Raw genomic sequence first — 262,672 nt, 5'->3', positions numbered from 1 at the left:
TGAGGTGAAACATTTTCAAAGAAATGTGGCTTTGAACGTGAGTAGTCGATGGAGTTATCCTAACCGTCTTTTGAAACATACCTTTTAGCTCCGGCGTTGGTTTCCCATTATTTATCACTTCACGATCTGATTGATTTGATAGTATTCTGTATTTTAGTATTTAGTATCTTGTAAATGGACATCAGAAAGTTATTCGCTCGGAGCAGGGATAAAGCAGCAAGGAGAAATGAGAGAGGTAAGCTAGGTAACAAGGCAACCCAAACCACTTTTAGGTAACAACCCACAAGTTGAGTTCACCACTGGTCACTAGCCTAACAGTTACATATCTGTCCAGACAAAGAGGAGCAGCAGAGTGTCGGAGGAGGTGAAGGAGAGAGGGATGTTGATGAGCACGAGCAGAGGTGATATGGCTATTAATTTAATATTAATTAGGAATAACTGCAAACAGGTTATACACAAGTAACCTTACATCTGCATATGTAAAAATGTAGATAATGAAAATGCAGACATTAGACTGTAATATGTTCATGTTGTTTCAAGACTCAGTGCAGCAGAGTGCAGAGGAGGAGAGGAGGAGATTGAAGGGACACAGGAAGGGATGACACTGAGAGATGACACTGACAGGTGAGAGTGAGACTCAGCTGACAATGTAGTTAGCTACTGTAAATGTCCCTACTTATAGATGTGATGAATGTTATTTGAACTTTTAATGGTTATCTGAGGTAACTATTGAGCATATGATTTTTTTGTACGTTGCACCAGACAGGAGAGTCAGAGGGCAGAAGAGATTGAGCTGGTTGAGGCAGGGGAAAGGCAGAGAGAGAAGGAAGGACAACAAGAGACAGACAGGCCGGAGAGATCACACCCCAGAGATGAGACTGAGAAAACAGTTGCCACAGTGGCAGAGAACATTAGACTGGGGGCAAGAGAAAAAAGCAGTGTCCACAATCTTGAGGGACATACAAGTGATCTTGGGGGAAAGGAGTCTGGCCCAAACCAAGTTAAGTTGTCAAAATATCCCCAGCACAACTTTGGTGCAAAGAATCGATCATTTAACGCCAACTGGTTTGAAAGCTTTACATGGCTGGAATATTCCAAGGCTAAAGATGCAGCGTTTTGTTTTCCCTGTAGAATATTTGGGAAACATTTGAAGAATGACACCTTTGTAAACACTGGCTTTCAAAATTGGAAAAAAGCTCTGGATGTCTATAGAGAGCATGAGAAATCACCAGCACATAAGGCAAGCATGCAGTCTTGGTGTAGTTATAAAGCCAGTGAGGCTCATGGCAGTGTTGTCGACCATTTGGATTCTGCCAGTGAGCATGAAATAAAAGAGAGACGGGAGTACCTCAGCCGGGTTGTGGCTGTTACCAAGTTTTTGGGAAAACAAAATATCCCATTCCGTGGCCATGATGAGGGCATGTCCAGCGACAACCAGGGGAACTTTCTGGAATGCATGAACCTCTTGAAAGAGTTCGACCCTTTCCTTCAGACATATTCAGCACCATCACACACTACATACTTGTCACCTTCATCACAAAATGAAGTAATTCAGTGCTGTGCCCAGGAGATAACAAAAGCTATCAGTAAAGACATTAAGGAGGCTGGAATGTTTTCAGTGATGGCTGACGAAGCAAGAGATGGCAGCACTGAGCAGCTAGCTGTGTGTGTCCGATATGTTGCTGGGGGGAGTGTGCAAGAACATTTACTAGCTATGGTAGATTTGAAGGGTTTTGACGCGGAGTCCATTACAACTGCCATTGAACAACAGCTAAGGTTGAATGGCATAGACCATGTGAAGGTGGTTGCACAGGCTTATGATGGCGCCTCAGTCATGAGTGGGGCTGTTGGAGGGGTCCAAGCAAAGGTCCGAGAGAACCATCCCATGGCCATTTATGTGCACTGCTATGCACATCAATTGAATTTAGTGCTCTGTTCCACATGTCTGGCCATACCAGAGGCCAGGAAGTTATTTGACCTCCTGCAGAATGTCTATACATTCTTTTCTGGCTCCCTTGTGAACCATGACAAGTTTAAGGAGACTCAGAAACAGCTTGGCTTACAAGCTTCTGAGCTTGTACAGCTGTCCAAGACCCGATGGTCTTGCCAGCTGAGGTCTATCAACGCTATGATAGAGAATTTCTCAGCAGTTCTCACGTGCCTGTCCAATATCAGCAACCCTACGGCTGTGGGTCTGCATGCCAACCTTGCAAGGTTCTCCACAGTTTATCTATTGATGATTTTCAAGACTTTTTTGTCTGTGACAGAAAGTCTACACAAATACCTACAAAGTGAAACTGTGGACCTGGCAAAAGCTGAGGAGTTCAAATGCGCTGTGTGCGCCACTCTACAAGAAATGCGCACTGATGACAAAGCAGCTGAGGTTTATGACCGCGCAAAGGCCTTGTGCGAAACACACCAAATCCCTGAGTCATGTGCTGTACCAAGACAAAGGCAGAAGCAGAGACGCATGGAGGAGTATGTAGTCGAGTCTAGTTGTGGGGCAGCGAGTGACCTAGGGAATGCCGAGAAGTTGAGAACCGCAGTGTATCTACCTTGCCTTGACAGGATGGTTGCTGAGATGGAGCAGCGTTTTTCATCTCTCAACAGCACAGTTCTAAAAGGTGTTCAGGCCTGTAATCCAGGATCTAGCAACTTTCTCTGTGAGGAGGACCTCAGAGGTCTGGCAGATCATTATAATGTGGATCTAAAGCAAGAGGAAGTGCTGGTGGCTAAAAACTATCTGGCCAGAAAGCAGGAAAGCCTTCCAATCACTGACATGCAATGTCTTTTCAGTTTGCTGGATCATGTCATGTTCCCAACATTGACACAGGTCATTCAGATATCTCTGACCATTCCAGTGTCCAGCTGCACTTGTGAACGTACATTCAGCGTGCTGAGACGCCTCCACACGTGGTTAAGAAGCACAATGGGGCAAGACAGACTCCACCATCTTGCCATCATGTCTGTTGAGAGAGGAGCACTCTCCAAGTTAAGCCACTGTCAATTGATTGATAGCTTTGCAAAACTGAAACCGAGACGTTACAGTTTACTTTTTAAAAAATGAACATCCCATCTCTCTGACCATGTACACACCTCATAGGATAGTCACCATCACACCATCATAGGATGGGGGGTTCTCTTTCAGTTTTCAGTTTTCAAGTCCATGTTTGCTGACAGATATTTCATGAAGATTCATTGTGCCTCTTTTGCCTTCATCAGTTAGTGATTTAGAGATACTGTATACAGTTAAGTTCACAAGTAGGCCAATTCAATTCAGTTTGGTTCAGGTAGGCTAGATATTTAATGATGCAGAAAATAACAATCTGATTGTACTATTTATTTATGACACTTTATTATAATAAATAAATGCAAAAAAATGTTTGCTCGCGTGCTTGCATTAATTATCTGTGCCCATGCTTTTTTCAAAGAAATAACTGCAAAAAAAAAAAGATTTCTGTGCCCCTGTTGTGCCCCTGTATAGTATTGGGTCAGCTGACGCCCCTGAGCTGTGTATTTACACAACTAATGGCCCATCAACCACAGCTCTCTCCCCCCCTCCCCCCCTGATCTTTCTTCTCCAGCAGCTAAATTAACAGTAGGTTACTCTGAGTGACCATAGACTGTATGTGACAAGTTTACAGTTAGTGACGTAACAAGACCATAAAAGCTGGTGGGTTGAAAGCAATACGGGAGGTACAAATAACTACAATAATTGTGACTTATTTATTGTGGCTTTTATGTTTTTAGGTATAAAATTTTATGTAATTCAGGCTTATAGTTCACCCTTCTCTAAAAGCCTTCAACAATGACAATATTCATTGTAATTGAATAAATCCTTCCAACACACATTGTAAAAAATAGCCTACTGTAAGTTAAGAAATCATTTCAATATGTACATCTTCTGATGTAACAACAATAACATTATAAATAGTAACATAGCTGAACATGGTATTGCACATTTAGCTTTGAGTGTTACTGACCTGAGATGTTTTTATTACATGAATTAAGGTGACTGAGGCTTTTTAACATACAGGGATGCAAACTCATCAGGTATGAAAAAGGTGACAAGGATCCGAGCCCCCGGCTCCCCCACCCCACGGAATGACAGAGGATTTTAGCAGTCAGAACAACTAAAGCAGCAGTGTTAATAATAACAGAAACGCCAAAGAGTCACATTATAGAAATATATAAAAGCATTTATTTCAAATTGTGGAGCAGTCAGTTTATAATTTTGGCAGCACTGTTGAGCATTTTGAAAATGTATTTTCAGGCCTCTGTGCAAGGCTTAAGTATTTTTATCTTTATAGCCACATGGTGTAAAGTAACTAAGTTCATAAACTCAACAAGTACTATACTTGGGCACAAGTGTTAAATCAGACTTTAGTTCCACCTGGAGTAAATCCACAAGCTACCCTGCAGTATACAAAGTCATTCAAACTAGCTGCACCTTTAGCAGCTTTGAGAACACTTTCATGATCAATCATTATAAAACATATCATATCTATTATTCTGAAATGGACCAATCTGTACAATGGCTACTTTTACTGTCGCTACTTTCACTATATTTTGATGATAATACTTTTCTACTTTTACTTGAGGAACATTTTGAATGCAGGACTTTTACTGTAACAGAGTATTCCTACACTCTGGGACTATTACTTTTAGTCAAGTACAAGATCCGAGTACTTCTACTTTTACTCAAGTACAAGACCTGAGTACTTCTACTTTTACTCTAGTACAAGATCTGTGTGCTTCTACTTTTACTCAAGTACAAGACCTGAGTGCTTCTACTTTTACTCAAGTACAAGATTTGAGTACTTCTACTTTTACTCAAGTACAAGACCTGAGTGCTTCTACTTTTACTCAAGTACAAGATTTGAGTACTTCTACTTTTACTCTAGTACAAGATCTGTGTGCTTCTACTTTTACTCAAGTACAAGACCTGAGTACTTCTACTTTTACTCAAGTACAAGATCTGAGTACTTCTACTTTTACTCAAGTACAATATATATACTTATACCACCTCTGTTTATAGCCTATGAAAAAAACTATTAGAAATAGAAGGCTAAAGCTAACGTTAGCAGATAGTGACAATGTATGCTAGCTAGCTAGCTCAACGATTCCTTAAATAATATTGCCACAAAAAAACTTTTCAGTTCACATCACGCTCTGCCGCTCCGACAGGGAGCTCTGCTCTGAACACCTGAACAGCCCGTTCTAACAGCTGTTCATCAGCGGTCCAGTCTGTGCCACAGTGACTCCGGACGCACAGTTAATATTAACGAACGCACCCGTAGGTAATGTTGCTGCTGAAGCTAGACCATCATCTCGGAGCAGCAGAGCCTTATTATACATCCATGAGCAGAGCCGACAGGCAGGAAGACTCGAGCACACAGGTCGTACTTCATTATAATATATAAAAAAAGAACACCATGCGTGTCATGATGGCACATAACAGCTCACGGCCGCAGATTACTCCGGGTCCCAGCCCCCCCCATACCCCAAAAATATTTGTATTGCAGATCTATATGAATCACACAAACGACTTATTTTGGATTCAAAACGGCGAATTTCGCCGAAAGGTGACAATTTTGCATCACTGAAGACAGAGCACAACTGAAACATAACATCTTAAACGATGTAACAACATAATACACTTGTGGGGATGCTTGGGATGTGAGGAGTGAGGGACACGGCTTAGAACGGGCGTGTCGCCTGGCAGGACAGGAGAGTGTGTGCACCAGTCTGCCTTGATCTATGAATTCATGTCCGTGACACTCACTGCTGCCCACAGCTGTTTTATAGAAGGAAATCCCTTCACTTCATGAAAGTGTTTTAACCACACACACCTCTACACACACATGACGGGTGTTATTTTCCCCATAAGGAACAAGTCGCTGCAAATTATCCCGCTTATTACACGGCCAAATTCTCAACAAAGTAACGACATGACTCCCAATATTAATTGAAATGCTTTTATGGATTTAGAAAATGTATTTTATTGATTTAAAAAATAGTTGTATGTATTGATTTAAAAAATAGTTGTATGTATTGATTTAAATTGACATGCATCCGCTAAGAAAAATAGTCCGTTGTTACAGTTTTTTAAACAGTCTGAATGAAACGGCAGCTCTCAGCTGTGTATTTACACAACTAATGGCCCATCAACCACAGCTCTCTCCCCCCCTCCCCCCTTGATCTTTCTTCTCCAGCAGCTAAATTACGGTAAGTTACTCTGAGTGACAAGCTTACAGTTAGACATAACACTGTCATTGCAAGTGACCCTCAGTTAGTTGACTTTTATGTTCAACTGCTAAATTCGTTACTGATAAAAAAGGGCTTCTACTGTACCTAATTACCTTAACACTAGAACCGCCAGAGGTTTTTGTAGAGGCCTACCTAAACCTGTAAAATCCCGCTATTAGAATGCAATTTTTAACAACATAGGGTGCTACATAACACACTTTCAGGAAAAGTCAGGGACTGGGAGACTTTAATATTTTATTGAAAAAAAGTTACATTGCACACACACAACACACATCACACAAATTGACCCGATTGGCGGTTCTAGTATTAAATAAACTCACTAATTAATGAAACCAGTTCAATACGCATTATTCTTATTCTTATCATTCTTTATGAGCGCAGAAATAGTCTTAAAATCAGATCTGTTTTTTAAATGAAATCTGACGGCAGGCAGTTCCTAATCGCTGGCCATTCACCACAGACACTGTTCGAAATGGGGGGGAGCTAGGAGGAGCTTGGCTCCCCCGAAGAGGGAGGGAGCTCCCCTGAAGGCTGACTTTGAGATAAATAGGGGGAGCCCAAAACAATCGTGCATATTTGTGTCACACAGATTAGAAATGTTGAGTTTCTGTAAATAACAGTTCTTGAAATAAATAATAGTTATTGTTCATTACAGTTTCTGAATATTTGTTTTATATTTGTGAATATGTCTGGGTGTTGCCATCTGTATGTGGCGGCGCTGCATTCTTACTTACGTTGCTATGATAATGGCGGTGATGCCGGCGCGGTATTTGAAATGTTCATATTGATATTTTTTTAACTCTGGCTGTGTAATAAAAAGATATGGCAAAACGAAAACAGCCAAGCGTCACAGCTTTTGGATTCACAAACAAAGAAGCGAAGGAGTCTAAAAATGACAACGTGAACGGAAAACAACTTTTAGTTGGCCGGCTGTAAGCGGCGTTAGGGTCGAGTTTGACAGCTCCACACCGAGGGAGAGGCCTGCCGATGCGGAGCCTGAAGAGGCTTCAACAACGGCCACATACGCCGACATAGTGAAACCGTCTGTATTAGTAGAAGAGTGTTTTTATAGCAATTGATCGCATCTGCGCTGCTGCGCCAGTCAACAGAGCGTGCGTGTGACATATTTAGTAGCAGGATGTGCTCTGAAAAATAGGGCTTCCCGAAAGCAAATGGGAAATTCGAAAACTGACAGAGCTCCCTCTATACAAATCAAAATGTAGAAGGTGTGAAAGCACCTATTGTTTTAAATAATGGTCGGAATGTGACCTGTGAGCCTTCTGAATTACCGTGGGACAGCACATTCTAAACTAAAATGTTCAATCAATAAAGTAATATCTTATCTTATCTTAATAATATCTTCATATTAATAATCATAATAAATCATACAGTATGTGTCCGAAAGGGAGCAGGAGGAAGCAAACACAAAAATATACTGCATATTAAAGCAAACGATTGTAAAGGTTAAAGTATGAGCATAACAAATAAAGAAGTGTAATGTAAACATTTACATTATAATTATGATTATTTAATATATAAAGACTATATATTATTGAATTACAAGATTAGATATACTTTAGTTGATCTAAAATATTGATGTGTTCAAATGCTCTTCAAAACACAACTGAAAGTCCATGAAACTTGTCTTTCTGTATTTGTGAATGAAGCGCCTTCTCCTGGTTAAAACCTGAAATTGAAAATCTGGCAACGCCCTCTTGGAAAATAGTGGGAGGGCTTAACATTCCTCTATACTGGTCTTTGGCAGGCCGTAGGCAGGAAGCTGTAAGCTGGAGTCCGAAATTCAGTGCTCCATCTGTACCATACGTTCTGCATGTTAGTATATCTGGCCAATTGGTTTAGACCCTACTGCCCTAGACGCATGCTCTCAATAGGGAAGTCACGCTTTGGGAAGAGGTGTTTCATTTCACAGATCCACCTTGATTCTTGTTGTGCTGGCTGAAGGAAGAGGGACGGGGGAGGAAAATCCAGAGGATGAAGAAGCAGAAAAATAACTTGTTTTGTAAAACGGGCAGCACGTCAGTGTCAAGGAAAAGATGACACCGTGTTTATGCATGACATGCAAATTATCTTGAAGCCCTACAACCACAAAAAAAAAAAAAGGTACAAGTATATTGTGTTAAAAATATGGCAAAAAGTCGTAATATTGTATAATGTATTGTTCCATCGAAACAGTGTTAAAATCACAAAACTTGCCTTTTAGAGTCGCAGTCTTTTACAAAAATTCTGTTTTGTTAAGAGCTACCAAAACATAGTAAACATCGCAATTATTCCCAAAACAAACTGGGAATGGGGACATCGATAACATATTTTAATGTTTAATTTTCTTCAGGGCTACCGTAGTGCACATTGATGAACACTTTAAAACAAAAATAATGCTTACAAGTGTAAATGAGCCGGATTTTAGCTTTGAGCTAATTTCCATCTGTAGCCCCGTCACATACAGCATATAAGAACATGACATTTATATATATATATATACAGCAAAAATAAAATACATGATATGCAGAAAGAGCATGAGCAGCATACAAGCATTTACCACATGGCAGTACAATGTAGCAGCTATGATATATAAAGTGCAAGATAAGATAAAAGCGCTACATAAAGTGCAAGAGGAGATACCCCTGTGTTAAAGTGCATTTATTTAGCGGTGATTACACGTCTGTTTGTTGCTCAACCATTCTTTAAGTTGACCTTTAAAACTATTGAGAGTGGGACAATCCCGTATCTCAGTTGGGGGGCTATTCCACAATGAGCTGCCTTTAATGGAGAGGACATTTTGTCCAAAGGTGGTCAGTCTGTGGTGGACTTCACAGTCTCCTCTGGTTTCTGACCTAGTGCTGCATCCAGTGTGTTTTCTGTGGATGAATTCCCCCAAGGGGAGGGGGGCCAGCCCATGTAAATATATATTTTTTTTAAAACACATACTTTTAAAAGACATAAAAATGTCAAACACCTGGATAGCTCTCTTGAACAGCTGTTCTATGGGTTTCAGGTGTGTGGCACAAGCAAACAACCAGTTTGTAAAACAGTATTCAATGTGGGATAGAATCATACAGTGGAGGTATGACTTTGCAGCATTGACAGTTAAGAAAAAGGTCTAATTTTTTTAAAGTGTTGCAAGTTGAATTTAATGGTATTGGATACTTTCTGGATATTTTTCTTAAAAAGTCAAGTGCGAGTTCCAATATGACACTCCCTGTTCAAGATACTTGCACTGGGAGACTAGTTCTATTTCTGCTCCATTTAAAAATACATTGGATCCTTCGATTTTGATTGATCGTTTACTGAACATCGTCGTTGAGAGTTTTTTCACCAGTATAATGTCCCTCGCTGTTTGAGTCTTTTTTTTTTAAAGTTATTTTTTCATCTATCATTTTCAACCAAGCGGCAAGAGGTCAAATTTAAGAATAAGTAATAGTTTGTCACGATTTTACGGGGGATAGTCAGAGCGCAATGTCACATCTTAAAGACAGCTTGAACTGGATAAATGGTTAGTCTTCAAACATACCATACGTTCTGCATGTTAGTATATCTGGCCAATTGGTTTAGACCCTACTGCCCTAGACGCATGCTCTCAATAGGGAAGTCACGCTTTGGGAAGAGGTGTTTCATTTCACAGATCCACCTTGATTCTTGTTGTGCTGGCTGAAGGAAGAGGGACGGGGGAGGAAAATTCAGAGGATGAAGAAGCAGAAAAATAACTTGTTTTGTAAAACGGGCAGCACGTCAGTTTCAAGGAAAAGATGACACCGTGTTTATGCATGACATGCAAAATATCTTAAAGCCCTACAACCAAAAAAAAAGATTGTGTTAAAAATATGGCAAAAAGTCGTAATATTGTATAATGTATTGTTTCATCGAAACAGTGTTAAAATCACAAACTTGCCTTTTAGAGTCGCAGTCTTTTACAAAAATTCTGTTTTGTTAAGAGCTACCAAAAACATAGTAAACATCGCAATTATTCCCAAAACAAACTGGGAATGGGGACATCGATAACATATTTTAATGTTTAATTTTCTTCAGGGCTACCGTAGTGCACATTGATGAACACTTTAAAACAAATATAATGCTTACAAGTGTAAATGAGCCGGATTTTAGCTCTGAACTCATTTCCATCTATAGTCCCGTCACATACAGCATATAAGAACATGACATTTATATATATACATACAGCAAAAATAAATACATGATATGCAGAAAGAGCATGAGCAGCATATTCAAGGATGGTACAGTGGTGGTATGACTGTGGCTTTCTGTCAAACACCTGGATAGCTCTCTTGAACAGCTGTTCTATGGGTTTCAGGTGTGTGGCACAAGCAAACGACCAGTTTGTAAAACAGTATTCAATGTGGGATAGAATCATACAGTGGAGGTATGACTTTGCAGCATTGACAGTTAAGAAAAAGGTCTAATTTGTTTAAAATATTGCAAGTTGAATTTAATGATATTGGATACTTTCTGGATATGTTTCTTAAAAAGTCAAGTGCGAGTCCAATATGACACTCTCTGTTCAAGATACTTGCACTGGGAGACTAGTTCTATTTCTGCTCCATTTAAAAAATACATTGGATCCTTCGATCCTTAAAACTAGAACACTGATGGCTGGCTTACGCTACAAACTTCATCACCTTTTAACAAGAGAGTAAGTATATAAAACTTTATTTTGTATATTTTACACATCAGCAGAAACAGAGAGAGATGGCAGGACACTGTGTTTTAGAGAGAACCCCTCCCCCCTGCGTCAGCAAACGGCTTGCGCGGTAATACCATCGCCCAGATGGTCCGCTTTTAGTTTCCCAGACGGTGCTTGTCAGGACTCTTTTCACTTCTGGCGGCGGGGGGATATTTCCTTCTTCTTCCTCCACATTGAGGGGTAACGGTGAAAACTCTTCTTTGATCTCGCTTTTTGTTTGCGTTTCTTTGCTTTTTGTTGCACATATCTTGTACACCGCTGGTTCCAAAGTGTTTTCTTGATGCAGTACTTCTTCCGATACAATGGTTGCGTGGAGATCTCTGGAAGACACCAGAGTTAACACAGCCCAATCTGTTGAGGTCAACGTTGCTTTAACACTGTGGGGTCCATACGTTTCTCCATTCTTCAGATTGTAGAAATGCAGTTCATTAGCCATATAGTTGAATACGTATCCCCAAACATGTTCATTTTCCAGAAGCCATTTCTCTTCAAGATCTTCGACCGTGTGTGTGTCGAGGTGTTTGAACCCGGCACAGATACTGCATCCGTTTCTTGATTGGCGCTCCGGACGGATGGCGGTAAGTTGTCACAGGCGTCTCGCTGATTAAACCCATATCGAGGCGTCTCTTGGCCATTTTTTCTTTTTGGAAAGATGACTTGATGATTGGAAATGACTGGCTTTTTATCTGCACGGGGTTCTTTTTTTTTCATCTCACTCCACCCCTTCGGTCTTCTGACATCACATAATTGGGGCGGGCCCTTCTGTCACTTTTATGCATACTAATGTGATGGAAGCGGCATTTTGTTTTAATAGACTTGGGGGCGGGCCCACCTGTCACCTTTTATGCATACTAATGTGATTGAAATTTTTTTTATTATACACCATAAGGCGCAACAGTGGGGGCTTTTCACACCTGTGAATACACATCACCCCCCTCCTATCGACGGATCTCACACCTACTTGGGATATCACACCTACTTGAGATCTCACACCTCGAACAAAGGGGAGGCGGGACTTAGCTCATTAGCATAAGTAGGGAGAGGTGTGACCTGTCACAGCACCTGTCACTTTCTATGCATACTAATGTGATGGAAGCGGGATGAATAATACTACTTATGGCTGTCAATGTAGATCATTCTTCAACGCATCACCTGGCCTCGTGATGATGATGATGATGAGGACGATGACTGTTCAGTTGACACAAAATGCCGTGTATCAGGATATCTTCGCCGCTTCATTGAAAATGGTATGTTTACAGTTAGAAATAATGCCAACATGCTATTGAAGTAAAGTATGATGATATTAAGTATAAGTCCTAATATGTTACATTCCTGATCTTACAAACCTGTGTGCGCTCCACTTTTGGATATGCTTTCTACTCCACTCCGACACAACTGTCCTACACATGCAGGTGTGCAAAGACACTCAAGTAAAACGAAAAAGCTACTTTACAACTATTTCTTACATTACAGATAAAAAATGTGATGCTTTAATTGACTACTAAAAATTATTTGAATTTCCTAATTTACTTTTCTTTATTGTAGCAACCATTCATTTAAACAACTTTTGGTTAATCCACTGCGTCACCTGATGTAATGGCCAATCTGGTGAAATTCTGGACCGGGTGGGAGATTCTGCAACGGAATAATCTGTCCATTGAGGTGGTCAACGGCAGCTTCCCCACTGCCTCAACCTGTTATGAGACCCTGCGCATCACAGGGCATTACAAGGACTATGCATCCTTTGAAAATGTAATGCTGGCTTGTATTGGCACTTTCCAAACAGGATTTTGTCTTGTGTAATGTGTTGGTAGAAGGCAGAGGTGTTCATTGACTCCAGTGTTAAGTATTTTTCTGCTGTGGAAATACTAAATAAAGTCCTCCCTTTCTTCTGTTCAGAATCAGCCTGTTGTATATTGGACAGCTCAGTATATGTATTAGGGATGCACAGTATGGATGTTTTTTCAGCAGATTACAGATCACTACCTGCTTCTCATGGCAAATACTGATAACTTCATAACCTGTAGTTTACACATACCTGAGGGTCTACAGATCAGCTAAAGGACAACAACCAATCAGAGCTGAGGGTAGTCAGAAGCACCTGTCAATCGTGCTCATTAACTCCAAGAAACTAATCAAATAGGCAGCAGTGATCAAATATCAAACGTGACCTTTTTTAGATTGTCTTTCCCATTTTATGAATTGACCAACTGTATCTTTAATATTTGATGTGTCTGATCAAATCTGACATCACTATTGTTCGCATAACAACAAACAAAAGAACATTTGTCATTCTTCAAATGTTAATTTATTATTATTTTTCCTATACAATTTGAAGATTAAAAAAGCAGAACAGTTGTCTGCCATAAAAACAGAATACATCTGTAAAATAACAAGGAAACAAAGGTGAAGTGGATGTTTGTGCCACATTTGGATACATTGGAGAAAAACACCTAAGCTCTCTTTCTCAGTCATCAGATAGAACATGCTCACAAAATTGAACAGCAGCAATGTAGATATCAGAGCCAAAGGACTGGGATGCAGCTCGTGGGTCAACAGCTTCTCTTAAAGCAGCCATTTGTCCATCAGTCAGTGGGCTCTCTGTGTCTGGGACAATGACAGACAGGAGCAAATCCACTGTTCTCCCACTCAATCTGAGGAATATCCACACCCTAAAAATAACAGAAATAGAAAGCCTAATTTATTTACGGTATTAATTATCTTGATAGACAGCAGCAGTAAGGTAGGCACTTGTGGCTTTTGAAATCTGTATGCTCCTACTCATTTATCTTTCTGTTTTCACATACAGTAACTCCTTTTCTAGGAACATAAGCCTTCAACCACTGCCCATTTTTTTTAGTAAATGTTCATGGCTCTTATTCTGACCTACACTTTTGTAAGTAACTCAGCTAAATATGAATTGTTCCCACATGTAATGGTAAGATAAATTACATTTTCTCAGCAGGAAACCTTTCTTATGCATTTGACCCATCCAAACGTGTGCCATATACAGTATACAGATGTAGCACTTAATTTCAGACAGTTTGAAACGCGAGGGCCGTGATTGGTACGTGATCTGCCCTCGCTCAAGGGAAAACCTCCAGCTTGACTTGAGACCGCCCCCGTGATAAACAAGCCCGCCTTAACATGCCATCAGGCCCTGGGGCTGATAGTTTTTGTAGGCCCCCTATTTAAACAACAAATCAAAGTCATTTGTAGCCTCGGCAGGCTCTGTGATCGCACTTCTCCACTCTGCTCTACACGCGCCTGGTCCTCTCCTCCATATGAGTGACGTATCGGGCCTCCCTCATGTATTTGTCCGGTTGCCGTTGGCTCCCCTCCACGTAGCAAGTCCTCGTCGTCCTCTCCATCTCCTCCAACAGATAATGTCCCTCCTGTCTGTTTTCCTTTCCCGCTACTCCATCGCTATCAGAACCAGACGGCCTACTTGTCTCCGAGGCCCCGCGGCCGGCACCGCTACCGCTCGGTACAGAACTCATCTGTCCTTCCTCCTCATCCTGGCCTACAGGTTTAAAATAACCTGTAAGCGTCGGCATTTTTTGTAATAGCTGCTTGTCTCGAAACTCCTTTTCCCTCAACAATTTCCTTTTCCGAGCGCCACTCAAACTTTTTCTTCACTTAATCACTCACAATTTGAATAAGTCACATGTGAAACATATTCTCATTCTGACGTGTGTGTGTGTTTGTGTATATTTGCGTTTGTGTGTATTGTGTTTGTTTCCCGGGGAAAACCCTCACGAGAAACATCGGCTGTTGTTATGCCTGCTGTGACGTCAAGTTACTCCGTTCTCCGCTTGTAATTATGCCGTTACAAGCTTCAAAGTTGTATTTATCATCTGAATTTGCCGAAACAAGTTTAATATTCTGAAGGCCAAGACTTTGTTTTTTTAAAATCAGATGAAAACAAACTGTAACGGACCTTGCTGTGTTATCTATCATTACTCTACGTCTTACAATAATAATTTCAGTGGAGGGAGGGGGGCGGCGCTGTGGAACAGCAGAGTGGCGAGGGAGACCTGTCGTCTTCCCTTTACAAGATTCAAAAATGTATTTATCGTGTGATTTTGGAAATGAAAGTTTCCTATTCTGAAAGCCAAGAATTTGTTTATTTAAAAAAAACAAAAAACACCCGAAATAAAAAAAAAAGATTTTTTTTTTTTTTTTAATTGGCTCATGATAGGCCCCCGATCTCCGTAGGCCCCTGGGCTTCAGCCCAGGTCAGCCCGTGCATTAAGGCGGCCCTGGTGATAAATACATGTAATTATAATGAAGCCAGCTGCAATGGAACATTGATCCACCAGGGGGTGCAGTGGGGTTCCACACTGGAGCTCATGTGAAATAAAGTCAGATACTGTACAGTACACTGGATGTACAGCGGAACTTAATGTTGTTTAGTCTAAAAAAAACGAACGGGAGGAAATGCAGCCCGGCTCTCGATTTTTAATCCTAATTTAATCATCATCTTCACCACGATCATTTATGTTTATGTTTGCCGAATTGACATGAAATCACTGACAAATATGAATATACTGTATTCAACTTCATTAAAACGTTATTAACGTGCCTAAACTCAGTAATTATACGATCATGTTCTGATAATGATGACGCAATAGCCCCGCCTCTCCCCACCTCTGCTGCTCACCCCCGCGTCAAAGTAAACTGCACACTGAATTCAGATTATTTATCTTTCTCTCGATATGGACATAAACGCGAGTGAAGTCTAATCTGACAGGACGGAGACACGCAGCCCTGCTCACCTGCAGCTCCCCCGCTGTGATGCAGCGGGGAACGAAGTAAAACACACACTTCAGTCAGATCATCGCCCTTAGTTATTTTAATTACCTCTCGAACTACCTAAACTAGTTATACATATGTTTATTTTTACTGTCGGCCAGGTCACTCATTACTGGATCAGCTGCTGCATGAAACAGACACTGACGCTGTCCGGAGAGAGGGAGGAAAAAGAGAGGCTCCGTGTATTTTATTATTATATAGAGTCGTTATTCATTTGTTTTAAAGCTCAATAAATAACAAAGAAGATCTTTGACCGGCACTTTTTATTATTTTGTCCGGAAGATTTAAACTTTAATACACGTTGACCTCTGCCCCATGGATGTATAATAAGAACTGGATACAGCGTGGGAGGCGGGGCCTCATTCATTCATTGCTTGGCGCATGATGATAAAATGGCCCAACTTTTGAGAGAGCGAAACGTCACAGATTACCCGGCATGCCTGAGAAGTACCCGTATGTGCTCATAGCGCATGCGCAACTTTAACCGAAACGCAAAGAATTATTGCACTGTATATATGTATATATATATATATATATATATATATATATATATATATATATATATACACAGTGCAATAAGCTTCTTAGTGCAATAAGTAGCTACAGGGACGTTAATCTAACGTCGGTAATATTAACTTTATTTAATACAACATTTACGGTACAAGATTTAATCATACAGCCCATGTAGTATAATATTTTACAAATGAGGAATTACAGCAAACATGTGCAATATATCCATATTACAGCTCCGTGGAATGGCAGTGAGACAATATGGGTCCGTTGTTATTGTGCATCTATGGGTAAAGATAAACGCATGGAGTGCTGAACCTGCTGAACACGTAACATGAACGTGCCGGGCGGCGCGGTCCCGTGGGTTCGATGCGCGTTCATAATGCAGAGGGATATAACTCTCAGAATAACGTTATTAGCACATTTTTACAACTTGAGGAACGAATGTTTTTTATTAGGGCTATACAAGTGTTCATACTGGGTGGTTTATTTAGTTTAAAAAAAATTATGCAACGATTTACAGACCATTCTTTCTCCATGTAAGTCAATGGGAAAAAGTGTTTCCGGGCCCAGCAACCTAAAGGAAGTGTAGTACCGCCGTTTGGCCGGGACGAATACTCTATTCAGAGTCCTGCGCACTTCCTGGGGGCTTGCTCGGCCCCCACCGCTGAGAATAGACAGAAGGGTAACCATGACAAGCATGTTTCTTCGCTAATTTTATGCCACTGGTCCGTGGTCAGGCCTGGGAACCGACGGGAGACACTGGACTCAAGTGTCTGCCTCACATTGAGGGGAAGGGGCATTTCCCCTTTGCTCCCGCTCCAGTTTGTGATTCTGACCATGTTCTCATAGGTTTCAAATGGTAACATGGCCATGAACATATCCCGCTATTAGAATGCAATTTTTAAAAACATAGGGTGCTACATAACACACTTTCAGGAAAAGTCACGGACTGGGAGACTTTAATATTTTATTGAAAAAAGTTACATTGCACAAACACCACATCACACAAATTGACCCGATTGGCGGTTCTAGTGTTAAATAAACTCACTAATTAATGAAACCAGTTCAATACGCATTATTCTTATCATTCTTTATGAGCGCAGAAAGTCTTAAAATCAGATGGCAGGCAGTTACAGAGGTGTGTGTGTGTGTATGTGTGTGTGTGTGTGTATGTGTATGTGTATGTGTGTGTGTGTGTGTGTGTGTGTGTGTGTGTGTGTGTGTGTGTGTGTGTGTGTGTGTGTGTGTGTGTGTGTGTGTGTGTGTGTGTGTGTGTGTGTGTGTGTGTGTGTGTGTGTGTGTGTGTGTGTGTGTGTGCCTTATGTGCCCATCCCCCCATGAGAATCACACGTAGCTCTGATCACCTATGATAAATGGGCCACACCTAATCGCTGGCTATTCAGCCACAGAGCTCCCTCTATGCAAATCAAACTGTAGACGGTGTGAAAGCAGTGAGGCCTGTGAAGACACCATTGCAGTAGTCGAGTCTACTGAAGATACAAGTTTAAAATCAGACCTGTTTTTTAAATGAAATCTGACGGCAGGCAGTTAGCTGTGATCACCTATAAGGCTTGAAGTTACTTCAGATGCCGAAATATTTTTATTTTTCAAGTATAAACATACAGTATACAACAGATATACATGCATACAAATTATAACATCACATTTATGTTATTAATTTTACAAATAGGACAGAGGGTGCAGCACAAACAGTACGAAACAAATAGAGAGCTTTCTGAACATCAGCAGGAGAGGACTCTTTCAAGACACTAGTAAATACTGAAATTAACATTAAATGTCCTATTAAAATGCAAGTTTATGCGTGAAACTTCTAACATAAATGGAATTCTCAATAACCTAAAACATTTTATTTTTTAAAAAACATGTCACTGTAGAGACACAAAATACTTGAACATACAAATGAACAACATCAAATTGAGCTCACTTTCTACACTCTTTGATGATCTACCTCCTACCTAGTTTGTTTTTTAGTCCATGTATTTTGGCAGAGGCTTGGTCTGGCTGTATCTTCATAACAACCCTCTGGATAAACTCAAATGAATATTTCATTTCCAGAGTATACTGAAGATTGAAGCAATATATTAGTCCAAGAAGCATCGCAAAGCCAAATCTTTCAGGTTGTGGAGCACAATTGTCTCCTCGACCACAACTGCCACATTGAAGATCTGCTGAGGAAAGGGATCCCATTCAACTTCGTAGCCTATGAGTAGACCAATTTGCATCACCTTCATGGCTTCCTCGAGTGTGTCTCCATGAGCCTTAAAAAAGGATAAATAAAAGGGAGCTCAGTGTACTACACGTACTTTTTCTCTACAAAGCTAATTAAGAGGCTTCTGCTATAAACATAGAAGCTAAAATCTACAGTTCAGTGTAAAAGTGCAATGTGATGGAACATAATTTCAACTGCCTCTCTTTTCAGTTTGAGCTTTATATTTATTTATATTATTTAATAGTTACGTTTTCTTGCTGTTTTTGTTTATATTAAATGTATCATTCTTTATTGCAATTATTTTAGTTAAATTAAGGTAATTGTAAACATTACTTTTGAAGGAAACTTTGGGCACAGGGTGATTTATGTTCAAATGTACAATTACATAAAGTAATTCAAGACAGTTATGATCTTACATCACACATCCTGATGACATTTTCTTGATTTTCGCCAGACATGTAGTGTGATAGTCCTAAGAGAGCAGCAGTCCTCCTACTCTCATTTGTGTACTGCAGGACAACAAATGCAGTGGGATATAAACATTTGTAGCAAACAAATGGTGGCTAAATTATGGTCATCAGCATCTCCACTTACATCTTTCTCAAGGCAGTCCAAAAGGCCTTTTAGTGCCGGCTTCTTTCCAGTCCTGGATGCACCATTGTAGACCTCCAGCAATGCAAGGCCATCAAGTCCATCCAGAAACGATGAAAGCAGGTCCGTAGTGACAATTCTCTGGAACTCTGCCTGAATCTGAGGAGACAAAGACATATAGAAAATATTCTACCAACAGTCTGCAACTGTGCATGTTGCCTTCTCATTGTAACTGGAAAATCTGCACAACTTACAAGTCCACTTCATCCAGTTGCAGCAAAACGGAAATCTTTGAAAATCTGTCTGTAATAGAGAACACACATTTAGGTACATTATGAAGCAGGCCTTAATAAATTAATAAGAACTGAGAACATGACAAAGAATAAGATGCACACAATTACAACAGTCACGTTGCCCATAAACTACAAGCCTTGGCTTTCACAATTACAATATTATCCCTGAATTCATATGATAAAGACTTAAACAGTACTTCATTTAAATAAATAAACAACTTGAAATGTTCATCTTTGATTGATGAGGCATATTCAATCTAATAAATTCATGGGATGCATGTAATAATAACAGGGAAAGGTTAGTGTGCATCCACATAGAGCATTTTTGTGTCTACGTGCAGGCCAAATATATCAATGAAAAAACTATTATTTGTTTTAACCAAATTTAAAAGAAATTGTACAATGGTTGTAATTGTTGATTATTTGCTTGCAGTTATTTTCCATAGACTATTCAGTGGATTATTATTGTTTTTTTAGTAATAACTTGACTACCTCTGAAAGCAGAAGTTTAGGAAAAATGATTGTTCATGTATAAATATTATTTATTTTATTATAATATAAATATCTAACAATTACAACCATTGCACATCTTATTTATTATTGTGGGTGAACAGTAACCTTTCCCTGTGTTATAATTACATACATCCCATTAATTTATTAGATTAAATAACAATAATTTCATCAATCAAAGATCAACATTTTTAAGTGCCTTGAGCACCGACTGTTCCCGCTGCTAGAAACGGCTGATATTAAGACACTTCAGTGCGCAAGTCATAGAACGAAATGCATTGTGGGACATGTAGTTTATGGGCACCATAGTTCAATAAAATAAACTAAATATATTCCTTTCTTTCCAATAAAATATTTTCTGAAAAGCAGAAATACAAATTTGTCTCCATTTCAAGAGTAGAACATAGCATTTGTACACAATATAAATGCTATTTCTGAACACAGTTAGCATTTTACTCGTTCAATGGCGCGATGCACCCCCTCTGTATCTGGTCAGGTTTAGCGTGAGCTGAACCAGAAAAACGTTGCAAGGATAGAATCACTTTAACACTTGCTCGGCCTTAACAAAAAACAATCTTCAAGTCCCCTATACTTATCCACAAATGACATCCATTTCAAAGCCATGGCGGGGGCTAACAAGCTACAATTCTTAGCCGAACAGAGAGCCAGGACACGGCTAATTACTGGTAGGAACACACACAACCTCACCAAAACACGTTAATTTAGCTTAAATATTTAGCCGAACAGAGCCGGGACACGGCTAATTACTGGAACGAACAAACAAAACCTCTCTAAATTAAGCTACAAATATAGGCAGTTACCATTTAAACCTTTTAAAAATGCATAAGCGTCATACATAAGAGTAAGAATACTTGAAACTTATTCATTTAATAAAAGTTTAGATAATCATAATCCTGTAAAGTTAGCTTGGTTAACCGAGATTTTCATAACACTGCCCTGAAATAAAATCTCTTTTATAAACATTCAAACACCAGTTAGGTGTGGATTTAACTCCATTTAGCTACTTTTCGTTTTGCCTGAAACCATTAAATATGCAACCACTCATCTGACTTTGCCTGTCCGTCAGTGGTTCATCAGCCGAAATCACTGTCATATCGCTTCACAAAAACGTATTCATCCGCCGCTTAGCTTTTCGTAGTCATCAATCTGTCCGGTGGAAGTTCTTCTTTTGATAATGGCGAATCAAACTCTGTGGTTCACTTGCTGTATATCGTAAAAAAATAAAAAACTCATGTCCCTGTTAAATGCATTCAATTAACGAAAACAACTATGAGACCGGGACTATTTTCACTATGGAAAGTTTCAGAACATTATTACACATCACAACTCACTGTTCAGTCAAATTGACTTCATAGAATGTGGAGGTCATTGAACTGGCTTACAGAGCTGAGTTGAAATAATAACAACTTATGAAATTAAGTAGAAATTGCATAAATTGATATGTTAAGTGAAAGTAACTTAAAGACAAAAGTTTCAGTAACTTAATGATCAAATCCTTTTTTAAAGCGGCTCCATAATATAACTGGCAAAAATGTAAGAATTTCATGAATCGGCCTACAGTGGGAAAATTGTTTAATCTGTTGGAATAGAGTATAAATATCAAATATCACTACTTTTCTTCTAAATGAAATGCTGACATTACAAAATGCATGGTTTAATGTAATGTAAACATTTACATTATTATTATGATTATTTAATATATAAAGACTATATTTTCAAAGGCTCTTCAAAGCAGTTTCTATCAACTACGAAAGGCAACATAATTTCTGTATTTGTGAATGAAGCGCCATCTCCTGGTTAAAACCTGAAATTGAAAATCTGGCAACGCCCTCTTGGAAAATAGTGGGAGGGCTTAACATTCCTCTATACTGGTCTTTGGCAGTTCGTAGGCAGGAAGCTGTAAACTGGAGTCTGAAATTCAGTGCTACATCTGTAACTATGCTATAGTTCAAATATTTGAACTGTCTCGCGGGCCACTTGTGGCCCGCGAGACAGTTTCTCATGGCCCCTTTGTTGATATCATGTAATAGTGTTAATCTGGCCCGCGCGTTTACGTTTGCGCTTTATATTTCAATGTTATTTTTCCCGCTGCTGCTGCTGCTGCTGGCAGGGAACTGCTGCGCGGAGTTCCCTCGCCCCTCCCCCCTCCGAGGGAACTCCGCCACACGTCAATCAAATGCGTGATCCAAAAGTGACACAGAGTGGAAGCAAAATATATCGCCGTGTCTTCATCAAAACTTTCAGGGAAAAGAAAAATCGATGATGACCACAGAACATTTTAGGAGAAGTGGGAGACTGAATATTTTTTTGTTGAGTACAGGGGAAACGCAACGTGCCTTATATGCACAGAGGAAATCGCTGTATACAAGGAGTATAACGTCAAACGTCACTACTCAACTAAACATGCAGAGTATGCAAAATACCTGGAAGATGAGAGAGAGAAAAAAGTCACAGAGCTAAAAAAAATCTATGGAAGCAACAAAATCTCTTCAAGAAAGGAAGCAATGAGGCTGATTTAGCAGTCGAAGCTAGCTATGTGGTGAGTGAGATGATTGCTAGAGCGGGAAAGCCGTTTACGGAAGGCGAGTTTGTAAAAAAATGCATGTTGCAGGCTGCAAGTATAGTCTGTCCGGAAAAGAAGGGTCAGTTCAACAACATCTGCCTGTCAGCTAACACAGTGGCAGAGCGCATTTCTGACTTATCAAGTGACATATATGAACAGCTGTGCGACAAAGCCAAACTTTTCCGTGCATACTCTGTGGCTCTTGATGAGAGCACAGACATCACTGACACCGCTCAGCTCGCAATGTATGTCTGTGGTGTTGATGACAATTTTGAAGTGACAGAGGAGTTGCTTACAGTGAAACCAATGCATGGCCAGATCACCGCTCAGGAGATATTTCAGCAACTGTGTGATGCCATTGCGGATATCGGTCTGCCATGGAAGAGGTTTGTTGGAATTACGACGGACGGAGCGCCATCAATGACAGGGAGAAAAAACGGGCTGGTGGCACTTGTTCAAAGAAAACTGGAGGAGGAGGGTGTGGAGGAGGCTATTGCTCTGCACTGCATTATCCATCAGCAGGCCCTTTGCAGCAAATGCTTGAAGTTTGACAATGTGATGTCTGTCGTTGTGAAATGCATCAACCATATCAGATCCAGGGGCTTAAAGCACCGCCAGTTCCGTGCTTTTTTGGAGGAAATTGAGTCAGAATATGAGGATGTGCTCTACTTCACAGAGGTACGTTGGCTCAGCAGGGGAAACGTCCTGAAGAGGTTTTTTGAGTTGAGAACAGAACTGAAAGTATTCATGCTGGAGAAGGGTGGGATGGCTGTTCCCGAGCTGAGTGATCCCAAATGGCTCATGGACTTAGCTTTTCTTGTTGACATCAAGCAGGAGCTGAATGCTCTGAATAAGAAGTTGCAGGGCCAGGGCCAGCTTGTTAGTGCAGCATATGACAATGTCAGAGCATTCTCTACAAAACTGATGTTATGGAAAGCCCAGCTCCCTCAGAAAAACCTCTGCCATTTCCCAGCATGCAAGGCTCTCATGGACAGGGGCACAGCATTCAGTGGTGAGAAGTATATTGATGCCATTGTGAAGCTACAGGAGGAATTCGATCAGCGGTTTGCAGACTTCAAGACACACAGAGCCACTTTCCAAATGTTTGCAGACCCCTTCTCCTTTGATGTGGAAAATGCCCCTGGTGTGCTTCAAATGGAGCTCATCGACCTGCAGTGCAATTCTGAGCTCAAAGCCAAGTTCAGGGAAGTGAATGGGAAAGCAGACAAGCTTGGACAGTTCATGAGAGAATTGCCCCCCTCCTTCCCTGAGATTTCCAGGATGTTCAAGTGGACCATGTGCCTTTTTGGGAGCACATATATGTGTGAACAGCTCTTCTCCACTATGAACTTCAATAAGTCAAGGTACAGGTCCATTTTGCGGAACATTTGAAGCGGCCCAGACTTGCCCAGACTCTATGTCCAGCGGCCCCCAGGTAAATTGAGTCTGAGACCCCTGCTCTAGAGCATCATAGTAGATGACTGTAACAGCTGTCCACATGTCTCTCCATAGCCTCTCTATCCTGGACAATTGCAAGTTTACCAGAACATTTTAAAGTTAAACGACAGGGAATTGCAATATCTGGATTTGTGGCAGATTTGACATGGAATTATTAAGTATTTATAATAAACAACTAATAATGTAAGATCTCAGCAGTTTCTTTTGTTGAGAAAAGGTTTCCATCAACAACAAATGCACACAGATGGATTTTCTTTTAATGCAATCCAATGATCTGCTGTTCAATGTGTGTATTTATTTATCTACCATTTCTTGAGTCATTGTCAGTCCAAAACAAGATATGTTTTTGTAACATGTTCCTAAAACATTATCTCGTGTTATTTACATACTAAGACAATAGGTGTGACATACAAATGTAATTCGACACACACTGCCCAGCAAAAACTCTAAACATTTTTATTTTTGCAGCAAGGAAGAGATTGTTTAATTTGCATGATGAAGAGATCACAGTTCAGTACCCTTTGACTGACATCAACTCAGAGGAATTTTACCTCACACTATTGCAAATAACAGTACTGCTTCTAGTAGGTATATGTGTAGCAAACAGTACAGTTCTGGCATGGCAGCAGTGAGATGGTGTCTTTCAACTAACAATCTCTGATCTTTTGGACTTACAGTTGGTTGTGAACACTCTTGCACTCTATAAAGCTGCCCCTTCCAGTGCCACGGACTGTAAACATGAGAAGTGCAACGTCCACATTTTCCACCTCCTGATCAGCTCGTACCCTAAAATACACCAACAATTACAACAAAGACCACATTAAGTGTTGGTTTCAGTGGCAGCTTCCCCACTGCCTCAGGAACTATTTACCTAAGAGGGAAACCAAACTTCTCTACAGATTCTTGGAAGAAGGCCAGGTTGGTTGACGCGAGGTTGTTGGATGCTGCACCAAGATACGTTATCTGCAGATAAATGCGGTTATACCAATTGAATGAGACAAAAAGCTATATGCAGTAAGCACGATAAACATGTATATGTATATTTATCCCTGAAAACTGCTTACCTTCCGCGAAAAGCCATCTATGCCACCAAAGATGACAATGTTGTAGATGTAAGTTACAAATACAAGAAGTTACATTTTCAAAAGCATCTTGATATCATCTTCAATTGAGGACATGTGTGTTCACATGGGCAGTAACATGAAAGAAGCACTATTAAATCAAAATGTTATGATGAATAGGCCTATAGTAAAATATATTTATATTATTAGTAAATTATAATACTTTTATGAATGAATCTGTCCTTAAGAGTAAAATAACTTACCGGATTAGTTTATGATTTGTGTCAATGTGCATCAAAGACTGGGGGCTTGGAACTGAGTAGGTTCTTCGAACAATGCATCCTAAGTTGTCATACGGGATATGACTCCGATGGTATCAACACGGTGCAAGGAAGCTCTAACCCGGTCATACTGCACCCGCAGTCCTTGAGCTTGGAGAATTGCTTTCATCATTCGATATCCAGAGTGAGGCTGCCTGGATTTAATGTCTCTCACACACTGGTCCAATTCCTCATCTGTAAGGGTGCTGTACAGTTCCCTGACTGAGAAATCAGACTCAGCCATGCGTAGGTGCATTGTGCGTCTTGAAACCCCCAAAAGTGCAGCAATGCATGGGATGGACAGATTGAGCTCCAAAAGGCTGTGAATGTACTCCGGAGAAATTACCATTCTCGGTCGTCCAACTGGTCCTTGCTCAAATTGCACAGTTTTAATGTATTGCTTACTTTTTTATTTTTCCACGTTTATAAGCCTATGGAGCTCTCTCATGGCATCTAACACAGGCAGAAAAACAGCTACCTGCCTGGACATAGCATTTAAGAAGACCAATTCTTGTGTGCAAATAAATTCTAAGTAGTCCAAATTCAGAGGCATTTGTCCAACAATATGCTCTAAACGAGGGTAGAGACGTCCCAAAATATGATCAAGCAGTAGTTCCTGTGAGAGGAAAATTAGAAGGAAGGAAATCAGCTGCATTAGTGAACAAAATCCATCCATCCATCCATCCATCTTCTCCCGCTTATCCGTGGTCGGGTTGCGGGGGTAGCAGTTCCAGCAGAGAGCCCCAAACTTTCTTTTCCCTGGCCATATCAACCAGCTCTGACTGGGGGATCCCAAGGTGCTCCCAGGCCAGCGAAAAGATATAATCCCTGCACCTGGTCCTAGGTCTACCCCTTGGTCTCTTCCCAGCTGGACGTGCCTGGAACACCTCCCTAGGGAGGCGCCCAGGTTGCATCCTAACTAGGTGCCCGAACAACCTCAACTGGCTCCTTTCGACGCGAAGGAGGAGCGGTTCAACTCCGAGTCCCTCCCGGATGACTGAACTTCTCACCTTATCCCTAAGTCGGAGAAATCCCATCTCGGCCGCTTGTATCCGCGATCTCGTTCTTTCGGTGATGACCCATCCTTCATGACCATAGGTGAGGGTAGTAACGAAAATTGCCCGGTAGACAGAGAGCTTTGCCTTCTGGCTCAGCTCCCTTTTCGTCACAACGGTGCGGTAAAGCGACTGCAGTACCGCTCCCACTGCTCCGATTCTCCGGCCCATCTCACGCTCCATTGTTCCCTCACTCGAGAACAAGACCCCGAGATACTTGAACTCCTTCACTTGGGGGTAAGGACTCATTCCCTACTTGGAGTGGACAGTCCATCGGTTTCCTGCTGAGAACCATGGCCTCAGATTTGGAGGTGCTGATCCTCATCCCAGCCGCTTCACACTCGGTTGTGAACCGATCCATTGAGTGCTGAAGGTCACAGACCGATGAAGCCATTAGAACCACATCATCTGCAAAAAGCAGTGGTGCAATCCTTAGTCCACCGAACTGCAGACCCCCTCCCCCGCGACTACGCCTCGAAATCCGATCCATGTATATTACAAACAGGATTGGTGACAAAGCGCAGCCCTGGCGGAGGCCAACCCTCACCAGAAATGGGTCCGACTTACTGCCGAGGACCCGGACACAGCTCTCGCTTTGGGAGTACAGAGATTGGATGGCCCCGAGTAGAGATCCCCTCACCCCATACTCCCGCAGCACCTCCCACAGTAACTCCCTGGGAACCCGGTCATATACCTTCTCCAAGTCTACAAAACACATGTAGACCGGATAAGCGTACTCCCAGGCCCCCTCCAGAATCCTTGCGACAGTAAAAAGCTGATCCATCGTTTCACGACCAGGACGGAATCCGCATTATTCCTCCTCAATCTGAGGTTCGACAATCAGCCTGACCCTCCTTTCGAGTACCTTAGAGTAAACTTTCCCGGGGAGGCTGAGTAGTGTGATGCCTCTGTAATTGGCACACACCCTCTGATCCCCCTTTTTGAAAAGGGGAGCCACCACCCCGGTCTGCCACTCCTTCGGTACTGTTTCCGACTTCCACGCAACGTTGATGAGACGTGTCAACCATGACAGTCCCTCAACACCCAGAGCCTTCAGCATTTCTGGGCGGATCTCATCCACCCCCGGGGTTTTGCCACTGTGGAGTTGTTTGACGACCTCAGTGACCTCCCCCCGGGAGATTGGTGTTGATCCCCCGTCATACTCCAGCTCTGCCTCTAACATAGAGGGCGGAGTTGTCGGGTTCAGGAGTTCCTCAAAGTGTTCCTTCCAACGCCCTAACACTCTTTAGTTGAGTTCAACAACGTCCCATCCTTACTGTACACAGCTTGGATGGTTCCCTGCTTCTCCCTCCTGAGGTGTCGGACAGTTTTCCAGAACAACTTTGGTGCCGCCCGAAAGTCCTTTTCCATGTCTTCTCCGAACTTCTCCCACACCCGCTGCTTTGCCTCGGCCACGGCTGAGGCTGCTGCCCTTCGGGCCTGTCGGTACCTTGCAACTGCCTCCGGAGGCCCCCGGGATAACAAATCCCTGAAGGCCTCCTTCAGTCGGACGGCTTCCCTGACCACCGTGAACAAAATAGAACAAAATAGAACATTTAAAAGCTTAATTTTGCCAAGATTTTAAATGCAGTTTCAGGGCTCTACATTCGTCCTTTCTACATCGCCTCCACTGCAATATCTTGAATATAGTAGTTTTTACATCACTAAATGTATCTGACAGCTTTAACATTGTAAAGGTGTCACTTTGGGCTCTGGGTAATTATGACAGCATTTCCTACTATTTTGAGAGTTGTAACCATAGGTTTTAACTAACAAGAGCTTAATCTATTATTGGAGAAAATAATCAGCATATTAAACCATTATGAAAGTTATCATTATTTAGGTCATTGTTCGAAATGAGCTCCAACTACAACAGTTAGTTGTCAACCCTTTTACATTAATGCATGGTAATAATAATAATAATAATAATAATAATAATAATAATAATAAAAATAATAATAATAAAAAACCAATAATATCATATAATAGTATATTTTTCTTCAATTTGAAATGTTTTAACAACATCTTCCGGATTATTCTTCCATTCTTTTACTGAGCTAACTTTTACTGAATTAACACGTTTAAATACGGGGCTTTTGTAAGAGAGATTTTGTACAATGTAGCACTAGTAATTTTACTGAAGTAAATTATCTGAAAACTTAATTCACCACGATTACTTCTAACAATGTATGGATGTTCTTACACCCCCTTTAACTAGTCAATTTGACTTATCTAACCAAAGTGAGACGTGATGTATCGTAACTTTACTCTGAAAAGTAAAAAAACTTCTAGGCCAGAAATCGGTTTGATTGCATTAGGGCTCGATTGCTTATCCTGTCTGAGTAGCCCGGATGATGCTGCATCGCAATTTTTGACTTCGAATTTTACACACCGAATCTTTTGACATCGAATTTTAAACACCAAAATATTTGACGTAGAATTTTTTTCGCTTGAATTTTTGGGATCTGAATTTGAACATTCAAACTTTTTTAACTTGAATTTTTACATTTTTATTTCACATAGATAAATTCGGAGCAAAAAAAATTCAGATACATTTTCAAAGTAATTATTTTCCATGCTATAAATTCGGTGTCTAATAAAATTTGAATACTTCTGTCTCTTGTTTGCTTCCATAGCGCTGGCGAAATACCTTGCTGCATTGAAAAAGAAATCCTCTGCATTTTTCCACCTCTCCATGGAAAGGCTCAGGGTCGGCAATGGGGAAATCCCGGCATGGAGTGGAATCCAGAGGTGGATTGGAGGGGGCAGGAAATGCAGTAGAAGACGTAAGGGTTGATATTTGAGCAGCAAGGTTCGAGATGTGTAGTGCCATGGACTGATTGCTGTCAATAAGGCTCGAATCATCTGCTCATGTTGGCCCAGAATATTTCCCTGATGAGAAAGGGCGTGCTGGACAGCGGCGGGATCCGATCCAGTGTCAGCGGAGCTGATTTTGACCAGTTCGTACTGTTACGCTCTCCGGGAGTTTACAGGATTCAACTCACAATGCTGAACACCAGGACGAGGAGACAGAGTTTATGTGGTAAAAAAGGTTTATTAACCAAAAAAAACCATCAGGAGAGCACAAGGTAAGGATTACAAGAACACAGAGTATAGTTTAGCTACAGCTAATTTACCAAGTCGTATTACCAGTGTGGTGAAACGACGAACTGGTGAATACTGGATGGAGGAACCGGGTATATATGCAGGTGAAGGTGAGTAGTTGTAATCCGGATGATGAGCAACAGCTGAGGAGATGAGTTGACGGGAAACAGAAGTGGGTCAGCCACGCCCAGCGAGGAAGACAGACAATAACAAACAGAAAACAAAAGGGAGAAGAAGGAGGGAGAACTGAGGTTACCTACTGCAACCCCAGCTTCTATGAGTATAGGCGTAGCCCTCTAAGGCTATCGCTATTGGGTAATCCCCCTGAGCACCTGCGCAGCACTGAAACACTTGTAGTCCACGCCCACCCGCAAGGTGGGCCCCACCCTCGGGCTCCCTTCCGGTATAAATAGGAAGGAGGCCCGACAATCTGCTCCCATACAAAATAACTTTTCTTCAGCTATTCGTGGAGCCAGTGGGGCCCAGCACAGAGGGCTACGCCAATACTCATAGAAGCTGGGGTTACAGTAGTAACCTCAGTTCTATTTCGTATATGGCTTCGCCCTCTAAGGCTATCGCTATTGGGTTAAGGGCGAAGCAAGATGTAGTCTGCGCCCCACTGGGTCCGCCCGGTACTAGAAGCACAGACACACCTGCTCAGATAATAGCCCATGCCTATTATGCCATGCGTAATTGCGCATCACAGTCCCTGGAAAATAGCATAACATGAATATTCTCCAAGGGGGACGAAGGCTGGGAACAATACATACCCGCCGCTGTGAGAAGTAGAGACGAAGGTCACACTTTGTCTAGCGACAAAAAGAGGGGGAACAGCAGCTCCCTGCGTGCTGACAGGCAGGAGAGCGCACAGCTGGATCCCTGACTTCACTCACTCTGATAACGCATTCCGTACAAAATGTGTCAGAGAAAAAAGAAAATCCCTCTCATAAGAGGGAAAAAGGGCCACTCTCCGCGTGCCGAAGCAGGCGAGAGGCGCACAGCTGGGTCCCTGACGTCACTCACTCTGACAGGACACTCAGTACAGGGTGTGTCAGAGAGGAATGGGAGACATCCCTCAAATACAATTGAATAAATGAACAGGGGGAAGACCAAGATGCAGCAGTGCAAATGTCTTCCACTGACATTCCTCCGTGCAAAGCCGCGGAGGAGGAAATTCCTCTGGTGGAGTGCGCTTTGATGTTCTCCGGGGGATCCACCCCAGAGGAGACATATGCCTGTGACACAGCCTCACACAGCCAGTGTGACAGGCGTTGTGCAGACAGAGGTTGCCCGATTGAGCTCTCTCTATAATGCACAAACAGGTGCTGAGAACGGCGCAACGCAGCGGTGCGCGCCACATAGCAGGACAGCGCGCGCACAGGACAGAGGACATGAGACGTGGCTTCTTCCTCCGACCTGTGAGAAGGGGGGAATAAGCCAGCCAGGGTGATCACTCTTGACCAAAAAGAGTTGTGATGACCTTAGGCATGAAGCCGGGTTAGGGCGTAAAACAGCTGAACTGCCATCTCCTTGGATCCGGAGACATGACGGAGCCACAGAGAGAGCAGACAATCACTCACCCTTCTCGCTGCTATTAGAGACAAAAGTAATAGCCTACTTTGGCTGATAACAGTTTAAGGGGAACCTGATCCAAAGGTTCAAATGTATGGAGCTATTTCAGGGTCATAAGTTTTGATCATTCAAAACAATAAAATGTATTTGAAAGTTCAAGTTTTTATGATGTATTCAAAATAAAAATAAGTATTTGAAATCATTTTTCAGGCTGAATATTATTTTGATTCAGTTCAGCAATTTTTTTGAATAAAATATTTACTTTCAGATTTCACTTTTATAGCCTACATATTTTGACATTTGAATCCTTATTTATTTCAGTTGCAGATTTTTCGTTTTCAGATTCAAAACAATTATTTTTTCAATTTCAAATCTTGTTTTTTCAGGTTTCACATTGCTTTTCACCTTCAGATCGTTTTTCACTTTCAGATCTTTTTTTTTCGCATTCAGATCTTTTTTTTTCGCTTTCAAACTTCTGGCCCTAATGTTGCTTGGGGGGGGCGGGCTTACCAAAGAGTAGTTTGGCATCCTGAGTGACAGGCCTCCCTCTGTCATGTTGCCTTCATGGATGTTACAAAACTGAGACCAGCGTCAAAGTTCCGTTAAGCGAGCTGTTGAACATCGTAGTTTGCAACAATCAAGTACCAATAAACTGTGCTAGAATGTGAAATTACGTATCCGCAACGAGCCAGCAGGTTGTTCTGGTGGACCTGACGCACATCCCCCGCTGTCTCACGGAGAGATACCGCAGGTCCTTCCTTCCTGCAGCGGTCAGACTATACAACCAGCACAGCCCCTAGTAGACCCAGCACAAAACAACACAGACTATAACACCTCTTGTTGATAAATACCAACTATGTGCAATATTTTCAGTATGTGCAATATACAGTATATATGCCGTTTAAAAACTGTGCAATATATAGGCTGCCTGGCTGCTAAATCCGCAGAACTGTCACAGGGTGTGTATTATGTAAAATGTTTAACTTTAAAAATATATATAATGTCTTTTTTTTATCTTTAATACTTTTATGCATACTTTAGGTAACATTAAGCTGTCTTTGGCTCTTGTCTGCTGTAACAATGTAAATGTATCCCCTGTTGGACTAATAAAGGTATACTGATTCTGATCGCAAAAACCAAGCCAATAGAGCTCCTGCGGATGATGTCACATATGCTGGTCACGTGACGAGAAACAAAGGGGGCAGCCATTTTGGCAGTAATCGCGTCAGTAAATTCATTGGCAGGCACTGGCAGACTGTCGAGGATGGTGGATAACTGCTGTGCACCAGGTTGCACAAATAGGCGTGGGAAGAAGAAAGGTGTATCTTATTATCGCATTCCAAAAGACGCGGAGAGGAGGGAAAAGTGGATCGCAGCGATTAAAAGAGCCAGGAGCCGTCTGAACAAGACTGAAAGATGGGACCCCCCGGCCGTTTGCTTTCGCTTATGCAGTGATCACTTCATATCAGGTGGGTGAAGGAATACAGTACAATGCTACAAAAAGTTTCTGGTCAGTTTAATTTTTACCGAAGTAGAATCTAGCACCCAGTTATTATAGCTAACGGACTCTGTGATGTCCCTTTTTAACTCAACAAGTGTGGCTCTGGTGCAGCCTAGCCAGTTAGCTTGTAGCAAGCTAGTGGTAAACAAACCCGTGTTGAAAATATTCCTCGGGACTCGGGGAGAGCAGCTCTCCCCGAGTCCCGCTGTGCAGTTGCAGTGGGCTCCCAGCACAACCACGTCGTTCCTGACCACCACCCATGGCTTTAGTTGACTTTCATTAAGCCTTTGGGAGTGATTAACCTATATATGAAATTCAAAAATAGATAAATAAAGGTTAAAAACGCCAGCCACTTTGGTTGAGTACGTTCAAAAATAAAAACTAGTTTCAGACGCACTGCAGTAGCTATCCAAGCTAATAAACAAACATGCTAACGTGACACTGCCGTAGCTAGACAAGCTAATAAACAAACAATGCTAACGTGACACTGCCTATCAAACTGGAATAATTTAATACTTACCCTTACAGTGATGATGCCGAAGTTTTTGGATGTAAGACTCCACAGTTGAATGTTGTTTACGAAGCCGGACTGACACCATTTGTAAGCCTCCAAGCTTTTGTAAGCTCTGAGGGAGTCTCCTGAGTACACTGATGGAAAGCTTACAAGATAGCTGTGGATGTCCGCGTAGCGCAAGTCGGGTACATCGTCTTCAGAGCAGGAGGTTATGCTCTTGAAAAGCACACCGGGTGCATTATATGGGTCGCTTATATTTAATCTTTCTAATTTTGTACTATAAAGCCGAATTTCACTTGAATTAAAATGAGATGTATACTCGCACGGTAGGAAAACGCTGGCGCCGGTCGTCATGTTTACTGCCAAAATGGTGGCTGATAACCAAAAGTCACGTGACCGCAGGAGCTCTATACTATGCTGTGTTCATGGAGCTACGTGGAAGTGGGGAAGGACAAAGCTTGATTGCGGATACGTGATTTCAGATTCTAGCACAGTTTATTGCTCTTATACCTTGTTGCCAGGTACTACGATGCTCAACAGCTCGCTTAACGGAACTTTGACGCTGGTATCAGTTTAGTTTACCACCAATCACGGGAGTATTGTGTATAGAAAGTGTGCAGTTGTATTTCTTGCGCTACCTAACATCCATGAAGGCATCATGACAGAGGGAGGGCTGTCACTCAGGGTGTCAAACTACTCTTTGGTAAGCCCCGCCCCACGAAGCAATATCAGGGTCAAAAGTCTGAAAGCGAAAAAAAAGATCTGAAAATGAAAAACGATCTGAAGGCGAAAAAAGATTGAAACCTGAAAAAAAAAAAGATTTTAAACTGAAAAAATAATTGTTTTGAATCTGAAAACGTAAAATCTGAACTGAAAAAAACAAGTATTCAAATATCAAAATATTTATAAAAGTGAAATATGAAAATAAATATTGTATTCAAAAAAAATTGCTGAACTGAATCAAAATAATATTCAACCTGAAAAATTATTTAAAATACTTTTTTTTGTTTTGAATACAACATTGTATTTTTCAAAGTTCAGGATGAAAACTTGGACTTTCAAATAAATTGTATTTTTTTGAATGATCAAAACTTATGACCCTGAAATAGCTCCATACAAATGGGGCTTTGCTTTAGTGCGCATAACACCAAAGCCAAATCCCACTGACCCGCCAGTGTGCGTGTCACAGGTCTGAGTCTCCATACTGCTCGCATAAAACGGCTGCTGCGTTCTGCGAGCCCCTCTGTTCAATTCGCCGGGAATATACATTGCTCTGATGGAGAGCAACGTGTGTGCGCGCCCAGAACAGCAGCCCCCTGGCTGCGCAGATCGTACTCCTCCCTGGCGATTGAGGTAGGTTGCCGTGGCCTGTTGTCTGAGCAAATCAACACATTGTACAGCAACAGGGCGAAGTGCTGGAATACTTCCCAAACCGGAGAACAGCTGCAGCACATTTACCTCTGACGCACGGGGTCGATGCGCGGGCGAATGAACCACGAGACTCCTCCTGTGGGGGAGTCCCAGGGGGATCCCCACGTGACCAGCTGACGTCATCCTGAGCAGCTGTATCACAGAGAGGGCCGGAGAGGGAGCTGTCAGTTCCTCCACTCGCTGCCGCGAGAGCCGCGCTCTGCTGGCTGAGTTTAATTCCACTCCCAGATAAATGGATATCAGAGAGGGAAGAGGACAGCTCTTCTTGCATCCATCTGCTCCACGCAACGCACTGTCGCACACCTGACGCGTCATCAGAACGCAACTCCTACTGCTCCTCTTACACTCTCCCCTGCTCACTTACACTCCCAGCTGCACGGAATACCTGGAGCGGATCCCACTCCCCTCCGCCTCCCAACACATATAACAAGCTATTTCTTCCCACCATCAAGCCCCCCTCCTCTGCTCCACTGCCTCCCCTCTCATGCCCACCCCTGCGCTGCTAACCTAGACAACCTCATACCTCTCCAGCCTGCCACCACCCCTCCAACCCCCCACTTGACCAATTTTGCCCTCCTAAATATACGGTCACTCAACAATAAAGCCCACATCCTTCACGAACTCATCCTGGACAAATCCATCAACTTCCTTCTGCTCACTGAAACCTGGCAACAACCCAATGACTTCTTCTCGCTCAATCAAACATCCCCCCCTGGTTTTAATTACATCACTAAACCCCATCCCTCACGCCGTGGTGGTGGGCTGGCTGTCATCTACAACCAGAACATCCAGACTACAGAACTCACCCTCCCCTCAGTACCATCCTTCGAATTTCTCGCCTTCAAAACCCCTCCCTCACTGACAGTTATCCTCATTTACCGCCCCCCTAAACCACACCCCTCCTTCCTCTCTGATCTCACTGAACTCCTAACCATTGCTTCATCCCTCTCCCCACGTCTGTTACTCCTCGGCGACCTTAACATCCACATGGACTCCACCACCTGCAAACACGCTTCTGAATTTTCCTCCCTTCTGGACAATTTCTCATTTACACAACATGTCACCTTCCCCACACACGATAAAGGACGCATCCTTGACCTTGTCTGCTCCACCAACCTCACAGTACTCGGCCTCCACCCCTGCCCCTTTCCCCTCTCTGACCACAAACTCATACAGTTCACCACCGCCTCCTCCGTCCGCCGCCCCCCCCCCCATCCAGGAACATCACTTTCCGTAATTTACGCTCTCTCGATCCCCAGCACCTCTCCAACCTGCTATCCTCTACTCTCCCCCTGGACTCGAAACTCAGCTCACCCGATGATCAACTCAACCACCTTAATTCAACCCTACTCGCCTCCCTCAATAGCTTGGCCCCCCTCAAATGGAAAAATGTCGTCCTCACCACAGCACAGAAACGGCACTCATCAAAGTCCTCAATTCCCTCCTCACCTCTGCTGACACCGGTTCCCTCAACATCCTCATCCTCCTTGACCTGAGTGCAGCTTTCGATACCGTGAGCCACACCATCCTGCTTACCCGACTCCGGGATATCGGTATCGAAGGTACTGCACTCAGGTGGCTCCAGTCCTACCTCTCCGACAGATCCCACTTCATCTCCCTCAACAATCACTCCTCTACCACAGCTTCAGTCACCCAAGGTGTTCCCCAAGGTTCAGTACTCGGCCCCCTCCTCTTCATCATCTACATCCTCCCCCTTGGTCAGATTCTCCGCCATCACAACCTGGACTTTCACTGCTATGCTGACGACACACAGATCTACCTCAGCACCAAATCCCCCCACAACCCCCCTCTCACACACATCGAATCCTGTCTGACTGCAATAAAATCCTGGATGCAACACAACTTCCTCAAACTCAACAGCAATAAAACTGAACTCCTCCTCATCGGCTCCAAATCCACCCTCAGCAAAACCCCCAACCTGACACTCACCATCCTTGGTGTAATCTTTGACCCCACGCTCTCCCTCGACTCCCACATCCGCCAAGTTGTAAAAACCTCATTTTTCCACCTCCGCAATATCGCCAAACTCCGTCCCTCTCTCACCCGCCCCGCAGCTGAGCGACTCATTCACGCCTTCATCTCCTCCCGCCTTGACTATTGCAACTCACTCCTCTTCGGCATCAGCACAACATCCCTCAACAGACTCCAGCGTGTCCAGAACGCAGCCGCCAGACTCCTCACCCACACCAAATCATGGCATCACATCACCCCGGTCCTCAAAGAACTCCACTGGCTCCCCGTTTCACACCACATTCACTACAAACTCCTGGTCCTCACCTATAAAGCCCTCCACCATCAGACCCCCCCCTACCTCACTGACCTCCTCATCCTCTACCAACCACCCCGGTCCCTCAGATCCACCTCAGCCGGTTTGCTCTCAATCCCCAAGGCCAAACTCCGGAGCTTCGGGGACAGAGCCTTCTCTCTGGCAGCCCCGAAGCTCTGAAACTCCCTCCCCCAAGACCTCCGTGAGTCTGATTCCCTCACCCTGTTCCAGTCCCGTCTCAAAACCCACCTCTTCAACTCTGCTTATCCTTAAACCCGCCCCTCCCCCCTCTGAACCAACATCCTCCTGACTGCTTTTCTGTTTTTGTTTTGTTTTGTTTTTGTTTTTGTTTTTGTTTGTGTTTTTGTTCTTGTTTTGTTTGTCGACCTTACTCGTAATGTAAAGCATCTTTGGGTCTAGAAAAGCGCTATATAAATCCCATTTATTATTATTATTATTTCTTCAAATTCATTATGAAAAATCCCAGGCTTTGACAGATGCGATACGAGATGTAACGTCTGTAAAGCGACTTCCTCCCTGGAGCGAGCCAGCAATAGCCGGTCGTCCAGATAAAACCACATCCTGGTGAACACATTCCAGCATCTGTTTGAATGTCAGCATGTGGAACACTGACAGGTCAAGGACGGGTCTCACTCCCCCGTTTTTTTCCCGGGATTTAGAAAATAACGAGAGTAAAAAACCCTGATTTTCCTCCCTTTTGGAAAAAATGCCTTTTTCAACAGGAGTTCCTGCAGCGCTGAATGGAGCGCAAGACACTGTTCCTGGGATTACAGGAGTGTTTCTTGTATCCCATGGAACTGCGGGGGGGAGAGGCTTCTCTGAGATATGCTGTAATGGTCGTCATGGTGACGAGCCACGCCCTCGCTGCTCGCGCTTCTTGAGGCGAAAGGGCTGCGAGAGAATCTCCACACGCTGCATTTCACTCTGGCTCTCATCACGAGGCGCGTACACGCCCAGGAGATGAGAAGTGGTGTGTGCTGTCCACACGAGGCGTTATAACGGCGCTCGTGGATTTATTATGACGTGTGTAGGAGGCATATCTGGGACAGAGGAATGCCGCGAGCTCTGCAGTTTATAAACCGATAGGTTAAAACCACGAGGACAGTTTTTCTTCCAATTCATTATGAAACCCAGGCTTTGACAGATGCGATACAAAATGTAACGTCTGTAAAGTGACTTCCTCCCTGGAGCGAGCCAGCAAATAGCAGGTCGTCCAGAGGAAACCACACTCTCATCCCTCCTCTGTGTAGTGGCTCCAGCCTTCTATACACAAAAATGCTAGGAGCCAGGAACTATATCCGAACGCTATTTCCTGTGTTTCGGGATGATGGGTACGTGGAAGTATGCATCCTTCAGGTGGAAGTGAACCAGTCGTCCTGGTGAACACATTCCAGCACCTGATTTTCTTCCCTTTGAGGAACCCTGGAAATAGCCTCTTTCAACAGGAGTTCCTGCAGCTTGGATTGGAGCACAAGACATAGCTTCTGGGAGGACAGGAGTGTTTCCTGTATCCCATTGAACTGTGGGGGGGGGGGGAGAGGCGAACTGCAGGGCTTATCCTCTGCTGATCAGCCTGCTCATCCATCTGTCCATCAGACACATGCGCTGCCACTCTGAGAAAAACTCTGAGAGCGGGCGCACATGCTCGAGATGTGGTTTTGGTCGTCATGGTGACGAGCCACGCCAGAGCCCCTGCCGCCGCTGCCCGTGAGGCAACCCAAGGTGTGCTTGGACCAAAAGGGGGTCTCCACCCGCTGCTTCTCACTCCAACTCTCATCATGAGGTGCGTACATGCTCAGGGGATGGATGGAGGTGTGTGCAGTGCTGCCCACATGAGGCGTTATAACGGCGCTCATGGGTTTATTATGACCGTGTGTACGAGGCATATCTCGGACAGAAGAATGCCGCGAGCTCTGTAGTTTATTAACCAACAGGTTAAAACCAGGCTTCAGCAGCGAGCCCTGCTGTCTACTTAATTAACAGATTAGTGGCAGCCGGCGTAGTTAGCGAGCTCTGCAGTTTATTAACCGACAGGTTAAAACCAGCAGGCTTCTGTAGCGAGCCCTGACGCCGTGGCGCTGCGGGCGCTGCCGCTGGGGGCGCTCAGCCTGGAATACTGACAGATCAAGGATGGGTCTCATTCCCCCGTTCGGGCTTCTCTGTGATATGTTGTAATGGTCGTCGTGGTGACGAGCCATGCCATTGCCCTCGCCGCCCGTGAGGCGAAAGGGCTGCGAGGGAGCCTCCACACGCTGCGTTTCACTCCGGCTCTCATCATGAGGCGCGTACAAGCTCAGGGGATGAGTGGAGGTGTGCGCAGTGCTGTTCACATGAGGCGTTATAACGGCGCTCATGGGCTTATTATGACCATGTGTAGGAGGCGTATCTCTGACAGAGGAATACCACGAGCTCTGCCGTTTATTAACCGATAGGTTAAAACCGGCAGGCTCCTGCAGCGAACCCTGCTGGCTAGTAACCATTAAGGCATAGGCAGCTGGCTTACACATGGGGGATATGTGAGAAACACTTGTTACTGATGACTCAGTACAAAAAAGTTGGAAAATGAACACACTTTATTTTACTCACAACCCCCAGAACGTCAGAACCGGCTCTGCTTCCTCAGAGGCTTTCGTGGAGCAGACCAGGAGCGGGGGAGCCTCACTCCCCTTTGACTCGCTGCCGGGAGACGCTGTCTCTGGGGTGGCGGGGGAGCCATGTTACACCCCTTGTATGCCCTGAACGCAAAAACAACCAGACAAGAATATATATTTGTAATTATCAAAATGATAACAAAGGCTGAAAAAACGGGAGAAGCCTGTCTTCCCTTGGTCTCCAGGAGAAAACGCCACTGTATATCACCAAGTTTTCATAGTTTTGTGTGTAAAATAGATCGCTGCAGTCAACACGACTTTATGTATTTGTTTATGGTTTATTTGATATGGAGGGATGCAAGAAGTTCAGAGAAGAAGCGACCCCTATATATTGTTTATTTTATTTCGTTTCATTTTGGCACCATGGTAGAGGCAAATATAGAGTTAATGTGCGGAGATTGTAATGTCCCGTTTACTAAAATATGTATTGTTTTATGATGTTTAGTTGACAAAATTGTTACTGAGCTACATTTTGCTGCACTCAAGCATACATCTGAAGACAAGAGTTGTGTCCCCCTTGGGCCACAAGGGGGAGTATATATATATATTGTATAATATATATATTTTGTATAGATGTTGCAACTATACAGAGCTTTGGCAATACTATATGTAACTGAGGTCATGCTAATTGAATTTAATTGGGTATACCTTTAAGTGGGCTGTCAGGAGGAAACAAAGGTTCGCCAACACATTGCACTCTACTGCTGAGAAAGGATGTAGAAAGACGTGAAACCATGTGCTGCAATGTCTGTGTATTTTTGAAGAATGCCAAGTAAAGGAAGAAAGTAATAACTCACACTGAGTCTTAATACATCACTTTATTTCATTATTTTCCCCCTTCATTTGAGAAACACTATCCAATGATTTATTATGTTTGTGTTACACACACACACCATTACTGAATTAATTCTAAAAACAACAATAACCTACAACAATAGGGAGCCCTGGCTCAAGGACGGACAAAACAAGGACACCACACATGATTATTTTCCAATTATAGTATTTATTTAAAGAGAGTAACTAAATTGTGATATCAGTTTAATCAGTAATGTGTGTGTAGTGTATGGGCGTGTGATGTGTCAGCAGGGCCGAACTGGGACCATAGGTCAGGCCGGGAATTATACACCCAGCCAGGCCATACCAGTTTGTTTTGGGGGCGTTTTGCTGGATGTATCGTCAATATCTACAACGTTGCTGCCCTACTCAGTTGCAATTTTCAACCTCCTCAGCATCTGCTGGTACTGAATAAGAACCAGCATTGAGATGGATTAAACTCTGATCAATAACTATAATAACTTATTGAGAGAACACGAACATAGCTTGCTTATACTGTTGTCATTACATTTCCTTTGGTTTTGTTCAGTGTCAGTCACAGCTGAAACAGTTTCCTCTGTACCTGCCAGTTCTGTCCACTGAGCTCTGCATCTCTCCCTCAGGGTCATCACCATCAGCATCGTCTGATAGTGGAACTGAATAAGGAGAACATGTAATCTTTACATTAACAACTATGTATGAAATAACATTTTTCAAGAATATATATTATACAACACTTATTTTATCACTTAGACCCTGTATTTGCATGGCCTGATACTATAATGATTGTCTCCCCTTTAGACAACATAACCATCTCAAGTTATTCACTCGTATGAGAGGTTTGTATACAGTTAGCTGCAGTCTAACGGTTATATTACATATATTTGCCTTGAGTAACATTAAGGACATGTTTAGGTTTTGTGTAGCCTTATAGTCTCCAGTCACACAGAGCCTGCCACTAACTTAGCATTGGACTGAGAAACTGTTTTGTTGACAGTCGATGTGCTATCAGGCTACAATATAGAAAGAAAAGTGGCTCATACTGACACTAGAAAAGTGGATCACATCACTCCGGTTCTGAGATCATTACATTGGCTTCCAGTCTGCCAAATAATTGATTTTAAAATACTACTGCTAGTTTTTAAATCACTAAATGGCTTAGGACCGAGGTATATAGACGACCTACTCCATCACTATGAAGCATCCAGGAGTCTCAGGTCTTCTGGGTCGGGTCTGCTCTCTGTTTCGAGAATAACCACTAAACATGGAAAAGCAGCTTTTAGTTATTATGCCCCAACAATTTGGAACAAACTGCCTATATCATGCACGTCCGCTGAAACACTTCCTATTTTTAAATCCCCACTAAAAACGCACCTATTTGCCGCTGTATTCTGTACCTGCTGTGTTTATTTATTTATTTTATTTCATTACCTTTGCTTATTATGCCTGTTTTTAAATTCCTTTTTAATAATGTATTTGTTCTTAAATGTCTTTTGCTTTTAATCTGTAAAGCACTTTGACTCGCTACGTGCTGAAAAGTGCTATATAAATAAAATTGCCTTGCCATAATGTTCACTCACTTTCTTACTGAATAAATCAGTGATTTTAGCACATTTCGCTGCCTTTTTGTTGCAGGATGGGGGTCCATCCTTCCACAATAATTAACCTTGCCGTCAGTTTCGGTCGGTCCAGTCCACAGTAATGTAAACAGCAGCGCGCTGGTCTCGTGAGAAACGGAGAGTGGAACAACCAATCACATCTTCAATATTGTCCTGAAATTGAAATGTGCCCATTCGCTAGTCTGACAGGTGCGTGGTTCTCACTGCGCTTCATAACGGTGCAACTTTGAACAACTTCACAAATGTATGCCTCATTAATGGATTTGGCCTGCAGTCACCGCATCTGGGCTGAATTAAACACGTATTATTTTAGTCCTGTGTGTTTTTTAGATGCCATGTCAGCAGGCCACATCATATTATGCCAGCGTTGCGTTCACAAGACATACAAGCCACAAACTGGCAATCGAAACATGCTACAACCTGAGGGACAGTGAATGAGACACACAGACACAGACACACACACCTTGAGGGAGGGAGGACAGCTGATCGCCGTGCAGCAATCAGCTGTTCCCGAGCAGAGAGAGAGAGAGCTGCTAGACACAGCTCTTATTAATCCCTGTACCAGATAGCCTACTATACAATGCTAACGGAGGCGAGACGTACGTTATTCACACGCTTATCCACACGTACGTTATTCACACGCTTATGATAAGCGTGTGTTATCCAAGATAGCGCTTTCTAAGCTACCCATATGGAAAGCCTAAAGTGCCACCATTCGCCCGTTTAAAACGCGCGTTTTTTACGCGAATATACGCGCGTAAAACGCGCGTTTTTTAATATGATAATGAGCCCCTCCTTCTGATTTCCATAGCCACTACGTTTAAAGTGTCTGTAGCCAATCAGTGAAGAGTAAAGCCAGACCAAAGCAATCTGTAGATGAAAAGTTCCTGAAATGTTTAGGCTTTGCTGTAAATTGTATATTATTCCAGATTCAGGGGACCAAGTATTAATTTTACTTTGAATATAATCAATAAATCAAACAATATAAGATATATATATATATAAAAAATACAATTGCCTTATGCTTTTCCTTAACCCTCTGGAGTATAAGGATATTTTCTCAATATGTAGACGTCTCCTTAAATCACCTTTTAAATGTACTTCTTATAACATGGCACCCCATATGTTACTTATCGAAATATTCAGGACACTCTCTGGTCTTAGTAGAGATGCAAGTCACTCACCTTAGAGCACTGTCTTATGAGATACTTAGCTGAAGATGAGAAATCCGATTTTTGGAAAACCTAAAAACTCTTGTGAAAACACATTTACTCATCTCGTCTATTTTTTGGGGCGTTTTAGATTTGGTTTTACAAAAGTAGTGAAATAATTATATGAATTACACGATAGGCCTATATAGATGAAATTAAATGTTATTCATGTGTAAAATAGTTCCATCCCTCTGTTTTCACCACAGAAAAGTTACATCAGGACTGATTCATGACTTCATATTCCATACCAAGGTTCATGTGATGTGTACAAATACAAATTGAGCATTAGAACTTTTTTTTTCAAACAACAATTTATGCTAACATAAGAAACTGTAAAATCTCAATATTTACAATATCAGAACTTTTTCAACCAACTATTCATTATAAATGTAAAGACAGGGGGAGCAGTGTCATGGTCTTTGTCTGTCTTCCAGGACAGGGGGTCTGTGTAGGTGATGGTGCATGGGCTGCTGGTGGCTGTGTCGGAGGGAGGTAGGTGTGATTGTCCCAGGTTGATGCTGGTGCCCGTGTGGGAGGTACATCTGCTAGGCGAAACTTCTTTGCTGGATGGGTTGATCGTGATGGCTGTGATGGAGGACTTTGTACCAAGGTGTATCTTAATCTTGTGGCAGATGGAGATGGAGGCCACTGTAGTGATGATGGTCCTCTGGTCCTTGGTGGTGATGGCTCTGGTGAAGGCCCTTGAGCCACGGTAGATCTTGACCTGGGGGCAGGGACAAATGGAGGTTCTTGTTGCTGCTAGGCCCAGGCAGCTGTGAAATCTGAAAAAAAATATAGGACAATAATTACTACTAAGTTTGTTAAAATAAAGTTCAAGTGGAATGTTTCTCAAGCACAAATAACAATGCACAACTCAAAATAAAATTCTCTCTCTCTCTGGAGGAGGAGGAGGAGGAGGAGGAGGAGGAGCGTGTGAGAGATAGAAAGAGAGACGTTGTTAGTATTTGGTGCTAGCTCGGAGCTAACGGAGATTAGAAGCTGTTTCAACAATAAGGAGAGGGAGAGCTCTCTCCTGTGGGACTGAAAGAGATAAGGTCATCTCAGGGAGGTAAAGGACTATTAGATTGGAATCTTTAGTCTACGTTATCTCAGTGGGTCTCAAACGGTTTGGTCATCTTGGTAAACAACTATTTCCATATATGTAATATTAGTTGTATATAAAATGAGTTAATAAATCATCCCACTGTGTGCAATAGGTCAGTACAAAATAAAAAACACAGTTTGAAAGGGGAGTGATTAGTAAAATAAGCATAAATAAAAAGAAAGAAGGCAGATAAAGATAGGAGAGAGGAGTTGATCAAATATGTGTTATTGCTTGTGAGCATATTCTAATGGATTTTTGATGATTGAAATATATACTAGTAGCCCCCCTAGAGGATGTGAGGTCATCACAAATAAAACAGGTATACATGGATAGGATACTAGATAAGTGTGCACACTCATTATATACACACTACACATTTTTCTTGGATTTGTTAACACTATAATCCCTAATATATTTGTAGAAAGGCAGGAAATGGAATTAAATTGAGAAAATGTTTCATTGCGGAGGACCCCCTGTTTTGTGTCCCCCCCACTTCTCAAACCAAAGTTACACCCTTACACCCACACAATGCAAGTACACTATTACAGTAATATTTACATTTACCTATCTTCAAATGGATCCTTGTTGCTGTATTCTTCTTCTTCAGAAGAGTAGAAGCCTCCAGGTTCTGATGCTGCTCCATCTCCACTGCTGCTAGTGTTACAAGTCCGCTGCGCAGAGCTGGTAATCAGATAATAAGCCTGTTGATCAGGAGAAAAGAATGAAGCAGAGGGAAAGTTACTGCCGTTTGTGTGGTCGTTCTAGCCAGAATTTATTAAACAAATTAATAAATTCACTTACAAATGATATCTGTTTTCTCTATTTATCAAATAATTATTTGTGTAACCGGTCTGGATTGACGCCAGATGTATCTCTGCGTTGTGTTGAATGAAAACGACTTCCTTCTTGCCAACCAGGTTTATTATCTGTGCAAACAGAATATAGTGACGGCAGGAAATGGCTTCACCAGCTTTCTACCTCAATACTTCGCCTCAGTAAGGCCTGAAGCTAACTGAGAATGTAATCATACATTTAGCAAATCAAAATAACCGTATGACTTATTTGTCTCTAAACAAAAATGGACATAAATCCACATGCCATATGACTTTCATGAAGGATTAAAGCCTTTTTCATTTACAGTATATAATACAGTGATAACAGATAACACACACAACCCGGTTGACTGTACTCACTTTGACATGGCTATGTTGTACAGGCACAATATTTAATAATACGGTAGGAAATTGTGGAGTAAAATTAATATCTATCTTGTACACACACTTTTCCTCTACTGATGAGAGGAAGACAGAGGGGACTAAAGTATTTCTTATTTTTCTACATTGACCTGAATGTATTCTTTATTCTGTTTATTTGTGGACTGAAATATAAGTTTTTATAAAGTTTGTGATACATATATTTGCAGTCACTTTATTATACGTTAAATACATTTAATTCAAGCTAAGACACATTAGCTAGTTAGTGCTCTTACCTGTGTGCCTCCTTCAAACAGCATTATAACCAGACTGTATCTTCAAACGATAAGTACCAGTTATAGCTACTTGATTTTAGATAAACAATTGAAAAGACAAAATCAACCAGCTAATGCAGGGCTATTCAACTACACATTCAGTTGGGCCAGATTTTATAACTACAAAATTCAGCTGGGCCAGACATTCAGCGGCCTGTAAAAAGCGGGTAGTGACACATTTTAAACAAACACATATTACTGCGATGAAAAACATGCCATTTTTATTCATTGTTCATCTAACAAAGGTAGGTCAAAAAGTGCATAAAAACACAACAAATTAGCATTAATTAATTAACAGAATCTGAAAAAAAAGTGCACAGTTGTAGCATTACATTTGTTTGCTTTAGAAGTCAAATATTCAGGTTATTTTGTTTTAACCAGGCACATCACAAAGTGCATTTACTGAATACAATAATAGCAGTCTTAATACATTTCCTGACATCCAAAAAAAACAGCTAAAGAGCTCCAATGCAACACAAAGAGGTAGTACTGTAGCCATACTATTTTTTCACTTTTCAAGTAATAACAAAAAAATCATACGTTTTGGTCACATTTGACCCAGACACATTACAAAGTGCATTTAAATTAATACAGAAAGAACTCTCAAGTTACCCTTCAGTGCACAAACCCATAACAAGGGATACGGGTATGAATACTACACTACACGTCTACTATAGTAAACTAGGTGCTTACTATCACCTCATTTGTGATTTGTCATAGCTGACTTTCTCAATGGGAGAAGGGACATGTTTGGTTTTGAACAAGAACAGTGATTTTTGGCTCATAGGATATCAATGCAATCCTAAAACATTGGTGAAAAGTGCTGTCAGTCAGGGAGCAGCGAGTGCTACTTTTGATTGAGTTCATGTGTGAAAAGCTTGATTCACATGTGTCTGTTGATCCAAACATACTGAGCACACAGATCGCTACTTTCTGAACGTTAGGGAACTGCCGTTTTTTGACATCACTCCAAAACTTCGCTGGCCCGTTAGTGCGCTGCATGTCAATAAGTTCCAGTGTATATTTCCCCTTGTCGATGCAGGGGACCACTTCCTTTGCTCTGGTTCATACGTCCCCCTCTATTGCAACAGTGAAGGGGTCTCTGGCAAAGCCCATCACCTCTGTGGGCAGAGCAAGTCCATCCAATCGACCGGCAAAGTTCTCTTTCAACCTCGCAATGAAATCTGTAATCACATCCGTGATTTGTGCCGGAGATGTGATGTGTTTGGGAAGCGTCGGAAAATGCAGCATCTGACCCGTGCTCAATTCGGTCGCGAAAAGGTCCAGCTTGACTTTGATCTGCTCCACAAGATCAATGACCGTTTTGTCTCTGTTTACGCTTCAGAGTTGAGAGAGACATGTTTTAGAGTTGCTATCATAGGACCACCGTTACTAGCACCACTAGATGCACTTTCCAAAAACTTGCTGCGTTGTGGTTTGGTGGTTTCTATGCAACCGTATGCAACGCGGAGTGTTGCGTTCATGGTCTGTACTAGTGTAGGAATTTGGCTACGTGAGGCTGGGCCACTCGGGAGTTGGTTCTGGGCCGCATTTGGCCCGCGGGCCGCCATTTGAATAGGCCTGCTCTCGAGACAAACCAGGGGACTTTATTTGTATTTTTAATCTGTGTCTGTCCATTTGGTGTAGTATTTTATCCAATATTACATTTGGTTTATATATTAGTCACTTTCTTATGACAGGCCAGGTTTTAGGCTTGATTTGAACATTCAATCCTGGAAATAATTTGTCTTTAATCCTGACCTGACTAGAGTAGGTAGTAAGTAAGTAAATCTGTATAGCAAGACAAGTTAAGGAATAGAGGAGAAAAGTTTATGGTATAATTACAGAGCCTGTCCATTTATAAATTGAGGAAATCAATGTTAGTCTGTTAACCAAAGTGCAGCCATCTATCTATCAACTATCTACTATCTGTTATTAAAGATCAGAGGAAAAGAACAGAACGAGAGGGGTAAATCCAGAATAAAAATAAAGAAGCAAAGAGATTGTAGAGCAGTGAGAAGGAAAAAAGCTTGGTGTGTCAATTCATTACATTGCCAGTATTTTTTGTTGTTGTGAAAAAAAGATCGCCCCCTCTGATTTTTTAACAGCCCCCTCAGTCATTTCATCCTGGAGCCGTGCCTGCTCTTTGCTTCAGTAACGCTGGCTGAAGAAAGGAGGGAGCAGATTGTCGTATACCGGAAGGGAGCCTTGCGGGTGGGCGTGGACTACAAGTGTTTTTGCGCAGGGGGATTAGCGATAGCCTTAGAGCGCGAAGCCATATACGAAATAGAACTGCAAATCCTCACACATATGCGGCTTTCACACCAGCGCTTTTCCCGTTCTACCTCCGTGCTAGAGCTTTTCTCCGGTTTCCCTTTTCTGCTCCCGCTTTGTTCACACCGCCCAGAGCCCGACTGGTGCTGCCGCTGCTGCGTCATGACGTCACCGTATACATCGCTTATTTGCTCACCAACGGTGTTACGGCGCTCACAACAACAACAACAATGGGGGACTGCGTCGGGTCGATGATCGTGTTGCTTTTAATCACACAAAGCCAGATTAAATTAAATAACGACTTCTCCAACCTTATGCTTTTCTCCAGAGTGCCGTGATTCATTGTTTATTAATGTGTTTCAGCGGCATTTACCGACCGCTGCAGTGCTGGCTGTTCTTCTACGGGAGTTTATTCTCCCGTTAGCTCCCGGTTAGTTCACACTGCAGCGGCCGCTCTAAAGTATTCACTGTCCGACTGTCACACAAGCAGCTGATACATATCCCCTGTTCCCCTTAAGTGAATGTGTGTCAGTCTGAATTGACGCTGTTTGGCATCACAATGCTGTTATGAACGTTTCTCTGGTATAAAATGGGTGATTTTAGCATAGCAACCGAAGCTAAATTGACTACTTGCTATTGCTATCCTATTGTGGCATAAACCGTTTTTTACAGGCGTATTTTTATTATGATTGTACTTGTGATAGTCGGACACGACAATCTGTGCAGCCCATGTATTGATTCCATCCGATAGCTGGTATAATACAAAACAAAACGTCTGCCTCTCTCCACAATGATCAATAACAGTGAACGGATGGTCAAAGTAAGGTACAAATAAACAGAATCACACGAAGCCTGGTTAGTGTTGCCTGACTTTATAAAGTGTGTTTTTTTTATAAGTGTGTGGTTGCCTTCTTGTCACTTTGCTCAGCACTACTGCTTGTAGGCATAACGAGACTCTTCAGTCGACCCATGTTCAGGGGAGGTGGGTTTAGTTTCCTGCACGCCCCGACGTAAGAGAGACGTAAGCGACGCCGCCTCTTAGCTCCGAATCTCTTGCCTCTAGACCAGGGGTTGGCAACCCGCGGCCCAAGGGCCGCATGCGGCCCTTTAAGCCCTCTGCTCTGGCTCCCTTGAGCTTAGACCATAGGCTTAGACAAAAATAAGAAGGAAATAAAATAAAAGTATTTGTAGGATTATTTATATTTTGTTGCATGGTTGAAAATGTTTCGTATCTTGTATTTTGAGGTGATACTGTGACACATAAATAAAAAACTAAACGGTTTTAATTAGATCAACTAAAATATGCGTCACATCCTGCAAGCGCCTTTTCTTGGAGGCGAATAGAGAACCGCAGTGACGCGTCGTAAAACCCGGAAGTAAGTTAGCATTTTTGGCACTTCCGGTTCCTTCCTCAAAAAGCAATGCATTTTTTCCATAGGGTTTTGGAAAATAGCTCGAAATAAGGTCTGTGGTTGACACAAATTTAAGAGGTAATTGACGTTTTGTTCTACGACATTAAATACATCAGCAGTGACCCCACTGGGGATTTTTGAAGAGTTTACGTGTCTGAAAAACGATGGTTGTTACCGAATGGCTGAATAGGACTACAGAAATTGTCGAGGCCGTTGTACGTCATTACGCCGAACACGTAAACACTCCCGCTAAGTTTGTTTTCCCCTGTGTTCTGCTTAAAAGCAAGTACCTGCCTATCTTTAGTATCTGTATATCTATATCTGACCATTATAATCTGTATTTTTGAAATTGTCGTTTTTAACACCGTAGTTTTACAAATTATAGAATAATTAATTACCAGTGTTTTCCAATTTTACTCGGCAGTTCGTTTCGTTGGCTAACGTTAGCTAAAGCTAGCGCTACTAGTTAGCTACGCAATGGTTTGTTGCTTTGCTCCGGGTTGCAGCCACAGGTCTTCGCATGAAACGTGCTTGTTCTATCGTTTCCCGGCCAATGTTTTCCAAAGGAGAGTCTGGATTCGTGCCATGAGGTAAGCTGACGTTACATTTTTGTCCATGTCACGGTGAAATGTAAATAATGGGTAGTGACTGTATCGGCGTTATAGAGATGGCGCTGCTGAAAAGACCGCAACACAAGTAAAGATAATGAATACATCCTGTTAAAACCTGTGTGGCTTATATGATAAGCCTTATTAGTACAAGCAGCATAACGTTTCACCATGTAACTAAAGATTGTAGTCAGGGAAATCAGTTTGACATATTGAACTAATAACAAATCACCTCTGGCTGGCAGAGAACTCTCTGCTCCATAGCTTCTCTTGGACGTAAAATCACATGTACATTTTACATTTATATTCAATTTAATATTCCATCCCTCACATACTTTTGTATATATAATAACTTATATTTTGTTTTTCTTGTTATGCTGCTGCAACACAAACATTTCCCAAATTGGGATCAATACAGTAATATCTTATCTTAATTAATTAAGAAATATAACTATTATAATTAGTGTAGCAGCTGACACCTATTTTCAATATGGATTAATCTACCATTTATTTCTTTAGTTCAATTTTCATCTATAAAAATGCCAAAATAGTGAAAATGTTCACGAGACTTATCAAAGTGCAAGGTTATATCTTTAGATGTTTTGTTTTAGCCTATTGTTTTTGCTTCGCTCAATAGCTTGGCCCCCCTCAAAAGGAAAAATGTCACTTTTAAAACCTCCTCACCCTGGTTCACCCCTGCACTCCGTAAACTGAAGCAAACCGGCCGCCAGCTTGAACGCCTAACCATGAAATCATCCCTCACAGTTCACCATGATTCCTACAAACTCCATCTCACTACCTACAGAGACGCCCTCAATGCCGGAAAATCTGCTTACCTCTCCACCATCTTCATCGACCCCTCCCGTAACCCCAGGACCCTCTTCTCCACGGTCAACAAGCTCCTCAAACCCCGTGGCGACACCCTCTCTTCCTCCACTTCCACATGCAGTTCATTCCTCCAGTTTTTCTCTGACAAAATCACTGCCATTAATCACTCCCTATCCGCTGCATCTGACACACAAACATCTCCCCCAACATCCACCGCCACAATTCCTCCCTCCATCTCCCTTGACCTCCCAAGCCCTCCTCCCCACGGCATTCTCTCCCAGTTCACTCTGGTTACCCCCCCTGAAATACTCCAACTGATCAGCTCCTCCAAACCCACAACCTGCTCGCTTGACCCTCTACCCACCCCTCTTCTGAAGTCCTGCCTCCCCGTCCTTTGCCCCTACATTGTCAACCTTTTCAACTCCTCCCTGTCCCAAGGAACCGTTCCCTCTGCCTTCAAAACTGCTGCTGTCACTCCCATCCTCAAGAAACCCGGTCTGGATCCCTCCTCCCTCAGTAATTACCGCCCCATCTCCAACCTCCCCTTTCTCTCTAAAACAATAGAACACATCATCTCCAAACAACTCCACCGCCATCTCCAAAAAAATGACCTTTTTGAACCCCTTCAGTCTGGTTTTCGTCCTCACCACAGCACAGAAACGGCACTCATCAAAGTCCTCAATTCCCTCCTCACCTCTGCTGACACCGGTTCCCTCAACATCCTCATCCTCCTTGACCTGAGTGCAGCCTTCGATACCGTGAGCCACACCATCCTGCTTACCCGACTCCGGGATATCGGTATCGAAGGTACTGCACTCAGGTGGCTCCAGTCCTACCTCTCCGACAGATCCCACTTCATCTCCCTCAACAATCACTCCTCTACCACAGCTTCAGTCACCCAAGGTGTTCCCCAAGGTTCAGTACTCGGCCCCCTCCTCTTCATCATCTACATCCTCCCCCTTGGTCAGATTCTCCGCCATCACAACCTGGACTTTCACTGCTATGCTGACGACACACAGATCTACCTCAGCACCAAATCCCCCCACAACCCCCCTCTCACACACATCGAATCCTGTCTGACTGCAATAAAACCCTGGATGCAACACAACTTCCTCAAACTCAACAGTAATAAAACTGAACTCCTCCTCATCGGCTCCAAATCCACCCTCAGCAAAACCCCCAACCTGACACTCACCATCGATGGCACCCCTGTTTCCCCCTCCACCCAGGCACGCAACCTTGGCGTGATATTCGACCCCACCCTCTCCCTCGACCCCCACATCCGCCAAGTTGTAAAAACCTCATTTTTCCACCTCCGCAATATCGCCAAACTCCGTCCCTCTCTCACCCGCCCCGCAGCTGAGCGACTCATTCACGCCTTCATCTCCTCCCGCCTTGACTATTGCAACTCACTCCTCTTCGGCATCAGCACAACATCCCTCAACAGACTCCAGCGTGTCCAGAACGCAACCGCCAGACTCCTCACCCACACCAAATCATGGCATCACATCACCCCGGTCCTCAAAGAACTCCACTGGCTTCCCGTCTCACACCGCATTCACTACAAACTCCTGGTCCTCACCTATAAAGCCCTCCACCATCTGCCCCCCCCCTACCTCACTGACCTCCTCATCCTCTACCAACCACCCCAGTCCCTCAGATCCACCTCAGCCGGTTTGCTCTCAATCCCCAAGGCCAAACTCCGGAGCTTCGGGGACAGAGCCTTCTCTGTGGCAGCCCCGAAGCTCCGGAACTCCCTCCCCCAAGACCTCCGTGAGTCTGATTCCCTCACCCTGTTCCAGTCCGGTCTCAAAACCCACCTCTTCGACTCTGCTTATCCTTAAACCCGCCCCTCCCCCCTCTGAACCAACATCCTCCTGACTGCTTTTCTGTTTTTGTTTTGTTTTTGTTTGTGTTTTTGTTCTTGTTTTGTTTGTCGACCTGACTCATATTGTAAAGCGTCTTTGGGTCTAGAAAAGCGCTATATAAATCCCATGTATTATTATTATTATGTACTGTATGTCTTAATGCTCTTACAGTATATGTGACGGTGTGACTTCCATGAAACTATATTTTATATCTTCCCAACAGACGAGCTGACAGAAAACCTAACACTCTAACAACCACAACATTGCAAAGGCGAGTAAATGTAAATTAAAAGAATTCACAATTTTATTATTTCTTCTTCTTTCTTGCAGTGAGGTGAAGCTGACCTTGCACTTGGTGCCAGTAAGGATGTTCCTCATGCAGGCTGAATGTTTCTCCTTCCTTACTGACAAAGAAGCCCTTGATTTGCAATGCTTCACTAATTGTCATTTCCCTTGCTCCGTAGGGACACTTTACCTCAAGCACAGCGGAAGACCCTACCAGACCATCTGGAGATGCCCCCAACATTCCTGATTGGGAGAGCCACAAATCTGACTCATGGACCTGCATCTGAGTTGCAGTGGTGAATGCCCTGACGCCCTCACATTCATTCATAGTCCCCCACTGTACAGACAAAACACCATCAAGGGCCTGTTGTTGCCCTAGCACCCTGGCAATAAAGGAAGCAGTCACACGCTTTGACCTCAGGACAGCTCCAAAGTTGCTGGCAGTCAACCTTCCTTTCCTGAACAAATGCCAGTTTGGGCTGGTTCGCTGACCAGTGGTAGCCACCTGAATTGCCCTCTGTTGCTATTCAGACAATGCCATGCTTGCCACAATTGCCTCAGGTCCCTGATGCCCAACAGATTTGATAATTTCAGGAACAGTAAGTGTTTCCAAGCTGTAGTGTTCCTCTTCTGGCTCGGGGGAGAGAAGCCAAGAAATTCCTGAGAACCTGCCCCCGAGTATGTCCCTCAGCCAGTCATGATCTTCGGAGGTAGGCTCTCTTGTCAGCGGGTTAAATTAGTTATTGGTTTCAACAGTCACATTAAAACAGTTACTAAATCAGCTTACTATCACCTAAAGAACATATCTAGGATTAAAAGACTAAAGTCACAGCAGGATTTGGAAAAACGTGTCCATGCTTTTATCTTCAGTAGACTGGACTACTGCAATGGTGTCTTCACAGGTCTCACTAAAAAATCTATTAGAAAGCTGCAGCTGATTCAGAACACCGCTGCTCGAGTCCTCACTAACACTAAGAAAGTGGATCACATCACTCCTGTTCTGAAGTCTTTACACTGGCTTCCTGTGTGTCAAAGAATAGATTTCAAAATACTGCTGCTGTTTATAAAGCACTGAATGGTTTAGGACCAAAATGCATTTCTGACCTCCTGCTAAATGATGAACCATCCAGATCTCTCAGGTCTTCAGGGACTGGTCAGCTTTCTGTCCCCAGAGTCAGAACTAAACATGGTAAAGCAGCGTACAGTTATTATGCTCCAAATATCTGGAACAAACTCCCAGAAACCTGCAGGTCCGCTGCAACTTACTACTTTTAAATCCAGGCTGAAGACTTTTCTTTTTGTCGCTGCTCTTAATTGAACTATTAATATCTTAGACTGCACTGTAACTTTTATCCATGTATTTTTTCTTTTAATGTTTATTTTATTAGCTTTTCTTTTTAATGACTGATTTTAAATGCCATTTTCTTAATGTCTTTCATTTTTTGTAAAGCACTTTGAATTGCCTTGTGTTGAAAAGTGCTATATAAATAAACTTGCCTTGCCTAATAAAGATTTCATGTGACACATAAAATTGATTTGTTGATGGGAATTAATGTGAATAAATTAACTCGGTCTTAAAAGGTTAACGGTACTCTTGCTATCACTACTCACCGACACTATAAACCTTGTCCCTCATGCTAGCCCTGACAACACCGGTAAGCACACCTTCATCTAGGCTGCACTGTAACGTGTCCTGACTTGTAGTGGTTCTCTCCTCTATCAACACTCTTCTAGTCATCTTTGTAAAACGATATCAGACTGGTAATGAACACAGCCATGACTTATAGTTAAATTCAGTGTGGCTAAAATGAAAAGCTTTGTTAAAATATGCAAGCACGCGAAAGTCAAATTCAGCTTTATTGTCAAAAATTCTAACATGTGTTATACATCCAGAAATATCGAAATATCGTTTCCCACAGTGTGACATGTATACATAAAACAAAAAGGGCCTAGATAAACGTGGTATACATTAAACAAAACGGGCCTAGATAACCGGGGTAGGCCTATAGGCCTACAGTTTAAAATGTTAATATATTTAAAGTTTTCAAAGTGCAGTTTCAGTGCAAGTCAGTTGAAACGATCTTAAGTTGGCGTGACGTTGAAGTCGTGCGACCCTGCTGCTGTACTGGCTTGTAGTTAGTTTATAGCATAACGTTAGCATTTTGCTTCTGCCGACTAGATTTATTATTCAAAAATTATAAAAGTAGGGTTGACATGTGGATATTATCCGGCTGAACAAAACGTGATCCATCTCTTAAATATGTGTCAACCACAGACCTTATTTCGAGCTATTTTCCAAAATCCTATGGAGAAATTGCATTGCGTTTTAGACGAAGGAACCGGAAGAAGTTTACTTCCGGGTTTAAGGACGCGTCACTGCGGCTCTCTATAACCTGACCCCCGGCTCGATGAGCGAACTATGGATAAATCAAAGAAAAGTACCGGAGGAACACAGGATTTTATTCTGCGTGGACAGAGTTATATGTTATCACAGCAAACGATGCTGGTTTACCGGTATGTTTGATATGTAGAGAGAAGTTGTCAAAGGTGCTGCAGCCTTTACGTATCGAGGAACAACAAGGGAGAGGATGACAGCTGACGATCTTCAGTCATAATTCAATGGGGTATGTAATTTATTTCAGAAAACACTTTTTGTTATATTCCATGGAATGCTCTTAACTTCCCGATAGCAATGAATATATTTAATGCTTTGACAATAAATACATACAAAAATTAATCTCTGGAAGCCGTAGCGCTGTAAAAAGCATGACCAATCAATCTGAGCCGGCCAGGCAAAAATAACTGGATGGCCTACCTGCCTGTCAGCCTTGCATCTCTGCACAAACTTATCTCGTGCCCTCATTGATGATGCGCGTTCGTGTGTATTAGTTTCGAAGAGGGACTCTGTAAGAAAGTCTGAAGGAAGAGGCATATTTTTTCCGGTTGTGTATTTTCAAATTCTAGCGCACTCAAGCTGGTTTCTCCATTCTTACCTACCCTACCTTTAACTCTTTTTAGGGTGCAGCTATATGTTTTATTTATTTCAAAGTGGGCCCATTTTAATAATATTTTTTTTTCCTTCAAATGTGCAGAGGACCCCCCAAGTGCTGTGTTTAATTTATTTTAAAGTAGGCCTGTGTATTATTTTTAATTCTCCTTATAGGAGTTCTTTGTTTCTTATTAGAGGTTAACAGTATTATATAATGTAATAAATAGCCTAATAAATGCAAAAAAACTGTAGTTTTTGTCTGATATAACAATAAATATAACTTTATTAGCTATCTAGCTATCAAATATGTTTTGTGGCTCCAGACAAAAAAATGTTTTGGAAAAAGGAGCAAAATGGCTCATTTGGTCAAAAAGGTTGCAGACCCCTGCTCTAGACCGACAATTTGTTGGAGCTGGAAGTGAACCGGATTCCGGAGCTAAGAGGCGGCGCCTCTGCGTTGTGAACAGGAAAAACCGGTACTTTTCAGGCTCCAGCTCCGAGCCGGAGCTGAAAACGCGTTGGTGTGAAAGGGCGATTACTGATTAGTTAATGAGATCTGACTTTTTTCGCATAGGTTTTAAGCTCTGATATTTCTGTCGACCCTGCAATGGAGGCAAATGGAATTGCTCACAGAATTTAAAAACTCTACAGAAAGTTGTTACAGAAACAATCCACAAGCAGTTTGTGTAGGAACTACTTTCTATTCAAGAAATAGTCCCTCTGAGAATGGAAGTTTACACTGCTTTAAATCAACTCGGCTAAACTTGTATTGAATAATAATAATAATAATAATAATAATAATAACAACAATAATAACAATAATAATATTTTTTATTTAGTTATTTCTGGAAGGTCAAAGACATTTAACAGAGTTAAAATTCAAAAAAACATAATTAAAACAACACACTTAAAATATATAAAACACAACATTAATTACAGATTGAAAGCAGTTCTGAGTGAGATCATGGTGAGATCGGGGAGTGAGTTCCAGAGGGAGGGGGCAGCGACGGAGAAGGCTCTGTCCCCCCAGGTTCGGTGCCTGGTCCTATGAGGAAATGTCTGGAGGTTGGATTTAGCTTTATAAATTCATATAGCAGCTCATTTAAATAAACGTTGTCACATACAATCAGAAGTACATGTGGGGCTGGGTAAACAGATATGAACTTATAGTGCATGTATATGGCAGCTGGACAGTGAAGTGTCTGACCAGCAGCCCCCCCGTCCTCCACCTGCCTCCTCACACACTCCCAGGACACTTTAATGACACGTGAGCATGTCACCCTACCCCCAGAGCGGGAGGTGTAGGGTCACCTGATCCCCAGCAGCACTCAACTGCTCAGGTGTCTCTTTGTATCAAAGCATAGGCACAGCAGGAAGGCAGCCATTAGGACGGAGAGAGGAGGAAGAAGGCAGGAAAACGGGGGGATAAAGGGAGTCGAGGGGACATGGTCTTAGACAAAGCGCCGCTGAGTGTGCACAATGGCACCATGACGAAAGGCTTTGAGGAGATCAGTACGTTGGACCTACCCAGGAAGAGAACTCAACCAGAGTTTTGTTGAGGCTTCCTGTTTCTTCTTCTTCATCGTGTCTTCTTCTCTCTCTTTCATGTTCTCTCTCTTTCCTCCATCAATGTCTCTGCATTCATCCCTCTATTCTCATCTCTTTCCTGCAGATCCAGCTGCCAACGCCGCTGATGACACATCGGCTCCCGCAACAGTAAGTGGACAAATATCGCCTGTGAAACGAGTGCTGGAACATGAAATGATATACATAAAGGTCTTTGTGTAATGTTATCAAGAATTTATTGAATATTTTGGGAAGTTGGTTCAACCAAACTAGACATTCTGATGTGAGCTAGTATTATGACATTTCATTGACTGAATCATTCAATCATTGATCAAGATATTAGTTAGAGTAATCAATGTCTCAGGGTGAATATGTGAAGCACAACAGTGAGGGGAGTGAGACGTGTTGTCAGGCCCAGCAGGTTGAGGGAAGGATGTGTGTGTGTGTGTGTGTGTGTGTGTGTGTGTGTGTGTGTGTGTGTGTGTGTGTGTGTGTGTGTGTGTGTGTGTGTGTGTGTGTGTGTGTGTGTGTGTGTGTGTGTGTGTGTGTGTGTGTGTGTGTGTGTGTGTGTGTGTGTGTGTGTGTGTGTCTGAAAACCCCTAAATAGGTGAGGGTCTGCCATATGTCACACGGATTCTTAACTTCTTTTGGATGTAGGGAAATTTGATATTTTTTGCCCAAAATGCACAACAAACGCACGTTGGTAAACTTCAGAGTCCTTATTTTAAACTGCAGCAAATATTTAGCATTGTACGAGGGAACCTGCGAGTTTAGCTGGCTTCCTGTAACGTCTGCATCCACCTTCCAATGCACTCGATTCAAGAAGCAGAGCACAGCACATCTCCAACATCCCCAACATCTCCAACATCTCCAACATTTCCAACATCTCCAACATCTCCAACATTTCCAACATCTCCAACATCTCCAAAATTAAAAAAAGAGTTTCACTTATGCGCCAGCACTTACAATGGTATTGCTTATTGAAGTAAACATGTCAGCACGGTTCTTGTTGTCCTTAGTTTGAATCATTATGGTGTTTTTATTGTTTTATCGCTTTGGGTAAAAAGCTTTAGCTAAATGTAATTTAATTTAAGGGATTATTTTCCTCTTTATTGCCCCTACTAAGGAACTTAAGACAGTGGCACCTGAGCAACCGGACCCCTCCAGGATAGAGGTGGTTTCAGTGACGGAGGAAGACCTCCCCACTGTTGAGACCCCCAACACACTGAACGTCAGCCCCCTGGGCAGCTTTGTCGCTATCCTCCAAACGGAGAACAGTTCTGCAAAACCTGAAGACACCCAACCTCCAGCTGCACCCAGCCCCATCATGCCAATCACCAAGGTGCAGCCATTTATGCACGGTGAGCCCCTCACACTCTTCATGTCTCAGCATGAAAGTATGGATATGGAGAAGTTCCCTGTGGGACCAATAAAGGCATTCTTATTCTGAGGACCGCACACAGCTAGTTACAGGATCTGCTTGAAATGTGAGAAGATGTGACGGACACAGTGTTTGGAGGATAATCAGAATCGGGTTTATTACCAGTGTCACACGTACGAGGAATCTGTCTAGGTGTAATAGTGCGACATCTGATTTCTTGGGGCCATACATTATAGGTTAAGAGTAATCAGATATTTAAAAAATCCTTCTCATTAACTAACACTAGGTCAGGAATACACAAGATTTGCTGAAACTGCTAAAACTCTGAGAGCCGGTCAGAATAACATACCCGTCTTCTAATGTCCAGTGTGACACTCACCAGGAGCTGCACGTGATCACACTATGATCTTTATTTGACTAAATCCAAAGAAACAGAAGCCAGGAAATGAGCTGCACCTTTGTGTTGAGGTTGCATTTACATTACACATATTGACAGGTGTTTACATCATTTGGTCCTGTAAAGCATGTTTTACATTTTGCTTCTGGTCATGTCAGAAAACAGAAAAATCACTTACAAAAAATGAATCATTCCTTGGTGATTGAACTGCTTGCAGCTCATATTGTATAACTTTGAAAGGGTAGATGACCTGTTGTGTCTCACTAGAGGATGATCTGGAGCCAGGCTGGAGGAGCAGACTGCTGGCTCACCGGCTGGAGCTGCTGCTCGCTGCCGGCCTCGTCCTGCTGCTCACTCTGGCTCTCGCCATCGGCCTCGGAGGTAAGGAGCTCCATTGGGTTATAATGGAGCCGCTGAAGCATGCGTCCTTTGCTCCTTCAATATTTTATGATGCCCTTACTTGTAATACGTAAGGGAGCCTCTCTTACAGTGCACTCTTTTACTTCCAGCTTTTTTTGATTCTCACTTATGCCATTTTTACAGAAAGAGTCAGTAAAAGCTAGTTTTTTAAATACAAATATGTATTCAACAATATGTGTTTTGTTTTAATAAATAAATATTATTCCTCTTTATGTTGGCTACATATGTTACCTGGCTAACCGGATAAAGGGTGAGCTTAGATTAGTGGTGTACATCGAAGTCTTGTTTCTGTTTTAATTCCATTCAGATGTAATGTTGTGTGTGTCTGTGGAGGTGCAGCAGTGTTTGAGTCCCTGTTGTCACCATCACACCACAGCAACACGGCTGGAGGATCACTTTATTATCCGAGCAAACACTAATCTGAAATCTAGTGTGAACACATGCAAATTACATTTCATTCCCCCTGATGAAATCAAATAAAATATGTTTGCCTATGTGATTTATATTAGTTTGTTGAGGCTTTTGAATAGTAACATTTACCTGTTGAATTAAACTGCTCCTACCACAGAGAGGTGCAGGGATGACATATTTTTGTAGGCAGACCCCAAAGTTAATTACAAGGGCTCCCTCGACAAAAAGACAGAGGTTTTTTCCATTGTAATATCGCTGGCAAACATGCGTTTATGATACTTAAATGTTCAGAAGGATTATCTCCACGTATTAACACCACTTTGTGATTCTGGAAGCGTAAATACATCACGGTCACATGGCTGCATAACAACACCGCTAAGACTGTTAGCAACCACAGTTTTTATGACATATAGATGCTTTGGAGATTTACCAGTGGGGTATTTACCGATGTGTTTTGTGTTGTTGGATAAAACATACAAATATCATTGTTTAGCTTTTATTAAAAACAGATCTTAATTTAGGCATCTAACCAAAATCATGTTTAACAAAACATTGACTTCGAAATGAGGGAACCGGAGGGAGAAGGGAATCCAGTTATTTAGGACTCATTCCTTCACCACTCTATATACAGTCATTACTGACGGAGTAAATTAAGCTAAGCTTATATGAAATGAGAAAAAGTACTGCAGTTTTCCTTAGCATGTGAGTCTGCTGTTTGGGTTTTTGGTTGGTGTTCCTCTGACTGTTCTCCAGCGCCACAAGTGAGCATTTCTATGCAACCAATACTTTGGTATACTGATTAAATACAGTCAAGATGAAGAGCGCCAGCTCTATTGTGTGTGTTGTGCTGACAAGTAAACTGTGTGTGTGTGTGTGTGTGTGTGTGTGTGTGTGTGTGTGTGTGTGTGTGTGTGTGTGTGTGTGTGTGTGTGTGTGTGTGTGTGTGTGTGTGTGCGCGCACGCGCGCAGTGGGTCTGAGCTGTGTGGGGAAGTTCCGGTGTGGCTCCTCCTCTCAGTGTATCAGTGCGTGGGCTCAGTGTGACGGACAGCCTCACTGTGACAACGGGGAGGACGAGCTTGGCTGTGGTGAGTCACACACCTGAATATGCAGCATGTGACGTTTATATCAGAGATATATTGATATAAACATCATATTATAACAGCGATATCAAAAGACATCTACAATAGCATCTTTTATATAGAGTACATTTTACATACATAATACAGACATATGTTGAGGGAAGAGCTGATATTAACTCTGAGGTTATATGTCTGTCTGTCTGTCTGTCTGTCTGTCTGTCTGCCTGTCTGTCTGCCTGGCTGTCTGTCTGTCTGCCTGCCTGCCTGTCTATCTGTCTGTCTGCATGTCTGTCTGCCTGTCTGCCTGCCTGCCTGCCTGTCTGTCTGTCTGCCTGCCTGCCTGCTTGTCTGCCTGCCTGTCTGCCTGTCTGTCTGTTTGTCTACCTGCCTGTCTGTCTGTCTGTCTGTCTGCCTGTCCGTCCGTCCGCCCGTCTGCCTGCCTGTCTGCCTGCCTGCCTGCCTGCCTGCCTGCCTGCCTGCCTGCCTGCCTGCCTGCCTGCCTGCCTGCCTGCCTGCCTGTCTGTCTGTCTGTCTGTCTGCCTGTCTGTCTGTCTGTCTGTCTGTCTCTGTTTATCTGTCTGTCTGTCTGTCTGTCTGCCTGCGTGTGTGTGTCAGTGCGTCTGAGTGGGAGCAGCTCTGTCCTGCAGGTGCAGCGGGGGGGTGTCTGGAGGACGGTGTGCTCCGAGGGCTGGAACAACGTGCTGGGGGTGTCGGCCTGCAGGCAGCTGGGATACTCCAGGTCTCCTGTCCTCAGCTCTGTCTGCATGTGGTGCTGTGATGGGGCATCGGTTCAGTTTGAACATTCGAGAGAAATAGACCTTATACAAGAAACACTACAGGCTTCCAGCATTATTTGCTCATGGGTGTTCAAAGAATTTTGGGACTGATCACCGGGAGGGGTTAGCTTCCATAGGATAAGATTAGAAATGAGCCCAGTATAACATGGAAAAAATCTCCAGGAATCTTAGATCGCTGTTAAATGAGGGGTGGGATGTTGGTGAATGGTAACGCAGAACAGAAGCCATGACGGTTCACAATGGACCAGAACCTGGACGACTGCTTAGGTTTTTCAATCTGTAAAGATACCGGGTTTACAGTATTTAGCGATGTCAGAGTGAAGACACTTTTTAGATTTTTTAAAAATGTTAAACAAAAAATGCATTCAATTTTTTAAAGCAGATGTGCTTTAAAAAATCGAATGCATTTTTTGTTTAAAATGTGTGTTATCAAGTGACAATGTCAACAGCCGTATCCTCAGCTGAACATGGTGTCTGTGTGGCTGTGTCCTTCAGGTATGTGGAGTCCTTCTTCGTGTCTCTGACCTCCATCGCGCAAGATCTCCAAGACAACCTGGTGTCCATCAACCTGAGCCAGGCACAGACCATTAAGCTCCACAATGCCACAGCCTTCAGGTACAGCACATCCCTATAAAATGACTGGAAAAGCATTTAGGCTAACTGTGCTAACTGTCAGTAAGTAGGGGATCATCAACATTATCCCTTATATAAATCATCTGAAGCCCCTCCGTTAGGATTGGACCTGAACTACTCTATTCTAGCTCTGCTAGGCCCAGAAATGGGGGTGGAGGGTGTAAATATATAAAATGTTAGAGTTTATCTCCAGTTTGTAATACAGGGTTCTGATTGTTAGGAGGATATTACTTTATACTGTTAACACAAACACAAATGTTTTCATACCTTTTTATTCTGATCAAATAAGATGATTTTCCAATTGAATTTTGGAATATTGCAGGAAAATAAGGTCTTTGGCAAATCCCACGTTTTGTCTAGCAGGAGTAAGATTGTAATAACCTCAGACCTTCTTTTTTTTCTTTTTTTTTTTTATCTAACCAAAACTCTTTTTTAAAAAAACACTGTGTACCAGACGAGGGAACTAGGAATTTTACTAGGCTGACTTCCGGGTTTAGGACTCATTCCTGCAGCTCTCTACTGGCTACGCTCTCAGAGAGTCCTGTGCAGACTATGGTGTCTCGTCTCCTTACACATACAGTACCATTATACTCTGTACCAATTTGTTCCACATGTTCTGTCCATGTACTAGTTGGCATGTTCAGAACAAATGGCCTAAATATCATACTGACCTCAGAAATGTGCAACAATCGGATCCAACAAAATGGTTTCTTAAAAAAGCCTTTGTAAAACCAAATACACTGTCGATAAATCATAAATCTGAACTTTGTTTAATTTTTCCAAAAAAGATTGCAGCGTCTACTTTGTCTCATTGTGGTGCAACACACCTCATCACCACTGCTACCATTGGTGAGATCTGCAGTTGAAGTGGCCATAAAGGAAAAAGGAAAAATGATGCTTTAGCTGAAGTACTTTTCAACAGTTTACGTATTTCTGTTTAAAAGAGAAAAGCATGTGAAGATTGCCCCCCATCCTGCTTTGTTAAAGAGCAGCAATCTTGATAAATAAAGTACAATATTTCCCTCTAAAATGTAGAAAAGGTTTAAAATATGTACCAAATTGAAAGGACTCTTAAACCTTCCGAAGTGCAGTACATGAGCTCATTCACAACAATATCTGTCAAATATCTTCATTGACTTTGATGAGTGTGCTTCAGTATCTGTTGGAAGCAGTCTAAGTATTCTTCTGTGTCCTCATCCGTAAGTCAAAGGACATTATAACCTTCACTTGTAGTTCTTCTCCATGCTTGCTGAGTTTCTGTGTGACCTTTGACCTCCCCAGTAAGACTCAGTGCAGCTCAGGGAAGGTGACCACCCTGAAGTGTCTGGGTGAGGAAACACACTGAGTGATCTTTCTTTGAGTCGTGACTTGTTTTCCATTGAGGATTTCTGGTGGAGAAGCTTGTGCTCCTGCATGTTCTTATGTTCTTACATGGAATGCAGTGTGTGTTTGTTCTGTCTGTGTCATTGTTGGAGTGAATGTTACCTTTTCCTGCTAAGATAAATAATAAGCTAACTAATAAGCTAAATAAATAAATAAACACCTTACTCTGTATTTAAAAATGAAACACAGCTGTGTTCCATAACATATGAAACCTTAAGGGTTTGATGTACTTACGTCATACAGTCTATGAGCTACATCAAATATGTGGGACCAGTGTGTGTGTGTGCATGAGTGTGTGTTTACTGAATACATGTATATGACTGCATGTAACTAGTATAGACTTGTGATTCTGATGCTTTCAGCATCAGACTGGATGCTTTTGATCTGTGTTTATGATCTTTAAAGGGGCACACCCAATACAACATTATTAGAAAGGGCATGCACATAATATTTAAAATGCTGTAGTTATCAGAGCCTCTCAGTCTGAGCTGTAGTTATCTCTCTCAGTCTGAGCTGTAGTTATCAGAGCCTCTCAGTCTGAGCTGTAGTTATCAGAGCCTCTCAGTCTGAGCTGTAGTTATCAGAGTCTCTCAGTCTGAGCTGTAGTTATCAGAGCCTCTCAGTCTGAGCTGTAGTTATCTCTCTCAATCTGAGCTGTAGTTATCAGAGCCTCTCAGTCTGAGCTGTAGTTATCAGAGCCTCTCAGTCTGAGCTGTAGTTATCAGAGTCTCTCAGTCTGAGCTGTAGTTATCTCTCTCAGTCTGAGCTGTAGTTATCAGAGCCTCTCAGTCTGAGCTGTATTTATCAGCCTCTCAGTCTGAGCTGTAGTTATCAGAGGCTCTCAGTCTGAGCTGTAGTTATCAGAGCGCCTCTCAGTCTGAGCTGTAGTTATCTCTCTCAATCTGAGCTGTAGTTATCAGAGCCTCTCAGTCTGAGCTGTAGTTATCAGAGTCTCTCAGTCTGAGCTGTAGTTATCAGAGCCTCTCAGTCTGAGCTGTAGTTATCAGAGCCTCTCAGTCTGACCTGTAGTTATCAGCCTCTCAGTCTGAGCTGTAGTTATCAGAGTCTCTCAATCTGAACTGTAGTTATCAGCCTCTCAGTCTGAGCTGTAGTTATCAGAGCCTCTCAGTCTGAGCTGTAGTTATCTCTCTCAGTCTGAGCTGTAGTTATCAGAGCCTCTCAGTCTGAGCTGTAGTCATCAGAGCCTCACGCCTGGATTCCACCGGGTCCGTCCATTTGTTTCATTGAAGAACGAAAACAGGAATGTTGAGTTAAATTATACTCATCCCCCCAACCCCACTCATTAAAAAATGCACCCCTCCATCCAAAAATCCCCTCAAAGTCCCATTCAAAATGTTCAATGAAAAGAGCCCTTCTCCCTCCAAAAAGTCCCATTAAACATGCACATCTTCCTTCAAGCGATCCTCTGCATTTTTGCTAAACCCTTTCAGTCAATGGGCTCTTCCTGGGCCTCATCAACATCACACTCTGAGTCTTCCTCTTCAGTGTCACTGTCCAGCCTTGTTGAGGATGGCTCTGTGTCAGGCTCAGAGAGCCTTAGGTTTGCCCGAATGCCAACCAGTTTTTCCACTCTCACATTTGTGAGCCTGTTGCGAACCTTTGTGTGGTCTCAATAGCCATGCAGTAAGCAGTGTGCTATGGCATGGATATTCAAGTGTACTTGAATGGCATCTGTTTGTTTTAGTCAAGATTATGCTAAAATATACTTTACCCAACTATATTTAAGTTCCCTATGAAGAGCCAACCTTCAATTTGGAAAATTCCCAGTTTATTCCCATAAATTCCCGTTTATTCCCGTTAATTCCCGTGGAAAGTTTCCATCTTTGAAAATTCCCGGAATTTTGCAACCCTAGTGTTAGGGATGTGCATCTCCATCACTGAGGCCGATCCCATGCGCATCTCGATAGTTGCCAACGATACGATACATTAACGATACATTTGAAACACCGGGCGATACGATACGATTCACCCCCTACAGTTCGATACGATTTGATTCAACATTATGCGATTCGGGGCGATACGATGCGATTCAACACGATGCAAAATAATGATAGTTCAATATGGTACGACAGAGGATTTGGTTTTATTCCTTATGCAGCAAATCATAAATTAACAAAAAAGTGCTTTATATATTTGGTTCTCTCTGCTAGTACTACCTTAAAAAACTCTCCAGAGTACAGTACAAGTGTATAACACCTCACAGTTAAACAATTTAAGGATGCATTGCTCATGATTAACAATGTGCAAATAACAACTACCATAGTGCCATGCCCATACAGCTTCCAGCCTGATGTGCTTAATACTCATTCATAGGCTAACTCACCAGTTAGCAGAAAGCAGTGGTTTCTATATGAACAATAAACAATACAAATAACCTTTCACAAACAGGTATTTCATAACTGCTTACAATTGTAAGGAAGACATTCAAACTATTATTGGCAGTCACAGGCTGCTGTAAACTAAACAGCACTCTCTCTGACAGAACACCTCACTGAGTGATTTCACTCATATGTCTCAAGGCCGCTACACACCAACCTGAGACCAAAGAACGCGTACCGAAGACGTCCCTACTTTTACGTCTGCTACGTCGCCTACGAACACACCGAAAAGACTTCAGTCGACGAGTGGCAATAACTGTCCTTACCAGCAGGCAGCGGTAGTGTGTATTCGTCATTCAAAAGAGGCAACAGCCAATCAGAGTGATTTCTTTGGCCGACTTTCTTTGACCGATTGCGGGAGGTGTGAAAATGTGCCGTAAGCAACAACGGTGCGGGACACCTGAGGAGGGGGCCGCGAATGCCCGACTGCCTCTGACGGCCTCTGACTCCCAAAATCGGATAGGTGTGTCAGGGCCTTTACCCCTACACTGTAAAATGTTTGGCTGTAAACTTACAGTAAATTACTGGCTACTAGTTGCATTGATTTCACAGTAATTTACTGTAGATATTTCACAGTAATTTACTGTAGATATTTTACAGTAAATTACAATAAAAGTACAACTAAATACTGCAACTTTACAGTTGCCATGCCCATGGAATTACTATGATATAGCAGTCCAGAGCTGTGGTATTATGGCACCTTGCTGTACATAGATTACAGTAATTACCTGTATTTTTACACTTTTACTGTAGAAGATGCAACACATTAGCCAGTAATTTACTGACACAAGCGAAACGGGAAACAAAAAGAGGACTGGCCAAAAGGAACAAACAGAAGGAGGGAACCCGAGCCAGCCACACCACGGGCCGTAGGACCCATAGCTTCCCCCCCCCCCGCCCCCCTAACCAGAAATGTGCGAAAACTGGACTACCAGGTCCTCCAGGCTAAACATAAACACATCTGCAAAAATATGGCCTACAACTCAAAATGGCAAAGAGGTATTCTGAGGAGAGTGTCTCCCGGCGTTAGGATAGGCGAGACATCCTTCTCCTCCAGCTTCTCTCTATATATACACACACGGCGGAATTTGGAACACCTGGGCAGAGGCGGAGCCAGGGGCAGACCAGGTGCACCTGGGCAGAGGCGGAGCCAGGGGAAGACCTGAGCTGCATCTCACTTCGGTTAAATGGATTCCTTGCGTCCCACACTTGCGTCGTTTCCCTGTGACTAGTCCCTCCCACCAGGGAAGCATGGAGAGATGCAAGGAAACCACGAGAAGCAGGGAAATGAGTTTGAAGAGCAATGGGACGCCCTTTCCTCCGGAGCGTCACGTGAAGCGACGTCCGTTTGTGATGACGCCGCACAGCTGATCGTCTGACAGCAGCTCTGTCCTGCTCTGTCTCCGTTGTTTCCACACACACCCCCGCCTCTGTTAGTACACCTTTACTGACACAAACATTTGTATCATCCGTTGTAGACCCAAATAAATAAAATAAAATAAGAACTTATTCTCAAAAAAGATAAACGCCATTCTTGAAATGTATAAACGAAAAAAGCAATCAAGAAAATGTTTCCAATAAATGAAGAAAATAATTGTTGACCACTTTGTTATTCAAATATATCACATATTTGAAACTAAATGATATATTAATTGAAACCAAACACAGTATAGACTGAGGAGTGACTCTCGTGAGGTTCATGGGCTGCGTTTCACTTCTCTTATTTTTTATTTCCTCGCTCCTCGGTCTCGGTCTCACCGGAAGTTGATTTGTCTGCGCCATCTTGAGTAGCGTCCCACAGCCTCATTTTTGCCGGAGGAGCGAGGAGCGATAATGGAGGAGCTATAATCAAGGAACCACCAGACCATCCTTCGATTAAATCCTCAGGCACTCGCCCCGCCCCCTTACTGTGCATCGCTCACTGATTGGACGATGCAGTGCATGCAATGATCTGTTGCTTCTTGACATGAGAGCAGTTTCCCAGCGGAGTGACGAAAATACATGAACCTCACGGGAGTCACTCCTCAGTTTATACTGTGTTTTGTTTCAATTCATGTATCATTTAGTTACAAATATGTGATATATCTGAACAACAAAGTGGTCAACAATCATTTTATACATTTTTTGGAAACATTTTCATGATCGGTTTTTTCGTTTTACATTTTCATTTATTGACATTTCCATTCAGTCAGTCATTAAGTGCTATTTAAAATGTTAATTTGCTACATACCCAAACAAACAAACAAAGTGTGCAATCCAATGAATGTTAATCTAACTGGGTTTTGATAGATAACATATTTTTTTTTTTCTCTCAATTATTTTATTTCTATTGAGCACTCTAATCAATATTAATCCAACTAATGTTCGTTTATACATTTTAAGAATGGCGTTTATCTTTTTTGAGAATGAGTTCTTATTTTATTTTATTTATTTGGGTCTACAACAGATGATACAAATGTTTGTGTCAGTAAATGTGTACTAACAGAGGCGGGGGTGTTTGTGAAAATAACGGGGACAGAGCTGCTGTCAGACAAACAGCTGTGCGGCGTCATCACAAACGGACGTCGCTTCACGTGACGCTCCGGAGGAAAGGACGTCCCATTGCTCTTAAAACTCATTTCCCTGCTTCTCGTGGTTTCCTTGCATCTCTCCATGCTTACCTCGTGGGAGGGACTAAACGCAGGGAAACTACGCAAGTCAGGGACGCAAGGAATCCATTTAACCGAAGTGAGATGCAGCTCATGTATTTTCTTCACTCCGCTGGAAAACTGCTCTCATGAAGCATCAGATCAGTGCATGCACTGCCTCGTCCAATCAGTGAGCGATACACCGTAAGGGGGCGGGGCGAGTGTCTGAGGATTTCATCGAAGGATGGTCTGGTGGTTCATCGGTTATCGCTCCTCCATTATCGCTCCTCGGTCCTCCGGCAAAAATAAGGCCACTGGGACGCTAAATCAACTTCCGGTGAGACCGAGACCGAGGAGCGAGGAAATGAAAAATAAGAGAAGTGAAACGCAGCCCAGGTGCACCTTTGCAGCAGGGAGACAGAGAAGGAAACAAGGAGGGGAGCAAATGTCTACACAGACATCCACTCAAAGTCAACAAGTTTTCTGGAGAATGTGCTGACATGGGGGTTTAAATTGCCGTGCCTCTTTTTGGCTTTCTAGCCCGTCTTAATGCCCAGGAAGCGCCTGAAAAGAATAAGCCAAGACAACAATTTCAATTTTACATAGATTTATATGTTGCATAGTTTATTTTAAGGCACATGCAGCAGTGCCCCTTTCAATTTAAGTAAAACCTGCACCAAAGAAATAAATTAGTATTTAAAGCCAAGCAAGAGCGATAAAAGCAAGACAATCACTTAATACAGTATTTTACTGTGAAATAATAAAGTAACATGTTGTGAAATCCTGGTAATCATTTATCCTGTACATTCACAGTAATTAACTGTGCCTGCATTGATTTCACTGTGAAATTCAAAATGACAGTATTATATTGTGAACATTACTGGTAATTAGACTGTAAAGTGGTAAAACAGTAATTTATTGTAAAATATTACAGCTAAATATTGGGAAATCATGGTAATATTTTACAGTGTAGATTCCACCGGGTCCGTCTGCGTCACGGCTCAGAAGCGTCCCAGAAGCGTCTCGCAGCTGGGCAACGCTCGAAATAGGATTGAAGTCTATTTTTTTACACGAGGCGTTGCAGAGGCGGCGGGCAGGAAGTGGACCGGTAACAGCAAACGGCCCATCCCCCAAATAAACTAATTTGCAGACCCTGGGCCCTTCTCACTTCGGTTAAATGGATTCTTTGCGTCCCTCACTTGCGTTGTTTCCCTGCGACTAGTCCCTCCCACCAGGGAAGCGTGGAGAGATGCAAGGAAACCACAAGAAACAGGGAAATGAGTTTTAAGAGCAATGGGACGTCGTTTCCCAACCGAATTGAGATGCAGCTCATGTATTTTTTTGTCTGAGGATTTCATCGAAGGATGGTCTGGTGGTTCCTCGGATATAGATCCTCCATTATCGCTCCTCGCTCCTCCGGCAAAAATAAGGCCATTGCGACGCTACTCAAGATGGCACAGACAAATCAACTTCCGGTGAGACCGAGACGGAGGAGCGAGGAAATGAAAAATAAGAGAAGTGAGAAGGGCCCCCTGTCCCTCTGTAGTCTTTCAAGTAGGAGGAGACCCCGCGGACCCCATGTCGCCTCTTTATGCTGCTGTGTAGACGGGCCGTTCTGCGTAAGTTCCTTGTACTACTTGAATTAATCGTTTTTTTACCGATGCAAAGATGCTACAATCGATGCATCGCGAGTTCAACCCAAACTGTAGCCGATGTGCACTCGAAACGCCGCGCAGGCGCACCTTGTGGAATCCCGGCGTCAGTCTGACAGGAGAGAACTCTCCCTCCACCTTATTGTAGAAAAGGCTTCTCATATCCATTAGCGCAGCTAGCTAGCACCAGATGCTAACAAAAACCCACTCACCAACACAAAATGTGCTTGTACCACACACACAGAGCAGGGGGGGGGGGGGGGGGGGGGACAGTGTATGGGCACTGTATGCAATGTAGGCCTAGTGTATGTTGTCGTTAAATAATCATTTGTATTAATAGTATAAGTAAGGAAATAGTAAAAGTTAAACATTTCAAAAGAAAATTCAACCCCCCGATTTGCAGCACCCCCCACAGATGGATGTACCTTTAGCATTTGCGTATACTGCCTCTGCCACGAGCTTGCCCTGCTCTTACTGTCTGTATCTTGGATACCCATTTTATTCTAGACTTACTATGGGAGCTGAGGTTAAACTTTCCAAACATAAACAAAATCACAATCTTGACACACCTTGCCAAATGCATAAACTCAACCAAAATGACCCAAAACTAAAAAAGCCAAAGATGCCCCTCTAGTGAGGCACAAGTGTTGATAAATGGTCTCAGTGCACATGGTATAAATCCAGTGTGTGTGAATAAAAAGTGATGCCTTGGAGGTGCACAAGCTGACCTTTGACCCTCCACATATTCACTCAGAGTGCGGATCCAGGCCCCAGTACAACACCCGTATCGTGGGGGGGAACATCTCCAGGCCGGGGCAGTTCCCCTGGCAGGTCAGCCTCCACTTCGTCAGTGAACACCTGTGTGGAGGCTCCATCATCACATCCCGCTGGGTGCTGACTGCGGCACACTGTGTGTACGGGTGAGTCACAAGCTTACAGACAAGCTGCATATGGAATGGTATTTAGTGAAACCATCAGAGGAGGTATTTAGTAAGGCAAGTTCCTCTGGTAATACTCTGTGTATACCAGCTGATTAAAACTGGTGAAATCCCCATATTCTCTGTAGTGGTCACTGAATCTGAAAAAGAGTGTATTGATGGACATATTTGTTAAAACCCTATTTACATTTTTCTTTCCAACACCTCACTAAACTAAGATTACTGGCTTTCCAGCTGTCAGACCTGACATGAGAGAAACTGAAACAAATGTTGATATGCTCATATGAGTCAACTTCTGTTATTAATGTGCAATTAGGATTTATCAGGAGTATTGGTAGGGTTGTTATTGTATTCAGCCTTTAGAGGAAGACTGTAGACACCACTCATTGTTGAAAAGCACCACTTCCTTTGCATTTTTTCAGGGACAAAAAAGATGATTCTAACTCAATTGTATGAACAGTTAAACTTCCCCTAATAAAATAAGGACTGGATTCCTTTTTGTAAAATAAGATGGTGTTTGATATAGCTCAATCAGGCTATCATTAGGCCTAAGAAGAAATGTCTACCTTTCGCTATAGACAGGCAGACATTTCTCCTTAGGCACCATTTAAAGAGAGCCTTTCTATAGTGAAGTGTTCTGCATGAGATGATTTACTGAGAGTGACATAAGATACAACTGTAGCTTGTGGGATTGTATTTCTCAGAGTCCCAAACGTATACTGAGTTAATATTGAACAATTATCAGGTTTGCAGACCCCTCCATGTGGGCGGTCCATGTGGGTCTGACGGAGCAGCCGGTGCATGGCGCTCAGTCTCTGTCTGTGGAGCAGATCATATACCACGCTCGCTACAGGCCTAAAGGACTGGACTACGACATTGCACTGATGAAACTGGCCACGCCACTTGACTTTAACGGTATTTATTTTTATTTTTTTAATAAACTTTATTTTCCTTTTTCTTAAACAACACATACAGTTTCAGTTTCAGTGACAAAAAATTGCAGGTTGTCCATTTTTTGTTAACCCCCCCACCCCTCTACAAAATAAGACAAGATTAATTGTACAAAAACATTTTGAAATAATAGACAAACAGATGGTTGAAAACACATAACAATAAAAATAAAATAAAATATATGACAAGGTCGAGATACATGTTAATCATGGTTGACTACAGAGAATCTGTGTTCTAATTCAGTTTTTTTTTATAAATATAAATCAGTTAGGGAAGAGTAGGCAGTTTCAAACTTTCCATGTACGTTAAAAATGGTTAGCAGGTCCTATAGAATTTACAAGTGGAGCCACCCAAAGTACACTTTATTTTCTCCATGTGTAGAAACATCATAAGTTCTGTCACCCAGTGGACATGAGTGGGAGACGCTTCCTGCTTCCACCTCATAAGTATAAGTCGCCTCGCAATTAGGGAAGCAAAAGCAACAGCGTTTGAATAATGTCTGGAAAGGACAATGTCGTCCGGGACGACTCCAAAAATTGCAGTAAGAGGAGAAGGGGTAAATTTTACTTTAAAGATCTTAGAAAACGTATCAAATATGGATGTCCAATAATTATGAAGATTTGGACATGTCCAGAAAGTATAGATGAGGGACCCTGTTACTGACTTACATCTGTTGCATAAGGGATCTACCCCTGGATGCATCTTTGCTAGTTTTTCCTTTGATAAATGAAGGCGGTGTAATACCTTGAATTGGAGAAGGCCATGTCTGGCACAAATTGAGGAAGAGTGAACTTTTTGAAGGATGGACTGCCAATTATCATCTCTTATTTCAAATGCTAGATCAACTTCCCACTGAGATCTGATTGTTGAAAGAGAGGGAGAATGCAGGGAGGAAAGTACATTATACAACACCCTAATTACTCCTCTATTCTGCACATTTATTTCAAGAATTTTGTCTAAGGTTGTTTCCGCTGGTTTATTTGGAAACTGCGGGTGTGAAATTTCGAATTTGGAAATATCGGAAAAGATGGCTGGGTGGAATACAAAATGTTTCTGTCAACTGACTAAATGAGGCAAATACCTTGTTTATATACAGATCTTCAAAACTACGTATTCCCCCATTATTCCAGATCTTAAAAGCAGAATCCATCACAGAGGGTGGGAAAATATGGTTTGAGTAAATCGGTGATCGTATAGACATCATATGTAATCCAAACCGTTTCCTACACTGTACCCAGATTCTAAGAGATTGATATACTAATGGATTACTCTTGTAGGTATACAATTCTAATGGAAGAGTTGATCCAAGCAAAGCCGGCAATGAAGTTCTACCGCAGTAGGCCGATTCAATAAGAATCCAAGCTGGTGTCTCTGTAGAAAGGGCACTTAGCCAATAGAGCATACTCCGTACATTCGCCGTCCAATAATATAATTGGAAATTGGGTAGGGCTAGCCCTCCTGATTGTTTTGTTCTCTGAAGGAAATCTTTACGAATCCTAGGGGTTTTATTGTTCCAAATAAATGCAGAAATATATTTGTCCAGAGTATTAAAATACTTTTTTGGTATACAAGTTGGAATACATTGAAACAGATATAAGAATTTAGGTAGGGTGTTCATTTTTACTACATTAATGCGTCCAATTAGCGATAATGGGAGATTGCCCCATCTCTGAAAATCTTTCTTAGTACGTTCAAGAAGGGGGGTAAAATTTTCCTCAAATAACTTTCTATACAGGTTAGTAACTGAGTAACTGAATTGATGCCCAGATACGTCATGTGATCAGTTTTTACCTTAAATTGAAATGTTTCAAATGAAATTCCTCTGGCTTTAGAGTTTATGGCGAGTAGTTCACTTTTGTTTACATTTAATTTATAACCTGAGATACTACAAAAATCCTGAAAAATTGCAAGTGCATGGGGAAGAGAGCTTATAGGGTCAGAAATGTAGAGTAAAAGATCATCTGCGTATAATGACACTTTATGCTCCTTGCTTGCCCGTTGGATTCCTTTAACTCTGTTGTCAGTTCGTAGTTTAATTGCTAATGGTTCAATACATATTGCGAATAGAAGTGGAGATAAGGGGCATCCTTGTCTGTTCCGACGATTGAGAGGGAAATACTGGGAGTGCGTGGCATTTGTCCTAACCCGAGCCATGGGTGAGTTATATAGGAGTTTTATCCATGAAATAAAATTCTGGCCCAGTCCAAATTTATCGAGGGTGTAATATAAGTAATCCCATTCCACCCGGTCAAATGCTTTTTCAGCATCTAGCGATAAGGCTATCTCAGGTAGTGGGGACGATGGGGTATACATAATATTAAAAAGCCTACGTAAATTGAAAAAGCCCTGTCTACCCTTCACAAATCCTGTTTGGTCTGAAGAGATGATCGGGGGCAGATACTGTTCAAGTCTGAGAGCAAGTGTTTTTGACAATATTTTAAAATCAACATTTAAGAGCGATATTGGGCGGTAGGAGGAACATTCTAGTGGGTCTTTATTTGGTTTCAAAATAAGTGAGATTGTTGCTTGCTCAAGTGTAGGGGGGAGACATTTTGAGTTAAAGCATTCTATATACATTTCTCGTAAAAGTGGAGATATGCTCTCACTAAATGCTTTGAAAAATTCAACGGAAAACCCATCTGGGCCTGGAGATTTTCCACTTTGCATTGACTTTATGGCCATTTTAATTTCTTCCAGGGTAATTTGATTTTCTAGTTTACCTTTACTATGCGAGTCCATGGTCGGAACTGGCAATTTATCAAAAAATGTGTCCAATAGCTCAGGTTTGTTTAACGAGTCAGATTTATAAAGGTTAGAATAAAAGTATTGAAAACTCTCATTTATCTTGTCTGGCTCTTTTTTAATATGTCCAAATTGTGTTTTGATTTCAGGGATTATATGTGTAGATTCCGATTTACGTAGCTGGTGGGCTAACAATTTGGAGGCTTTTTCCCCATGCTCATACCATAATCGTCTCGACTTTAGCAGCATTTTTTCAGATTGTTCAGTTGAAAGTAGATTAAATTCTGTTTGTAAATTAAGCCTTTGCTTGTAAAGATCTGGAGAAGGAGTGGCTGAGTGTTGATGATCTAATTTCATTATGGCATCAGTTAATTCAATTAAACGTTTTTGTTTTTTATTAAACGAACAGTAAGAAAATATATGGCCCCTTAAGAACGCCTTCAAACTTTCCCAGATGGTACTATAAGTAACATCAGTAGTTATATTTGTTTTGAGAAAAACATCAATCTGCTTCGAAATGTACTGAACAAATCCCTCATCAGATAGCAAGAGAGCGTTAAACCTCCATGAGTAAACTGAGTTCTGATTTGGGAAACTGAGCTCTAAAACCAGAGAACTATGATCAGATATCACAATACTATTATATGTGCATGCTTTGACATTAGATAATAGCTTTTTGTCAACAAAAAAATTATCAATACGCGAATACGTTTGATGCACTGGAGAAAAAAAGGAGTATTGCCTAGTCGATGGAAAAAGAAATCGCCAAGCGTCAACAACCCCAGAGGTCTCCAAATATGACTGTAAAACTAGAGAGGACTTTGAGACTGGTGAGGCTCTTGTGGAGGAACGGTCTAATGCAGGATTCATAATCGTATTCATGTCACCCCCCAGTATTAATTGGTGAGTATCAATACAAGGTAATGAGTGAAGAAATGTTCGAAAAAAATCATTATCATCACAATTGGGGGCGTACACATTAGCTAAAATTAGAGGGGTGTTAAATAATGAGCCCACCACAACTACATAACGGCCACCTGGATCAGCGGTTACATCAGAGACCACAAACGGGGTTGATTTATGAACAAGAATCGCAGTACCCCTAACTTTATTATTAAATTTAGAATGAAACATTTGTCCCACCCAATCTCTCTTAATTTTAGGATGATCTTGAATTTTGAGGTGTGTTTCTTGGAGAAACGCAATGTTCACTTTGAGTTGTGAGAGATGGGAGAATACTTTGTTACGTTTGATTGGGTGATTAAGTCCTCTAACATTCCAGCTGATAAGATTAATATTGCATCCATCCTTTCTTAAAGTTGAGGAAGTAGGAACTGCCATCAACATTTACCGGAGGGGGAAATATGAAGAATAACGTGGTACTTTTGGTGATACATTTGAATTAGCATTGCAACTATAATCAACCTTAATACAACAAACAGAGACCAAGTAAAAACAGACAAAAAAGCTCAAAGTAAAAACATCAACCCCACCCTCCCCATTATCCTCAGTATCATCCTCTCTAGAGAAACGACACAAGACTCCCAAAGCTTCCTAGCTTTCCCTTAGATCACAATACACACTCCTAACCTCAAACACTGTCCCTTTACTAATAATATGTTTGAACTATAATCCTTATGCTAAACCAATGACTATATTCATGCAATACACTAATAATAAAGAAAGTCAACAAAACGGAGAGAAGAAAAACAAAAACATCAGCAAATGTAGGTGAAAATAACAATACAAATAAAAAGGAGACTTTTAAATCACAGCCACACCTTTGGATTACAGTGTAAAACAACTGTGAACTTGCAACGTGGTTACCCGGACCACCCGGTGAACAAAAACGAGCACACTAAAGCGAGACCTGCCCTTTAACCCTGTGACGTCGGTTTGTTGACAAAAGGAGCTTTAGCAAAAAGAGCTAACAGATAACCCAGCAACCAGTTCCACAATTATGCCCTATATAACACAAAATAACTGAATTTTAGAACATGGGTGAAATCAAAAGCGTGCCTCACTTTAAAGAATAAAAATGTACTCCGGTAATTAAATCCAGTCCAATGAATGGAAATAATTTATGCAACAGCTAAACGTTAATGCGGGTCGCTGCTTTACAACGATTCCAATAAGTAAACAGACTCACGTCGGGCTTAGGCTTCAGCTGAATCAAACAGAGGACCGTTAATAAGGTCCTTGAAATAATTAGTGAGTAGTTTCGACTCGGCTTCTTTTTCCCCCTCTCTCCAACTCACATTCAGGCTGGTCAGAACTTGGCCATGACAAAGTCCATTGCCGCTTGCGGGTTTTCAAACGTCTTCGTCTGCCCGTTAAAGGAGATCCGAAGACGAGCTGGATACAGGAGACCGTACCGGACACCCTCTTCTTTACGCAGGAGTTCTTTCACTTCGCTGAATGCCGCTTTGCGTCTGCTCAGGTCGGCGCTGTAATCTGGGAAGATGAGGATCTGTTTTCCTTGGAACTCCAGCTGTCCCTTCTGCCTGGCCAGGCGCTGAATCCGCACCTTCTCCTGAAAGTAATGAACCCGAAGGATGAACGGGCGCGGTCTGTCCCCCTCTCCAGGAACCTTAGCTGTAGCCCGATGAGCCCTGTCCAGGACAGTAGGGCCTGGCTCATTTCGTGGCATCTGCAGGCAGTGGCAAGTACTTCCGGCATCTGCCACAGAGGCCGCTACTCCGTGGTATCTGTGGCAAGTATATGCCAGAGATGCCACAACTTGCCGTGGCAAGTAAATGCCACAACTTGCCGTGCCATTTGCGCATGCTGAACGGGAGTTGTCTCAAGATGCCAGAGTTAAGAGAATGTTTACGGTAGCTGCCACTCGCCTTCCGTGGCAAATGCTGATATTTAAACCCGTATTTATCGCGTAAAATGTTGCTGTTTTGGCATGACTTTATCGGACTGATCTGTACACAAGACTGATGATCTGTTACTGATGGTCCGATCTCTATTTTTCAAAAAGATTAAACATGATATGTTCTATAGATTTTACTTGGAGAACGTGGTTTGTTAAAATAAATAAACGTGCTATTTTTATGATAATACTAAAGATATATTATTAGTAAGTTGACATAAAGATCTAACATTGTTGACCAGAGGTGGGAAATAGGCTAACTTGTATACTCAAGTACTGTACTTGTGATTTAGAAATAGCCTACTTGTGCTTTAGTTGAGTATGTAAATGGTATGTTACTTAGTACTTACCCCACTACAATTCAGAGGTAAATTGTGTAATTGTAGCCTACTCCCCTACATTTATTTAATACGCTACCTTTAGTTACTTACTACAGATTCTGATTAATGATGATAAATATAATCAAGTCTTAAATCAGACTTTATAGTTACTCCTGGAGTAAATTCACAAGATACCCTAGACGTATACAAAGTCATTAAAACTAGCACTTTAATGATCAATCATTATAATGAAAACATGTAATATGTACTTTAAGTATATTTTTATGCTAATCATTTTGCGCTTTTACTTGAGTAACATTTTAATGCAGGACTTTTACTTGTAACAGAGTATTCCAACATTTAGGTTGGCTACTTCTACTTTTACTTCAAACTAGAACCGCCAGGGGTCGCTGTATAGCCTACCTAAAACCACCAACGTGTCAAATGAACGAATGCATTGATTTTCAAGGTACAATGTTATTTTATTTATCATACTAGAACACAATGAGTGTTGCCACTACTCGCCGTGGCATGTGCCTTGGCATTTGTGGCATCTCCCACAGAGGCCACTACTCTGTGGCATCTGTGGCAAGTATATGCCACAACTTGCCGTTGCTAGTCTATATGCCACAACTTGCCGTGGCAAGTATGCCACAACTTGCCGTGGCAAGTATATGCCACAACTTGCCGTGGCATTTGCGCATGCTGAACGGGAGTTGCCACAAACGGGAGTTAGCCAACCTAAATGTTGGAATACTCTGTTACAAGTAAAAGTTCTGCATTAAAATGTTACTCAAGTAAAAGCGCAAAATGATTAGCATAAAAATATACTTAAAGTACATATTAGATGTTTTCATTATAATGATTGATCATTAAAGTGTTATCAAAGCTGGTAAAGGTGCAGCTAGTTTTAATGACTTTATATACTCTAGGGCAGTGGTACTCAACCTTGTCCTAATCAGGAGCCACATTGACGAAAAAATATTTTTGCAAGAGCCACAATCCAAAAACGCTCCTTTCCTCCCTGAAACCTTTATGCATTTGAGAATATGGATAATAGTAATATGTTACTTAAGAATGAAAAGCATAATGTACAGTGCAATAACTGTGATTTCTTATTTTCACTGCAACCACAAAACACACAAAACAACAGATAACAGACAGCATGTTTACTGATAATCACAGTCCATATAACAGCAGATTATACACAGCAGGGGTTGTCAGAAGAGTAATGTTGACCTTACTTCACACTCAATGTGATTTCTGACACTCCTTCTGCCGCACAAGTGATTTGAAGTCGGGCTCTGCGCTGGAAACGGCGATCCGGAGGGCCTCTGTTGTGTGCTGCAGACTCAATCTGTTTCGGTTGCGACATTTTATTTTTGTGAGCGCAGAGAATGCTGCTTCACACCGGTATGTGGACGGAAACATTGAGATGATGCGTCTTGCCAGTCTGGAGATATTTGGTAGATGCCCCACCAGTTTCCAAAAGTCCACGACATCTGGAATCCGAAATTGACGCTGAAGTTCATCTGAGCTCTTTAACTCCACGAACTCCATTTGAAGCTGCACAAGTCCGAGCTGGTCGCTTATTTGCTTCATTTCATTGACTTCAATCAGGAATGGGTTTTTCACAAGTAGAAAAATATTGCTATGGTCCTTGAAGTCGTGGAATCTGGATGTGTAGTTTTGCTTGAGCTCAGTTAGCACCTCACAGAATTGAGATTGACAGGTCAGGAGAGCGTCTGCATGCCTCGCCATCACTTTCTGCACGGTGGGGAAGAAACGGTAATCAGAACCACGGACACTTTGGTCGAGTACATCCAGTTTGTCAGAAAATACTTTGACAGCCGTGTAGAGCTCATACACGGTCTTGTTTCTTCCCTGCATCTTGAGATTAAGTTTGTTCAAGTGCTGCGTAATGTCACACAGGAACGCAACAGACAGCACCCACTCTTTATCATCCAAAAAGGAAAATCGGGAAGTCTCCCCTTGGCCGACAATGAAGGCTTTCAGGGGTTCAATCAAGTCCATTAAATGTGCAAGCATACGTCCTTTAGACAGCCATCTGATCTCGGTGTGTAACACCAAATCTCCATAGTGAGTGTCAAACTCCTCACACAGCAGTTTAAAATTTAAGTGGTTTCTTGCACGGGCCCTGATATAATTAACCACTTCGATTACATTTGCCATCACTTCATTCAGACATTTGAACTTAGCAAACAAGGCTTGTTGATGCACAATACAATGGTATGAGAAAATACCCTCAGCAGCAACCCCGCCGTTTTTAAGCGTCTCTTTCAGCAAGGCCACGGCTCCGTTCCTCTTACCAAGCATCGCCGGTGCGCCATCTGTCGTGAATGCTGTGATTTTTTCTGGGCCAATGTTAAACTTCTGTAATGTTTCCAGCACAGCGTTTTTTATTTCAATGCCCGTTGTTCCATTTTTCAGTGAAACCATGTCAAGCAGTTCCTCTGTAATGTCAAGCTTACTGTTGACCGCCCGGATAAAGGTTAGTAATTGTGGCGTGTCATTGACATCCAAGCTTTCGTCCATTGCAAGGCTGACAAACTCAGCGGATGACAGTTTGTCCTTAAGAGTATGTGCAATGTTCTCTGAAATGTCTGATGCCCTCCTAGCTACAGTAGAATCCGACAGTTGCATTTTTTTGGCCTCTCGTTCCAGGTCTTTTTTCTCAGGAAACAACGTTGAACAAGCCAGCAGTATGCAGTCCTTCACCATTTCTCCATCAGTATATGGCTTCATCTTTTTCATCAGTTCATGTGTGATTTTGTAGGATGCCTCTGTCGCTCTTTCACTCGTATTAGTGTGGAAAAAGTTTTTTTGAGCAGTTCGGTTCTGTTTGAGTCTAGCCAGCTTTTCCGCCCTCAGCTCTCCACCTTTCGGAAAGTCGGTACTAAACTTCGGGTGTTTTGTGTCGTGATGGCGCTGCAAATTGGACCTTTTAAATTGTGAAATGATGTTGTCACAAAGCAGGCAGGTGCATTTTCCCGAACCGGTGGAGACGAAGAAAAACTCCAGTTCCCAGTCCTCTTTAAATGTTCGATATTCCTCTTCATATTTCCGTTTAGTCGTAGCCATTTTTGCATAGTGCTGTATAGTTTTCCCAGTGTGACGTAGCAATTATCTCGCGCGAAACAATCAGAGCGCGAAACCTGACATAATATTTGATTGGCTATTCAGAGGGGGAGGGGCGACGACTGATGTGTGACTTGTGAGTGATAATGAAATGTTGATGAATTCTTCTGACTTTGTTTTTCGTTTTTCAAAGATTTATTTTTTATTTTTTATTTTTTAAGTGGGACTTAAAAGAGCCGCAGTTAGTCTTAAAAGGGCCGCATGCGGCTCGCGAGCCGCGGGTTGAGTATCGCTGCTCTAGGGTATCTTGTGTATTTACTCCAGGAGTAACTATAAAGTCTGATTTAAGACTTGATTATATTTATCATCATTAATCAGAATCTGTAGTAAGTAACTAAGGTTAGCGTATTAAATACATGTAGGGGAGTAGGCTACAATTACACAATTTACCTCTGAATAACTAAAGCACAAGTAGGCTATTTCTAAATCACAAGTCCAGTACTTGAGTATACAAGTTAGCCTATTTCCCACCTCTGGTGAACAATCTTTATGTCAACTTACTAATAATATATCTTTAGTATTATCATAAAAATAGCACGTTTATTTATTTTAACAAACCACGTTCTCCAAGTAAAATCTATAGAACATATCATGTTTAATCTTAATCTAATCTAAAAATAGAGATCGGACCATCAGTAACAGATCATCAGTCTTGTGTACAGATCAGTCCGATAAAGTCATGCCAAAACAGCAACATTTTACGCGATAAATACGAGTTTAAATATCAGCATTTGCCACGGAAGGCGAGTGGCAGCTACCGTAAACCTTCTCTTATCTCTGGCATCTTGTGGCAACTCCCGTTCAGCATGCGCAAATGCCACGGCAAGTTGTGGCATTTACTTGCCACGGCAAGTTCTGGCATCTCTGGCATATACTTGCCACAGATACCACGGAGTAGCGGCCTCTGTAGCAGATGCCGAAAGTACTTGCCACTGCCTGCAGATGCCACGAAATGCGCTTGCCGTCTCTCGTCCAGGATCGGGGGCTGCTCTAAGCCGTTAGGACCTCCGAGAACCTTGTGTAGAAGTCCGGCGATAAACTGTGTAGGGTTTCCCTTCTCCAAACCCTCTGGCACTCCTATGATACGTAAGTTGCACCGTCTTCCCATGTTTTCCAAGTCATCCGTCTTCTCCTGTAGCTTCTTGTAGTCACTGTTCAGGTTAGCGTAATGCGTCTCCATTGCCTGCCAGCGGGCATCAAAGCTGTTCAGCCCTTCTTCGTGGGCACGTAGTTTGTCACGGCATTCATCCAGAGCGATTTTTAGCGGAGAGATGGCCCGTCTGATCTCTTCACGGAGACCGTTATTCTCTTCTTGAATAACTTCCTTGACAATCTCACGGAATGCCTGTAGCATGCTAGCATCCACACTGCTCTTGCTAGTAGCCTTAGCCTCCCCGTTGCCAGCCTGCACAGCTTTTTGCGGTTTTGGGGGCATCTTGTCCAAATAAGGTTCCAAAATAAAACGTTAAATACTTGGTTGACCTTCCAAATACTAAATTAACTAACACTCAATCAAATGTAAAGCCAATTATAGCTTAAGTTGTTAAAAAAAAGTGGGACCTCGTGTTTCACACGTCTACTCCATGGTGTGCACTCTCCCTCAAAAAAAAAGAAAACCCACTTTAACGGTATTTTAACCAGTGGCGTTTTCTCCTGGAGGCCAAGGGAAGCCAGGCTTCCCCTGTTTTTTCGGATTGTAGTTATAATTTTAATAAATAAATAAAAACACTTCGTTTAGTTTCGGAAATTCTTTGTTGTGTGTTGCTGCCGGCCCGTCTCTCCCCCATTCTCATTGAGTATTTTACAAAGAGTGAAACAGCGCCCCCTCTAGATGTTATGGTGAAACAGTAGATTGCACTCTCTGTTGCGAGAGGAGGCCAGCCGAAATTTGCTTCCCTTGGTGAAAAAAAATGGAGGGATTGACCAATCAGATGAAGCCCACGTCATGCCCCTGCCAACCTGTGATTGGTCAGGGCCATGCCAAGGGAAGCCAGAGGCGGCTGGCTTCCCTTCCCTCACAATCCAATCAAATCGCATCAACTTAGTGGTGCAGTGACGCGTCCCAAAAAGCGGAAGTAAGCTGCGCTCGGTTTCCCTCGACAAAATAGCAATGGGATTTCTCCATAGGATTTTGGAAAATAGCTCGAAAAAAGGTCAGTGGAAAACGAACATGTTGGGTAAATGCACATTTTGTTCAGTCGGATAATATCCACATGTCTACCCTACTTTTATAATTTTTCGAATCATAAATCGAATCGATAGAAGATAGATAGTGTCACTGCACCACTCTCACCGCCGTTAGAAAGTAGCAAGCAACTGAAGCAAGTGCAATTATGGAGGGTGGAGATTTGGAGTATTTAATCAAAAAATAATTGTACTAAACTTCGCTGCAGCAGCAACAACAAATACAATCTGATGACAGGCCAATGCCCAAACTGGAGCTGTGTACAGCGAGGAACAAAGGAGCGAACCGGACGTAAAACGTTAAAGGTCTCCTGATTTAGTTTGTGAATGAATGCTTATTAGAGTTTCGGCTGGAGAGTGCGTGCGGACCTGTCGGTCAGATAACTATGGCGCTATATTTGTGCCTCTATCCTGAGCACGCAATGAAACATGTTGAGCCTAGAAAATGCGATTGAGCGCACACTTGAACATTTTTGAGCACAGAGAAATATATTTTCTTTCATAAAACTCCTGCTCCCTGCGCAAGCAGACCGCTGCACGCGCTCTCTCTCCCCCGCTCGCTCGACCTCTCCACCCTGTGCGCGCTCAGCTTCGCCTGTGCTCGCTCAAGTTGTCAGCGTTACAAATGTGCCACAAAACCAACCAATCGGAGAACTCGAGAAGGTCAATTCTGATTGGCTGGTCGTCTCCAATCATATCTTCTATCTGAGATGAGAGAGGGATTTTCGGTTGCCATATCAGGCTGTTGACGTTCTTATTACACATCCGTCGTTGACATTACAGGACATGACAGACTCGAATGAAGAGAATAGCACGCCACAGTGTCAGGTGAGTTATACATTTCTAGTTTTCTGATATCACGTTATTGTGCAATGCCTGAGTTTGCTAGCCGGCAACATAGCTATAGGGGTAGTTTAAGCAAACAGCTAACAAACCATAGCCTACATGTACGTCATGATCCCTTCTGAGGTATTGATTACTTGCTGTAACAGGGTTCCCGCGGGGTCTTAAAAAGTCTTAAATTTGAAAATATGAATTTAAGGCCTTAAAAAGGTCTTAAATATGACCAAAAAATAAGAAAGGTCTTAAATATGATTTAGAAGGTCTTAAAAATGATCGGATTTGAAAGGTACTTCTGTGTTGAGATCGCGTCTAAATGTGTTTTGGGGGAAATGTCCGGGCTGCAAAGTAACCAGTACGGTAATAGCCTTTCAGTTCCCTCCAACAATTTGTATTGAATTAAATCAACATGGAACCAGTAATCACTAACTTTGTTTCCCCCGGCCCCTTATTGGAGAACACCCAGCTAATAACCTAGCAACCAAGCTTCAGCCAGCGGCAGTCAGAAACTCATGTATCTTCGAATCTACTTACAAATTAATATGGGGAAGTGTCAGTTCAACCGTATTTGGTTGGAAAACATCTAATTTAGTGCTTGGTTGAAACCAGTGGAGGGGAACATGTTTGAAGCCCGCTGCACCTTTTGCAAATAAAATTTGTGTCTGTTTTGCTAATGTAGCATTAGCTAGTGGAGCGTGAGCCACTGCAGCAGCTCCCTCAACAACACCGGGGGAACCTCCGGGCGACGTTTGGGTCTACAACGTCAACTCTAAAAGCGGAGGTGCTGTAGACGCTAAATACCGTAGTTAAACACCAATCATACAACAGCAACGATGAAATAGTGTAGCCAAGGCAGCAGAGCTCTGAATATAGTTTCTCTCTCTCTATCTCTCGCTCTCTCTCTCTCACACACACACACTAGGGCTGCTCGATTATGGCAATAATCACGATTATGTTGGTCAATAATTAATATCATGATTATTAAATACGATTATTCATTGACTTTGAAAACATCAATTTATTGAACTTTAAAACAAATAATAATTTGAACAGTATCTTTTTAACTGTTGATTACCCTGAACGTATAATTAAACGGAAAAACCAATACAAAAATAAATGATACATTTAAATAAATAATATCAAAATAATAAATACCAATAAACAAGATCAACAAATATTTTGGAGCGCACTTCCACAAGCTACTAAACATATATAAATATGATAAATAAATTAGAGTAAAATTAATTAGATCAAATATGTTGTAGTGCACTGTCACAACCTCGCAAAGCAAAATAATCGTTTTTTTCGATTATGTTGTTTTCGTAATTGTGGCAGGCCAAAATCGTAATTGCGATTAAAATACGATTAATTGCACAGCCCTAACACACACACATACTCTAGATGTGTGTGAGGACACAGTTTTGTGTACTGTTATGCTGTTATGTTCAGTCATTGTTCTTATGTTGAACATGAATACATTTACTTTGTAAGTAATTATGGGACGTATTTCTTCTTTCATAGCAATTTTCCTTCATACTTTATTGCTGTGAAATAGGTCTTAAATTCTATTCAAAGCGGTCTTAAAAAGTCTTAAATTTGAGTTGGCGAAACCTTCAGGAACCCTGTGTAAGCATTAGAGTTGGCAGAATGACAAACATGTTTCTCTCTCTATCACAATTTTGGTTTGACCAGAACCTGGACCAACTTCTGTTTCCTGTTCTACAATGGGCATAGAGCTTGCGTTAATTTTCAACCGGACAACTAAACAGATTAGGCTAGGACCGGATAAAGTTAGCAACACACGTTAACCATGAACAGCCTATTAATCCGTTCTCTTAATGTTTATTCCATCCAACGTTGTAGAATTAGAGAGAAAGGGCTTCTTAACGTGCTTTTATCCGGGTTGGAGGGAGTTAAATATAACATTGGGGCGTGTGATTGTAGTGGGTGGAGGTGGTGAAATGAGGATATCCATTTTGGAGTTCAAGCTAGCATAATATAGTTAACGTTACACACTAATAAGGAAGAGAGCTATTTTTGTGATACATTGCTATTGATATGGATTTAGATTGGATATTTGAGACAAGTAAACAAAAACGTAATTTATGGGTGAGTGTTTTTAGCAGAGTCATATTATGTCCTTGTGATTCTGTTGATTATTACCTCTCTGTATTATGTTGCAGCTCAGCTGATTTTGGATTGATGGCAAAGGGAGAGGGACTTAAGTGAGAGTGAAAACACAAGGTAAGTTTCAAATAGGTCAGCAATTTCCCATCCTATAGGTTGCTAGATGTATCTAACCCTTTCTCCTGTCTTTGTCTCCCTCTCTCAGCACAAGAACCCCAGGGGGATTCAATGGAGCCTGAAGACCTGCAATGAGACCCTCACCCTGAGCCTGAGTCTCAACTCCCAGAGTTTTGCAAGCCTCTCCCTGTTCCTTATTTTTGATTAAAAAGACATTAAGCTTCCCAATGGTGTGGTCTTCGTTTTGTGAAAAATATGATTACCTCACATATTTTGTTGCTGTTGTTGTCTTTTGTGATAGTTAAAAGGCTCCTGCTGACTTGAGCCAGCCCTTCTTTCCTCCTCTCTGTGTCAGTGGGGAAGCCGTACATGTGTACTCCTTTCTATGACTGATTGGAGCATCCCCCAGCAGCACAGCAAACTATGAGGGAGACTATATGCCAGGACAACACAGAGGAAAAGGCACAGACAAACTGCACGCATGCTATTCAATGTTTATTGAATTCCATTTATTTACATGGATGTTCCTAAAACAACACATTTAACATCATCATGCTGTTGCTGCTTGTGCTTTGACTCACTGTGCTGTCAGTTGACAATCATTGATAGGGACCTGTCGGTCTCCTGTCCTTTCTGAAAGTCATAAAGATTACATTAGTCATTTAGATGACTTATGTCCTCAATTACCAGGGGATTAGTGAAAACACCATGAATTAAAGAAATGGTAGAAATGATTCTAATCAGAATTTTTGAAACCTTCCTTCCTTCCCTCCCTCTAAATATATCAATAAGGATGTGATGTTCTTGACTCATACAAGTTTAAGAAGATAATATTTGTTTTAAAGAATTAAAAGCAATAAACAACAGCAACAGGCTCTGTAACCAAGGCAACGTTAGCCTAACATGTATGTTAACAGGTAAGATAGCTGTTCACACTATCCATGTATATTTTCTACTTTTTGTAATGCTATGTTATTTCTATTTAAGATGTTTACATTTTTGATTGTTTAATTCTAGTCTTTTAACTGTCTAATGTACAATGCCTTGTCTTTTGCTGCTGCAGCGTAAACATTTCCCCAATTGGTATCAATAAAGTACTTCTTATTTTGTCTTAATCCTCAAATATGAACACATTTTACATTTTTTTTAAAACAAAACACATTGATGTAACTACATACACATATCGATATGTTGTATACATATTGCAAATCATAACCTTTATTGACCAATAACTACCAAAAATTGCATTTCTATCCTGTTATCAATGCATTCAAATCGTGATTCAAATGGCCCGCCACAAACTTCCGGGAACTTTCTGAGTCTCTCTGAACCACGTGACAATCAAGCATTTTGGACTTCCGCTGTCGCAACTCTTCTCTCTACATGGTGCTGGACCAGCCAATCAGAATTGACCTTCTCCAGTTCTCCGATTGGTTGGTTTCGTGGCACATTTGTAACGCTGTGACAACTTGAGCGAGCAGGCAGGCAAAGCTGAGCGCGCACAGGGTGGAGAGGTCGAGCGAGCGAGGGAGAGAGAGCGCGTGCAGCGGTCTGCTTGCGCACGTTGCAGGAGTTTTATGAGAGAAAATATATTTCTCTGTGCTCAAAAATGTCCAAGTGTGCGCTCAATCGCATTTTCTAGGCTCAACATGTTTCATTGCGTGCTCAGGATAGAGGCACAAATATAACGCCATAGATAACAGGCGTGTGTAAATCCTTTATCTGTATGATACAAATGTGTGTAAAATGATACCGGGCGCTGTAATCACTAGTCTGGTTACGTTATTACATTGACCACCACACCCCCCCCCCCCCCCCAACCCCAAAGGAAAGGACGTATTATTGGCTTCCCCTAATTTCCCCCCCCCCCCGCCACGCTACTGATTTTAACCGCTTTTTCATGACCTCATTCTCTTTCTCAATCCTGCTCATGTGTTCATTATATCATGTAGGCCTATAGCTCCAGATCCTAATCCTGCTCTATGTTCATGTGTTCATTACATCATGTATAGCTCCAGATCTCAATCGTGCTGAGCCTCTCAGAGCTGGCCTGGCATAATCTGAATCTTTCAGATCTTCGCAGGGAGAAATGTCCATGATTGAAGTGGCTGGGATCCTTAATAATTTTCCAAGGCTTATTGTTGGCGCGTCTGCTGTAAATATGCCTTAGGCAGGTTAGAGCACCTTACCGTGTTTCCTGATGTTACACCACCACTGTTCCCTGTCAGGAGTGGACATTCTTAAGCATTTGAGAGGATAGCTGGAATTTCCTCAAGCGTCTGAGGTGAACCAGTCCCCAGCGAGTCAGTGGATTTGAAGGGGGGCTTTCTTCTTTCTTCCCCAAGGCCACGATCAGCTCCTTAGTCTTGTGGACATTTTGGACTATGTTGCTGTTCTACTTCTTTCAGCTTGGCCTAGCAATCTGTGATCAGGACCACCACAGCCGTGTCATCTGTGTCCTCTTGATGGTTTTGTTGGAGTCGAAAGTGGCTATATGGCTAACAAAAACCGCTAAACTCAGATTCTGTACTTCCAAGTTGAAATGAAACGCACCTTTACCTCCCTTCAGTCTCTCAGTCTGCTATCTCCCACCTCTCTCCGGTTTCTAGCCTTCTGACAGTGTCAATAATTGTAGGCCTTTCAGTTGTCTGAGGTCTGAGTGTCGGCTCTCATCTATTTGTCCTCACCTTTTTCACTTCTTCCCCTGACGGAGTTGTATCTCCGAAACTGATGTTGTGTCATTTCTGTCCAAACAGCTACCACACGAAAACAGGATGTGGGTGTAATTACACATTAGCTGGATGATTGATTGATAGATGTTGGTCCTGTTGGTGAAAGGTGTCTGGGATAAGTAGTTCATTATAGATGGCTCTGTAGGCTTTGTGGAACCTATCTGCCTGCCAAACCATGGGGAGGAGTTTGAGGAGGGCACCATGTGCTGGATCTCTGGATGGGGAGCCACTGAGGATGAAGGTGAGTCTGAACAGGACTTTGATTCTATTATTTCATCTGCAGCTTTTTGAATGTTGTAACATTCCGCCAGGTGTAATGTAATAACGCTAGTGTTCCTGCACTCTCCGATACATACATGCTTGAAATAGTTTTTTTCTTCCAGGAGAGACCAGTGTGGTTCTGCGTTCTGCCATGGTGCCGCTGCTCTCCACGAAGACCTGCAACCAGCCGGAGGTTTACCAGGGCTTCATCTCCTCCTGGATGCTGTGTGCAGGATACCTGGAGGGAGGAACTGACTCCTGCCAGGTACACATGGGGCCCTTCTCACTTCTCTTATTTTTCATTTCCTCGCTCCTCGGTCTCGATCTCACCGGAAGTTGATTTGTCTGCGCCATCTTGAGTAGTGTCCCAATGGCCTTATTTTTGCCGGAGGAGCGAGGAGCGATAATGGAGGAGCTATAACCGAGGAACCACCAGACCATCCTTCGATGAAATCCTCAGACACTCGCCCCGCCCCCTTACTGTGTATCGCTCACTGATTGGACGATGCAGCACATGCACTGATCTGATGCTTCTTGACATGAGAGCAGTTTCCCAGCAGATTGAAGAAAATACATGAACCTCAAGGGAGTCACTCCTCAGTTTATACCGTGTTTTGTTTCAATTAATGTATAATTTAGTTACAAATATGTGATATATCTAAACAACAAAGTGGTCAAAAATCATTTTATTCATTTATTGGAAACATTTTCATGATCGCTTTTTTCGTTTATACATTTTAAGAATGGCGTTTATCTTTTTTGAGAATTAGTTCTTATTTTATTAAATGTATTTGGGTCTACAACAGATGATACACATTTTTGTGTCAGTAAATGTGTACTAACAGAGGCGGGGGTGTTTGCGGAAATAACGAGGACAGAGCTGGCTGCTGTCAGACGATCAGCGTCATCACAAACGGACGTCGCTTCACGTGACGCTCCAGAGGAAACGACCATACGACGTCCCATAGAGGCGAAGTCACGCCCATCTACTTCCGGTCCATGGGACCCCGGAAGCGAAAAATTATACATTGAATTCAATGGAGAGAGAAAACGTATCTTTTGATCCCGTTTGAATTGTGCCACGAACTACACATATGATGTTTGTCAATCTTAAACAATCATTTCCATGTCAAAAAAGTCACATTTTGTCGTAAAACTGTTGAAATATAAGACTATGAAAGATACGCGACTACAAAGACTACAAATCCCATTCTGGGTCGCTTATGTGATGTCACAGGCGATAATGCTCCAAGTGGTTGAGACTCGTAATTAAAGCGAAGAAGAAGATTTCATAACTGATTTATTACCTCCAATAAATATAAGAGATTGCTCCAATAAATTCACTTTTACAAGATGCCTGTGTGCTTTGTACCATGTTGTAATCACAAAAGTGATCATACCACTTGCTCGTTCTATCGCTTCCCGTCTGATGAAAGGACCAGGAGTCGCTGGATCAGACATATCAGGTAATATCATAGGTAATATACATGTTGTGCATGGAACATAGTCAAGTTAGCTACCTAGCTAGTAGCGACGAGTAGCGAGCACGTTGGTTAGCATTACATTACTTAGCCTTGTCCTTTTTAGTAGCCTTACCATGAAGTTATTATTTTATTACATGAAGTACACCAAAATGTTAAACAGTAAGAGTAGTCATCATGGTAAGTATTTCGTGAAACATTTGAAGAGTAGCCTACTGCGGCCTCCACCGGGTGCTAAGGAAGCAGTTCAGGGAGAGTCGAAGGAAGGCAGGCAGGCAGGGAGCTTTGCATGACATTCTTCTGGACATGTTTCATTGTGATGACAGTGAGGGTGAGTCAATCTGTTTGTTGGAAAGACAGTAGTTGAGTGATTACTGAGAGAAAATTATTAAAAGAGATAATTATTCAGTGTTGTTACTTTAAAGTGTTGTTACTGACCTTTTTCTCTTTTATTTTATTTACCTCACCTGTAACTGCTGAGACCCTGAGGAACATGCACACTGACCTGCTCTGGCAACCTGATTTCCACTGTACGTAATAGTATTTGGTTATGGTATATTATTTATATACATAAAAGGCACAATGCACCCCCCAGAGACACACATGTATTGAGTGTGATATTTTGCATAGGTCATGTGAAATCATCTTTACATACTAGAAAACTGTAGGAGCGGCAACTTGTTTTGAAATTGAATTTTTAATATCCGATAATAAAGTTGATCTGTTTTCTTTATTCTTCTCTCTTCCCAGCTCCATCCATCACCGTTCTCTGTTCCTGCAGGTCCTGCTTGCTAATCAATGCTCATATTTGTTTACACAATTACAAATAAAGTCAATGTATTGTATGACAGGAAGTTGTGCTTCATTCTGATTCAATAATAAATTCATTCTGCCTTCAACTGCAAAATGATTGTGGACTGCACCAACATCCATGTAGCTGCCCCCAGTAAGATGAACCAAGCAAAGCTGACACTCAACATACAGCTGTGCTCTTAAGTTGACATGAAGAATTTGTGAAATATTGGTAATTATTTGAAAAAAATGACTGACGATGCAGAAAACTTTTTTTATTTAGGAACAGTGGTCAAGTGAGGCATTTATCACCATATGTGTCACACTTAAAAGGCCAAACACACTGGCCAAACACACCTCGTTTACAACTCCCCAGTTGACAGCCATGACTCTGTCTAAATTGTACCCCCCAAGCACCCTCTTCATGAGGGACGCGCATGGAGTGGATGAAAGTCCCGACCTCAGCACAGCACCAACATTGCTGGCTGTCAACCTGCCCTGCCTGTGTAACTGCCACTGAGGATTTGTCCGCTGTCCTACGGTGGCTGTCTGGATGGCAGCTTGCTGATCTCTGCTCAGTCGCATTGAGGCAAGAATTGCCTCAAGCCCCCGACCCCCATGCTCCTTCACTAGCTCCGGCACGTTGAAAATGGCCTGATGTTGAGGCTGCAGCTCTGGCTCAGGTGACAAAAGCCATGCCATGCCACGCTGCACCCCTCAGTGGAGACCTGAACCAGTCTACTTCCTCAGTGGCGATGTCTCTGGCCAGTGGGTTGTATGTCTCCTCTTGCTGTTGGTAGAGTTGAGACACCGGCTGGACTACTTTTGAAGTGCCAGGCTTCCTCCACTGGCACTCAACTTCTGTGGAGCTGATCTGCCACATGGCAAATATTGCCAATGCTGCAGCGTGGCTGCATTTGTACATCCCCCGTGCACAACCACAGACGGCGCTCTGCATCGTGCCATCCTCTCCCATGTAGATCTGTACAAATAAAGTAAGTACCATGTTTGTTAACATGCTATAATAGATTGAATGAGCAATACAAGGATGGTCCGGATCTGGGGGTGGGAGGGTTTATTTTTCCATAGTTTTGTCCTCTTGTCTGATTGTTATTGTTTGTTTTTTCTGTATTTTTTGTAATTTGTGTTGTATTGGTTGTGATTGTACATTGTATTTTTTTAAATGTGTATTACATTTTTGAAAAACATTTGATAAAAAAAAAGGATTTGGTCAGGATCTAGAGTCAGTGTGTAGTTTATGAATTAATCAATGCTCTCTACATTAGGAAAACACATACCAGTGTACCAGAGGGAGTCACACACAGCTGTGCCTAGATAACCAAACAAATTGACAAGATAACCAAAATCCTTGAATCTACACACAGCAAATAAACTCAAATGACACAACGAGATGTAAAAAGGAGATCACACATATAGTCCATATAAAACTGGCCGCTTCAATCTGAAGAGCAACTAAAACAAAACACGGGAGTGTACCTTGTTCTTGTGAACACTAATGTTATCCATAGCATACACACCCGTATACAGTGCACCCGTTCTAGGTTCTGATTGGCTCTCTAGGTTGGCATTCTAGCTTCTGACTGGCTGTCCAGGTTGTCAATCACAGCCGTGGGCATATTATACTAGTCGACTCGTAACATCGCTAAACTTTTTTTCTTGACGGTTTTCTCAGTCAACTAATGCTATTGATAACAGTAACATAAATTAACACAGCCCTGCACACTGCAGTCATTATATGCCGGGTCTGTGGTTCATCATCTTCTTTTTCATTCTCCTCCTTATTGACTGACATTAACGTTAAACATTGCACTCATGTTACTCACCGAAACCTTGTAAAGCCGGTCCCGCATGCTGGCTCTTACAGAACCGACTAACTCCCCTTTCGTGTATGTACAGCTCTCAACATGCCCAGACTTGTAGTGATTTTCACCTCGTTTTATACTTTTATTCTCATTCTGAAAGAATGAGGTGAAATGTGCCAACGTGACGGCCATCTTTATGTTGGTGACGCGTATTGTGCGGGACCAGAGACATGTAGTTCACTGAGCGGCTTAACACAACAAAATGTGTTACTTCACAGTTTTACGACACATTTTTATTTTTTTTATTTGCAAAATTTTCTTTTAAATTGACAAACATCATATGTGTAGTTCGTGGCACAATTCAAACGGGATCGAAAGATACGTTTTCTCTCTCCATTGAATTCAATGTATAATTTTCCGCTTCCGGGGTCCCATGAGCTCCCCCGGAAAGGGAGGGACTTCGCCTCTCTATAGAGAGGCGAAGTCACGCCCATCTACTTCCGGTCCATGGGACCCCGGAAGCGAAAAATTATACATTGAATTCAATGGAGAGAGAAAACGTATCTTTTGATCCCGTTTGAATTGTGCCACGAACTACACATATGATGTTTGTCAATCTTAAACAATCATTTCCATGTCAAAAAAGTCACATTTTGTCGTAATACTGTTGAAATATAAGACTATGAAAGATACGCGACTACAAAGACTACAAATCCCAAATCCCATTCTGGGTCGCGCATGTGATGTCACAGGCGATAATGCTCCAAGTGGTTGCGACTCGTAATTAAAGCGAAGAAGAAGATTTCATAACTGATTTATTCCCTCCAATAAATATAAGAGATTGCTCCAATAAATTCACTTTTACAAGATGCCTGTGTGCTTTGTACCATGTTGTAATCACAAAAGTGATCATACCACTTGCTCGTTCTATCGCTTCCCGTCTTATGAAAGGACCAGGAGTCGCTGGATCAGACATATCAGGTAATATCATAGGTAATATACATGTTGTGCATGGAACATAGTCAAGTTAGCTACCTAGCTAGTAGCGACGAGTAGCGAGCACGTTAGTTAGCATTACATTACTTAGCCTTGTCATTTTTAGTAGCCTTACCATTAAGTTATTATTTTATTACATGAAGTACACCAAAATGTTAAACAGTAAGATTAGTCATCATGGTAAGTATTTCGTGAAACATTTGAAGAGTGGCCTGCTGCGCCCTCCACCGGGTGCTAAGGAAGCAGTTCAGGGAGAGTCGAAGGAAGGCAGGCAGGCAGGGAGCTTTGCGTGACATTCTTCTGGACATGTGTCATTGTGATGACAGTGAGAGTGAGTCAATCTGTTTGTTGGAAAGACAGTAGTTGAGTGATTACTGAGAGAACATTATTAAAAGAGATAATTATTCAGTGTTGTTACTTTAAAGTGTTGTTACTGACCTGTTTCTCTTTTATTGTCTTTAACTCACCTGTAACTGCTGAGACCCTGAGGAACATGCACACTGACCTGCTCTGGCAACCTGATTTCCACTGTACGTGATAGTATTTGGTTATGGTATATTATTTATATACATCAAAGGCACAATGCACCCCCCAGAGACACACATGTATTGAGTGTGATATTTTGCATAGGTCATGTGAAATCATCTTTACATACTAGAAAACTGTAAGAGTGGCAACTTGTTTTGAAATAGAAATTTTAATATCCGATAATAAAGTTGATCTGTTTTCTTTATTCTTCTCTCTCCCCAGCTCCATCCATCACCGTTCTCTGTTCCTGCAGGTCCTGCTTGCTAATCAATGCTCATATGTTTTTACACAATTACAAATAAAGTCAATGAACTGTATGACATGAAGTTGTGCTTCATTCTGAGTCAATAATAAATTCATTCTGCTTTCAACTGCAAAATGATTGTGGACTGCACCGACATCCATGTAGCTGCCCCCCCCCCCCCCCCCCCCCCCCCCCACCCAGTAAGATGAACCAAGCAAAGCTGACACTCAACATACAGCTGTGCTCTTAAGTTTACATGAAGAATTTGTGAAATATTGGTAATTATTTGGAAAAAATGACTGACGATGCAGAAAACTTTTTTTATTTAGGAACAGTGGTCAGGTGAAGCATTTATCACTACATATGTGTCACACTTAAAAGGCCAAACACACTGGCCAAACACACCTCGTTTACAACTCCCCAGTTGACAGCCATGACTCCGTCTAAATTGTACCCCCCTAGCACCCTCTTCATGAGGGACGCGCATGGAGTGGATGAAAGTCCCGACCTCAGCACAGCACCAAAATTATTGGCTGTCAACCTGCCCTGCCTGTGTAACTGCCACTGAGGATTTGTCCGCTGTCCTACGGTGGCTGTCTGGATGGCAGCTTAATGGTCTCTGCCCAGTCGCATTGAGGCAATAATTGCCTCAAGCCCCCGACCCCCACGCTCCTTCACCAGCTCCGGCACGTTGAAAATGGCCTGATGTTGAGGCTGCAGCTCTGGCTCAGGTGACAAAAGCCATGCCATGCCACGCTGCGCCCCTCAGTGGAGACCTGAACAAGTCTACTTCCTCAGTGGCGATGTCTCTGGCCAGTGGGTTGTATGTCTCCTCTTGTTGTTGGTAGAGTTGAGACACCGGCTGGACTACTTTTGAAGTGCCAGGCTTCCTCCACTGGCACTCAACTTCTGTGGAGCTGATCTGCCACATGGCAAATATTGCCAATGCTGCAGCGTGGCTGCATTTGTACATCCCCCGTGCACAACCACAGACAGCGCTCTGCATCGCGCCATCCTCTCCCATGTAGATCTGTACAAATAAAGTAAGTACCATGTTTGTTAACATGCTATAATAGATTGAATGAGCAATACAAGGATGGTCCAGATCTGGGGGTGGGAGGGTTTATTTTTCCAAAATGTTGTCCTCTTGTCTGATTGTTGTTGTTTGTTTTTTCTGAATTTTTTGTAATTTGTGTTGTATTGGTTGTGATTGTACATTGTATTTTTTTAAATGTGTATTACATTTTTGAAAAACATTTGATCAACAAAAAAGGATTTGGTCAGGGTCTAGACTCAGTGTGTAGTTTATGAATTAATCAATGCTCTCTACATTAGGAAAACATACCAGTGTACCAGAGGGAGTCACACACAGCTGTGCCTAGATAACCAAACAAATTGACAAGATAACCTAAATCCTTGAATCTACACACAGCAAATAAACTGAAATGACACAACGAGATGTAAAAAGGAGATCACACATATAGTCGATATAAAACTGGCCGCTTCAATCTGAAGAGCAACTAAAACAAAACACGGGAGTGTACCTTGTTCTTGTGAACACTAATGTTATCCACAGCATACAAACCCGTATACAGTACACCCGTTCTAGGTTCTGATTGGCTCTCTAGGTTGGCATTCTAGCTTCTGACTGGCTGTCCAGGTTGTCAATCACAGCCGTGGTTCATATTATGCTTGTCGACTCGTAACATCGCTAAACTTTTTTTCTTGACGGTTTTCTCAGTCAACTAATGCTATTGATAACAGTAACATAAATTAACACAGCCCTGCACACTGCAGTCATTATATGCCGGGTCTGTGGTTCATCATCTTCTTTTTCATTCTCCTCCTTATTGACTGACATTAACCTGTTAACATTGCACTCATATTACTCACCGAAACCTTGTAAAGCCGGTCCCGCATGCTGGCTCTTACAGAACCGACTAACTCCCCTTTCGTGTATGTACAGCTCTCAACGTGCCCGGACTTGTAGTGATTTTCACCTCGTTTTATACTTTTATTCTCATTCTGAAAGAATGAGGTTAAATGTGCCAACGTGACGGCCATCTTTGTGTTGGTGACGCGTATTGTGCGGGACCAGAGACATGTAGTTCACTGAGCGGCTTAACACAAAAAAATGTGTTACTTCACAGTTTTACGACACATTTTAATTTTTTTGACTTGCAAAATGTTCTTTTAAATTGACAAACATCATATGTGTCATTCGTGGCACAATTGAAACGGGATCAAAAGATACGTTTTCTCTCTCCATTGAATTCAATGTATAATTTTCCGCTTCCGGGGTCCCATGGAGGCTCCCGGAAGGGGAGGGACTTCGCCTCTCTATTGCTCTTAAAACTCATTTCCCTGCTTCTCGTGGTTTCCTTGCATCTCTCCATGCTTCCCTGGTGGGAGGGACTAGTCGCAGGGAAACGACGCAAGTGAGGGACGCAAGGAATCCATTTAACTGAAGTGAGAAGGGGCCCGGGGTTCTTTGAAGCATTAAACCCCATTGTGATTTCAGAGTTCATTTCTACAGAATAACACAGAAACTACAGGACCTGTGAAATCAAATGTCATTATAGGTTTATTTTACCAATACTACTAAAAGTCTAAAATCTCCATAGAAATAAAATCTGTAATTTCAAAAAAAGAACCCAAAAAGTGTGTGTGTGTTCAGGGCGACAGTGGAGGTCCTCTGGCCTGTCAGGACTCTGTATGGAAGCTGGTTGGTGCAACCAGCTGGGGGATTGGATGCGCTATGAGGAACAAACCGGGCGTTTACACCAGCATCACACAGTCGCTCAGCTGGATCCGCCAACAGATGGAGGTCAGCACATGGCAAGCTGTGTCCTCTTTCAGTATGTTTGGCCTTTGGAAAGCTAGTAGGCCTACTGAAGAAGATTCACCATATGGTCACCATATTTCTGCAGGACACACACCATAGTTTAACAACATGTCATTATAGTATAAACAGAGTTGTCAAAAATATCATAAATTACTCCTGGACTCACTTTAGCTGCTTGTTTCAGAGCGGCTGGTATACGAGGACATTAGCTCTGGAGCCTGTGAGGATGTCAGGTTAGCATTAGCTCTGGAGCCCGTGAGGATGTCAGGTTAGCATTAGCTCTGGAGCCTGTGAGGATGTCAGGTTAGCATTAGCTCTGGAGCCTGCTGCATTACGGCTCTGCTGCACGTCTCCACTCCACTGAATTCTTAGTGCATTTTTTTCAGTTGTGAACAGAGCCTACCTTTATGTTATCGCTGAATCAGCCATGTTTTTTTGCTTGAAATTATTCCTACTTAAAATAGCAAGAACAATGGACATCTTGACTGAACACCACCCTGCAGGACAGTGTTGGGGTGTTAGGAGTGGTGCGGCGGCCTGGTTAATATGGCTATCAGGTTGTTCTGACAGAGGGGAATTTAAGAAGGCCCCTGTTTGTTCAGCTGACCTCTGCACAGCTGTTGGGGACTTTGTTGTGAGATGTCTGACCAACAGCTGGTTCTCCTCCTTGTGGAATCCGAGTACAGCAGCTATCTTTATATCATAAAAGCTTTGAAATGCTACACTTGACACCAAGTTCCTTTCACCTTTAAGAATTTGTAATGTTAATCAATTAAACTGGGCTTGTTTCCATGTACAGCATCTCTCAGACAACATGCAAACAAATGTAAATCACTGAGTGAATTTATGCAATGGTTTTAATTGTCATGGAAATAACCTTATGCATCCGTTTCACTACATTAGTATACTGTATTTGTAAGTTTTACAAAAGTTGAAAATTAATGAACCACGCTTGGCCATAACAATTTGTAAAGAATTGTTTTAAAGGACTCAGATGGTGTCAGTTGTCATAACTAGATCATTACTGTGACTTGTTTCAGTGTCCATTGTGTTCAACTGTTATTTTCCACATTGTCTTTCAGAGAGAAGAGGATTCTAACTCTCCAGCTCTGAGCACAGACAACTGAAGCACCATGTGATTACTCAGTTTGGATGATTCCAAATGACAGGACTACAGAGATAAACAATGACAGCAGAATGGCAGAGGGTTTAATCCGCACATACCCTGTGTGGAGGCAACGTTTAAGGAACAGAGAGACGGGGAACAGCAGAGAGTTAGGCATCGTTTATTCCAAAATAGAAAGCTCTAAGGCAAAACAGACAAGAGAAAAGTGAACAACGCTTCATAAAAAGCAAGTGAGGAACCGAGAGCTCGACGAGAGCCCACCCAGTGTCCCCCCACCCTCAGCTGCATCAATAACCATTCCAGGCCTCAACTTTACAAGAGGAAATGAACCAGATACTGCAGCTATTGACAGACAATTGTTGTACAGATTTTCAAACAAGAGGCACCCTATTTGTGAAGTAATATCAACATATTGATAGAGATGTGGAGCCCTCTGCCACTACATTTGATTGTAGTGGCAGAGGGCCACAGCATCCCTCAGGCCGGCGCTCAACTTAACACCTGCTCTGTTTTCAGCACAGCATCTACATGTACATAAATAAAAGTTTAACGCGTGCAAAAAGTCCACTGCTTCTTGTCGATGGAGCTCAGACCTCACTGTGGTTACTCAGACCCTTGTGATTGTGTGGTTAGCATAGTGTTCTGGATTGTGCATTTTAGAAAGTTTGCTACTACTGTCAAATGATTAAAAGACATAACGTATGTTATACACAATGAGGGAAAAAGTGTATGCAAGAAATCTGAGCACTGCTATCGAGTTATTGTGAAAGATTACTTCACATAACATGGATGTTGCAGTACGCAAAGTAACATTATTAACAATGCTTTACAGAACCACACACATGGACTGCAGTTTAGTGTCCTTTTGACCAATTTCACCAAGGGTCAGACTTTGTTTTTGTGCTTCTTGGCAATCATTCTTTAAAAAAAGAACACAGGTAAGGCCATGTTAGTATTGTAAGTTTAAAACCAATTTAAATAGTCATTTTCATCAGGATTCAATTCCTTTGTTTTTTTTTAGAAAAATTCAAAGAACCCTGGAAAACAGGGTCGCTAACTTTAATTATGAATCTGTACATAAATATTCCTTACAAAACAGGAGAACACAAAAATGAAACAAAAAACACGAATTTCATACGTTTGTATATAAAAATAAGCATCTCTCCTTTTTTTTTTTTTGTATCTCTCCACTAGGCTCTGCTCGGCCTGCAGGGGCCCGAGTGAGCCTTTTTAAATCTCTCCACTAGGCTCTGCTTGGCCTGCAGGGGCCCGAGTGAGAGCCGCGGAGTCCGTCGCAAATATGCGCACATCTACTCAAACACAAGCATGCAAAACGTGAAGACAAACCCTTACAGATACAACTTGAAAATTGTTGGCATCCAAAATGAGAATTCAACTGGGGACGGGGAACAGGGGCCGAGAAACAAATCATAGATCACATTTATCAACGGAGCATACAAACTTGCTTCAAGTGTTAAACACTTACTTTTTCTTCTGTTTGATTTCATCTTTTTGAGCTTAAATATACAAAAAGTGCACTCGCATACATCAACTAAATAATGAAAAAAGGGTTTCTGAAAGGAAACTCCTGATGTACGTACTCAGCATAAACTGCTATTCAGCAGGGTGGGGGGGTCGGAGTGCAGGAGCGGGACGTCCTGTACTTTGTGCTGGATGTAAACCTAATGTGTGTCTGTACTAGGATTTTAAGAGAACTATTGACACATGTCTTGTGTGTAGTTCAGAGTGTGAGGTGTGTGTCCTCTACTGCAACGAGTCGCTGTTGTCCAGGCCTAGCCCGGCCATGTCCACGTCATCGTCTTCGTCTCCACTGTCCCCCGACTCGTCCTCGCTGTGGCCCCCCAGCATCACCTGTTGTATTGCCAGAGTGGCCCCGTCTGACGTCAGGCTCTGCAGACTCTCCATGTTCATCGTCACCATTGTCCCTGAAAAGGAGAGGACAATGACTCAGTGAAAGCTGGTGCAAGAAAAAAAAGACTACAAAATATATATGTTGAGAGCACAAGCTGAGCAGCTAATAATCCTGACTTCAAACCTGAATAATACCTGACATGCTCCACCATCTTTTCATGGTGGATTACTTTCTAGTTTTTTAGCTTTAATATTTGTTTTATTATTTATTTATATTAAGCTATCTTTGGCTCTTTGCTGTAACAATTGTAAATGTCCCATATGTGGGATGAATACAGTTATTCTGATTCTGACAGTGTCGAGGACATTTCAAGGTAAAGCAAATTCAATTTTCGCTAAATGACTTGTGGGATGGCAATGATTGAGATTGAGGCAGACAACTTGCTGTGATCTCAAAATGAACCCCTTCACATACCCACACACACAGTGAAACACAGGTCCTGTTCACTTATTGAGGTGTTGTTCCAGTGTGTTACACAGGATAAAGACTATTTCATGATTATTTCTTGTGTACCATCAGGCATGGTGACTTGCTGCTGGCCCCCCCCTCCTGTGGCGATGGAGTCGGGCCAGAAGCGCTGCAGCGGCCGGTTCTGAGGCGTCTTTTTCTTGGCTTTTGGTGTCTCAGAGGAGCTGGCATCCAACATGGGCTGCAGGATCCGCCTCCTGGCATTTATGAACCTGGAAACAGGAGAATACTCAGATCTGAGGGGAGGCTGGAGTCTAATCTGTGACCAAAACTAACTTAAACTTAAACTAAATTCAGCTGCTTTTCTCTTAGTAAAGAAACAAATATTTGTTCTGCGGTGATCCAACCACAGAAACATGTTATTACCGCTCCAGCCACATTTGTATTAATATAAAATTGAAATAAAGAAGAAAATAGTAAATCAGTTCCTTTTAAAGAAGAGCCAAGTCTTGTCTCTGGAGCTGACAGAACACTGGGGAGAAAACGTTACCCTAACGTCCTGACATGAACTTGGGACGGTGCTGGGCTGTGGTTCTGTCGGCAAACTCACCAGTTGTTGACCTGCAGAAGTGTCAGGTTTGTCTGAATGGCAATCTGTTTCTTCTCATCCTCTGTTGGGTATGGGTGCTACAGAAAAGGACAGGAGAATAGAGGCCTCAGTCTTTTGGTAGGATTGCAGTTACACAGGCAAACATTTGAAGCACACACACACACTCACCCCTATGTGCTGGAAGAGCCACGAGCGCATGACATTGGTGGCCAGTTTAGGTAGAACGCCACGTTTGTTCTTAGATGAGTTGTCGTCATGATTAAAGAGGTTCAGGTCCTGGTGAAACTGCAGCTGGAGCTGAGCACACAAACAGGCAGTTAGACTTTCTGAATTTACATGTTTGAGTTAATAGCCAGCAATCGCCAAGGAACCAATTATTTACAAATACAGCAGCATCACAGTCACAAAGAGACAAACCTGATTGTTTTGGACGCGTATTGTCCCGGGAGAAAGAGCCTGTGTTACCACCTGACCCTGAGGAGTGACGACTGTAACAGGCTGGTACACCGTCCCACCTGGAGTCAATAAAAACACACATACCTGAATATAATGTGCTTTGCTGTGTGCTGGCTGCTGATCAGTGTCCTTACAGAATGCTGCTGTGAGAACAGTACAGTACCTGAGGGCGGAGTTGTTGTATGCCATGGTGACATACCTGCGACCACCTGGGTGGGGTTGACGGCTGTCACGGTAACGTTCCCTTGCTGCAGGGCTGATGCTGGCACCACGATCTGACCCTGAGGACTGATGGTCCCTGAGATAGAGCTGGGGGTCTGCACAACACATAAAGGGCAAAGTCACTGTTTGTTGCCCATGCTGGCTCACACTTCAGAGCACTTTGACATGACACTTGCTGACACAGTGTAGCAGGTTAAAGGATGAAATTAAAATGTAAAGAAATAAAAAAGAATTGTCAGTGTCATGCATGAGATGTTAACTTCTTAAGGCACTCAAAGAGCCACCTGCTGGTGGTACATGATTCTCGCACTCTAAATGTGTGGTGATGTGTAGAGTCCACCTACAGTCCATACCGGAGTCTTGATAGGGGAGAAACCCTGGACCTGGCCCTGCACGGGCGAGTAGGGGCTCCCCGGGTCTCCACTCAGCAGGGTCTCGCTGTTCATCTTAGTCTTGAGGCAGGCAATGTAGCGGCTGCAGAAGTCCTTACACAGGTCACTCACCTTCTCCAGCTCCAGCAGGTGGATGCGCAGCACCTGGATGGCTTTCACCATCTACAGGTCAGAAGCAGAAAAAACAGCTTTAGACAGTCTACGGGATCAGAGTCCCCGTCGTGTATCTTCTTACGTGGCTGATGTTGGGAATTTAGACACTTACAGTAAGGTACTGTCATACACATTTAATACCTGTAGTATTTAACTATGATGAAAACCAATTACGCCAGGAATGATGTGTCATTATACAAATAACAAAGCACGGTGAAAGTTTAGTAAAATCTGCACTGCCGACAGCTGACAGTGTGGACAGTGCAGGTCTGACTCAAATGGTAATACTGCGCACACACAACCCACTGTCAAACAATCCCACTTTTATCTTCTAGGTGTGTAACGGGGACTGTTTATCATATTTGAAGCCATCAGGTTTCCACAGTCAGAGAACTCAAAGTGTGTGCCCTGGTCATACTTCTGGTACCAGCGTCTGGTTCAGAGTTTATTTAGCCTTAGTCATTACCAGAGCAGAAACAGAACAGAGTGTGTTGCCTTCCTTTTCCTTAATCTTTCCAATTCCATTAAACTTTGTTTCCTAAGTTCTCTATGCTGTATTTGAGGAAATGTAATTGATTGCTCCATGCGCTGTGTTACAGTGTTATTCAGTTTTCACTCATATTTAACTGTAGCAAGTGGAGAAAGCTGCACCTCACCATGCTGATGAGGTTAAAGGTGACTAGCGAGTGTGTAAGTGAGTTGGGGTTCCATTTTGTATTTCTTTTTGAAATACCTCACATCCCTGTTTTGGCCTCAGAACTCAAATTGGTTTTCGGTCACCTGCATATGTAATAATTCCAAACAAATGATCTGCACTTGATATGAATGGGAGCCGACGGTCCAGTGGGATCTGAAATCACGCTGAGATTACCCCCAGTCACATCGCTGCGGTCCAATAGTCCAAAAATCAGCTCCTAACGTCTAACCCTATCGTCTATTCCTTGACCTCTGAGTGAAACGTCACAGGGTTAAGGGATAGTGGATAGGAGGATTCAAAAAGGACTTAGGAGAAGAGACTGCGGTACTTTAGAGAATCCGACTGCACTTTCACTATCCCACGTGTTTATGACGTCATAAATGTGCGTCTGCTGCTGTGGGGAAACTATGGACACTACAGTGTTCTATACAGCGGACTACAACATGGATGTTTAATAAGAACGATGGACTACTGTAAACTCATCTAGAGACTCTGCACCGTGCTCTGATGCTGTTGCTTTATGCGTTTTGAACGTGGACAACAGAAACATATTCTTCATGACCAAAGTTGGAATTGAAATAAAAAGGAAAGTGAAACTTATACTCGTCACCCTCTCCCTCCGGTCCACAGTAATACAAATGATCCCAATACGTATGATTGTTTGAAAAGATCTTAAAATCAATACAAATGTATTTATTATAAACGTTAGTCCTTAACATCTATCACTGTGCATATCACCATTCAAACATCTTTTAAAAGTTGAACAAACCCCACACAGCTCAGTGAAATGTTGACCTTATTTGATCATTTCAGTAAAAACTAATGTTCATATTTCTCTTTTTGATTATAATACTGATGAACGTTCAAAACAAAGCACTTTGGCAACTTACCACATACGTTTTAAAATGCTTAATAAGCACCGTAACTTTCATGATATCATTTCTCCGTCATAATCGTTTGTTTCCGTGAACGGCCGACTGTTGTGTGACGGCACATGCTGCGGCTGCAAGGCATTGTGGGGCAGCTTTTTCTCCTCTCCTCTCGGTAAGGGAGGTCCAGTGGTTCCTAAGCTAAAGGAGGTTATAAAGGAAGTTTGAAACCACCTTTCCTATCATCTAGAGCAGGGGTCGGCAACAGGCGGACCGCGGTTTGGATCCGGACCCAGACGCCGACCTATACGGACCCGGACCTTTAATCAATACATTAATAGGGGATTTCAATTTTTACGGGGCGATTCTATTTTAACCGCTGCCGACAGGGGGCGAAGGAGACAAGAGCCCGGCAGAGAGAAGCGGAGAGGAAAGTGAACAGGCATATTAGCGGCAGACAGGGAGAGACAACTAATTACACATGGCGCTCTCAAAGAAGAGGAAAGTGGACAGTGAGAACAGAGCTTTTAACCCTGAGTGGACTCATTCATGTTCATCCTGCCCACTTGGAGCACAGAACCAGTGTGTCTAATTTAAAGTTCAAAAGATTATTTCCGCGGCACACCGTTAAACAGTTATGAAATACTATATGGCAGTAAAACAAGAATACAGTTTAAAAAGGAGTGATTTGTAAAATATTCATAAAGAAAAAGAACATCTGATTACAGTTGTTTTTCATATAGGTGTTGAGAGATGTATCCATAGATCTCTTAATGTTGCTCTCAAAGTGCACCAGATTGATGATTTTAACTTCAATATTTAAAAAAAATCTTCCTGGGGGAGCATCCCCCCAGACCCCCCTAGAGGAGGTGAGGACCCCCTAGAGGAGGTGAGGTCCGCTCCCCACTCATAAAAAAATAGCACTTTACCCCTGCCTATATGCCGTGAGCTGATTATCGAGCCTTCATTGTAGTAGTCGCGGGTTTACTGTGTGTTTGCGTGTGGGGAGTGTTGCAGTAGAACATTTCACTGTAGCGCCCCTGGTGCTCGCGCTTTTGTGCGTGCTCTATAGTGCCCGTAATAGTGTTCACTTGAGTCCAGCACCTCAGCACCCCCACTCAAAATACCTTCCCGCGCCTCTGCGCATCATAAACACGTCGGATAGTGAAAGTGCAGTCGGATTCTCTAAGTACCGCAGTCTCTTCTCCTAGGTCCTTTTGAATTCTCCTATCCACTATCCCTTAACCCCGTGACGTTTCACTCAGAGGTCAAGGAATAGGATAGGGTTAGACGTTAGGAGCTGATTTTTGGATTATCCGACCACAACCCTCATCTAGAGAATTCGAACGGCACCTATCATGGCTGTCACTGAGGGACTTCCGGGTCATTTCACTAGGTTAGGAAGGTTCCTAAACTAAAGTGACAATTCAACCACAACCCTGGTCTGTCAACAACATTTACTCAAACTGACTTATAAGCCCCTCCCGACCACATTCAGTGTTTTCTTAGTGAAGACTAATCTGGGAGCCAAAACTTCGCTCTTTTTTTTTTATAGAGATTGTAACATCTCCACCAGTAAACACTTTAAGAAGGTATACCATTTGAGTTATATTTTGGTATGTGGCACCAAAATCCCACAAAGATGATATAAAACAAACAAAAGAAAAACAGCAGCCAAAAATCTGACATAGAGAGGGTTCTCACCAAGTTGTCGAGTTCAGGGTCCTCGCTGAAGAAGGGCTTGCCCTCTTTCTCCTGATTGCGGACAAAGTTCTCAATGTCCACGTCGAAGCTGGCCGAGGTGATGCAATCAGAGCTGAGCGTGGACTGTTCACACTTCTCAAACAGCAGGGCCAAGAGAGGGAACAGGGGGTGCCTGTGAGGTGCGGAAAAACAAACGGCATTTAGTGTACATGAAAACAAATACCGACAGATACCACATCATTTTAAAATGAATGAAAAGCACAAAAACACACTCTTAACATTATTAAATACCAGATGGTACATTAGAGTCACATGAGCAAAGGAGAGGACTTGTCATGTGATATTTCCTACTGGCTAATGTGAAGGAATGTACACTGATTTACGAATACGGGGTGTTGTACACACACACACACACCGATATATGGAGGCTTTGTCCACGTCCATGGGTGTCTGTGGCTCTGTAGGGGCTGGGCTGGGCACCTCTGCCAACGTCCCCTCAAGATACTTCTGCTCGGAATCTCCGTCTACCTTTACTACACCTTGCATCTGTTGGAAAAAGGAAACAAAGAAGTGAGAAAAGAAAGCTACAGAGTAACAGAAACAGAGGGAAGAGGTGAGAAGAGAAGCGGAGAATGAGAGACACAAAGACATCATGTGAAGACCAAGAGTAGCTGGAGGCAAAGCTTAACACTGAGCCTTGTTTTAATACGAAGCCTTTAGAAAGTCATGAGGGCATGGTCGGAAATCCACAAAAGCTATGCATTTTTCACAACACTAAATGCTTTTGAAAGAACAATGAAAAGTCTTTAATAATGCAGAAGGAGGTGTTGATACGAGTTATAAATCCTTCATCAGCACTCTTTGATGCAAGTTACGGAACTGAGTTTATTCCTGTTTCCCTGTAATACTTGTGACCTGAGAATGACTGCCATACATTTCCGACAAAATAACATGTCTTCATTCATTCATGCCCTCAGGTCTTTTGTCATCGCTCTGTGAGCACACTATAGCTAGACTACTTGCAGAGTGTTGCCTTCAAATTACAATGCAAGCCTACACTTATCCAGAACCTGTGTGTACACAGACATTTACAAATCACCTAATGTAAATTAATATGTGGCTGTAGCCTCCAAACCCTCCACTAGAGGCTTACTCATCGAGTGGGAGCCAGGTTTCTTATTTTCACACATTTCAACCCCGTGCCTGCCTACTCGCAACCCAGGATCTTTTCCAGGACCATAACTCTCATCCCATACCATGTGACTGAATGAACAATGTATGAGATTGAGCACAAAGTAGCTACAAATAATCACTTGCTTGAGGTGGAACATTTCTCATTAGTCATAGATCATTTTCAGCTCTCAACACCCCCAAATTTGGCACTTAATGTAAGCAATTTATATAAGCTCATAAACAGAAAGACTAGTCAGAAAAATAGGGCTTTATTCATCATCAGTATATCTCATAAAGTGATTTTTTTTTGCAGACAGACAGACAAGCAGGCAGCAGATTATTAAAACTGATGTAATAGCATTAACATTGCCTGTGCTCTAGTGTTACATGCAAGTGTTTCTCTTTGTTTAACAATCCAGTTCAACTTATCACTACTACAAATAACTGGGGATCCATGGGCAAAGAGTGACAATGCTGACAGCTGAAGTCAGAAACATTTAGGTGTTGTTATTTCAGAAACGGTCTTTTAATGTTGCAGTTGACTATCTTTTTTTTTAAACTTGCAAAAAAAAGGGCAGTTCAGGAACTTGTAGAAGGTTGTGAAGGCTTCAGGGTCCAACCCAAATGCCTCCCTGTCACCCACCTGCTGCTCTCCCTTTGGGTACTTGTCTATGGAAACCGACTGGGCTGCCATCACTTCACTGCAGATGCTGCAAACACCTGGGCATTATAGAGAGGGACAGGTGGCCAACCTACACAATACACATAGTTTCAGTTAGACTACCTGTTAAACATTCCTGGAGTGTAGGCAAAACTTTAAAAAAAATGCACCGTGAAAAAGTCAGAGTTTAAGTTATCATTAGCTTTGTAAATACACTTATGTGATCAAGGGGAAATGAAGCACTGTTTCCATGCTACAAAACAACGTATACTGAATCAATAACAGACAACTTTGGGTGAGCATAAAACAGACACTATGATCAAATATTTACTCCTGAATATGACCCAAAAGTGTGAAGCATTTGAAGGACATGTAGAGAAGTCATACCATAAACTATGTGGTTTGGATGTTTGCACACGCGTTGGGCCATAACAAGAGAATATGGGGGCACACAGAAAATACGCTAAGGAGGGGAGGTTAAATATGAGTGGATAACGTTACTGATTTATTTCAATATATCGCTTCAACATTAATAAGCATTTCTGTTTACACCAATATCAGAAAACAGCGAGGGTTGAGCTATATACCCTAGGTACACTGTTATAATAATAGTTGGCAGTTATAAGGCCACCCTGCAACTGCTGTTAAACACACACACACCACGACGGGCTTAGCTGTTAGCCCTGTGTTAGCTACCCACCCTTTGTGGCGGCAAGGAGAGATACAAGTGTAATAAAGCCTTTGGGTTAACACCTTAACCCCAATGTACTATAACGTTCGTGTTATTCGCAGACTAAGCAGCTCGGCGGGAATAAGCCTTGTTTTCCACAGTATTTGTTGGCCAGCATGTACCGTTAACGCCACATTGGCGTTAGCTCACGAGCACAATAAAGGTTACCTAAAAGAGGACCGTATGTCCGAGACACAGCTAACGTTAGTCAGGTACTGTTATCTTATTCGTGTTTCGTATACTGTACGATGAGGCCAAATGTGACGCGCCATATTTAGCAAGGGGGATCACTGCCAAGAAAACAAGCTAACCTAGCTAGGCAGGTACAAAAAAAAAAGACCCCGCTGCGGATGGATACGAAAGATGTTGTCTCAAAGAGCGTTAGCATTGCTCATTTAACATTTCAAATGAAAATGCATTTCTTGAAAGCAATACACACTAATACGACTGCAATGATATTAAGAAGCATTGGCTGCACATCAGGCTAGCCTCGATGATTGTCAAACCCTTCCCACACAAGTCAATCAATCAAGCGGGGACAGCTGCCCTCTCCTTCCCCTCCCCTCCGCGCTAACGTTACGACTGTCAGGCCTCGTTTCTAGCTCTCGCCCTTTGCTTTTCCACAATCCTCCTCTGCCCCCAAAACGCCGACATATTTTTTTACCCCCCCTCCCTTGTATACAGATTGTATTATTCTTTCCGGAGCTCTAGCGCTTCTGCCTTCCTTCCAAAAACACCCTCCGCTGCCCTGACTAGGTCCGCACTGCTCGCCCCGGGGCATTTTTGCGTGCGGCCCAGATCTTTTGATTGATAGGGAACGGAAAAAGAGGGATTTTGAGTGACAGCTTACCTGAGTGCCAATCTTCGTCACACTGACAAGCGGCTGCAGCAATCGGGACCCGCAGTTGTCGCGTTGCGTCATCACGTAAGGGCACGCAGGGGCGCTCGGCTCATGAATATGTATAAGGTGGGCGGAGACATGACGTCCTGCTGCCTTTCCCTTTGTGCCCTCCTGGGTATTTTGCTTGCTAACGCAATTCACTGACCCCGTTTACAGAACAGATTTTATGTGTATTTCCAGCTATATATTTCTTAATGCATAATTTCTCATTATATTCACAACAAAAGCTGATTGTTTACTCCTAAAAGTTATAATCAATATAGCTGGGATAATAGGGACAGTATTTGCAAGCAGGCAGGCTAAGGGAGTGAAAATGTGTAATAATTACAATAGAAAGAGATAAACCACTTGCACACTCAGCTCTATTCAAATGACCCCCTTAGGCAGGAAAGCTGCATAAAAGCGTTTGATCTTTGTCTATCCCTTCATAAGCCTATTCCTTTATTAAAAGCAAAACAGAATCAGACCAGGCAAAACAGATATTTTTAATGTATGTACTTTATTGATATTTTTAACAGCATATTATTATGCATAACTGACAGGTAATCACAATAAAAAGGTCTTCACCATCACCATGATCTTTAAACAATATAAAGGTTTGCAGCGAAGCCAACTCGTCTAGTGTCTGATGGAGGAGGGTTGCGGGAGGCGGAATTTAGCCATCTCTACATCCAGGTCTGCAAACGTGAAGGGGGTGTAGTTGTGGTGCTGGATGTTTTTATAAGTGCTGTTGTCAAAAGGCTCATTGGGCTCTGGAGGTGCTGCAGCCTCTGCAAAAGGAGGGGGAGAAAAGGCATGTAAGAAAACAGAGTGTGAAAATAGAGAGCTGGCAAATATTCCTGCTGTTTATGCATTCATTAAAATGAAAAGTTATTCATATTCATACTACTAGGTATCCTCCTTTGTCCTCGTCCTAGTTGTTATTAGGAGTTGATTTAGCTTTTCTGATAAACTACTGAGTGGGAAAAAATTTGACTTGCTCTGTAAACATTTGAGAAGATTTTTTTTAAAGAAACATTTACATATTCACACATGAGACAAAGGTGGTTTATTGTGAGGATTTCCTATGGTGGAAGGCTGCATTACCCCCAACAGCGTGGAGACACACTGGTGTGGAAAGGATCATGTCTGAGGGGAAAGTATGTGAAGGTAAAGTGCTAACAGACTCAAGCCAGCTCAAAGTCGAGAAATAATGATACTGGCATAAAAATGGATTGAGAAACAACAGTAAGTCCAAATCATGGTGTATTGGAGAAAAGGTTTTGGTGTCTTGGATTAAACAAAGGTGCATAATGTTCTTCAAACTATTTTCACATCTAAATCTGTTCGGAAAATCAGGCTGTGACTGTAAAGTTATAAACAACATGTGAGATATTACACAGGTCAGAGAAACACAGTTAAGACACATTTACATGTTTTCATTAATCAACACCATGAACATCCCAAAGGCAATCAGGTAAAGAACTATTTCATGTAGTCTAAAAAAAAGAAAGACATTAAAAAATGGTGAGATTAATGACAAGGTGAGGTGGGTCTTCCAGGAAGGAGAGTTTCACCATTGGTCAGACAAGTGTTGGCAGACAAGTGTACTTAAGGGCTGTAGTTACAGGGATGTTTAGGAAAACATTGGTTGGTGGATGCTTATCAGTTCCACATACAGCACTCTTATGACTGATCTAATAGTTTTTGTTACTGTGTAATCCTGCTTCCTGAAACACTTCCTCTGACACCATCAAATCCCAGCTTGTACTCGTCCGGCTGCTGTAAGGGACACGTCTTCACTGTAACACAATACGGCCATGTGCACTTTAACATTACTGTTAGCAATAACATTACATGGCACGATCAATCCAAACAATGGTATTATTACCTGTAACCATTACCATTAACTCAGAGAACTTTAAACCAAGTTTCATATGAGCAAATGACAAGAATGCGTCAAAATTAACAACATATCAAAGAGACTCAAATATGAAGAGAAATACTCTGGGTGTGAAGATGGATTTTGCAACTGCGGGGAGGCTAAGCGAGAAAGACTTAAAAAGGTTAAAGATACGTGGTCGATTCCTGACACAGAAAAAGGCGGGGAGAAAGTAGAAGCAAAGTGAAGGATTGTCACAGGTTTGCTACAGCCACTTCTACTTGATTATACGTGGTCAACATAGTCATGCTGGTCGAAGACAGAAAAGTCTATATTTCAATTAGAAAAAAAGCAAGCAAAGGTAATAATTAAATGCACCAAAAGCCCAGCAAGCATACTACACATGCACTGCATCCACCCCATGCTTAACCAGCCAAACTGAATGCCACGGCCATGGGAGGTTAGCTGGGAGAGTGATGAAACAAGCAAAAGAAGAATCTGTGGAGGCAACAGCACCTACTGTATGTGAGGGAGTTAACACCTGATAGCAGTACATTACGCTGAATGTTTTGTGAAAGATAGAGATAAGTAATGTCATCTGTATGGCTCACAGATCCACAGAGAGGAAAGAGAAGTAAAGATTTGGGGAGTTGTAGTGTGTACCCTCAGATGCTTCAAGTGGGGCCTCGGCCTGCAGCTCCTCTCCTGCAGCTTCAGCTATGACTGCAGCTGTGTCCACCAGATCTTCTGGGCTCTCCTCAGGGACAGAACCTCCAGCTGCAGCCTCAGCAGCCACTTCAGTGGGGGCAGCTTCAGCTTCTACAGGCCCTGCAGCATCTCCTGCAGGGGCAGCATCTCCTGCAGGGGCAGCTTCAGCTACAACTGCAGCCGGGTCCACCAGCTCATCTGTGCCCTGCACAGGCTCAGTGTCTTCAACTGCAGCTTCTGCAGGGGAGGCTTGAGCTAAAACTGGAGCTGGGTCCACCAGCTCCTCAGGGGCAGAAGATTCTGCTCCAGCCTCAGCGGGGGCAGCTTGAGCTATGGCAGGGGCCGGGTCCACCAGGTCCTTGGTGCTCTTCACAAGGGCAGAAACTTCAGCTACAGCCTCAGCAGCCACTTCGCTGGGGGCAACTTCAGTTTCTACAGACTCTGCAGCAGCCTCTACAGGATCAGCTTCAGTAGCTTTTACAAGAGCTTCGGCAGCTTCTGCAGGATATTCAGCAGGTGGGGGCTCTGTGGCATATACACGAACATCTGTTTGGGCTTTTTCTGAAGTTGAAGCTTCAATCACAACTTCGGCTGAAGTTTGTACCTGGTCATTTTTTATTAATTCTGGAGCGGGTTCCACTTTAGCTGAAACTTCTGGGCTGGTCACAGTGTCCCCGGTGGCAGTGCAGATCTCAGGAGCTGGGTCTACCAACTCCTCAGAGCTAAAACTGGGTGCCTCGATGGTGGCTGGAGCTTGAGCAGCTTCTGCTGCCGCTGCTGAACAGGCAGGAGTAGCTTCAGGTTCTGGGGGAACTTCCTTCTTCACTTCATTTGTGCCACCCTTTACATCTGATGCAACCTCCTGGACTTCTGCTCTTTGTTGCACACTGGAATATGACACTTCTGGCAGGGAGGTCTTGGTTTCAGCTTTTTCTAAATTCTTGTCCTCAGAGTCAGAGTCCGAGTCAGAGTCGCTGGATGATGAGGAGGATGATGATGATCCATCAGCTGCAGGATCAAGCGGCTCAGAGAAGGCTGTGGCAACTGCGTCTGCATCGTCTGTAGTGGAGGCTGCTGTGTTGATGATAACCTGAGCAGCAGCTACAGCTGTTTCTGCAGCTGCAATGGGGCTCGCCACAGATTCAGTTGCACCTACACCCTGTGTTAGGAAAACTCCAGGCTCTGAAAGTCTAACTGGAAAGGTCACAGCTGTCTTGTAGGCTAGCAAGGTTGCTCTCTCATCTTGAACCTCTGCTGCTGAGGAAATTGTAAATAGGATAGGAGTGGTTGAATAAGAAAACATTTGCAGTAAATTGTTATGACTTCCACAGTGAATCTAAGTTCACTTGATCCTATACCCATTTATGCTTTCCTAGAAATGTCCAAATAAAAGAAAGAATTACAACACAATATTAACATATCAAAATACAATAACTTAAGATGGTTTGTACTGTACACTACGTATACACAAAATTAGACACAATCAGCATCAGAAGCTACTAAGAATTACATTTTAACAGTGAATTACTCAGAATTGAATGTATACAGGTACATTTCCTGCACTGTCAAAAAAAACAAGTTACACGTTAAGGTTTAAAATCAGAATAACTTTATCATAAATTATAGATGTGTACGTAATATAAAAGAAAAAAAAGGAAAAAGATAATTAGTACACAATAGCAATGAGCCAGGAAAACTTTAAACCTTGAATTTCAACATTTCTAAAATGATCAGATGTATAGGGCCTTACTCTTGCCTGCAGCCTCTCCCCTCTCAGCTGACTGTGGGGGCCTCTCTGCTGACTGAGGGGGCCCTTCAGCCCGGGAGCAGAACAGAGCAGCTGGGCGGCTCCTCAGGATGCACCAGCTCTCCTGGTGGAGACACTGCGGAAAAGCAAACACACAGACAGTTGCATTTAACATCGAAATAGCAGCAAAGACAGAACACGGACTGTAACCCTTTATCAAATGTTTTTCTTCCAAAAAAAGCTAAGGTAAAGGTAACATCATTGTATTGTGGGTATGTTTTGTATTTGTAATTTTAGCCAACAACAGATTATTTTAAACATGATAAAAGTATAGCACATCGTACAGGTCACATATAGGATTAGCAGCCGCTGCTAGCCTAGATGGCGCTCATGATATTAAACACTTAACAGAATGTCAAATACCATGAAATGTCATAAACAGGAAAATATATACATTCGTAACGTAGCATTTGGTATTTTGACATGCAATTATTTATGTCATGCGGTTTTAAGTTATGTAGCCATATCACTGTGTGTACACAGAAAAGTAGCCAACTCCATTCTCGATGGGAAAAAGGGCGTGTGTTAAAGCTCCGTGATGGCCTCTTCCATCCGGTAGTTTCGAGTTTTCGCTTTAATAACAGTTTTATTTTGAAGCAGTCATAATATAGTTATGGTAAACGCGTCTCTGGTAGCTCGGGTGTGTGGTTAAGGTTAGAGAAAATGCTTTGCCCTTTTCCCGCTGCAGCTACAAGAAGCCGTGGGGTCAGTGCTAGGGAGACCCGAGACGAGTCGTGTATTTGGGTCCACTGCGACGGAGTAACTGTGACTGAACCCTGCTCAGAGTGCTATTCAAACAGACTACATGCAGACAGCTGGGAGAACATTCAACCATTATTACCTTCAGGGAACCCAGTCGCCCTAACCGCAGCAAGGAGGTCGCCATTTTGTGTTCACAATGTTATGCTCCGGCCGGAAACTGTTAGTAACCCCAACAGTTCCGCTTCCACAATGATAAGGGTGATATCAAGTATACTACGTCATCGAGTGGCGCCACTCGATGACGTAGGCCCAATCCCAAACCACTCCCTCGTACCTACCCCTCCGAGACGGAGTGAACTCCGTCTGTAGCCACACTCGCAGCTCAACGAGGCTCCCTCCTGTCAGGTGGAGGGTCGGAGTAAATACAGCAGCAAGCTTTGGGACGGACTCCCCTCTCTCCGGCAGAGACAGGAAATGCCGTAACTGTATGTAACAACGGTTTCAAATCAGCATCTCTTTGACAAAAAATGTAAATTAATAGCTCAAATAAAACTCCAAACATCTTTAATTGTGTTACTTTTTTGTAAAGCTCTTTTAGTTTTAAACCTGATGTTTATAAGTTTCTTAGTTTTTGCAACAGTCTGTAAATATACACAACTTTATAATAAAATACACACATTTACCTTGTACAAGACTAAACACAGGTATGATCCTAAGTTAAAAACATATGAGGTTATCATGAGGTTGCAGTTTATCAGTGGATGTTTGCTGGAACTACTTGTAAACAGCGTGTTTCCTGACGGACACACACAGCGTGACTCCGGTCAGGTAGAGACCGGTCTCAAGTCAGCACCGCTGCAGACTCGCTGTTTGAGGGCTTGATAGCCCACTCCCCCTCCACACCGCTCCTCACTCGTTGGTTTGGAACAGCCCTCAATATGGCGGACCCTCCGCATGAACGCGCAAACGGAGGGGTAGGGTGTAGGGGGCTGTTTGGGAATGGGCCTCAGTATACTAGAAATAATAGGCTTGTTTGAGACGAGCTGCGGCTCGCCTCGAAAGTAGACGAGAATAGCCGATCGCAGCCAGGGGAGGTCTCAAAAAGCTCGCCTGAAGTCGGACAGCTCGGGTTGCGTTCCGATAATCCAAAAATCAGCTCCTAACTTCTAACCCTATCGTCTATTCCTTGACCTCTGAGTGAAACGTCACAGGGTTAAGGGATAATGGATAGGAGAATTCAAAGGATTTAGGAGAAGAGACTGCGGTACTTTAGAGAATCCGACTGCACTTTCACTATCCGACGTGTTTATGATGCGCCAGCGGACGTCATTTTGTGCGTCTGCTGCTGTGGGGAAACTATGGAAACTACAGTTTTCTATACAGAGCACTTGCACAGTAAGAGAAAGGGAGGTCCAGTGGTTCCTAAGCTAAAGGAGGTTATAAAGGAAGTTTGAAACCTCCTTTCCTATCATTGAGGCCCATTCCCAAACCGCCCCCTACACCCTACCCCTCCGTTTGGGCGTTCACGCGGAGGGTCTGCCATATTGAGGGCTGTTCCAAACCAATGAGTGTGGAGCGGTGTGGAGGGGGAGTGGGCTATCAAGCCCTCAAACAGCGAGTCTGCAGCGGTACTGACTTCAGACCGGTCTCTACCTGACCGGAGTCACGCTGTGTGTGTCCGTCAGGAAACACGCTGTTTACAAGTAGTTCCAGCAAACATACACTGATAAACTGCGATGTTAACAACCTCATGATAACCTCATAATGTTTTAACTTAGGATCATACCTGTGTTTAGTCTAGTAAAAGGTAAATGTGTGCATTTTATTATAAAGTTGTGTATATTTACAGACTGTTGCAAAAACTAAGAAGCTTATAAACATCAGGTTTAAAACTAAAAGAGCTTTACAAAAAAGTAACACAGTGAAATATGTTTGGAGTTTTATTTGAGTTATTAATTTACATTTTTTGTCAGAGATGCTGATTTGAAACCGGCGTTTCCTGTTTCTGCCGGAGAGAGGGGAGGCCCTCCCAAAGCTTGCCGCTGTATTTACTCCCTCCACCTGACAGGAGGGAACCTCGTTGAGCTGCGAGTGTATGGGCTCAGAACAGTCTCATAATACACACATGCACACAGAAGGATTCACACTTGTATTTCATGATCCGCAAAAGGATTCACACTTGTATTTCCGGATCCACACTTGTGTTTTTAAATGCACACACAAATGTGTTCCGTTTCATATATATGTAAATAAAATCCAAACGCAGAAAAAAGTTTTACATGTGTATTTTTGATCCATACATATTTGTTTTCCGTTTAAAAGCCCTGAACCTGCAAACACAAACCGCTTTCTGTGCATGGATCACTGTGCCTTCGTGTGTGGGTTTTTTGAGACTCCCCAGCCGATTCGTACTTGTAATTTCTCTCATCTATAACCAATCAGACGTCTCCTCCAGTCTAAGCCAATCACATGAGCGCACCCCCACGAGGGTATGATTTATTGCGTTCATGACACTTCATATACGCATTTTGCGCTGTCCTGTCAACTCGCTAAACAGAGGGCGGAGCATCAGGTGATCATGCAGAGCTGCGTGTCTCCGTCAGACTCAGCAGCTGATCTCTCTCTTGCGTCCGGTTACACTTCACTCGGGTTTATTTCCATATCGATCAGATCCAGCTCTCCTGTTAATAATGACCGGCGGGGCTCTCCCCGTTGGCAGTTCACTGTCTAGCACTGGTTTCGTAGTGCACTGATCGATTAGGCTAAGCTAACCTGTAGCTCAGTGACCACCAACTGGCGGCCCGCGGGCCACATCCGGCCCGCCAGACATTCTCATCCGGCCCGCACGACAGGGGTGACTGTGGCGTTGGCGGAGTGGTTACTGCGTTCGGCCCCCACCCATTTTTTTTTTTACAACGTCCCGTGAGTAAGGTGCAGTACCGGAGTCCAACAGAGAGGCAGCAGCTGCGGGACAGTAGACGGCGTACTGCGAAACCTTCCCTGCCTTGAAGAAGAAGTGATCCTTCGTTGTGAAGAGTCTGGTTAATAGAGAACCGCAGTGACGCGTCGTAAAACCCGGAAGTAAGTTAGCATTTTTAGCACTTCCGGTTCCTTCCTCAAAAAGCAATGCATTTTTTCCATAGGGTTTTGGAAAATAGCTCGAAATAAGGTCTGTGGTTGACACAAATTTAAGAGATAAATCACGTTTTGTTCTACGACATTAAATACATCAGCAGTGACCCCACTGGGGATTTTTGAAGAGTTTACGTGTCTGAAAAACGATGGTTGTTACCGAGTGGCTGAATAGGACTACAGAAATTGTCGAGGCCATTTTAAGTCATTACGCCGAACACGTAAACACTCCCGCTAAGTTTGTTTTCCCCTGTGTTCTTCTTGAAAGCAAGTACCTGCATATCTTTAGTATCTGTATATCTATATCTGACCATTAGAATCTGCATTTTTGAAATTGTCGTTTTTAACACCGTAGTTTTACAAATTATAGAATAATTAATTACCAGTGTTTTCCAATTTTACTCTGCAGTTCGTTTCGTTAGCTAACGTTAGCTAAAGCTAGCGCTACTAGTTAGCTACGCAATGGTTTGTTGCTTTGCTCCGGGTTGCAGCCACAGGTCTTCGCATGAAACGTGCTTGTTCTATCGTTTCCCGGCCGATGTTTTCCAAAGGGGAGTCTGGATTCGTGTCATGAGGTAAGCTGACGTTACATTTTTGTCCATGTCACGGTGAAATGTAAATGATGGGTAGTGACTGTATCGCCGTTTTAGAGAGGGCGCTGCTGAAAAGACCGCAACATAAGTAAAGATAATGAATACATCCTATTAAAACCTGCGTGGCTTATATGATAAGTCTAATTAGGAAAAGCAGCATAACGTTTCACCATGTAACTAAAGATTGTAGTCAGGGAAATCAGTTTGACATATTGAACTAATAACAAATCACCTCTGGCTGGCAGAGAACTCTCGGCTCCATAGCTTCTCTTGGACGTGAAATCACATGTACATTTTACATTTATATTCAATTTAATATTCCATCCCTCACATACTTTTGTATATATAATAACTTATATTTTGTTTTTCTTGTTATGCTGCTGCAACACAAACATTTCCCAAATTGGGATCAATACAGTAATATCTTATCTTAATTAATTAAGAAATATAACTATTATAATTAGTGTAGCAGCTGACACCTATTTTCAATATGGATTAATCTACCATTTATTTCTTTAGTTCAATTTTCATCTATAAAAATGTCAAAATAGTGAAAATGTTCCCGAGACTTATCGAAGTGCAAGGTTATATCTTTAGATGTTTTGTTTTAGCCTATGTACTATATGTCTTAATGCTCTTATATGTGACGGTGTGACTTCCATGAAACTAATATTTTATATCTTCCCAACAGACGAGCTGACAGGAAACCTAACACTAACAACCACAACATTGCAAAGGCGAGTAAATTTAAATTAAAAAAAAATTCACAATTTTTGTATTTCTTCTTCTTTCTTGCAGTGAGGTGAAGCTGACCTTGCACTTGGTGCCAGTAAGGATGTTCCTCACGCAGGCTGAATGTTTCTCCTTCCTTACTGACACAGAAGCCCTTGATTTGCGGAAGACCCTACCAGACCATCTGGAGATGCCCCCAACAATCCTGATAGGGAGAGCCACAAATCTGACTCATGGACCTGCATCTGGGTTGCAGTGGTGAATGCCTCGACGCCCTCACATTCATTCATAGTCCCCCACTGTACAGACAAAACACCATCAAGGGCCTGTTGTTGCCCTAGCACCCTGGCAATAAAGGAAGCAGTCACACGCTTTGACCTCAGGACAGCTCCAAAGTTGCTGGCAGTCAACCTTCCTTTCCTGAACAAATGCCAGTTTGGGTTGGTTCGCTGACCAGTGGTAGCCACCTGAATTGCCCTCTGTTGCTCCTCAGACAATGCCATGCTTGCCACAATTGCCTCAGGTCCCTGATGCCCAACAGATTTGATAATTTCAGGAACAGTAAGTGTTTCCAAGCTGCAGTGTTCCTCTTCTGGCTCGGGGGAGAGAAGCCAAGAAATTCCTGAAAACCTGCCCCCGAGTCTGTCCCTCAGCCAGTCACGATCTTCGGAGGTAGGCTCTCTTGTCAGTGGGTTAAATTAGTTATTGGTTTCAACAGTCACATTAAAACAGTTACTAAATCAGCCTATTATCACCTAAAGAACATATCTAGGATTAAAAGACTAATGTCACAGCAGGATTTGGAAAAACGTGTCCATGCATTTATCTTCAGTAGACTGGACTACTGCAATGGTGTCTTCACAGGTCTCACTAAAAAATCTATTAGAAAGCTGCAGCTGATTCAGAACACCGCTGCTCGAGTCCTCACTAACAATAAGAAAGAGGATCACATCACTCCTGTTCTGAAGTCTTTACTCTGCTTCTTCACTAACACTAAGAAAGTGGATCACATCACTCCTGTTCTGAAGTCTTTACACTGGCTTCCTGTGTGTCAAAGAATATATTTAAAAATACTGCTGCTGTTTATCAAGCACTGAATGGTTTAGGCCCAAAATACATTTCTGACCTCCTGCTTAATTATGAACCATCCAGATCTCTCAGGTCTTCAGGGACTGGTCAGCTTTCTGTCCCCAGAGTCAGAACTAAACATGGAGAAGCAGCATTCAGTTATTATGCTCCAAATATCTGGAACAAACTCCCAGAAACCTGCAGGTCCGCTGCAACTCTTACTACTTTTAAATCCAGGCTGAAGACTTTTCTTTTTGTCGCTGCTTTTAATTGAACTATCCATATCTTAGACTGCACTGTAACTTTTATCCATGTATTTTTTCTTTGAATGTTTATTTTATTAGCTTTTCTTTTTAATGACTGATTTTAAATGCCATTTTCTTAATGTCTTTCATTTTTTGTAAAGCACTTTGAATTGCCTTGTGTTGAAAAGTGCTATATAAATAAACTTGCCTTGCCTTGCCTAATAAAGATTTCATGTGACACATACAATTGATTTGTTGATGGGAATTAATGTGAATAAATTAACTCTACGTTAACGGTACTCTTGCTATCACTACTCACCGACACTATAAACCTTGTCCCTCATGCTAGCCCTGACAACACCGGTAAGCACACCTTCATCTAGGCTGCACTGTTACGTGTCCTGACTTGTAGTGGTTCTCTCCTCTGTCTACACTCTTCTTGTCATCTTTGTAAAACGATATCAGACTGGTAATTGACACAGCCATGACTTCTAGTTAAATTCAGTGTGGCTAAAATGAAAAGCTCTGTTAAAATATACAAGCATGCGAAAGTCAAATTCAGCTTTATTGTCAAAAATTCTACATGTGTTATACATCCAGAAATATCGAAATATCGTTTCCCACAGTGTGACATGTATACATAAAACAAAACAAAAAGGGCCTAGATAAACGTGGTATACATTAAACAAAACCAAAATGGCCTAGATAACCGGGGTATACAGTTTAAAATGTTAATATATTTAATTTAAAGTGTTCAAAGTGCAGTTTCAGTGCAAGTCAGTTCAAACAATCTTAAGTTGGCGTGACGTTGAAGTCGTGCGACCCTGCTGCTGTAGGCTACTGGCTTGTAGTTCGTTTATAGCATAACGTTAGCATTTATGTTTTGGCGACTAGATTTATGATTCAAAAATTATAAAAGTAGGGTTGGCATGTGGAGATTTTCCAGCTGAACAAAACGTGATCCCTCTCTTAAATGTGTGTCAACCACAGACCTTATTTCGAGCTATTTTCCAAAATCCTATGGAGAATTTGCATTGGTTTTTCAAGAAGGAACCGGAAGAAGGAACCGGAAAAAGTTTACTTCCGGATTTACGACGCGTCACTGCGGTTCTCTATGCGCTCCGCACCACAGCAGTTGCCCCGCTGCGACAGAGTCCAACAGAGAGGCAGGCGCTGCGGGACAGTAGCCTAGAAGCAGGGTTGGGTTGTAACGGAATACATGTAACGGCGTTACGTAATCAGAATACAACAATCAAGTAGGCTAACTGTATTCAGCTGGCGTTACATTTGAAAAACAAGTAATCTGATTACAGTCACTGTCGTAAACCTGAAGTGAATATATTTTGGAATGCTTGGAAAAGTTTCCTCACAAAATGTAATATTCATTACCGGCAGAACTGTGTGCACACTGCACAGCGCTGCAGCATGTCTGAGCCAGAGAGAGATGCAGCGTGTCTGTCAGGCCCCGCCCCCGCACGCAGATGAGAGAGAGAGATCTCTTTTAAAATATATTGAAAGTTAGAAACGGAGATGGTTAGATAAAATGTGCAAGATAACGTTTATGTAGAATTTATTTATTGTCGAAACGATGACATTTCATAACGGGATCAAATAAATGGTCTGCTGCTGCTGAATGCATGGGGCAAGTGACTGGAAAAAGTTTTAAAAGTTATTACATCGTTTCAGATAATAATAATAACTAGAGAATGCAATTCCTGAAGAAATTGCTAGTGGGAATGCTTTATGCTGAAATATAATGTGTAAGAAAAAAGTCAATAATCAGGAATATTTGGATGACTGAATGGTTTCCATATTAATTAATATTAAGTTAAAAAGTAGCATGAAACTCCAAATGTATAAATAATCTTAAAGATGTAAGGCTTTGAATGTAGAATGTTATTCGTAGGAAAAGTTGAAAATGCAAAAATAACTGGTGAAATAGTAACATTTGGCAAATTTTATTTTCAAAAACCAGAACATGGGGGAAAAAAACTATATAAAACGTTTCAAATCAATTACTAACAAATTATAGTTCAACTGTTTAGGGAGAGATTAATTTAGCTAGCAGCCGAGCAGCGTTAGCACAATGCTAACGGGCTAACGCTAAGCTGCTAGCTGTTAGCCCGTTAGCGCAATGCTAACGGGCTAAGACTGGATACACTGCTAAGAAGCTGTTTCCTTTAATGTGTAAATTAATATCAGTTCTCACGCCAATAAACAGTCTATGAACAAACTTAAACGGTGTGTTATACTTTTAAAAAGAGTTCATTTGACATTTTAAACTTCAGGTGTTTATGGATACATGAACTTACTGCTGCTGTGAGGAAATATCTGCCTGAAATTACAATGGGCTTTAATGGAGACATGTTGAACGTTTTTGTCACTTCATGCCCTCAAGAGGCACTTTGTTTAATTATTTTTGCTTCATTATTTGTCATTTTTCAAGCTAAGGGATGTTTTCCTACGTTTGTCATGAAAACTTATGTCTCAGGAATGTAGGGTTTGGGAATTATGGCAGTTTTAAAAATATATATGAAGGCAAATTTCAAACTGTCCTCCACTCTAACTCTGACATCACGCACTCTGCCTTAACGAGCTGCGCAATGTTAAAGTTAAAATGTTAAAAATGTGATGAATTATGGGATGTATCTCTGGAATTATGAAAGTTATGAATGAGAAAAGTAATAGCCATCGATTCCCAACCGAGCTGAACGTTTTGATGTTTGAACGGAGTTTCTACGATGTTCAATGCGGGAGAAGAAGCGCGGCAAAATAAGTCGGCGGAATAATAAACTTTTCATCCATAGAAGAACAGTTAGTTGGAATGCTGTTAACAGCATTCCCACTAAATAATAATGATAATTTATTCTATTTAGGAGCGCATTTCAAAGCACCCAAGGACACCTTACAATTCATAACATATTCAAAGGAAAGGTTTTAAGACAGTACAAAGAATGCAGTCCGGGTGATGTTTTTTATGTGGGGTGCAGATGAGAGGGAGCTGTCCAGAATGACACCAAGATGTTGTGTTTGTGCTCTTGATAAGCCATTAAAACAGTAAAACAAGTGTCTCCTGTGCATCAAAACATACCCATCTGTTATGGAAAAAGAAAGTATTCCAAAAGTAATCTGAATACGTTTAAGACACGTAACTGTAACTGTATTCTGATTACTTTCAGAGCATGTATTCAGTATTCAGTGACTGATTACATTTACAAAGTAACCCTCCCAACCCTGCCTAGAAGTGATCCTTCGTTAGCGTGAAGAGTCTGCTAAGCTTTATGCGGTTCCCCCCCCCGGCCAACAACTTCAAAATTCTGGGCTATATAGAAATCGCTTGCCCGCGATAGTGTCTAAGGCAGTGGTTCTCAACCTTTTTCCACCAAGTACCACCTGAGAAAATAGTTGGCTCTCCAAGTACCACCATATGACCAATGTTAAAATACAGTCTATGCACAGTTCATGCAGGACTCGGAGGCAAATGTATTCATAATACCATTATTTATTGTGCTCTCTCTCTCTCTCTCTCTCTCTCACTCACTCACTCACTCAATCACTCACTCACACACACACCACAAGTGAGAATATAAAGAACAAAATAATAACTTATTCTCACACAACAAATGTCAACTGTACACACATGTCATTTCCTGGACCTAAACCAAAGTGTGAATGTAGGCTTCCTGCAACAACCCATATCGAAACAGAAAATGTCCTATTGGGAATTCAGTTCCAATAATAATGAAGCCTCCAGGAGCAGATGAGCCTAAGGGCTGCTCATCTTCAGTCTGCTGATGTTTGCTATTGCCATTTCTGTGGTGGCAAAGTAAAAAAGAAAAGAAAAAACATAAGAAAAAAGATAACAATTAAGGACAAGTGTGTGCTTTTTCAGCTTTTGACCTTTCTCCATCCTTTGAACAAATGCCTTCTTCCTGAGTCACTTCTCTCCTCCATCACAGCGGCTGTGCATATCACTTTTGTGTTGCTGGCGGAGCTTACGCTTGTACTCGGTTGATGACTGTCCTCCTCCTCATTCACTTGTTCACTTTCGCTGGTAATATTCTCCTCTGTACCTCTCTTCCGAATACCTCCCGTTTTGAGCCACGTTTTTAACATCATTCAGCTTTCTTCTTTCTTTAGCTTGCTTACAACGTTCGCTAATCGTTCACGGGTAGTATGGTCGTCATTAGCAACGCCAGAAATTTTTCGTTTCTAAATCTAAAAATAACAATAGCCTATTAGCAAGCCCGCCTTAATCTGCCATCAGGCCCTGGGGCTGATAGTTTTTGTAGGCCCCCTATTTAAACAACAAATCAAAGTCATTTATAGCCTCGGCAGGCTCTGTGATCGCACTTCTCCACTCTGCTCTACACGCGCCTGGTCCTCTCCTCCATATGAGTGACGTATCAGGCCTCCCTCATGTATTTGTCCGGTTGCCGTTGGCTCCCCTCCACGTAGCAAGTCCTCGTCGTCCTCTCCATCTCCTCCAACAGATAATGTCCCTCCTGTCTGTTTTTCCTTTCCCGCTACTCCATCGCTATCAGAACCAGACGGCCTACTTGTCTCCGAGGCCCCGCGGCCGGCACCGCTACCGCTCGGTACAGAACTCATCTGTCCTTCCTCCTCATCCTGGCCTACAGGTTTAAAATAACCTGTAAGCTTCGGCATTTTTTGTAACAGCTGCTTGTCTCGAAACTCCTTTTCCCTCAACAATTTCCTTTTCCGAGCGCCACTCAAACTTTTTCTTCACTCAATCACTCGCAATTTGAATAAGTCACATGTGAAACATATTCTCATTCTGACGTGTGTGTGTTTGTGTATATTTGCGTTTGTGTGTATTGTGTTTGTTTCCCGAGGAAAACCCTCACGAGAAACACCGGCTGTTGTTATGCCTGCTGTGACGTTAAGTTACTCCGTTCTCCGCTTGTAATTATGCCGTTACAAACTTCAAAGTTGTATTTATCATCTGAGTTTGCCGAAACAAGTTTAATATTCTGAAAGCCAAGACTTTGTTTTTTTTAAATCAGATGAAGACAAACTGTAACGGACCTTGCTGTGTTATCTATGATTACTATACACCTTACATTCATAATTTCAGTGGAGGGAGGGGGGCGGCGCTGTGGAACAGCAGAGTGGCGAGGGAGAGCTGTCGTCTTCCCTTTACAAGCTTCAAAAATGTATTTATCGTGTGATTTTGGAAATGAAAGTTTCATATTCTGAAAGCCAAGACTTTGTTTATTTAACTATTTTTTTGAAAACACCCGAAATAAAAAATAAAAAAAATTGAATTTTTTTTTTTTTTTTTTTGTAATTGGCTCATGATAGGCCCCCGATCTCCGTAGGCCCCTGGGCTTCAGCCCAGGTCAGCCCGTGCATTAAGGCGGCCCTGCCTATTAGAACTAATTTAAACCACAGTTTCAATTATCTCAAGTTTATTTTCATTCGTTGTAGTATTTTGATAGTATGATTTATTTTGTAATTAATGTTATTCAATCAAGCCTCAAACTGATGGCACTTGTCCCTATAGCCTGTTTTAAATTGAAGTTGTCTGAGGTCCTTACCATCAGCTGCTGTTGCAGTAATAAGTAGTGTACCTTAATGCCCCAAATGTGCACAATGTAGTGACTGCTTTTTGTCTTTTTGTTTACTTAGTTGTGTGTCCTGTATTTTATATGTCTGTGTTATGTGTAAAGGTTAAATGTGGGGTAGGTAAGTTTGAGAAACTGGCTCGAGATACACTTTTTGTTACATTCCATGGAATGCTCTTAACATCCCGATAGCAATGAATATCTGAAGTGTTTTGACAATACATAAAAAATGATCTGTGGAAGCCGTACTACTGTAAAAAGCACGACCAATCATCTGAGCCGGCCCGGCTAAAATAACTGGATGGCCTACCTGCCTGTCAGCCTTCCATCTGTGCACAAACTTATCTTGTGCCCTCATTGGTCATGTGCACATTTGTGTGTGTTGGAGGAGGGGCTCTGTAGGGAAGTGGCAGATTTTTTCCGGTTGCGTATTTTCAAATTCTTGCGCACTCAAGCTGGTTTCTCCAAAATTACCTACCCCACCTTTAAAGGGGACCTATCACGCAAAATGCACCTTTGTACATCTTTTATACATGAATATGTGTCCTCGTTGTGTCAGGGAACTCACCAAGTGTCAGAAAACACAACCCTCCCTCTTTTCCTCCATACCCAAAATCTCTAAAAACGGGATCTGATATAGATCTCGCATTGAGATTTTATCTCAATGCTTTTTATCTGGTTAAATAAAGGTTAAATAAAAAAAATGAAAAAGACTGTTACAGATTTGAAAATAGTCTGACGTCAGTGACAAGGAGCTCCGCCTATATGGCCAACTCTCCACTAATCATGGGAATGAGAGGTTGCCGTGGCATGGTAACAGCATGGTAACATGACGCTCGTAACTTGGCCCCTTCCTTTGCAGGGGGGCGTGGTCAGCTGCAGCCAAAGACAGGGTGGAGGAGAGGAAATTAGAGCGAAATGAGGCATGGCTAAAATGCATGATCTGTTTGATATTTTGAAAAAGAAAACTTATAAATATACCTTATATAGGTATGGCCCTACAATATATTATTCAAATATAGCATGATAGGTCTCCTTTAAGTAAAAAAAAAAAAAAAAAAAATGTAATATATATATTTTTTAATATTTGTTATATGTCAGATTCCTCCACGTACCACTAGCGGGAGCTGGCGTACCACCAGTGGTACGCGTACCACAGGTTGAGAACCACTGGTCTAATGGATACATTTTGGCCCTTGGACAAATGTAGTTGGTGATCCCTGCCGTAGCTGCTCCCTCCACACTCACAAAAACTTCAAACAGACATAAATAAAGCAGCTGTATTCGCCATACAGGAAACACACATTTAAAACGGTTTTGACTGCCGTTTTTGTGTACACACAAGCATTCATCAATGGTTCGGAAAGTGGCGCTGTACCTTAATAATATAAAGGCTTGTATTTGCGTGCATTTCCTGTTCGGAAAGTGGCAATGTACTGAGAGTGGAGGTGTCCCGATATTAGCGCCTGCAGGTCCATGGACCTGTCAGCTCCGGACGGCACAAAATGCGTTCATGAAGCGCTACGTCATGATCGCAATAAATCTACCATCGTGGGGGCGCGCTCATGTGATTGGCGAGACATCTGATTGGCTATAGATAGAAGAAATTAGAAGTACAAATCGGCTGACCGTCAGGAGAGTCTCAAAAAACCCACACACGAATGCACAGCGATCCATGCAAAGAAAGTGGGTTGTGTTTGCAGGTTCAGAGGTTTTAAACGGAAAACAAATATGTGTGGATCAAAAATACACATTTAAAACTTTTTTCTGTATTTGGATTTTATTTACATGTATATGAAACGGAACACATTGTGTGTGCATTGAAAAACACAAGTGTGGATCCGGAAATACAAGTGTGAATCCTTTTGCGGATCATGAAATACGAGTGTGAATCCTTCTGTGTGCATGTGTGTATTATGAGACTGTTCTGAGCCCATACGAGTGTGGCTACAGACGGAGTTCACTCCGTCACGGAGGGGTAGGGTCGAGGCGAGGGAGTGGTTTGGGATTGGGCCGTAGAGAATTCGAACGGCACTTATCATGGCTGCCACTGAGGGACTTCTGGGTAATTTCACTCGGTTAGGAAGGTTCCTAAGCTAAATGGACTATTCAACTTCAGCCCTGGATTGCGTTCCAATAGTCCATTTAGCTTATAACCTTCCTAACCAAGTGAAATGACCCGGAAGTACGTCAGTGGCGTCTAGCTGTGGCCGCGGACAGTACACGACACGACAAGCCCATCTGGCACGACACTACGGTGGCTGAGAAGGGTCTAGCTAGCTCATGGATGCGAACGCGGACGAGAAGCCCCTCACTGCAGTGCGCAGTGCCTCAATGAGCTTGATGTGGGCGGGAGCTCAACGTAGGCGGAGCTTCACAGATGACGCGTTGCATCCTGTTTCCCGGGTAGCAGTTCTCTTCCCTTTCTTCAATCTAACCCTTCCCCACATCCTAACCCTAACCACTCCCTACCTTTTTACCTAATCCTAATCTTCCTTCCTCCCTCCCAAACCTAAACCCCAAACCCTCTCCTCCTGTCGTGTAGTGTCGTCAATTCGCTTTTAACGGTAGTGCCTCTCAGCCACCGTAGTGTCGTGTCATGTAGTGTCCGCGGCCGCAGCTAGACCATGGCCCTTTCTAATTTCGTCAAATCCCCCTCCTCGACCCCTCGACTCCTCTGTCCTCAGTTATGGCTAGAAAGGATCCGTCTTGTGTAAAACTCTCGCGAGAGTTTGGCTGAATGTCACGTGGCTGAATGTTTACGTTTGGCAGGCAGCCTTTCAGTTACAATCGTTAACATCAGTGGGCCACAGCAAATGATGATGAGAAGCGAAACTATCTATTAATTATGTCAATGACAGGGAGTGTGATTGTTGAAATAGGGTGTTAGCGGTCTTGCTGGTGTTCAAAGAAGAATGACAACACTGTAGATCACCAACACTATGGTTTATTTTTTATTCACAGGCAAGTCAACGTTGTCGCAGTAAAAGTCCCAAGATAGCTCCTGGTGCAATAAAATGTTCCCTTGCAGTGTTTTACTATTATGTCTGATGTTTCTCTATTAATATTGCTGCTGCATTAATGTGTATGTTGCATCATGTTACTGCTGTAGTTGTGTTTCCGAGCCGCTCCGATTACAACGAGAGTTACAACGAGAACGTGACGTCATATTTACACTAGACGGATCCTTTCTAGCCATAACCTCTGTCCTCCGGTAGTGACCCGGAAATGAATTTCAGCACGCCATGTTGAAGGGAATCTAATTTCTCTAAATGCACTTCGAGGACCGAGGATCGAGCGTCGAGGAGGCTCTCCGGAGGAGCTATAACCGAGGATAAACTGATGGGTCCTCCACGGTCCTTCGCGTCTCCTTCGCGGATGCATTTCCGGGAACGTTGGGTATAAAATAGGCGTGACACACCGCTGGAATCAATCCAAAACCATGGCGGGAGCAATGCACAAATGTAAGTGTTGATAATGATACGTTGCATTAGTTATTTAAGAAGTGAAATGCGCAATCCAACTCCGCCCGTCTGTATGCAGTTAGAGCCCTCTAACCGCATTCCTTATTGACATTTCACCTGATATTCTTTATGTTTTTATCCACATTTTAACTACACCCAATCCTGCTACAGCATGCCATGATGTTTAAAAGTGCAAACGTTAATTTTTTTACGAATCAACCAGAACTTTGTTTAGCATTCAGCACCGGCATTTGGTTTGGGCTATGTTGTACACTAGAATCCATCACTCATTACAGTCTGTAAATCTTCCAACAGTTTTAAGCTACACCTTTTACTTTGTCTTTTCAAAGGGACAGAGCAAGACACTCTGACCCTCATCAAAGTGAGGGTCGAGAACGATAACCTTTTTACTGGCCGAAGGCACACTGCCAAGAAAGCCTGGGAGTGAGTGACATTTTCCTGGATTGGGAACATAATAGATCCGTATTTTAAGGCCATGCATGAGGCCATCGGTGGGAGGCCATCCATCGACCCTCCCACCCTGATGGACTCGGCCACTGCTGCTGTGGCTTCTGGCAGTGGCTCAACACCCACTGAGGCTGTCCAGAGCCAGGCCACAGTGGAGGATGAGGAGGCCACAGAGTCTGGCTCGGACAGCCAGGAGTGTGTTGAGCCATCCAACTCTGCCGGTCCCCCTCCCCGAAAAAAAAGAAAAAGCGCTTTGCTACAGTTCCTGGAGGCAGAGGCGGACAAGGAGGAGGACCGCTTCAACCGCCAGCAGGCAGCCTCGGAGGAAGCCTCCGCCAAATTCCTCAAGCTCTTCGAGGAACTAGTTAGGAAGGAATAGTGTCTTTTTTTTCTCTACTTTGGATGTGTTCATTTATTCTTTATTTATATATGTTACAACATTTAGAAAACATATTTAAGTTTGACCTTAACTCTTGTGTGGTGTGTGTTCATATTTCTGTTATTCAGCCAGTGTTCGTGGGTCTGGTGGACCCGAACACCTGTATTTAATATAAATGTGTGTGGGGGTTTCTTCACAGAAAATTCAATTCAAATCCTTTATTTATCCAGGTGAAATCCCATTGAGATCATTGATCTCTTTTTCAGGGGAGACATGCAGAGCCAAGGCCATTGAGTGTGTCGTGGCTTCCTTCCTTGTATTTCCATCGAGCCACTAGACGCCTTAAACAGACAGTTCTAACTCTTTTCTTTCCTTAAATTACTCACAGTTTGAAGTGTTGCTTGGCCTCCGATGGTTAAGAAGATGTTGCGATGTGTTTGCTCAAAATAACATAACAAACATTTGCACATGCAACAAAGAATATAGGCCTTTACAATATTCAAAAGAAATAGGCAAAACTCAAAGTAAAATAACATAACAACTTAGGTAATCTTTCCGTCTTGATAATGCTTATAACTTAAAGGGTACTTGTACGTTAAGAGTACGGTATGTTACGGTAAGATAAGATAAGTACGGTTAAAAACTGTTCCTCGACGGCGTCTCTCAACAGGTTGCCCATCACTGTGGCTTTAGCACCGGCGCCGTGGGAATTGTAGTCCTTTTATAGTGCGTTGACTACAGACGTCACAATTAGGTGGCCTTTCTTATCAAATCAAAATACTGGCTCTAACAGAGTGAGTTAGAGAAAATAAATTATCAATTTTCTTTAGAAAAATTATAAACGGGTCCCACAGACCCGAACACCATACAAGGGTTTAAAAAGCCAACGTTTTTAAAGTCTTTTTGCAACCCAAGGCATAACTGTCTATAGTCATACAGAAAGTCATGGCCACTGATTTCCGCTTTTTAAATCTCCACCTCAAATTATTCTGCGCATAAACCGTGTGTAAAGTATCCAAAAATGCAATATCATTATCAGGGATGTTTTATTATAAATAATAATGTGATAATGTGATCATAATAATATATACATTAACATTGAGGCAAGTTACTGCATGTATCTCAAACCCTACATAAGTAAAATTGCTAACACATGTCTCTTCTTTCTTTTCAAGTTCAGTCAAAGCATAACAATATTTTATCACTGAACATGAGTAAATTTCAACACTAAACGTAAAACTTTCTGAAGAGATTGTGTGATGGCCTATTTCACATACAATTTGTAATAAAGATATGGGTCTGTAAAGTCCTTTGCTCTAAATAAACTTGAGCAAGGTGAAATTGGAAATAAGGCATATAAATGGACGAACAAAAGAACTGAGTAATGCATCTGGCCAGTAAATGCATTTTTCATCGGTGAAGAAAACAAACGGGTAACCAAAAAACTGGCCATAAATAAAAATCCTCTCAACAATAATCGTGGTCGTTCAGCTGGACCGGGTTGTGGTCAGGAGCCGAGATTTGGTCTGCCAGTCTGTCTCTCCGGCCCTGTCCACCTCGCTCCCCCCTCACAGGACGAGGTGGAGACATACCCCCTCCTCCTGCTGCTGCTGCTGCTGCTGCTGCTGCTGCTGCTGCTGCTGCTGCTGCTGCTGCTGCTTCTGCTCCTGCTCCTCCTCCTCCTCAGTCATGTCTGCAGTAATGCTGAGATTGTGCAGTACACAGCAGTTAAACCACAATGTTCAGCTGATTTAACAGAGATTACAAAATACAGCGCTCTAACAAAACACTCACAGATGATGCAGCTGTTGCCACGTCATAATTAAAGGACGTCGCTTTAATATGACCGCGCAGAGGAGAGGAGTTCTCATTTCTCTAACCGCCTGCTGCTTCCCCTCCTCTCCCCTCGGTTCCCCTCCTCGGCTCCTCGGCTGATTGATTGATTGAAAAGTTTATTAACAGCTTGTATATTGGGTACAGTACAGTACAGCTCAAAACATACAATTGTTAAGGGGATGCAGACCAGAGAAAGACTTTCGTCTTGTTTACATCAGGGTCCCCCATTTCCAATTCATCATATCATTTAAGACATACAAGACATATTTGACATACAGATGGCTTATTTACAATTTACATACAGGTGTTTTTTTACATACAGATGGCTTATTTACACATTTTATTTTAGATTTCGTTCTAATACATCCTAACCGGACATTTAAGACATACCAAGTCTACAGATACAGTTAGTAACAGAGTCTAAAATGCGAGTATATACATAGATGGGGGGGGAAGCTATCCATTGTACGACAGGTTGAGATTTGTACCATTACCGGAGCCAGTTTTGCAATGCTCTCCCCCGAAGGTGCTCTTTAAGAGAGGTTTTGAAGGTAAGTATAGTTTTACTTTCCTTTACAGTAGTGGGAAGAGCGTTCCACCTTGATGTGGCATAATTGCGAAACGTGTATTCCCCTTTTTTTGTGCCAAATCTGGGTTTTACATGATTTGTGGAGCTCCCTCTGGTGTTATGATCATGATATTCCTTGACCTTTGGGAAGAATTTTGACATGTACATGGGTACCATAGAGGTGTATAGGATCTTGTAGACCAGGCCCATTGCAAGTAGCTGTACTCTGTCGTCTACTCTAAGCCATCCTAGGTTGTCAAAGTGGGCAGAGGTGAGGTGGGTTCTAGATGAAAGGTCAAGCAGTAGTCTGACCAGTTTATTTTGTGATGTTTGAAGTTTTATTTTTAGCACCTTGGAGGTGCTATGGTACCATGATGTGCAAACATAGTCATAGTACCCTTGAATGTGTGCTCCTGCCAGAGTTTTCAGGGTGTTTTTGTTTACCAGAGAGGAGATCCGGTATAGGAATCTAGTTCTTTGATTGACTTTTTTTATTACATTGGATGCCATTTTGTCACAGGAGAGGTTTGCCTCAAGAATAGATCCTATGTATGTAATTTCCTTCTTACTTGTGACAATAATGTCACCCACTGCAACTGAGAAGTCGTCGGATTTGCTGAGATTATGTTTCGAACCGAAGAGAATGGACTCTGTTTTACCCAGGTGTAATGATAATTTATTATCGGCGAGCCAGGTGCAGATTCTGCCGAGCTTGGAGCTGAGGGCTTTTTCAACCTGCAATCTGCTCCTGTCAGAGACCAGCAGGGCTGAGTCGTCCGCAAACAGGAACAAGTTGCAGTCAAATGCTGATGACATGTCATTTGCATAAATTAGGAACAGTAACGGACCTAATATGCTTCCTTGTGGAACACCACAGCTCACTGGGAGGGGGGGGGGACAGAGTACCGTTAACCTCCACCATCTGTTCTCTCCCCTCCAGGTAGGATTGCATCCAGCTCACCGATAGTTTATCAAAACCAATTGCTTTTAGCTTGTCAATCAGAATGGGGTGATTGACAGTGTCGAAAGCCTTTTGCAGGTCCAGCATCACCATGCCGCAGTATTTGCCCTCGTCCACCTCTTGTTTGATGTGGTCGTTTAAATAAAGAAGGCATGTGTCAGTGGAGTGGGATGTTCTAAAGCCAGATTGAAATTCATAGATTAGTTTCTTGTCCGCGAGGTACTTTTCGACCTGTTCATATACGATTTTTTCCATGACTTTCGAGATGGAGGTAAGTATAGAAACAGGGCGGTAGTTGCCTGGGTCCAATTTGCTGCCCTTTTTGTGCAGGGGGGTTACTCTTGCAATTTTGAAGTCTTTGGGTACTTTTCCCTGTTTTATGGAGAGGTTAATTATGTGAGCTATGACTGGTGAGATGGCGGTTGCTGTGTCTCTGAGGAATTTGAAGGGGATATTGTCGTGGCCAGTGGCCTTGTTAGGTTGGAGGGCGCTCAGTTTAATGAGTACCTCTGCTGATGTTACCCTTGCTAGACTGAAATCATCTTTGCGTACCCCTAGGTTTTTGTAGTAGGTCATGATGTGATCTACTCCAAAAAGCCCTGAGTGGGAGAGTAATTTATTTACAAGAGTTGTGGCTATGTTTGTGAAAAAAATGTTCAAGTACTTGGCCACGTTTAGTTTGTCTGTGATGAGCCTGTTATCTGTCTTTATGTTTAAGTTCGAAAATCTCATTTTTAGTTTTTTACTGCAGCCAGGCTCGCATCTCCTGTGGGCGGGACTAACTATCGAGGATAGGAGTCGAGGAGGGGAGTCGAGGAGGGGAGTTGGAGAAATGAGAAAGGGCCCATATTGGTTCCAATTCTCTAAAATGTCTAAATGAAAGGAAAGGAGGTTTCAAACTTCCTTTATAACCTCCTTTAGCTTAGACCTCCCTTACCGAAAGGAGAGGAGAAAATACTGCCCCACAATGCCTTGTAGCCGCAGCATTTCCCATAACACAACAGTCGGCCGTTCACGGAAACAAACGATTATGACGGAGAAGTTATATCATGAACGTTACGGTGCTTATTAAGCATTTTAAAACGTATTTGGTAACTTGCCAAAGTGCTTTGTTTTGAACGTTCATCAGTATTATAATCAAAAAGAGAAATATGAACATTAGTTTTTACTGAAATTGTCAAATAAAGTCAACATTTCAGTGAGCTGTGTGGGGTTTGTTCAACTTTTAAAAGATGTTTGAATGGTGATAGTGATAGTTGTTAAGGACTAACGTTTATAATAAATACATTTGTATTTATTTTTAAGATATTTTCATACAATCATACGTATTGGGGATAATTTGTATTAATGTGGACCGGAGGGAGAGGGTGACGAGCATAAGTTTCACTTTCCTTTTTTATTTCAATTACAATGTTGGTCATGAAGAATATGTTTCTCTGTTGAGCACGTTCATAAAGTATAACATGACAGCATCAGAGCATGGTGCAGAGTCTCTAGATGAGTTTACAGTAGTCCCTCGTTCTTATTAAACATCCATGTTGTAGTTCGCTGTATAGAAAACTGTAGTTTCCATAGTTTCCCCACAGCAGCAGCAGACGCACAAAATGACCTCCGCTGGCACATCATAAACACGTCGGATAGTGAAAGTGCATTCGGATTCTCTAAAGTACCGCAGTCTCTTCTCCTAAGTCCTTTTGAATTCTCCTATCCACTATCCCTTAACCCCGTGACGTTTCACTCAGAGGTCAAGGAATAGGAGATAGGGTTAGAATTTAGGAGCTGATTTTTGGATTATCGGATCGCAACCCTGGTGTCTCCTGGGGAGTTTTCATGAACATATCGGACTTATCTTATGGATTGCTGCAGTGTTGTGAGTTTATATTTTATTCCAACTTTACATATTTTAATACCTGAACACACTGCTGCTGTAAAATCATTTCCCAATGTGGGATTGATAAAGTGTCTGTCTGTCTATTTATTTATTTTATAGATTAAAAAAACACATCTATTTATTTTCAAGCTAAACACAATATAAACTGTATACTATTATTTTTTCAAAGACATGTTACATTTCAAAAGCATATATTGCTATGTTTAGGACAAACAATTAATGACTGCTTTAATTAATAAATTCTACAATATAAAAGTGGCAGATTTGCTTTATTAAACAGAGCAGACCTAGACTGCGTACCAACACAATTAGGAACATGCTCACATCTTACTATGTTGGTCTAAAGAGCTGAAGCATTCATACACAATGGATACAAACTGTGTTGTCTCATTCTCCTGTGAAAAAATGATATATATTTAGCATTAAAAACTCGACATACTATTCCTGAGGAAGATCATAATCAGCAGATTTGAATGGAATCTCTAACATTTCCATGTAGAATAAAGACAAAAGAGGGATTATAAAAATTACATTTATTGAAATTTGAACCAGAAGAAGAAGTCTCAAAGAATGTTTTAAATAAAAGGACATAAAACAAAAAGGTGGATAATAATAAAATATATTAAATGTATATGTAAAGACATTAGGTCAAATGAAATGACACTGAGCCAGTGATGACAGCTACGCCCAGCGTGGAGGAAGATGATGCAGGTCTTTCTTCATTCTTCATTTCCCGGGTCGCCGAGGATGCTGGCGTTGTTTGTTCGCCGCTCCTCCGCCCCAAATATTGTTCTTTAGTCCAGATTAGAACCTCTCCTGTCTGGCTCTCTACTTTTGAAACGTCAGTCATCAGCAAAAATAGCAGCATCTCTATATCGAATCGACACAGATCTTTGTGTTTTCATCTCCTACCTGCTGGCTCTTTCCTGCTCATCGGTCCCTAGCCCGCTAGCTAGCTCGCATTATCGGACCTAGCAGGCTGCTACTTAGATGCTCCTCGGCTCCCTGAAGTCTGCCGAGCTAACAATTCTGTCTCTACCCCAACTCCAGCCTAACTCCGCGGCTCGTGTGGGTCTTCCCATCCCGCTGCGATCAGCCGGCTTCTCCGCTGACGTCGTCTCTCCCTGCCTCCTACAGCCGGTGGCTAACAAGCTAGCTAACAAGCAGTGATGTACCTGAACGCGTTCAATGAACGATCGTTCATGAACGCATTCATATTTTTGGCCGAACGTGAACTGAACGTACTGTATTTCCGCTAGATGAACGTAATTGAGAACGCGTTCATTCTCGGCGCTGTATAACGGCGTTCAAAAGTGCGTTCATTCTCAGCACTGTATTATAACGGCGTTCAAAAGTGTGCCAGATTTCATATGCCTTTCAGCCGAAAACCCAGTTAAAACACACCGTAAACAGGCTTCAAAATAATGCGGAAAACCACCCAATCTGGCAACAGCAAGCTGCCAGTGACGCGTACGCGCCTGTCACCCCTGGCTGTCGCACTAAAATATACGTCATCAGACTCCTCACAACAAACAATGTGGAACCGCGGAAGCGGCGAGCATTGAATGAATGAATGAATGAATGAATTAGTATGGACGAAGCCAAGAGCAGCTGCAGCAGCACTCGCTCAGAGTCAGACTCTATGGCGTCGGCGTATGAGCATTTAAAAGAGTTTTACGTTAAAGTCAGTACTGACTCAGACGGAAAAAATCTAACGTTTGCCTGTAAACTGTGTCCGCCCGGTTTGAAGCTAGTCCGTACATCGACGACGTCGACAGCAAACCTTAAACGGCACATTGAGAACAATGACTACTTTCACTTTTGGTACTTTAAGTATATTTAGATTATTATACTTAATAAAGACCATTCAAGCAGCAAGTTTTTCCTCATGTTTTTGAAAATATACTGTAGAGATTAAAAATGCAGCTGCTACTAGTGTGGACTGAATGGGCGGCAGCAAAGCGTTATGGAAATGCCAGTATTCTGATTGCTGTCTGTGATTCTATATGGGTTGTGGCAATCATTTTCACAAATAATAGCTCGCAGCAACGTATTGAAAAAAGAACTATAAACTAGTTCATTGTTGAAACCATGAACTTTAGTTCAACATTTTGAAGGATGAACTATGAACTGAACTAGTTCATTTTAAAATGTGTGAACTGTGAACTGAACAAGGTCATGTAGAAAGTGAACTTTCCCAACACTGCTAACAAGCTAGTAGGCTGGTCAACCGGCTCCCACTCTGCACCAGGCTGTCAGCCCCTCCTACGATTCTCCTCCGGAAACCACTGGAATCATTCTCCTGATATGCTGTGGATTATCACTCTCATTTTATCTGGACTCACACCGCTCCTTCTTCCGCGGTCATCCGGCTCCTGGTCTCTGCTGCCCGGGTCCCCAGCATTAGCTAGCTCCGTGCTAGCCGCCGCCGCTCTACTCCCTGTCAGATCTCCACTCCTTTAATAACCGCCTGCCTCCGGACTGCATGGACATCCTCGCAGATAATGAAATACTCCGCAAACGCCGTCCTCCACACAGAGGCTCTGGCCGTAAGTTTTTATTTCATCCCACGTCTCCACACTCCATCCCGTCCATTCGGTCCTGTCACGCGCCCACACTACGCCATCACAACAAAAAACACGTGAATCTGACCAATCTCCTTCCACTTCCCCGGTCCACACAACCCCCCCCAATGCAACATCACCTCAGAGCAGCCCTGCTCAACACACGCTCCATCCACAATAAAAGCCACATTCTGAATGAATTCATTAAAGACAATAACCTGGACTTTCTGTATCTGACCGAAACATGGCAAAAGCCCCTGGACTATTTTTCTTTAAATCAAATCACCCCAGCAGGATTCACATACATTGACAAACCTTGCCCACAAGGGCGGGGTGGTGGTATAGCTGCTATTATCAGAAAGGAAATAAAAGCTACCATAATCCCCATCCCTGATGCTTCTTCATTTGAACACCTGGGGCCGTATTCACAAAGCATTTTATCTTACCGCTAGGAGTGCTCCTAACTCGCGCTAAAACATTTTACGTAGGAGTTTTTTCTTAAAAGTTATTCACAAAGCCGCTGAGACCTACTCATACTAAGGATAAATCACTAAGAGTGAACTAAGAGTGACGCGCCGTTGCTATGGATTACGTCGATTCTCGTGCATGAGTTTAGAAGCGGTCAGTACGGTGATTGGTTGTTCAGAGTAGGCAGTCTCTGTGAAACTCATCCGCAACATCCCACAAACGAGCCCAGTAAATCACCGAAAAACAAGGAAATAGCTTAGGCTAGAAATGTATTCCTATCAAATAGTTATGGACATTGCAGTTAGCAGAATACACGCATGATGACAAGTTTGTGCAGACCACGATAATGACGTTGTATATGCACGTTAAAGAGAGAGAGCAAACAATAAAAATACATAAATTGCATTAAATCAAGGGGGCAATTAAAAGCAGCCTGCAAACTATTACCCAATGAGCATATTTCCAGCACTTAAACACTTTCAATAACATCCCATACCGCCGTTCAAGTCCCCCTATCATGATGAATGAAAACAATCTGCGTGTTGATGGAATGTACTTTCTTTCTATTGACGAACACGTCCTCATCTTTTGATGGCGCAATTATTTTTATGTGCGTCCCGTCAATAGCACCGACCACACCGGGCATACCTGCAATTGCCATGAAGTTGGCTTTGATCCTGTGTAGTTGTTGATTGTCCAAAGGAAACTGGATAAACTGTTGGATGATATGTGGTCTAGAGAGCGCGTTGATGGTTTGGTTTATGGCACGGCTGACTGATGGTTGCGATATCCCTAAATCGTCGGCATTGCAAAGTTGCATTTTCCCTGTTGCTAAATATCGTAGTGTTGCCAAACATTTTTTTTCCGGACTAATCGGGTTATTCCTGTTAGTCGGGGATGTTATTGCATCCCGCACTAATTCCACAACAAGTTTGATACCCTCACGATTTAGCCTATATCTCTTGATCAATTCACAGTCTTCCATTGTCTCCAAAACATTTCGTCTCGCAGCCATTTTCAGATTCTTTGTGAATAGGTCTTACTTTGTTAGGAGTCCTCTCGAGGACTTTTAAGCTCTCCTAAACTTAGGTGCTACTTTTGGCCTAAAATACTTTGTGAATTGCTCTTAGTGAATAAAATTAGGAGTCCTAAATTTAAGACTGACACTCCCATTATGTTTAGGAGTTTGTCCTAAATTCGCCAGTTAGGAGCTACTTTTAGCCCTAAGATCCTTTGTGAATACGGCCCCTGGTCGGATATCAAAGTGATCCTAATCCTGTTTTTTGGTTTTGAACTCCCCAAAATCCAAATCTGATCTGATCAGATAAGGATTAAAAGTTTTGAACTCCTGGGCCCTGGCCATCATCATGGACATCAACATCCCCATCCCCGCCCAAAAGCAAAAACGCACAATAACCTACAGAAACCTCAAAATGCATCTCACCTTCAGCAATCACTGCCTCCATTACCTGCAAGATGTCTGTCTCCCCCCCCCCCCCCCCCACTTTCTGAAAACCCATCTGAACTTGTGGACTATTATAACAGCACCCTCTCCTTCTGTCTCAATGAACTGGCCCCCACAAAAACTAAAAATGTCTCTTTAATCAGTGATGCAAATTAGTCGCTGTTCGGCGCCTCCAGCTTTTTTAACGCTGCTTTGGGTGACTTGTGTAATTCGTGGAGAACCGAAGAGTTTTTGTTTTGGGGGGGGGGGGTCCGTCAATTCGTCCGTCCGTCCGACTGACGGACAACTTCTCACTTCAAAAAAGAAGAAGAAATCTAGATCGCAAAATAATTAAACAAGCGAGTGCCTGTTTTTTCCTGGCCAAGGACAGGTTCCTTGAACACAACAAGTGTCTTCACGTGGTTATGTCTCGTCTGAAAGGAGTGTGCTGACGGAGAGCAACGGAACGCCGCTCCAGCTCTTCAAATATTGCAGTACCCATAAGGAGCCGTACACATGCCGCAGTTTTTGCTAGGCTGTGTCTTTAGTTGTAAGCACAGTGGCGATCTGTTATTAGCATCTGGTTAGCTAGCTATGCTAACGAATTTAAAGAGCTTTTCTACAACCAGGTGGAAGAGAGCTCTCTCCTGAGAGGATCAAATAACCTCAGCTCAGTGAGGTTAAGGCACACCTTGATATGATCATTATAATTATTAATGAGACATTAGAGACTAAATGAAAAACAGGTATAAAACAGGTATAAAATACTATATGACTATTTTTCCTGCTTTGAATAGTTCTCTTTTTTCACCATACCTGTGTTTGCATCGCTGTTTCATACACTCCGCCCCCTGGTATACCCCCGAACACGGCAAATGAAATCAAGGAAACGTCAACTTGAACGCCAACACAAGAAAACTCCTCCTCTCCTCTGACTCCGGCAACCTGAACATCCTCCTCGACCTCACCGCAGCATTCGACACCATCAACCACACCATCCTGCTTTCCCTCCTCGAATCATCACTCAACATCACTGACACTGCACTCTCCTGGCGGAAATCCTACCTCACCGACAGACATCAGTTTATCAACATCAACAACTGCACCTCCTCCACTGCTCCTCTGTCCCAAGGCGTCCCCCAGGGTTCGGTGCTTGGCCCCCTCCTCTTCATCCTTTACATGCTCCCCCTTGGCAAAATAATTAGTCGCCACAACCTTCAATTTCAGTGCTACGCCGATGACATCCAACTTTATATCTCAACAAAAACCATCACCCCCACAACACACTCCACTCTCACCAACTGTCTCTCAGAAATGAAAGCATGGATGCAAACAAACTATCTCCAACTGAACAGTGCAAAATCAGACATCATCATCGGCCCCCCATCCCGTATCAAAGACATCCAGAATTTCAACTTCACCATTGACAGCCACACTCTATCTCCCCCCCTCACATCCGCAACCTCGGAGTCATTTTCGACAGTCAGCTCAAATTCAACCACCACATAAATCACATCACGCAGGACCGCCTTTTTCCACCTCAAAAACATTGCCCGTCTCCGCCCATCACTCTCCTCCTCTGCTGCTGAAACCCTGATTCATGCATTCATCACTTCACGACTCGACTACTGCAATAGCATCCTCTAAGGCAGGGGTTTTCAAAGTGTGGGTAGGTGAGCCTCCCCTCAGAGAACATAAGAACAGCCGCGCCCTCCCTCCCAATTATTATTGCTGTTATTATTATTATTATTATTATTGTTGTTGTTGCTATAATGCAGGGGTATTCAATTGCATTTCAAAGAGGTCCAGTAAGAGAAAATGTAATTAAATGCTCTGTTTTCGCTGTCTACCTTCCGCCATTTGAAATTACTCCGACTGTTTCTCTCCTCTTGTCTCGTCTCTGTGTGTTTGTTTGAATCTATCGTGCTGACTGCACCGATTTGATTGGCTGAGTAGAGTCACCTCCTTAAAACATTAAACAATAACTTTTTTAAACCTTTTTATTTTTATGTTTTAAACAATATTGTATAAAACTCCCCCACTACTTGGACTATTCCTTGCACCCCTCTAGAATAAGCCTGAATGGTCTCAACCATATTGCATCATTAACGTGCACTTGTTATTATAACAAGATCGCAACGACGCTGGTAGCGATCGGAAAATTGAGTGTTGTTCAGTTTGTGTGTTGTGGAACATGCGTGTCCGTGCATGAAAATATACCACACACCCAATTACAATTGCATGTTCAATTCACTACCCTGGAAGTTAATACAGTTGTTAAAGTTGGAACAGCCTGTGGACAGCCGTTCTTCCTTGCATGTCAGTCGCCGACACCTTCTTACAGAGGACAGGCACATCTAGCTGCAGCACGACCCGTATATTTCCGCACGCCGTGTTCTCAAGACATTTTTTTTTTTTACATTTTCAACATGGTGGATAAATCCTTATATGCTCCCGGTAACACACTAAACGTCAACTTTGCCTCCTTATTACACTCACCCCTACTTTAGTGGGAACAATGAGTCTGCGTCTTTGATGCACAGAGCAATAAACGCAGATCATCCTCTGGCTTCAGCCTTGACCGGTACTTGCTTTTGATCAAAGTCAATGCGGAAAACCTGCACTCACACAGGTAGGTGGAGGTGAAGGGAATGAGCACTTTTACAGCCTTTTTGGCGAGGTGGGGGAACTCGGTCTCCACAGACAGCCACAAGTGGGCAAGTGTCACTTTACACTTTTTCTCGTTCTTGTGTCTCACGCTGCGCCTCCCCTGAAGCTCTCTGGCGCTCCCCAGGGGAGGCGCGCCTCACACTTTGAAAACCGCTGCTCTATGGCATACCATCCAACCTCCTCAATAAACTCCAACATATCCAGAACTCTGCTGCCCGCCTCCTCACCCACACCCGCTCCCGAGACCACATCACTCCCATCCTCCAGAACCTCCACTGGCTCCCCGTCCGTCAAAGAATCCACTTCAAAGTCCTCCTCATTACTTACAAAGCCCTCAACAACCAGGCCCCCCCCTACCTCACAGACCCGCTGCACCACCAAACCCCTTCCCGCTGCCTCCGCTCATCAGAAGCCAACCTCCTATCCATACCCACCCGCACCAATCACCGGAACTGGGGGGACAGAGCCTTCTCCGTCGCTGCCCCCTTCCTCTGGAACTCACTCCCACAACCCATCAGAGACTGCACCAACCTCACCACCTTCAAAAAAACTCACAAAAACTCACCTCTTCAATCTGGCTTTTCATGTGTGATTGTTTTTGTATTATTTGACTTTAACTTGAACTATATATTTATTTGTTGTTCCTTTCTTCTTCACTATTATCTGTAAAGCGTCTTTGAGCATCTGTAAAAGCGCTAACAAATTAAATCTATTATTATTATGAGGGGACAGCACGGAGGGGGGCTCTGTGCTGTCCCCTCAGAGGAAGTGGGAAAACGGGATAAGACCTCTGGACACCACGCTGTCTCAATGATCCACACTGTTCATATGAGAGGAACATACATGTTTTAGGAAATGAACAATATGAAGTTAACAAATAAAACACAGCTCAGGGGCAGTCATGGACGGTAGGTTCTCCTACAAAGTTAACTCAGCCTCATTTTCATATCAAATTAGCGTGTTAATAAAATAAGCTATCATGGCTTATACTTGCATATCTAAACAGAATCATGAAAGCATGTTGGTAGAGTCAGACACACGAGTCCGTTTGAGTGTGTGCGCCGGTGTCTGAACGCTCAATCACTGCTAGCTATATAGCTAACTGTTAGGTTACTTAGCTTGCATTGTTATTGATCTAAAGGTAGCAAAAGCTAACTTTCATAGCACAGCTTTACTTCTCACTTAACACAATAAAGAAACAGACCGTATAGTACAGCACAAACAACACAAATGGTCGATACTTACATATATGTTCACTTGTAGTATAATTGAAATGCTGGTTATTCTGGAGGTGTTGTTGGTGCACCACACCTGCCTGCACTGTACAATTGCTGGAGGACTGGGCTGTCACTCAAAAACTGAGTAGCCAATGGGGACGCACCCCTGAAAGTCCCGCCCACCTGGGAGGTTTATGTCAGAATCTCAAACAAAAAGTGAAGGAGCGCAAATGAGAAAGCTGCAGCGAGAGCAAAAGTCTGATCATTGAGAAAGAAGAAACAACTGCAAACAAAAACCTATGTTAAAACAAAGAAAAAAGACTTATAGTTTACATGATTAGTTTGCAACTTACCGTTTTATTTTTGAAATGTATTTTATTTTGCTTGACTCAGTTTTTTTAAAATTTTAAACTCATAGTTTTGCTTTATTCTGAGAAAGTGTTGTTTTATCTTTATGATACAAAACTAATCACATATATAAAAGAGGCATTCACACGACAAATATGAACTGGAATTTATTGGTTTATTCACATTTAACTCAGCCACAGATACATACATACAAAGATTTTTTCACAGCCCTAAAATAACTTTGTCTGCCAGAAATGTACATCCAATGCTTTAGCTTCTGCTCATCGCATAGCTAGCAATTGAAACAGATCTGATAAATTGCATACAAAGCTAGAGGCAATGGTTTGTTGTAAATATGACATTAAGCAGATACAGGTGTATGGTGTACAGGTAAAAGGCAACATTAGAAAAGTTCAATTGCATAGTGCTGCTGTTTACTTCTGGGCAACTTCATCAAACTTGGCCTCTGGAAAAGACAAAGTTGACATTAACTCAAGTACAAGCACTCACAATTTTTACATGGTTTTATATCACAAAATGATCAGATTTAACATTTTTCTGAATCCTGATCAAAGCCTTCCCAGTCCAGCCATTACGTTTGAACATATCTTGTCCGCCTGATGGTGTGACATGTCTGGCTTCCATCAAACAGCCTAAGAATGGACCTCTGCAGACCATGAAAATACACAATAACTTGCCGTAGCTTTGAGCTGTTCAGACTAAATGTACACTAATCGTGTGTTTATTGCATGTCACACTGCGAGATGGGTAAAATAAAAATAATGGTTGCAATCTATGTCAGTATCAATATTAAGCATGCAATGTGCAATGACTGGGAGGTGAATCAAAACAAGTGTCTGCCAGTGTATGAGACCATCTGCACTGCTCGACTTGTGTTGAGGATGAAGCAAACTAATAAACAGACTGTGAAAATAAGGCATGACAAACTTGCAACAATTTTAGGTATGGATCAATGAAATGTATTTAGTTGTTACCCTTCAGTGTTACAACCCTTGATAGTGAGGAAACTAACAATGCAGAACACAAGAGTACTGCAGTGCATAGCTCATACAACTACAAGTTGTAATGCTTGACTAAGAGTTAGTAAAGTGGACTCACCTGTGAATTTGAACTCTGGAAAAGATGTAAGGTCCCCACCACCATAGAGTCTCTCAAGCTTTGATACCTCATCTGCCCAGGCCTTTTCATAATCTGATCCTGCATCCACTAACCCCTCCGTTGCCCTGAAGAAGGCCAAATATCAGTTATCAGCAAAGATTCATTTCTCCTTCATTGAATGCATCTTATATGAAAGCAAACAGTCCCACTTAAATCCCCAGTGCAAAATCAGCACTACGTTTAATGAAAGGCAAATGCACAATGGTGCCTCATTTCTTCTTAGTTACGTAGTTGTTGACATGTTCACAAGTTTGAATAGTTGTTTACAAGTTTTAGTCAAGGGGAAACTTGCAGATTTGAAAGATGTATGTATTCAGCAGGAACCAACGGCTGAGTGCCTAGATGGAAGGGGGAGACTTACTGGCTTTTTGAAGAATATTCGCGTATGGAGTCCAGGAAGAGCTTCTGAATTGGGTCCATTTGAGCTGAGTAACAAAAACAAGGATGAAAACAAACAAAATAGAATGAATTTCAGCTCAGAAAAATTCTCGTAAACCAGGATCATCCATCTGGTTAGGTCCATTTTGCTAGAACAAATAAACAACCAATCCGATTCAACCGTAACCCGCATGCACATAAGAGCACCAAGATGGTAGAAAGTACATGTAGACAGCTACAGGGGTCAGATAGGAAAGGACTTATAAAAAAGGTCAGTTGACAGGTTAAAGGTTGCCGTGATAGTCATACTAGTTAACACATTTACAGAACTGCAGCAAGGTATAGGTTGCCAGCCGTCAATACTACACAAAACATTAAAACATAAATCTTCCATTTTGACTCCACTGTGCATTCTTGCACACAAGTGCATGCAAGTGCTTTTACCATGAAAGAAAGTTTACATTTACACATTATATATTAACAAGTAAACCCAACATGTAGGGATTGATAAGGTATTACTTTTACCATGTCAAATAAGTGGGAGAAGAGTAAGGGATGAAAGGAAGTTGAGGAAAAAAAGGGTTAGGGTTAGAAAAACAAAACAATTTTCTCCTTCACCATTGGAAACAGTACAGTTAGCATTATCTGTAGTCTTTAATAATGCATAGTCATGAAGAAAGTTCCATCAAACTACAGGCATTGCTGAGAATCATTGTGTTATCATGTTGGAATATCTTGGTAAACCTCTGCAATTCTGAATAGAAAAAAAGGAAAAGAGTATGTAAGAGTAAATGAGTGCGGCAGGCAGACGTTAGTGTACGAAAAACAAAAACTGGATGGCATTCAGAAATAATGGTAAAAGGTCAATGAAAAAGGGTGTGCAGCTAAGACATGCATCATTATTCAAGATGGCTGAAGCAGTGCAAACACACAAGACAAGAGGCGCGTTCACACCGCAGTACTTTTCCCACTTTAGTTCCGATATATTGCTCCGAAATGTCGCGTTAACACCTAAAAGAGCCGGAACTAAAATTAGTTAATCAGAACCTTTTTTACCCCCTTTTCCGTCACAGCTAACGAGCAGGGACTTCCATGGGAGAAAAAGGTTCCTATGTCTGATTGGCTGGGCGGATTGCAAACCACGCCCCGTAAAACTCCCAAAAAGTTTTTTGAAGCTGCCATTTTATTATCCTCGCATTAGCATTATTAGCATTAGCCCAGCGCAGAAACGCAGAGAGACTAACTTATGGCAACACAAAAGAAAACATAGGAGCGGTGGAGATGAGGAGGTGTCGGCGTTCTGGCGATTTACTCGGAAGTCTTCAGTAGAAGCTGCCGGGAGTCCCAGCAGCTTCTACTGAAGCTAGTCCCCAACTTCGGGGACTTCCGGCCGGGGACTTCGGGTGGCAGTATACGCCGTGAAGTTGTTTGCGGCCTGCCAGTAAACCCAAAGCCGAAGAAGAAGAAGTGACGTCAGCGGCTTCATTTGCCTAATCCTCCCCCAGGGACTTATTCCGGTGTGAACGCGATCTTTACTTAGTTAATCAGAACTAAAGAGTTCTGATGAACTAAAGTGGGAAAAGTACTGCGGTGTGAATGCGCCTATGGAGTTGAACTACAGCTACATGAAAGATGACCCAGAAGTCAAATAGGACATGAGAAACAGGAAGGTAGTGTTTAAGGGATATGGGCTGAAAATCGATCAACTAATACTAAGGACTATATGGAACAACCTGTGCTAGGCTAGAACAAAATAAGTGAATTTGTGACGTCCCGTATCTTTACAGTTTATCCTTACGCTCATCACTAACGACTATTGTATAGTCCTAGAAATGGTGATGAAACTGACAGCCGGTTGACTCCAGGGTCCACAGAGGAAAAGAGAAGGATTTTGTGAGAGGGGGAGGTTGTAATGTGTACCCTTAAACGGTTCAACTGGTTCAGCTGGGGCCTCCACCTGCAGCTCCTCTCCTGCAGCTTCAGCTACGACTGGAGCCGGGTCCACCAGCTCCTCTGTTCCCTCCACAGGGCCAGAACCTTCAGCTTCAACAGGGGCAGCTTTAGCCACAGGCTCTGGAGCAGCTTCAACTGTGGCAGTTTCAGCTTCTACAGGCGCAGCTTCAGCTTCTACAGGCGCAGCTTCAGGCACGGGCCCTGGAGCAGCTTCTACTGGGGCAGCTTCAACAGGAACTTTAGCAGCAGGTTCTGTTGCTGCAGCAGCTTCAACCACTGGGGCGGCAGCTTCAGCCGCTGGCACAGCCTCTACAATTACTTCTGAGACAGCCTCCACCATGGGCGCAGCTTTGACCACGGGACTTGCTTCGGCGACAGCTTCGACCACGGGCGCCGCTTCGGCGACAGCTTCGACCACGGCTTCAACCACGGGCGCCGCTTCGGCGGTAGCTTCGACCACGGCTTCAACCACGTGCACCGCTTCGGCGACAGCTTCGACCACAGCCTCGACCACGGCTTCAACCACGGGCGCCGCTTCGGCGACAGCCTCGACTACCGGCGCGGCTTCTACCACGGGCGCCGCAGCTTCTACCACGGGCACCGCAGCTTCTAACACGGGCGCCGCAGCTTCTACCAGGGGCGCCGCAGCTTCTACCAGGGGCGCCGCAGCTTCTACCAGGGGCGCCGCAGCTTCTACCACCGGGGTGGTTGCCACAGCCTCAAGTGCGGCAGCAGCGGGGGGGGGACCTGCAGCTGCTTTAGCAACAGCTTCTGCAACAGCTGCTGCTGGAGAAACTTCTTTCTTTGGAAGGTCATATGACTTGTGCTGGACAAGTTTCTCTAAATCAAAGAATGTTTTAGCCTGGTCTTTGTCTAGGACAAAGGCAAGCACAAGATGCATTATTATTATTATTTTCTTTTTTTACATGTGTATAGAGTTAAATGAAAAGAGGACCACCATTAACCCACATTTATCAAAATACAATCACTATACTGGAAAGTTGAACATCAAGGTTGCTTGTGACTTAGCCAAAGTAATAAAGCAAAGGAAAATAACAGCTTCAGGAAAAACTCTTGACATTAAAAGAACAAATATAAACTTGATCATAACAACTTTATAAAAAAAGATACATTGAGTATATTAAATCCCAAAAAAATAAAGCGTTATAGCATTAGTTGGTAAGTGAATGAATTGTCAAACCCTGTAAAAGGAAATCCAGCGGTAAATGAATGAACTGTGGTGAAAGCATAGCGGATTGATTCAATAAGGTAAATGTAAATGTGTGTAAATTGCTCTGTGACAGTTAAAGGGTGAATGCAACCTCGATATCCTCTGATGTGGAAACGGGGCCCAAACAGTGGTCAAAATTAGAACATCTTGATGTGGCTTCATATCTTGAGGCATGGAGACTGAAGTTCAGGCTGTAGAGCGCAGAAGAGGATTTTGTTGATTTTTAGTTTTTGAGTATAGCTTCACTGTTGGCCGGATGGTTTGACCAAATCTGCATATTTATTGTCAACTCCCTGGCACCATTTCAATTAAATAAATATTTTTAACAAGACAAAGGCCGTCTAAAGTAGATTTCCTTATTCATCAAAATTAATTGTAACAGAGCACAGTTTCTTTAATCAGAAATCAATGCTTTAAGTTTCCACCTCGCAAACTGAGCATTTTCAAACCAAACCGCCATATATGCTAAATCCTGCAAGTTCATGTTCACGTTTGCTCAAGCATATGGTTGTAGTAGAAACAGGTAAATATGCTTTGTATTTACACTACTGATCTCCTAACCTGAAGCCATACCATGAGCCATGTGGCCTGGAATCCCACTCCTGACCTTCAGTCTCCCCAGCAGTGCCACAAACTCAATAATGTCTAACACAAAAGCTAAAGCCCTTCTTTTTTTTGTTACACTGGACTCTGTTCTTATCCGTTTTGGTTACCGAGTAGTATTCACAGCCTCCACTTTTTACTTAATGATGAGATGGAGTATATCTGGGTCTGACCTCTAAAACTGTTGTTTAATGTGGTCAGAGGGCAGTGGAAGATATCTCCTCTGTCACAATAACCTATGTTGGACTTTTAACAAAATACTCTGTTGAGTCTGTCAGGGCTCACTAAAGAACATAATTTAGTCAAACAGTTATCTATGTCCTCTGTGCCATTACTGAGAAGAAAAAAGGCAAAGTTGAACACCAAATGCCTCAATCAGGATCAAAGGTTTCAACCTACAAGAGCCGCTTAAGGCTCGGCCACATGTTGTGACAGTGTCTATCTGAATCCTACCTGAGTTTTTCTTTTTTGTCGACTTCTTGGAACCCCCGGATTTTGTGCTAAAGGCTGCAGCTGCAGGCGCTCTCCTCAGAGTACTCCAGCTCTCAGCCTACACACACAAACACACACGTGAAAACATACATGTAGGCAGTCATCCATAGGAATCCCAAATCCAATAAAATACCCAATATTAACGGTGTGTGTGTCTGCCCAAGGACAATTTAAGGTAAAACCTAATAGAGGCGTCATACATAATAACCTAATAAAAGTAAATGTAACAACTACTACAGTGCAACAAAACAGGAAGATTAAATGTGGTCTCTTAAACATAAGATCTCTAGCATCTAAAGCAATATTGGTAAATGATTTAATATCAGATTATAATATTGATATATGCTGTCTCACTGAAACTTGGTTGAGACATGAAGAATATGTCAGCATAAATGAGGCCACTCCACACAGCCATATCAATACTCATATTGCCCGAGGCACGGGCCGAGGAGGTGGAGTTGCAGCAATCTTTGACTCAAGTTTACTTATCAATACTAAACAAAAATTAAATTATACCTCCTTTGAAAGCCTCGTTTTTAGTCTTACGCATCCGACCTGGAAAACTTTGCAGCCAATCTTATTTGTTACAGTGTACCGTGCACCAGCTCCTTATTCAGAATTCTTATCAGAATTCTCTGAGTTTTTATCTGCTTTGGTACTTAAAACAGGTAAAGTAATTATCATCGGTGACTTTAATATTCATGTAGACGATGATAAAAATAGCCTTACTGTTGCATTTAACTCTACATTAGATTCTGTTGGTTTCTGTCAGAGTGTAAATAAACCAACCCACTGCTATAATCACACTCTCGACCTTGTTCTGATATATGGTATTGAAAGTGAGCAACTATTAGTCGAACCGCATAATCCTGCTTTATCCGACCATTTCTTAGTAACTTTTGAAGTACTGTTACTAGACTACAAAGCATTAATCAAAAGCTCCTGCAGCAGAAACCTATCTGTTAGTGCTATAGTCAAATTTAAGGAAGAGATTCCACCAATACTTAACTCGATAGCATGTCTGCATGTAAGGGAGGAAACTTATACAAAATGTACACCACCCCAAATAGATCATGTTGTTGATAGTGCTATAGATGCGCTGCGAATAAAATTAGACTCTGTTGCTCCTTTGAAAAAGAAGAAAATAAAACATAGATTAGCTCCATGGCATAACGCCGAAACCCGCAAAATAAAGCAAAAGTCGAGACAACTTGAAAGGATATGGAGTTCCACCAAACTTGAAGAATCTCGTTTAATTTGGCATATCACTCTCAATGAATATAAGAAAGCACTGCGTAAAGCGAGAGCAGCATACTACTCTTCATTAATAGATGAGAATAAGAATAATGCAAGATTTTCTTTTCAGCACTGTAGCCAGGCTGATAGAGAGCCACAGCTCGACTGAGCCTTCTATTCCCATAGCACTCAGTAGTAATGATTTTATGTGCTTTTTGACGATAAAATTGTTACTCTTAGAAAAAATATCAATGACCTCTTGCCTTTGACCAGTATAGTGTTATCAACAGCTCCTGGAAACGTAAGTTCAAATATTACACTAGATAGTAAACTAGAATGCTTTTCAGCCATAAACCTTGAACAATTAAATTCAAGGATTCTCTCTTCTAAAACATCAACGTGTATCTTAGACCCGATTCCAACTAAGCTGTTAAAATAAGTTTTTCCATTAATTAGCACTTCTTTATTAAATATTATGAATATGTCTTTATTATCAGGCTATGTTCCACAATCATTCAAAGTAGCAGTGATAAAACCGCTTCTTAAAAAGCACAGCCTCGATCCAGAGGTTTTAGCCAACTATAGACCCATTTCTAATCTTCCGTTCCTCTCAAAAATTCTTGAGAAAGCAGTCGCAAAACAGCTGTGTGATTACTTAAAAAAAACTATGATTTATTTGAAGATTTTCAGTCTGGCTTTAGAACACAACATAGCACAGAGACAGCTCTGGTTAAAGTCACAAATGACATTCTAATAGCCTCAGACAAGGGACTTGTCTCTATTTTGTCTTGCTCGATCTTAGTGCTGCATTTGATACTATCGACCATGATATCCTATTGCAAAGACTAGAGCACTTAGTTGGCATACAGGGAACTGCTTTAGGCTGGTTTAGGTCCTATCTATCTGAACGCTCTCAGTTTGTACGTGTCAACGATGAATCTTCCATGCAAACCAAAGTTAGCCATGGAGTGCCACAGGGTTCAGTGCTTGGACCTATTTTGTTCACACTATATATGCTTCCGTTAGGCAATATTATAAGGAATCATTCTGTAAACTTTCATTGTTATGCGGATGATACTCAACTATATTTATCAATCAAGCCTGATGAAATTAATCTAAATAAAATTCAAGACTGCCTCAAGGACTTAAAAACGTGGATGACCTTACATTTTTTGATGTTAAACACGACCAAAACTGAAGTTATTGTACTTGGCCCGAAGAATCTACGAAACAAATTATGTAAAGATATACTAACTATGGATGGCATTAATTTGGCCTCCAGTGAGACTGTAAGGAATCTTGGAGTTATATTTGATCAGGATTGATCCTTTAACACCCACATAAAATCAATTTCAAGGACCGCCTACGTAACATTGCAAAAATCAGGCATATCTTGCCTCAAAACGATGCAGAGAAACTAGTCCATGCATTTGTTACTTCAAGGCTGGATTATTGTAACTCCTTATTATCAGGGTGTACCAAGAAGTCAGTCAAGTCGCTTCAGCTGATTCAAAATGCTGCAGCTCATGTACTAACCAGAGTTAGGAAAAGGGACCACATTACTCCTGTTCTGGCTGCCTTACACTGGCTCCCTATAGAACACAGGATAGAATTAAAAAAAAAAATCTTCTTCTCGCCTACAAAGCCCTTAATGGGCAGGCGCCATCTTACCTTAAAGAACTCATTATACCCTACTGTCCTACTAGGGCATTGCGTTCCAAGAATGCAGGGTTGTTGGTTGTTCCTAGAGTCTCTAAAAGTACAATGGGAGCCAGAGCCTTTTCTTATCAGGCTCCACTTTTGTGGAATCAGCTTCCAGTTTGTGTTCGGGCGGCAGACACCCTATCCGTTTTTAAGAGTGCGCTTAAGACCTTCCTTTTTGATAAAGCTTATAGTTAGGGCTGATTAGATTCAGCCCCTAGTTTTGCTGATATAGGCTTAGCTTGTCGGGGGACATCTTACTTCTTCCTTCTCTCTGTACTGGACTACCTATGTTGCAAATGTATTATCTTTTCAATTTACACACGGCATCTATTGCACGTTTGTCCGTCCTGGGAGAGAGATCCCTCCTCTGTTGCTCTCCCTGAGGTTCTCCCATTTTTCCCTTTAAACTGTGGGTTTTCTCTGGAAGTCTTTCCTTGTACGATGTGAGGGTCTAAGGACAGAGGGTGTCGTATTGTCATACTGATATTCTGTACAAACTGTGAAGTCCACTGAGACAAATGTAACATTTGTGATATTGGGCTATATAAATAAACATTGAATTTAGTCTGCAACACTAATACAGTTGTTGATTAATATGGACCTGGATCTCACAATCACTTTCACAGAACTTCTTACCACTAAGCATAGGACTATCAAAACTGTAGTTAGCACACCAGCTTAATCAGATGCTGCGTGTGTTTATAATGCAGCTGTGCAATTAGTCAAACAAGAATACTTGTCAAAACAAGTAAAGGATCAGCTAAATTGAAACTAAATGAGCACTAAACTTACTTTCAATTTATTTTCATAATATGATGGAAATGTACTAAATAACATCAGCTTAACCCTTACCTTAGTCTTTCTAGTGACAAGGTAAAGCAGATTTGGCCATTTTTAATCTACTTACACCATTCCACATTAGTTTGGCACATCCAGCCAAGACCTTGCATAGTGAAACAACTTACATTTGAACAAAATCTGTTTTGAAGTCTATGAAACCTGAGAGTCCAGGAAGGCTTCTAATTGATCTAATTTCCCCTCCTCGATTCCTCCGGTAGTGACCCGAAAATGGATTTCAGCACGCCATGTTGAAGGACATCTCATTTCTCTAAATGCACATCGAGGACCGAGGATCGATATATCCAGTCTCTGATTGTGTTACGTTATTATGAGAGTGCTCTCATACTTGTTTGATTCTGAAATTGTATATATTTATATAAATATATGTGTGTGTGTGTCCGCATCTGTAGCCTGTTATAGTCTCATTATAGCGCAGTGTGAATGAATTAAAAGTAAATATATAAGTGGTCATGAACACATCTGTCCATCAGACAGAGGGCTGCTGTGCCTCCTGTCATCATTAATGGACGTCTCTTTAAAATGACCGCTCAGAGGATAGGAGTTCTCATTTCTCTAACCGCCTGCTTCTTCCCCTCTTCTCTCCTCGGTCCTCCGCTCCCCTCCTCGACTCGCATCTCCTGTGGGCGGAACTAAGACACAAGGATAGGAGTCGAGGAGGGGAATTTAGAGAATTGAGAAGCCTTCCAGGTCTACAGCAGGTTGCACTAACACCTCAGATATGATGCCCTCTAGAGGAAATAAAGGTGATGTCTGCAGGACACCTCAGCTGGGTTGAAGACACAGCGTAATCTTGTTATCACTGAAGCAAATGGTAAGGTTGGAGTTACATTTTGTTTTAGGAAATTAACTTTATTGTGCATCATCAGGGTATATGCAGCATACTGAGTGAAATCAGACCCTTTCCAAACATTTTAAGACCTCATCGCCACTTTGAGTTTTAACCGGTTACATTTGCAACACACTTCTCACATTTACTATATAGTATTGATTGTCCTTCCTCTTTATCTTCCAACCATTTGGCAGTAGGGCCTGGCTCATTTCGTGGCATCTGCAGGCAGTGGCAAGTACTTCCGGCATCTGCCACAGAGGCCGCTACTCCGTGGTATCTGTGGCAAGTATATGCCAGAGATGCCACAACTTGCTGTGGCAAGTAAATGCCACAACTTGCCGTGGCATTTGCGCATGCTGAACGGGAGTTGCCACAAGATGCCAGAGTTAAGAGAAGGTTTACGGTAGCTGCCACTCGCTTTCCGTGTCAAATGCTGATATTTAAACTCGCATTTATCGCGTAAAATGTTGCTGTTTTGGTATGACTTTATCGGACTGATCTGTACACAAGACTGATGATCTGTTACTGATGGTCTGATCTCTATTTTTCAAAAAGATTAAACATTATATGTTCTATATATTTTACTTGGAGAACGTGGTTTGTTAAAATAAATAAAACGTGCTATTTTTATGATAATACTAAAGATATATTATTAGTAAGTTGACATAAAGATCTAACATTGTTGACCAGAGGTGGCTAACCTGTATACTCAAGTACTGGACTTGTGATTTAGAAATAGCCTACTTGTGCTTTAGTTGAGTATGTAAATGGTATGTTACGTAGTACTTACCCCACTACAATTCAGAGGTAAATTGTGTAATTGTAGCCTACTCCCCTACATTTATTTAATACGCTACCTTTAGTTACTTACTACAGATTCTGATTAATGATGATAAATATAATCAAGTCTTAAATCAGACTTTATAGTGACTCCTGGAGTAAATTCACAAGATACCCTACAGTATACAAAGTCATTAAAACTAGCTGCACCTTTACCAGCTTTGATAACACTTTAATGATCAATCATTATAATGAAGACATGTAATATGCACTTTAAGTATATTGTTATGCTAATCATTTTTGCGCTTTTACTTGAGTAACATTTTAATGCAGGACTTTTACTTGTAACAGAGTATTCCAACATTTAGGTTTTTGCTACTTCTACTTCACACTAGAACCGCCAGGGGTCGCTGTATAGCCTACCTAAAACCACCAACGTGTCAAATGAACGAATGCATTGATTTTCAAGGTACAATGTTATTTTATTTATCATACTAGAACACATTGAGTGTTGCCACTACTCACCGTGGCATGTGCCTTGGCATTTGTGGCATCTCCCACAGAGGCCACTGTGGTATCTGTGGCAAGTATATGCTACAGATGCCACAACTTGACGTGGCAAGTCTAAATGCTACAACTTGCCGTGGCATTTGCGCATGCTGAACGGGAGTTGCCACAAGATGCCAGAGTTAAGTGAAGGTATAGCTGCCACTCGCCTTCCGTGGCAAATGCTGATATTTAAACCCGTATTTATCGTGTAAAATGTCGCTGTTTTGGCATGACTTTATCGAACTGATCTGTACACAGGACTGATGATCTGTATACAGGACTGATGGTCCGATCGCTTGTTTTCAAAGAGATTAAACATTATAATTGATATGAGATTTTCATGGAGAACATGGTTTGTTATAATAAATAAACGTGCTGTTTTTATGATAATACTCGGTACTCGAGTTGGGGGGGGATGGCATCCCCCCTGAAATAAAAATGGTTAAAATCATCCCCCTTCTAAAACTGCCACCATCCATCCCTTATGTACGCCTGTTTTATTGCGCAGGTAACTTTCAGCACAATGGCCAAGCGACCAGGCGACCAATAGCATACTTGTGCTTTAGTTGAGTATGTAAGTAAATTCACAAGATACCATACAGTATACAAAGTCATTAAAACTAGCTGCACCTGTACCAGCTTTGATAACACTTTAATGATCAATATAATGAAAACATGTAATAGGCCTATGTACTTTAAGTATATTTATATACAGCGACCCCTGGCGGTTCTAGTGTGAAGTAAAAGTAGCCAACCTAAATGTTTGAATACTCTGTTACAAGTAAAAGTCCTGCATTAAAATGTTACTCAAGTAAAAGCGCAAAATGATTAGCATAAAAATATACTTAAAGTACATATTACATGTTTTCATTATAATGATTGATCATTAAAGTGTTATCAAAGCTGGTAAAGGTGCAGCTAGTTTTAATGACTTTGTATACTCTAGCCTAGGGCAGGGGTGGCCAACCCGCGGCTCTCGAGCCGCATGCGGCTCTTTGCCTAGTTTCATGCGGCTCTTCAGTTCATATCGAGTTGTATATGTGTGAGTTTGGGGGAGAGACACTGACTCCTGACTAGTGTTGCACGGTCTACCGATACTTGAAAGGTATACCGCGATACCCTGCTGTCAAAAACGTTACGATTCGTCCGTTTCATTACCATCGGTACTTTAAGAATGACGGGGGAAAGTACTCCGGTGAGAAAGCGCCGTTTTAATAAGAGACGTGTGTATTCAGCGCTCTGCTTCCAATCCCTGCACTGCAGCCGTGCCTTGCAGTCCCGCCCCCCTCAAGCACGCTCAAGTGCATCCCCTCTCTCGTGCACGCGCTAGCTGGCCAGAGCATGTGAGAAAACGAGAGGCATGGCTGCAAGTGGGAGTGCAACTGCCGCTGCGCCTCGGTTTGTTGACAAAAAAGACGGCAGAAGCGAAATTTTGATGTATTTTAGCTATATCTCTGACAGTGAGGGCAAGCCTACGGACACCACAAGGCCTGTCTGTAAGCAATGTATTAATTTTATTTAATACGAATTCTTGTCATTTATTTTATTTATTGTTCTCATTGTTTAAAAGTGTGTGTTATGGTTAAGGTGTGAAATAAAGTACACTAATTACATTTAAGACGGTTTCCCTTTTTTTAAGAAAAGTATCGAAAATAATCGGAATCGTAATTCTTGACTTGGTATCGGTATCGAAACAAAGAAACACTGATGCATTAATCAATAACAATAATCCACAGCTCCTCTCTCTGCTCCAGAGGATTTAAAAAATATATATCCCAATGCCACAAAAATGCATCAGTGATGTGGTTGAAATCTTGTCTCCAGAAAACAAAAAACTGAAACAAGCGGTATCAGTGACTGTGTGTTTGATGTGGCTCTTTGCAGTAACATAGAACAAATGTGGCTCTTAACCTCTGACTGGTTGGCCACCCCTGCTCTAGGGTATCTTGTGAATTTACTCCAGGAGTATCTATAAAGTCTGATTTAAGACTTGATTATATTTATCATCATTAATCAGAATCTGTAGTAAGTAACTAAAGGTAACCAACTATTTCCCACCTCTGGTCAACAATGTTAGATCTTTATGTCAACTTACTAATAATATATCTTTAGTATTATCATAAAAATAGCACGTTCATTTATTTTAACAAACCACGTTCTCCAAGTAAAATATATAATGTTTAATCTTTTTGAAAAATAGAGATCAGACCATCAGTAACAGATCATCAGTCTTGTGTACAGATCAGTCCGATAAAGTCATGGCAAAACAGCAACATTTTACGCGATAAATACGAGTTTAAATATCAGCATTTGCCACGGAAGGCGAGTGGCAGCTACCGTAAACCTTCTCTTACCTCTGGCATCTTGTGGCAACTCCCGTTCAGCATGCGCAAATGCCACGGCAAGTTGTGGCATCTCTGGCATATACTTGCCACAGATACCACGGAGTAGCGGCCTCTGTGGCAGATGCCGGAAGTACTTGCCACTGCCTGCAGATGCCACGAAATGCGCTTGCTGTCTCTCCCATTTGGACGCAGACTTGCATTTCCCCATAACGATGTTAACAACCGGCGTAAACGGACCTTCGAGATTCAAGTGTATTAATTCACAAATGCAACAACTTCAAAAGTGTTAATTGAACAAAGACCTACTAATTTTAGGCACGAAACTGTTCATTAATGGTTTCAGGGACTGAACATCATCGTTTTGGTTAGTTAGATGCAGCAACAAACAAGAAACAGACATAAAAACAACTGGAAAATACATCAATGCATTTATTGTTAATGCCAGAAATGATATACGTTACCTTGACACAGCCTAAGCGTCCTATCCTCAGCAAGGAAGCCGCCATCTTTCCTCTCAGCCTGTCTGTGCTGGGAGATTCATAAATACACGATAAACGAAGACAATAGTCAATACTTCACCATATCTACAATGGCAGCTTTAATGAATGATATTACGTAACGTCGTGCATGACAACAGAACCGCAATAAAAAGCATCTGAGGCACACTTTACAACTTTATCTGACTGAGATTAAAAAAAAAAAGCTACCTGTGGTGCAAGAAACATGAAGTGTTATCACATAGACGTGGATATTTATAGTTACCTTTTGATAAAATGAAGGCTGTTCTACGGTTCTCCTGAGCTGGACGGTCAAGACACGGCTCCCAGCAGCATGCACAGGGCTCAGTCCTTTATCCTGCTCTTTATGTAACACATGAATGTGACTGTCAACGCCCCCTTCCCATGCTGTCCGTTACACACGTGTCGTGTGATTTTAAAGTCGCTAATAATGTTATAGGTGTTTCATATTCAGTTTTCATATGTTATACAGTCTGCGAATATGTGGACGCTGCACTGTAATAAGCAGGGTCTTCTCACTCACTAGCATGGCCAACTTTCCCTATCAAATTGGATAAATTCAAGATGCTGAGCTTCACTAATGGTAGCTTCAGTAACGCTGCTTAGCCAACTGAAATGCGTTTATTTCATACAGGAAGTTAAATGTGTTTATTTTGTTTATTAACCCTATCTTTGTCCCACAGCAGCTCTCTTGTGTACATTCTGTACTTTTTGAAGGGGGCGTGTGTTGTGCTTGGCTGCTGACGTAATTAGCAAGCGACAAATTACGTCTGTCGCGTGGGCTAGCGTCACATCCATTCGCTAGTGCTATCGTCGCCTGACACACACTCAGCAGCCATGCCTGCTGTCGGTTTCTGTGGAGAGTGGTTTATTTTCACCTGCGACAAGAAACTTGTAGCAATTCACACCAAACAAGCCAGGTTTGAACTTCGTTTCCTGTCATGTATTTCACATGTCACACGGCAGACAACTACCAGCTAGCACTGTTAGCTAGCTAGCAGTCTTTGGAAAGAAAGCATGGAGGATAATTTCAAGTTTTATTATTATTATTATTTAAATATATACAATTGCAAATACACCTGGAAACGTGAAGATGTTGTGGCACATTTTTGACATATTTTTAGTTTTGGCCTTCAGCAACAGATGATATGATGTATAATGTGTATAGTGATATATTTGTAGGGAGTTGCTCGGGGTAAAAAGAGTCATTCTAAAATGAACATTCTGCAAAAGTGCTGAGAGTAGATTTATAGTATAATTCCAGATGAGATAATAATGAATGCGTTTACAGCTGGCTATTAGATGAATGGTTAAAAATACATAAAAAGTCAGTGGCACAGGAAATGTTAAGAATATAACAACATTCGTTCATCTGTTACTCTATTGCAGAGAGTCCTTTGTGTTTGACTGCAGCACCGCTCAGAAGAAGCCCAACAATACAAAGGATGTCAGTAACGCGTAAGCACAATGTTCTGGTTGTTGTTTTATTAATAATATGATTATTGGCATTTTATTATATTGAAACAACAATCAAAAATCAAACATGTTCTTCACACTTAGGCCTTCATACACACGCCTCAAACTTGCACTAGTATTAAATGGCATACATAAAATCAAGTTGTCCGTTTTTTTTGTCTGTTTGAAGTCCCTTGGATATATTTAAATTACACAAAAGCCATTTCTCAATTCAAATGTTCCCCTCTTCGACTCCTCTCCTCCTATCCTCGTGTCTTAGTCCCACCCACAGGAGATGCGAGCGGAGGAGTCGAGGAGGGGAAGCAGCAGTCGTGTATATCATATACATTATTATATATCATACACTGTATATATAAATGGACGTAGTGTCTGTGACGTCACCCATAGGTTTCTGCAGAGTTGCTGAGAAGCCCTTAGATATAATTATATATATATATCTGAAAGTTTCACAGATTTTATTAGAAAATATACATTATAACAGCTGTTACTTGTCTCCTCTGTTCTCAGTGATGGCGGTGCCTCAGAGGAAACGGGAACAGACAAAGTCCTTGCCTTTGCTGTTTCTCCTTCCGGAAAGCTGGTGGCGCTGACTGATGATTCCAAGAGACTGGTCCTGTTTCACTGTGAGCCTTCATGGCAGTGTATCAGCATCAGGTACCACTTCAGTCCAATCAGCTTCATATACTGTATAGAGCAGTGGTTCCCAACCTTTTTTGAGTACTGTACCCCCAAAGCATTTCAAGCCAACCTAAAGTACCCCCTACTACGCAATCAATCGTGGTGATCCCCAGGGTGGGTGGGTGTGTGGGGGTGTGTGTGTGTGTGTGTGTGTGTGTGTGTGTGTGTGTGTGTGTGTGTGTGTGTGTGTGTGTGTGTGTGTGTGTGTGTGTGTGTGTGTGTGTGTGTGTGTGTGTGTGTGTGTGTGTGTGTGTGTGTGTGTGTGTGTGTGTGTGTGTGTGTGTGTGTGTGTGTGTGTGTGTGTGTGTGTGTGTGTGTGTGTGTGTGTGTGTGTGTGTGTGTGTGTGTGTGTGTGTGTGTGTCCTGGGTAAAGTCACATGGTCACACAGGTTGGCAGTTTATTGAAGTAAAGCTTTAGTTCTGAGGTCTGACATCATCACTTCATTCCCATTGTAACATTAAGTTAACAAAGCACTGAAGAATCTGCTACTAAGATAAGATGAGATACGATATGATACAATCAGATGAGATATTCCTTTATTGATCCCCTTGGGTAAATGTGGGTGTCATAGCAGCATGGGGGAGGGGGGTATAGGTATGGGCAGGGTAATGGCAGAAAGAAAGAAATATAGAATTAGATCTGAATATAAAAAGATGAGAAATGTGAGAGGGATATAATAACCATATACCGTAATAATCAAATGTGTGTGTCTGCGTGTTTGTGTGTTTGCGCAGTGGCAGCACATATCAGACCCGGGCCGGGGTGCGGGGCCACATGACCGGGCCCTTTAAACCCAATAAAGCTTGACATTATATCGGGAGTCCGGGGTAGTAATCTGACGCTCGTGCGTAAAAAGTCGCTCAGTCAAGATTACAATTTAAAACAACGTTTGAAAGAAAAGTAACCAAAGAAAAGGTGTAATATTTAAGATTTCGTTTCTACAAATGGTATAGAAACTAAATATATATCAGATAATAATATAATATGACATAAAGTCCAACAAACCACAACGAAAATATAGCCTAATAATATGACTACCTTTCTGACACACCATTCAGCATGGACAGCCACCATGAGATGACAGAGCAGTGTATAGTCAAATTGGCACGGCGGCCCACATTAAAAGTGTGTGTGTGTGTGTGTGTGTGTGTGTGTGTGTGTGTGTGTGTGTGTGTGTGTGTGTGTGTGTGTGTGTGTGTGTGTGTGTGTGTGTGTGTGTGTGTGTGTGTGTGTGGCTAAGGTGAAACCTGGGAGTGGGAGAAGGAGAGAAGTGACAAGGAGAGATAGAGAAGAGGAGAATATTTTTGTCTGTGGGACCCAATGCGACAATTAGTGTGTGTTTACTATTTTCACAATTGGAGCTCTGTCACATTCACCAGTAGCAATTTATACGTTCAGCTGCAGGAAACAACTTGTATCCCCTTTTTCACATTTGATCTGCCAGAGCTTGATCTTCTCCATGAATCCACACAGTTTGTCATACAAGCTAAGAACATTTGTGTCTTTACCTTGAAGAGAGATTCAGCTGGTTGAGTTTGCTGAAAATATCAGAGAGGTATCCCAGCCGAGCTACCCAGTCAGCGTCGTCGAACATAGCCACGAGTGGGTGTGTGTGCTCCGACAGAAATGCCTTCACTTCATTGCGTAGCTCGAAAAGCCGCTGTAACGTCTTCCCTCGGGATAACCAGCAGACGTCAGTGTGAAGCAGGAGCTGTTTATGTTCTGTTTTACCCACCGTCTTCACAAAGTGACTGAAACAGTCTATTATTCAAAGGCCTGGACTGTATGAAGTTGATCACTTTTACGGCCTCATTCAAAACATCGTTTAACTCTGGACTCATTCTCTTGCTAGCTAATGCTTCTCGGTGAATCATGCAGTGCGTCCATGTAACGTCAGGGTTTACCTTTTTTATGTGGGCCATTAATCCATTTACTCTGCCGGTCATCGCCGCAGCGCCGTCTGTGCACACATGAGAGCAGGATTTCCAATCCAGCTTGTGTTGAGAGAAAAAATTGTCAATAACGTTAAAAACGTCCTGTCCGGTAGTTCTCCCTGTGAGTTTCTCGCAAAACAGAATGTGCTCCTTCATCTCCAAAGCTTCTTTGTAACGCACAAACGCAATCAGTTGTGCTTCCCCACTGACATCCGTTGATTCGTCCAACTGCAAAGCGAACGTACCAGACGCTTTACATTTTTCCACCACTTGGTCAATAATGTCAATTCCCATGTCGTCGATCCGATGGCACACAGTATTATTTGACAACGGCACTTTCTTCAGGACATCAGCTGCTTTCTTATCGAGCATAGTTTCTGCGAGAATTATAGCAGCAGGCAAGATTAGCTCTTCGGCTATGGTAAATGGCTTTTTCGATTTAGCAACGAGTAGCGACACGGCATAAGATGCCTCCAAGGCCTTTGTCGAGACCGATGTCGCTTTCTTTAGTTTTTCTTGGCTTTCCTTAAATTCATCCAGCTTTTGGTGTAAAAACTCTGCAGGCTTAACCACACAGGCGGGATGTCTAGTACTAAGGTGCCGATGTAAATGGGATGGTTTCATGCTATTATTAGAAAGCATGTCGCCACAGATGAAACACATTGGCTGCGGTGAAATTTTGATCTCAATAAACATCAGCGCATTCACTTGATAGGATGTTGATATTTTGCTAGCTAGCAAGAAAACCAGCGCGCCACTACAATGATGATGATGATGATGATGTAACACCTGACCGTCCGGCGGGAAGCTGAAAGCTGCGCCAATAATAATATATAGCCAGCAAATTATTACTTAATTTGAATGCCCCCAATTTTGGTTACATTATTACAGATTATGCATTATTCATTATTTGGGTACAGTTTTCCTGTAAACATTTTAATAAAAAAAAATCTAAAATCAAATGTTTTTTTTTTTTCTTTTCAAAATCTTTTCACGTACCCCCTGGGGACCACCCACGTACCACTAGGGGTACGCGTACCCCCGGTTGGGAAACACTGGTATAGAGGACCACGCGAGTGTTAATAGTAGCTGTGTGTTTGTTACACAGGTGGGTGGTGAGGAGGTGCACCTCCCTGATGTTCAACCAGGCAGAGGACCAGCTCCTGGCCACCGACAAATCAGGAGATGTGTACTCCTTCTCAGTGGGGGAGCCGCAGAGAGAGGGCGAGCTCAAGATGGGCCACCTGTCAATGTTGCTAGCCATGGTAAGGAGCACTCACACTGGGCTAAGACTAGCCTGCAGAACCTGAACAAATTAAACCATGTCTAAAGTATTCATTCGGTAGTATCTCATTAAGTATTATGAGAAAGAGGTTGACAGACCTGTGCACTTCTGTCCACTCCCTGATGCATTAAGATATCCAACAGTACACGGTAATTGAATCACAGAACGTGAAGTTGGGCCACTCATTTAATTTCTAATTATTATTACTCATATGCTGTTTTTAAAAATATTTATTTAGTTGGAATAAAAAAAATAAGAGGGAAATAATTATAGCTTGATCTTACATCACAGAGATTTTTGAAGGCTGAACTAGACTTTGACTCTCCGGCATGTTCAACTTTACCTTTGCTTTTCTAGCCTTTACCTTTATCTGTCTGCATTCACTTCAGATGTGAGAACTTCTATTGTCACAGAAATGTAAGACTTCTAATAAGATTACTTTTTTTATATAAGTTTTTAACACATTACAAAAAAACAACATACAGGTCACGAGAGGCAAAACCGCACATCAATATGTCCTCAGCAATTTGTCCTGTGCACCGTCCCTCAAAACGGGTTCACAACAAATCTGTGTCGATTCATTCTCAGAAGAGGCTTATACATGTACGAAGCATGAGCAAGTAAATCCCATATAGGAAATCGGAAAGAAGTAACAGATTCATTGTACCAGAACATTCTCCATGGATTTTACAACAACCCTCTTGATGTGTAAAACCCATTTGGACCAGTAATTGTCAAATGTATCACTACAGAGTCTTAAAGAAAAAGTATGTTTCTCCATATGAAACAAGTCATTTACAATGTTTCTCCATTCTCCCTTAGTTGGAGGTTTTTTCACAGTTATTTTAAGAAATTGCTTTTTCATTAGCTATCAGCAATGTTTTAAGAAGATACTTGTCCCGAACATTTAATTCAACTGGTATTAATAATATAATTTATTTAGGTTATTATCGATAGCCAATAATATTGGATTACTTGGCTCTTCCAGAATATGTGGAAGTGATCATCCATAATATTACTACAATGCCTCCAGCAATGTCCCTGTCACTACCTGATCTGTACCGGAAACCCGATCGGTTCTGTGCATGTTTGCAAATATTGATTTACTGTGTTATTGAGAAGGTGCCAACGTTTTTTTAAATGCTTTTGAACAACTGTTTCAACAACAACATCCAAAATATTAAGACTGCGGTCACAGACGTGCACGCAGAGTGGGCGGGCCTTCGCGTCCGAGCGCCTGTCGGGGAGGGTCGCCGATCGTCCCGGCGTCAAGCAGACGCGCGCGAGTCCTCCGAAATTAGCCGTTCGTAATTTCACAAATATTCGCGTCCCGGAGTCCTCGTTCCTCCGGCAGCGACCCGGAAATGGATGTGGGCGCGCCGCCTCCAAGGAAAATACATTTCTGTAAAAGGCTCGTCGACGATCGATTATCGCGGAGGCCGTCTGGAGGAGCAGTAACCGTGACGTGCGGTGCAGTGGGTTGTGCAGACTTTCTGCCCTTGACTGTTTGTTTACTCAATAAACGCATCTCCTCTGGATATTACGCTATGTATGTTTTTAATACAACTGCTTTAATTGTGAGCCGACATTTACAGTGAGAACAGCTGCTGAGGCCAGTGCAGAAAACAGAAAAGTGTGTATAATATATGTAACAGGCCTACATTACCAGTGTTGTGCTAGTTACTGAAAACCAGTAACTAGTTACCATTACTAGTTACTTCATTTCAAAAGTAACTCAGTTACTTAACTGATTACTTACACCAAAAACACCAAACGCGTTACTGTGAACAGTACTGTGAATTAGTTACTTAAAAAAAGGTCTCCCATTAATGCCCTTATAGCCTTCATTTCAGTACTGTTATTGCATTGGAGAATAATACAATCTGTTGATCAAGAAATAGCAATATAAATATTAGAAATAGCCTGCATGTGTTCTTCAACATACCGTGCAATGGCTTTATCAACTTTTCCCTGGCTAGCAGTCCCTCGGTTAAAATCCAGCCGCTGTTGCTTAGGTGGAGGTGGAGTGGCGTCGGATGAGTCTGGGTCTGTGGTCTTAGCTAGGCTACTAGCTTCGTCCCAGCATGTTGTTTTTGCAGATGTTTCAACAGATTTGAATTGCTGTTTTGAGCAGTAGATAGGATCTTTGACCCGCCAAGACACAACTTACATTTAACTAAAACGTTATTTTCTTTGTACTCCATAAAAGTGAAATAGTGAGAATATCTCCAGGCGGAGAAACTCGACTTGAGCTCCGCAGCCGCCATGATAGTCTTGTTAGTAAACACACAAACACGCCCACAGCGCGTCTCCGCATGTGACACAGGAAGTATCTTAGTACATTTACTAGGGGTGCACCGAATGGGAAATTCTTGGCCGAAACCGATAACGAAAATAGGAAACAGTTGGCCGAATGCCGAAAGGCTGAACAACATTTTTACCAATGTTGTTCAGCTACCTGATTATGGAAAAAGACATGATTATGGCTTAACTTAACTTAAATAATAATCACTATTATGGGTCCATAAAACATTTATTCAGCACTTTTGAATGCATACAGTACATTAATTCCAAGTCAAGTGCATTTTCTTTTCTCTGTAGGATAACTAGAACAAAGTGCATTGAGAACAAAGCCAAGGTGCTTTAAAACTGCATAAACATCTAGGCCAGTAGGCCTACAACAAAATAGTGTAAATAAAGACTGTAACAGCCAGGCCTTCAACAACAACAAATGCACCTATAAGTTTGGTAAGCTAACGTGTTGTTGTGATGACGTAATCAAAACGCGGCGACAAGCATGGCGCGCGACCATGCTCGCGGCTGGCTCAGAGCCAACATGTCTGCCGCTTGGAGATATTTCAAAATATCCGAGAGAGAGGCGCGGATTGCGATTTGTAAAACAAGTTCAGCTGACATTTCTCGAGGGGGTGTAGCTGCAAAGACTTTCACCACTTCGGGATTACTCCACCACTTGAAGTCAAAACACCCGGACAAATATGCGGAGTATGATCAACGTAACCCTGTTCTCTGACATTCGGTGATATTTTTTCGGTGATAAAACCCTTTCGGCTTTCGGCCTTTTCAACCATTTTCGGCCGATAATTTTCGGTGGCCGAATATTCGGTGCATCCCTAACATTTACTCAAGTACTGTACTTAAGTACAGTTCTCATCTCTGTTTGCCTCGCTGTTGGCTGAGTAATTCACCATGTGGTAACGGTTACTGAATTAAAAAAGTAACGTGTTAGAGTACTAGTTACTGCCAAAAATAACGGCGTTACAGTAACTCGTGTGTGTGTGTGTGTGTGTGTGTGTGTGTGTGTGTGTGTGTGTGTGTGTGTGTGTGTGTGTGTGTGTGTGTGTGTGTGTGTGTGTGTGTGTGTGTGTGTGTGTGTGTGTGTGTGTGTGTGTGTGTGTGTGTGTGTGTGTGTGTGTGTGTGTGTGTGTGTGTGTGTGTGTGTGTGTGTGTGTGTGTGTGTGTGTGTGTGTGTGTGTGGCAATTACGTCAGCCAGCAGTGTCGCTGTAGAGCATTTCTAGATACACAGACACCGGTGTCTTCTTCTCGCAGTGAGTGCGAAGCGGTTCAGGAGAATGGCGGCAAACATTAACCATACTGGAGAGGGTCTTCTCTACCGCCGGAGATATCGGCCCAAACCACTCCCTCGACCCTACCCCTCCGTGACGGAGTGAACTCCGTCTGTAGCCACACTCGCAGCTCAACGAGGCTCCCTCCTGTCAGATGGAGGGAGTAAATACAGCAGCAAGCTTTGGGACGGCCTCCCCTCTCTCCGGCAGAAACAGGAAATGCCGTAACTGTATGTAACAACGGTTTCAAATCCGCATCTCTTAGACAAAAAGTTAAAATGAATAACTCAAATAAAACTCCTAACATCTTTCATTGTGTTTCAAAGCTCTTTTAGTTTTAAACCTGATGTTTATAAGCTTCTTAGTTTTTGCAACGGTCTGTAAATATACACAACTTTATAATAAAATGCACACATTTACCTTTTTCTAGACTAAACACAGGTACAATCCTAAGTTAAAAACATATGAGGTTATCATGAGGTTGTTAACATCGCAGTTTATCAGTGGATGTTTGCTGGAACTACTTGTTAACAGCTTGTTTCCTGACGGACACACACAGCGTGACTCCGGTCAGGTAGAGACCGGTCTCAAGTCAGCATCGCAGCAGACTCGCTGTTTGAGGGCTTGATAGCCCACTCCCCCTCCACACTCGTTGCTTTGGAACAGCCCTCAATATGGTGGACCCTCCGTGCGAACGCGCAAACGGAGGGGTAGGGTGTAGGGGGCGGTTTGGGAATGGGCCATCGTCACTGCTCAGAGAAGTGCACTTCTCCCAGACCACGTTGATCAGATTATATTCCTGAACAAAAATCTGAAGAGAATGTAGATGCAGTTATTTAGAGAGGAGCCTTTCTGTTTAGTGTTTTTGGCTTAAATGTTACTCCTTTGGACTTGAATTATTGGCAGGTACATTTTACATTAAATGTTGTTCTTAGTGACTTGAATTATTGGCTACCTCATATTCTGTGTTAAGCTAAAAATGCTGTAAAAGAATCTGTTCAGAACAGGCCACCTGCTGCACCTTTTAATTCTCCGTTGTCCATGGTGATACTACACTTTATGTACTTACGTTTCAAAGGCTTGTAAGCTACAGTTTGCACTGTTTCAATAAATGAAAAGAAATTTCTCAGCACATCTTTTGAGTCATTTTGTCCAGCATTTGCAAGCTGTAGACTCTCTGTCTAGTCAGAGCCATATATTGTATAATTGATGCTTTCAGTTTTCAGTTGAATTAATTCAATCCAAGTCAATGGAACACTCACAAGATGTCACCAAAATCACACTGTCCCTTTAAAATCTTTCAGAAAATGATGTAAGTGTATCGAATCATATCAAATCGTATCGAATCGTATCGTTGGCTGAATATCGTGATATATATCGTATCGTTAGCTGAATATCGTGTATCGTATCGTGAGATTAATGTATCGCTACAGCCCTACCCCCCCCCGCTTATAAAATAGCACTTGATTGTAAGAGTTGCGGGTACACTGTGTATGTGTATGTGCGTGTTCCACTGTAGCGCCCGGCACATGGGAAACCCTAGTTTGTACATGTTCAATACATTTGTAACACTGTACACATGAACGTTTCTTTTTTCGGTTCACCAAAAAAAAATCTCACTCCAAGCTGAACTCAAATGTTCCCTGCTAGAGTGCTGACGGAGAGCACAAGAACGCCGCTCCAGCTCCTCAAATATCGCAGTACCCATAAGGAGCCGTACACATGCCGCAGTGTTTGTGTGGCTGTGTCTTTAGTTGTAAGCACAGTGGCGATCTGTTATTATTAGCATCTAGTTAGCTAGCTATGCTAACGAATTTAAAGAGCTTTTCTACAACCAGGTGGAAGAGAGCTCTCTCCTGAGGCTCAAATAACCTCAGTGAGGTTAAGGCACACCTTGATATGATCATTATAGTTATTAATGAGACATTAGAGACTAAATGAAAAACAGGTATAAAATACAATATGACATTAACTAAAAAATAACAAGAATAGAGTTTAAAAGGGGAGGGATTTGTAAAATATCCAAAAAGAAGAATCTGCTTACAGTTGTGTTTCATATGGGTGTTGAGATGTATCCATAGATCTCCTAATGTTGCTCTCAAAGTGCACCAGATGCTTTTAACTTCAATATTTAAAAAATAATCTTCCCGGGGGAGCATGCCTCCGGACCTCCCTAGAGGGGGTTAGGTCCCCCCCACATCATGTTCACATGGATAGGATTGGATACTAAATACATTTGCACACATCTTGTGTCCATATCTTTCTGTTTTGGTGGTCATGCCACACCATGCAGGTGTGTGCATGCATGCGTGAGTCATGGTAAGATATCTGGATTGACGGCCCCTACACACGGTGGCGTGCATTGCCGCTTCAACGCTTCTTATAGCAAGCGACAACGCACGTCGCCGTGTGTAGGGGCCGTAAGAGGTTGCTTTTTCTTTGCACAACATGAAAGAAAGGCGAAATGAATGGGCTGTGATTTTAGTTTTTTTTAAGCAGAGGTTGAGTGCAATAATTTGTACGGCCCTCGGAGGATGTTGAAAAAGGTTCCCCACCCCTGCTGTAAATAATAATAAAAACCCTTGATTTATAACTTAACATCTCTGTCTCCTATTGATCTGAGTATATAATAAAGAATAGCCAGTTAATTGAAGCATTATAGCACAGGCCTTTGTCAGATGGTATATTACGCTGTTTTTTTCTGCTTCGAATAGTTCTCTCTTTTTTCACCATACCTGTGTTTGCATCACTGATAACATATAACATTTATTTGTTTAGGAAAGCTTTTGAGATCACTTTATCTTGATAACACATCTTTAGCCATACATTGATAAAATATGTTAAAGTGGACCTATCATGCTATATTTGAAACATATATTGTAGGGCCATACCTATATAAAACATGTCTGTGAAGTTTTTTTTCAAAATACCATTTCGCTCCATTTGCTCTTTTCCAGCCCTGTTTTTGCAAGGGCTGATTCTGCTTTTGTGGCAGACTACAGCGCCGCTTACAGGCCTGGCATATGTACTACAGCGTCTCCAGCGCTTTCGAGCGTTCTCTCATTCCCCTCATAGGTGGAGAGTTGCCCATATAGGCGGAGCACCCCTTTTCTGACGTCAGAAAAATTCAAATAATAATCAACTCCGTTGCAGCCCCGTTTTTAGAGATTTGGGTATGCAGGAAAAGACAGAGGGTTGTATTTTCTGACAGTTGGTGAGTTCCCTGACACATCGGGGACACATATTCGTGTATAAAAGACGTACAAAAGTGCATTTTGCATGATAGGTCCCCTTTAACCAGTTTAGCCCTAAGCCTGTTTTTCAGGTCTCAGGCTCGAAAATGACATTCCCAGAACAAATGACCATATCTTCCCTTCTAAAAGGGTTAAATTAATAATCTTTTTTCTCAAAGTAATGATAAACCTGTGAGTTGGATATAGAAGAGTCAGAATCAATATACAGTTTCAAGAAAAAGTATGTGAACTAGGCATGGGCGGTATCATTTTTTTCATACCGTCATACCTTGCTGACATCATACCGTGGTATACGGTATATGACGGTATCAGTCCCAATTTAAGGGGTAATTTCTCCCCCAAACATTTTTTTTACTCACTATATCAACAGCCAGCCCCACCAAAAATATTTTCCACCAGCCGCCACTGACGGTATGACTTGGGTCGACTTGAGTGAGGTGGCGTTCGGCGGCAAATAGATGTTTCGAACGGTATATTATATGTTCGGTGTAAAATGCAGCCCGAGCCGGTAGACGCTCGCAAAGTGCCGCGACGTGCGCGCAAGTGCAAAACAAGGGCTGCATACATGACACATTGTGCAAATGGCACATTTTGAGATCGGATACAGGACGCGTTTGTAGATGTCCGACGTTGTTTCCATAGTGAGCTAAGTTAACAATATATCATCATACATAAAAAATTTCCGGGAGTAAATACTTGACTTATGTAAACTGTGTTCGTTATTCTCCCGTCCAGGAGAGAAGCTTTAAAAGGAGACTAAATGGAGTCTCTGTGAAAGTTCAATTGGGTACTTTAATTTAAAAAGGCGCGGGTTGGTCACAAGCATGATATTGTTCAGTCAGACAAACAGCTGTGATCCGCTCCTCGTTAGGGAAGCCAAGAGTTGGATCTCTCCTCCGGTGCTGTTATATATCCTCTGCTGGCTCCTCCCCGCCTGCCGGCTCGCCTCGTCTCCAATGTCCGTTGTTGCATTTAAACAGAGGATTGGCTCCTTTCACATCCAATATATGCTCAACACGCCTTTTCTCCTCATATTCTCTTTCATCACTTTTCATTTAACACATTCTAAACGCTGTAATCAATACTCTAAAAAATACTTCTCGGCTCGTTTGGTTTCCGGTCATTCCGGATGTTGTCACATGCTACTCTCGTCTGTAAACAATAATGTATTCAAATAAACTGTACCTTCATTTAATATTCAGCATGGTAGTATCTCGACATCTATAGTTGTAGTGTTAAATCAGTAGGCTTCGGTTTGCACCACTCCATATCATTTCGCTACTAAATTCATCTCTTTAGGAAATCGTATATTAGCCACATGCTACATGCGTAGAGGAAGGATTTTCAGAATAAAAGCTTAACTGCTTGTCCACAAGAATTTCTGGTTTTTCAGTATAAAAGAGCATTAAAACTGACGGCATGTTTAAACTACATTTCCCCATTAAAACATTGATTTAAATTTCTAACACTTATTGAATAAAGTTTGTTATATTCACTAACTAGTTTGGCAATATTATTCCGTGCATGTGTTAAAAACCTTATTTCCATTTGATTCATTGGATTACTCGCGTGAATGTTTAGCACGTAAATGCTTTCGTTTTAAAAACCGTCCGACCTCGACTACAAAACCATCAACCAGTTGCATAGGATTAAAAAATGTCAACACTCACTCACCCCGTCTTAAACATTCCCAAAGAAGTGCCTCTGTCTCTCGTTGTGCTGGATGAAGTCACTGGCGACGAGTAAACCCAAAATAGTCCCAAACAGGCGCAGAGGCATTTTTCTTTTTTACTAGTTGTCCGAGTTCGGGGCCGGCAAATGCTACCGCCATCTTGCTCAGCTCATCTCTGTGCTGAGCTCTGAGAGCGGGAAAGACGGACTGCCCTCCCCTGCCCTCTGCTGGCGCGTGCTGTGCATTACAACCAATGTCGTCCCTGTCAAAACTCCGTGTCAGTGTAATAGAATGAAACGCATCTATGATTTGGCGCACAGTCTGTGACGTCACGTATTGAAAATCATACCGACGGTATTTCGAAATACCCTGGTATACCGTAATACCGTCATACCGCCCAAGCCTAATGTGAACCCTTTGGAACTACCTGGATTTCTGCATAAATTGGTCATAAAACGTGTTCTGATCTTCATCTAAGTCACAACAATAGACAAACACAGTCTGCTTAAGCTAAAACCACACAAACAATTATATGTGTTTAGGTTTTTATTGAACACACCATGTAAACATTCACAGTGCAGGGTGGAAAAGGTATGTGAACCCTTGGATTTAATAACTGGTTGACCCTCCTTTGGCAGCAATAACCTCAACTAAACGTTTCCTATAGTTGCATATCAGACCTTCACAATGGTCAGGAGGAATTTTGGACCATTCCTCTTTACAAAACTGTTTCTGTTCAGCAATATTCTTGGGATGTCTGGTGTGAATCGCTCTCTTGAGGTCATGCCACAGCATCTCAATTGGGTTGAGGTCAGGACTCTGACTGGGCCACTCCAGAAAGCGTATTTTCTTCTGTTGAAGCCATTCTGTTGTTGATTTACTTCTGTGCTTTGGGTCGTTTTCCTGTTGCATCACCCATCATCTGTTGAGCTTCAATTGGTGGACAGATGGCCTTAAGTTCTCCAGCAAAATGTCTTGATAAACTTGAGAATTCATTTTTCCGTCGATGATGGCAATCTGTCCAGTCCCTGAGGCAGCAAAGCAGCCCCAAACCATGATGCTCCCTCCACCATACTTCACAGTTGGGATGAGGTTTTGATGTTGGTGTGCTGTGCCTTTTTTTCAGTAGGCAGTCCATGTAAACATTTATAAAAAAAACACATACTTTTAAAAGACTTAAAATGGTCAGAACTCAAGAAATTGTGTTTTTCAAGGATGGTACACAGGGTGTCCGCGGGGTCTTAAAAAGTATTAAAAGTTGATAAATCAATTTAGCGAAAATTAACGCTATTAAAAAGTATTAAACGGCATTTTCCAAGGTATTAAGAAGGTTCACAGCAACGACAACATGAAACACCCTTTAATTTACTGAAACGACATGTCGGGAAACCCCACAAGGCGGCCCCATGCATAGCACGCCGTAAAATGCTGCTTATTATTTTAAGTTTCGTTGCCTTGCTCCGCTCTGTGTGTGTGTGGGGGGGGGGGAATAAACGACTACGGTAACGGGTCCCAAGGTGGGTAGACCGGCATACGCAACGCTCTGGGGGTCCAACGGCTCCGTGTGTGCCCTATATGATCATTTTCTGATAACGATGAAAGAGCCCGCCTCCCTCTCCCCACGTCTCCTGCTGCTGCTGGGCTGTCAGAAGAGGGGGAGAAAAAGAGAGGCAGGCACCGTTTATTAAATATTCTTATATTCTTATACAGAGAACAGAGTCGTTATCAATTTGTTTTAAAGCTCAATAAATAACAAAGAAGACCTCTGACCGGCACTTTTCTAATTTTGTACGGAAGATTTAAACTTTAATGGACATGTTGACCGGCGGAACATTTTTTTTACGGAAACTGCCGCACGGTCCCCTCGTTCCTTGGAAAAGGCGGAGAGGTGGGTGTTTTTCATCTGCTGGTGGACTACCTGAGAGATATACAGCAGGAGAACACGCCGTCCACCGCGGAGAATAAACAGAAGGGCAACCATGGCAACCATGCTCCGGGGTCTTCTTCGCTGCTTTTGGTGTATTTCAGGCGGCAGCAGCGCCACTTACAGGCCTGACATATGTACTACATCGTTTCCAGCATTTCCAGCGGTCTAGTGTGAACGGACACGTTAATGAATCGAATGCGTGTGAACGGAAGCCTTTTTTGCGCTTGCGTATGCTTTTTACCGTGTGGGGCCAGGGTCTAAGCCAAACTATATCCGGTCACAGAGATCTGCTATTTTAAAGTAAAGTCAACACATATAGACCCTAAATTTAGTTTATATTAAGAACGAGAAAAGTCTTAACATATATATCCTTTTTTGTAAAAATATGACAAATGTGTGAGGGTGATGACATCAGAGCATCATCCTATGTGCCAGGGCTTAGCCCCGGACAGCCCCAGCCCAATTTAACCCCTGGGTATGTGTGAGGGAGCTCCCTATATGGCATTACCCCGCTGAAGCTCACCAAAGTTTAACATATTTCATAGTTCAAAGTTTTGTCAATTGTTTTGTTTATTGGTCAAATACTGGTTTCTAATGGTTTCTGAGGAGTTTTACTGGAATGAAAGAGCACAGAGTACAGAAGCAACAAAGCAGCATACTGCATTAAACCTGACCTTCACAGAGAGGTTGAAGTTCATGTGGAGAGGAGGCTTCAGTAGTCTGTCTGCACTCTGTTTAGTTGTGCTATCTTACAATCAATATAGTCAATGTGAGGTAAAGTGTGTTGCCAATGTAACCGGTTAGAACTCAAAGTTGCGATGAGGTCTTAAAATGTATGGAAAGGGTCTTTAAAAAGGTCTTAAAAGGTATTAAATTTGACTTCAGGGTTCCTGCATATACCCTGGTGGTGGTATGAATGTGGCTTTCTGTCAAACACCTTGATAGCCCTATTGTACAGCTGTCCTATAGGTTTCAGGTCTGTGGCACAAGCAAACGACCAGTTTGTAAAACAGTATTCAATATGGGATAGAATACAGTGGAGGTATGACTTTGCAGCCTTGAAAGTTAAGAAAGGTCTAATTTGTTTAAAATGTTGCAAGTTGAATTTAATGGTATTGGATACTTTCTTAATATGTTTGTTAAAAGTCAAGTTCGAGTCCACTATGAGTCCAAGATACTTGAAGTGGGGGTCTAGTTCTATTTCTTCTCCGTTTTTAAAAACACGTTGGATCCTTCGATTTTGACTGGTCGTTTACTGAACATCATGCATACTGTTTATTTTGCATTTAACTGTAAGCAAATGTTGTTCAGCCAGTGTTGAACTCTGTCCAAAGCATTTGAGAGACAGGATGAGATAATTTCAGTGTTTTTCCCATCTACAAAGATGACCGCATCATAGGCATACATTTGCACATTCAACTCAGGACATACATTAGGCATGTCATTAATGTACAGAGAAAACAGTAATGGTCCAAGAATGGAACCTTGTGGATCCCCAACAGGGTTGACAAGGTAGGGGGATTTGGTACCGTTGACCAAAACACACTGTTTTCTGTTTGATAAGTAAGATTTAACCTACTGTATAGAAACTGCAGAAAAATTGAAATAAGTCAGCTTTGTAAGGAGCACTTGGTGATCAACAGTGTCAAAAGCCTTCCTGAGATCATGGAAGACAGCACCTACATATGGTCTCATGTCCAACAGACATTTAACCTTTTCCACAAAGACACAGTTAGCTGTCTCAGTGGAGTGGTGAGCACGAAAACCAAACTGCATTGGGTGGAGTGGAGCGAAACCTTTATCTAAATGTTTGGTGATTTAGTTTTGACACCCATTTCTCACCTATCTTCTGTTTTCATTTACTCGTTCGTTATCTTACCAGCTTCAATCTTGTAGGCTACTCACTTCGTTCCTTGTAGCCTTCGAAAGGGTTTTGGAGGTTGATGCCTCGGTGAACGTGAGTTGTTTGGCTTTCTTGTCCGCAGCAGCAGAAAGCATTTTTGAATGTTTGAATGAATTAAAGTGGGTCGTCACCGTTGATTTTCTCTTATGCTCCAACACAAAGTTGCACGGGGTGCAGAATAGTTTCCCCTCACTTTTTGGGCGGTCTTTAGTAGAAATGTTCGTCGGTAAATGAGATGGATTAGATTTTTTCATCTTGGTGTTTTCTCTATCGTGTGAGCTCCACACGTTCACGCTATAAAGTGTTGTTTACATTCTGTGATGCGCTAGCTGATGACGTCACGTCAAAACGAGTTAACTTTTTTTTCCCTCAACTTTGTGTGGAAAAATGCGGGGATTATGCGGCCTTTTGATAAATATGCGGCCTTTTAAAAATCTGCGCCATTTTGCTGATTATGCGCTAAATTCTGCGATCGCAGAATCGCGTTTTTCTGGAGGGTCTAATAATTGGAAATGATTGCCTTATCCCCAGATTTAAAGATCGGTGTTACCGGGGCCACCTTCCAGGATGATGGAACTGGCATAACACCGTAAAAAAAAAAAAAAAAATGTGGCGCTGTTCTGAGTTTGTTCTAATCTGTCAAAATGACGGACTGCTTTCAGATTTTTCTGTCATTGATCAAAAAAATCCGTCGGATGGAAAATATTCAGTTAACAATTACTTTATTTAAGCTATGCAAGCATTTAACCAGCTTTTCTTTGATAATAAATGACAAAATTAGCTCCATATTTTAGACATTCTTTATCAAAACAAGAGAGAAAGTATTTATTTAGTGTTGAGGACCAATTGAAGTCTTCTATTTTATAACTCATCAAACCAAAGATAGCATTATTTTATTTAAATCCCAGAAAAGTGCAAGTGCAAGTACAAACTACTTCAAGTGCAAGTGCAACTACTTCAACTTGCAAGTGCAAGTACAAACTACTTCAACATACTTCCGTAATCATCATGGGTAATAGTAACAAACGACTAATTTGATAATCGATTAATCTATCGATTAATGAAACGATGAATCGACTATTCGGACTATTACTGTATGCCTTGCTTTTAGATTTAACTTGAGGTTGTTTTAGGCATGTGGAAACTAACAATGAAGACAATAAAGATGAGTACTTGATTCAAAAATACATATATTATTAAATTAATAAACACATTTTGAACAAAATTAACATTGCTTTTTATTTAAATAAAATAAATAATATTTCACATCAAAAGAAACCATGGAAGCCCATTTCCGCCACTTGAAAAAAATTAAATCCCCCAAAAAGTCGAAATTATGAGATAAAAAGTCGAAATAATGAGATAAAAAGTCGAAATTGAGATAAAAAGTCAAAATAATGAGATAAAAAGTCGAAATAATGAGATAAAAAGTCATTATGAGATAAAAAGTCGAAATAATGAGATAAAAAGTCATAATGAGATGAAAAGTCGAAATAATGAGATAAAAAGTCATTATGAGATAAAAAGTCGAAATTATGAGATAAAAAGTCAAAATAATGAGATAAAAAGTCATACTGAGATAAAAAGTCGAAATAATGAGATAAAAAGTCGAAATAATGAGATAAAAAGTCGAAATAATGAGATAAAAAGTCGAAATAATGAGATAAAAACTCATAATTATGAGATAAGAAGTGCGAATGCTCTGCAGTGGCGCTGTCTTCAAAGGTCCCTTCATAACCTTGCTGCTCTCCACCATGCAAACGGCATCTAGTCCTAAATAAGGTAACTATTACAGGTGACTTTTGTAAATGTTAGATGTTACATATAGCCTATATTGCAGCTAAACTACAACAATGCAGTTCATAGCTTTGACATGACCTGTTATGAACTATAATATATATGCCTATAGTTTTGTGGTAACGTTCACGCCACTAATGACAATAGTGTACAGTAGGCATACTGCTGCTGTGAGTTGTAAGCCTAAGACTCTAACCCGTGAACGTTACCACAAAACTATAGGCAATATTATTGTTCATAACAGGTAATGTCAAAGCTATGAACTGCATTGTTGTTTAGCTGCAATATAGGCTATATGTAACATCTAACATTTACAAAAGTCACCTGTAATAGTTACCTTATGTAGCTGACGCTCAAAGGTCCCTTATTATTGTTTTGTCGTTTTTGAAGAGTGTTTAATGTATCCTTAAATTTTGTTTTATTTTGTAAAAATGATAAGAGTTGTCTTTCCAGAAGTCATGTGACCTCTTGCCCCGGATGTTTATATTGTGTTTGTGTGCGGTAAAAGTGTCAACGATGTGATAACGTCATTCTACTGCTGGTCTACTAGGCAAACACGTTTTCACGGTGTTTCATGATTGTGCAAAGAAGAGAATAAACGTGATTGTGGACATCGGTTTGATGCGTACTGTAATGTTCTTTCAAGACCAGAGTAGTTACACCTTATTTAGGATTAGATGCCGTTTGCATGGTGGAGAGCAGCAAGGTGATAAAGGGACCTTTGAAGACAGCGACACTGCAGCGCATGCGCACTTCCTATCTCATAATTATGAGTTTTTATCTCATTATTTCGACTTTTTATCTCATTATTTCGACTTTTTATCTCATAATTATGACTTTTTATCTCATTATTTCGACTTTTTATCTCATAATTATGACTTTTTATCTCATTATTTCGACTTTTTATCTCATAATTTCGACTTTTTTATCTCATAATTATGACTTTTCATGGGGATTTTATTTTTTTCAAGTGGCGGAAATGGGCTTCCATAAGAAACAACAGTGTTTTAACAAATCGTATTAAATAATCTGATGACAGAACTGTGAACAGAATAGCTGAAACTTTAACAAAATACATAACTCAGTTACCTCTAATCATGAACCCATGTTTGTATCATGTAGTTAACTCTGTGTGTTGCTGCTAGCATACATAACACCTGACGTGGAAACGTTACTCGTGGGTGGGGCTACAGAGCTACTAGAAAGACAGTCGAACCCGGTGCATTCCTCCGTCTGAACGTGGTGCACTTTTGCTAAATGTTTAGACAAATTGCTTGTGTTACCGCCCTTACATGCTAGACTCTTATTGCACTTTTGGCAACGAGCATTGTCCACATCGAGATGGGTAAAGTTTAACCACACCTCGGAGCGCGTTCTCTCCGCCATCTCCGCAGTGTGTTGCTGCATGTAGCAGCTGCGGGTGTGTAAACTGCCCCGCCCCCTCGCACACAGACGGGAGAGAGATCTCGTCTGATCAAAAATACATCAGACGCATTTGTTTGTCTTTTTGCATGTTAGAAACGAGTTGGCGACACTAAGACCGCGATATCATGTGTTTTTAGCAATAATACATGACATATATTTTTTAAATGTCTCCAGTACCGATAAAAAGACCAATAACGTTGGAGCTTAACAGCGCGTAAAACACACGTGATGACGTCACCAACGAATCGACGACTGAATTAGTTGGCAACTAATTTGGTAATCGATTAAGTCGATTAGTTTTTGCACCCCTAATGGGTAGTAGTGGTGTATTGGCACATGCGTAGAACCGATCGGGTTTCCGGTACGGATCAAGATTAACCTTCTAGCTATTATAATGATAATATTATTATATTGATGTTTATCTGCTGGAACAATCTTGATATCTTTTGAGAGTATGCAGCAACCCTGGCTCACTCTAAAGAAACTGATTTATTCCGTCTGTCCCCTCAGGTCCTGTCTTCTCACTGTCAGAATAGTGAAAACATGAAACACAAGCTGTCAGTTACTTTGTTTATTCTGTCCCTTGCTGCACTCATGACACACTGATCAACTTATAAATACACTATTGTCATGAATTAGTGTCTTCCGAGGCTGAGTGTCCTTCTGGCTTTCAGAGCATGTCGCCGGACGACAAGTTCATCATCACAGCCGACCGCGACGAGAAGATCAGAGTGAGCCACCTGAGGTCTCCGTACAACATCCAGTCCTTCTGCCTGGGACATCAACAGTGAGTAATAACTATAATAATGCAAAAATAATAGTCCTCACCGAGAGGAAACGTGTTAAAGGTCACCTATTATGCAAAATCCACTTTTTCATGTATTTTATACATAAACATGTGTCCCCTCTGTGTAAAGAGATTCTGAAGGTTTCAGGAAAAAAGATTCTCTCACTTTTTGTCCTGATCCATTTCTAGAAATACCTGTCTGAAAATTAGAGTTAAGCTACTAGCTTATTGGTTATGAACAAGACTTCACTTTAAAATAGGGAACATGTTCTTCGATGTACATACCTAATTTTGAGTTATTTAGACACAATTAACACTTATAGCTTAATGTCTTGTTACATAAGAATAGATCATATTTGTTAAGTGTTATTATGGGAGAATTACTATTCTTGTGGTACTACTGCCTTATTAGGCCCATATTGAGCAGAGCATATTAAGACCCAAACTCTTTACAACAACTTCCTTACTTGCAGTAAATAAGAACTAATTAGAGGGTTATTGAAGAAAAACTCTCAACTAATGGCGTATTACTTGTAGAATAAGGCATTAATAAGTGTTTTATAATGACTAATAAAGAGCAAATATACTGCTAATATAAATAAATACCCAATAAAGGTGGGGTAGGTAAGTTTGAGAAACCGGCTCGAGATACACTTTTTGTTATATTCCATGGAATGCTCTTAACATCCCGATAGCAATGAATATCTGAAGTGCTTTGACAAAAAATCCATTAAAAAATGTCATCTGTGGAAGCCGTAGCACTGTAAAAAGCATGACCAATCATCTGAGCCGGCCCGGCTAAAGTAACTGGATGGCCTACCTGCCTGTCAGCCTTCCATCTGTGCACAAACTTATCTCGTGCCCTCACTGGTCATGTGCGCGTTCGTGTGTGTGTTGGAGGAGGGGCTCTGTAGGAAGTGGCAGATTCTCTCCGGTTGTGTATTTTCAAATTCTAGCGCACTCGAGCTGGTTTCTCCTAAAATTAAAGTAGGCGGATCTTAGAGGTTCAAGAGGACCACATGTAGAGCAGGTCCACCCGGATAAGTGTGCAAAATGTCTAACAGTCTTACGGTGCGACTATGTACATTTTTCAAAAAATGATTTACATATAGGTGGCGCTAGCGAGCATGTTGGACAATTTGAACCCGTTGACTCCAGAATGTCACATTTTTCACCGGTCCTGGCGTCAGTGCAAAATTATACAACTTTTGAAAGTCCTAAAGCCCTCAAAACAGGGTTCTAAGAACGGGAATAATAATAATATGTAGGATAACAATAGGTTCCTCGCACTTCGTGCTAGGACGCCGTTGGGTCCTAGCGCTCTCGTGCTCGGGCCCTAATAATATAGGATATGTACATTTCAATTATTCGGTTAAGCGTTTTTTGGGGGGGTTTAATATTCAAATATACATTTGCTTTCAAATTCCAATCCCTAATTGGGAGTGGCACCTTATTTTCATCCAAAGTAACAGACCCAGAATCAGCACTTTAGAAACAAGGCTGAAACAGAGGGGTTTCTGTGATGCTACAATGGGTGATCTGTTTGGTATTTCGAGCCAAACACTTCAGAGACATGTTTTGTATATATAAGACCTATAATAAAGTTATGAAAAACAGTATAATAGGAACTATTTAAGGTCAAAAGCAAGAATGAAAAAGTGAGTTGTTGTTAAAGCTGGAAGGGAGAGGCCCCAGGTCTGGAGCTTAGTCCTGATGGGCTGCAGTCGGGAAGCAGACCTGAGGGTAGGGGTGTCTGGTTGTAGGAGGTCGTAGAAGTAGGGGGGGCGAGGCTGTTGATAGCTTTGTCAGTAATCTGATATATTAAGAGGTCAATCCGGTATTCAATTGGCAACAGGAACTTTTGTAAAGGTGGATTTATCCTGATTTGTCCTGCTTCCTGTCAGATTTGTCAGCGCTCTGCTGGTGCCACCAGCTCACCCACACTGGCTGCTGTCTGGATCAGGGGTATGTCTGCCCCTTTCACATGCTTTGATCAACACATGTGTACACACACACACACACACACACACACACACACACACACACACACACACACACACACACACACACACACACACACACACACACACACACACACACACACACACACACACACACACAGGCCACTTAGCACTGTCATTAATGATTTCATGTTCTCTATTCTAGTCTAAAGTTAATAAAGATTGGTTGGAGAACGTTCTTGGATTTTCACCTACTAGATGAATTATATCTACAAACTGGAGCCTTTGTTGTCCCACATCTTATATTATCATGTTTGTAAAGATATGTCAGAGTTCGGGCTGGGGCAGGTGGAGGGACTGTAATTTAAACAGTCAAAGTTTATAAATGAAAACTAGCAATTTGGTATTTCACTACCCGGAGGATGTACCTCACATGGCTGACAGTATGATATGAGAGCTGAGTCAGAGGGTCCATCAGGGTCCTTACAGAGAGGCACTGTGTGTTTTTGTTTGTCAGGACGGGACCATGAAGCTGTGGGACTATGAGTCGGGCCGTAAGCTGCAGAGCTGGGACCTTAAAGAGCATGAAGAGACATCAAGCTCTGAGGCAGACAAACAGAAGGTAACCACGGTAACCACAGCATGTTTTACCATAACACATTAACGCTGCATCGTGACCTGATGTCTTTGGTTATACTTTGACTTTTTATCTGGTGCCACAGTGAGGTTTTCGTTCCCTAATAATCTAGGGGTAAAAGGAAAGTATCAACATATACAATAACCGGGAGAAAAAAAGAGGAAACTGACTTGTGAAGCCAAAAGATAATGTTTTAATAAATCAAAACGGAGGACTCACTAGCCAATTTACAAACAAACTAAAGACAAATAAGAACAACTTTCTTTCAAAGGAAAGTGACAACAGTAAACAATGTAAAAAGTACTGGTGAACATCTCCTAATACTTAACAAAACACTAGTCCCTCTGGACTGGTATTGGTACCTCTTGGGTACTGCCATGCTGGACTTAAGCAAGGCACCGGACAACGCCAACATTTCTGGTTTTGATAGAAAAGTCTTGAAATCTATTTGATGGATTACCGTTACAATTGATACACACAACAGTGTTTCCTCCTCAGGACAATATAATGACCTTGGGCATTTCTTTTTGAAATTATTCTCAGAATTCTGACTTTCGGTCTGAGAACTTTATTGGCTTAAATCCTAGAAAAAAGTCAGAATTCTTAGAAACTACAACAAAAAAATCCCTTTTGGTCAGATCTCCAATTTTTTTTCGAATATGGCCCTTATCTTTAGTTTAGGCATTTAGCTCAAACTCATTATTAAAGAAATAGGTAACAGGACAAGATGTTTGTGTCTGAAGTATTTGCAGTCCGCTTGTAGTGGTTATTATTGACCAGTCACATTAATCTGGCTTTGTTTGCATGCAGCTAAACAGTCTGTAACAAGAGCAAAAGAGCCACACTGGCCACAATGCAATCTCTGTAGCGTATAGTTTGGTTAGGAAGGATCACTTCCTGGTCAGCAAAATCAGTAGCAAGGAAAAACATGAAAACATGCATTTGGCTTACGAGTGTTCTACTAGGATTAAAATATGTGCCTTGCTCTGATCAAAACAAATACATATGCAGGTTCAGGTTTAATTTCATAGAAGCTGAGAATTGTCTGATCAAATAGTTTTGTGTTTATACCATAATAATAGTGTGACCTCAACTCCAAAGTGATTTAAATGGTTAATAACTTTTCTAAACTTGAACATATCCATGAAGCTCTCTTTACTCCGGCGAGAAGAAGCTCAGGTTGAAATATTTGAGTCTTACAGGAAAATATTTCTTCTTTATTATATTAGTCCTCCTCCTTGTGCTACCTGGATCCAGGGCCAAGCTGCAGACATGTGTGACAAGTAAAAGTGTTAATGTACAAACACACGTTGTCTCTAGGGCTCCATCCCACACATTGTAATGAAGGGGATAACTCTGGAATCCTGATCCATCATTTTTTCAAATGTCTTTTAAATTACAGCTTGGAGTCTAGGATGAACTAAGAAGATAAGATTTTGGCTAAAATGCTCCATAAGGTGGGGGTAATGATCAGGGTTTGGAGTCTTTGGAAAAACGTTTTGATTGGTTGTTTTCAAAGTATGAAACGGTTTGAAGCTGCTTGACATTTTTATTATCAACCCTATAGTTTTTTGTGACCAACTTTTTCTTGTTTTCTTGTTGCCCTCACAGAGGACAGATACACATTATATAGACAATAATACAAAAAGGAAAAGCAAAGTAAATATTTTGTATTGATTTTATAGTGAAATAATTTACCTGTTTTGAATGTGATGAAAAAGTGAAAGAATAATTCGATTATATGCTATCTACTGTATATAAATATGCAATTTCAAGTGGTCCTTAACATCTTTACCAGGGCACTCTCTCTGAATAAATGATGTTTCAGTCCATGAACACCAAGCTGCTTCTCTTACTAATCAATAACAAGTTCAAGGACAGGGGGGTACCTATGTGACTACTCTTTTTTTATTTCCCAGAAGCCAACTGTGTGCCGCATCAGCTGCTCTCCTGATGCTCGGCATGTAGCCGTGCAGTGTGAGAGGTGAGTGTGTGAATCAGTCGTAGAGTAACGTGTTTAAAAGTCCCCACCATTCATTGTATTCAAGCTTTGTCATATTGTATCAACAGCTGCTGCCTTTAGCTCTTTCTTGAAAATATTTCTTACATAATGAATATGGACACATGCAGCTCTTAAGCGTTTAAAAAAAAAAGGAATGTCATGTTCAGCAGTAGAAACTTTCTACTTTTTTGCCTGAATATTGGAGATGTATGATTGGCTTTTGGTGTTTTAACAATTTCCATTAGTATGGAATAATTATCTATTAATATGGAGGACAAGTTCAGAAAAGGACATCTCTTGAATGTAATGCTGCTTTTAATACCAGGAAACACAATACTAATATTTAATATTGCATTGTCTAGATTGGAAGAAGAGATATATTGTCACTCTCCACATTTCAGTGGTGAAACTGACCACCTGATCCAGTCACCACTACAGACCTACAGCAGTGTTCATATGTTATACGTTAATCACATGTTCTCAAAGTCAAATCTTCTGATAAGACCGTAAAGGAGTCAGATGAATGTAGCCAAGTGAGATTCTCTGGAGTGTAGAGTAAAACTGAACAAAATCCCACTGTTTAAGGTATTTGAGAGAATTTACAGAATTTTTATTTTAACTTTTGAATATCCGTGACCACAGGATGAAATATGATATAGAAGTGGATATTTTTCTAAAGGATTAAGTGAATATGTTGCCAGTTCCTGCTCCTAGCATCCTAGTTTCTCAGTGTGTTTCTTTGAAAAATATTTAGGTCCCAAACCTTTTTAGAGTTCCTGCGAACAGAAAGCTGCTTTTAACTTTGACATGCCATCCCACCTCGGCTGGCTTAAATGTATTTTTGCTTCTGATCTTTAAATGTATATTTGGAACTAAAGAGGTGCAAGGTCACTGGGGCTGTGTCGTATACACTATGCATGTAGGTGACGCTCAGAGTAGGTCAGAGAGAAGAGGAGCAAAAAGTGAAGCCACATATCAGCGTTTCTCTGACGGATAGAACAGTGCTCAGCTGATTGTTTCCTGTGTCCTCAGAGCGTACACAGTTCACTTCTTCACTGTGGACCAGGATGGTGAAGAGAAGCTTGTGCCTCACAGAAAGCTCTCCCTGCCCCACTGCCCCCTAGACATGACCTTTGACCCGGAAGGCCAGCTATGGGTGCTGATGGACTCAAGTGATGCACCACTCCAGATATACACCCACAGACGAGACTCCTGGGAGGTAAAGTGTGATACATTCACTTATTTTTAGATTTATCAGAAGCTAAAGAGCATTTGAGAGGTTCAAATGCTTAATTTCTACATTATATTGAGTTCTAATGATAAGGTGGCTTTGATTTGTCAGTGAGATATGCACTGAGACTGCTGGGTAGTTAGGGAGAATAACCCTTTCCTCTTTCTTCATGACAAAGTGTTAGAGAGGGACGTACACACAGGCCCTTTCTTATTTCTCGAAATCCCCTCCTCGACTCCCCTCCTCTACTCATATCCTCGTGTCTTAGTCCCGCCCACAGGAAATGCAAGCGGAAGAGTCGAGGAGGGGAGCTGAGGAGAGAGGAGGGGAAGCAGCTAATCTAAATCTCTCCATTCGAAATGTCCGGTCCAAATAATTTTCCCTTAGCACAATACCGCATCAGTTGCACCACTTATGTGACAGACAAGAAGAGTATGTGACAGACAGAAATAGTAAATTCTAATGTCTAAAACTTACGGTACGTCCACAAGCAGCTTTGAAAAAATCTTGAAAATCTAGGAGCTGGGCGTGTCTGAGAGCTTGGGGATTTTTTGCAAGCAACACGACCAACAACCAATCACATGAATCTCCCGCCCCCGGCATACAAAGCAAAAAAACCCGGGGATTTTATGCGAGCAATATATATATATATATATATATATATACAAACTCCCCAAACAGGCAAAAACCTACCAGTTTCACCCACTGTCTCTGCCACCTCCCTCCATGCCTGGTTCCTCCGGTTTGTATCCCGGTAAATAGTTCTGGTCGTAAAGAACCGGGTGATTTGCTACCGTAATTTCTCGTTTGGAATATGAGGAAATGAACTGCGGTCTGGCTCTCCCAGCTTGCACGCGGTTTGATTGGCTAGCGCTTGTACAGTCAGATTTGCATAAACGGGATTTGATTGGCTGACGCTTCCAGCTCAGCTTCAAAAGTTGAACATTGCTCAACTTTTGAATCCTGGAAATCTTCGCTTTGCTTCCCCACAATGCAGTTCGGCGAAAAGCGAGGCGAAGTTACGTCACCCCCATTCAAAGTCAATGGGCAGAGAAGCGTTGGAAGATTTATTTAAAGCTGCTGTGTGGACGTACCGTTAATTTTGAGAAAGAGATGTCCTGTATGGGTTGATTGTGCGTTGATCTGTTGGTAATGCCTCCGGGTTCCGGTAGGTATGTAAACAAATGCATAGTGCTGCGCTATACTTTGTGACCTCACCCGGTTGCATAGCAGCGCTTATTGTTTAGGTGTCTTTTGATAAGCAGGTAGTCCTATCATTAGCTAGAACTAGCTAGATCTGATCAATATGGACATAAACGCGAGTAAAGTCTAATCTGAAGGGAGAGAGAGATCAGCTGCTGCTGACGAGTCGACACGCAGCTCTGCATGATCACCTGCAGCGGTGAGCTGAGCAATACACACACTTCAGGTTGAATATCACACGTAGCTATTTTAATTACCTCTCAAACTACCTAAACTGGTTATAGATATGTTTAGTTTTACTGTCGGGTCACTCAGTACTGGATCCGTGAGCTGCATGAGACTGACGGGAGAGGGAGGTACACACAGTGTTAGAGAGGGAGGTACACACACAGTGTTAGAGAGGGAGGTACACACACAATGTTAGAGAGGGAGGTACACACAGTGTTAGAGAGGGAGGTACACACACAGTATTGAAGAGGGAGGTACACACAGTGTTAGAGAGGGAGGTACACACAGTGTTAGAGAGGGAGGTACACACACAATGTTAGAGAGGGAGGTACACACAGTGTTAGAGAGGGAGGTACACACACAGTATTGAAGAGGGAGGTACACACAGTGTTAGAGAGGGAGGTACACACAGTGTTAGAGAGGGAGGTACACACACAGTGTTAGAGAGGGAGGTACACACAGTGTTAGCGAGGGAGGTACACACACAGTGTTAGAGAGGGAGGTACACACAGTGTTAAAGAGGGAGGTACACACAGTGTTAGAGAGGAAGGTACACACATGGTGTTAGAGAGGGAGGTACACACATGGTGTTAGAGAGGGAGGTACACAAATGGGGTTAGAGAGGGAGGTACACACAGTGTTAGAGAGGGAGGTACACACATGGTGTTAGAGAGGGAGGTACACACATGGTGTTAGAGAGGGAGGTACACAAATGGGGTTAGAGAGGGAGGTACACACAGTGTTAGAGAGGGAGGTACACACACAGTGTTAGAGAGGGAGGTACACACAGTGTTAGCGAGGGAGGTACACACACAGTGTTAGAGAGGGAGGTACACACAGTGTTAGAGAGGGAGGTACACACAGTGTTAGAGAGGAAGGTACACACAGTGTTAGAGAGGGAGGTACACACATGGTGTTAGAGAGGCAGGTACACACATGGTGTTAGAGAGGGAGGTACACACACAGTGTTAGAGAGGGAGGTACACACACGGTGTTAGAGAGGGAGGTACACAAATGGGGTTAGAGAGGGAGGTACACACAGTGTTAGAGAGGGAGGTACACACAGTGTTAGAGAGGGAGGTACACACAGTGTTAGAGAGGGAGGTACACACATGGTGTTAGAGAGGGAGGTACACACACAGTGTTAGAGAGGGAGGTACACACACGGTGTTAGAGAGGGAGGTACACACACGGTGTTAGAGAGGGAGGTACACAAATGGGGTTAGAGAGGGAGGTACACACAGTGTTAGAGAGGGAGGTACACACACAGTGTTAGAGAGGGAGGTACACACAGTGTTAGCGAGGGAGGTACACACACAGTGTTAGAGAGGGAGGTACACACAGTGTTAGAGAGGGAGGTACACACAGTGTTAGAGAGGAAGGTACACACAATGTTAGAGAGGGAGGTACACACATGGTGTTAGAGAGGGAGGTACACACATGGTGTTAGAGAGGGAGGTACACACACAGTGTTAGAGAGGGAGGTACACACACGGTGTTAGAGAGGGAGGTACACAAATGGGGTTAGAGAGGGAGGTACACACAGTGTTAGAGAGGGAGGTACACACAATGTTAGAGAGGGAGGTACACACAGTGTTAGAGAGGGAGGTACACACACACACACACAGTGTTGAAGAGGGAGGTACACATGCCTGACTGTGCCCCCCCCCCCCCCGCTCTCTGCAGTCTGATGATGTGAGCCCCGAGCTGATCAGAGTGATTGAGGCCTTCAAAGCGCACTGGGAGACACTGGAGGGTGAGTCAACACACACACACACACACACACACACACACACACACACACACACACACACACACACACACACACACACACACACACACACACACACACACACACACACACACACACACACACACACACACACACACACACACACACACACACACACACACACACACACACTTCCATGTGGCCTCTGTCTGTGTTTTTCCTGTGCCCTCTCATTCTCACACCCTCTTGACAGGAATAACCTGCAGTGTCACATGACCTCCAACATGTTGTGCTGCTGACACAGGCTACATTCCGCAGTGCTGTGCACTCAGAGATGGTCTTCTGCATACCCCTGTTGTAACCAGTAGTTATTTGAGTTACTGTTCCCTTTCTATCATCTTGAACCAGTCTGGCCAAACTCTGACCTCTGGCATCAACAGGGCATTTTCGCCCAGAGAACGGCCGCTCACTGGATATTTCCCGTTTTTCAGACCATTCTCTGTAAACTCTAAAGATGGTTGTGAAAATCCCATTAGATCAGCGGTCTCTGAAATATGCCACGTTCAAAGTCACTTAAATCACCTTTCTTCTCGTTCTGATGTTTTGTTGGAACTTCACCAGGTCCTCATGACCATGCCTAAATGCTTTGAGTTGGTGCCATGTGATTGGCTAAGATATTTGTGTTAACTAGCGGTTGAACAGGCGAACCTAATAAAGTGGCCAGTGAGTGTATATTACGTTAATTTTGTGCAGAAGTGAATCAGAATCAACTTTATTGGCAACCAAGCTTACACGTACAAGGAATTAGCTTTTGTGTATAATGGTGCGCACATGAACACAGTAAGAACAAATAAAAATAATGTGCATGACATAAAAAGTTGTAAATAAAAATAAGACCGGTCATAAATATTAATAATACAAATAAAAAATAATAATGATCGTAAGAAATAAGTTTGCTGCATTAATACTACTGCAACAAGTACATTTATTTACATATAGTTAATATTAACTGTAATAAGTTATTAAGTATGTGAGGGAGTAAATTGACTCTTTACCACCCCCTCTGGAAATGTTATATACAATGTTTTGTTGTATTAATAATACAGTATTCCTCATTCAAATGACAAAAACATATGACCAGCAGGAATTGAAAAGGTAACATATAACCTGAGTATGAAGTCAAATGTCCCCGTCAGGGATAGTTTATAAACCTGGCCGTTCTTTGTCAGACAGGCAAAGGGCCCCTGGCTTTAACTCTCTCTCTCTCTGAGTGATGAGGCGGGCCGTTCTTATGCTCTGTGCTTCAAACACAGCTGTGTCTTGAAATGACCATAAAAAAATGTGTTCTTCAGACGGTCAGTCTGACCCTGCCAGGGACAGGATTGGCAGCGTCTTGTAGTATAATAATAAAATAATGTAGTTGTTTATGGATTAGGAGTGGTTCAGTATGAGGGACGGGGGAGGGATCTTCAGGGTTGGTTGGGCAGAAGCTGGGCCCCGGTGGTGTCTCTGCAAATGTCTTTGTTAATCCTCCGGCCGTAACCAATACATCTTCAGAGTCTGTCTGACATCAACTCAAGTTCTTGTTCTTGCTCCAACAATTTCTCCACAGTCCTCACCTCTATTTCTTTTATTTATGTTCATATTGTTCTCTTCTAAAGACGGTTTAAAGTATTTAGCTCTTTTTCTTGTCACAACCTCGTCCTCCTGCTCTTCTCTTCCTCAACAGCCTCCTTAAGGACTGACAGCCGCTTCGAGCACCTGTACAAGGTGAACTTCGACAACGTGGCGGCGTACCTGCAGAAGAAGCAGCAGAGACTGGAAGAGCAGCTGAAGAGGGGGGGGACACAGAAGGCCAACAGCAACAAGAAGGCCAGAAAAGAAAAGTTGTAACAAAGTGATCTTCCTGAATGGACACAGCGACATTTATTTGTGATGTTTTGAATGATTGATGTGAGTTGAATGTGTGCATTTGATTAAGCACTTGAGAGTGTGTGCTTCCCCACATGGCAGTTTGGCTTACATTTCTGGCTGATTTTTAAATAAACGTTGCAGCAATCATCAAACTGTGCCTACTGTTTCCAGCACCATGCATGCCACATGCTGTGTGTGAATGAGCACCATACACTCTCTCTTCACATTCACTGCTGCTGTACTTCCTTTGCATTACAACACCGTTTTTTATCATATTTCTGTCTTCTGCACAGAACTGATGCAACATGCCTGTCGTTGATATGCATAGGATTCACAGTGTGTGTGTGAGGCAGCGCATGATGAAGAACTCATTGTGATGAGCTGATGTCAGAACTCTGCAGGCCATTTAAAAAGCATTGTCTAAGACTTCATGGTGTGCTGTCAATATTAAATGTATTGCCCGATAAGTAAGTTGAAAGGGCTTCCTATTCAAATATCCAGCAGACACAGAGACATTTGGAGTTGTGTTTGTATCTAATGCAGACTTGGAGTACAGGGACTTTTTTTTGTTTTCCTTTTGGAGTTGTATCATCAATCTGGTGCACTTTGAGGGCAAAATAACAAGATCTATGGAAACACCCATATGAAACAGAACTGTATACTTTTCAATGATCATAAACTCATAAGAATATGGCCATAACCAATAACATAGCATATCCAATAGCAAAACATTGAAACTTGTTCATTTTATTAGTTTAGGTTCATTTATAGTCGAGTGTTTCTGGGCTCCTGAATCAGCCTCTCCTCTCTCCCCCCTCTCCCTCCTCTCCCCCTGCTGCTATGTGACGCAGCAGAAAGACTAGTTTTAGCTCTCAACAAGTTTGAAATGTTTCTTACATTATTTCACATAGTTAAAATGTTTTCTTTTTATTCATGCATATTTTACTAATCACTACCCTTTCCAACTGTATTTTAGTTGTACTGTCCAACAGTATGAATTGGGAGGACTTCATAGCTGTCTTATTTATTCTGTTATTTTTTTGAAAACTATAATAATTATATAAAGGTGTGCCTTGGAAACATTTGTGTACCTTAATGGTGACCAAACCGTTTGAGACTCACTGAGATCAATCAAACTATTAACATAACTAAAGTTAACTATCGAACACTGTGAGTCCTTTACCTCACTGAGCTGTAGTTATCTCAGACTCAGCCTGACGGGAGAGAGCTCTCCTCCACCTTGTTTTAGAAACGGCTCTTTCCAGCTCCCTTATATCCGTTAGCGCAGCTAGCTAGCACCAGATGCTAACAACAATCCCCGGTACTGTTGCTCTCGCTCGCTCGCTCACTCACTCTCGCCACACATGCACACACCCTGCCGAGCTTGAATGACACACAGACCCATCAGGGCTTTAATGTATGATCGGTATGACAGTGGCCATGTCGGCAGGCCACATCATGTGGTGATATGATGCCGGTCTACCTGTTTGAGGCAGACCCACATTTGGGCAACGTTGCGTTCACAATACAAAAAAAAAGGCCACTTAACGGGCCAGCCGCCAGACTATAGGGAAACCACCCGGTGCTTCTGTTGGCCAGTCCGGTCCTGCGACTCGGTCTCGCGCATGAGGACTCTGACTCTTATATTGACGATCGGACTTGAACTCGTACTTGAACACGTTTTGTGACCAACAGCAAATATATCCATTCAGATTAATATATGATGACTTGGACTCGTAACTTGATGACTCTGACTTGGACTCGAGCACAGGTAATGATGCCTCAGAATCTTCTTGGGTGGCTCTGACTCGAAGAGTGGGGACTTGAGAGTGACTCGGACTCGAGATTTGGTGACTTGACTACAACACTGAACTGATGTATGTAGGTCCAATATTTACTCTCCTTTCAGCTCAGTTTTGGTCTCCATCTACTGGGGGTAATGGGTGTCTCTTTAGCTGCTCCACTCAGTTTACCAGTTGGTCTCAAACACACACACAGCTGGTGACTGTGTGTTTGCTGTTGAGCAGGTAGTGCAGTATAAGTCAGAGTTTTCAGTGAACAGTTGCCGTCTGAACCGGGGAATCCTGTTCTGTGAAACCCAAACAAAGAGCTGAGAGATGCCGAGCTGCAGGAGGAGTGAATCCAGTTGAACCGGTGTTCAACCGGTGTGTTAGCTTTTGTCCAAAGCACCTTATGATAACCCTTGTAATCGCTGGTGCATTAGTCTCACTGAGTGATTGAGTTCAATTTTTTAAGAAATCCATTTTCTGTGTGTGTGGTTTCTTTGTATATATGTATGTATATATATATGTGTATGTATGTATGTATGTATGTATGTGTATATATATATATATATATATATATATGTATGTCCAAGTACATCATGTGTATGTATATATATATATATATATATATGTATATATGTATGTATATGTATATATATATATATATATATATGTATGTATATGTATATATATATATATATATATATGTATGTATATGTATGTATATGTATATATGTATATATGTATGTATATACGTATATATGTATATATGTATGTATATACGTATATATGTATATATGTATGTATATACGTATATACAGGACTGTCTCAGAAAATTAGAATATTGTGATAAAGTTCTTTATTTTCTGTAATGCAATTAAAAAAAAAAAAAAAAAATGTCATACATTCTGGATTCATTACAAATCAACTGAAATATTGCAAGCCTTTTATTATTTTAATATTGCTGATTATGGCATACAGCTTAAGAAAACTCAAATATCCTATCTCTAAATATTAGAATATCATGAAAACGTATACTAGTAGGGTGTTCAACGAATCACTTGAATCGTCTAATTAACTCGAAACACCTGCAAGGGTTTCCTGAGCCTTGAAAAACACTCAGCTTGGTTCAGTAAACTAAATCACAAGTATGGGGAAGACTGCTGATCTGACTGCTGTCCAGAGGACCGTCATTGACACCCTCCATCAGGAGGGTAAGACACAAAAAGAAATTTCTCAAAGAGCAAGCTGTTCACAGAGTGCAGTTTCAAAGCACATCCACAAAAAGTCTGTTGGAAGGGGGAAATGTGGCAGGAAACGCTGCACAACCAAGAGAGATGACCGCAGCCTTAACAGCATTGTGAAGAAGAGTCGCTTCCAGAATTTGGGGGAGCTTCAAAGACAGTGGACTGAAGCTGGAGTCCAGGTATCAAAAGTCACTGTTCACAGACGTGTCCGGGAAATGGGCTACAATAGCCGTATTCCCATGGTCAAGCCACTTCTGAACTCAAGACAACGGAAGAGGCGTCTGACTTGGGCTAAGGAAAAGAAGCACTGGACAGTTGCACAGTGGTCCAAAGTCCTCTTTTCAGACGAAAGCAAGTTTTGTATTTCATTTGGAAGTCAAGGCGCCAGAGTCTGGAGAAAGGCTGGAGAGGAGCAAAATCCAAGTTGCTTGAAATCCAGTGTGAAGTTCCCACAGTCAGCGATGGTTTGGGGAGCCATGTCAGCTGCTGGTGTTGGTCCACTGTGTTTCATCAAGCCCAGAGTAAATGCAGCTGTGTACCAAGAGATTTTAGAGCACTACATGCTTCCGTCTGCTGAAAAGCTCTATGGAGATGAGGAATTCATTTTCCAGCATGATCTGGCACCTGCCCACAGTGCCAAAACCACCAGTAACTGGTGTACCGACCATGGCATTACTGTCCTCGATTGGCCTGCAAATTCCCCTGACCTGAACCCCATAGAGAATATGTGGGGTATTGTGAAGAAGAAGCTGAAAGACACCAGACCCAACAATGCTAATGAGCTAAAGGCCGCTATTGAAGCATCCTGGGCATCCATAACACCTCAGCAATGCCACAGGCTGATTGCCTCCATGCCACGCCGCATTGATGCAGTAATCCGTGCAAAAGGATTCCCAACCAAGTACTGAGTGCATTAATGGACATTTTCAAATGTTTGATTGTGTTTTGCTGTTATAAATCTTTTTTTTTTACTTGGTCTGAGGAACTATTCTAATTTTTTGAGATAGGATTTTTGAGTTTTCTTAAGCTGTATGCCATAATCAGCAATATTAAAATAATAAAAGGCTTGCAATATTTCAGTTGATTTGTAATGAATCCAGAATGTATGACATTTTTGTTTTTTTAATTGCATTACAGAAAATAAAGAACTTTATCACAATATTCTAATTTTCTGAGACAGTCCTGTATATATATATATGTATATATAGATGTGTATATATATATATGTATATATATATGTATATTGTATATATATGTATATTGTATATATATGTATATTTAAGCAATAGCTCACGACAGGCCGTGGTATATGCTCATTATATCACAGCTAAGGGGCGTGGTTCGGCCCGACGCGAAGCCCGAAAATAAAGAACTTTATCACAATATTCTAATTTTCTGAGACAGTCCTGTATATATATATGTATATATAGATGTGTATATATATATGTATATATATATGTATATTGTATATATATTGTATATTGTATATATATGTATATTTAAGCAATAGCTCACGACAGGCCGTGGTATATGCTCATTATATCACAGCTAAGGGGCGTGGTTCGGCCCGACGCGAAGCCCGAAAATAAAGAACTTTATCACAATATTCTAATTTTCTGAGACAGTCCTGTATATATATATATGTATATATAGATGTGTATATATATATATGTATATATATATGTATATTGTATATATATGTATATTGTATATATATGTATATTTAAGCAATAGCTCACGACAGGCCGTGGTATATGCTCATTATATCACAGCTAAGGGGCGTGGTTCGGCCCGACGCGAAGCCCGAAAATAAAGAACTTTATCACAATATTCTAATTTTCTGAGACAGTCCTGTATATATATATGTATATATAGATGTGTATATATATATATGTATATATATATGTATATTGTATATATATGTATATTGTATATATATGTATATTTAAGCAATAGCTCACGACAGGCCGTGGTATATGCTCATTATATCACAGCTAAGGGGCGTGGTTCGGCCCGACGCGAAGCCCGAAAATAAAGAACTTTATCACAATATTCTAATTTTCTGAGACAGTCCTGTATATATATATGTATATATAGATGTGTATATATATATATGTGTATATATATATGTATATTGTATATATATGTATATTGTATATATATGTATATTTAAGCAATAGCTCACTTCAGGCCGTGGTATATGCTCATTATATCACAGCTAAGGGGCGTGGTTCGGCCCGACGTGAGCTATTGCTTTTATAAAACGGTTACCAAGTGTGGCAATATGAAAGAAAAATACACACTCTAATTTAAATAGTTTTTATTAGTAAATAATGATGTTCAAAATAAAATAGTCCCTCCGTTGCCTTCTGCACAAAACATAGTGCAAGGTGGTTGATATGCAACAACACTAACAGCAAGCGAACATATTAGACAGAGAGCGTTGATCCATTATTTGGCTGTTTATTTACATTAATATGTATGTTGCTGTTTATTGTGCATCCACTGAAAAACTGTCCAGCATCAGTAGCATGGCTGACGTGGTCACTTGTATAGGTTGAGGTTGTTCGAGGCTGTTGCTTGGCGTTGCGAGAATATTGCTCCACTTTCTCCGGTCCCCGAGATTGGGCTTCCAGTAGCTCTGGAGAGAGCTTTCGCACCTGTGGCCACTAACGGTCATAATTTCTCTGCTTTGTTCAAGACCCGCATCAGAAAGCTTTTGAATGGTGTTACTTTTCCAGTTGGTCTACCTGCTCTTCACGTAGCTCTGCATGTCGTAGTTTAGGTGCTTTTTTTTTTCTGGAGATCGGCACTGCTCAATCCACTCCTCAATACTATAGTAAGACCCCCCTGGAGGTCAAAGTTAATCTTAAATGTTTCCATTTTATGCTTTGTAAGTTTGTTTCATAACGGAAGAAATTTTAATATATTTATAAAACTGACAAGTCAAATCAAGCAATCTGATTGATCGATAGCGTTTTTGCGGACCTCTTTGATTACAGATTTGAAAACATCGTTGCTTGCTTTAAAAGTAGCACAATTCATTATGTTAGGGGTCGGCAACCCCTGGCACGCGGCACCGTAACCAGTGGCACACTAGGAATAAGTGTGCAAAATATTTAAATTGTATTTTCGGATCCTGAACGAGACCGCCGCCAGAGCGCGTCTCCCGTTACCTGCAGAAGGAAGCCATGCACGCAACGCAGCCCCGCTCTCTTTACTCCAGGTGACTTTCTGCCGCTTTCCTCCGTGGTGCAGTGCTGATCGTTTCAACACGGAGGAAAGCACTTCACAAATTGCAGTACCCATAAGGAGCTGTACAAATGCCGCAGTTTTTGCGTGGCTGTGCATTTAGCTGAAAGCCCAGTGGCGATCTGCTCATCTCTCATCGAAATAATATGCTACAAAGGGGGCGGACTGGCCATCTGTGTGTTGAACTTTCCTGTCGGCTCCCAGACCGTAGTCGAGGAGGGCAGAAGCAACAAGCTTCAGGTTCAATAACCCACTTTAGCTTAAATGACTGGAGAGAGGTGAGCTCTTCTTGGGAGGCCGTTGCATTTATTTTAGCTGTTCTTCTGTTTCACAAAATACATCAAAGACCTCTGTTTTTCTGCTTTCCCGTTTCACTTCCAGAAACACGCTTGCTCACTGTCGCTCTACCATCCACAAACACATGCACAAGCCACACCCCCCTCTCTCTCTCTCTCTCTCTTAAAGGGACAGCGATCTCATCTCACTCTGCATGACCCGACGCGACCCTAATATCATAACATGTGTGCTCTGGAGAATCACAGAACGGACGATCGTCCTTATTATTATGCCGTTTAAACCAATTACTTAAAGTTGTTTGTTAAATTCGGCATCGTGTATGTTGCGACACTGCTTCCCCGCAGCAAGGCTCCCCCGCCCTCCTGCGGATAGTTGACGAGCGTTAAGCTCCTCAACCCCCCCCCCCGTTGATAGTTCTCGATAGTTGGCACGCTGATAACAAATTTTTTTTTAAATGGCACTTCATATCAAAAAGGTTGCCGACCCCTGTGTTAAACCTTCAAAAGTATCTAGATATCCCTGCCCTAATGCCAAAGGAACTGCACACTGAATATGTTTTGGCGTTTGATGTCTATGTCTGGACCGCTGCGTCAAAAAGGAGGGCTTCTGCCCCGTTGCTTCTCCGCTGCTTTCTTGTTCCAGTATGAAAAGCAAACTGCCTGCAGTATATGATTGATAAGCTGTCCGAAGCCGAAGCAGTTTCAGTTGTGACTAAAGATAAAAAGAGAGAAATCTGCTCCCCCGTCCCGATGATCATCCTCCACGTGTTTCTCTACCTCCACGATGACCCCCCACCCCCCCCCCCCCCGGGGGTAATGACTAAAATATATTTCGAAGACATCTACTTGCACATCCCCTCTCTCAGGGGCGTCAGCTGACCCAATACTATACAGGGGCACAACAGGGGCACAGAAAAAAAAAAAATTTTGCAGTTATTTCTTTGAAAAAAGCACGGGCACAGATAATTAATGCAAGCACGCGAGCAAACATTTTTTTGCACTTATTTATTATAATAAAGTGTCATAAATAAATAGTACAATCAGATTGTTATTTTCTGCATCATTAAATATCTAGCCTACCTGAACCAAACTGAATTGAATTGGCCTACTTGTGAACTTAACTGTATACAGTATCTCTAAATCACTAACTGATGAAGGCAAAAGAGGCACAATGAATCTTCATGAAATATCTGTCAGCAAACATGGACTTGAAAACTGAAAACTGAAAGAGAACCCCCCATCCTATGATGGTGTGATGGTGACTATCCTATGAGGTGTGTACATGGTCAGAGAGATGGGAGAGGTCTATGTTCATTTTTTTTAAAGTAAACTAACGTCTCGGTTTCAGTTTTGCAAAGCTATCAATCAATTGACAGTGGCTTAACTTGGAGAGTGCTCCTCTCTCAACAGACATGATGGCAAGATGGTGGAGTCTGTCTTGCCCCATTGTGCTTCTTAACCACGTGTGGAGGCGTCTCAGCACGCTGAATGTACGTTCACAAGTGCAGCTGGACATTGGAATGGTCAGAGATATCTGAATGACCTGTGTCAATGTTGGGAACATGACATGATCCAGCAAACTGAAAAGACATTGCATGTCAGTGATTGGAAGGCTTTCCTGCTTTCTGGCCAGATAGTTTTTAGCCACCAGCACTTCCTCTTGCTTTAGATCCACATTATAATGATCTGCCAGACCTCTGAGGTCCTCCTCACAGAGAAAGTTGCTAGATCCTGGATTACAGGCCTGAACACCTTTTAGAACTGTGCTGTTGAGAGATGAAAAACGCTGCTCCATCTCAGCAACCATCCTGTCAAGGCAAGGTAGATACACTGCGGTTCTCAACTTCTCGGCATTCCCTAGGTCACTCGCTGCCCCACAACTAGACTCGACTACATACTCCTCCATGCGTCTCTGCTTCTGCCTTTGTCTTGGTACAGCACATGACTCAGGGATTTGGTGTGTTTCGCACAAGGCCTTTGCGCGGTCATAAACCTCAGCTGCTTTGTCATCAGTGCGCATTTCTTGTAGAGTGGCGCACACAGCGCATTTGAACTCCTCAGCTTTTGCCAGGTCCACAGTTTCACTTTGTAGGTATTTGTGTAGACTTTCTGTCACAGACAAAAAAGTCTTGAACATCATCAATAGATAAACTGTGGAGAACCTTGCAAGGTTGGCATGCAGACCCACAGCCGTAGGGTTGCTGATATTGGACAGGCACGTGAGAACTGCTGGGAAATTCTCTATCATAGCGTTGATAGACCTCAGCTGGCAAGACCATCGGGTCTTGGACAGCTGTACAAGCTCAGAAGCTTGTAAGCCAAGCTGTTTCTGAGTCTCCTTAAACTTGTCATGGTTCACAAGGGAGCCAGAAAAGAATGTATAGACATTCTGCAGGAGGTCAAATAACTTCCTGGCCTCTGGTATGGCCAGACATGTGGAACAGAGCACTAAATTCAATTGATGTGCATAGCAGTGCACATAAATGGCCATGGGATGGTTCTCTCGGAACTTTGCTTGGACCCCTCCAACAGCCCCACTCATGACTGAGGCGCCATCATAAGCCTGTGCAACCACCTTCACATGGTCTATGCCATTCAACCTTAGCTGTTGTTCAATGGCAGTTGTAATGGACTCCGCGTCAAAACCCTTCAAATCTACCATAGCTAGTAAATGTTCTTGCACACTCCCCCCAGCAACATATCGGACACACACAGCTAGCTGCTCAGTGCTGCCATCTCTTGCTTCGTCAGCCATCACTGAAAACATTCCAGCCTCCTTAATGTCTTTACTGATAGCTTTTGTTATCTCCTGGGCACAGCACTGAATTACTTCATTTTGTGATGAAGGTGACAAGTATGTAGTGTGTGATGGTGCTGAATATGTCTGAAGGAAAGGGTCGAACTCTTTCAAGAGGTTCATGCATTCCAGAAAGTTCCCCTGGTTGTCGCTGGACATGCCCTCATCATGGCCACGGAATGGGATATTTTGTTTTCCCAAAAACTTGGTAACAGCCACAACCCGGCTGAGGTACTCCCGTCTCTCTTTTATTTCATGCTCACTGGCAGAATCCAAATGGTCGACAACACTGCCATGAGCCTCACTGGCTTTATAACTACACCAAGACTGCATGCTTGCCTTATGTGCTGGTGATTTCTCATGTTCTCTATAGACATCCAGAGCTTTTTTCCAATTTTGAAAGCCAGTGTTTACAAAGGTGTCATTCTTCAAATGTTTCCCAAATATTCTACAGGGAAAACAAAACGCTGCATCTTTAGCCTTGGAATATTCCAGCCATGTAAAGCTTTCAAACCAGTTGGCGTTAAATGATCGATTCTTTGCACCAAAGTTGTGCTGGGGATATTTTGACAACTTAACTTGGTTTGGGCCAGACTCCTTTCCCCCAAGATCACTTGTATGTCCCTCAAGATTGTGGACACTGCTTTTTTCTCTTGCCCCCAGTCTAATGTTCTCTGCCACTGTGGCAACTGTTTTCTCAGTCTCATCTCTGGGGTGTGATCTCTCCGGCCTGTCTGTCTCTTGTTGTCCTTCCTTCTCTCTCTGCCTTTCCCCTGCCTCAACCAGCTCAATCTCTTCTGCCCTCTGACTCTCCTGTCTGGTGCAACGTACAAAAAAATCATATGCTCAATAGTTACCTCAGATAACCATTAAAAGTTCAAATAACATTCATCACATCTATAAGTAGGGACATTTACAGTAGCTAACTACATTGTCAGCTGAGTCTCACTCTCACCTGTCAGTGTCATCTCTCAGTGTCATCCCTTCCTGTGTCCCTTCAATCTCCTCCTCTCCTCCTCTGCACTCTGCTGCACTGAGTCTTGAAACAACATGAACATATTACAGTCTAATGTCTGCATTTTCATTATCTACATTTTTACATATGCAGATGTAAGGTTACTTGTGTATAACCTGTTTGCAGTTATTCCTAATTAATATTAAATTAATAGCCATATCACCTCTGCTCGTGCTCATCAACATCCCTCTCTCCTTCACCTCCTCCGACACTCTGCTGCTCCTCTTTGTCTGGACAGATATGTAACTGTTAGGCTAGTGACCAGTGGTGAACTCAACTTGTGGGTTGTTACCTAAAAGTGGTTTGGGTTGCCTTGTTACCTAGCTTACGTCTCTCATTTCTCCTTGCTGCTTTATCCCTGCTCCGAGCGAATAACTTTCTGATGTCCATTTACAAGATACTAAATACTAAAATACAGAATACTATCAAATCGTGAAGTGATAAATAATGGAAAACCAACGCCGGAGCTAAAAGGTATGTTTCAAAAGACGGTTAGGATAACTCCATCGACTACTCACGTTCAAAGCCACATTTCTTTGAAAATGTTTCACCTCAATAATAGATTTCGTGATTTAAGATACTTGGGTTTATATATTTCTAAATCTGACACTGAAACTGTCAGTGCCTCACCAGCCACGAACCTCAGCGCATGTCACTGCTATTCACATCTCCATCCATTTAGCCTAGTCTATTATGTTTTATAAATTATTCAAAAGTGCTATTTATACAAATCACATAACATTTAACAGTGTAGCCTATACGATTAGCTTCCAGGCAAACTCATTAAAATATATAGCCTACTCCTGTGTGACCTTCACTTCTAAAACTAAGATTATGTTCATCGTAAAATTACGTTGCTTACCAGATTGACCGCAAGCTTTATTTCATGGTATCCTGAACTACCAAGGCAAAACACGCATCAACACTACGGGTTATCAGAAGGGACAAAAAACATTCGAATAAACAAATGAAAGCAGCGTGTGCTGAATAGGACTAGTCTTATGCTGTGCAAGAGAGGTTTACAGTAGCAAAATTGAGTTCGCATTGACGGCCACAATGCTTGTAAAAGACGCTCCGTGCAAAGGGGTTATAAAGTTACCAGACACACGGGCAGGCAAGTGCATAGAGTTACTAGACCCGGGCGTGCGGGTGTGTCGCCATTTCAAACCCTGAATAAATTAATTAATTAATTAAAAAATCAGTGACCCAGGCATACCGGGGCACCTCAGATCTACAGGGGGGCACGTGCCCCCGTGAAAAGGGTCTCGCGACGCCGATGAGCTGAGAGCTGCCGTTTCATTCAGACTGTTTAAAAAACTGTAACAACGGACTATTTTTCTTAGCGGATGCATGTGAATTTAAATCAATACATACAACTATTTTTTAAATCAATAAAAACATTTTCTAAATCCATAAAAGCATTTCAATTAATATTGGAAGTCATGTCGTTACTTTGTTGAGAATGTGGCCATGTAATAAGCGGGATAATTTGCAGCGACTTGTTCTTTATGGGGAAAATAACACCCTTCATCCAGATGAGGATCCCTCCGCTACACTTTGGGATCCTGATCGACCGACGAAACTCCATTTAAAATATACATATTTTTGGTTAATTACTGAATTTAGGCACGTTAATAACGTTTTAATGAAGTTGAATACAGTATATTCATATGTGTCAGTGATTTCATGTCAATTCGGCGAACATAAACATAAATGATCGTGGTGAAGATGATGATTAAATTAGGATTAAAAATTGAGAGCCGGGCTGCATTTCCTCCCGTTCGTTTTTTTCGAATAACAAAATTATTTTGTTAAATAACAACATGGTGATGTTTTGTGAATGATTACATGTCTCTTATTTAGCACAGTAGTATGATATCCGTGACATATGGATCTTAACAAAGTTCCGCTGTACATCCAGCATACTGTATCTCACTTTATTTCACATGAGCTCCAGTGTGGAACCCCACTGCACCCCCTGGTGGATCAATGATCCATTGCAGCTGGCTTCATCATAATTACATTTATCTATCACGGGGGCGGTCTCAAGTCAAGCTGGAGGTTTTCCCTTGAGCGAGGGCAGATCACGTACCAATCACGGCGCTCGCGTTTCAAACTGTCTGAAATGAATCGCTACATCTGTACGTTTGAAGACTAACCATTTATCCAGTTCAAGCTGTCTTTAAGATGTGACATTGCGCTCTGACTATCCCCCGTAAAATCGTGACAAACTATTACTTATTCTTAAATTTGACCTTTGATCTTGAACAGGGAGTGTCATATTGGAACTCGCACTTGACTTTTTAAGAAACATATCCAGAAAGTATCCAATACCATTAAATTCAACTTGCAACATTTAAAAAAAATTAGACCTTTTGTATGATTCTATCCCACATTGAATATTGTTTTACAAACTGGTCGTTTGCTTGTGCCACACACCTGAAACCCATAGAACAGCTGTTCAAGAGAGCTATCCAGGTGTTTGACAGAAAGCCACAGTCATACCACCACTGTACCATCCTTGAAAATCACAATTTCTTGAGTTTTTGACATTTTTATGTCTTTTAAAAGTATGTGTTTTTAAAAAAAATAATATTTACATGGGCTGGCCCCCCTCCCCTTGGGGGAATTCATCAACAGAAAACACACTGGACGCAGCACTAGGTCAGAAACCAGAGGAGACTGTGAAGTCCACCACAGACTGACCACCTTTGGACAAAATGTCCTCTCCATTAAAGGCAGCTCATTGTGGAATAGCCCCCCAACTGAGATACGGGATTGTCCCACTCTCAATAGTTTTAAAGGTCAACTTAAAGAATGGTTGAGCAACAAACAGACGTGTAATCACCGCTAAATAAATGCACTTTAACACAGGGGTATCTCCTCTTGCACTTTATGTAGCGCTTTTATCTTATCTTGCACTTTATATATCACAGCTGCTACATTGTACTGCCATGTGGTAAATGCTTGTATGCTGCTCATGCTCTTTCTGCATATCATGTATTTTATTTTTGCTGTATATATATATATATAAATGTCATGTTCTTATATGCTGTATGTGACGGGGCTACAGATGGAAATTAGCTCAAAGAAAATGAAATGAAATGAAACACCTCTTCCCAAAGCGTGACTTCCCTATTGAGAGCATGCGTCTAGGGCAGTAGGGTCTAAACCAGGGGTCGGCAACCTTTTTGATATGAAGTGCCATTTAGATGTGGTGTGGGGGCGGTTCTATCACAACGCTCAGTCTCCGACCAAAAGCTTCACCCTTGTGCTTTTTTTTCCCGACGACTGACAACCCCTGAGCGCAACTATGATGTTGGAAACAGGGAGCTGCTTGCTGTTAAGCTTGCGCTGGAAGAATGGAGGCACTGGCTGGAAGGCTCTGAACATCCATTCATTGTGTGGACAGACCACAGGAACCTGGTCTACATACAAACTGCCAAACGACTAAACTCCCGTCAGGCACGCTGGGCATTGTTTTTTGGGAGGTTCAACTTCACCCTTCCCTACCGACCTGGTTCTAGAAACCTTAAACCTGACGCATTGTCCCGGCAGTTTGCAGTGGATCAGGATCCCATAGCTCCTGACACCATAATCCCCGCTACCAGAGTGGTGGGCGCTGTAACATGGGAGATTGAGAACTCAGTGAGGAAGGCACAGAGAGACCATCCAGATCCAGGAAAGGGTCCAGCTAACCGTTTGTTTGTACCTGACTCTGTCCGCTCACAGGTTCTCCTATGGACCCATGCTTCCCGCTTTGCCTGCCACCCGGGTGTGAGTCGAACCCTATCCCTCCTGAGACGACACTTCTGGTGGCCTTCTATGGAAGCGGACTCTCGAGCCTTTGTGCTGGCCTGCACGATTTGCGCCCGTAGCAAGTCTTCACACCAGGCTCCTATCGGTCTACTCCAGCCTCTCCCAGTCCCTAGTCGTCCCTGGAGTCACATCGGCCTAGATTTTGTTACCGGCCTCCCGGTTTCACAGGGTAACTCAACCATTCTCACTATTGTTGATCGCTTTTCCAAAGCAGTTCATTTTGTGCCTCTTCCTAAACTCCCCACAGCCTCTGGAACTGCTGACCTCCTGGTCAATCATGTTGTCCGGCTCCATGGCATTCCAACAGACATTGTTTCCGACAGAGGGCCACAGTTCATATCTCAGGTATGGAAAGCATTCTGTCGAGCACTTGGAGCATCTGTCAGTCTCTCCTCAGGCTATCATCCTCAGACTAACGGGCAGGCCGAAAGAGCCAATCAGGACCTTGGAGCTGCACTTCGCTGTGTCACCTCCCGGAATCCCACCTCCTGGAGCTTACATCTGCCCTGGATTGAATACGCTCATAACTCACTGTCTAGTGCTGCTACCGGTATGTCCCCATTTGAATGTTCTCTTGGATATCAACCCCCTTTGTTCCCAGCCCAAGAGGATGAGATCGCAGTTCCCTCTGTCCAAGCCCATCTCCGTCGTTGTCGTAGGATTTGGAAGGATGCCCGCTCTGCCCTTCTCCGCTCCGATGAACGCAATCGGCATATTGCAAACCGCTACCGGACCGCAGCTCCCCAGTTCCAACCAGGTCAGAAAGTTTGGCTTTCTTCAAAGAATATTTCTTTACAAGCTGAGTCTAAGAAGTTGAAACCACGCTTCATTGGCCCCTATGTGATCGAGCGCATAATCAATCCATCTGCTGTTAGACTCAAGCTGCCTCCCTCCATGAGAATTCACCCAACCTTTCATGTGTCCCAGTTGAAACCAGTGTTGTCCAGCCCTTTGTGCCCTCCAGCCATCTCCCCTCCACCCACCCTTGTTATTGATGACCACCCGGCCTACACGGTCCGACGGCTGTTGGACATTCGCCGCCGGGGCCGTGGGTACCAGTATCTGGTTGATTGGGAGGGTTATGGTCCTGAGGAGAGGAGCTGGGTGTCCCGCAAGCTCATTCTATGTCCCTCTCTCATTCGGGACTTTCGCAGGGACCACCCAGATAAGCCTGGTGGTTCGCCTGGAGGCTCCCGTTGAGGGGGGGGGTACTGTCACAGTCCAAACTGTGTCCCTGTTTGTTCCCCTGTGTGTGTGTGTGGAGAGGGTGTGGTGTCCCTTGCAGGCAGCAGCCTGATTGCTCTCACCTGGCCGTCCGACTCAGCTGTCCCTCATCATCTAATCAGGACACAGCTTATCTACTCCACTCTCCCAGCAACTCACCGCCAGATTGTTTTCTACACCAGTTTGCAATCCCTCGGCCATCATCCACCAGAGCTTCCAGCCAACCTGCCTGCTTCTTCCTGCATCCTACCTGCCTGCCTGGTAATCAGTCCAGCCTCTCACTGCCTACCTCCACTCCGGACCTCCATAATCACCAAACCTGCCTGAGTCTCCGAAACAATAAACCATTTAAACATCTTCAGTCATTGCCTGCGCCTGGGTCCTGTTTAAAACATAATCCTAACACAGTGAAGATGTATGATACATGTGTATTGAAACGTGCCTATTATACCCCGACAGAAACACAGAAACATGGAAACACAGAAACACAGAAACACAGAAAACACTGAAACCACTGAAACACTGAAAAAACACAGAAACACTGAAACACCGACACACCGAAACACAGAGACACAGAACTACAGAAACACAGAACCACAGAGACACAGAAACACAGAAACATGGAAACACAGAAACACAGAAACACAAAAACACAAAAAGGGGGAGTTTTTTTCACCAGTATAATGTCCCTCGCTGTTTGAGTCTTTTTTTTTTAAAGTTATTTTTCAACTATCATTTTCAACCAAGCAGCAAGAGGTCAAATTTAAGAATAAGTAATAGTTTGTCACCATTTTACGGGAAATAGTCAGAGCGCAATGTCACATCTTAAAGACAGCTTTAACTGGATAAATGGTTCGTCTTCAAACATACCGTACGTTCTGCATGTTAGTTTATCTGGCCAATTGGTTTAGACCAGGGATGGGCAACTGGCGGGCCGCATGTGGCCACCGCCCTCACTTTGTGCGGCCCGCGAGTCAATTTACAAAAATATATTGGTTTCACAGTTGTAAACAAGCAAATCATTTGAACCAGACCCCACTTGTAATTAATAATATTCACTGCTAGAGGGCGCTCCCCCCAAATTCATGAGGCCTGCAGCCAAGTGTATATAGAGAGGCGAAGTCCCTCCCCTTCCGGGAGCCTCCATGGGACCCCGGAAGCGGAAAATTATACATTGGATTCAATGGAGAGAGAAAACGTATCTTTTGATCCCGTTTGAATTGTGCCACGAACTACACATATGATGTTTGTCAATTTAAAAGAACATTTTGCAAGTCAAAAAAATAAAAATGTGTCGTAAAACTGTGAAGTAACAATTTTTTTTGTGTTAAGCCGCTCAGTGAACTACATGTCTCTGGTCCCGCATAATACGCGTCACCAACACAAAGATGGCCGTCACGTTGGTACATTTCACCTCATTCTTTCAGAATGAGAATAAAAGTATAAAACGAGGTGAAAATCACTACAAGTCTGGGCACGTTGAGAGCTGTACATACACGAAAGGGGAGTTAGTCGGTTCTGTAAGAGCCAGCATGCGGGACCGGCTTTACAAGGTTTCGGTGAGTAACATGAGTGCAATGTTTAACGTTAATGTCAGTCAATAAGGAGGAGAATGAAAAAGAAGATGATGAACCACAGACCCGGCATATAATGACTGCAGTGTGCAGGGCTGTGTTAATTTATGTTACTGTTATCAATAGCATTAGTTGACTGAGAAAACCGTCAAGAAAAAAAGTTTAGCGATGTTACGAGTCGACTAGTATAATATGCCCACGGCTGTGATTGACAACCTGGACAGCCAGTCAGAAGCTAGAATGCCAACCTAGAGAGCCAATCAGAACCTAGAACGGGTGTACTGCATACGGGTGTGTATGCTGTGGATAACATTAGTGTTCACAAGAACAAGGTACACTCCCGTGTTTTGTTTTAGTTGCTCTTCAGATTGAAGCGGCCAGTTTTATATCGACTATACTGTATGTGTAATCTCCTTTTACATCTCGTTGTGTCATTTGAGTTTATTTGCTGTGTGTAGATTCAAGGATTTTGGTTATCTTGTCAATTTGTTTGGTTATCTAGGCACAGCTGTGTGTGACTCCCTCTGGTAAACTGGTATGTGTTTTCCTAATATAGAGAGCATTGATTAATTAATAAACTACACACTGAGTCTAGATCCTGACCAAATCCTTTTTTTTTGTTGATAAAATGTTTTTCAAAAATGCAATACACATTTAAAAAATACAATGTACAATCACAACCAATACAACACAAATTTAAAAAAATACAGAAAAACAAACAATAACAACAATCAGACACATGGACAAAACTATGGAAAAATAAACCCTCCCACCCCCAGATCTGGACCATCCTTGTATTGCTCATTCAATCTATTATAGCATGTTAACAAACATGGTACTTACTTTATTTGTACAGATCTACATGGGAGACGATGGCGCGATGCAGAGCGCTGTCTGTGATTGTGCACGGGGGATGTACAAATGCAGCCACGCTGCAGCATTGGCAATATTTGCCATGTGGCAGATCAGCTCCACAGAAGTTGAGTGCCAGTGGAGGAAGCCTGGCACTTCAAAAGTAGTCCAGCCGGTGTCTCAACTCTACCAACAGCAAGAGGAGACATACAACCCACTGGCCAGAGACATCGCTACTGAGGATGTAGACTGGTTCAGGTCTGCACTGAGGGGCACACAGTGTGGCATGGCATGGCTTTTGTCACCTGAGCCAGGGCTGCAGCCTCAACATCAGGCCATTTTCACCGTGCCGGAGCTGGTGAAGGAGCATGGGGGTCGGGGGCTTGAGGCAATTCTTGCCTCAATGCGACTGAGCAGAGACCAGCAAGCTGCCATCCAGACAGCCACCGTAGGACAGCGGACAAATCCTCAGTGGCAGTTACAAAGGCAGGGCAGGTTGACAGCCAGCAATTTTGGTGCTGTGCTGAGGTCGGGACTTTCATCCACTCCATGCGCGTCCCTCATGAAGAGGGTGTTTGGGGGGTACAATTTAGACGGAGTCATGGCTGTCAACTGGGGAGTTGTAAACGAGGCCGAAGGGGTGAAGGCTTTTTTGCAGGCCTATCGGGTGACAGTGATCGACTCTGGTCTATTTGTGAGTGAGTCGGGTGTTTTGGGAGCATCACCTGATGGACTTGTGCAAACATCTGCCCTGCTGGAGGTGAAGTGTCCACACAGCCAGAGGAACATGACCATCGCGGAGGCAGTCCAGTTACCATCCTTCTGTCTCCGTGAGGAGGGTGGGTCATACATTCTCAAGAAGAATCACCCATACTGGCATCAGGTCCAAGGGCAGCTGCACATCACAGACCGGAGTCTCTGCTACTTTGTTGTGTGGACCACGAAGGAGGCGATCATCATCCCCATCCCCAAAGACCCTGCATGGCATGGAAATCTCCTCCTCCTGGAGAACTTCTACACTCAGCATATGCTCCCTGTGTTGGCCAGTAGGGAGGAGGACATGTAAATAAACACACAAACAAACAAACACACACACACACACACACACACACACACACACACACACACACACACACACACACACACACACACACGATATTTAACTAATAAACAATAAATCCCATGTTGTTGGAAAAGTAATAATGCTGCATGTATACGTTTTTGTTCAAATATCGCAAGTGTTATCGTGTTATGTGTTCCTGATATCGTGCAGCCCTAATATTAAGGCCTTATTGTCACATGCACAATAACTACAGTGCAGTTTTGGGCAATGAACATGTTAAGTCTCAGGCCCCTCTAAAATAAATGATATTTAAGACATATAAATAAAGAATTACTTTTACTGACCTACTACATAACTGTATTACATGGTTATATAAATAGTTTGAATGATTCATGACTGACAGAAGCTTGTTTTTACACTGACCTGTTATACTCATATCTATTAATGTCTTTGTAACTTCAGTAAACCTCAACAATTCCCCTTCTGGTTTCATGCATCACAGTTCAGTAAACTGAGTAAAATATGAACTAGTGTAATCATTATAATAACTTAGGATTGTAACTCTTTAAAAAAGGTGTAGGTGGCTCTTAAAAGAGCCGTTGTGTGACTTTGGGCTGGTCTCAGCAGTTTAAGCCCTCTCCGCGGATGCAGCGGGCCAGCTGGATGCTCCCCCCGGGGATCGCAGGCTGAAAGGTTTGGGAACCCCTGGCTTAGTCAACGGTGAGGGTGCTGGCTACTTCCTTTATCAGGGGATTTTGCAGGTTCACCAAGGCACAGCAAAGCTGTACCAGCACATTTGCAGTGTTCCTGAGGTGGCAAGGGATCAGGTCCAGAATCCTGAACTCCTTTATTCTGGCATTTGCCCTCTCCACATGGATCCTGTTCTTGGCTATTTCCCTGGTAGCTCTCACTTCACTCTCTGTGAACTTACCCTTGTTCAGGAAAGGGGGAATGTTCACAATCACACCCGCAGGCACAATATCTGAAATTAAAAAGCCCTTGTCTGCCAGGATAAGGTCGCCAGCCACTAAATGTTCCAGAATGCCTGAATGCTGCATAATGGCCTTATCAGACACAGAGCCCGGGAAGAGTTGGCTGCAGAAGTTGATGACTCCATTTGGGGCCACAGAGATGAGCACTCTGAAGGAGTGCATCCCTCTGTAGGAGGAGTACGTCAGTTTGGCTTGGTCCATCTGACTTGGGGCGGCCACGTGGATGTCGGTGCAATCTACAATCATTCTGCAGTTGAATGCAGAGGACTGGAAAGCAGCAGGCATGCTGTTTTGGTTTTTTTGCCTACTGGGCACAGTGGACATCATTTTTTCGAACAGCAACCTGTGGAGCAGATGGACCATGGTGTTCACCACATTACCCACTGTTGCGGTACTGCAGTGGAACAGCTGTGCAAGGTGCAGGTGAGGATAATTCTGCCGGATCTTCATCATGGCCATGAAAACCTGGTCTGCCAGCAGGATGCCCTCCACTTTCCATCCAGCGTAATACACAATGGAGCCCTCAAAGCGCTCCACCAACCCCGCCACCCTTTTAAACATGGCCTGGTCAGGAAGCCCTGTTTCCATACGGATGACATCATCAGGTAAGCCTGCTGCTGAATATTTGGCCATTCGCATCCAAGTATCCCCTGCCAGGTCTGCGGAACAACTGGACTGCACACTGGAGGGTCCAGGTTCGGTGTCTGCGGACTGCACGCTGGAGAATTCGGGGTCAGTTTCTGCAGACTCAGGCCCTTTGCTGTAGCTGTGGTCGCTGGACTGATTAACCGCTAAGCTCCCTTTCTCTTTGGTCCACTCAAATACAGTTGGCCCTTTCTCTTTTCCATGAGGAAAATGGCAGCTGCATATTCTGCTTTTCTCATCTGGCTCCCTGTCTGCTCGTCTACAATGAGAAAATTATATAATTCATTACTAACAATCATTTAAACCTGCCAAATAGCCCCCCTGCCCATAGTTTAAACAGTCTGCACTCTTTTATTTATCTTGTGAAGCACTTGTAACATTCAGCTTTTGTGTGTTTTAGTTGTCTTTATTTCCAGGTAGAAGAGGACCAAGAGTGAGGAAGTGAGACAGAGCTCTTAAAAGGCCAAACAGTGTGTTTGGCCTTTTAAGTGTGACACATATGTAGTGATAAATGCTTCACCTGACCACTGTTCCTAAATAAAAAAAGTTTTCTGCATCGTCAGTCATTTTTTCCAAATAATTACCAATATTTCACAAATTCTTAATGTTAACTTAAGAGCACAGCTGTATGTTGACTGTCAACTTTGCTTGGTTCATCTTACTGGGGGGGCAGCTACATGGATGTCGGTGTAGTCCACAATCATTTTGCAGTTGAAGGCAGAATGAATGTATTATTGACTCAGAATGAAGCACAACTTCATGTCATACAATACATTGACTTTATTTGTAATTGTGTAAAAAAATAAAGCATTGATTAGCAAGCAGGACCTGCAGGAACAGAGAACGGTGATGGATGGAGCTGGGAAGAGAGAAGAATAAAGAAAACCGATCAACTTTATTATCGGATATTAAAAATTCAATTTTCAAATCAAGTTGCCGCTCCTACAGTTTTCTAGTGTGTAAAGATGATTTCACATGACCTAAGCAAAATATCACACTCAATACATGTGTGTCTCTGGGGGGTGCATTGTGCCTTTGATGTATATAAATAATATACCATAACCAAATACTATTACGTACAGTGGAAATCAGGTTGCCAGAGCAGGTCAGTGTGCATGTTCCTCAGGGTCTCAGCAGTTACAGGTGAGGTAAAGACAATAAAAGAGAAACAGGTCAGTAACAACACTTTAAAGTAACAACACTGAATAATTATCTATTTTAATAATTTTCTCTCAGTAATCACTCAACTACTGTCTTTCCAACAAACAGATTGACTCACCCTCACTGTTATCACAATGACACATGTCCAGAAGAATGTCATGCAAAGCTCCCTGCCTGCCTGCCTTCGACTCTCCCTGAACTGCTTTCTTAGCACCCGGTGGAGGGCGCAGTAGGCTACTCTTCAAATGTTTCACAAAATACTTACCATGATGACTACTCTTACTGTTTAACATTTTGGTGTACTTCATGTAATAAAATAATAACTTCATGGTAAGGCTACTAAAAATGACAAGGCTAAGTAATGTAATGCTAACTAACGTGCTCGCTACTCGTCGCTACTAGCTAGGTAGCTAACTTGACTATGTTCCATGCACAACATGTATATTACCTATGATATTACCTGATATGTCTGATCCAGCGAGTCCTGGTCCTTTCATCAGACGGGAAGCGATAGAACGAGCAAGTGGTATGATCACTTTTGTGATTACAACATGGTACAAAGCACACGGGCATCTTGTAAAAGTGAATTTATTGGAGCAATCTCTTATATTTATTGGAGGGAATAAATCAGTTATGAAATCTTCTTCTTCGCTTTAATTACGAGTCGCAACCACTTGGAGCATTATCGCCTGTGACATCACATACGTGACCCAGAATGGGATTTGGGATTTGTAGTCTTTGTAGTCGCGTATTTTTCATAGTCTTATATTTCAACAGTTTTACGACAAAATGTGACTTTTTTGACATGGAAATGATTGTTTAAGATTGACAAACATCATATGTGTAGTTCGTGGCACAATTCAAACGGGATCAAAAGATACGTTTTCTCTCTCCATTGAATTCAATGTATAATTTTTCGCTTCCGGGGTCCCATGGACCGGAAGTAGATGGGCGTGACTTCGCCTCTCTATTGTCTTCTGTTTACCTCGCGGCTTTCCTCCGTTAGCGGGAAAAGAAACATGAGCGCCCAAAAAAGAAAACTGAACCTAGAAAACCGTCTCTTTCAGCCAAAATGGGAAATAGATTATCTGTTTACAGAATTCAAAGGCAAACCTATGTGTTTGGTGTGTCTTGAAACTAAATCGGCAATGAAGGACTTGTTAAATATGTTCTTTATTCTCGCGTCCAGGAGAGAAGCTTTAAAATGAGACTAAATGGAGTCTCTGAAAAGATTCAAATGGGATACTTTAATTAAAAAAGGCGCGGTAGTGTTAGACAGAATATTGTTCCGGCAGAAAACAGCTGTGATCTGGTTCTCCTGAGCAAGAAGACAGCGGATCTCTCCTCCGGCGCTGCTATATATATCCTCTGCTGGCTCCTCCCCGCCAGCCGGCTCACCTCGTCTCCAATGTCCGTTATTGCATTTCAACAGAGGATAGGTTCTTTTCACATTCAATATATGCTTAACACGCCGTTTCCCCTCATATTCTCTTTCATCACTTTTCATTTAACACATTCTAAACGCTGTAATCAATACTCTAAACAATACTTCTCGGCTCGTTTGGTTTCCGGTCATTCCGGATGTTGTCACATGCTACTCTCGTCTGTAAACAATAATGTATTCAAATAAACTGTACTTTCATTTAATATTCAGCATGGTAGTATCTCGACATCTATCGTTGTAGTGTTAAATCAGTAGGTTTCGGTTTTCACCACACCAAGTCATTTCGCTTCTCAATTCACCTCTTTAGGAAATCGTATATTAGCCACATGCTAAATGCTAACCGTAGATGAAGGACTTTCAGAATAAAAGCTTAACTGCTTGTGCACAAGAATTTCTGTTTTTTCAGTATAAAAGAGCGTTTAAACTGACGGTATGTTTAAGCTACATTATAGCATCAAAACATTGATTTTAATTTCTAACAGTCCCTCCTTACACACCTAAAAGGTGTGTATAATACTGAAATCAATGAGTTCTTCATCTGAACTTCGCATAGTACATATCTCATATTACAAACATACAATCTAAATGGAATGGTTCAATAGGCTTGACTTTACAAAAATACAAAATAAATTATTTGCCTGGTTCAAACCTAAAAGTTGTCCCTTGTGTATAACTTCTAGTGTTTGCATTCAATATCATTCTTCAAAATAGCAGCAATGGCTTGGTATCAGAACATTTCTTCCTCCCTCCTTTCTCAGAAACCGTTCTCATACCACGCTCAGTGTTAAGGCACTTGTTTTTACAAAGTGAAAAGAAACAAACCATTTTAGAATAGCAATGATTTATACAACATGAAATCTACCATATTAGAATAGTATAAAATAATAAAGTCAAATAAAATGGACTATCTTAGAATAGTGTAAAATTAATTGGAATAATAAAAATATTAAAAATATACTATCTTGGAATAGTATGAAGTAAATTGAAATGGATTCACTCCATTTTAATTTTGCTCACTTCTTCACATGATGTCATCATTTAAAGAATCACATCGGCTGGACATTCATTGATCAATCTCATCTCCGAACATCCATATCATTTAAACTAACTCATCATTGTCATCCACATCTGTATACGGGGTGGGTCGTCTTGTTCTGCTAGCATTTGTAACCGTCTCCACCTGAGAAATTTACCCTCCCTCCTTTCACAAGGATTTTAAAAACAGAAGTCATTTCATTAATGGTTTGTAGTTTAATTCAGGAATTTACATTAATGGCAGATATGTTTCTCCTTTAAATAACATCTCTAAATGTCAGGTCATCTGGTGAATGGATGACCTTTAGGAGCTGGTGGCGCTTGTCTTTTAAAACTCATACTCTGGTGCCGTGCGCTCCCTCTGAAGCTGCAAGTAAGATTTAAAACATCTGCAGGGTGGGTTGAGCGACCCCTTCTCCCTAAACGATGTTTGTTGTAACAAATATGCACCATCACAATGAGTGCTCCAAGGCCCTGCATGTATTGCTCCCAACTACATGAGTTTTTAAAAAAAATTAAACTTTGCTTTCGCTCTTTGCCCAGTGTCATTTTAAAACTCTACATCTTGGACGAAAAACAACTGTTATTTCCACCCTAATCTTCCCTCCTGAGGTAATAACCATGCTACAATGGAGATATCAATACTCTAGATTGGAATACTATCTTTGGCTTGGTACTAGCTCTACCTTTAACATTTTCCATACAAATAAAGATTTGTCTGCTTTTATAGAGTGGTTACTAAAACCATCCCTTTAAACTGTAGGTCTATACTGTAACAAATTAAATCTTACCCAAATTCACACATGAATAAAAACTCTTAAAGAATAATTTGTTCATATGATGAAAAGATTGAATAATATGTTCTACCCTCAGTGTGTTTTTAGGGTTATTTAATAGTTTCCTCTTTCTTTCTTTCTTTATAAATTCACCAATTGATTAATTCATGGCTAATAAATCTTTTTCTTTACGTATGTATTTCTCGTTGGTGAATAAGTGTGTTTATGTGTAAACTCACAAACTCCCGTTTTCCTTCTCTCCCCCTCTGGTTGTCAAGCCACGACCCCCTCACGTTCTGCCGGACCATGCCAACTCCTCCGTTCTTTCCTCTCCTCCGTCCACCTTCTCCTCAGTCCATCTGCTCTTGGATCCTTCCGCTGTAACTCTTTTCAGTGTCCCATCTGCTTTGCATTTCATCTCCTCCTTTACAGTCTCTACTGGTTGCTTGGAGGGCGTATTCCGCTCTCATGTCCCACTCTGCTCTTGTGCCCAAATCTTGTGGCTCAGCTTGGAACTTCATGTCCTGTGGGGGACCGATGAGAGTGTGCCTTTTTATGTCACCTGGTTTTGGTTCTTGGTGCCTCAGGTGGAGATAGTTCTGGATGCAGCGTTGGAGTTGTTGGTTCAGCTCTGGTTCTCTGTCTGTTCTATGGAGGAGGAGGAGTCTTCCGTGGTGAGGTCTTTTGTCTGCTTGGACGATGGGGTCGTAGCGTTCTGACAGGTGGAGAGAGAGAGAGAGAGAGAGAGATCTCGGGACGCATTATCTATAGTTAATTCTAGCACACTGAGGTAAAATAAATCCAACCTTTTCCACTCTATTTTCCTAATCTTACTATCCATCTTAGTTGTTAAATGTCATCTAAACACAATTCATGTCTACTAATAATTTTACCATATCCCTAAACATTGCCTTCACCCACTGTAACATGTTTATTCCAATTAACTCTTTCAGGAAACCATTTTCTTCTATACATTTAAATACATAGATGTTTCAAGCACCACATATTTCACACACTATAAAGGAACGTCTCCATATTTTCTCCATCACTTTAAATCTCACTGTTATTTAGAACCTTAGTAACTTTTGTGACTGGACATATCTGCAATGTCGCCACTATCTGCTGGGGAATCTTGTTCATAGAGTTTGTACGTACAAAGCTGTACTTGTGGGTTAGTAGCCTGTGTCTAACAATCATTTTCAATAATTGTGCTCAGGTCACCGATCGGTTGTTCATAGCTTAACAGGGGGTGTTTCTGGTACAGACTAAAACATGGATCCAGTGTATTTAGAGATTCCCCTAATCTGTAAATCCCCATCACTTACATATCCCGATCACTTAAACCCGTCTCATCATTTGATACAAGAACTGCATATAAGGGGGTGAATCATCTTGATTATAACCGCCTCTTGTTTGGGACCGAGTATTTCTAACTCCTCCTCTTGTTGCTCAGCTGATCTTTTGGCTCTGGGGATAAGTGAAAGTCTCTGAAACACAGCTGGAGTCTTGTTAGTGATGTGGGCATTCTATGAGTGAACTAATGGATCCATGTCTTACATAATATTGTACTCCCCTTCCAACCAGAAAGGTGCCAAGTGTAATGAGCACAATCAACAATGCTATTCTGACTCTTATCCCTAGGGGACCCCACAATTGGTTTGGCTTTGTTCTCGTCATCATCTCTATTTTATCCCTGGTTGTGTCCGTTACAGAATTTAAATAATGAGTACAAAAATAACATAACAAATTGGACTCTTTTTACAGATGTAAAACAAAAAATAGGTTTTCACATTAATGTACAATCTATAAACAATTTGTCTTTTGAGCTGTTTCTATCTTTATCTTATTTCTATTTATTGTTTTGTTCCAGCTCTGCCAAATCAGTCCTAACTCCTAATAATGTTCTGGAAGTTGCCAGTGAAGGGTGACAATGTGTGATGTGGTGTCAATTTGCTCCTTTTTCTTTACCTTTAAACCGGAGCGCGTTTGAAGTTCGTTACAACTTTTCACGCTTCCGTCCACCGGGGATCAGCCCACTGTCTTTTGTGAACTTTCACCCTCACCCAATCACCTGGCCGAACAGGAGTCTCTTCTGGTGTCTCGTCTGGTATCTCTGTAGTTTTCCTAGCTTGCTGTGTAGACAAAACTTGCATAATATTACTCAGAGTTCTGACATATTCATCCACTTCTATTTGTCTAATATCTAAAACTGGACCACTCCCTCCTTGGAGAAGGCCCGAGCTTCGGCATACCTCTTGTTGACTACATGTTATTATTTATTAACTACAACGTCACTGAAATCAACATATCTGTATAATCATGACACTCCCTCCTTTGAGCATAAAATGCTCAATTAATATTGCAATGATTACCCTATTCTGAACAGGACATGTAAAACCCATAACGTTGCATTAAAGAAATATAACTTCTCCGTGTACCCACAAGGGGTACAAAAATATCGTATGATTTATGGTTTTCTGATGGTATAAATGCATATTCACTATAAAAAAATCAGCAATTAGCACTTCTAATAGTTTACTTGTTTCAATAATGGCTTTTGTCATGGTATTATGCATCATCGTTGCTGCGAAAAACAATACCCCTGGTGTCGCTAATGCGTCTCAATAATTCTAGGATTAGAGGATTGGTTGACACTGCTGAACTAACATATGATAAAATAATATTTCTCCAAACTGGAGGGAAAATATGAACTATTCTCTCAGAGAGTGACCTGCATGAAGGGCTGGTGCCCCTCACTCAAATGAGATATTGCCTTACGCACAACACCACAAATCAGTAAAGTTACTCAAGAATAAATAAATAAAGACTGATTCTTGAAACTGTTGTAAAAACCCTACAACTTCTTCATCCAAGCTCTCAATCAGTGTTATGTTATTTAATCTGCAGCTCACGCCTTAAAACAGATACTTCAGACCGATTATAAAATTGTGTTTATGAGAAAAATGTAATCTGACTCCATAAATCAAATAATTGTTTGATTAAAAACTGCACTTCTGGCTAACAATAAATGAAGTTCCCCTTTAAACACAGCCCCGGTCTTCTGACGGGGTCCATCTATGTACTGGCTGGAAAATGTTGGGCCAGTCTCCGTCGCTCCGTCACTGTTCTCCCGTTAACAGTCACTCTCTAGTTCAGCTGGGTTCTTGTTGACTTCTTCACTGGTTTGAGACAAGCGACCCTATCGGACACCTCCCTTTGTAGCCAGACTTCACCACAGCAGAATCGAGTTTCTGTTTTCAGGTCTGGACAGCTTCACGTCAGGTGTATCGCCGCCCCTTGCATATTTTGGGTGGAAGCCCGTCTTCTTGACCTCACTAGTTGTGTGGACACAATAGTTTTCTGTGTGGAGGAACAACATCACTCGTAATGTATTTTCCTTCTCATAATTACAAAAATAGTCTGCTAAATGTTCTACTCTGCTACTTCTAATCTGTGGATGCTCTGTGTAAATGCAATATTCTACTCACTATCTTTTAAATAACATTCAACCTCTCCCTCCTGTGGTGACATATGTGGCTCTATGTAGCTGGATTTCCAAATACTCTAGTGCTGAAGATGCATCACCTGATGGTATGGTCCTCTAAGCTTCCTCATTGTTGTTGTTGATACCAGGCTGTCTGTGGGATTTGGTTCATGTTTGGAAATCCTGTACGTCTTTGACATCTCTGGGTTGCTTGGTATTTCATATCATTGTAAATGAGATGTTGTCTCCATTCTTCAATGGGTATAGCGTCTAATGCCACCACATCTCCCAGGCTTGCCTGCACTGATTGGGGAAGGGCGTTAATGACCGCGTTCTTCCACAGCATTACGACAGACGTTGAAACGTCATGTCGTTCTGCAGTGGAGTCCTCCCACACTCCTTCACATCTCTTCAGGAAGGCATACATGTCTTCCCCCGGTTCTTTTCTCAGGCTGTTGAGGGCATGTAAACTCCGTGTTGTTGGGTAGATGTGACAAATAGCAGCCCAATAATTCGACCTGATGTAGTTGAATGGAGTGTCATCTGGGTCATTTGTGCAATTGGCCTCGGAATCTATTGCTCTCACTTCAAGTCGTCTTTCAATCCGTCCGAGCAGGGCCCTCATGTCTCCCAAGCAGAGGTGGTCCTGGGCTGTGTATCTCTTCAGATCATTCACCCACTTCTGACCTCCTTTCGTGAGTGGAGGTAGCTTTGACACTAATGCTTCCATGTCCCTGTGAGTCCATGATTTGTATCGAATCCTCCTCTTCCAGCCGCTATCAATGGCATGGAGGTATATGCACCGGTTCTTCGTTCTTCTTGTTCTCTCTGTTGTCTATCTGCAACAATGTCATTATGGGCTTCAACTGCCTTTCGTCTCTCTTCCATTCCTCTGTTGAGTTCCTTTTTCATTATTCTGCCGAGTTCTTCCACATGTAAGCTGTTTGTCAATCCTTGGCTGGCATCTTCCAGATGGAATACCAGACTTGCAACCATAGCTTTTCTTTTTTCAGCTCTGTTCATAGCAATGTTTACAGGTCCATACCAAGAGGGTTGTCCGGCTTTGATCCATGTCCTCTGTCTTTTACTTGAAACTGTTAAAGCATCGGATCTGATTTTTACCCTTTCCTTGATATCTGCAGTTGAGCCTGGCCCTGCGTCTAGTCTCAACTTAGTTTGTTTTGGTGACATGTTCTCTAATTATTTATGAACTTATCAAAGATGAAGCACTAATCTTCTGACTAGCACCTTCGTTGCTGTTCGTCCGAACTTTAACTTTTTTTTTTTTTTTTTTTTTGCTCAAGGTTTTATTAATTTTTTTTAAATTATAGATTTTTTTTTTTAAGTTTAAGGTAAAATATTAATAAAGTTAATTAATATATAAAAAATATGCAAAATTAAAATATGAAATGTTAAAATAAAGTTGTACCGTGTATGGTTTTGACTTTTGAAATATGAATTTGGTTCAAATTCACAATGTTATAGTGTTTCCGCTATTTGGGTAATAATTCTGTACTACCACCAGAGTGCGCTATTTTAAATTCCAGGAATAGCTGTTTCAAAACTGACTCGTTTTTAACGAGAAACTTAGTTTCCTCAAAAATATCTTTAAAATAGGAATGTACACTATGGTTAAACAACAGAGCACATAACCGCCAAAACACATTTGCAAAGAAGAATATTCACAAAACCGCCAATACACATTTACCAGCAGAAGTACTTCCAATAGTTCTAACTCTAACAAGAAGTATGATGTTCTTTAGAAGATGGAATGCCTAGCCTCAGTGTGTTAAAGCAAACAGAGTACTTCAATTAGCATTTCATGAAATGGTGACTGCCGTGTGGCTCACCGTGAACATGAGGTCAAGACAAGATGGCAACTGGTTTTCCAACCTTTGACCTGAAGAACAAAGGGATTTGAGAAAACACCTGGAGTTGAAATTGGTGAGGTGATATTTTGTCTAGTAAATTCAACACACAACACTGTAGTTTAAAATAACATTTCTATTTAGTTTACAATGATAAATGGGCCTCATACCCTTACGTCATAGCCCTCTACCCATGTACGTACATGTTTTGACTTTAAGAGTCTGTTTAAATGGGCCTCATACCCTTACGTCATAGCCCTCTACCCATGTACGTAAATGTTTTGACTTTAAGAGCCAGTATGGTCATCTCTTCTGTTTAAACACGCTATTTATGGGACAAATAGGACGCTAATCAAACACAATCAGAAGAATATCGTCTATCTAACGCACGAATGTCGCACTTCCTGCCGTAATCCACAACGCAATGTCTTGAAAAACAGAAATAGAGTAACCAATGAATGACTTTTTTAAAACAGCCTCACGCTGTTGTTACACAAAACACTCACTCCAATAACCTTAGCTTCAAACTTTGGCTGTGTCTTTGCCTCAAGCAGTCCCGACTGCTTAATGGCCTAAAACCATTCACGTAAAACGTAAAACGCAACAAAAGACACATAGTGATTGGCCTCTAGCCGACATGTACTAACAGACAAACGAATAGCATGCAGGGTTAAATAGAAAAAAATAAATTGAATTCACCCTGCCTGTAACAAAGCAACGCCACGTGGTATGATACTAATATTTATCAATTTAGGCTTGTTTTAACTTAAATTGCACAGCTATTTTCAGGATCCGCTGGCCGCCGTCAAACACACAGAACTAACATTGTCCTACATTAACTATTGAAGAATTCGATATAACAGGTTTCTCCTTACCTAGTTGATTTGAGCTCTCTGTGTGTTGAACGGATGCCAGCGGGTCCAGCAAGCAGCCTGCTGTAGTCTCTCCCGGTTTTGCGAGATCCTGGCTAGCTCGCCAATTGTTAAATATGTTCTTTATTCTCGCGTCCAGGAGAGAAGCTTTAAAATGAGACTAAATGGAGTCTCTGAAAAGATTCAAATGGGATACTTTAATTAAAAAAGGCGCGGTAGTGTTACAGACAGAATATTGTTCCGGCAGAAAACAGCTGTGATCTGGTTCTCCTGAGCAAGAAGAAGACAGCGGATCTCTCCTCCGGCGCTGCTATATATATCCTCTGCTGGCTCCTCCCCGCCAGCCGGCTCACCTCGTCTCCAATGTCCGTTATTGCATTTCAACAGAGGATAGGTTCTTTTCACATTCAATATATGCTTAACACGCCGTTTCTCCTCATATTCTCTTTCATCACTTTTCATTTAACACATTCTAAACGCTGTAATCAATACTCTAAACAATACTTCTCGGCTCGTTTGGTTTCCGGTCATTCCGGATGTTGTCACATGCTACTCTCGTCTGTAAACAATAATGTATTCAAATAAACTGTACTTTCATTTAATTTTCAACATGGTAGTATCTCGACATCTATCGTTGTAGTGTTAAATCAGTAGGTTTCGGTTTTCACCACACCAAGTCATTTCGCTTCTCAATTCACCTCTTTAGGAAATCGTATATTAGCCACATGCTAAATGCTAACCGTAGATGAAGGACTTTCAGAATAAAAGCTTAACTGCTTGTGCACAAGAATTTCTGGTTTTTCAGTATAAAAGAGCGTTTAAACTGACGGTATGTTTAAGCTACATTATAGCATCAAAACATTGATTTTAATTTCTAACAGACTACAATTTAAGTCGCCACTACAACAGCACCCATAAAGACAAATATGAAAAGCACACAGGAGCTGCCAGAGTCGCCATCGTTGCTGACCTAAAAGGGAAAATATTGTAGCGATCTGCATTTATTGTTCAAGTGTTCTGTTAACTGTTTGTGTCAGGCTTCTGTGAGGAGAGCAGGTAGGGGCGGGGTTGGGGAGCAGAGGGTTTGGTGTGTGTGTGTCTGTGTGGGCGCGTGCAGGGGAGTGAGAGGTTGGCGCGAGAGGAGAGAGAGTGAGAAAGGACGGATGAGAGCCGTTGGTTGTTAATAAACCTGTTTAACTTGAGAACGCTTCACTCGTCATTCCGACACGTCCGGGTGGACGTTACATTGGTGTCAGAAGTAAAAAAAAACAACAAAAAAAACAGAGTTTTATCCGCTAATCGCCGGTAGCCGCAGCTAGCACTGACTCGGCTAACGTTAGCTCTGCTTCATCGGCCGGTAAATAATGGAAGCACAGATGAACCGGACCGGAGCTCGTCCGAAAGTCAAGGAGGAGATGGATGGCTTATGGCGTGACTCAGAAGACAATTTATGGCGTGAATTAAATGCTGCTGCCGGTTTCGACTCGGCCGGCGGGAAGCGGCACGTCGGCGCAGGGACCTCCCCCGGGAGTGGCGCGGCGCCGGTTGTAAACAATGATGGCGGCGCCCGGCTCCAAGTTAAAACACCGAAATACAACGGTAAAGCCGACTGGGAAGCCTTCCATGCCCAATTTGAACTGTTATCACGGGCTGTGGGCTGGTCTGAGGACAATAAGGCGCTCCAGCTGGCCCTGTGTATTACAGATGAAGCTTTATCCTGTTTGCTACTGCTCAGCCCGGCTGAAAGAACTGACTATGGGGCCTTGGTTGGGGCTCTGAAGCGGCGGTTTGGACAATGCAGCCAGCCTGGGGTGCTGCGTTCGGAGCTGTCAAGCAGACAGAGACAGCCGGGTGAGCCGCTCCGCATATTGGCTAATGACATTGAAACCCTGGCGAGAAGGGCATACAGCCACATGTCCCCTGAGGTGCAGAGCGAGCTGGCTAGGGACCAGTTTATCCGGGCCATAACCCCCAGGGAGCTGCGCGTCCAGACACAACTGGCACATCCCCGCTCTCTGCAGGAAGCACTGGAGCTGGCGTTGGAGAGAGAGGTTGTAGGAGGGGCGGCAGAGAGCACGCACACGGGAGGCGGCCCGGTTGTGAGAACGGTGAGACAGGAGGAGCCAGGACAAGAGAAACCAGCATGGGCGGCTGAGTTGACTGAGCTAATCCGTGCTATGGCACTGCAATCGCCGCAGGGCAGCAACCGTCCTCGTCGGGGTCCTCTGGTGTGTTGGGGGTGCGGCCAGGTCGGCCATATTAGCACAAGGTGCCCCATGAATGCTGATATTCAGGGAAACGCCCCCGGGTCTGTGTAAATGGGACGTCACAGACCCCCGCCGTTGGGTCCCATCCTGCCTGGTCTCCAGTGGACAGAGCCCAGCTGCACGGAGGGGGGAGCGGAGCTCCGCTTCCCCCAGAAGCAAACGACATCGCAGAGTCTGTGAGGGTGGTGGGCTGGACTCACGCGGGGGATTTCTGCCATGTCCCCGTCACCCTGGCAGGGGCCCCATGGACGGCCCTTGTTGACACCGGCTCCACAGCGACACTGATGAGACCGGACGTGGTCCCAGCGGGGACACGGTTGACACCCACTCTGGTGAAACTGCGAACAGTAACCGGTGAGCTAGCCCCTATGCTTGGGAGAGGGGTGGTGGTTATACAGGTGGGGGGGCTGTCAGTGTCTGTTAAGGTGTGGGTTGCGGCAGTACAGGACTCCTGCATATTAGGACTTGACTTTCTGCGGGTTGCACGCTGTGTGCTAGACCTGGGGAGGAACACGCTGGCCTTTCCAGGGGGTCCCACAGTTGAAATGGTGCACCCCACACTTGCCACGACACCACACCCACCTACATCAAGAGTGACTGAAACACTTCCCCCACCCCAAACCCCCCCCCCTGCAGCCATGCCCCCTGTCATCAATGCTAACCCCAGCCCCAACCCCACACCCCGTACTCCAGTTGATGTACGGCCCCTGGCCCCGGAACAACAACCTGCAGCTCTAAAGGGGGACAGACGGGCGGCAGTGAAGGAGGTGTGGAAACGCAGCTGTGATGACTTAAAACCCGAGCAGCGGGAGGAACTGTGGCAAGTGCTGTGGGAGTTTAAGGACATTTTTGCTCTGACAGAAGAGGAAGTGGGCCTGACACACCTGGTGCAGCACGATATCGACACGGGCGACGCACGGCCCGTCAAGACACGCCCCCGCCGCCTTCCCCTGGCCCATCAGACAGCAGCAGACAGCGCTATTGATGAGATGCTGTCAGCTGGCATTATTGAGCCCTCTGACAGCCCCTGGGCCTCGGGGGTTGTGATGGTCAATAAGAAGAAGAGTTCAAAGATGAGGTTTTGTGTGGACTACAGACCGCTGAACAGTGTGACCAAGAAAGACTCATACCCGCTGCCCCGCATAGATGAGTGTTTGGACTTGGTGTCTGGCTCATCCTGGTTCTCCTCTTTAGACCTGCGCAGCGGGTATTGGCAAGTTCCCCTCAGCCCAGAAGCCAGACCAAAGACAGCTTTTTGCACTGGGAGGGGGCTGTGGCAGTTTCGAGTCCTCTCCTTCGGCCTGTGCAACGCTCCGGCCACGTTTGAGCGGCTGATGGAAAGGGTGCTCGCTGACGTTCCCCGACAGGAGTGCCTGGTCTACCTGGACGATATCCTGGTCCATGGTAGCTCCTTCCAGGCGGCTTTAGGAGCCCTGCGGCGGGTTCTACAGAGGATAGCAGCAGCGGGGTTGAAGCTCCACCCCGACAAGTGCTGTTTCTTGAGGAGAGAGTTGGAGTTCCTGGGGCACCGAGTCGGAGGAGAGGGCATCAGCACGCTGGAGGAGAAGGTGCGGGCAGTAAAGGACTGGCCAGCCCCCATCAATCTGCGGGAGCTGAAGAGCTTCATTGGGTTAGCGTCGTACTACAGGCGGTTCGTGCATGGCTTCTCTTGCATAGCTGCACCCCTGTTCCGCCTGCAACAGAAAGACTGTGATTTTGCTTGGACTCCAGAGTGTGAGCTGGCCTTCAGCTCTTTAAAGAAGGCCTTGACGGAGTCTCCCATCCTCACTCCCCCAGACTTCAGCCTACCGTTCGTCCTGGATACGGACGCCAGTGACGTCGGGATGGGGGCGGTGTTGAGCCAGGTGGGGCCTGGGGGGGAAAAAGTGGTGGCGTATTTCAGCAAAACCTTCAACAAAGCTGAACGGCGCTATTGTGTGACACGCAGAGAGTTGCTGGCAATTGTGAGAGCAATCAGCCATTTCAGGTACTACCTGTGTGGCCTGTCCTTCACAGTGAGGACTGACCACGCAGCCCTCCAGTGGCTGATGTTCTTCAAGGAGCCCGAGGGACAGATTGCACGCTGGCTAGAAGGACTGGCGCCGTACGTCTTCACAGTGGAGCACAGGGCGGGGGTTCGCCATACCAACGCTGACGCCCTGTCCCGGCGCCCCTGTGCTCCCAGCGGCTGTCGGTACTGTGAAAAGAGAGAGGACCAAGAAAAGGAGCTCTGTGCAGAGGAGGAGCGAGACCACAGGCATAAATCAGCCGAGCCGGTCTGCAGAGGTGCACGGATCATCGACTCACCCGAATGGAGAGCGCGGCAGGAAGAGGATGCTGACCTACAGCCAGTGCTGAGGTGGGTGGAGTCAGGACAAAAGCCACTGTGGAATGAAGTTGCTGGGTGCTCGCTTGCCACCAAAGGACTGGTTGCAAAGTTTGAGGCTCTCCGGACGAAGGATGGAGTGCTGCAGAGAGCCTGGAAAGAGCCTGCAACGGGGGAGGAGAGGTGGCAGGTGGTGGTCCCCAGGGCGCTGAGGGAAGAAGTGCTTAAGGCCTCCCATGGAACTACTGGGGCAGGACACTTTGGGGTCTCCAAAACCTTGCGTCGACTCCGCCAAAGCTGTTACTGGGGCCAGCTCAGGAGAGATGTTGAGGACTTCTGCCGCCGCTGCGACCTTTGTACGGCGTACAAAGGTCCCACTGATCAGTCACGTGCCCAGCTTCAGCAGCTAGCGGTGGGGGCCCCGATGGAGAGGGTGGCGGTGGACATAATGGGCCCATTCCCGTGCACAGAGAAGGGGAACCGTTACGTCCTGGCCGCCATGGACTATTTTACAAAATGGCCAGAGGCGTATGCTATACCAGACCAGGAGGCGGTGACCGTTGCAGGTGCCCTGGTGGAGGGCATGTTTGCCAGATTTGGAGCGGCCGAGGTCATTCACAGCGACCAAGGAAGAAACTTTGAGTCGAGGGTGTTCGCCGCTATGTGTGACCGGCTGGGCATGCAAAAGACGCGGACTACTCCTCTGCACCCGCAGAGTGACGGACTGGTCGAACGGTTCAATAGGACTCTGGGAAAACAACTCGCTATCCTCACCGCGGAGCATCAGCGTGATTGGGACATGCACCTCCCTCTTGTTCTTTGGGCCTACAGATCGGCTGTGCAGGAGTCCACCTCATGCACACCGGCCCTGCTCATGCTGGGGCGAGAGCTGCGGACACCAGCAGAAATGGCTTTTGGCCGACCCCCCGACACACCAGCGGTTCCTCCGGGACCGGAATATGCCAGGAGGCTCCAGGATAGAATGGAGTCAGCACATGCCTTTGCCCGCGATCAGCTGCAGAAGGCGGGCATGAGACAGAAAAGAAACTATGACACGAGGGCTAGAGGGGGGGACTTCAAGGCCGGGGACCTGGTGTGGGTGTATAGTCCAAGAAGAAAGAAGGGCCGGTGCCCTAAGTTGGACTGTCACTGGGTGGGCCCTTGTGAGGTGCTGGAAAAGCTGGGAGAGGTGGTCTATAGGGTCCAGCTGCCGCCTAGAGGGAGACGGGTGGCCCTCCACAGGGACCGGCTGGCCCCATACAGAGGCGATGCACATCCGCGGCCTAGACCCCCAGCATCGTCTAGGAGAAACCAGACAGTCACTTCCCCCGATTCACTGACTGTGTCCCCTGCTGACCCCCCACATTCACCCCCACCCCCAAACTCACCCCCTGTTCCGGGACAGGATGTTCCAAGCCGGCAAGCGCAGCCGCCTGTGTTCACTCCAAGGCGGCCTCAGAGACCAAGAAGAGCCCCGGGCCACCTCAGAGACTTTTTATGCATTCCCTCGGGGCGAGGGACTTAGTAAGGGGGGGGCAATGTAGCGATCTGCATTTATTGTTCAAGTGTTCTGTTAACTGTTTGTGTCAGGCTTCTGTGAGGAGAGCAGGTAGGGGCGGGGTTGGGGAGCAGAGGGTTTGGTGTGTGTGTGTCTGTGTGGGCGCGTGCAGGGGAGTGAGAGGTTGGCGCGAGAGGAGAGAGAGTGAGAAAGGACGGATGAGAGCCGTTGGTTGTTAATAGACCTGTTTAACTTGAGAACGCTTCACTCGTCATTCCGACACGTCCGGGTGGACGTTACAATATGCCAGTAGCAGACCTTTTTTACCAGAGCCACGACTACACAGCAATCGTCTCTCACGGCGTCTTATGCCGTTTCCCTTGAGCTTGCTAAAGCTAAGAAGCCCCTGTCTGACGGCGAAATGGTGAAGAGTTGTGCAGTCCAGATGGCTAAAGCATTTGGAGATGACAACATGGCTAAAAACTTTGAAACCGTATCTTTGTCCCGTCGGACAGTGACACGAAGAATATTTGATATACAAAATCATGTCGAACAAAAGGTAAAACAAGTCATGCATGACTGTGCATACTTTTCCTTAGCGTTGGATGAGAGCACTGATGTGACTGATGTGAGCCAGCTTCTCATCTACACACGGGCAATTAACAGTTCATTTGAATTGCACGAGGAGTTATTGAAACTGGCTTCTTTGCATGGCACTACCAAAGGACAAGATATTTTCGCCGCTTTTGAAAATGTTGTAAGTGCGCACGGAGGATTTCACAAGCTCTCAGCTGTTGTTACCGATGGTGCGCCAGCAATGCAAGGAAAGCGCACTGGATTCGCCGGCCTCCTCCGCCAGAGTGGCGTTGACTGTCCAATACTGCACTGCATCATACATCAGGTGGGTAACATTATTGTTAGCTATTCTAATGGTTTTGAATGTGGGCATTCTTTGTAAAAAAAAAATCAGGCTAAATCAAATTTCGTTTTGATATTGCAGGAGGCTCTGTGTGCCAAATCAATTAACTTTAGCCATGTCATGAATTTAGTTACCAAGACTACTAATCTCATTCGAGGAGGGAACCAGTCTCTCAATCACAGGAAGTTTATAGCCTTTTTGGATGAAGTGAACGCCGCGTACGGTGATTTACAGATGCACACAGAGATAAGGTGGATGAGCCGTGGAAAATGTTTGGAGAGGTTTTTTGTGTTCTTGGAGGACACCATCCAATGTGATACAAGTGCGTACTGCGCAAAACTCAGGAATACAGATTTTCTTCTCGACATGGCTTTCCTTGCGGACATTACCTCGCATCTTAATCACCTGAATATGCGGTTACAGGGAAGATGCCAAACCGTGTTGGATCTATATGCGCACATGAACGCATTTGTTACTAAACTGATTCTGTTTAAAGACGGATTTTCCGCCGACCGTCCTAATCTGGCGCACTTCCAGTCATGTGAAGAGATGCGCAAAGATGCCCCCGAATGTGAGAAAACATTACCCAAGTACAGAGCCGACATAGAAACACTGCAGCACCAGTTTAAGAAGCGCTTTCAAGATTTCCACACCATGCAGCCACGCATCGAGTTATTCACTAACCCCCTCTCGGCTGCAATCATCGAGCAGCCCCCTGAGTTGCAGCTTGAAATGTGCGAACTACAGTCAGACCCCTTTCTAGCAAAGCGCCAGGAGAGGGGAATTTCCTTTTGGAGACTGCTACCCGAGTCCCGCTTTCCACTCCTCAGGGATTTTGCGCTCTCAATGGCCAGCATGTTTGGCAGCACTTACATCTGCGAGAGCAACTTCTCTATGATGAAGCACATCAAGTCAAGGGAGAGAAACAGACTGACAGATGAGACACTGTTCCATCTCATGAAAATCGGATGTACAAATGTTGATATTGACATTCAGTCTATTGTGCAGCAGCAGGAGAGGCCACAAGTATCTCATTAAGATGTATAGCTTACTGATCTAGCTGTGGGTGAAGTTCAGAAAAATGCATATGTTCTTGGTTTTATGTATGGAATGTGAGGGAAGCATAGAAACACAATACAAAGATGAATATCCGTTGTTAAACTCAGTGTTAGTGTTTGGTACAATAAACATTTATTGCCTATATATATTTAGTTATTTTCATTAAATTAGTAGCTAAAGTTGGCTATTTAAATGTTGTGGATATAGTATCCTGCCGATGGAAGTGAATGGTCACGAAGTGGCCCTCTGGTAGTGAGGACATTTTTTTTTGGCCCTCACAATCCTCAAAGTTGCTCATCCCTGGTTTAGACCCTACTGCCCTAGACGCATGCTCTCAATAGGGAAGTCACGCTTTGGGAAGAGGTGTTTCATTTCACAGATCCACCTTGATTCTTGTTGTGCTGGCTGAAGGAAGAGGGACGGGGGAGGAAAATCCAGAGGATGAAGAAGCAGAAAAATAACTTGTTTTGTAAAACGGGCAGCACGTCAGTGTCAAGGAAAAGATGACACCGTGTTTATGCATGACATGCAAAATATCTTAAAGCCCTACAACCAAAAAAAAAGATTGTGTTAAAAATATGGCAAAAAGTCGTAATATTTTATAATGTATTGTTTCATCGAAACAGTGTTAAAATCACAAACTTGCCTTTTAGAGTCGCAGTCTTTTACAAAAATTCTGTTTTGTTAAGAGCTACCAAAAACATAGTAAACATCGCAATTATTCCCAAAACAAACTGGGAATGGGGACATCGATAACATATTTTAATGTTTAATTTTCTTCAGGGCTACCGTAGTGCACATTGATGAACACTTTAAAACAAATATAATGCTTACAAGTGTAAATGAGCCGGATTTTAGCTCTTAGCTAATTTCCATCTATAGTCCCGTCACATACAGCATATAAGAACATGACATTTATATATATACATACAGCAAAAATAAATACATGATATGCAGAAAGAGCATGAGCAGCATTACATTGCATTTAGCTGACGCTTTTATCCAAAGCGACTTACAATAAGTGCATTCGACCAGGAAGATACAACCTTTAAGAAAACAGAATCATATAAGTACATCAGGTTTCATAGAGCCAAACATTTCAAGTGCTACTCAACTGGCATTTAGAAAGCCAGCCCTTTATTAGTATATAAGTGCTTTGTTAGTAATTCTATCGCTCGAAGTGGAGTCTAAAGAGATGAGTTTTCAGTTTGCGTCGGAAGATGTGTAAGCTATCTGCTGTCCTGATTTCAATGGGGAGCTCATTCCACCATTTTGGAGCCAGGATAGCAAACCCACGTGTTTTTGCATATTCAAGGATGGTACAGTGGTGGTATGACTGTGGCTTTCTGTCAAACACCTGGATAGCTCTCTTGAACAGCTGTTCTATGGGTTTCAGGTGTGTGGCAAAAGCAAACGACCAGTTTGTAAAACAGTATTCAATGTGGGATAGAATCATACAGTGGAGGTATGACTTTGCAGCATTGACAGTGAAGAAAAAGGTCTAATTTGTTTAAAATATTGCAAGTTGAATTTAATGGTATTGGATACTTTCTGGATATGTTTCTTAAAAAGTCAAGTGCGAGTCCAATATGACACTCTCTGTTCAAGATACTTGCACTGGGAGACTAGTTCTATTTCTGCTCCATTTAAAAAATACATTGGATCCTTCGATCCTTAAAACTAGAACACTGATGGCTGGCTTACGCTACAAACTTCATCACCTTTTAACAAGAGAGTAAGTATATAAAACTTTATTTTGTATATTTTACACATCAGCAGAAACAGAGAGAGATGGCAGGACACTGTGTTTTAGAGAGAACCCCTCCCCCCTGCGTCAGCAAACGGCTTGCGCGGTAATACCATCGCCCAGATGGTCCGCTTTTAGTTTCCCAGACGGTGCTTGTCAGGACTCTTTTCACTTCTGGCGGCGGGGGGATATTTCCTTCTTCTTCCTCCACATTGAGGGGTAACGGTGAAAACTCTTCTTTGATCTCGCTTTTTTTTTGCGTTTCTTTGCTTTTTGTTGCACATATCTTGTACACCGCTGGTTCCACAGTGTTTTCTTGATGCACTACTTCTTCCGATACAATGGTTGCGTGGAGATCTCTGGAAGACACCAGAGTTAACACAGCCCAATCTGTTGAGGTCAACGTTGCTTTAACACTGTGGAGTCCATACGTTTCTCCATTCTTCAGATTGTAGAAATGCAGTTCATTCGCCATATAGTTGAATACGTATCCCCAAACATGTTCATTTTCCAGAAGCCATTTCTCTTCAAGATCTTCGACCGGAGGTGTTTGAACCCGGCACAGATACTGCATCCGTTTCTTGATTGGCGCTCCGGACGGATGGCGGTAAGTTGTCACAGGCGTCTCGCTGATTAAACCCATATCGAGGCGTCTCTTGGCCATTTTTTCTTTTTGGAAAGATGACTTGATGATTGGAAATGACTGGCTTTTATCTGCACGGGGTTCTTTTTTTTTCATCTCACTCCACCCCTTCGGTCTTCTGACATCACATAATTGGGGCGGGCCCTTCTGTCACTTTTATGCATACTAATGTGATGGAAGCGGCATTTTGTTTTAATAGACTTGGGGGCGGGCCCACCTGTCACCTTTTATGCATACTAATGTGATTGAAACATTTTTTATTATACACCATAAGGCGCAACAGTGGGGGCTTTTCACACCTGTGAATATACATCACCCCCCTCCTATCGACGGATCTCACACCTACTTGGGATATCACACCTACTTGAGATCTCACACCTCGAACAAAGGGGAGGCGGGACTTAGCTCATTAGCATAAGTAGGGAGAGGTGTGACCTGTCACAGCACCTGTCACTTTCTATGCATACTAATGTGATGGAAGCGGGATGAATAATACTACTGCCATATAAAATAACAACATGGTTACCGGACACTAGTGTGAGAAATTTGTCTTAAAATGGGATTCATTTTTCCTCAAGCAAGCCATGTTCGACGAACCTAAACAAAACTAGGAACTAATCATAAAAGATTGATTACAGGCACAATGACTGATACTGGATAAAGATAAGAAACCTCTGTCATATAATAGCATTCAAGAAAGGCTTGGATTTAAAAATATTACATGATATGAATATATATTATATCCAAAAAGATAAAATTGGACAAATTTACCGCAGGGCTATAATCCACTGCTCCCTCTTGTGGAAATAGCAGGGCCACTGTGTCAGGGCGTTGACTCAGCATGGCCCACATTGGCTTCTCCTTAAGACCACGTCTGAGCTGCTTCATTTGTCTTATGACACGTCCAATTACCTGTTATTGACAATAACAGACAGAAGGTGGAACACTTTTTATCTCATCCACAGAAATTGCTTTGGGATAAAGTTCTGCATTGTCAATATATCATAACATTTCACGCACAGCATGGATCAACATCTTCTCAAAAAGCCATCTGCGGTTATTTCCGGTAAGGCAAGGGAGGTCCCAGGCGAAGGCCAAGTCCCGGACACTTCTTTTACACTCATCAGAGATTTTGGATTCCCCTTCAAGCTTAAAGACACAGAGGGAAGAGAAAGAGGAAATAGAATGAAAACATGTGTGACGGACACTACACGATGGGTGTAGAAATTCACCACCCCTTTAACTTTTTTTCCACAATATAATACAGCACACAGAAAAAAATAGCTAAAAGGGTGGAGACTTTCTTGCTTCAGTGTATAAATAAGTGAAGAAATAATGGGGTTGGATTGAAAACATACAAGCCCGATTGTTGCCCGGATGTCTAGGTCTGGACAGTCCTCTAGTGTGACAGTGGCAGTTTCAGGACTTCCTCCAAGCAGGACATGAACAACAGCAGGGCTGAGCCCCGACAGGCATGGTCTTCCATGCACGAAGGAGTGTCCCACCATTCTCCCGGCCATGATGAACATGTCACTTTCAACGAGAAAGTTTGAGGCTGAGGGCACTAAATGGCCTGGCTCTCCATCAAAGAGCTGTGTTACGTCAGTGTTTGCTGTATAAGAGATGTTACATTTAAACAAAGTTAAATTAAGTACTACATCCAACACTACCATTGGGTAGTTGTATTTATTTTAACATCTGTATTAAGATTACAATTGTTTTGCCATTGTAGGCATAACATATTTATTATGACTTTTAGAACTTTCAGGGTTAGGTGAACAAAAATATAAAAAAACAACAGAAATGTAGGTTATATTTAAAAAACATTTTAAACACAAGACTTGCTCCTGCAAAGCAATTGTAAATAGTTATTTACAATTCATCTTACACAAAGCTGCATTCTACATACCAAAGTTGATGCAAAACCCAGAGTTCAGCTTGTCCATGCAAGTTGAGAAGAAAAAGCGACTAACACCCTCTCCAATGGCTGCATCACCTGTAACACAATTCAGGGTTTGATATAGATCATTTAAACGGAATTGCATTGCTTGGCAACAGCTTATGTCGATGTTTACCTCCTGATCAACAATGAGTGCTTAACAACACACAAGTTCCCTAACAACTGGAAGAAAGCCCACATTATACAGATGTAGCACTTCATTTCAGACTCCAGTTTACAGCTTCCTGCCTACAACCTGCCTAAAACCAGTATAGAGGAATGTTAAGCCCTCCCACTATTTTCCAAGAGGGCGTTGCCAGATTTTCAATTTCAGGTTTTAACCAGGAGATGGCGCTTCATTCACAAATACAGAAAGACAAGTTTCATTGACTTTCAGTTGTGTTTTGAAGAGCTTTTGAACAAATCAATATTTTAGATCAACTAAAGTATATCTAATCTTGTAATTCAATAATATATAGTCTTTATATATTAAATAATCCTAATAATAATGTAAATGTTTACATTACACTTCTTTATTTGTTATGCTCATACTTTTACCTTTACAATTGTTTGCTTTAATATGCAGTATATTTTTTGTATATTTTTGTGTTTGCTTCCTCCTGCTCCCTTTCGGACACATACTGTATGATTTATTATTATTATTAATATGAAGATATTATTAAGATAAGATAAGATGTTACTTTATTGATTGAACATTTTAGTTTAGAATGTGCTGTCCCACGGTAATTCAGAAGGCTCACAGGTCACATTCCGACCATTATTTTAAACAATAGGTGCTTTCACACCATCTACAGTTTGATTTGTATAGAGGGAGCTCTGTGGCTGAATGGCCAGCGATTAGGTGTGGCGCATTTATCATAGGTGATCAGAGCTAACTGCCTGCCGTCAGATTTCATTTAAAAAACAGATCTGATTTTAAGACTATTTCTGCGCTCATAAAGAATGATAAGAATAAGAATAATGCGTAATGAACTGGTTTAATTAATTAGTCAGTTTATTTAACACTAGAACCGCCAATCGGGTCAATTTGTGTGATGTGTGTTGTGTGGCTGCAATGTAACTTTTTTTCAATAAAATATTAAAGTCTCCAAGTCCGTGACTTTTCCTGAAAGTGTGTTATGTAGCACCCTATGTTGTTAAAAATTGCATTCTAATAGCGGGATTTGACGGGTTTAGGTAGGCCTATACAAAAACCTCTGGTGGTTCTAGTGTTAAGGTAATTAGGTACAGGAGAAGCCCTTTTTTATCAGTAACGAATTTAGCAGTTGAACATAAAAGTCAACTAACTGAGGGTCACTTGCAATGACAGTGTTGTGTCTAACTGTAAGCTGTCACTCAGAGTAACCTACAGTTAATTTAGCTGCTGGAGAAGAAAGATCAGGGGGGAGGGGGGGAGAGAGCTGTGGTTGATGGGCCATTAGTTGTGTAAATACACAGCTGAGAGCTGCCGTTTCATTCAGACTGTTTAAAAAACGGTAACAACGGACTATTCAAGATCAAGATCCCTCCGCTACGCTTTGGGATCCTGATCTGCCGACGAGGCTCCATTAAAATATAAATATTTTTAGTGAATTACTGAGTTTAGGCACGTTAATAACGTTTTAATGAAGTTGAATATAGTATATTCATATTTGTCAGTGATTTCATGTCAATTGTGTGTGTGTGTGTGTGTGTGTGTGTGTGTGTGTGTGTGTGTGTGTGTGTGTGTGTGTGTGTGTGTGTGTGTGTGTGTGTGTGTGTGTGTGTGTGTGTGTGTGTGTGTGTGTGTGTGTGTGTGTGTGTGTGTGTGTGTGTGTGCGCGTGTAGAGGTGTGTGTGATTAAAACACTCTCATGAAGTGAAGGAGGTTTTCCTTCTATAAAACAGCTGTGGGCAGCAGTGAGTGTCACGGACATGAATTCATAGATCAAGGAAGACTGGTGCACACACTCTCCTGTCCTGCCAGGCGACACGTCCGTTCTAAGCCGCGTCCCTCACCCCTCACATCCCAAGCTGCATCCCCACAAAGTGTATTATGTTGATACATCGTTTCAGATGTTATGTTTCAGTTGTGCTCTGTCTCAGCGATAAAAAATTGTCACCTTTCGGCGAAATTCGCCGTTTTGAATCCAAAATAGGTCGTTTGTGTGATTCATGTAGATCTGCAATTAAAAATATTTTGGGGGTATGGGGGGTCTGGGACCCGGAGTAATCTGCGTCCGTGAGCTGTTATGTGCCATCATGACACGCATGGTGTTCTTTTTTTATATATTATAATGAAGTGCGAGCTATGTGCTCGAGTCTTCCTGCCTGTCGGCTCTGCTCTCATGGATGTATAATAAGGCTCTGCTGCTCCGAGATGATGGTCTAGCTTCAGCAGCTACATTACCTACGGGTGCGTTCGTTAATATTAACTCTGCGTCCGGAGTCACTGTGGCACAGACTGGACCGCTGGTGAACAGCTGTTAGAACGGGCCGTTCAGGTGTTCATAGCAGAGCTACCTGTCGGAGCGGCATGTGAACTGAAAAGTTTTTCTGTGGCAATATTATTTAAGGAGTCGTTGAGCTAGCTAGCTAGCATACATTGTCACTATCTGCTAACGTTAGCTTTAGCCTTCTATTTCTAATAGATTTTTTCATAGGCTATAAAAAGAGGTGGTATAAGTATATATATATTGTAATTGAGTAAAAGTAGAAGCACTCAGATCTTGTACTAGAATAAAATTAGAAGTACTCAGATCTTGTACTTGAGTAAAAGTAGAAGCACTCAGGTCTTGTACTTGAGTAAAAGTAGAAGCACACAGATCTTGTAGAGTAAAAGTAGAAGTACTCAGGTCTTGTACTTGAGTAAAAGTAGAAGTACTCAGGTCTTGTACTTGAGTAAAAGTAGAAGCACTCAGATCTTGTACTGGAGTAAAAGTAATAGTACCAGAGTGTAGGAATACTCTGTTGCAGTAAAAGTCCTGCATTCAAAATGTTCCTCAAGTAAAAGTAGAAAAGTATTATCATCAAAATATAGTTAAAGTAGCGACAGTAAAAGTAGTCATTGTGCAGATTGGTCCATTTCAGAATAACATATATGATATGTTTTATAATGATTGATCATGAAAGTGTTCTCAAAGCTGGTAAAGGTGCAGCTAGTTTGAATGACTTTGTATACTGCAGGGTAGCTTGTGGATTTACTCCAGGTGGAACTAAAGTCTGATTTAACACTTGATTATATTTCACATCATTCATCCACATCTGTAAAGTAACTAAAGGTATTAAATACATGTAGGGGAGTAGAAGTACACCATGTACCTCTGAACTGTAGTGGAGTAGAAGAACAAAGTAGCAAAACATTGAAATACTTAAATAAAGTACAAGTATCTCAAAATTGTGCCCAAGTATAGTACTTGTTGAGTTTATGAACTTAGTTACTTTACACCATGTGGCTATAAAGATTGAAAGACTAAGCCTTGCACAGAGGCATGAAAATACATTTTGCTCAACAGTGCTGCCAACATTATAAACTGACTGCTACACAATTAAAATAAATGCTTTTATATATTTCTATTAGATGTGACTCTTTGGCGTTTCGGTTATTATTAACACTGCTGCTTTAGTTGTTCTGACTGCTAAAATCCTCTGTTATTCCTCATTTTAAAGCCGATATTCCGTGGGGTGGGGGAGCCGGGGGCTCGGATCCTTGTCACCTTTTTCATACAGATGAGTTTGCATCCCAAAGCCTCAGTCACCTTAATTCATGTAATAAAAACATCTCAGGTCAGTAACACTCAAAGCTAAATGTGCAATACCATGTTCAGCTATGTTACTATTTATAATGGTATTGTTGTTACATCAGAAGATATACATATTGGAATGATTTCTTAACTTACAGTAGGCTATTTTTTACAATGTGTGTTGGAAGGATTTATTAAATTATTATGAATATTGTCATTGTTGAAGGCTTTTAGAGAAGGATGAACTATAAGCCTGAATTACATAACATTTTATACCTAAAAACATAAAAGCCACAATAAATAAATCACAATTATTGTAGTTATTTTTACCTCCCGTATTGCTTTCAACCCACCAGCTTTTATGGTCTTGTTACGTCACTAACTGTAAGCTTGTCACATACAGTCTATGGTCACTCAGAGTAACCTACAGTTAATTTAGCTGCTGGAGAAGAAAGATCAGGGGGGGAGGGGGGAGAGAGCTGCCGTTTCATTCACACTTTTTAAAAAACGGTAACAACGGACTATTTTTCTTAGCGGATGCATGTCAATTTAAATCAATACATACAACTATTTTTTTAATCAATAAAAACATTTTCTAAATCCATAAAAGCATTTCAATTAATATTGGGAGTCATGTCGTTACTTTGTTGAGAATGTGGCCATGTAATAAGCGGGATCATTTGCAGCGACTTGTTCCTTATGGGGAAAATAACACCCATCATGCAGATCAGGATCCCTCCGCTACGCTTTGGGATCCTGATCTGCCGACGAGGCTCCATTAAAATATAAATATTTTTAGTGAATTACTGAGTTTAGGCACATTAATAACGTTTTAATAAAGTTGAATACAGTATATTCATATGTGTCAATGATTTCATGTCAATTCGGTGAACATAAACATAAATGATCGTGGTGAAGATGATGATTAAATTAGGATTACAAATCGAGAGCCGGGCTGCATTTCCTCCCGTTAGTTTTTTTCGACTAAACAACATCATTTTGTTAAATAATAACATGGTGATGTTTTATAAATGATTACATGTCTCTTATTTAGCACAGAGTATGATATCCGTGACATATGTATCTTAACAAAGTTTCGCTGTACATCCAGCGTACTGTATCTGACTTTATTTCACATGAGCTCCAGTGTGGAACCCCACTGCACCCCCTGGTGGATCAATGATCCATTGCAGCTGGCTTCATTATAATTACATTTATCTATCATGGGGGCTGTCTCAAGTCAAGCTGGAGGTTTTCCCTTGAGCGAGGGCAGATCACGTACCAATCACGGTCCTCGCATTTCAAACTGTCTGAAATGAATCGCTACATCTGTAGCACTGCTGAAACCTGGGAAAGATCCATCCGCTCCCAAGAGCTTCAGACCAATCTCACTTTTGAGCCACACCTACAAACTCTTTGAACGTCTGATCCTCAACAGAATTGGTGCCTTTGTTGACGAAACACCTCATCCCTGAACAAGCAGGTTTCCGCCCTGGCAAGTCGACAACTAGCCAAGTACTCAACCTCACCCAGTACATCGAAGACGGATATGAGGAAGGGATGGTAACTGGTGCGGTGTTTGTCGACCTCTCAGCTGCCTATGACACAGTCAACCACAGACGTCTCCTCAGTAAGATCCTGGAGACCACAAGAGACACCCGCCTGACAGAGCTGATTGAAAGCATGCTTGAAAATAGGCATTTCTTCGTTGAGCTAGGAGGAAAGAAAAGCAGGTGGCGAAGACTCAGGAATGGCCTCCCACAGGGAAGTGTGCTTGCACCACTTCTCTTTAACATCTGCACAAACGACCAACCAAAAAGTGTAGACACCCGCTGCTTCATCTATGCAGACGATCTTGGCATAGGTGCACAAGCCACTGATTTCAAAATTGTGGAAGACTGACTCTCTAACGCTCTGGCAGAGCTAACACTTTACTATGAAGAGAACCACCTACGTGCAACCCATCTAAGACACAGGTGTGTGCCTTACACCTGAGAAACCGTGAAGCCAAGCGCCAACTGAAGGTCAGCTGGTCAGGAACCTCCCTTGAACACTGTGAGCACCCAGTCTACCTAGGGGTAACCCTGGACAGATGCCTCTCTTTTAAGACCCACACTGAGAATACCAAGTGAAAAGTGAGTGCGAGGAATAATATCATCCGCAAGCTCACCGGCACGACCTGGGGTGCAAACTCACAGACTCTGAAGTCAACCGCACTAGCCATCTGCTACTCAGCTGCCGAGTATGCCTGCCCAGTATGGGAACGAGCTGCCCATGCCAAGAAGCTGGATCCCGCCCTCAATGCTAGCTGCCGCATTATCACAGGCTACCTGAAATCAACACCTACAGACCGTCTGTACATCCTGGCAGGCATAGTCCCACCAGAGATACGACGAAATGCAGCAAGCAAGAAAGAGCGCCAACAACAGTCTACTGACTGCTTGTGCTCGGTGTTCCGAGGGGAACACCGAGCACAAGCAGTAAAAGAGTCACTCGGTGGGAAGAAAGACTTGACAACCTCCCATCAGCAACAACAATGGAGCTAAAGGCGAGCGAGGCACTGCCCCCTGGAGCAGACACCAACTACGCAGTGTGGAAATGCCTAAACAGAATAAGATCCGGTGTTGGACGTGCAAAAGCCACTCTCGCCAAATGGGGATGCCTAAATGACGGGGACGTTGTGTGTGACTGCGGCATTGAACCACAAACCATGCAACATCTCCTGATATGCCCCCTGCTGGATCAACCTTGCACAACATCGGACTTGGCAGAGTTTAATGAGAAGGGACAGCTATGTGTTCAGCTGTGGCTGAACCACATCTAACCAAGCCCTGTAACTGACTGCCTTGTGGACACGATAAGAAGAAAAGTCAACTGATGACATTCACATACACGGCAACTGGAAATAAACTGGGACACATTTAGAGTGTTTAAGTTTACAACTGAAATGGTCTATAGTAAAAGGCAAAAGCAATAGGTTTAAGTTTTCCTAGACTACTATGACATGTAATTGAAGCTACCTTCATGTCTGCATTTTAAGGGTCGTCCCCATTCAACGTTGGGTTTCTTATAGAAGCAGATTAGTGCAGCGTCCTGTTCCGCAGGGCTGCTTCTAATATCCATGCTGAGAAGTAAGGGATTCTTCGATTCATGAATGCTCAGAACATCATCTCGAAACTGAGATATGGCCCTGGTAGGATCCTGAACAGTGAGCCACTCTAGTAAGAGACAAAATAAAAATGTTATCAGTTAAGCTTTCACGTCAGACCTGCCTGTAAAGAAAGCCAGCTCTGAGAATTACATTCAGTAGACAGTTCATCAGTTACAGCTCCCTATTTATCAGAATGTACCTTTTGACCTTTCCTTAGCAAGGTTACAATTTAAGAAAAGTATTTAATTTAAACCAATAAAATGTAGACTATGCCATGTTGAATATGCTACTCTTTACTGCACCACCACAGTTTACCCTCCCTAACATTCTTGCCCCACAGCTAACCCTGATTAGGACCTACCTTCTGTAACTGCTGCACTACTTCCGGATGGTCCAGGCATTGCTGCTTGTTCTTCAATGACAGTAATCCTATCCAACACCTCATTTCCTGCACTGCCAACATTCACAACCTACTTTTTCTCACTTATATTCTATTTGTTAGACTGATTTAATGTTTTACATCTGTTGGTTATTGAAAAAAGTATATACAATATATACCTTTCCCCACATGAAGCAGCATGTGCCTCAATGGAATCAGCTTGATACATTTCCATGCACAGAGGACAGGGCTGCTGCACTGGTGCTGTGAAATTTAAGTTGGCAAAGATGAACAAAAATCAGAGGTCAGCCAGAACCACTGCATTATGTCATAACTGTATCTTCCAACAAGCCATGTGTCCTTACCATGAATTGTGATTTTAGGGCATCTGCGTGTAATGATAATGGAAATGAATGAATTTGTACATGTTATCTTACCCTGCTCCCAACTATCCTCCACAACAGCCAGGTTTTCATCACTGTCAACATCAATGATGTTGCAAGACTTGATGTGTTCCGTCAGGAGCTGCGGTGGAAAGGCTGCTCCACACTTCTGGCACGTCGCTTTATGCATGCTACTGAATGCTTCATCCGTTAGTAGCAGTGGAGTTGTGTCGAGTTCTTCCTGCATTGGAGCTATGAAAAAAATAGATCTACCCCCCCAGTTTGCAGCCTTTATGATCTTGCCTGTGTAGCCAATATCATCAGGTTCCACAAGGAAGAGTGTTCGTGTACCCCATCCACCTATAGAGAACATTTCAATGGGAAAAAAATCCTTTAATGGCTTGATGGATAAATTAACTTGTTTATTTTTATTTTAAGAGTTTACAGTTAGACATGACCTACATTTATTCAGTTGATAACAGAGAATGGCATGCCAAAACACATTAAACAAAAATGAAAAGAGCAATTCACAGCTCTATTTGGGGAGCATTTAGTCAGAATAAAAGCTGACACTATTTCAAAAATGATCACAACGTTTTGCAAACCTGCTGGTTTGTAAAGCAGCCAACCACCATGTATTTTCTCCAGTTTTGGAAATACAACTTTGAGTGTATGACATAACTGTAAGAAAAACAGTAACACAAAACAGTTTTAGTTAAAAAAGCCATTAATAAACATGAATTCCTTCTGAAATCTGCTGAGATGAAAGCTCATTGTACTAGCATGTCAGTCTTGCTTTAATGCATTAAAGCTTAATAATTTCAAATGAGTTAGCTTGGTTGGAGAATTAAAGCTCAGGCCAAATACTTTCCAAATACATTCAAGCAGAATATGTTAAAGGCATAGGTCACCCAATATTTAAGATTCAGTCATTATCTTTTCATCGTCATGCCAGTGTAAACTCAGATGAGATGGCTCATTGCCAGAGTAGGTTTTTTCCATTCAATTGCACTAAATAGTTGGCAGTCTTAGTTGCCACATCTCAAATAGGAGTGGTGTAGGACTAATTAACAGAATTATTCATATGCTACGTACAACTATAGCAACAACTATAACTCATCTATAGCATCTGCTTACCTCATTGTGTGTTGTGCTCTCATCTAAGTTAGCAGTCCTGCGGCCTAGCCCCGCCTGCAAGTGCACTAGTTGCTCTGGCCCTGTTGGAGTTTTTTCATACGTCTTTGGTAACAGGTGGAAAGCAACTTCCATGGGTTTGGGTCTCTTGGCAGGAACAAGAGTCGCTGCAGGAAAACACCTCTTCCCTCTTCCCTTAGTGAAAATACCTGGAAAGGATCTGTGGAAAATAATAAATAAATAAATTAGTATGTGTACATAAAACATCAAATATCACAATATTTTTTACCTAATACCTTCATAAAGATATTGCGACGAGATTGTAGTGTGGACTATTGGTGCGTTCACAAAATATTTACACAATGAGAAGTTTGATGAATAATCATCAGTAATGTGGATATAATGACTATGACGGTAATAATAGAACAGCTAGAACAATCTGGTGAATTCAGAAATTACATAATTTAACTGTAATGAAACCTTTAAAACCTGGACGAGACACTTATTATTACTATGATATCTAGACTCAAATCAAGATGTCAATAAATCAATATATTGCCCAGCCTTGGTTAAAATGTGATCTACATAAATATATAATTACTAATACTATCAGTTTTTATCTGATCAAGTTAATGTGCAGAATCTAATTATGAACCTTGTCATTTCCATTTGAAGAGAAGGTCTTGGTGGCTGATGGCCTGGCCTCTCATTCTGGCCTCCTGGCCTCTCATTCTGGCCTCCTGGCCTCTCATTCTGGCCTCCTGGCCTCTCATTCTGGCCTCCTGGCCTCTCATTCTGGCCTCCTTGCCTCTCATTCTGGCCTCCTTGCCTCTCATTCTGGCCTCCTGGCCTCTCATTCTGGCCTCCTGACCTCTGTTCCCTGCAGGATTGTTTCCAAATATAATCAGTAAACAAAGCCTGTAATTGTTAAGTTAACAAAATAATCTATGTGTACGTAATTATAAGTGTATTTTTACCACTTAACCTTATTTCCTGACTGGGGCAAGGGACACTGCCACTAGCTGCAATCCCTCCTCTTTCAGACGGGCTTATCAAGGACATCAAGTGTCTGACTGATCTTAGAATTTCAGTATTACTATCCAGTTAACACAAACATGGCACAGAAAAACATCGCACGCTGAATGGAAATATTATTGAAATATTATTAATTACCTGAATTACTTTACCGAACTTGAATTAACCTGTTTAAATGCAGGGCTTTTGTAAGAGAGATTTTGTACAATACAGCACTAGTAATTTTACTGAAGTAAATTATCTGAAAACTTCATTCACCACGATTACTTCTAACAATTTATGGATGTTCTTACACCCCCTTTAACTAGTCAATTTGACTTATCTAACCGAAGTGAGACGTTATGTATCGTAACGTTACTTTGAAAACCATCAGGCGGGATCCTTCACGGTCAATATTTGACGTCGAATTTTTTTCACTTTAATTTTTGGGATCTGAATTTGAACATTCAAGTTTTTTTTAACTTGAATTTTTACATTTTTATTTCACATAGATAAATTCGGAAAAAACAAAATTCAGATACATGATTTTCAAAGTAATTGTTTTCAATGCTATAAATTCGGTGTCTAATAAAATTTGAATACTTCTGTCTCTTGTTTGCTTCCATACAGCGCCCCTTGTCTTTTTCTTCTGAGGTGACTAAGATTAACTACAGTATGTGTTGAGTTTGCTTCGTCGAAGAGCATTAACCTGGGACAAAGCATTGAGTTCTTCTGTGGATTACGACACTCTTTCCTTTGGAGTTTTTTCTGATCATCTTTCCACTGTTTTTGATCACCCCGACTACTCTGGCTCAGCTGCTAGTCGTCTGTTAAATTTACAACAAGGGACTCGAACCGTTGCAGATTACTCTATCGAGTTTTGCACGCTGGCGGCAGAAGCCCGATGGGAGAGGTGGCTTTAAGGGCTGTGTTTGTTAGGGGATTGAAGGATCAACTGAAGGATGAGCTGGCAGCAAGAGATGAGCCTGCTGACCTCCAATCCTTAATCTCCTTGGTGTCTCGTCTCGACAGCCGGCTGCGGGAGCGCCGTGCGGAGCGAGTGCAGCGTTCACCTTTTGCTTTGCCAAGTAAGCCAAACATCTCACCCCAGTTTGCCACTCCCAGTCCAGACCTTCTGGCTTCACCTCACCACCTCGCGTGCCCACCTTTGCTAAGGAGGAAGCAATGCAGTTGGGACGCGCCGGATTATCCCCTGAGGAGCGCCTTCGATGTATGAGGTCTGGAGAGTGCCTGTATTGTGGTAAAGTTGGGCATCTCCTTTCTGGTTGTCCTGTCCGCCCAAACGTCAGTGAATTTGCGGGTCCTGATGAGTCCGCAACCTACACCTATTGTAGCCCCAACTTTGAGCTGTTTTCTGATTCCTGACAGACTTTGTGCTAACTCTCAGACCTTGCCCCTCTCTGCCTTCATTGACTCTGGTGCTGAGGACAGTTTTGTGGACTTTGAACTAGCCAAGCAGCTGGGTCTAAACTTGGAAACATTACTGGAACCTTTGACTGCTTATGCCTTAAATGGTAAAAGCATTTCAAGGGTTACACAGCAGGCTTAACCCGTAACCCTGTTAATTTCTGGAAATCACAGAGAAGAAATTCAACTTAAGGTCATTTCCGCCCCTGCAACCCCTTTGGTTCTTGGTTGCCCATGGCTTCGCACCCACAATCCGCATATTGATTGGGCAGGAGGAAGAATCATAGAATGGAATCAGTCGTCCCACCTTAACTGTTTACAGTCTGCTGTGCCTCCCGTTCCTGTAGACCCTATGCCTGCTCCATGTGTCTCAGCTAATGTAGACTTATCTGGTGTTTCTGAGGTTTAACACAACCTGAGTGGGGTCTTCGACAAGGATAAAGCTCTCTCTCTCCCTCCTCATCGTCCCATCGATCTGCTACCTGGGGCTCCTTTACCTACCAGCAAACTTTATAATCTGTCTCGGCCAGAGAGAGAGGCCATGGAGAAATACATTGGTGACTCCCTTGCTTCTGGAATAATTCGTCCTTCTTCCTCCCCTCTGGGTGCTGGGTTTTTCTTCGTGGAGAAGAAGGATAAATCACTCCGACCCTGTATTGACTTTCGAGGGTTAAATAACATCACAGTTAAAAACAAGTACCCACTTCCCCTGATTAACTCAGCTTTTGAACCTCTCCAAGGTGCCACCATCATCTCCAAACTCGACCTCAGAAATGCATACCACCTGGTTCGAATTCGCCAAGGAGATGAGTGGAAGACAACCTTCAACACCCCCCTTGGTCACTTTAAATATCTCGTCATGCCCTTTGCACTCTCTAATGCCCCAGCTGTTTTCCAGGCCCTTGTAAATGATGTCCTACGAGATTTCCTCAACCGATTCGTTTTTGTTTACATCGATGACATTTGGATCTTTTCCAAGAGCCTGGAGGAACATCAGGACCACGTCAGTCAGATTCTACAGAGGCTGCTTGAGAACAAGCTGTTCGTCAAGGCTGAGAAATGCGAGTTTCATCAGGAATGAGTCAGTTTTCTTGGTTACATCATCAAGCAAGGCAAGTTGGAGGCAGATCCAGGAAAGATTCTAGCTGTCTCTGAGTGGCCAGTCCCCACAACTCGGAAGGAGCTGCAGAGGTTCCTGGGTTTTGCCAACTTCTATCGCCGGTTCATCAAGAACTATAGCGAGGTAGCAGCTCCACTCTCCAGTCTCACTTCTGTCAAAGTCAAGTTTTCCTGGACAACAGATGCTAACAATGCCTTTCTTCTTCTCAAGTCCCTGTTCACCTTCACCTGCATATATACCCGGTTCCTCCATCCAGTATTCACCAGTTCGTCGTTTCACCACGCTGGTAATACGACTTGGTAAATTAGCTGTAGCTAAACTATACTCTCTGTGTTCTTGTAATCCTTACCTTGTGCTCTCTCTGTCCAGTATCCTTCTGCCCAAGCCCGCCTTAATCTGCCATCAGGCCCTGGGGCTGATAGTTTTTGTAGGCCCCCTATTTAAACAACAAATCAAAGTCATTTATAGCCTCGGCAGGCTCTGTGATCGCACTTCTCCACTCTGCTCTACACGCGCCTGGTCCTCTCCTCCATCAATCAATCAATCAATCAATGTTTATTTATATAGCCCAATATCACAAATGTTACATTTGTCTCAGTGGACTTCACAGTTTGTACAGAATATCAGTATGACAATACGACACCCTCTGTCCTTAGACCCTCACATCGTACAAGGAAAAACTTCCAGAGAAAACCCCACAGTTTAAAGGGAAAAATGGGAGAAACCTCAGGGAGAGCAACAGAGGAGGGATCCCTCTCCCAGGACGGACAGACGTGCAATAGATGCCGTGTGTAAATTGAAAAGATAATACATTTGCAACATAGGTAGTCCAAATGTTTGGAAATGCATGTGTGTATAATAAGAAGATGAATCCACGAGGATATCCATCCAGGACTTATGATCCAGGACCGCAGCCACGACTCAAGATCCAGGACTCGCAATCCATGACACAGGACCGCAGGATCATCCATGACACCGGATCCCGGCGTATATAGACACCAAAAAGAAAGAAATTTGGGGAAGCTGGGTTAATCGGAACATGAGAGTACACAGGTATAGACAGAGAGAAGGAAGAAGTAAGATGTCCCCCGACAAACTAAGCCTATATCAGCAAAACTAGGGGCTGAATCTAATCAGCCCTAACTATAAGCTTTATCAAAAAGGAAAGTCTTAAGCGCACTCTTAAAAACGGATAGGGTGTCTGCCGTCCGAACACAAACTGGAAGCTGATTCCACAAAAGTGGAGCTTGATAAGAAAAGGCTCTGGCTCCCATTGTACTTTTAGAGACTCTAGGAACAACCAACAACCCTGCATTCTTGGAACGCAATGCCCTAGTAGGACAATAGGGTATAATGAGTTCTTTAAGGTAAGATGGCGCCTGCCCATTAAGGGCTTTGTAGGCGAGAAGAAGAATTTTAAATTCTATCCTGTGTTCTATAGGGAGCCAGTGTAAGGCAGCCAGAACAGGAGTAATGTGGTCCCTTTTCCTAACTCTGGTTAGTACACGAGCTGCAGCATTTTGAATCAGCTGAAGCGACTTGACTGACTTCTTGGTACACCCTGATAATAAGGAGTTACAATAATCCAGCCTTGAAGTAACAAATGCATGGACTAGTTTCTCTGCATCGTTTTGAGGCAAGATATGCCTGATTTTTGCAATGTTACGTAGATGGAAGTAGGCGGTCCTTGAAATTGATTTTATGTGGGCGTTAAAGGATAAATCCTGATCAAATATAACACCAAGATTCCTTACAGTCTCACTGGAGGCCAAATTAATGCCATCCATAGTTAATATATCTTTAGATAATTTGTTTCGTAGATTCTTCGGGCCAAGTACAATAACTTCAGTTTTGGTCGTGTTTAACATCAAAAAATTTAAGGTCATCCACGTTTTTAAGTCCTTGAGGCAGTCTTGAATTTTATTTAGATGATTAATTTCATCAGGCTTGATTGATAAATATAGTTGAGTATCATCCGCATAACAATGAAAGTTTACAGAATGATTCCTTATAATATTGCCTAACGGAAGCATATATAGGGTGAACAAAATAGGTCCAAGCACTGAGCCCTGTGGCACTCCATGGCTAACTTTGGTTTGCATGGAAGATTCATCGTTGACACGTACAAACTGAGAGCGTTCAGATAGATAAGACCTAAACCAGCCTAAAGCAGTTCCCTGTATGCCAACTAAGTGCTCTAGTCTTTGCAATAGGATATCATGGTCGATAGTATCAAATGCAGCACTAAGATCGAGTAAGACAAGAATAGAGACAAGTCCCTTGTCAGAGGCTATTAGAATGTCATTTGTGACTTTAACCAGAGCTGTCTCTGTGCTATGTTGTGTTCTAAAGCCAGACTGAAAATCTTCAAATAAATCATAGTTTCTTAAGTAATCACACAGCTGTTTTGCGACTGCTTTCTCAAGAATTTTTGAGAGGAACGGAAGATTAGAAATAGGTCTATAGTTGGCTAAAACCTCTGGATCGAGGTTGTGCTTTTTAAGAAGCGGTTTTATCACTGCTACTTTGAATGATTTTGGAACATAGCCTGATAATAAAGACATATTCATAATATTTAATAAAGAAGTGCTAATTAATGGAAAAACTTCTTTTAACAGCTTAGTTGGAATCGGGTCTAAGATACACGTTGATGGTTTAGAAGAGAGAATCATTGAATTTAATTGTTCAAGGTTTATGGCTGAAAAGCATTCTAGTTTACTATCTAGTGTAATATTATTAGAACTTACGTTTCCGGGAGCTGTTGATAACACTATACTGGTCAAAGGCAAGAGGTCATTGATTTTGTTTCTAAGAGTAACAATTTTATCGTTAAAAAAGCACATAAAATCATTACTACTGAGTGCTATGGGAATAGAAGGCTCAGTCGAGTCCTCCATATGAGTGACGTATCAGGCCTCCCTCATGTATTTGTCCGGTTGCCGTTGGCTCCCCTCCACGTAGCAAGTCCTCGTCGTCCTCTCCATCTCCTCCAACAGATAATGTCCCTCCTGTCTGTTTTTCCTTTCCCGCTACTCCATCGCTATCAGAACCAGACGGCCTACTTGTCTCCGAGGCCCCGCGGCCGGCACCGCTACCGCTCGGTACAGAACTCATCTGTCCTTCCTCCTCATCCTGGCCTACAGGTTTAAAATAACCTGTAAGCTTCGGCATTTTTTGTAACAGCTGCTTGTCTCGAAACTCCTTTTCCCTCAACAATTTCCTTTTCCGAGCGCCACTCAAACTTTTTCTTCACTCAATCACTCGCAATTTGAATAAGTCACATGTGAAACATATTCTCATTCTGACGTGTGTGTGTTTGTGTATATTTGCGTTTGTGTGTATTGTGTTTGTTTCCCGAGGAAAACCCTCACGAGAAACACCGGCTGTTGTTATGCCTGCTGTGACGTTAAGTTACTCCGTTCTCCGCTTGTAATTATGCCGTTACAAACTTCAAAGTTGTATTTATCATCTGAGTTTGCCGAAACAAGTTTAATATTCTGAAAGCCAAGACTTTGTTTTTTTTTAAATCAGATGAAGACAAACTGTAACGGACCTTGCTGTGTTATCTATGATTACTATACACCTTACATTCATAATTTCAGTGGAGGGAGGGGGGCGGCGCTGTGGAACAGCAGAGTGGCGAGGGAGAGCTGTCGTCTTCCCTTTACAAGCTTCAAAAATGTATTTATCGTGTGATTTTGGAAATTAAAGTTTCATATTCTGAAAGCCAAGACTTTGTTTATTTAACTATTTTTTTGAAAACACCCGAAATAAAAAATAAAAAAAATTGAATTTTTTTTTTTTTTTTTTGTAATTGGCTCATGATAGGCCCCCGATCTCCGTAGGCCCCTGGGCTTCAGCCCAGGTCAGCCCGTGCATTAAGGCGGCCCTGCTTCTGCCTACTCCTCTGCTTCCCACGTCCAGCCATCAACCTCTAGTCTGTGTTCCTCCGTGCTTCCACGCACACCGGCTCAAGCCTGTCTACTCTACTCTCGCCGGCTCTGGATCCCCAGCTCTCCTCGCCGGTGTTTTCCCCGTGCTTCCACGTACACAAGCTCCAACCGGGTAACTCTCGCCAGCTCGGAGTCCTCGGCTCATCTCGCCAGCGTACCTCCGTGCTTCTCCGCACCTCCGCTGGTGATAAACCCTGGCCCTGGATTAAGTGAACATCTTATCCCTCTTTTTGTCTCCTGAAGGTTTTTGTTTGTTAATAAACCTTTTTTCCCACATAAACTCTGTCTACTCATCCTAGTGTTCAGCATTGTGAGTTCAATCCTGTAAGCTCCCGGAGAGCGTAACAGTAAGTAAGCTGGTTAGCCTGGCTAATACACTACCAGTCAAACATTTGGACACACCTTCTCATTCCAAGTTCTTTATTTACATTTTTTCTACATTGTAAATGTATACTGAACACATCAAAACTATGAAAGAACACACATGGAATATTATCTAGTAAACAAAAAAATGTTAAAACATCCAGAATATGATTTATATTTTGCTGGCTACTGCAGAAGGCTGTGTTAGTGATGCTGGTTAAGTGTGCCTTGAATTCTGAATAAATGACAGCAAAGCAAAGCAAAAGCACCCCCACACCTCCTCCTCCATGCTTCACGGTGGAACCACACATGCAGAAACCATCCGCTCCCCTTCTCTGCGTCTCACAAAGACACGGAGGTTTGAACCAAAAATCTCAAAAGTAGACTCATCAGACCAAAGTACAGATTTCCACTGTCTATCCATTCCTTGTGTTTCTGGGCCCAAACAATTCTGTTCTTCTTGTTGTTCCTTCTCAGTAGTGGACCTTTGCAGCGACTGGACCATGAAGGCCTGATTCACGCAGGCAAAAGGGGACTACTTTGAAGAATCTACAATAAAAATCATATTCTGGATTTTTTAACACTTTTTTGTTAACTAGATAATTCCATATGTGTTCTTTCAAAGTTTTGAGGTCTTCAGTATTAATCTACAAAGTAGAAAAACATTTAAATAAACAAAAACCATTGAATGAGAAGGTGTGTCCACACTTTTGACTCGTACTTTATATATACTGTATATATACACTTAGCGAGCTTCTTCAGAAATGACCGTTTTTTTTATTTCCAATCATCCAATACAATCTGATACAGACTACTGAAACACAATATGATTATACAAATATATATATTTCATTTATCATCACAGTCTGCAATGCATTATAAAACATAAATAAATAAACAAATACTTCAGAAACAAAATGTTCATGATAAATAATGTGCAGATTGACTATGGTCGAAACCGATGCTGTATAAAAGCTGCCACTGTCGCTTTACCATCCATCAATACTTTTAAAATACAGACCATTCTTATTATTGCTACAAATGATTTTGTGCGAACAATGCTTCACTTATTTGGAACCCAACTCAGCACATTTAGTGGACAGCTTCACAGAGCTCCCTGTCCACATCACACAAAGTCATAGATCCTAATACAGAAATACTGATCAGCAGGAAAGGACTGAGGCAGTCACGCTCCTTTAAAAGGTGTCAGTTCTGCACTCTTGCGCTTCAGAAGACTCATCCTGTGCATGAAATCGCCTGACTCCTGTTCAGTGCCAGCAGCAGTGATGGTGCTGCTCAGACGGTCAGGTCTCAGCAGGCAGAGAGGTTGCAGTGTGAGGGTCTCAGTTCACTGTTCGTACCTACAGGAAATAGGTATCACACAATCACGCTCATTGTGTCTCTTGGATGTGGAACCAGTTTTACTTTTTGCATGTTGCAGTCTTAAGCCCAGCTGCCATGTGGAATTTCTACACCGTTACTTTTTTCACCAGCTGAAGATACAATGTTGGCAACCATATTCCTAATTTGCCCCCAACTGAGAGGAAGCTGGACCCTGATCAGCCTGTTCTCCGGGGTAGAAAGTGGGTGCAGGACTGGTGGTGGCCCACACTGTTGCCCCTCCGGAGCGCTCCTTTGTGGGAAAGAGCCAGGTAGATGTCAGGGTGAGAGAGGGAGGAGTAGGTGTTGTAGTGATTCTCCTCCAGGTTCTCCTTTAACAGGCACTCGTCAGAAAACTTCTCCTGCAAAAGAGAAGTCAAAGATACATTTAATATATCTGATTTTATGCAGCCCTGTCATATATTAGAGTGGGGAAAGTCTAAATGGATTCCTATGTAACAGACTTGGTTCTGCATCACATTGTAATGTGAGATGTGTGAGTGTGCGGTGGGCTACATACCGCTCCATACGGCAGCCCCTCTGCACTCAAGCAGAGGTACAGGCCGCTTTTCACGCCTCTGACCCCCACCACTCCATGTTTCATCGCAAACACCTTCAGCCAACCTTGAGGAGACAGAGAAATGAGGGATGGATGCATCACAGATAGTCTTCACATAAGCACTCAGTCTCAAATATGAATTTATAAGCAAGCAATCTGCAAACATTATATAGAAAGCAGCTTTTAACAGTTGTCACTTTGACACATGGCAGTGATTAACTCACAATGCTCGGTGGGTTTGTGGACCCCTCCTACAGAGCCACTGGGCAGAATCTGGAGATGGTAGCCAATCCCAACGCGGCAGTAGAGCAGCTGCTGTTTGACCCCTCCTCTCATTGGATGAGGGCCAGAACCTGTGTACAGGTGGTTGGTTGTTTAGAATCACATACACTGTATAGTTTCTTCCAGGAGGATTGATTCTCTCTTGACAAAGAGTCTGTATTTGTTACTATGCAATAATGACATTTTGCAGTGTGGTTGCAAAACATTTGAGGGAATTCCCTTCAGTTCCAGTCAACTGCACACAAAGTGCTGCAGCTGCTTCGAGTACAGCAATACAACACTCAAGTTCTGTTATTGTCATCATTCTAGAATCTAGAACATCCTGGCTGGGAGAGTTCTGGTTCTAGTTCTGAAGTCCAGCTCAGGCTAACATTAGCATTGAATAGCCTGATTTAGACAGACCAAGTGAGTATCTTCCATATTTACAATCTTCTTTTAGTGACATTTCTTCAGCTTGCACAGTGTTGCTAATAGAGGGACATTCGCTGGCAGTCTCATGTAGGTTTGCTAATGAAACCAAACCCCAGATAGAACCCGACACATACTTTTACTTCACTAAATGTATGTAGATAAGTTACTTTGCAGATATAGATTAATAATAACCAATATAATCAACACTTAAATAAGATAAGTACGATTGTGAAATGGACCAATTGGAAGAATGAGTACTTTTACTATTGGTACTTTAAGTATATTTCCATGCCAATACTTTTGTACTTTTACTTGAGTATCCTTTTGAATGCAGGGCTTTTACTTGTAACAGAGTATTACTACATTGTGGTACTTCTACTTTTACTTAAGTACAAGATCTTCCAGCTCACACGGGTAATCGCCTTTTAGCACATCAAGATAACTTCTGTTGAATTATGCTTTTCCTCCTGAGGACAAAGTCAAACTAAAGCTAAAGAGTTTCTCAGGTGACTCTTACCTTTCCCTTTCAGCAGGGTGTCCCTCATGTGAAGCCTCCACAGGCCTCGGAGGCGGGTGCTGTGGTCCTCAGGTGAGCCCGCCACTTCCTGTTTCTTTGCGCACACACCGAACATGAGGAGCAGCTGGAAGCCGGGCAGCAGCATCAGCAAGGAGACATTCATATTGAAACACATCAGACAGACAGATCGAGCCACACTGTCCTATACACAAACATGTCCAGGTCTCCTCTTCCTCTCCTGTTTAACTCTGAAAACACTTGAGCTGCACTGCCGTCTCTGCTCATTCCCTCCACACACACTTCCTGCTTTTATCTCCTCACCGCCTCTTTCTACCCTCAGCCACTGACTGACAGTGACACAGTGAGATACTCATCTTTATCAGTGCCATATCATAAATCCTGCAAGCAACAGCCGTAAAATGGGATGTTCTCTGAAGCTGCGGCAGAGCAGCTTGTATTTCACTAACACCACATCTCTGCCTGAACGTTATAGATTTGCTTTAACCACTTAAGGATGGAGGAAAGTTCAGTCATGTAAACGTATGCCCAATTGTAGTCTGCGTACATGAACATGTTTACATGTTTTTATGTTGCCCAATCAGGCCTCTGAAGGCGAAGAGCCGCAAACAGTTTGTCCCGTATCACAATCACTGAGATAGCAGAGCACAGAGCTGATAGAGGCAGCAGGGAAGAACTGCACTCATGATTCACAGAAATAACAGTTCAAGATGAAAAGGTGGACTCAACTTAGTCAATGGTTTCTAGCCGTGCAAACACACCACATGGCCAAAGATACTGCCCTGTATGTGGATTCTGATCACAAATATTCATGTTGAACTGTGTGCAAGAGTCCTGAAACCTGGACATGAGTCAGCATTCTACCGTGTCTTCTCGTATCAAAGTCAATGGTTTTCTGAATGTGTTTTTGGTTTTCAGCCTGAAATAAGGGATGTGGTTAACACAAGCTTTTCCTGTTCTGTTATATGACATACAATATGTCAGTAAATACCCCACTGCTGAGTGTCAGAAGCTTCTTTGTGTCATAAAATCAAAAGTGTCTGAACATCCTCACGTCTTTAGATTGGCTCTGGTGCTGATCTGCAAATCAGGGGGTCAGCAACCCGATCCCACTTCCTAACAACATGGGCAAGACACTCGAGCCCACAATGCTCCCAAAGGCTTTAACTGTATGTAAATTGCTTTGGATTAAAAAGTCAGTTAAATAATAGAAGTAAAACATAATAATAGATATCTTAATAATATTACTTCTGGATATTTCATTTATGCCTTAAAATCATAAAGTGGTGTTAATACGTGGAGATGATCCTGCTGAACAAAATGTGTAAGCATTATAAATGTGTGTATGCCAACAATCTTATTTTATATTCTGAAATCCAATGGGAAAGTCCTCTCTCTTTTAATGGAGGGAGCCCCTGCTAGCTTGCCTCCGGGTCGGCCTACAGCACTCGTCACCACTGCACCACTCTAACGGTCAGGACTGAGTTCTTCCACACCTCACTGGCAGAGCATTTTCAGCATGGAGCTGGCTCTGTGCTCGTCATGTTGAGACAGGAGAGGGTTACATACCTTTATAAAATGTATTTCTGGCGTAAATTCATACTGCATCAGTGAACAGTATAAACCTGTTGCAGGGTACATGCAAGGTGTTTTTAGCTGCTCATTGATCTTCTACGCCTGAATGGAGTAGAGTTGTTATCATCTGCCCTGATTCGGGTCAGAGGAGAAATATAACAGTCTGTTTTCTAGACTGCTCAAAAAAATGTAATGAATGCTTTTTAATCGAGTGTAAAATCAAGTCTTAAGTAGCAGTGGGGGTTGTTAATCAGTTTCAGCTGCTTTGGTGTTAATAACATTAACAACAGGTGCAACAATAAGACGACCCCGAAAACAGGAATGCTTTTCCAGGTGGAGGCCACTGAAATGTTTTCCCTCCTAAGACAGTTTTTCATTAGTTTTGCAGTTGGCTAGGGTCAGTGTCACTGCTGCTAGCATGAGGCGATACCTGGACCATACAAAGGTTGACCAGGCAGTCAATTCCTCCAGGATGGAACATCAATATGTGCCATTGCCAGAAGGTTTGCTGCGTCTCCCAGCACAGTCTCAAGAGCATGGAGGAGATTCCAGGAGACAGGCAGCTACTCAAGGAAGGCTTCTCAATTCTCTAATTTCCCCTCGTCGACTCCTCGGTCCTCCGGAAATGACCCGGAAATGGATTCAGCGCGCCATGTTGAAGGACATCTCATTCCTTTAAATCAGTGGTTCCCCACCTGGGGGGCGCCAAAGATCGCAGGGGGGGCGCCAGGCCTCAGATGATTTGATGCCAAATATCATATTTAGACTTTTTTTTGTTGTTGTATATAATTGTAGCGCAATACATGATTGTCACTAAAAGCCTTGTTTCTACATTACAATAACATATACAAAATAATTGATTAATTAATTTTAATAAAAATTCAAGTTAGTAGCTATTAAAGGCATAAAAAGACAGCAATGTATAATTCTTTCGTTAATATAAATGTTTCCTCTGTGCGTAAAGTGTCCAAACCGGGCTTTTCTGGATAAGCGCATTTTTAAAACATAGTCATTGTCCATGCCGGTTTCAGTTGGATTATTTGTCACAGTTGCTCCGATCAGATCGTCTCCTCCATTTTGTAGATTACTTACAACTTTTGAATCCACATAAACACATCGGCAAAATCCGGCTTACTTTGATCATGTGTTTCAAACAGTTTAATCCCTTTGTGAATTGTTTCCACATGCGTCGTCCTGTAATTTCTTCATACAGCGGGAATCCAAATGAATGAATCCTGAGTCCAATAACCATCAAAGTCACTCAATAGTGCTTCTTAATTACGCTTTCATCCTCCTTTAACAAAATACTTCACATTCAGCCAGTTTGTGACAGTAGTTGTAGCATTTTTGAGACTTTGAATCTTTAATTACAACTGTTGCGCTTTTTTTTTGGGGAAAAAAGGTTGGGAACCACTGCTCTAAATGGTGTGTTTATATGCAGTCTCTGATTGTGTTACGTTATTATGGGAGTGCTCTCATACTTGTTTGATTCTGAAATTGTATATATATATATATATATATATATATGTATGTATGTATGTATATGTGTGTGTGTGTGTGTGTGTGTGTGAATTAAAAGTAAATATATAAGTCGTCATGAACACATCTGTCCATCAGACAGAGGGCTGCTGTGCCTCCTGTCATCATTAATGGACTCTTTAAAATGACTGCTCAGAGGAGAGGAGTTCTCATTTCTCTAACCGCCTGCTGCTTCCCCTCCTCTCTCCTCAGCTCCCCTCCTCGGCTCCTCCGCTCGCATCTCCTGTGGGCGGGACTAAGACACGAGGATAGCAGTCGAGGAGGGGAAATTAGAGAATTGAGAAGCCTTCAAGGGCTGCGTCTCACTTCGGTTATTTTTTATTTCCTCGCTCCTCTGTATCACCGGAAGTTGATTTGTCTGCGCCATCTTGAGTAGCGTCCCAGTAATTATTTGTGCCGGAGGACCGAGGATCGATAACGGAGGAGCTATAATCAAGGAACCACCAGACCATCCTCCGGTGAAATCTTCAGCCACTCGCCCCTGCCCCCTTATTACTGTGTATCGCTCACTGATTGGACGATGCAGTGCATGCACTGATCTGTTGCTTCTTGACCACAGGCTGCATCTCACTTCGGTTGAATAAAATCCTTGCGTCCCTCACTTGCGTCGTTTCCCTGCGTTTAGTCCCTCCCACCAGGGAAGCATGGAGAGACGCAAGGAAACCACGAGAAGCAGGGAAATTAGTTTCAAAACCCAGTTAGATTTACATTAATTGGATTGAACACTTTGTTTGTTTGTGTGGATATGCATATACTCTGCACATTAACATTTTAATAGCACTTAATGACTGACTGAATGGAAATAACAATAAATGAAAATGTAAAACGAATATTTTTTTCCAATAAATGAATAAAATGATTTTTGACCACTTTGTTGTTCAGATATATCACATATTTGTAACTAAATGATTCATTAATTGAAACAAAACACAGTAGGCTATAGACTGAGGAGTGAGTCTCGTGAGTTTCATGTATTTCCTTCACTCCGCTGGGAAACTGCTCTCATGTCAAGAAGCAACAGATCAGTGCATGCGCTGCATCGTCCAATCAGTGAGCGATACACAGTAAGGGGGCGGGGCGAGTGGCTGAGGATTTCACCGGAGAATGGTCTGGTGGCTCCTTGATTATCGCTCCTCCGCAGGGCCCGTGGGAAGTAGGGGTGCTGAGGGTGCTGCAGCACCCCCTGGTGGAGGACAGGGGATCTGCACTTCCACAAGATATAATACAAAAAAACCGAATTTTCAGCCTTGATGTAACAACATTCATAATTAAGTAAAGATAACACCCTTTTCACCCCGGTTACATTTCCCATTTGCCCTGTACGATGGGCGCTGTAAGTGATGAAAGTGGGGGATGTTGGCTTAGCAGGCGCCCGCAGCTCACAGCCAAAGTGAGACAGATAGAGAGAGGGGATACCGCGGTACCGGCGGGGTTTGCTGTTAGCTTCTGCTGCGCTAACGGATACAAGAAGCTGTTTCTACATTAATGTGGAGGGAGTCCTCTCCTGTCAGACTGAGAAGCTCAGTGAGGTAAAGGACTCTGAGTGCTTAGATAGTTCACTTTAGTCTAAGTTATCTCAGTGGGTCTCAAACGTTTTGAACACAATTTATGCAAACAAATATTTCCAAGGCACACCTTTATAATTATTAGGATAAATAAAAACAGGTTTGAAATCATCCCAATGTATACTATAGGACAGTAAACCAAAAATATCGTTTAAAACTGGAGAGATTTTAAAATATACATAAATAAATGTTAACTGGTAAAATAAGATATGAATGAACAACACAAATAAAATAAGTTACATTTATTTGTTATTGGCTATGGTAGGTTATTGGAAATGTTCACATACCTACTTATTTGATTAATAAAATGCAAACCGATCTTTTTTATATGGGTGTTTAGAGTTGTACCCTCTAGATCAGTCTCTAATTGGGCGCTCAAAGTGCACCAAATTGAAGCATTTTACTTTAAAATGTTAAAAAAAATCTTCCCGGGGGATACCCCCGGACCCCCTTAGAGGATGTGAATTACACCCCCCAATTAAAAAATGTTAGAATTTATAATAAATTTGAAGCCTTGTTATATAAGCTGTCCACCATGTCAATATATTTCTCTTTTTGTAGTGTATTGGTCTTTTGTAGAGGTTTTTCATTGCCAGCTAAAATCTTGCCTATAGGGCAGCACATTGGTCAGAACCAGCCCTGGTGTCATCCCCACAGCACCCCCCATTTGAAACATGTTCCCACGGCTATGCTCCTCCGTTATCACTCCTCGATCCTCCGGCAAAAATAAGGCCATTGGAGATGGCGCAGACAAATCTACTTCCGGTGATACCGAGCCCGAGTAGCGAGGAAATAAAAAATAACCGAAGTGAGACATAGACTGTTCTTGACATGAGAGCAGTTTACCAGCGGAGTGAAGAAAACACATGAAACTCACGGGACTCACTCCTCAGTTTATACTGTGTTTTGTTTCAATTAATGTATCATTTAGTTACAAATATGTGATATATCTGAACATATAAGTGGTTCATGATCGCTTTTTTCGTTTTACATTTTCATTTATTGTCATTTCCATTCAGTCAGTCATTAAGTACTATTTAAAATGTTAATTTGTTCATTTATACATTTTAAGAAAGGTGTTTATCTTTTTTGAGAATGAGTTCTTATTTTATTTAATATATTTGGGTCTACAACAGATGATGTGTTTGTGTCGGTAAATGTGTGGCGGGGGTGTTTGTGAAAATTACGGGGACAGAGCTGGCTGCTGTCAGACGATCAGCTGTGCAGAGTCATCACTAACGGACAATGGTTCTCAAAGTGGGGGGCGCACAGACATGCCAGGGGGGCCCCGAGAGACCAGGAGGGAAAATGGTTAAAAAAATAAAAATAAATAAATAAATAAAATCATAATTTGAAAGATTATTGATTCGAAAATAATATGATGCAGTGTAGTATTACGTCTGGGTCTCTGTGTTTCATTAAAGCTCGGCTCTGTGTGTGTGTTGAACGAGCCATTTTGTGTGCGCGAGCAAGAGAGAGAGAGAGCGCACCGGTACCGGAGACCGTTGTTGTTAGCTTCTGGTGCTAGCGAGCTATACTAACGGATATAAGGAGTTTTTTCAACAACAAAGTGGAGGAGAGTCCTCTCCTGTCAGACTGAGAGACTCAGTGAGCTAAAGGACTCTCTCAGGGTTATCTCAGTGGGTCTCAAATGTTTTGGTCACCATTAATGTCAACAATTAATTCCGAGGCACACGTTTATATGATCATTATAGTTATACAAAAAAAAGAGAATAAATGAAAAACAGGTATGAAATACTATATGACAGTAAAACAAGAATAAAGTTTAAAAGGGTGATTTGT

The 262,672-nt window shown here is 42.4% G+C and overlaps 9 protein-coding genes and 5 long non-coding RNA genes across 22 annotated transcripts; 5 read left to right on the top strand and 9 right to left on the bottom strand.

The window, feature by feature from the left end:
* Nucleotides 1-17,459: 17,459 nt before the first annotated feature.
* LOC307030087 lies at nt 17,460-20,784 on the bottom strand. Of its 3 annotated transcripts, XR_013805528.1 has the most exons (4): nt 19,388-20,784; nt 19,137-19,292; nt 18,959-19,051; nt 17,460-18,591 (listed from the first exon to the last, which is right to left on the bottom strand). It is a non-coding gene; the product is annotated as an uncharacterized lncRNA (long non-coding RNA). The 3 variants fall into 3 exon arrangements; XR_013805527.1 differs by having other exon boundaries at nt 17,460-19,051; XR_013805529.1 differs by lacking the exon at nt 18,959-19,051.
* A 22,971-nt stretch (nt 20,785-43,755) lies between these two features.
* On the bottom strand, nt 43,756-45,064 carry LOC307029094. Its single transcript, XR_013805224.1, has 3 exons — nt 45,046-45,064; nt 44,809-44,945; nt 43,756-43,921 (listed from the first exon to the last, which is right to left on the bottom strand). It is a non-coding gene; the product is annotated as an uncharacterized lncRNA (long non-coding RNA).
* Nucleotides 45,065-57,618: 12,554 nt separating this feature from the next.
* tmprss3a (transmembrane serine protease 3a) lies at nt 57,619-100,416 on the top strand. Of its 3 annotated transcripts, XM_079662688.1 has the most exons (13): nt 57,619-57,752; nt 58,729-58,963; nt 59,648-59,761; nt 61,181-61,297; nt 61,907-62,030; nt 62,584-62,703; nt 64,003-64,049; nt 71,537-71,702; nt 72,466-72,635; nt 89,916-90,011; nt 90,154-90,296; nt 98,573-98,722; nt 99,823-100,416. In XM_079662688.1, the coding sequence occupies exons 1-13, from the start codon at nt 57,642-57,644 to the stop codon at nt 99,865-99,867; spliced, it is 1,638 nt and encodes a 545-aa protein (XP_079518814.1). In that variant the 5' UTR covers nt 57,619-57,641; the 3' UTR covers nt 99,868-100,416. The 3 variants fall into 3 exon arrangements, 2 of the variants coding, with proteins under 2 accessions (XP_079518814.1, XP_079518815.1); XR_013804804.1 differs by lacking the exons at nt 98,573-98,722; nt 99,823-100,416 and adding an exon at nt 92,263-93,284 and having other exon boundaries at nt 90,154-92,042; XM_079662689.1 differs by lacking the exons at nt 89,916-90,011; nt 90,154-90,296.
* LOC307028009 lies at nt 84,797-87,262 on the top strand. Its single transcript, XR_013804808.1, has 2 exons — nt 84,797-87,038; nt 87,127-87,262. It is a non-coding gene; the product is annotated as an uncharacterized lncRNA (long non-coding RNA).
* LOC307028012 lies at nt 96,202-98,350 on the bottom strand. Its single transcript, XR_013804811.1, has 2 exons — nt 97,789-98,350; nt 96,202-96,925 (listed from the first exon to the last, which is right to left on the bottom strand). It is a non-coding gene; the product is annotated as an uncharacterized lncRNA (long non-coding RNA).
* pknox1.1 (pbx/knotted 1 homeobox 1.1) lies at nt 100,011-110,811 on the bottom strand. Its single transcript, XM_079662692.1, is given in 12 exon segments — nt 100,011-101,812; nt 102,313-102,479; nt 102,818-102,894; nt 102,986-103,114; nt 103,235-103,332; nt 103,437-103,590; nt 103,840-104,049; nt 107,311-107,482; nt 107,726-107,856; nt 109,127-109,199; nt 109,201-109,235; nt 110,725-110,811. Coding segments are annotated over 12 exon segments (1,500 nt in total). The 5' UTR covers nt 110,797-110,811; the 3' UTR covers nt 100,011-101,630.
* Nucleotides 110,812-111,255: 444 nt separating this feature from the next.
* Nucleotides 111,256-116,149, bottom strand: ndufv3 (NADH:ubiquinone oxidoreductase subunit V3). 2 transcript variants are annotated; one of them, XM_079662690.1, is made up of 4 exons: nt 115,993-116,149; nt 115,095-115,227; nt 113,300-114,601; nt 111,256-111,545 (listed from the first exon to the last, which is right to left on the bottom strand). In XM_079662690.1, the coding sequence occupies exons 1-4, from the start codon at nt 116,035-116,037 to the stop codon at nt 111,394-111,396; spliced, it is 1,632 nt and encodes a 543-aa protein (XP_079518816.1). In that variant the 5' UTR covers nt 116,038-116,149; the 3' UTR covers nt 111,256-111,393. The 2 variants fall into 2 exon arrangements, with proteins under 2 accessions (XP_079518816.1, XP_079518817.1); XM_079662691.1 differs by having other exon boundaries at nt 113,300-114,598.
* A 13,340-nt stretch (nt 116,150-129,489) lies between these two features.
* Nucleotides 129,490-131,730, top strand: LOC307028005 (uncharacterized protein). Of its 2 annotated transcripts, none has more exons than XM_079662705.1 (2): nt 129,490-130,675; nt 131,032-131,730. In XM_079662705.1, the coding sequence occupies exon 2, from the start codon at nt 131,172-131,174 to the stop codon at nt 131,520-131,522; it is 351 nt and encodes a 116-aa protein (XP_079518831.1). In that variant the 5' UTR covers nt 129,490-130,675; nt 131,032-131,171; the 3' UTR covers nt 131,523-131,730. The 2 variants fall into 2 exon arrangements, with proteins under 2 accessions (XP_079518831.1, XP_079518830.1); XM_079662704.1 differs by having other exon boundaries at nt 131,026-131,730.
* Nucleotides 131,731-132,554: 824 nt separating this feature from the next.
* Nucleotides 132,555-144,637, bottom strand: LOC307028007. Its single transcript, XR_013804807.1, has 2 exons — nt 133,317-144,637; nt 132,555-133,226 (listed from the first exon to the last, which is right to left on the bottom strand). It is a non-coding gene; the product is annotated as an uncharacterized lncRNA (long non-coding RNA).
* Nucleotides 144,638-145,641: 1,004 nt separating this feature from the next.
* On the bottom strand, nt 145,642-160,529 carry LOC307027997 (uncharacterized protein). The gene is made up of 7 exons (XM_079662693.1): nt 160,392-160,529; nt 160,091-160,157; nt 151,287-151,383; nt 148,967-149,872; nt 147,030-147,093; nt 146,609-146,733; nt 145,642-145,955 (listed from the first exon to the last, which is right to left on the bottom strand). Exons 2-7 carry the CDS (start codon nt 160,133-160,135, stop codon nt 145,924-145,926), a joined length of 1,269 nt encoding a protein of 422 aa, XP_079518819.1. The 5' UTR covers nt 160,136-160,157; nt 160,392-160,529; the 3' UTR covers nt 145,642-145,923.
* A 307-nt stretch (nt 160,530-160,836) lies between these two features.
* wdr4 (WD repeat domain 4) lies at nt 160,837-192,931 on the top strand. Of its 2 annotated transcripts, none has more exons than XM_079662695.1 (11): nt 160,837-161,067; nt 161,537-161,605; nt 162,131-162,277; nt 165,345-165,501; nt 181,759-181,871; nt 183,776-183,836; nt 184,350-184,454; nt 186,389-186,453; nt 187,504-187,690; nt 190,820-190,889; nt 192,595-192,931. In XM_079662695.1, exons 1-11 carry the CDS (start codon nt 160,985-160,987, stop codon nt 192,756-192,758), a joined length of 1,221 nt encoding a protein of 406 aa, XP_079518821.1. In that variant the 5' UTR covers nt 160,837-160,984; the 3' UTR covers nt 192,759-192,931. The 2 variants fall into 2 exon arrangements, with proteins under 2 accessions (XP_079518821.1, XP_079518820.1); XM_079662694.1 differs by having other exon boundaries at nt 184,350-184,463.
* Nucleotides 192,932-206,391: 13,460 nt separating this feature from the next.
* Nucleotides 206,392-209,518, top strand: LOC307028002 (uncharacterized protein). Its single transcript, XM_079662700.1, has 3 exons — nt 206,392-207,334; nt 207,591-207,746; nt 207,917-209,518. Exons 1-3 carry the CDS (start codon nt 206,996-206,998, stop codon nt 208,187-208,189), a joined length of 768 nt encoding a protein of 255 aa, XP_079518826.1. The 5' UTR covers nt 206,392-206,995; the 3' UTR covers nt 208,190-209,518.
* A 2,894-nt stretch (nt 209,519-212,412) lies between these two features.
* On the bottom strand, nt 212,413-221,356 carry LOC307028000 (uncharacterized protein; the record flags this gene model as incomplete). 2 transcript variants are annotated; one of them, XM_079662698.1, is made up of 2 exons in its annotated part: nt 217,995-221,356; nt 212,413-213,598 (listed from the first exon to the last, which is right to left on the bottom strand). In XM_079662698.1, the coding sequence occupies exon 2, from the start codon at nt 213,331-213,333 to the stop codon at nt 212,413-212,415; it is 921 nt and encodes a 306-aa protein (XP_079518824.1). In that variant the 5' UTR covers nt 213,334-213,598; nt 217,995-221,356. The 2 variants fall into 2 exon arrangements, with proteins under 2 accessions (XP_079518824.1, XP_079518823.1); XM_079662697.1 differs by lacking the exon at nt 217,995-221,356 and adding an exon at nt 214,420-214,679 and having other exon boundaries at nt 212,413-214,198.
* A 32,421-nt stretch (nt 221,357-253,777) lies between these two features.
* On the bottom strand, nt 253,778-257,924 carry LOC307028004 (fibroblast growth factor 4A-like). The gene is made up of 5 exons (XM_079662703.1): nt 257,760-257,924; nt 256,173-256,296; nt 255,187-255,315; nt 254,924-255,027; nt 253,778-254,765 (listed from the first exon to the last, which is right to left on the bottom strand). Exons 1-5 carry the CDS (start codon nt 257,829-257,831, stop codon nt 254,583-254,585), a joined length of 612 nt encoding a protein of 203 aa, XP_079518829.1. The 5' UTR covers nt 257,832-257,924; the 3' UTR covers nt 253,778-254,582.
* Between the last annotated feature and the right edge of the window lie 4,748 nt (nt 257,925-262,672).

This window comes from Notothenia rossii (assembly GCF_949606895.1).
Source record: "Notothenia rossii genome assembly, chromosome: 2".
NCBI classification, from domain to species: Eukaryota; Metazoa; Chordata; class Actinopteri; order Perciformes; family Nototheniidae; genus Notothenia; species Notothenia rossii.
This window is presented reverse-complemented; position numbering and strand designations above follow the sequence as displayed.

What these genes read in the sequence shown, in the direction of transcription:
- tmprss3a (XM_079662688.1), top strand. Translation starts at nt 57,642, where the DNA reads ATGTTCTCTCTCTTTCCTCCATCAATGTCTCTGCATTCATCCCTCTAT. An exon ending in TCTCGCCATCGGCCTCGGAG is followed by an intron (nt 59,762 to 61,180) that starts GTAAGGAGCTCC and finishes GCACGCGCGCAG; the next exon opens with TGGGTCTGAGCTGTGTGGGG. An exon ending in GCGGCACACTGTGTGTACGG is followed by an intron (nt 71,703 to 72,465) that starts GTGAGTCACAAG and finishes AACAATTATCAG; the next exon opens with GTTTGCAGACCCCTCCATGT.
- LOC307028002 (XM_079662700.1), top strand. Translation starts at nt 206,996, where the DNA reads ATGGAAGCGGACTCTCGAGCCTTTGTGCTGGCCTGCACGATTTGCGCC. An exon ending in GGCCACAGTTCATATCTCAG is followed by an intron (nt 207,335 to 207,590) that starts GTATGGAAAGCA and finishes CTTTGTTCCCAG; the next exon opens with CCCAAGAGGATGAGATCGCA. An exon ending in AGCTCCCCAGTTCCAACCAG is followed by an intron (nt 207,747 to 207,916) that starts GTCAGAAAGTTT and finishes CATGTGTCCCAG; the next exon opens with TTGAAACCAGTGTTGTCCAG.
- LOC307028004 (XM_079662703.1), bottom strand. Translation starts at nt 257,831, where the DNA reads ATGTACCCTGCAACAGGTTTATACTGTTCACTGATGCAGTATGAATTT. An exon ending in CAGAAATACATTTTATAAAG is followed by an intron (nt 256,297 to 257,759) that starts GTATGTAACCCT and finishes CCCGGCTTCCAG; the next exon opens with CTGCTCCTCATGTTCGGTGT. An exon ending in CACCCTGCTGAAAGGGAAAG is followed by an intron (nt 255,316 to 256,172) that starts GTAAGAGTCACC and finishes ACCTGTACACAG; the next exon opens with GTTCTGGCCCTCATCCAATG.
- LOC307028005 (XM_079662705.1), top strand. Translation starts at nt 131,172, where the DNA reads ATGCATGAGGCCATCGGTGGGAGGCCATCCATCGACCCTCCCACCCTG.
- LOC307027997 (XM_079662693.1), bottom strand. Translation starts at nt 160,135, where the DNA reads ATGGCGGCTTCCTTGCTGAGGATAGGACGCTTAGGCTGTGTCAAG. An exon ending in ACCAGTTGAACCGTTTAAGG is followed by an intron (nt 147,094 to 148,966) that starts GTACACATTACA and finishes TTTGTTACTCAG; the next exon opens with CTCAAATGGACCCAATTCAG. An exon ending in GAATATTCTTCAAAAAGCCA is followed by an intron (nt 146,734 to 147,029) that starts GTAAGTCTCCCC and finishes GGCCTTCTTCAG; the next exon opens with GGCAACGGAGGGGTTAGTGG.
- wdr4 (XM_079662694.1), top strand. Translation starts at nt 160,985, where the DNA reads ATGCCTGCTGTCGGTTTCTGTGGAGAGTGGTTTATTTTCACCTGCGAC. An exon ending in ATTCACACCAAACAAGCCAG is followed by an intron (nt 161,068 to 161,536) that starts GTTTGAACTTCG and finishes ACTCTATTGCAG; the next exon opens with AGAGTCCTTTGTGTTTGACT. An exon ending in TTCTGCCTGGGACATCAACA is followed by an intron (nt 181,872 to 183,775) that starts GTGAGTAATAAC and finishes GCTTCCTGTCAG; the next exon opens with ATTTGTCAGCGCTCTGCTGG.
- ndufv3 (XM_079662690.1), bottom strand. Translation starts at nt 116,037, where the DNA reads ATGGCGACCTCCTTGCTGCGGTTAGGGCGACTGGGTTCCCTGAAG. An exon ending in GGCGACTGGGTTCCCTGAAG is followed by an intron (nt 115,228 to 115,992) that starts GTAATAATGGTT and finishes GCTTTTCCGCAG; the next exon opens with TGTCTCCACCAGGAGAGCTG. An exon ending in GGGAGAGGCTGCAGGCAAGA is followed by an intron (nt 114,602 to 115,094) that starts GTAAGGCCCTAT and finishes CAATTTCCTCAG; the next exon opens with CAGCAGAGGTTCAAGATGAG.